The sequence below is a fragment of the Astatotilapia calliptera genome, chromosome 3, assembly GCF_964374335.1.
Source record: "Astatotilapia calliptera chromosome 3, fAstCal68.1, whole genome shotgun sequence".
Lineage (NCBI taxonomy): Eukaryota > Metazoa > Chordata > Actinopteri > Cichliformes > Cichlidae > Astatotilapia > Astatotilapia calliptera.
The window spans coordinates 51,904,056-52,128,818 of NC_137424.1; the positions used below are offsets into that span (position 1 = coordinate 51,904,056).

General features: G+C 40.6%; 6 protein-coding genes and 3 long non-coding RNA genes across 18 annotated transcripts; 4 read left to right on the forward strand and 5 right to left on the reverse strand.

The window, feature by feature from the left end:
- Nucleotides 1-686: 686 nt before the first annotated feature.
- Nucleotides 687-30,656, reverse strand: irs4b (insulin receptor substrate 4b). Its single transcript, XM_026162578.2, has 2 exons — nucleotides 26,060-30,656; nucleotides 687-6,309 (listed from the first exon to the last, which is right to left on the reverse strand). Exons 1-2 carry the CDS (start codon nucleotides 30,270-30,272, stop codon nucleotides 6,305-6,307), a joined length of 4,218 nt encoding a protein of 1,405 aa, XP_026018363.2. The 5' UTR covers nucleotides 30,273-30,656; the 3' UTR covers nucleotides 687-6,304.
- On the forward strand, nucleotides 30,352-34,833 carry LOC145421615 (uncharacterized). The gene is made up of 2 exons (XR_013902991.1): nucleotides 30,352-30,488; nucleotides 33,248-34,833. It is a non-coding gene; the product is annotated as an uncharacterized LOC145421615 (long non-coding RNA).
- Nucleotides 34,834-41,169: 6,336 nt separating this feature from the next.
- Nucleotides 41,170-61,310, reverse strand: gc2 (guanylyl cyclase 2). 4 transcript variants are annotated; one of them, XM_026162577.2, is made up of 25 exons: nucleotides 61,043-61,201; nucleotides 58,921-59,390; nucleotides 57,233-57,361; nucleotides 56,936-57,115; nucleotides 56,655-56,772; nucleotides 55,809-56,110; nucleotides 55,574-55,705; nucleotides 55,209-55,312; nucleotides 54,949-55,067; nucleotides 54,164-54,248; nucleotides 53,912-54,008; nucleotides 53,663-53,785; nucleotides 53,379-53,459; nucleotides 52,785-52,961; nucleotides 52,513-52,669; nucleotides 52,277-52,426; nucleotides 51,135-51,283; nucleotides 50,854-51,017; nucleotides 50,533-50,725; nucleotides 50,268-50,442; nucleotides 49,636-49,734; nucleotides 49,414-49,508; nucleotides 49,234-49,319; nucleotides 47,305-47,405; nucleotides 42,746-42,884 (listed from the first exon to the last, which is right to left on the reverse strand). In XM_026162577.2, exons 2-24 carry the CDS (start codon nucleotides 59,332-59,334, stop codon nucleotides 47,306-47,308), a joined length of 3,429 nt encoding a protein of 1,142 aa, XP_026018362.1. In that variant the 5' UTR covers nucleotides 59,335-59,390; nucleotides 61,043-61,201; the 3' UTR covers nucleotides 42,746-42,884; nucleotide 47,305. The 4 variants fall into 4 exon arrangements, with proteins under 4 accessions (XP_080148265.1, XP_026018361.1, XP_080148271.1 ...); XM_080292139.1 differs by lacking the exon at nucleotides 47,305-47,405 and having other exon boundaries at nucleotides 41,170-42,884; nucleotides 58,921-59,076; nucleotides 61,043-61,310; XM_026162576.2 differs by lacking the exon at nucleotides 47,305-47,405 and having other exon boundaries at nucleotides 41,170-42,884.
- Nucleotides 61,311-68,590: 7,280 nt separating this feature from the next.
- Nucleotides 68,591-80,966, forward strand: LOC113012809 (uncharacterized). The gene is made up of 4 exons (XR_003270752.2): nucleotides 68,591-68,911; nucleotides 70,946-71,065; nucleotides 73,667-73,878; nucleotides 74,180-80,966. It is a non-coding gene; the product is annotated as an uncharacterized LOC113012809 (long non-coding RNA).
- rasl11a (RAS-like, family 11, member A) lies at nucleotides 80,552-96,181 on the reverse strand. Its single transcript, XM_026162575.2, has 8 exons — nucleotides 95,522-96,181; nucleotides 92,311-92,367; nucleotides 92,112-92,194; nucleotides 84,485-84,525; nucleotides 84,272-84,401; nucleotides 84,005-84,080; nucleotides 82,588-82,664; nucleotides 80,552-81,295 (listed from the first exon to the last, which is right to left on the reverse strand). Exons 1-8 carry the CDS (start codon nucleotides 95,676-95,678, stop codon nucleotides 81,149-81,151), a joined length of 768 nt encoding a protein of 255 aa, XP_026018360.1. The 5' UTR covers nucleotides 95,679-96,181; the 3' UTR covers nucleotides 80,552-81,148.
- Nucleotides 96,182-98,822: 2,641 nt separating this feature from the next.
- usp12b (ubiquitin specific peptidase 12b) lies at nucleotides 98,823-124,603 on the forward strand. 2 transcript variants are annotated; one of them, XM_026162574.2, is made up of 10 exons: nucleotides 98,825-99,064; nucleotides 103,744-103,824; nucleotides 104,044-104,127; nucleotides 105,142-105,271; nucleotides 105,816-106,105; nucleotides 107,200-107,276; nucleotides 107,371-107,454; nucleotides 109,934-110,131; nucleotides 112,715-112,793; nucleotides 117,484-124,603. In XM_026162574.2, exons 1-10 carry the CDS (start codon nucleotides 99,017-99,019, stop codon nucleotides 117,583-117,585), a joined length of 1,173 nt encoding a protein of 390 aa, XP_026018359.1. In that variant the 5' UTR covers nucleotides 98,825-99,016; the 3' UTR covers nucleotides 117,586-124,603. The 2 variants fall into 2 exon arrangements, with proteins under 2 accessions (XP_080154637.1, XP_026018359.1); XM_080298511.1 differs by lacking the exons at nucleotides 112,715-112,793; nucleotides 117,484-124,603 and adding an exon at nucleotides 110,798-111,570 and having other exon boundaries at nucleotides 98,823-99,064.
- Nucleotides 124,604-126,252: 1,649 nt separating this feature from the next.
- Nucleotides 126,253-206,169, reverse strand: arhgap36 (Rho GTPase activating protein 36). 4 transcript variants are annotated; one of them, XM_026162571.2, is made up of 12 exons: nucleotides 206,030-206,169; nucleotides 164,529-164,685; nucleotides 150,360-150,428; nucleotides 137,891-138,204; nucleotides 134,480-134,696; nucleotides 134,317-134,372; nucleotides 133,694-133,844; nucleotides 133,393-133,541; nucleotides 131,712-131,882; nucleotides 131,154-131,242; nucleotides 130,820-131,046; nucleotides 126,253-130,216 (listed from the first exon to the last, which is right to left on the reverse strand). In XM_026162571.2, the coding sequence occupies exons 1-12, from the start codon at nucleotides 206,045-206,047 to the stop codon at nucleotides 129,891-129,893; spliced, it is 1,944 nt and encodes a 647-aa protein (XP_026018356.2). In that variant the 5' UTR covers nucleotides 206,048-206,169; the 3' UTR covers nucleotides 126,253-129,890. The 4 variants fall into 4 exon arrangements, with proteins under 4 accessions (XP_026018356.2, XP_080154636.1, XP_026018358.2 ...); XM_080298510.1 differs by lacking the exon at nucleotides 206,030-206,169 and adding an exon at nucleotides 202,414-202,560; XM_026162573.2 differs by lacking the exon at nucleotides 206,030-206,169 and adding an exon at nucleotides 174,975-176,369.
- On the forward strand, nucleotides 202,045-210,077 carry LOC145425468 (uncharacterized). Of its 3 annotated transcripts, XR_013906159.1 has the most exons (7): nucleotides 202,045-202,059; nucleotides 205,946-205,973; nucleotides 206,062-207,491; nucleotides 208,186-208,251; nucleotides 208,602-208,757; nucleotides 209,210-209,302; nucleotides 209,592-210,077. It is a non-coding gene; the product is annotated as an uncharacterized LOC145425468 (long non-coding RNA). The 3 variants fall into 3 exon arrangements; XR_013906158.1 differs by lacking the exon at nucleotides 202,045-202,059 and having other exon boundaries at nucleotides 205,619-205,973; XR_013906160.1 differs by lacking the exons at nucleotides 202,045-202,059; nucleotides 205,946-205,973; nucleotides 206,062-207,491 and adding an exon at nucleotides 207,504-207,647.
- A 3,935-nt stretch (nucleotides 210,078-214,012) lies between these two features.
- On the reverse strand, nucleotides 214,013-217,922 carry LOC113019071 (nuclear factor 7, ovary-like). The gene has a single exon (XM_026162570.2). The coding sequence runs from the start codon at nucleotides 215,798-215,800 to the stop codon at nucleotides 214,418-214,420; it is 1,383 nt and encodes a 460-aa protein (XP_026018355.2). The 5' UTR covers nucleotides 215,801-217,922; the 3' UTR covers nucleotides 214,013-214,417.
- Between the last annotated feature and the right edge of the window lie 6,841 nt (nucleotides 217,923-224,763).

The following is a 224,763-nucleotide window of genomic DNA, read 5'->3' on the forward strand; positions in this document are numbered from 1 at the left end:
TTGAACTGAATGATGCGACTTATCCCGGAATCTCCCAGTAATAAAAGAAGCCTAACCCTGACACACAAAGGATTAAATACTTTTTAAAATATGACAGTTGAATCAATTTCTTGTTTGAAAACAATGATTTAAAAAGTCAGCGTGAGCATAGGTGGTCCCAGTGTGTGCTGCTTACATTTCCTCTAAATGAGTTTGGAAATTTGGCCTCCCTTTGGGGGTCAGGAGGTTATTAAAGACAAGAGGACTTATCGTAATCCCGCTTGCTGACGTCACCGGTGCATTCTTTTAGACATAATCACAGAGGTTCTCAAAGAGGTTTTTATCAGACTCCAGAGTTATCAGGGAATTTCTCAACCTCGTGGCCTTTCAGAGTGCCCAGAGGAAGAAAGAAAAAATATTTCCTTCATCAGATGGTTGAAATGATTTAGCTCACACTTCATTGGCTCCTCCGGGTGGGTGTGTCGCAGCATATTTGAGAATCACGTGCATCAGTGTGCTGAGCAAACCCAGACAAAAACAGATACATTTATTTGGGTCTTTAGTGACGTCAAAGTCCTGTTTGTGTTTAGAAACTGAACTGTTGTGTAACGTAAGACAAACACAGATCTGCAAAGAAACACTCAACCGACGAAAAAAAATTTAAACAAAATAAAGAGAGGAAGGAAGACGGCCGAGACCAGGGCAGCTACATGAACACATTTTTATTGCAATAGCTCTATCGAAAGCAAAAAAGTTTTGATAAATATAAACACTATGCCGATGCTCAAATCGCCTCCGCGTACCCCCTCCGACCCCCCTTTTCTCTCCACAAGGAAACAAAAGAGACAAGGAGAAAAGGAAGTTAAAAAAAAATAATGGGCGAGGGGGCGGGGCACCTGCCAGGCGCCAATCATAACATGAAAAAAAAGCAACAACTCAAGTTTTCCTTATTTACACAAGGAGGATTCCCACCAGTTCTCTCTTTCTCTCTAAATTTTAAGCTCTCTTCACACACACACACACACACACGACGCTGAAAAATAATGCACGTACGAAGGATACACACCTCCACAGTATTGTTTTTGAACTCTTTCCTGTAAAGCTAATGAACAACAGCATTCAACTTGGAAAAAATAAAATAAGAACACAGGTAGCGGGGGTGAGAGTGGGATTTTTCCTGACCCACGCCTTTGTCTTCTTAGTTCGCCACTGACAGCATTTTCAGTTGTTATAACTGTACTACACAGCAGCAAAAAAACCCCAAAAGAACTGTGATATAGTTACAAAAAAATAAACATTAGGCAGGTTGTAACCAATTTCTTTATACAAATAACTGCAAAAAATGCCTATGTACTCTTAACAAAAAACAAAAAACCCCTATCCTTGTGTCGCTTTGTATTCAGAGAAGCCTCTTCGATGAGACAAAACAACCAGGAATAAGATGAATTCTTCCCTCTGTAAACTAGAATATAAAATAAATCAAAGGATTAGAGGAAAAACAGAAGTTTGCATAATGATGCCGTACCCTAAGTCTTCTCTGTCAGGATTATATATATAGATATATATGTATAATGTAGGCCTTATTTCTTTCTTAATTCTCCACCCTAAACATGAAAACAGGACAGTTTTGAGGTTGAATTGTTGCCAAAATAAACAGATTCTGTGTGAATGAATTCAGTTATAACAAAGAAATAAACAGAGGATCAAATCTGACGTGTACAATTTTCAAATAAATTATGTGGGGGAAAGAAAAAAACTAGCTCTACCATTTAGCATGAAAACCCCAAAAGCAACACATTGCTGTAGCAAAGTACACAAAAAAGAAAAATAAACAACCAAAAAAGGAGAAAAAAAAAATTCTCATTTGTCTCAACGGGCCACTGATTTAACTCTTTGTTCACTCAAAAAGAGAAGATGGGGTGGGGAGGTCGGGGGTGCGAAAAAAAAAATCGCTTAAATTCACATAAGACACGTCACGTTTAAAAAAGAAAAACCGACCGTGCTCATTTTCAGGGGTCTGTCATCATCATTGCACGAGTCTGAAAACAGAGCCGGGGTGGTGGGAAAGCGTGGCCACGGTTTTTTAAATGTTTGTGCTAATCGAGACACGTTTGCTAATTGCAGGATGTTAGGAAGTTGAATCCTCCTGATTCTATGCTATGAAGGATCCTTGCAGACTGTGGAAGACTCGCTTCATCTTTGGCCACTTCTATCTGCGTGTAAATGGAAACGTAGCATAGCAGAAAGAGCGTGTTAAAGTGGCCCTCTGTCTCGTTTGTACTGAACACTGACAAACTTCCAAATATTGAGATCAGTGCCAGCTTCACACGGCTCGGAACGCTCCGTTGCAAACCAGCGTCTCTAGTCTTGGGTCTGTGTGATGTCACTGAGTAGAGAAACCCAATACAGCCATCTCAGACCAGGAGCCCTATCCAGTTGCTCACGATGGGCAGCCAATCACACAAAAGCTAGTTGTGTCAGACAGTGGATAAAATTAGGGGCTCCACCAAGGCTTGTTATTTTGATCTGTGAATCATGCTAAGCTACTCTAATAGACTAAAAGATATGCAGCTAGAAACTAGCAGAAACAGGCTTGAAGTAGGAGAGATGTAATGCTGCTTTACACCAGCTGTACCGACTGATCCAGGCCTATCGCCTAATAAGTTTACATTTAATGAAACACGTTTTTCTGTGTTTATCCCTGTTTGCAAAGAAATCATTTAAAATTCGTTGATATTTTCGCACACCCCTATTACCTTAAATTATTTTAAACACTGATCCATTCAGAATTTCACTGCATTTAAATAGATGAGAGGAAAAGTAAGTTTAACCACAACTCCTTCAGTGAAACAAGATCAACTAGAATGCATTAAAAAAATGATATTAGTGACGACTACAACAAGGCTTAAGAAACAAAACCCTTCAGAACTTCAGTGAACAAAGCAAGCAGCTTTTTTATGGGACCTGCACCTGAGAAGAAGCTTCCACAGTCTGCATGGTCAAACGGCTACAAGTCAGCATCAGGTATCAGGACAATGAGAGCAAATTGGAGCAAAGATTATTCAGTTAAACTTGTCGAGGCTGCTTTCAAAACCAAAGTCAAACACGCCTTCCCTCGCTCCTGGCTCTGCTTGGATAACAGTGATGATGCATCGTTAAACAAGCAAATTCCAAAACATCAGGAAAGGTGGGATAACAAAAAAAAAAAAAAAAAAATCATAAGAAAAAAACAAAATCAGGATGATTGCATTAAATACTGAAAGAAATCACTGAAATTCTGTGGACCAGTCTAGCTGTCAGTCTTTGAGTTTAAGCACATCGTGGGAGAGCAGCGCGACTATAAATGCTAAATACGCGCGTATTAGTGTGTGAAGGTGCCAAAACAAAAAGAGGAGGCAATTTGTGCGCCACTATAAGTGTGTGTGGGTTGGGGTGTCACAGGGCAAGTATGTCCAGTGCGCTGCACCTGGGGCTGGAGCTCCGGTTACTGGAAACCTCTTTACGTCACGCGGAGCCGCTGACGAACACCCCGGCATTCATATGTGCGAGAAAAATCCCGCACGTCATCAAGAGCCGCTCACAAAGGGCCGAAACGGAGACGCGCAGGAGGTACCCTCGACTAAAAAGGGCTGCATGACTCCTCTGTGCCTGTATGCAATATGAGGGAATGTGTGTGGAGGGGGGCACATGACCGAGATATGCGTCTTATTGACGTACGGGTTTGCGTGTGTATGTACATGCCACTGCTCACAAAGTACAGTAAATGGTTCACTTGCATTTCGTGTGTGTGTGTGTGTGCATTATTCCTGTGTTTGCATCTCAGTGTGTCAATACTGTACTTTGTGCTTTTTACCTTTCACAGCGTTTGTCTGCGTTTGCTTTGGCGCCACTCTCCCTCGCTAATCTGAACTGTGCTACGGACCGCATGAGGTAAAACTGAATGAAACAAACAAACACGAACTACTTGGATCTACTCAACAGTTATTTGTGCAGAAAACTGAGGAAGATGAACCAAGTGAAACAGCAGGGCGGGGAAGAAAAAAAACAAACAAAAACAACAAATCCGTTTTTTTGTTGTTGCTTTGTTTTTTTTCAGCCGAGTTTTTGAACCACATAATCAGATTTTCTTGCTGAGAGTTCATTAACAACACCCAGATATCTGTGAAGGCAGCTGGTTAGCTTAGCTTAGCATGAAGACCCAAAAAGAGTAGCAGACCTATCCACATAGATAAAGCCTGTGTTTAAACCGATTATATATTCTTTAAGGAACAGTCATGACATAATGGCCTAAAGCTGCTTTTACAATTTGGTTTAATGTGTCAAAGTTGATCTGTTATGCTTTTTCTTATTTTCTGTCACATATGCACACAGTTATGAGGATGAATGCTTATTTTAAATGGAACAAGGTTTCTATCCTGTGTGTATGCAGCTCTTTGAAAGTCAAAAGCTCAGGCTTCAGACTGCTCCAAATGCCTGGTTTCAGACACTTTTTTCCTACTTTTGGCTCTCCATGATGCCATGGAAACCAGACAAAAGCCCCACTTAATTGCTTCTTAAATCTATTAGAGGGGCATCCAATCAGAAGTTACTTAAATCAAACTAAAATGGCTTTTTTCTACTTTTAGCTCTCTTTGATGTCACAGAGAGAAGACATCTCTTATACAGTCATTTCAGGCACAGGAGTCCCGTCTATCTGCTGAAGGGCATCCATCAGGAGAAAGTTGGTTTAAAGGGAGCTAAAATGGGTTGTTTCAAACAGGTGACTGTAATAAGGATTATTGCTAAGTGGCTCTAGTAGAATCCAATTAACCAAAACACTGAAACAGAAATTAGCATAACAGGCCCACTTTAACAAGATGGCATGTACTGTTGTATCTCTGTATCTTTATTTATGGCCTTGCTCATATTAACAATACTTTTATATTTTTAGGTGTATTTTTTTGCCTTTTAGTGATATACATTTTCATTTTTGTGCAAGTAAAACAAAAGAACTGCTATTTTAGTGACTTTCTGTGCTCTGTAGTGCAATATTTAAACACCTAGCCAGCATTAAATGGATATAAATTGGGTTTAAAATTTAAAGTTTGAGCAGAACACAATTTCTTTTAACTGGACTTTGTGTAAAATTACTTTTGAACACCTTTTGGCTCCTGTTCTGACTTTCTATGCTACTCCTTGCTAACCGACTGCTAGCTGTAGCTTCACTTTTAAGATTATCAGACTTCTAATGAGTGGATTGTAAATGACACCGAAAACATTGCAGTGTTCCACCAGTGGCCATAACAATTCCCCGCCCTGCTGAGTACCATCAGTCAGAAGAACAAACAAAGTGAAATGTACCGAAACATTTGTACCTGCATTAACATATAAATAATCAGCACTATATAACATGAGGAGTAATGCTTTAAGGTTGCATTGGTACTCTGACAAACCCACACTGGCGCAGTACTGCAGCTGATTTTAGCCCTTTAGAGCAGGCCCGCTCAGGCAATGGGTGCTAACGTGTCGCTGAGGCGCAAGCGCCCTGCTACATGATGATCCAAAGGGTGCCGGTACTGCGTCGTACCTGGGATCAAACGCGATACTCGTACAATGCCACTCTGAAACTGAAACGGGCCCAGCCGCGAGCTTGTACCATTAAAGGGGGTTAAGGAATTAAAAAAATAAACACTTTATCCAATATGTAATAACTATACGGCATTCAGGATGGATTACACAAGGGGTTAAAGAAATTAGAATAATAATAGTAATAGTAATAATAATAAATGATGACTATTTAAATTCAAATCAACATAAAAAAAAATCCAAGTCTGTGCCGTAATGCCTTTGAATTTCATTTTCCCTTTTTTAATACTATATGGAGAAGCAGAACCATCTGATAAAAAGGCTCTGTGCAGATGCAAGGACGCCCCTCAGCCAAAGTTCACCCTCTGTTTGTTGAATAAGTACGAGCCCAACTGTCTCTGAGAGGGGGCGGGGAAGCAGCGCACGCTGGCAGCGTCGGTCAAGAGAGGGAGGATTATTTGTTAATTTAAAAAAATAAAAAAAGAAGAAGAAGAAGAAAGAAAAAAAAAGGGACGATATGCATATAAAACAGAGGAAAAACAAAAAATGAAAAACACTTTTTTTAAAAACTGCAAGCGGTTTTTTGTGTTTGTTTTTGACATTTTGTCTGCGATCAGAAGGGAGCAGCTTCTCAGTCTCAGTGAAGGTCAGAGGGCAACGGCGTTGGAGGCCAAAGGTCACAGGCTGAGTCAAGTGCCGCGAGCAGAGAGATGAGGATGAAGAGGAGGGGGGGCTGCGGCGCGCGATGAACCTCCGTCGCTCAGTCTGAGACACAGAGAGAGGGGGGGGGAAAAAGCATGTTAGTGAAAACATGAAGACAAACACAAAAACAACAAACTAGCGACAACATGACACTGACCACAGGCAGCCAAATACAAAAAAGAACAATCTGTTTGGGAGTTTGGGAAGAATGTATATTTTTTTTCTTTTCAAAAAATCAAGACAAAAACCAACAACTTCAAGAATTTACATGAAGCTATCATCAGCCTCCAAATGAACAAACAGGTTGAGATTACGCGTCGTTAAAGGCATAAACCTGTGAGGTGTGGAGTGTCAGTAAGACACAACAGCACAGGTTTACCAAGCATGGGCACCGGGGTAGCTAGTTAGGTCAGGAAAACATGACAGTATCAGTGCCAGATACTTGTAATTGGTATTAATTCATATATTTTTTACTTATTATTTGACTGACTTGTTCCTTCTTCTTATAGTAAAGGTTTTCTTGTGTGCGGGAGCAGCTGAACAACAAGAGGAACGACTTTCCTTTCTGTCTCTACACAACTGAAAGTAAGCTCCACCTAGAAGAGGCAAAAGGACGTTTGCTGTAATTATTAATTGTAACTTTCTCCTCTCCAAGTATCTAACATGCAAAATACTTTGTGACTTTTCAGCTGCCTCTCCATGGAGGACTGGATTGCAGGTTGGAGCCCTCAGCGAGTATGGGATAGCTCCACATAAACAAGTTCTAGACCTGCAGCTCACAGAGGATCCAGAGCAGAATGAGAAGCTGCTGTGCAGAAGAGGTACGTCCCGTGGACCGCCACAACAGCAGCCTGCCCGGCAAATCAGCCCATAAGAAAACACTAGACTTTCAAAACAAGAGCCAGGGTGGTTTTCCCTGCCATACTTTGGCAACTGTTAAATTCCCTGGCTATACTTCCTGAGTAAAAGTTTATTGTGTGAGGAAATGCTGTCATATATTGAAGTGAGTATCTCTGGATGTGGAACTTTTGTTTAACCTTGTAGTGTTGACACACGTGCTGCCGCGACCAAATCACATGACCGATTTAAGACGATGTAACCCGCAGAACGCTGGCTCGCGAATAAATTCCGTTTTTTAAATTGTGTTGACAGGCTGAGTAAAGACAAGTAAAACCAGAGTTATGATAAACAATTTTAAAATGCCAGCTGTAAGCCCTGTGATGTGTCCTGTGTGTACACTAGGTTTAGAAATTTGCATCTTGTATTTGCATTTTAAATGATAAAAGTAATTCGTTAAAAATGTTTGTGGTAAAATCAGCCAGTTGCACACTTGACTCCAGACGGTTAAGCAAAAGACAGGAAGCTAGGGCTGCTCGATTATGGCAAAAATGATAATCACGATTATTTTCACTGAAATTGAGATCACGATTATTTGACGATATTTATTTAACCCTTTAAGACCTACTATAGAACCAAGTCCACCAGAGCTTATATTATTATTTTACATGTTGTAGTGCCATTTGTGGGAGCATTTCAAGTTGCTATACATCAATACAACTGTTATAGCCCATATTTTAATAATATGTATGCATTAAGTCCATAGTAATTACATAAATTGCAAAAAAGTGCAATAAACTACAAAAAAAATTGAAAATCGCTTTTGTTTTGTTTACATATATTTCTACTTGGAGAAGTTTAAGAGGCTTATCCCTCAAAACTTTAAATACAATAAAGTTGCAAAAAATAGTTTCCCACCACAGGAAATTTATTTTGAGTGTCTTCATAGTTTTATTTCGGAGATACAGCAATTTTTATATACTGCAGGAAAAACAAAAAACAATCCTATGATGCAAATTTGCAAAGAAAACAGCAGGTTCATCATTTCACTGTGGGAAGTGATAGGAACGGCAAAGCGTGTTTCTGGAATATTATGTTTTTGTTGCTGCAAGCGCTTTTTATGCAATTTTTGCAAAGCTATATGTGGAACGAAACCGTGACCGAGGACAAGCTGATGGCATAAGATGTAAGTTTCATATGCAAAACAAATTATTGCGCTAGCTTACATGGTTCCGGTTCTACAGGGATTTAAAAATAGTTATGCAAAACGGAGCGTGCTGCTTTGACCGGCTTTAAAGGGTTAACAATGACTTTAAAAAAATAATATAAAATAGTGTGCAACACCACTGAAGTTTTTTTTAACCTCTCTTTTCAACCAAATGGCAGTCACTCTCCTCTCCAAATAACTTCTGCTTAGCTTTCCGAGCTTCCCTCGGGTCCTCTTAATCAGCGGTCTCCAACCTTTTTTGCGCCACGGACCGGTTTATGCCCGACAATATTTTCACGGACCGGCCTTTAAGGTGTCGCGGATAAATGAGGGAGGGGCTAATAATCGGCTCAGTCATTTTTAATGATCGTTGAAAGCCCAGATCGTAATCGTGATTAAAATTCAATTAATTGAGCAGCCCTACAGGAAGCACTTAAAAAAACAAAAAAAAACAACTTTAAAGCGTCACAAGCATTTTCACTGCTGTTTGTACAAACAAAAAAAGCAAGCTGGAAAATGAGAACAATTATAATGAGACCACGGGCTAATAGAAAAACTATTACACATTATCACAGCACACACACAGAAACAGGAATGTTTGTGGTTCACTGATTGGAAGGGGGGGGGGCTGTCGATATGATCTTTTTGGACATTTTGAAGGCTAGCGGTGCCAATTTTGACTGGAACCAGACCCTGTCTGGCTTTGGGCTCAGCCCCCCAAACATTTCTCCAAATCCTGAAAAGGTGGGGGTTCTGGTGGCTTCTGAGGGGTCGTGCGTTGGAAGACACTGCAGGGGTTGCAAAAACACTCGACCCTCTTCTGCCAGCTCAGGAATGGTTATCACCACGCTTAGAGGTTGCCCAACAGTTTGGTAATCTTAAAAAGGGCACGATTAATGACACAAGCCGCAGGTTTACAATCACAGAAGAAGAAAGTAGAACTACAGCAGTTGCATGGTCACAGATCACCGCCTGAGAGAAGCAGCACAAATGTGAGACATCTCTGTCGGAGGAGGCTTGGCTTGAACTCCTCGTTGTATAATAAAATCTGTTTGTCTGGTAATAAGTGCGCGTGGCCGGTGAACTTTGGATTCTGCTCGCTGCCAGCAAGCAAGCAAGCACACACACACACACACACACACACACACACACACACACACAAAATGTTTGTTTCCTGCCCTGCTATCATTGCTGGGTCGGGCTGTCAGGTCGGTTGTTGTGGTGCGGCCCAGCAGCCCCGAATGACCCGTGGCGATGGCCGCCGTCCAGCTGGGTTATTCCGCTGAGAGCGAGCCTTTGTCTGACACAACAATGTGAGCAGCATGCCACAATACAGATGCTTTGACACTGCTGGAATGCTGCCCCTCTGTTTGCTAGCCATGGGGAGGGAGGGAGGGATGGACTGACGGAAAGGCAGGGATACACGGATAAGAGAAGAAACAACAACCTGATGCAACCAAATTACAACCAAAAAAACCCAAAAGGTGTAGCACACCCTGGAATTCTGCTATGAACAAGGCCGTCTTTAAGCTCCCTGAAAAGCCTTCGGCTGATCTAAAACACTGCAGTGAGAGAACTGACAGGACTTTCTCTTAACTGGCGCCTGTTAGATCCAGAATCAAATTTAAAATCCTCCTCCTTACACACCAAGTCCTAAATGATCAGGCCCCTTCATATCTGATATATATTTTAGTATCAAATTACCCTAACAGAGCACTTTGCTCTCAGACTGCAGGCTTACTTACTCTCACGTTTCTAAACATACAATGTCAGGCAGAGTCAGCTTTCAACAGGAGTGGGTTGGGTTAAGAGGTAGGCAGGTTTGATACAGCATAGTATTGTGATATTTTGCTCTATCGTAGCAATACAGGGGCACTAAATTTTCATATTCTATTAAAAAAAAGTGAATATTCTGGGAATACTACGAACAAGAGGGCTTATCTCATGCACAAGTCGAGAGGACTCCACTTAACTGGCTGTATTCCTGGAGAACAGGAAGGTTTGCTGAGAACACATGTAATAGTCAAATGTGAATTTACTGCAACAACTGTGACAAATCATCAAAAATCACACTAATTCAAACAGATGGTGGTATTTATGGCAGGTTTTAGTGATGGTGTAGGTATCCTCCACAATCTCACTCTGCGACTCTAACTTTGAAAAAAGGTGATAAATCAAAATATACAATATGTTATTACAATACTCAACATGTTGCAAAACATTCAAGGTCGCAAAAAATGGTATCGTGAGTTAAGCATTGTAATAACATCGTATGGTGAGGTGTCTGGTGATTCCTGCCTCTCTCCTATGGAACCAGCTCCTACATTAGACTGGGAGACCGTCTATTTTTAAGACTAAATTAAAAACTTGCCTTTTGATTAAGCGTAAAGCTGTTCCTGTCTGAGCCTGGTTGTGCATGGGGTTGTCGTGTATTTGCTCATAAGGGTGTCACCTGATTGTTGGGGTTATCGCTCTAATATCGGAGGGTTTTAAACATCTTTGCCAAATAACACCTTAGTCACAAAAGCCTAAAGAACAGCTGACAGCTGCCCGGCAGCCACTGGTTGTGTGTATATTATGCAACCAGTTGGTGTGTGGTTGCTGGAGGTTGCCAACATTAAACTCGTCACAAAGAGGTGCTGCCTGAAAACCTAGTTTATATGAAAGACTTTTGTGCAACATTTGCAAACTACTCTCCAAGCAGTGATAAACTACAGCTCAGAGTGTTAATATTTTTGCAGACAAGCTAGTGTCTGTAGTGTAAACCACAGGCGACTGTGGCAATCTGCTAGCGATCAAAGCAGTCAGAAAGAGTTTTTTTGTATAGCACCCGTCTGTGTGACTGATTTCGCCTAGTGACAGCAGCCTCCAAAAATATGTGTCACATTTTTAGTAATCATATAAGCACTGTGGGTCTGTCAAAATCCTTTGTCCGAATGAATAACACCAAGGCAACGAACAACACGTAGTGGATAGTTTAAAATAAAGATAAAACTGAATATTTAAACTAAGTTTGGTTATTTGGTGTTAGAAGTTGTACAGGTGAGATGCCGTTTCCAGTGTTTGCATAGGTACAAACCGTGTTCAAGAGTCCTACGGTAATTGATAGTATCCTGCCAGCACTCACGCTCACTTTGTTAAAGTGTTAAAAACAGCCTCACTACTCCTCCCGTGTACAGCAGAGGCAGGGCTGTTTATAGAGATCAGAGTGAGTACACTGACATAACCGCACTATTTTGTACATTTACAGAAAGAAACTGTTGCTGTAATCTATGACACCATGCTGTAAAAACAACAGCTTACTGCTGCCGAGGCCCGTTACTGGCACTTTACTGTCATTTAACAGTAAAAGCTTTCAGACTGTAGTTTTATAACTTATACACAGTAAAGTACAGAGTACACGCAGTATTATTTTCTCCATTGAATGACTAATACTCACAAATATTTCCTTTATTGAACTGCTGATTGTTTCATTCCTTCCTGAAATTCTTAACATTTTGAAACCTGTGAGTTCTGACTGCTTCTCATTTGTGTTTGTAGCAAATGTGCGTTCAAATTGTCCAGGAATTAGAGGAGTGTAATCAGACTAATATCTAAAGGGAGAAGATTTTATTTTTTTATTTTTTTTAAACAAAGAAAAAAAAAATAGCATGCATGGAGAGATGAGGAAAACAAGCTTCAGCCACCATTGGTGAACAGCACAGTTATGTGGATTTGTATCTTTTCTTTTAACTTTCTGAATCATTATACTTAACACTACATACAACAAGCTTTGGCAATACTGTATTTAATTATGGTCAACGCAAGGCTGAATCTGAATGTGGGTGTGTGTGAGAGCAAGAGACAGACAGAGAGAGAAAGTCTGAGGTCTCTGGGTTTCTCTGCAGTCCAGGCGTGGACTTTGATCAAAACAACACTCTTAGGACACGAGCCCAACTGACCCAAGCTGACCTTGCTTAAACACACACATACACACACTTTCAGGGCAAAATCAGGTCATAAAAACACCTGCATTAGCTAACAGATTGTTGTGTTGTTGCAACACGCGCAGGTGCTCAGATCCGCCGCCCTCTGTCTCGTTCCCTCTGCCCTCGCTGACCCTCAGCTCGTGCCTCTCTCTGTCCCCAAACCCCATTCACCCAGCTGGGACAAGAGATGAAAGGCATCATGGGAGTGAACAGCCAGCGTAACGGGTTGACCTGACATGGGCTTGCGCGACAGCTGGACTGGCGGCCTTTCAAGTGCAGATCGAGGAACGAAAAGACGCACTTCACTTCACTTTTGTGTGTCCAGTTTGGTTCTTGTTCTGTTTTTTTCCCCCGTCTCTACCCCCACCCTTACCACAGCAGCTGCACGGAAGACAAAGAAGAGCTGTACTTGAGGCAAATATCAGCATCAACAATGCAAACGGTCAAACTGTAAGGGGTCATCCTGTTCTACAGTGTGCCCATCGATCAGACTTTACTAACCCTCGATGTCCGCAATTTGGTCCAAATGCGATAAAGGACATTTTCACATAAAAGTGCAACTGTGACACAGGGCCAACAATAGGAAGTACAAAAGGATATATCTTCTTAGTTTGAAAAGTCAAGCCAACGCAAAAGCGACTTAAAACTGTATTTTATTTTGGCCACTAGACTAAAAAGACTATAGAGGTCAACAGCTAGATTCCAGGTAGGGCTGGGCCATATTATACCGTTCACGGTAATACCGGTATAATGTTAGGCAACTATAGGAAAATGAAATATCGCGATAGAATATGAGTAAAACGCGCATGTGCAGTGCCTTTGTTTTCATACGCACATGGCCGATTGTTGAGTGAAACAGATGAACCAGAATTGGTTTGTAAAAATGGTGCAACTTCAGTGATGTGGAACTGGTTTGGTGTTTGTCCGTCAGATACACGACAAAGCACATTTTTTTGCAGAACATGCAAGCGGCCGTCGTTATTGTCGTATTTGTCGGACTAAGATGCTCTTAAATCTGGGAGTAATCTGGGTCCTAAACTCCGTATGCTTCAGGTCAAACAACACTGCAGCATCACTGAGAGTTAAAAACTGTCTAAATTCTTTCATCTTTAATAAAACGATCAGCATTGCTGCTTTACCAGGTGTAACTATAAAGTTTAACTTCCAGGCATCCATGAAAACAAAAGTTATTACATTTAACGGAGTTAGAAGTTAGCAGGAAGCTAGCGGAAGTTAGCTCGCTAGTTTCACTAGTTACCTAAGCATGATATAGCATGTTCTGACTGAGAGATTTCTGAAAAAAATCAAACGTACAGCTCTGCTATCACTTCCAACATAAATGAAGACAGGAAACTAAACAGCAGCGACGTTTGTAGGGTTACTGAAGTTGGGCTAGCTGGTATATAATGATGTGCTACGTGATCGCTAGCGACACAGCTATGTTAGTATAACATAAACAGTGAAGCTGGAGGACGAACACTAACACTTTTCCACTTATAAAAGTTAACGTGAATGTTCTTAATGGTTAGAGACAAATGCAATCGCATGGCAGGATGCTGTAAACGGACCAAACTTCAGTCAGGAGAACAACTGAGATAATCCATCCACAATACAAGGCTAGTCATTAATATACTGCAACAACATGGGAATAGAGCAGAATTCATTCATTAATGAATCAATGGTACAGAAGTGGAGGAAGCAAGAAGAATGAGTTTAATAAAGTTTGATTTATCTGACTGCTTTGTTTCGCTTAATGTGCCTTATAATCTTATGGTCTGAAAAATACGTACTGCACACTGCAGTTTAATGTTGCAAAGCACCTCTTTTTAACTTCAGTGGATATTATACATGGTTATGCTCAGGATATGTCAGCCCATTTCTACTGGAAATGCCTTTTGGTTAAACTTTCAGCAAGGAATTTGCATTTGCACTGTTACATTTTTATAAAGCTTTTAATGTACATAAAAACCAGCTTCTTGTTTAAGTGAAAATAAATGGAAGGTTGTCTTTTTGCGCTAGTAATGTTGTGGAGTTGTATTTTGTCTCGCATCAATTATATCGTCAGTTATACCGTTATCGCAAATTTTCAAATATATATCGTGATAAATATTTTTGGCCATATCGCCCTGCTCTAATTCCAGGAGTGGAAACCACCTTCATATTTTCCATAGAGATGTGGATTATAAGCCATAATGCTGAAACCATCTAAAGCAGACTGGCTGTGAGCTACGACAGACTTTATGAACTTAACTTGTTCCTACTAGAACTACTAGTGAGACCTGCTCCGATGTTTTAGTTTGGAGAAAGGATGCAGAGCTGAAGGTGCTGAGATTTTCCTTGGGAGTCACCAGGATGGACGGGATTAGAAATGAGTACATCAGTGGGACAGCTGGAGAGGTGAGGTTGAGACAGTTTGGGCTTGTACAGAGGACGGATGGTAGACATATTGGCCAAAGGATGTTGAAGAAAGAGGAAGAGCTCAGATGAGGTAGTGAAGGAGGACGTGACACTGTGATGACCCCTAAAGGGAGCATCTGAAAGAAGAAAGACTCTACCCACAATCCCAACTTGAGAGTGTAACGCCTCTGGTTAAGGTCGCCGTTTCTGTGGAAATGTTTAAACCTGTGCTTATCAGGTCATTTCGTGAATGCAAAACTTCAGAAACCACAAGAGTGGCATCTGCAGTCAGAAAAAAAAAAAAGCACTGTAGCATTTCTACACTACAAAATGTATACAAATTTATTATTATACAGCGCTATCATTAACCATATAAACGCGAAGATGGCTGGAAGTTGTTAGCTGTGGTATTTGGGGTTTGCAGTACTTTGCCTGCCTGCCTCAGTGGTTCACCTCTCACTATTGAGATCTGTAAGCCTATGGGATAATAGCTCTCAATGGCCCTCACTCTGCGACCTCAGTAAATACTTCAGTGATGAGTTTATGGACTTATTTGCTAGTTTAAGGTCATATTTAACAAAAATTGAAGCTCATTTTTTAAATTACCGTCAAAATTCAAAAAGAATCAGAAAGAAGAACAAACCGGGACATGCTCATCAGCACATGCCAATCACAAGTCATTACCGAATGAGTGTGTGGTTTTGCAGTCAGACCCGCCCCTCATTCAACACATCCAGTTTCCAAACACCAAGATGGCAATGTTGAAAACTAGAGGCTTCATAACAGGACATTACTAAACAGATGGATGATGTCACATCAGACAGACAAACCCATTCAAAGACAAACTAGAATGAAAATTGTTGTCCGTCTCACTCAATAATAAAACTTCACTAAAATTTCCTTCGCATTATCTAAAACTCTTAAAGTCGCTTTTAAGCTTTCAGTAAACTTTGAACTAAACAGAATGAATGTAAAACAAACTTTGACGCACTCGGGGTTCCTCTTAAATGCACGTTTGCGCACACATTCAGACTTTGACTAATAAAGCTATCTAACCTCACATTCCAGCCAGTCCAAGGGTATTCCAGTAAAATCATGCTTTATCACTACCGTGTGTCTGCAGGAGGCGGTGAAGTAGACGAAAACACTGCAAAGACAGAAGAGAAAACTGCAGCTTTTCTCTAAGTGCGAGAGCCTCAGGAACCCCGATGATTAAAGTCCGAGACCACCTACGAAATCTACGTGCAGGCCCAGTTAAAGACTCACGATGTTTAGGTCCATTTATTACTGACGAGACACAACATTTCCACTTGAGTAAGCACTGCAGCTCGTTGGTCTTGTGAAGCTTAATCACTGCCTGCGACTTTATTTATACTGCATGATTCACAACTTCATTAATAATCGCCACTTTATAAATAATTTTAACCCCCCCCCCCCCCCAAAAAAAACCCCCCCAAAAAACAAAACTGTTTCCAGCTTTGACGAGTTGCAACAGCTGCTTGCAGCATGCAAAACATAGGAACAAAACCGAAGTAGACAAGATGGAAATGACATTTGATTAGGCTTCTGTCAAGCTGTGCTGCAGCTTTCATTAAAAACCGATTTGAAAATGTTCTCAATTAACTGTTTCTCAGATGTGCAAAAATATTTTCTTGAAGCCAAATGTCGAAAAGATATTCTCCTTCATGTCACATAAGATAGAAGCATATTTCAGATGCTAATTCAAGAGCACATTTGGATTGTGTTTTGCTTAGAAAATGGCTAATAACCATTTTTCTCTGTAGGGACCAAACAAAGAGCTGCTCTAAACTGATATTTAAAGCTCCGAGAACCACATCTTTCAAATCTTCAATGTTGCGAAGTTAATTTATTAATTTCCACTCCCTATATTTATTCCTGGACTCTACTGGAGTAGCTTTTTGTGTTTACAAGTTCAAAATAATCCTTTTTTCTCTTTTATTGCAGGCTTTGGGTTTATCCACTGTTTGAAATGAGTAATTTTAGCTCGCTTTCCCCTGATTGGTGTTCAGAGGTCTGACCAGCAGACAGGTGCTCTCATAATGTGTCTTTGTCTCTAGATGCCACAGTCACCTGTAGTTGCATGGAAAAAGCCAACTTATCTGCAAACACTCTGCAACTACTTGCTAAGTGGTAGGTAATCTGAGGAATGTGACACAAACCAGAAACTGAGGCCTTTTGCCTTCAAAGTAAAAGCTGCGGCTTTTGAAAGTTGTTGGCTTCAGCAGTAGCGCACAACTTTTACTGTGGAGATGAACGTCGTTCCCCGTTCTGCATGACACGTTGTCATGCTTCACTGCCGCTCGACAAGCTCGAGCTGGTAAGTGTTTGCAGACAAGTTAGCATCTTCCACAGTAACCTGCTAGTGACCAAAGTGTTCACAAGAAAATCTCAAAGTCTTTTCTTTGGGGGAAAAACCGTTCCGTCAATACTTGGAACAGAACAAACTTTCTGGGATTTTCTGACCTGGATGATTGAGGATGCATCCAGACATCTGCAGGGAGCTTTCTGGTGCAGGTCAGTTTCACCCAGCAACCAGTCTCTTCACCTGTATTGCTCAGTCCTGAGATGACATCCTTGCTCTCACTGACATCATAAAGAGCCAAGATTTTGACTCATAGGGCTAACCTGAACTTGTACTGATAGAAAATTATAAGTAGGGCTGTGTGATTACTTGAAATTTTATTTAAATTACAACTTGGCTTTCAACAACTATTAAAACAGGCCAGCTGAGATAAGATAGTTCATAGTTTGCAAAAAATGATGACCTTGTTTTGTCTTTCATCCCCACCTCCATTAAAAGCCTAAATTCATCACACACCAGGTTCTCTAGCTCAGTTCACATATCTCTTTCTTTCTTGTTAACTTTCAGGTGATTTACTATTGAATTTCATTTTTACCTTCAGCAAATGCACTATTTTTTACCTAAACTCTCATAACATTTGCTAAAACCCCATATTTAAAGACTTTATTGATCAATGGGAGCTCTCCAAGCAGTCATTTGCCCAAAGTTTGAGGTCCACTTCCCTGTTTCTCAACAACACTGCCAGCTTTATGTTCCCAAGCCTCTTAATGCAGGCCACCCATGCTCAAAGCACATCTATCATTTCAGTCCTGTGAATTACAGTGCTCATCAAACGGCACACGTTATTTTAAGGTTATTTATTTGCCGAATGTATACTAAAACAGGCATAAAGAGCAAAGAGTCCAGCCTCAGGGGGCTCTCAAAGAGCCACAAATACTTTCCTATGACAGTCACAATGGCAGCTTAAAATCAAAATTGCCTTGTGTGCACGCCTGATGCCTAATAATTCTAACATCTGTGGGAATACATGTCTGGCCATTTAGGATGCAGAGAGACCTCTGCCTGCAACACACAGTAAAAGAGAAGTTGGGGGGGTCCTGTTACGAGCAGAGCCTCATACCAGCCCATAAATTCATGTCAGTCTGGAAATAGACCTGTAAATATAGAAGGGCACAGACGTGGAGGTGGGAACGAGAGAGGAAAAGGGCATCTTACTCTCCCTTTCCGTCCGATAACTCTGCCTCGCACTCTGTCCAGCCCTTTACCACCTCATCGGCACTTGGCTGGGAGGCGAGAACAAGGAGAAGGAGAAAAGGGCAGCTTCCCACTGCTGTCACAGACATCTAAAAGTCACTTCTGACAGGTTTAAGGGCACATCTCTCTCTCGTGACCCAACTTTCACAGCATTTAAAGATTTGAATATGATGCATATCAGAAAAAAAAAAAAAAAGATATATATAAAAATTTAAAGAAATTTAAGACCGACTTAAACCCAATTTCCCTCGGGATGAATAAAGTATTATCAATCAATCAACTAAAACTTCCTCAGGGTTAGAGACAGCTTGGTTTAGTTTCTATCGTCTGTCTGAGGCTCTCGTTGCACAATAATAAATCAATGTTGGCTTTTAATGTAGGCTGGCATGTCTAAACTGCCCGAGGTGGAACTAAAGTGCAGGCAGGTGTACGTGAGTTTACACGTAAGGTTTTAGAGGGGTCGGTGGTTATGACATACCTACAGCTTAGAGTTAACACAGACGCATAAATCCCCAGTAATACTGCTGCTCAGTTTTGGCGGAAAAATCATAACCACAAAATCTTGATTATTTAACCCTCTTTTCAGTAACAAAAGCCTTGCTGTTACTGAACGCAGGTGCCTGTTTTTTTTTTTTACCTTTTCCCTTTGAAAACAGAGCAATGAAGCCACCAACCAGCTCATGTTTCCCACCAGAGGGAGGACCTGGGGCTGTACTACGAAGAAAACTGAACATATCCTTTTTTATACCCATACCATCTTTTTCCTGATCGGGCTAAAATAAAGCTGCATTCAAATTCAGAAAAGTGAATGCGACTTCGAGCAAGTACAGGAGAAACAACTGCTGGTGACAGGAAGTAGACAGGCGAGCCCAGGTGAGCAACTGAAGAATGAGAGTGCTGATGAGGGTGAAGAACACTGTTGACAGACATACGACTTCATAGTAAATACATTAGAGGGTTGCCAAAGCAACTGGAGCCTGGAAGAAAGCGAAACGCAGCTTTACCCCAACATCAGCAGTCAGCGTCAATAAATCAATCGAGGCTTCAATCTAGGCTAGCAGTTCGTTTACATGAAGCGGGGAGGTGCTGGTGATATATGACCGATCGGAAGCATTGAGGCAGGGCAGCTGATTTTACAAAGCAAGAAAAAAAAACTATTATGTTAGAAAAATGTGAATAGTGGCTAAAGTAAGAGGACTCTTATAGTGTATGCACTCCAATAGCTTTGGTCAGTAAAGCCCCAATCACCAAGGCCTAGAACCAGTCAGCAATCCCCAGGCAACCACCAGTTGCTAGGTACAGACTCCCTAACACCAACACCAAGTAAATGAACATTTGAGTTTTAGATGTTCAGCAGTTGTTTGAGGGTGCAAGGGTTTGGGGCTTGAATTGATGAGGTCGTTGACCAATTAGTTGGCCTATGTGAGTGGGCTTTAGGCTGGAAGTTATAATAAAGTTTTGCCAATTTGAAGGAAGGAAGGAAAGCCAGTCAAAATGCACCTCTATCAATAAGACATAGGATGGATTACAGCTGTTATTTGATTACATTAACCTCTTAAGCCCCAACGGGGTTTCTGAGCTTCCTGCTCGAAAATGTAATGCCCTAATTTAATTGATTATTTCTCTGCAATTACAAACTCTGTCCTTACAATCTTGGTATCAAAATAAAGCTAACACTTGTGAGATTTCATCAGAGGTGTAAATATTGAAGCAGATATTACTGTGTCAAAGTTACTGAGACTGGAACACAGAAAAAGTAAGTCGATTTTATCCTTGCCTAATCTTTTTGTAATTTTTAGCATATAACCCTTTTAAAAATATGCCTTAGTTCACATTTGATTCCAGAAATTCAGTAACCAACATATAAACATCATCTGTGCAAAGATTTATGTTTCTAAAGTGAAACAGTGAAAAATTACAGCCCTGTCAATACATGAATATCCAGACGTTGTACAAAAATGTCAAATTTTGGCACACAGTTCTTCTGTGCATTTACATAACTGCTCGTTTAGTCATGGCTTGTTTTCGATGCGTTTGGTGGTTGTAGAAATGGTTTATATGACATTTTAGCCGAGATTCAGAGGTTTCTGTGGATACTACACATGTCTGGACTTATATTTCTCACCCCGTGTTATAACCGATTAAACGTGATCTCCTTTTTGCCCCCGGTACCGGGGGCGTGGGGCTTAAGTGGTTAACATTTAGATGTGCATTAGACGGTTTTAGTGAGAGCAACTAAAGATTAAATCACTACTTTTCTTTATTGATGTTCACAAAGGAAAGAGATAAACTTCCTACTGGTCTCTAAAGACCATCCCACTACCTTTTCCTATCAATGGAATAATTTTTTTTCAAAGATCTGATTGATTGGTGACTGTAGGTGATGAGCAGATTAGGTGTGCATCATTTGTTGCTATGGTGACGTGAGTATAAGGTTAACTACCTTCATTACCGAGAAGGCTCTGAGCTTCAGATCTTGCCTCACACCACAGGATTGTGACAGACAATGAAACCTATATGAAGTTGAGATGCTGCAGAGCCTCTGGTGAACCACTTTTGATTAAAAAAAAAAAAAAAAAAAAGCATATTTGAGTTCCAGCATCGAAAATGCGATGACTTTGGTGCTGCTAAATGTGAATTTGTGGACAAAACAATTAGAGGAAATTATCAACAGATTTCCCAACTTAAGCATTATTTCCTGCAGATTTCCCTTTACCCCAGCTGATCTAAACACGCCTAATTTGAAATATTTATAGCAACATTTCACAGACGCATGCAAGACTTCCTCACCAGCTGGATGAGAACCCAGCCTGATTCTCCACCTCCTGCTCCTCCTCTGGGTCAAGGATCCAGGTGTGCCTCTATCCGCGCAACACCACAACTGAGGGGAAGCGCATTCCTGAGTGATGATGATGCGCTTCCTCTCAGCCCTGCTGTGTGTCTTGACATGCCGCTGCTGCAATTACACCACCACATCAAAAGCTGCCTGCAATGACTCAGCGCTTACAAGCACACACGCACCTACCTAGATGCCCGGCACAGACTGTAAACAAGCCAATACACAAGACTGTGTGTCAGGGATTAACATTTCCGATTGTTACCTTGAACTGCATGAACTAACACACACACACACACACACACACTATTGATTAATGAACCTGCTGGCAGCAGCTGAAAACACAGCACACACAGACAGACGGACAAACTCAAATAGGACGGGTTTGAGTGTCAGTTGATCTCCCGTGTCGGCGAACACAGATTCAGCAGTGAATAACCACACACAACGACGATAAACAAATTAATCAGGCGGCGCTCTCATAGAGTCCTGACTCACGCTATTAGGGAAAAAAAAAAAAAAAAGAACGAAAAAAAAGGAGGTGATTGTGGGAGGAAGTGGGTGCAAAAAACTGAATTAAAAGAGAAGAGGAAAGAAAAAGGGAGAAAAGGGAGATCCTCATTTACAGACATAGCCTAACTTTGTGCTCTAAGTGTCAAATGTTTTCTCACAAACTCAACCCATCATCCTGAAATCCCCTGCTAAGCATTCTCATCTAAAACCTTTCTTCTGCGGATGTTCACCTACACCTACTGGAGCTGCTTCACAAAGAGCTGTAAATATGGAAAACATAAGGACTTAACGAATATGAGCTGAATCATTACTTAATATTACTGCCAATCAACTTTTAAACAGGATGTCTGAGGACTTCCTTGGTCTATGATGACCTGGATAACTGAGAACCTTCACAGACTTTTAACAGGAACCACAGCAGGAAACAAAGACATTCACAACTGATCTGATCTTGGCTGAAAAGCTGGATCAGGTATCAATGATAATGCAGTTTGATGTTCCACGTCTACTTCACCACACAGCACACCAGTCAACAGCAGCAGAGCTAAAGTAGGTAACAGCAGAGGGTCAGCAGTAATATACCCCAAGCAGCTTTTTAAAACTGTAAATCAGTGACCAAGCTTTGGCTTCTCCCTTTTCTGTTTACTACACCCTAACCCTTATTACTATTTATTATTAATATTTACAGGAGGTAATTTTTTTAAATTGACAAGAATAAAACTGTCAAATTTATGTTAAAAAATGAAATTTTATGTAATGAAACTTGCACAATTTCCAGAATGTACATAATAAGACGCAAACTGATTACAAACAGAGGCAAATATATTTACAAAAAGAATGGGAAATTAAAGACAAAAAAAACTATAAGGAAAAAGAAGCCAAATTTACTAAAAAATAAAATAAATAAATAAAATTAGAAAATACATAAAAAAAATATCTGAATATCTGGAAAAAAAAACTTGCAAAAGGTAAGAAAAAAAATTGAGGAAACAACTGATTGATTTGATGAGGAAAAAAACAGAACTTGAAAATGAACAAGAAAAAGACATTTCTAAAAAGAAATATGAGGAAAAAAAAGAAGATAAACTTACAGTTAAACTGACAAGAATAAAACCTTGACATTTATTACCAAAAATAGGCAAATTTTAGAGGATAACACTGGAAACCTTATACCAAAAAAGGGCAATTTTATGAGACAAAACTTTATCCAACGTTAATAAAATAATAACTAAATCAAAGCTACTACCAAAAAAAAACACAAAAAAACCCCAAAAAAAACCATTGTGTGATTTTGCAGACACTTTAAGTTACTTTGGAAAGAAAGTCAGTTACTCCCAGGGTCAATCACTTAAATTAGGGCTGCTCGATTATGGCAAAAATGATAATCACGATTATTTTCACTGAAATTGAGATCACGATTATTTGACGATATTTATTTAACCCTTTAAGACCTACTATAGAACCAAGTCCACCAGAGCTTATATTATTATTATTTTTTTTTTTTTTTTTACATGCTGTAGTGCCATTTGTGGGAGCATTTCAAGTTGCTATACATCAATACAACTGTTATAGCCCATATTTTAATAATATGTATGCATTAAGTCCATAGTAATTACATAAATTGCAAAAAAGTGCAATAAACTACAAAAAAAATTGAAAATCGCTTTTGTTTTGTTTACATATATTTCTACTTGGAGAAATTTAAGAGGTTTATCCCTCAAAACTTTAAATACAATAAAGTTGCAAAAAATAGTTTCCCACCACAGGAAATTTATTTTGAGTGTCTTCATAGTTTTATTTTGGAGATACAGCAATTTTTATATACTGCAGGAAAAACAAAAAACAATCCTATGATGCAAATTTGCAAAGAAAACAGCATGTGCCTCATTTCACTGTGGGAAGTGTTACGAACAGCTGATAGGAACGGCAAAGCGTGTTTCTGGAATATTATGTTTTTGTTCCTGCAAGCGCTTTTTATGCAATTTTTGCAAAGCTATATGTGGAAGGAAACCGTGACGAGGACAAGCTGATGGCATCAGATGTAAGTACAACTCCTCCGGTTTCATATGCAAAACAAATTATTGCGCTAGCTTACACGGTTCAGGTTCTACAGGGATTTAAAAATAGTTACGCAAAACGGAGCGTGCTGCTCTGACCGGCTTTAAAGGGTTAACAATGACTTTTAAAAAATAATATAAAATAGTGTGCAACACCACTGAAGTTTTTTTTTTTTTTTTTTTAAACTCTCTTTTCAACCAACGGCAGTCACTCTCCAAATAACTTCTGCTTAGCTTTCCGAGCTTCCCTCGGGTCCTCTTAATCAGCGGTCTCCAACCTTTTTTGCGCCACGGACCGGTTTATGCCCGACAATCCGGTTGTTCAGTCTGACGTCACTAGCAGTGTCTGGGTCTAAACTCCGCTGCAGGTCCATATATCAAACGATCACTATGGCATTACTGAGAGTTGAAAAACTGTCTAAAGTATTTCATCTTTAATAAAATGATCAGCCTTCTCCTCTACCAGGTGTAACAATTGAGTTTAACATCCAGGCATCCATGAAAACGGAATTTATGACATTTAACGGAGTTAGAAGTTAGCAGGGAGTTAGCTCGCTAGCTTCTATCTAAATACAATATAGCATGTCCTGACTGCGGGGTTTTGGAAACAAATTAAAACGTACAGCTCTGCTATCACTTCCAGCATAAATGAAGACAGAAAACTAAACAGCAGTGACGTTTGTAGGGTTACTTTAGTTTGGCTAGCTGGTATATAATGATGTGCTACGTGACCGCTAGTGACACAGCTATGTTAGCATAATATAAACAAGCTAACCTTTTTTCCACTCGATAAAAGTTAACGTGAGTGTTCTCGGTGGTCAGGAACAAATGTAATCGCATGGCAGGATGCTGTAAAAGGACCAAACTTCAGCCAGGAGAACAACTGAGATAATCCATCCACAATACGAGGTTAGTCATTCATATACTGCTGCATGGGCTGGGCTGTAGTTACATCGTAAGGTTTTAAAAACTGAGCTTAAATAAATGATTAGCGGTAATAAAAGCCGAGGGAGGTCAACAGTGATCACTGACTGTTTTAGGAGCTTTTTGAGATCAAATAGAAGAAAATACAAAACATTAAACATGTTAACAACACAAAAGCCATATTAAACGCAGACTACTTTAGACCCGGAAGTAGGATTCGTCGCGTCATCACTGAACAACCGGATATTTTCACGGACCGGCCTTTAAGGTGTCGCGGATAAATGAGGGAGGGGCTAATAATCGGCTCAGTCATTTTTAATGATCGTTGAAAGCCCAGATCGTAATCGTGATTAAAATTCGATTAATTGAGCAGCCCTAACTTAAATGAAATGCTAAAAGGTTCTTATAACAAACCCATCACTGAGGCAGACAAACTGCAAGCTGATTTTCATTTAAACAAGCTCTGACCTGAGCCAACACCACAGGTCTCTGTGCAGCTGGCTTTAAGACGACCGTGCAGGAACAGCCTATTTAAATAGAATATAAACAGAATGTTTTTACAATGTTTAACCTCAGCTATTAAATTCTACTCAATTTTTAGTGCTTTCTCACATCAAGTAATCTAGTGATTATTTTTCCTGTAATTTTAAACAATCATTTGCCAGGAACATCCCTAGTAAAAACATGTTTCACCGAGTGACTGCCAGCTTACTAGACTATAAAAAAGGTATTAAGTGCATTGTGCTGCCACATTGAGTGTTCCTGTTGGCACTGGATTCCTTCGTGTTTAGTATAAATAAAAATCATTTTTCATAGATGTTGAAAAGCTTCTCATGTGACAGCCTTCCAGCAGACAAAAGAGTTTATACACCCACACATTAGTACACTCTGCATACATGCTGACACAAAGAAAACAGCGGCACGTGCACAGACAGGCAGAGAGAGACACACACACACACCACCACCACCAAGCTACAAAGACAGGAAGTCTGAGGCATTTTTGGGTGATTCAACCCACACTTGACCTCAGATAAACCCTCCCGTTCATTCAGCGAGCTAATCGTCTACCAGTGTGTTTGCACACAGCGTGCGCAGACCTCAAGATGAACTGCATATTGGTGCCACTTCCTGTACGAGCACTGTTATAGCCAAGGCTTCAGCTCCCTGGGCAGATGCCTTCAAAAGACGCGCGTGAACGCTGCCTTGTCAAGATCACAGAGACTTGATTCAAAATAGATTCACTGGAGGAGCTGCAAATTGAGACAATGCAGCTAATAATAGCATCCAGCACTCAACGGTTATTTTGGATTTCAGTGAGAGGGGGGAAAAAAGAAGAGAAAAAAAATACACTTTTACTCACACATGAAAGATCTCACACACACACACACACACACAGTGTTTTTCCACACATAAACTTCAGGAAAGAAAGTGAGCATGTGCAGAACAGAAAGTAGTATCTATAACACTAACACAAAATCATCACTTATGCTGACTCACCCTTGGTTGTTGCAGTGACGCCGTCTGATTTGGTGAAGTCTATACTGGCGTAGGCTCTGTTCTCTGGCAGAGGCACCATCCCCCCTGCAGCCGCCACCACCGATGCCGTGCTCCCACTGCTGCTACCTGCTCCCGACGTCACAGCTCCCGTATTACTCCCATCCTCCCTCAGCTCCAAGGCGATGTAGTTGAGGCCGTTTTGATAGCCAACTGACATGTTCCTGCACATTCTGCCGGCTCCGGGCTCTGTGGAAGAGGATGCTGCTGAAGTCCTGGAGGCCGTGCCTGTTTCTGTGGTTCTTGCCGGGGCGTGGTGAGCTGGAGAGTCACCCAGACCCTCCACAGACATCCACACACTGTCAAAAGACGCCGAGCTGGCCCATCTAGACGCCTGTCCCTCCGTTACATAAGATCCGTTGGGGGCCAAGGGGTTAGCAAGGGTGGGGTGTGTGGCCGAGGAGCCAAGACCTCCACTAGGAGGCGTTGAATTAGAGGAAGAGGTGGAGGAGAATGTCTCTGAGCTGTGTCTTCTTCTGCCCTGGGGATCAGCTCGAACCACCTTGGGCTCCATCGGCTGCGTTGGCGCCCTATCTGGGCTCGTCGGGGGCAGGGGGGGAGAAATGGATGAGGAGGTGGTGTGGGGAGGGTGGCCATAACGCCCCTCTATCACACAGAGATGCTGCAGCATGGCTGTAGGGCTCGTTTGTGTCCCGTCACCTCTGCTGAGGTTAAACGTCATGTCTGTGTAGTCGTCCCCAACTGGCCTCCAGTGACCTCCGACCTGCACTCCAGGGGAGGCCACCGCCCCGGGATTGCTAGCCAGTGGTCGGATATAGCTGGGTGGGTTCCATGGGGCAACTAGGCTCGGTCTGGGTGACTGGTTTTTGCCCAGGCAACCAGAACTATCCTGCTGGTCCGCTCCTACCTCCACACTCATGTAATCCTGAGGAGGGGAGCGACAGTGGTCACCGGATCCCAGGGAAGGCGCTTCGTCTTGGGCAGAGTGAGGGTAGGCGGGTGGCTCTTGCTGGAGAGGGTAGTGATCACCGAACTCTATATTAATATACTCTCCAGGACTGGAAGGCCCTTCAGAGGAGCTGCCAGTGGCAGGGACTGAAGTCAAGGTGCCTGCAGATGCTGTTGAAGGCTCACTAATTCGCAGCGGTCCGTGGAAACTTCTTCGGCCTAAAGGGAGGCGGTTGGGCCTCACAATACGGCTGTCAGCCATTGCTGCAGTCGTATGGTGAGCGCCATAAGGCGGAGGTGGGTGAGAGGGAGTGGAGGTGCTACTACCTCCCCCACCCCTCTTTTCTGGTGTTGACACTGAAGATGTGGCGACTGATGAGTAGACTGGTTTAGCAGGAGAGCTCATAGGAACATACTCCCCATACTCTTTATCTTTCTCTTCCCTTTCTCTGCTGGGGGCCTTATAGGAGCGAGGGAGAGAGAAATAAGGGCTGTAAGGCTTTGGGGTGTTCTCAGGTGTGCCAGTTGTATAATATCTGCTGCTCCCTTCATTTGTGACCTTGCGCCCCCCAGCACTACTGTACGACATGTCCATATATTCCCCATTCTCGGGTCTTTCTGCAATGCTGTCGCTTGCACACGCCCCAATGAGGCTGGAGCTGCTGTGAGGGCTGGGAGAGGCCTGCACTGGGGAAGGGGAGCTGCAACTCCCCCCCGGGAGCATCATCATGTAGCCGTGGGAATCGGTGGAGGATTGGGATTGGAGCTGGGGGTGATGATGGTGGGCTGAGCGTGTAGCTAAAGCTGGACTGTGAAACTGAGGAGAATGGGAGATGTGGTGGGAGTAAGAGCTGGGTTGCATAGGCATGTAGTCAGGGGGAGTGTCCCTCGGCGACACCGCCACGCCACACATCATAGGCATATAGCCGCTGTCTTCCTTGGCGGAGGAGGAGAGGGGAGGGCGCTCGGAACCGGCCTCCGTTCGGGAGAGTGTGGAGGGACGGCTCTGCTGGCTGTGTTCGGAGCAGGAGCTGTAGTCAGAGCGCAGTGAGGAAGAGGAGGACGACGGCCCCCCACGGAGCAGGCCGCTGCCAAATGGCAACACCACATCCGATCCCTCATCCAGTGAGAAGTTAGTCTGTGTCATTTTCTGATAGACTGCCACTCCGGTCGCGCCACCAGTCGGTCTGGTAAAAGAGTGCGTCCTCCTCCTCAGTGATGATGAAGAAAAGCGCTCATCCTCTGTTGTTGACGTGCTCTCATCCCGCGGCGTGTCAGCTCCACTGTTGTTTCCGGAGCCCGCATTGGTGCCAAAGACCTCCCGGTTCCAGCCCATGGCCATGTAATCATTTAAACAGTTCTCTTCTCTGATTGGTGGGGTGTTGCCAAGAGAGTCTGGTGTGTTGCTCCGCACCCGGAAGTAACGGAAGTCACCTGGGCTGGAGCCGTACTCATCTGACGAGTTGAAGCCACCGTCTGACGGGGAGCCGCATATTGAGGCGCTCGATGGGCGGGTGAGCGTGTCGGAGACGGAGCCGTGGCCGCTGCTGGAGGAGACGCTCACGGGGCTAGTGGTGGAGGGAAAATGGGAGACTGGCAACGAGGCAGAGCGGGCATGATAGGTGGATGTTGCCCCTGGGATAGCTCTGACATAGCGTCCGCTGCCGGTGCTTGTACCAGCGTTTCCTGTGGCGACGCCGCTCCCACTGCTGCCGCCACCACCGCTGCCCATATCCTGACGACCGTGATGGGCCCTCGCAGTGTTTAGGTGAACCAAACTTCCAGTGGCAGAGCGGAACGGCCGGTTCATTGTGCCCTCGCCCTCACTGGATGTCCGAAAGCGATAGCCACTAGCCATGTTGCTTTTAGTCGACGGCGGCGTGCCAACCACGGACTCTGTCCTCGACCGTCGCTGCAGCCCAGTCTGACTCGGCGGAAGGTTGCCCAGGTGGCGCCGCGTCGTGATAAAAGGCATGTGATTGGAGCCCGACGACTGACTCTTACTCCTCGGCCGAAACTCCGCAAACGCTTTCAGCGCTTTCATCGTTTCCAGGATGGTCTCATGCATGTTCTGGGCCACAACAGAGTCGTCCACCTGCATCCATATCTCCCCAGGCCCGATGGAGGAGGAGCGGCCCACCTCGATGAAAAAGAAGCTTTCTGAATGTCCGCAGCGCCTGATGTTCATCAGCTGCAAGTTGACACAGGGCGTCTCAGAGTTCAACTTAACGAGGTGAATGGTTTTGGTAGAGAGGCATAGCCGGTAAACACCTGTGAGGTTTTTGGTTTGACCCAGTCCTTTGGGTTTTACATTCACCTGCCACACCTCTTTAAACACAGTACCAGGGGTGACCGTACCATATCCATCATCTAAATCATCAGAGTCTAAGTGTCCTTTTTTGCCCTCGCTCATCAGCTCACTGATAGCCACATACCAGTCCTCCTGCTCCTGCTCATTCTCAGCCACAATGGCAAAGTACTCATCCTTGGTGTAAAGGGCAATGAGGTGTTTGTTTTTGGAATCCGCCCTTTTGTTCACGGTGAAGCACTGGTAGAGGTAAATCACTCTTTTGGGAGGAGAAGGGAGGACGGCTCCACCACTGCTGGAGGCGGAGGCGGAGGAGGCTGCCGCGGCGGCAGCAGCAGAGCGCAGGCTGTTCCTGAATTTCTTCTCGCTGTCGTAGTACTCCAGGCGGCTGGGGCCGAGGTGGCTGGCAGCCCTCAGCACGAAAAACCTCTTGTGTCCATGCTTTTGCTTTCTTAAATAGCCACACTTTCGTATATCATCCACCACGTCTGGGGTGTTTACGACGTTCACAGCTGCGTATACATGGCTGTTGCCAGCGGCGGGGTCCTCGGCGGTGTGTACCTGGCTGAAAGGCGAGGAGGAGGAGGCGGCGGTGGCTTTCCTGCCCGGAGACTCTGCGATGTTTTCCCCAGAAAGATGCTGCTGCTGCTGACAGTGATGGTGCTGCTGTTGATCCTTTGGCGGCTGGTGGTGGCTAAGGTTGAAGTGGTTTGACGGAGGTAAATGGTGGAAACGAGAGCCTCCTCCTCCTCCACCACCACCACCACCTCCGGCTCCTCCGCCGACATTAATTAACGGGGAAGGGGGTTCCCCGACCGAGCCGTCTCCGTTTGCGGCTGCAGCGGTGGCGGCCGCAGGTTTCGTCCCCACGTCCCTCTGCTGTGTCTCCACCATCAACATCGCTGCCTTGCCTTCCTGATAGTTCGTGAAATTTGCCATCAGAGAACACAATCAAAGGTCACTTTACTAGCAAGCTAATCCGAGCGGACCTAGACCCCATTCTTGTTTTGGGAGACGAGCTCCTGAGTCCGGCTAGGCCAGCTAACTGACTCACAAACACACACACACACGGCTCAGATTTGCAGCACTCACAAACCGGCTTTGCTGTTCCGTCTGAAGAAAATAGTCCCTTTTGCCCTCTCAGCGGCGAGGCAGGTACTCCAGCGTGAGCTTTGCTTTTTATTTTTTTTCACGAAATAAAGCCCACCGCGTGCAACATGACCACGTTCAGCCGTGTTTCTATAATCGGGAGGATCCAGCTAGCTCGGTTAGCACTGCTTTCCCTTCTCCTCTTGTACACATCTCTACGGGCCACAGCACAAACAACACATGACCCCCTGCGTCACCGAGCGAACGGGAGGAACAAAGGGGCAGAGACGGGCTCTGATTGGTCCGTCACTTTGACTGTCAGCCGTTGACAGAAGTCGAAACCAATCGGTGCGAGATATTGGAGCTTTGCGTCAATAACTTTGGCAAATCGCGTAGCGTGGAGTTTACTGAAGTTTTCAAAATAGGCGGTGACTTTCTCGGGCTTATCTAGAACCTGCTGTTGAGCTTTCCAGCAACTGTTTAGGTGTAGGAAACTGTTCCCAGACCAGCAGACTCGGAGTCCCCCCCACCCGCGCGCTGTGATCAGACGAAATCTTGGGTCAAGTTCCATTTTTTTGGCTATTTATGTTAGATCTTATTATCAAATATTATACAAACTCAAAAAACAAGCGTAAATGAGCCATTACTGAGTAATCCTTGTAATAATCTTAAATAAAGTAATCTTGAAATAAAATAAAATAAGAAACCGAGGTTTTTATCAGTGGTATTAAAGTATAATTCAAAAACACTTGTGCAAATCTGTGGTTGTGATTCACTGTATTGTAACTGGAAATACTATATTTTGCACACCACTGTATTTATTTATAGTGAATAGCATATCTGGTTCATATGTATTTGACAGAAAAAACGTATGTTTTTAAAGAGAATACAGCATGTGGAATGATCTCCACCTTAATTGGTGGCAACACTGGCCAGCTACTTTTACAATAATGAATTCTTAATAGTGAAAATGCATTTCTAATGTCACTGTGTTCGCCTGTTTATAATCTTAGGAAATGTTATCATATAGCAAATTTCACGCAGACGTGCAAATTATTTTTGCTTTAGAGTTGTTTTAAAAAGACAGATGTTCAGAAAAGTGGAGGAGACATTTCAAAGCAATGTGAGAAACAAGAAATTAGGCATTTAGTGTGAGTAACGTGAATGCAAAGAACAAAATTCGCTGAACATACTACACCTGCTGGCACCACACTTGCATTCCCTCTGACCCGAGATTGATCCTAAGATTTTTGCCTAAAGGCAGCAACTTGTCACTAAACGCTTATTAAGAGAGCATGCATGTGTGACAGCAGAACTTTAAGCTCCTGCAACAAACTTAGATAGAGTAATCAAGGAGGACTTTCCCCCTACGTCCCAGGGGCGGTATCTGTGTTCTTACACACTGCGGAGAATGCCACGCTCGGCTTTCTTAGCCTCTACTACACTTTGCATGTGACAATTTGCTGGAACCTTTTATCCCAAACACCTTTCAGTGTCATGAGCGGGATCATGTTTAGTGCAGCTGGCCCTGGTGGGAATCATACCCTTAACTCTATGCGGGGACCACCTGTCGGCCTCTGAATGCATCCCTTTAAATGGCAAAGACCTAAAGAAAACTCATGCTGCAACTCTGCTTTTGATTTTACAATAAAAAAAAAAACAGAAAATATTGGACCTGTGTATATCTACAACATGTTTACTGTCACACATATCTCTTTAAACATCTCAAAACGATGCAAACACATTTTGAATATTCACCTGTTGCATTTGGTCAAATCAAACCCTTACAAACGCACTGGTGTAATCTATCCCCACTGTATGCCAGGTGCCATAATATTAATTAAGTAAAGTCTGTTTTTATAGCACTTTTCGGGGCTAAGAAAAGTCTTCATAGCAGTCACAAGAAGCTCTAAAGAGCCGGCTTGAAGAGAAGATGACATGCTCTAAACCTGACAGGGAGACAGTGCAAAAGCTTTAAAAGTTGGGTTATAAGTGAAAACTTGTGAGAGTTCCTTGAAAGCCTTAAAGCAGCATGTTGGATAGATTGGAGGTGATTAATCCAAGCGAGAGGAGACGAAGGCATCGACACGCATTCCCAGTTTACTTTTCAAGACAAAGGCATACAATTTAGTAACACGGCTGAACGTGTTCATTTAATAAATGGAAAAACAGCAAGAGCTGATCAGAGTTTATGGGAGAACACACAATGAAAGTTGTATATTCTCCCATTGATGTATATAAATTGTAAATAAATTGAACATGCAGATCCATCTGCTGTAGACCTTGAGACACAAGGGAACAACTGGAAGTACCTTCTGTCATTAAAAAAGTTTGATGTAATGAAGTAATCCTTGACAATGTAACTATTAAGCTTCTTTTTAAAAGTATTCTAAATTTTAAAATGATCACAATTACTCATAAGTTGTAATTTAAAGCTTGCAATCCTGATGAAATGCTATCAATTACTGCTCAGCTGGAGCATGTAAACAAAGAGAACTCTTCTTCTTGTTTAATGTAATTTTTATGTTTCATTTTTAATCAGGATCATCAAATTAAAATGTTTTTCTGCTATCCGGTGTGATTCCTGCATGTCTGCAATTTCATGCAAGGTAACATTACATGGTTAGCGGTCACCGAGCTGGAATTAAACCTGCCAAATCTTAATTCTCCCAAATGAAAGAAAACTTGAGTACAGCTTGGGTACCTGAGCAATAAATTATTCTTTAAGCTGTGTTGCTAAAGCACTGTGCTTTCACCCTCTTATACAATCTATATGTGGAGGCTTTGGTCTTTCATTCTTTCACCTCTTTAACCTTTTGTTACAGGAAAGAAGCTGGACGGCATTATGACAGCCAAAATATCAACCTGCAGTCTCTCGCACAATGGGGGCTAGCTACCACTCGAGCCTACAGGCAACCTAACTCTTCCCTGGGGAAATATCAGCTGCTTTTCAAAGGAAGGCCGGTTCTGCTAACCTCTGTCTGGCATGAGACCAGTCAAACCTGTGAAAGCCTCTGAACCCTGTCAACCTGTTAACTCTGCAGCTGTGAGAACACATGAACTTATGTAGCTTTACACTTTTTGCCCTTTTTCTGACTCATATACAACACAGAGGGAGGAAAAATTTAGATCCTGCTACCTCTGAAATTCTCCAGAATCTCAAACGTTGTTTATTTGCCTCTCAAACACACAAAGTTCTCTTTCAGTTAAGGGTAAGAACATGAACATTCATGCACTGTGGCTGAGTAATGTTCCAGATAAAAGGTGTGGCCCATGAGTTTTAAGTAAAACAAGCTGTTTTGCAATTTTTTTAAAAGTCAATTTGCATGCATCTATCTGCAGAAGGCAGATGTTGTGTGGGACAACAAAGAGACTTTTACAGGTATGCTTTTGCATGCGCACAAGTGTCAGTCAAACCAGAAGCCATTGTGTCACGTTAAAGATGCAAATATTGCCCATGTGCTTGCATCAGGGAGTTTATTTAGTTCCTGCGCTGACGTCAGTTGTCTGGGTTTGCAAATACACGCAAAAAGGAGATTAGAAACTACGGCAGGAGTTGATTATTTCACACACAAGCAACCTTCCCCTGAATAAGTTTAATAGGGATAAGAGGCACCAATCTAAGTGTTTTAATAGAAATAAATAATAGTAATAGTAATAAATATTTGGCTCAAATGTGGCTATCATCTGTTGTTTTTTATGGGCTACATAAAAATATGCGAGGTGAGTCTGGCTGTGTAGACTCAGCCACAGGTCCACCTTATGTGGACCAGATGTCAGATGTGCTGTGACTAAAGCTTTATTTATACTCCTTTGAATCGTTGCACAGCTTGTGTTTCAGATCATGACATACGTTTTAGCATTACACAGAGATAACCCAAGTATATACAAAATAGTTTTTAGATGTGGATTTCATTCATTAGTGGAAAAATGCTATTAAAACCTACCTGGCCCTGCATGGAAAAAATAGTTATCAGTCTCTGACAAAGTGAATTAGGCTAAAAGATCTTAAAAAGCATGCCGAAACTGGGGCACGAGGGCCAAAATTAGCCACGATTTGTGGGTTTTGTTTTGTTTTTTAAAATTTAATCTCTATCTATACTAAATAGTTATACTCGAAACCGAAAGGTTATTTGCACTCAATTTTTACATGAAGAGACACAAAACCCATAGAGGGCATCAAGCATAAAAAATCTGCCAAATCTGCTGTGGTGACTCCTTGTGATTAAAGGAGGAGCAGAAAGTAGCTTTCTTTTTGTATTTAAGGGTATTTTTTTTGTTTTTGATTGTTTTTTAAATGATTGATTAGGTTTATTAAGTGTAATAACAAACGCGACAGTTGCTTCCTGTTCAAACTATCCTTTCTTGGGTCTTTTTGGGGCTGAAATGATCAATAAATGTGTCATGCACATCTGGTAGAGCAGTTTATTCATCCCTGCCAAGTACAAAGTGCTGTGTGGCAAGACGCTGAACTCCATGTGTTCCCGCTGACAGGTGAACAAACAAAGGAAAGAATAGGACGAGCACAAACAACTATTTGGCTTGTTATTAAATGTAGAAAACATCGAAGCATTCAGAATAACAGAACTGTGTTGAAAATGTCCTTCATCATAAATCTGTAGCTTAAATATCGGTGCCTACTTTGTTTCTCCTGTTTCTACCCTCTTGATGACAGGCTGAAGTGCTTTGTCTTGATTGACAGTTACCGTGACGGAGCTCCCTCTGCTGGACAGGACTGCACCCTGCAGTAAATCCTCTGCCGCTATTGTGGTTGTAACAAAGGAGCAGAGCCAACAAAGCTGAAACACACACAGAGGAAACACAAAGGAAAGCATGCTTCCCTTTGTTATCATCTCAGCCTGTTATTTCAGAACAAGCACAGTTGCGACATTGCTGCTGCTGCTGCAATTTAAACAGACACAGAGTCGGTGTATTAACTGAACTGGGAGCAAATTGCTGATATTCAGTTCTGCTTGCTTTAATGCTGTTTTGTGATATAAACAGTTGTGTCAAAGTGGTGGCAACTTAGTGTGAAGATAATGCTGAAAGTATAACACATTGGACCTTTCATCTCTGTGGGGTCCTGTTCAATGGAGACATAAACGTTCTTGCTCTGGTGCCTTTTAAACAATCGAATAAGAAAAAAAAAGCAGCCAAGTTTGCTGATTAAATGTGCTTTTATTTTTATTGTACTGGCATTTCAACACTTTTCCTTCTTTCTTCTTTATCACTCCAACTTCCTGCACGTCGTCCTTCACCACATCCACAACCCTCCTTTGTTCCTCTTTTCCTCCTGTTTGACAGCTACACTTTCAACATCCTTTGTCCACAACCCCTCCTCTGCACATGTGCAAAACATCTCAGCCTTGTCTCCTTAATTTGGTCTCCAAACCGTACATCACAGCAAATTGTCAGTAAAGTGTCGGAAAATAAAGACAATGCGTAACAAAACTGCGGTTCCTCTACTGTCCACTAGAGGCTGGTTCCAGAAGTGCATCATGTCCACCGACTCTCATTCTAAAATGCCCAACTTTACAGCGGAAAGGAACATTACATTTACAGCCTGGTTTGTGCTCTACACTAAGTGTTTTTTTTATATTATTTGTCCATTTGAATGCTGGAATAAGAAAAGATTCAATATCTGATTTTAAAAAAAGGACCTGGGCTAAACTAGCACGCCATTTATTTGGAGTTCGTACATCAAAAACTGCTCAAAAAACAAAAACAAAACATTTTTCAGACATTCTAAGAGATTTTTGCAGATGGGGAACTTCAGATAACAGACACTGGAAATATTACTGAGTCTGGTTGCACTTGATCTTCAGCAGCCTTTCCTGTGCTACATCACATATTATTCACAAAAGGCTCCTGCTAGTGCTAACAGACACTTTACAAACCAGTGTGTGTCTATGACTTTGACCATTCTCAACAGACAAATTGTTGCTTCTTTGGAATCACACTGTTGTCCAAACTGTTGTCTTTTTCCCCAAACATCCCTCTGTTCCACATTTCCATGCTTTTGCTCAATGTTTTGCAGGATTTTCACTGACCTGATGTCAGTTACCCTGTGAGATAAATTTCCCTGGGGGAAGTGAAGCTTCTTGGTGTTAATCAGAATCAGAATACTTTATCGATCCCTGGGGGAAATTATTTTTTGTTACAGTGCTCCATTATAAACCAACATTAAGACAAGACAGACAATACATTAACTAAGAATAGTACAATATATACATATATATATACATACATAAGTCACTCATAAATAAATAGCTGGAAAAGAAACATGTGTAGCTGTAGCAGTAACCAGTGTGTTAAGTGGATGCGTTGTACAGGGAGATGGCCACAGGCAGGAATGATTTCCTGTGTCGTTCAGTGGTGCTTTTCGGTAATCTCAGTCTCTCACTGAACGAGCTCCTGTGACTGACCAGCATGTCATGGAGTGGGTGGGAGGTGTTATCCAACATTGTCTTTATCTTGGACAGCATCCGCCTCTCCGACACCACCTTGAGGGAGTCCAGCTCCATCCCCACAACATTGCTGCCCTTACAGATTAGTTTATTGAGTCTGTTGGCATCTGCGACCCTCAGCCTGCTCCCCCAGCATGCAACAGCATAGAGGATCGCACTGGCCACAACAGACTCATAGAAAATCCTCAGCATTTTCTGGCAGATGTTGAAGGACCTCAGTCGCCTCAAAAAATAGAGACGACTCTGGCCCTTCCTGTAAAGTGCTGTGGTGTTTTTAGCCCAGTCCAGTTTGTCAGTGTATACTTTGAGGTATTTATAGTCCTCCACAATGTCAACACTGACCCCCTGGATTGAAACAGGGGTCAAGTGTTTCCTGGTCTTCCTGAAGTCCACGATCAGTTCCTTGGTCTTTGCCACGTTGAGCTGCAGATGATTAATGCGTGTTACTATCAAAGTGAGATCACACCGTTTCCGCAAAAGAGTTGTGGCACCTTTGAGCGCAGATAACGGATTAAGTTCAATCCTCAGTACTGTGAACACAAACAGGAGATTATGTGGATCCCTGAATTATTATTACACTAATTATTTTCTGACATATTATTTGAACTCTAGTTTTTATTTATATTTAAGGTTTCTGGGCGACTGTGGCTCAGGGGGTTGGGAATCGCATCTGTAACCGGAAGGTCGCCGGTTCGATCCCTGGGCTCTCTGTCCTGGTCGTTGTGTCCCTGGGCAAGACACTTTACCCTACTTGCCTACTGGTGTTGGCCAGAGGGGCCGATGGCGCTATATGGCAGCCTCGCCTCTGTCAGTCTGCCCCAGGGCAGCTGTGGCTACAACTGTAGCTGCCTCCACCAGTGTATGAATGTGAGAGTGAATCAATAGTGGTATTGTAAAGCACTTTGGGTGCCTTGAAAAGCGCTATATAAATCCAATCCATTATTATTCTGAAAATATCCCTCTGGATTCAAGCATTTCATTGTATTCTATATATATATTTAAACTTAACATGACGTGGCTTCTACCAAATCATAGTTCTCAACAATCATAGCTTTCAGCAACCATCTACTGCATGATAGATGCAGTAGATGGGCCCATTACATGACTAATCCTGGTCTGGTCCTGGTAATCTGACCATCTCCCATTCCTCAGTGTCCTCTAATCTTTCCAATCCACATCTCTCCTCATTCTATATTACTATACCATAATCTATAAAAACGCCTCCGTCCCCCACAAACAAACTGATACGGCTGTAATCAGCAGCTCTATAGCCTGGTATATAACAGCAGCATGCCGGGTAGTCTTCGCTGTCTGATGGAGGAATCGAAAACACACATGCATACATGAACAATACAACATCAGACACCAAGAAAAACTTACATTAAACCGACTCAAACAAAAAAACTGCACTGGACACACTTAGGTTGACGAAGCTACTTTCGAATTCAGGTTACCCAGAGCTTGAGGGTGTTGCGCACTCACAACCACTTTTGACTGCAAGGTGATTGCAAAGGTCGCTTGACAGGAGGCAAGCTTTCTGCAAACAGTTGCAGTCTGACTCAGGCTGACTGCAGTCACAGATTCCAACATGATTTCATCAGCCTGAAAGAGCCTTATATTGATGAGAACAACTTGAAGCGACTCGACTCAACTGGCTGCCAGCTGGTTTTATTCCTACAGAATGTATGAGCTATGAAGACCGCTACAGATTGGGATTTTTCAAGATTTGTCACCGTTACTGAAGTGAAATGAAGTCAGATAACGTAATCTTATTGGATAAAACAGACAAAGTTTACAGTTTAAAAAACAATGTGATAAATCACAATACATGTTATTTCAATGCTCAGCATGTTGCAAAATGTTAAGAATCACTATCTAATCACAGTGAAGTATTGTGATAATATACTGTGGGGTGTCTGGTGGTTCCCTCCTCTAATCTAAATCAATAAAATGAAGGGGTGACAGCAGCTCAGTCCAAAGGTTTTGAGCCACTGATACTCAAAAAGCCTGATGAGTACAAGAAACCAGCTGGAAGTGTAGGTCGGTAAAGGTACTCGAGATAAATTGAGATAAAATTATTACATTTTGTGCATTTGTTTTCTCATTTTGGATCCGTTGTAAGAACTGTGGTGATACACCGACTTTTCATTTACTGAAAAAATCATATTAGTACTTTTTGTGATTTTTTGTGATGTATTAGCAAAGCTAACCACTGCCTATGAAGTTTCAAAGAACTGCAGAGATTGGCTCACCAGATATCAAAAAAGTAAATGTAGGTGGAAGGGTGTGCTTGTGTGGGACAATCTGGGGCATGTTACCAACGCTGTGAAGTAATTCTGATACTGGTACTGCGCAAAAGTCTTCTGCCACACCTTATTTCTTTATATTTTTCTATCAAAATGTAAAATACATGCAGGAATATACGGAAAAATCACATGGAAAGTGTAGTATATAGGGTAAAAGCAGAGTTTACAATTGTAACCAGATTGAAAGTCAGTATTTGGTATGACCACCTTTATTTTTCAACACAGCCTGAACTCTCTTGGTGAAGATTTCTTCTATTTTTTTTAAGCAGCCTTGAGGAATAGTTCTCCAGGTTTCTTAAAGGACATTCAAAGCTCTTCTCTGGATGTTGGATGCCTTAGATCCCACACTGCTTCAATAATATTGAGGTCTGGGCTTCAATCCATGACTGATGCTGTTTCACTGTGTGTTTTTCTATCCAGGTATGCTGTCACTGCTCTGCCAGTGTATTTGGGATCATTGTCATGTCGAAAAATGAAGCCACAGCCAACTAGGCACTTTCCAGATCCATTTATAATTGAATCAAATTCAACAAGATCCTCAACACCACTGGCTGAGATGCAGCCCCAAACCATAACATACAGTCATACATCATATGACTGTATTCAAACCATGAATGTCAGGAACTCCTGCTGTAGAGTGATTATAGTGACGTGTGTGTGTGTGTGTGTGTGTGTGTGTGTGTGTGTGTGTGTGTGTGTGTGTGTGTGTGTGTGTGTGTGTGTGTGTGTGTGTGTGTGTGTGTGTAAAGAAGTGGGAGTGGCAAGCTGTCTAACAATTTATGGATTTTAGACCACACATGCACAGTGAGGATGAGCAAGGATAATCCTCCAAAGCCTCCAGGACACCATCTGTACTATCGCTTAAAAACCCTTTGAGTTTATGCTACAGTGGGCCACTAGAGGGCACTGTAGGCTTGTTTAAAAACACATATGTCACTGATTGACAGAGCGATTTCCTGTGTGGGCAGGATATACCAAAACTCACAGAGCAGTGTGAGTAGATGCTGAGGTGCATAGTGTGTAGAGGTTGGCAACTCACTATAGAGTTAAATGCTACAGACCTCCAAACTTCATGTGGCCTTTGGATTAGCTCAAGAACAGTGTGTAGAGAGCTTCATAGAATAGGTTTCCATGGCCAAGGAGCTTCATACAAGGCTTAGCATTACTGGAGGCCAAGGTAATGCCATCCAGAGTAAGAGTCTGGTTAGATACCATATTTCTAAGATTTTCAGGGCCGAGTACAATAACCTCAGTTTTATCTGAATTAAGAAGCAGAAAGTTAGCGGCCATCCAGGTCTTTATGGTTTCCAGGCCATTGTGCATTCAGGATAGTGACAGTTCTCCTCACAGACTTTACAGCTGACAGCTCCTGCATACCCAGCCAACAAGCACCACCACCCAACCTCGATATCGTCTCTAACTTTGTAGACCTCATCAATAAGTTGGATGCAGGGGTGTATGGCATGCATACACTGGACTCTAGAGCAGTGGAGATGTACTCATCTGACTGCATTGTGTCAAGTGCAAAGTTTGGCCGAAGGGGTATTATGGTGTGGGGTTGTTTTTCGGGAGTAGTTCCAGTAAAAGAAACTCTTAACACATAAGCACACTGAGACATTTTTCGTACTCCCAACTTTGTGGGAATAGTTTGGGGTGGGCCCTTTCTGTTCCACTGTGTTCCAGTGCTCAAAGCAAGGTCCATAAAGACATAGATGAGCGAGTTTGTGTGGAAGAACTTGACTGGCCTGCACAGAGTCCTGACCTCAACACCTTTAGGATGAATTAAAGTGGAGACTGTGAGCCAGGAAAACTTCCCATAAACACTCCAAAACCTTGTTTAAAGTCTTCCTAGAAGAGCTGAAGCTGTTACAGGTACAAAGGCTATGATCATAGTAAACCCTGTATTCAGGATGAGGTGTCCCTCGAATTCATATTCCTGTGAAGGCAGACAAATGAATACTTTTGGAAATATAGTGTATGTACCTATTTAGAAGCCATAAAAACTTTATTGGAGTCACTGGGTTATACAAATGTGATAGATAAAAGTCCAGTTAACACTGGTTTTAGATATGACCACAAATTAAACTGTAAACTGAACTTGAACAAACATATGTAACATTTATTTCAGGAAAACTCTGGTAAACAAAGGGAAACAGCTTCAAGATGGAAAATCTCAGAAGAAGAAGTAGTGCATGCCAACATAGTGAACCCTGCATAGATTAAAACTGATCGTAACAACTAAGGCAGTGCTCGACTTAACTAACGTAGACATTTACCTTTAAAAACTACATGCAGCATCATTGCAATCACCACACTCAAAACAATATTTATGCCCAAAATGTTGACTTTAAGCAATTTGAGTATATGTAATTTTTTATTAGAAATGTATAATGTAAAACATTCAATTTAAAATAATCTGGTCAAATGATGTTGGTTCAGTGGTTTACATTCAGTTTCTACCAAGCATATTGTCCATATTAGAAATTACTGTTTATGAGGGCCAATAATCTTTTCTGTGTGTGCTCTAGTAACCGAAGGTAAACCAGATGTTGGAGGTGGGCATTGGTACTGCAATAAGCATTAGTAAAGTTTTACCTCACATTATTTAAGACACCAGTAATTGGTGATTTGAAGGGTAAAATCAGCTAACATGGGCAATATCTTTTTGTAGTTAAGTAATAAAAGCTGCCTCTGAACTCTTTTGTAGGTTATTCTTTTTATAAGCTAATGGTGATAAACATTGGTTGGAGGGGCACCAACACACTACAGAATAACCATTGCTCCTTATCCAGACTTTTAATTTTAGGAGTGTTTCCTTTGTAACATAAGATTAAATTAATAATTTAAAATAATCCAAATCCAAGTGTTTCCTAGGTTTTTTTATTGTAACTTTAATATCTTTGGGTTTTATATTAGCAGTAAAACAAAAAAAGTGTTTTTAAGATTTAACCTTTAACTACCTTTATATGATTTTGGTGGAAAAATTTTTTGGAAAAAAATTGAAAAAAATCAAATAATCTGCCATTGCTGACAATGACTCACTTCCTTTCACTTTTCTAATTACAAGTAGGGACTGCAAGTACCTAAACATAAGTATTTATTCAAATACAAATGCAGGGTTCTCCTCATCTCTTCCTCCTTCAGACAGAAACCAAGGAATGGGATGTTTGGATTAGCTCTGCCCCTCAGCTGCTGACAGACAGCTTCTGCAGATCCCTGCTTTGCTGAGTCTAGACTTGCTGGCCTCTATTCATAGCTCCATATTGGACTACATCTCCTGGCTCAAGCCGCTAATGCACACAGACTTAAACACAATCTGAAATGATACTTTCACTAGCCACATCCTCCTCCTGTCAACTGCCCTCTGTGGAAAATCACCATCAAATTTTAGTGAGGATATAAAGAGTTTCATGTTTTATGTCCCTGGAGGTTCAAGATGGTAATCGTATCCATTTTCTCTATTGCTCTTCCCCACTGGAATAGCGCGGAGGCTGGAGATACTGTCCGGTGTCCAGTTGAGGCAAAGTCATGAGTTACAGGTCATTCAGTGATGCGTCATCATGACGTTGTCGTCGTCTTCTTGCATGTAGAGCTGCGTCACGACACGGACGTGCGAGATTTTTTTCACTGCCTTGTGAAACATTAGCTTCATGTCCTTCGACTGCTTCCTCGGAATGCAAATGCTGGTGCTGAGAGGAAGAGGAGAAGCAATCAAAGGGGGAAGAAAAAGGAAAGATGAACAGAACATTAACGCAAGATGGGAAAAGATTACTTCTTTTAATGTTGGAATTAGCTTCAGCTATGAGTAAATTATTACAAAAAAGATATAAAAGAAAAAATGAAACATTTTGGGGAATACGCTTCTTTAGTTTCTCGCTATGACGACGAAATCACTAACACTCGTATCCATATAAGACCTATAGTCAGGTAGTGATTAGCATAGCTTAGCTTTAGGTCTGGAACCAGAACAAAAACTGTTTTATTAATTAAAACAGCCAAATAGATGACTTTTCGAAAGTTAGGCAAAATTTTCATATCTTTTAATATCTGCATAGCCTAGCAAGTTGTTTAGCTCACTTTAGCTAACCAGATATTAGTTAGCTAAATTGCTAAAGTAGCATTAATCTGACTTTTTAACAGGATGTTGAACAATACCTTTAAAGGTACTTTATGCAATTACCATCTGCAAAATCTAATTACTGTTATGTGTTTAGATGTTTTTGGGTGTGTACTGCTGCTTTTTTTTTAACTTTAACTAGCTACACCTATTTCCTTATTGAGGCTTTGTTATGCTGCCATTTTAAAAAGCAATGTGCTCCTAATGGCTTAGTTTGAATTCTAGAATTACAAACTGGTAATACGTGAAAGCATAGGCCAACCCCAGTTCAACCTGTATCTATATATCTTCAACACAGTAGAAACTTTGAGCATGAAGTTATAGTAACTGTTTCTTCACAGTCTCTTGATGGCTTTAGTTCATTTTGGAAGGTTTGAAACACAGGAATTAACAACAAGTACAATCATGCGAAACAGAAAGTTTTTACAGGACTCTCTGAAATCCTGCGACAAACTAAGTACACTGCTTCCAATGGGAAGTATCAGAGAGCGGAAGTTTCAGTAGTTTGGTGGTCTGGAGTATTCAGGTGCTTGTTAACACAATGTCATAGTCTTCCCAGGAGTCGACACCCCAGCTAATTCACCTCAAGGTCAGATCATGTTCAATGTTCAAAGAAACTGCAAAAAATCCAAGAGCTACATCTCAGACTCTACAGGGCTCGGTTAGTTCAAACTTAAAATTCACGACAGCACAATTAGCAAAAGACTCAACATGTATGGCTTGTTTGGAAGGGTTGCCAGAAGATACCTTTTCTCTAAAAAGAATAGCTTAAGTTTCCAAGTCGAGTAAACCACAAGACTTCTGGAACAATGTCCTTTGAACAGATGAGACCAAATGAGGAAATATTTGGCCATAATGTACAGTGCCATGTCTGGAGAAAACCAAACTCAGCACATCAGCATAAACAAGCTTATACCAACTGTCAAGCACGGTGGTGGAGGGGTGATGATTTGGGCTTGTTTTGCAGCCACAGGACCTGGACAGCTTGCAGTCATTGAGTTGACCATGAACTCCTCTGTATACCAAGGTATTTCAGAGGTGTCAGGAAATCTGTCTGACAAATAAAGTTTGGCCCTATATGGATAATGTAACAGGACAGTGACCACAAGCAAAACATAGATTTCACACAACTGCATAGACTCCTGTGAAAGCTTTCTTTTTCACATGACTGTACATTTAAGAAAAGAAAAAAAGGAAGTAAACATTGGAAATAACATCTATACAGACAAGGTCATAAATACAAACAATTATATAGACATTCGTGGTGTTTCCTCAGTACATAGTCAATTTAGAGGTGCACTAATGAAAATAAAACATCTGTACTGTAGACATGTATGAAGAAGCACCATGACATATCAGATTTCACATTTCAGCCCAGGTCAGTTGGTGTCGGTACATCACCACATTAAACGAAAAGCTTGCTTTGGGAATATTTCCCTCTGATGGGGTAAGAACCTTAAACAGATGAAATTTTAAAAAATTAAGTTTATGATTAGCTCAAACATTTCGAGTGACAACAGTGATGTGGTGAATGGTCCACATGTGACATTTTCATTTTAAAAACTTGTAAAGTAGAAGAACTGAGTTTTGTCAGTGATAAAAAAAGAGGACTTTCTACAGGGAGTGCAGAATTATTAGGCAAGTTGTATTTTTGAGGAATAATTTTATTATTGAACAACAACCATGTTCTCAATGAACCCAAAAAACTCATTAATATCAAAGCTGAATGTTTCTGGAAGTAGTTTTTAGTTTGTTTTTAGTTTTAGCTATTTTAGGGGGATATCTGTGTGTGCAGGTGACTATTACTGTGCATAATTATTAGGCAACTTAACAAAAAACAAATATATACCCATTTCAATTATTTATTTTTACCAGTGACACCAATATAACATCTCCACATTCACAAATATACATTTCTGACATTCAAAAACAAAACAAAAACAAATCAGCGACCAATATAGCCACCTTTCTTTGCAAGGACACTCAAAAGCCTGCCATCCATGGATTCTGTCAGTGTTTTGATCTGTTCACCATCAACATTGCGTGCAGCAGCAACCACAGCCTCCCAGACACTGTTCAGAGAGGTGTACTGTTTTCCCTCCTTGTAAATCTCACATTTGATGATGGACCACAGGTTCTCAATGGGGTTCAGATCAGGTGAACAAGGAGGCCATGTCATTAGTTTTTCTTCTTTTATACCCTTTCTTGCCAGCCACGCTGTGGAGTACTTGGACGCGTGTGATGGAGCATTGTCCTGCATGAAAATCATGTTTTTCTTGAAGGATGCAGACTTCTTCCTGTACCACTGCTTGAAGAAGGTGTCTTCCAGAAACTGGCAGTAGGACTGGGAGTTGAGCTTGACTCCATCCTCAACCCGATGGAGTTTGATGATACCAGCCCAAACCAGTACTCCACCTCCACCTTGCTGGCGTCTGAGTCGGACTGGAGCTCTCTGCCCTTTACCAATCCAGCCACGCGCCCATCCATCTGGCCCATCAAGACTCCCTCTCATTTCATCAGTCCATAAAACCTTAGAAAAATCAGTCTTGAGATATTTCTTGGCCCAGTCTTGACGTTTCAGCTTGTGTGTCTTGTTCAGTGGTGGTCGTCTTTCAGCCTTTCTTACCTTGGCCATGTCTCTGAGTATTGCACACCTTGTGCTTTTGGGCACTCCAGTGATGTTGCAGCTCTGAAATATGGCCAAACTGGTGGCAAGTGGCATCTTGGCAGCTGCACGCTTGACTTTTCTCAGTTCATGGGCAGTTATTTTGCGCCTTGGTTTTTCCACACGCTTCTTGCGACCCTGTTGACTATTTTGAATGAAACGCTTGATTGTTCGATGATCACGCTTGAGAAGCTTTGCAATTTTGAGACTGCTGCATCCCTCTGCAAGATATCTCACTATTTTTGACTTTTCTGAGCCTGTCAAGTCAAAGGAAAGGAAGTTGCCTAATAAATATGCACACCTGATATAGGGTGTTGATGTCATTAGACCACACCCCTTCTCATTACAGAGTTGCACATCACCTAATATGCTTAATTGGTAGTAGGCTTTCGAGCCTATACAGCTTGGAGTAGGACAACATGCATGAAGAGGATGATGTGGACAAAATACTCATTTGCCTAATAATTCTGCACTCCCTGTATTTAATGGACAAAATCCCCACATCTCTCCCTTGAACTGTCTTTAGATATTGCCGTTTTTGTTTGCATTTATTTGTCTCTTGACCGACTTCAAAATCCCACAGGAAATCTTTTGTTTAGTTTAAGCTGCAAGAAACTTCACATCAGATATGAGTAACAGTGTAACGGTAAAATGAATGAACAGAAGAAATTTATTCAAACATTAGATTTCCTAACCACTTTTTCATGTCTGCAGGCTTTTTGTATGATCAATAATTCTCAAGTAATAATGATTGGCATAATAAATAGGCCCCAGTCAGGACTTGACAAATTAGAAATTGGGACCATAAGTTTCTCCTTTTGAAATATGCTGGTTTCAGTGCTAAGGCACAACTTATTTTTGAAAGTTTCATTACTGTTTGGTGGTTTGTTAAAAAGTGTTTGCAGTTACAAGTTGATGAGTTCCATGTAACTATGGGTTGCCAACCCAACTATGGGTAACCAAGGCAATCTGGTAGTGACCAAAGCAATTGCAAGGAGGTTATTGGCAGAACATCATCTTTAGGACCAGCAAGCAAGCTCCAGCAACCGCTCAACAGCTGGTTGGGAAACATATATGTTGGCTCAGGCCTTTTTTTGAAAAAGCTCAAAGAGCTATTGTACCAGATTCCCATTTATATGACAAGCTGCTTCATGCTGTGGCTAAGATTTCTTGTGTAACTTTGAAGGTGTCACATTTAAGACCCAATCAAATGCAAACAAACTGCACTGAGACAGTTCATTCCCCAACATATGTTTGCCCAATGATGAGTAACGTTGCCAACCAAGCCAGTAATGTTATACATTTTTTTTACAATGCATAACATTACCTCAGTTTTTCTTCTTTGCAAGTTGTTCTTGTTGTTGTTTCTCGGCTTTCTGTTTCTTGTACTGGGCTATCTCGGCCATCTGCAGCCCATGGGCCATTTGCCTGTTGAGATGAAGTGAACAGCGTGATGACAGCACACACATACGCACACAGTGTAGTCCTGCAATGGCTTGGCTTTCTCTCCAAAGAACAGATTAGCTGACAGGTGGATTTATAGTAATAGCCACTGCTTAGGTCCACAGCTTTATCCTGTAATGCTGTAAGGCTGAAATCTTGTGCTCAGTGTACAGTTTAAGTGAACAAGGCACACCAAGCCATTACCAACAAACTCACAGCTGTAAATGGGAATAAATGTGAATGTGTAAAAACTTCTATAAAACTACGTACTCCAAAAAGTAAGCGGTTTTTTTTTTCCAAATGTCTGAAATGACCTAAATGTGTTGTAAGTTATAAGTTGTGGTTTTGTTAGTAGCAGTGACACAGTTGCAATATTAATTCTGATGGATACCTGCAGTCAGTGTTTTCTCCTTTTAACTCAACCTTTCATCCAGTTTTTGCATCTAAACTTAACCACCATGGACAGAAAACATTAGTAATTATGTTTGACTTTTCAGATTTGATGAAATGACATTTAAGAGTATGTTTGGAGCAACTCAGTTCCCCTACCTGCTTTTCCAGCCAGAATCTAAACACTGTTCTCAGTTTTTCCTTTTTAAAGAGCTTATTTTGCTTTGTTCGGATGGTTCGGGTTCTCACATTCAAACTTTTAAGAAAGTTGAGGAAGGAATCACAAATAGAAGATGGGCCTGGAATCAAACTAGGAGCTGCTAACAATGAGCCTAAACACATTTTGACTGATCTCACATGATGATAGGACCCTTTAAAATATACGTTTTGAAGTTTTCTCCAGTGAATTATCAGAAATCCGATAAATCATCCCAGGGTACCAGAAGTAATTTCTGTTCTTCCGCATCAGAGACATTAAATTGGTGCCGTTTTGCTGTCGAAATTATGAATTATCCCATGATGATACTCGGAAATGGTTAGAGAAAACAATCTTGGTGGAGTGGGTGCAACCTTTGTCATAATTTGTGTAAGGTTGAAGACATCTGCAAACACATGTAGGATAGGGAAGCCAACACATTTTATTCTTTGCTGTCCATTTTTAAAGAAAGCAGCTTTAAAAATAAATTTCAGCTTCATACTTTTGATAAGTCTGTGGAATTATTTATAATGTAGATGGGCAAGGTTTTTTTTGTTTGTTTGTTTTGGGTATTTTTTGTTTTTGTTTTGCTTTAGCTGTCATTAATAACTACTTGATGTCATTTATTTTGAAAATCTGATATATTTCTGTAAACTTTTCAGAACAAACTAGGAGCTGTTATTTTGAAAAATTCCCTCCAAATTAACTGGTTCCTGTTGTAGTCTTTAAATTAAAATAACAGTAGCTCAAAAGGTCAGGTAGGGTTTGACCTGCACTTCTTACTATTATGGTCATGGCGCATGTCTGTATATGTCTTTATGTAAACTATTTGCTCCCCAACAATTGGACCAATCTTAAAAAAGCTTTACACAAACGTCATCACACACACAGCAATTAATAACTGAAAGGGTTTTTTTTAAGTTTTATTATAAACCTGAATTATTTGGATTTTTCTATATGTTGTGTTTATTTCATCATCCCAAATGCAATGTTACATTCCCTATTTGTGTTTGTTTAATTTTTCACATTCAACAATAACCATCTGTACATAATTTAATGGTCACTAAAATTTCTATCTGTGAGAGAATTTGGCATGATGTGTTGCTGTTTTTACACTAAAACAAGCATGGGAATTGTTTTTAGTGGATGGACCAGTGCAGTACTCTTGAGGGTAAAAAGGAAGAGGCAGAGTAACACAGGAGAAGGAGAAAAGTCACTTATCCCTACCCAGACTTGAGGTCTGGAGGAACAGGCAGGGGTTTGGTAAACCCATCTCTCCCTACGAGCCAGTAGGTCTCCTCTATTCCTTTCCCCTGAGAAAGATATAGAAAGAAACTATAAGAGGCTGTATTTTCACTTCATCTGATCATAATGGTGAAACCCATATTTTGTGTTTAAGGGCTGTACCCGGACTTCTGTCCTTCCTCTCAACTCCAACTTGTAGCCAAGATTTAGTTCATGGAGGACCTTCACTGTACTCTGATGAACATGGATCCTGTAAGCTGTAACAGATAAATGTTTAAAAGATACATTTCCAGGTGAAGAAAGGTGACTTCACAACAAGTCCACGTTCATGTCTGGTTATTTCATCCATCTACTGATTTTTTCGTTTATAGATTAGCAACTTACGCATCCCGCTGGACTCCATACGAGAGGCAGTGGTCACTGTGTCTCCAAACAGACAGTAGCGAGGCATGGTGAGACCCACAACACCTGCTACGCACGAACCTACAACACATACGTACACAGCAGGTCAACTTGACAATTTCTCCTTGTCTAAATGTGTTGAGTTGCTGCCACATGATTGGCTGATTAGATATTTAACCTAATAAACTTGCCAGTGAGTCAGTTAGTACATTTTTTTGTGATGAGTTTATGACTTCAATTTGAAGTCTCACTGAAAATCATATAATTTATGGCTCAGTTTGGACTAAAATAATAATAAAGGAGGGTCCTCTTTTACATATGTCTACCTTGATGACAAGTTGGCAACAGCCAAGAGGTTCAAATTGAGGCTTCAGAGGGAAACTTGTGTGACAGCAAAGTAGCTGTATCCATATTCTAAATGGTTAAAAGTCAATGGCTTTGGGTTTCGGGTAGTTTATCGAATTTTGTGCCAATAAAAATGCTAAAAATCATTGACACATCATATATGCTTACATTTTAAATAACCATGAAGTGTACATTACTTCAAATTACTCTATACTGACAACTGTACAACTAAAAACCCTCCTTCACATATTGCACTAATGCTTTAATACCTGTGTGAAGTCCTATTCGTATCCTCACTGGAACATCAGGCATGTGTCTCATTTTAAAGGTCCCCACAGCACTCAGAATGTCAAGAGCCATGTTGGCTATTTCTGTGGCATGTCGGATGCCGTTAGGAACTGGAACACCTGACGCTACCATGTAAGCATCGCCTATTGTCTCCACCTGGAGGAGATCAGAAATGAATAAGCATCAGTGTCATGTGATGAGATTTAATACCAGAAGCCACAGTACGACTACATAAAAGATTATCACCTTGTAGACATCATGGTTTCCTATGATGGCGTCAAAGAGGGTGTAGAGGTCGTTGAGGAGATCGACCACTTCAATGGGTTCGCTGTTAGCTGAGATGGTGGTGAAGCCAACAATGTCACTGAAATACAGTGACACCTGGTCAAAATATTCTGGTTCAACTGTCCCGCCCACCTTCAAAGCCTCTGCCACAGACCTGGAAAAAAAAAGTGAAAATAAGTGTGATTGTGGCCAGGTAAACAGGAGGAAAGAGCCAGGTATCAAATAACGTGTAAAGGTAACAGCATTATCCTCATCTTTATACCATTGAAAATAATTACTTACGGAGGCAGCATCTGAGTCAAAAGCTTCTCTGTCTTCTGTTTTTCTATCTCCAGCTCCTCTGTCCGCTCTCTGATTAGCTCCTCCAGGTTAGACGAGTACTGCTCCAGCATCCTCAGCATAGAGTCAATGATGTTGGTTTTCTTCCCCTTGTTGATGTTTTTGAACTGGAATGAGAACATCGACATCCTCAAAACCCACCAGAGTTCTCCAAGAAATTATTTCTAATATTATTTCAAACATATTTTCTCAAAATAAAAATGTATATTTTGTAATAGCCCTACCTGGTCAAAGATTTCATCAAAGACCGGCCGCTTGTCTGGCTGTTCATTCCAGCACTGTTTCATCAGCTGGATACATTCCATTGGAGCATAGTCCGGACTGACCACTGGACGGCACAGAGGAGGAGGCTTACACAGCTTCTCTATTATTTCTAAAACACAGAAACACCAGTTAAATGAGGATGCCAGTACTGGTAAGTAAACTGATCCAGAAGGAAACAACTTTGATCAACTTTACACCTCCCCCATTTGGCTAAGAACATATGTGCAGTGATGTATTGAAACATCTGCAAACATACATAGAAATACAGTATATAAGAAAGAAACAGAGCTTGTACAGTTCTAACCAGCCTAAAGGTCAGTATTTGGTATGAACACCTTTATTCTTCAACATAGCCTCAACTTTCTCAGGCAGCCTTCTTGTCATTTCTTTAAGTAGTTTTCAGGAATAGTTTTCCAGATCTCTTGAAGGACATATTAAGCTCTTCTTTTGGATGTTGGCTGCCTTTAGATGATCCCAAAATGCTTCAACAATGTTAAGGTCCAGGCCCTAATGACTAATGACTAAATCCATGACTAAGGGTGCTCCACTGTGCGTTTTTCTATCCAGGTATCATTTTTACTGCACTGACAGTGTGTTTGGGATCATTATCATGCCGGAAAATGAAAATGTTGCCATTTTAATGTTTTCCAGATAGTATTGCATTGTGGTCAAAATCTGAATGTACTTTTCTGCATTCATAATTCCATCAATTTTGACAAGATCTCCAAATCCACTGGCTGAAGTGCAGCAACAAAGAGCCCCTACTGTGTCTTATAGATGACTGTAAACACAATGTGCTCCTCTCTCCTGACCTCATGTCTTTTGAATTTTTTGTACATTCAACCAAAGAAATGGGAACAAACTAAGCTGCTAGTACCCAAGTACCCAAAGATACAATTTAAAACTGGTTCTTTGCTAAGTTGCATGTTATGTTCACAGGTTCACTCTAGATTTCTGCCTGCTGGAACCTTTAAATTGGAGGAATCTTTTCATAGAAGAATCTAATCTTGTCAAGAATTGAAGCTGTCTAATCTCTCTGAGTCTGGACTTGTGCGTTTCTACTAGCTTTGGGAGGTTTATTATTGTGAAGCTATTCTCTTGCCTTTATCAGACAGGTCCAGCATGCAGAATGGAGGCCCTCTCACCACCACCTCCTGCATGATGATGGCGAAGCTGTACACATCACCGGGTAGAGTCCCGTGTAGTCCTGCCTGGCCACTCCTCAGGATCTCTGGAGCAGTCCAAAGTAACTCTTGCACAAAGATGAGGGCATTATTTTAAAAACAGGTTGGTAGTGCTTTTTTCAAGTAACTGTTCCTGTTGCATAGTTTGTCTCACCATCTGCATGTGGCTCAATATAAGGGAACCTCTGAGCCTCTAGGACCTCATTGTAGCCATAATCTGTAACCTTCAGGACAAACCGTCCATCCACCACACAGTTGCGAGACTTTAGACGAGTGTGAGACACTCCACGGTGATGGAGATACTTCATACCCTTAAAAGTATAACATTTTAAAAATCTTTGATTAATCCTGACTGCAGACAAGGATATGTTCCTTGTCTAAAAAAAATACCAAAAAATACTCGTGTTCCTGCTATCTGCCTTTCACCTTAATTAGATCCAGCAACAGAGATGACTTGAACATCCAGTCGAGCTTGACGTCTTCGTTTAGGAGCAGGTCCTCGAGGCTGCCTCTGGAGCAGAACTCAGTCACAATGGCGAATACGCCACAGTCATGAAAAAAGCCAAGGAAAGGGTTGACGTTCTCATGACGCATGTCCTTCATCTGCAGACAGAAACATCTTAATTTTCACGTTTTTGGGCTTATAAGACCAAGGATTACAACAAGAAGAAGGTATAACTGAATCTGTCTCTGCAACAAAACACCATGTCATCAGCTGAGAACCTCATACTCATGTTCATGGTGGCAGTGAGTGCACTGACATTTTTTTCTGGTTCTCGGTAAAAATGTATGACATTATTTAAGTCTTTACTCCATGAAAGCCTACTAAGAGAAATCCCTGAAGCTGGAAACCCAGAAACTACTCTAATGGACGCCAAACCACGACTTTAATCATGTAAACTAAGGTTTTTTCAAAACATGTAATTAAGGATACATGGGAGGTTGTCAGATGTTGTCTTTATGAAAAAAGTAGTTAAACTAAAAAAAATATCTACTTTGTCATGTAACAATATCACGTACCAGTTCAAACACATCACTTGTTTTGGGATTGATGCTGCTAAATGTCCCATAAGGAAGTCTCTTCAGCCACGCCCAGTCCCCCTAGTGGAGAAAAACACCAAACAGCGCAAATACTTAGACATCTTTTTAGGCTTTTAAGCCATGTAAATCAATTTAATTTTAGTATTTTTTGCACATCCATGCTGGACCAATGCTGCATGAGTTACATGGAGCAATCTGTAACTGTTTTATTTCTGTACAGTTTTGAAACTGTTGCACTGCAGCTCATAAATGGATGGCCTTGCCTCAAAAATTACAACGTTGGAGTTTTCGTAGGTGGCTGGCGATTGGGTGGAAATCGTTGAGGCAAGACTGCGTTCAGACGTGCTCTTCATGCCGCTAGTCCTACTGTCATCCAGACTCAGCTTCTACAGAGAGGAAGAAAATTATTTGTCAGTCGGTTTCAACTTTACATCACGCAATATTATCAGTTTGGATAAATACAGGAAAATGTTAAATTAAGAATTCAGAATTCTAAGTAGACGGAGGCTGACCTTGTTGCTAAGCGATGGGTTTATGAATGTGACATCAGCCAGTGTAAGTAAAATCTTGTTGGGACCTCTGACCAGCCGGATCTGATTTATCCGTCGCCTGATGGAAATAAGGGAGGTTGATGAAAGTTAACGCTTGAGGCATGGAGATATCAGAAAAACAGCTACATGATGATAAGTTCTAAAGTTTTTACCTGGAAAGATTTTAATTTATACTAATATTCAATAACATCATGTTTTAAGACATCTTTGTACCTGATGCAGTAAATTAGTGGCACAGCAACAATAAAGGCAGCAATCACCCCAAGGAGCACACTTATGGTTGAGAACAAATCCACTCCTGGAACAGAGAAGAAGAAGTCGAAAAACAAATTTTATCTTAAAAAAATCTGTAATTAGATGCAAACATTTACTAGCTTATATTGTCAAAGCTTTAATTTTAATTGTTAGTTTAAATTCAATTTTGAAGTAGGTATGACACTTCCAACGGTACAAATACTTGTAATGAAATTTTTGAAACAAAACACAAACACTTTCTTGGAACTGCACATATATTTATATATTTGTTTGAAGTGTCATGTATCATTCTTAAATATATCAAATGTACACTGAAACATCCAGAGCACAGAGATCAACGTGACATACTGTGTATAGATGTGTGCTTGGTCCTTGCCAAGCAGCAACTTACAGTTCCTTAAATGGCCACAAAGGGCTGCCTTCATGAGTCAAGCCCCATAGACTCCTCTGTTAAAATGTCCAACCTTACCGCAGAAAAATACAGGTTTTTGCTTCTTTTAGCTAATTTCCTCAACAACTATTTTAAGGGTTAGGATTTTTTTGTGTAACTCAACCGTTTTATTGTTATTTCATTATTTTATAATGGCTTAAAATTATGCCTTTTTAGGAAAGTGTTGAGTTTTAATAGGCTAGTCATTTAAGTCATTGAAACACAGTCTTGAATGTATTGTATTTGTGGTGTTGGTGCCTATAGCTTCACAGCAGTAACCCAATGGACGAAGTCAAAGTTGCTACATCCTCACCTCCTGAGCAGATGACTCCTGGAGTAAACCAGCATGAGGCGTCTTTCTTGGGTCCATAACCTCGAGGGAAATGGATGTCTTTACCCAGGAAGCGGACCATACCAATCTCCATGTCGACCCTGTCATTAGTCAGTTAGATCAGTTGTTAATTTTGAATGGTATCTGCACTAGTACAGCATTTCTCTTGACTTGCCTTCATTCCTTCATTTCCTAGTCAGACACAATAAAACACTAAACATGTAATCTCAGCTCTTAAATACCTGTGTGTTGGCTTCAGCTCCCAAGATATTCCATCTGTGTCCAGTATGAGGTATTCCAGCAGAGCTGCTCCAGACCCATTAGTTGTAATTGGGTGACTGAAGCCCTGCAAAAAAAAAAAGAAAAAAAAAAAAGGGGTACGTCCGTTTATCCTTTGTATAGATCTTTCTCATCTTATCATATAGGCTATTCTATTTTATTAAATAATTTAATACAGAAATGCACTATATTACCTATTGAGAAAAGTAACTTTTTAGAGTTATATTGTACAGTAAACCAGGTTCAGAAACTGAAATAGATGGAAAGCCTACAACAGCAGCAAGGAATTAGGCATAAAAAAAGTAGACCCAGTGCTGTGTCTCATTACCTGGAAGGCCAAGTTTTGGCTCTGTCGTGCCAAATTTCCTCCAGACATCCACTCCCTGGACTCCCGAACCCGATGCACTGCATGAGCCATGAAGATGACAGAGTTGTAGATGGTACCAAACAGAGGCGATACCTACAGCACACACAGAGATGTCAACTTCAGCTGCTTTGCTTATGGCAATGTCTTCAATAGAAAGACAATGCTTAATGTATTAAAATCTCTTTCCGTGCATCACCTGCTGGGGTTTCAACGTACTCGCCACCTCTCCTCTTTCCATGGCCTCTCTATAAGCCTCGTAGAACGACACCCGGGGTGAGTCGATGGTGACGGTCAGCACGGCATCATAGGCCCGCAGCAGTTTGTTGTTTCTCTTCAGAGCTGGGTAGGTCACATTATGGTAGGGCAGACTGTAGAGCAGTGTGTCATAAGGAAGAAACACTAGAGAGCCATCAATCATCTGCATATCGTAGGCCGTCTCCAGTAGAAGCCTCTGGGCTGTGCCACCAATCAGAACCGAGTGCATGCAGAGGATCACAACTGGGACGAGAAATGAGACTGAACATCAAGATCTGACATGTTTCATCATTGACTGACATTGTCTTTATGTGAAAAAAAGTAAATGTTTTTCTACTGATTGACAAATTGTTAGCCAATATGCATTTCCTTCCTTTATAATCAAAATGAGCTCAATTATCAAAATTTCATATTGTACTCAGTCTGATATGACACTAGCAACTGAGTCCTTAAATAATCAGGAAAATGTTTACTAAGGTTGTAGCACAAGCAAGTTGAAAACTGTTTTCCTGCAGACCATAAAAAACTGGAAGTTTTTATGCAACCACAAGGGTTGCATAAGAAATTTAGGTTTAAGGTACTTCCTACTAACTCGATTGCGTAAACCCTCATTTAGATTTCGCTAATCCACTAGTTTGCAAATGTCTACTCAGGTGCAAGTGACATAAATTTCATCATCAGATGGTCAGGGTCAATGAAGATGATAACAGAAATGACTACTTGACCATCGAATATCCAGTTGAGCGCAAGTGAGTTGAGACTTAAATGAATATAAATGAATACTGACCTCGTATTTCACTCATCTTGCGGACCTTGGTGAGAGCTCGTCTGATGCCGTGAGGTGTGTTCTCCATAAAAGTGACCAGTCTGACCGGCATGCCGTGGCTCCTCAAGGCGTCAGCCACCTGGACATGATAGAGAAACATGGCCTAGACAAAACTTCAAAGACTGATAGTCTTGGCTTTATGATCAGGTATTTGATGTTGTAACTCTTCTAGGTATCTAGGCAGCATTCAGAAACCTGTGGCTGTTTTTGGAGTCCAAATGTGAAAACAAAGGTTTTCAAACCTTGGTTGCTGTTTCCATCCAGATGTCCTCAGAGGAAGAGATGATGCCAATGTGAGCCCACCTGAAGTAGCTCATGACACTAAGTAGGACCCAGGTAGGTCTTGCCATCGAGCGAGCAAAAGTCGGATGGCTGCGAACATCATCCAACTCATAGCCAACACATCCCCAAGGAAACAGTGCCTGGAAGATTACAGTAGACAAGAAAAAGGGTTTGTAACGAGACCAAATCACAGCAAAATATGATTAGTTTTTCTTCCTGATGTGTTAAAGATGCGTAGTAGACACATTCCAGCTTACTTTATTCCAGCCTTTGCTCAGCATTGAAGCAGCATCACAGTAGCCTGGGTTGGCTGGGCCAATGTAGCCTGAAGCTTTGGTGTGGAAACCCACAAATGCCTCCAGTGCCCTGGATGTCTCACATGGCTCCTGAAAAAAATGTCCAATAATCCAAAAATTAATACTGAAACAAACCAGCCAGAAAAAAAACAAGGTAAATTAACTTGAAACAGCCATGCATCAATTTTCTTTCATGCAGTGTAGAGCAGCTAAATTATATTTGCAAGGATATAGGTTTGTTCAAGATTTCCAGTGTTAAAGCTACTCAACAGCATAGCACATGCAAAGTTAAATTATAGTGGCATACTGTTTAAATGATGAGCAATTTCTTTAATATAAGGTGTTCTTTGCCTCTGCATACTTTCTGAATGCTTGTTCCTGTTTTGGTTTTTTTTGTTTATTTGGCTTAATTTATAGATTAATGTTGCTAGCTAAATAAGCTAACTTTGGTTGTCTAACAAACAGTGTTGGGAAGGTTACTTTTAAAATATATTCCACCACAGATTACAGAGTAAATGCCCCAAAATGTATTTTGTAACATATTCCGTTACGTTACTCAATGACAGTAATGTATTCTGAATACTTTGGATTACTTAATATATTGTCATGCTTTTTTACAACTACATGAATGTACTATTGCTGTGTGATTTATTACGATTACTGAAGGTTACTCGCCATACTACATTTTTAAATATTAATATAAAATGAGCAACAGTTGGGTGGACATTAGGCTGCACTTTTTGCAGCGATCTTGTATAGAAAACTGTTCTGCGCGTATATAAAACAGGTCCGCGGCTCTGAACCGTAGTAAAGGGACCTCTGGCTAATACGTTGGTTCTGTGTCGGGCTTGTAGCCAAAACTAGCTTTACTTTGTTGTCTGGGTCAACTTTGCTAGCGAGAGACAGAGAGAGGCTTTGAAAGGCTGCTCCAACGAAAAGTATTGTTTCGGAGGAAAACACGAACACGGTGTACAGTCGAGTCTTAATAGCTTACTTACAACTGAGCTCGTCAGGCTCTCTTTTTGGCTGCAGTGGTTATTATTATATTTACATGCTTCCAGCTCCTGTTTCTTCTCAGTGACAGCTCGTACTTTTCCAATCTCCTTTTTCTCCCTCCTCGCGCTCACAGACACATAACAGGTATGGCAGTCCACTCTCCCTGCAGCACGGACTACACTGCCCATGAGGCTACATTCTTTACAGCGATACCTGTAACACTCTGCCTACTGCCTTCATATTAAACACTTCATATTCTTCACATCATTATGAGACGCAAGATTGAGACACAGGCATTAGAGCCTCTTAATGTGCGTTTTGTTTGGGTTTCCATCGGCGTGGAATTACCAAAAATAGAGAGACCATAGCCTAACATATGAAACAGGAAAAGACCGCCGTGTAATCCCTTTATTTCAAAAAAGTAACTGTATTCTGAATACCACCTTTTTAAACAGTAACTGTAACGGAATACAGTTACTCATATTTTGTATTTTAAATATGTAACAGCGGTACATGTATTCCGTTACTCCCCAACACTGCTAACAAAGCTTTCCTTGCTGAGTAGCCCATAATCTTAATGTACTTGGTTCATGTATATCAGCAAATATAATGCTAGTAGTGAATCATGTGTGGAGCTTCGGTCAGTTGTGTACCTGCAGCACTGCATACTCAAATGTTACAGCATAGGACAGTGAGGCATCCTTGTTGATGCGATTGACAGCGAGCTGTGCTGCCACACTGGGAAGGGCCTTGGCAAAGAGAGGGTCACATCCCCAGGGCCCCACCACTCCAACCCGAAACCAAGCTGCCTGGGTTGGACAGGGCAGTAAGCACAAGGAGGCCAGGAGGATGAAGAGGAACCTCAACAAGCCACAAAAGGAAAGGGGTGTGAGGGAAGGAGGAAGATTTGGAGCGCAGCAACATGGATTTAAGGAGGAAGGAGGATGAGCTGAGGGAGATGACTTAATTATAAAAGCAGAGTAGGAAAGGCAGAAATCAGGAGATGATTCTGGTGTCTTCTTCCATGTCTGAGGTAAGGAGGTGAAGGCACGGCGTTGCTGTCGCATCTCAAGGCTCACAGGAAGGTTGGTGAGGAAAGTCTGAAAGTGAAAGTGTTGCTTCCCTAAAATTTAGATGAGTGAAAGAAAGAAAAGCCTGTCATTTGAGCTCCTTTCCTCAAAAACATTCAGCAAGCACCAGGGAAATGTTATACAGTGTTTCCATCTAGATTGTCTTTTGTAGAGGTTTGAGGATATTTGACTCCAAGTCTCATCAAGTTTAGTTCTGACTTAGAGGAAATTGATGCTTTTGTGGGACAATAATGAGACTTTTTTTTTTTACTCTTCTCCACTCAGCTGTAACCTAAATAATTTTGTCTTGCTTGAGAAATGGTGACATAACTTATAAATCTTTTAAATGTAAGTTAATTTAATAAATTTGAGAAAACATTAAAAATAAAGAAAAGTATTAGATTGAATTACCAAGAAAGCAACGGTTCAGTCACAAAGACAACGGTCTTTTTCTGAATATCACTTGAACCTAATGAGCTGAGGAAGTCTGAGCTTGTAGTTTTGTGTATAGTTTCACTTTAAATGATCCCATCCTCAGTGTTTTAAACTTGCGTGCCTGTTTTCCTCCCTGCAGACCACTAATTAGTTTCAATTGTTTATTGTTTCTGAGCTAGTTCTCTTCGTATTCCTGTTCAGTCCTTCTGGTTTCTTTGTGAAGCCCGTGTCCTTCTCTCTGCGCTTTGGTTTGTTTTTTCTTCTTGGATTATTCATTTCATCCATCCATCAAACCTTACATCTGCAGGTGTTTAATTCAGAACATTATATTAATTGTTTTCTTTTTCTTTCTTTTAAAGACGAATTAAATAGGGTAAGAAAACTCTTTGCATTATATCCTCAAATACTTGAGGGAAAAAAAGATGTCTAAAAACTGCTTAAAGCTAAGTTTAATTAATTTGTAATTAACAAGCCTTTGTAAAAAAAAATTGCCAGAGGGATTCCAGAGTCCGTGTTTTACAGTGTAACTACAAAAACTGAACATGCAATCAAGGATGTCCAGATGTTCACACATGTGGACATGGTTTGCAGGCGGTGGTAATGATCGTTTTGGGTACTTACAGCTACTGCATTTGTAAATTTACTGGATGCTACTTTATCCTTACAGATTTCTTCGGGGAGTTTATTCTGTACTATTTGTCCATGATATGCGATTTTATTGACTTTGTTTTCTACACACCAGTGACATCTTAAAATATAATGCATTCTTACTGATTTTAAAGAAGAAGATACCTGCCAGCAAATTTCTCTTCAACCAGGTTAGTTAGTAAAAACTCCAGTAACAGATATTTGAGTTTTAATGTAACTATACCTGAAAGCATGTCAACAGTTTATCAGCTGGGTACAACAGGATTATCTGGTGTGACCTTGTACTGTTTCATAATCCTCGTGTAAAATTATTATCAGTGCTATGAACACAAAAAGATAAATCCAAGTGGCCTGGCTCTCAAATATCTCATATTTCATAGCGTTATAACAGGATTTTAGTACTCAGATTTTGCAGATTCTCGGTGTGTGAATTTTACACGTTTATACTTGTGCTTGAGACGTTTTAAAGAAGCAGTGGATTTCATCCGATTTTTGCAACTTTACTCTTACTCAGCTGCGGCTAATTCATTTTTCATGTCTATCTAATTTTATTTGCAGTATTTAACTATGACAAGGTGTTCCTTGTTATGCCTGTCATTGTTTTTATTTTCAGGTTACTTACCATGCTTTGGTGAGAGGGACGAGAGGCAAATCTTCTGCACCAAACTGCCACATTTACGACTTGTTCCATCTTCTCGTTTTGTTTACATCCTGGAATTTAGTCCGTAAAGTTGTCTAGTATTGCTGCATTATGAAGAGTCATACATTTAAGTCAGCTAGTGAGTCTGCAGAAGCTTGTGCATTTGTGTGTATCAGATGACCTGGAATAAGTGTGTGTGTGTGTGTGTGTGTGTGTGTGTGTGTGTGTGTGTGTGTGTGTGTGTGTGTGTGTGTGTGTGTGTGTGTGTGAGACCTGGCCGGCTTGTCAGATTATATCAAATCCAATCAGGACCTTTTGGAGCGGTAAGCAGCACTGACTGAGAAGGGGAAGTGAAAACCATGTCCATTATCATCGCTGGGCTTTAATCATATTTTCATATGTGTTAGTTGTAGAACAAGAACAAATTAAGCTCGTTGTATTGACAACATAATTTAATTTATCTCAGTGTAGTTTTTGTATCTTCACACACATGTGAGTTTTACTGACATCCTATACTCGATGCTGGCCCACCATTTGCAGTTTACACATTGATGTTTGAACGAGAGGGCCTCATCCGTATCTTTACAGACCCTGCTTTGCACTGGTGTGCAGCCATGTTGGAGTGTTGGAACAAGGGGTCTTCCCCGAACTGCATGAAATTGTCCAAATGTCTTGGTATGCTGAAGCGTTAAGAATTTCTTTCTCTGGAACTAAGGGGGCCGAGTCCAACTCCTGAACACAGCCCCACATCATAATCCGCCTTCCCTAAAACTTTACACTTGGCATAATAAATCAGAGAAGTACCGTCTCCTGGCAACCACCAAACTCAGTCTCATCAATCAGATTGCCAGATAGAGAAGCATGATTCGCCAGTCCAGAGAACATGTTTCCACTGCTCTAGTGGCTGGTGGAGGTGTGCTTTACTCCACTGCATCCAACATTTTGCATTGTTGCTGATGTAAGCCTGGTATACATGGAAACTAATTCCATGAAGGTTTCTACACACTGTTCTTGAGCTAATGTGAAGGCCACATGAAGTTTAGAGGTCTGTAGCAACTGACTCTGTAGAAATTTGGCGACCTCTGTGCACTATGCGCCTCAGTATCTGCTAACCCAGCTCTGTTCTATTACCACTAACAGCTGTCTGTGAAATGTTTAGTCTTATTGCACAGGAATTCACTGGAACAGGAAGTCACTGAGCTCCTGAGAGCGACCCATTCTTCTTGTAGAAGCAGTCTGCATGCCTAGGTGATGGATTTTATAGACATGTGAACATGGAAGTGATTGGAACACCTGAATTCAATGATTTGAATGAGTGAGTGAATACTTTTGGCAGTATAGTGTATATATACACTCTCACTGATTAACTATGGTTAACTATTCCTTAGAAAGATACACCACAACTAGATGTTTTTAGTTTGTGGCATATTTCTGGCTAGATGTTTGACCGGTCATCTTGACAGAATTGGTAGAGGGCTGTAGAAACCACAATTTTGTAAGTAGGGGAACTCACATTTATTTGCACCCTTTCGCATACAAAACACATAATATTCTTTGAAACTGTCCCACTAACTGAGGTGAGTGTTTCCACAGATATTAAAGCCTGAATAAGTCCCTGGAATCTTTTCAGGCATCTACACCTCTTGCTGCCACTTAAAGCTCTAAACGGAAGCAACAACAGGTAGGTAGCCTTGTTCTTTAAAACATGAGAACGTGATGTAGTAAAAATTCATAAACCCTGGTTGGACATGAGGGGAGGTCTGACACTTTTCTGCCATCATTAGAGGAGATAGCTGTGAGGAATGCAGCAGCATACAGTCAGTCATAAACTCCGAGGAATCCTTTAGTTTATACAATGTATGCACACATGATATTCAGCAGTGAGGCACTTTTACTGCTGACTACAGATGTGATACATTTAGCTCCTCTACTAATGCTTTTTGAACACCCACACTCTAAACTCTAAGCCTTCCCAATTATTTCTGAACCATAAACAACATGTTGTTAAACTTATTTTGAGTTTTTAGCTTTATATCCACAGCTTCTCTTGGAAGAAACCACAAAAAACTCTGTTTTTATTCCTTTTACTCCAGACTTTATATGCTGTACTTAGCTCCAGGGTAAGTTGCTCATATGGAAGCTAGGGGGCAGCACAGCACAGAAGCAACTGCAACATGCACTTCAATAAGTTCTGTGGTGGAGCCTTCAAGGGAACAGTGGTGCTAAGATGAAGCAGATTTTTAGCTTTCACTGAGTCCCCCTGCTTCAGGGGAAGTGACAAAATTTATTATCCAACATGGCTGCACATCTCTGCAGAGTAAATGTCATTGTTCAGAGGTTTTAATCTGATAATGAGTTGATTATCCCTGTTTTTCCATGATCACTCTTTCTTTGGAGCTTGCCAGATTTATATAAAATATTTTGAAAAGTTTCTCCTCAAAAGGTCCAAAGCAAATTAAATCAACACAAAAAAAGACAAAGTAAAAATATGGTTGTGTTTTGTTCCTGATTTGAGGCTTAAAAACACATATGTGTGCTTTAGGGTTCTGAACATTCAGCCAAAGACTATTGTAACAACTGTTTGCATAATAAAGTTACAGCACTCTGTCATAATCACTCGCTCTCTGAACCTGGAGACCAAGACAAGTCAGTCCAGATGTGAAGTTCCCATCAGCCAGATGAACCCTCTGACCCCAGCTCTCGTTTAAACAAGTGCTGCTGTAATGCCCCATAAAAACTTTTGTTATTTTTTTAAAATGCTGACAGAACAAAAACAATATCTGAGAAAACTCTTTCTGCTACTTGGCTCAGTCATCTTGGACATGGTTTAGTTGTCATTGCAAAACCCAAATATGGAAGGAATTGCTGCTGGATACGAAATGTTTCAGAGCTCCAGGGGAAATCTAGTGAAAAGGACATTGGGAGTTTTCATTTTTCTGCCATAGAGTTCTCATTTTCACGTTTAGTAACATTTAAAAACGAGAACACTACATAGGCCTGCCTACTGAGCACTAGCTCATGATAGCTCAGAATCCATCCATCCATCCATTCGCTTCCGTTTATCCTTTTCAGGGTCGCGGGGGGTGCTGGAGCCTATCCCAGCTGTCATAGGGCGAAAGGCAGGGTACACCCTGGACAGGTCGCCAGTCTGTCGCAGGGCCAACACATAGGGACAGACAACCATTCACACTCACATTCACTCGCACATTCACTCAGCTCAGAATATAAACCACAAACATGTTCAGCTTATAAGTTCCTTTTGATTTCGTGTGTTTTACCCCAAAGCAAAAATATTTACTTTCATATAATTTAACACTGAAATGTAAGTAATTCAACCTTACCTACACTCACTGGTCACTTTGTTAGGTACACCTGTTAGCACAAACGTCTATTCAATCACATGGCAAAAACTCAGTAGACATTCTGAAGATGACCTGTTGAAGTTCAAGCTGAACATCAGAATGAAGAATAAATTTGACAACTATACCATTTTGAAAGTGGCGTGGTAGTATGCGACAGATGGGCTGATCTCCTGTGAGTTTCCAATGCAACATCTCAAAAAGAGAAAATATCCAGTGAGTGTCAGTTCTCTGAGGAATATCCCTTGTTGATGCCGGAGGTCAGAGGAGAGCGCAGACTGCGCAGACATTAACACAAATAACCACTCATTACAACAAAGGTATGCAGAAGAGCATCTCTGACGAGAAGCAAATAGGCTACAGCAGCAGAAGACCACACAGGACCCCTCCTGTTAGCTAAGAACAGGAAACTGAGGCTACAATTCACATGGGCTCACTAAAATTGAACAATACTAGATATTGCCTGGCCTAATGAGTCTCGGTTTTTCTGCTGTGATGTTCAGATAGCAGAGTCAGCATGGCTCCATCCTGCCTTATATAAACCATTCTAATAAAGTGTCCTGAGTGTAAATGTTTAGAATAATAAAAGTGCCTCATTTTAAGCCATTAACCATCTGTGATGCTCAGATGACAAGCTGTTAGTTAACAATTGTGCCAATAAACTAAATCAAAATGTGACTATTACACTTATGTAAAGAACTTGCAAAATAGCAAAAGTTTGTTTTTTCACTTTTTTTTTTTCAATTTTAATTTCAAAATATCAGATCACAACCTCACTTTTGATTAACTTCCTTACAGAGCAACAATAAGTTATTTCCTTTCAAGAAGTCATTAGGTCATTGACCTAAAAATATAGAACTAGAATCTCTGTGAGATGTAATACAGGCTTTCCAACTAGCTTAACTGTTTTCACTATAGGGGGCTGTGTCTCCCATAGAGTTCATTTTGCGTTTACTGATGCAAGTCTACAGCAGAGTTCAGCCACAGGTGACTCTACCTTCCAAGTAATCACCTTATGTGCAGGTGTTGACAGTCTCTCCCATAAGCAACTCTTTGAATTGATCATGAGCTCCTTTTGTGAATGGCACTTATCTTTATGAAATGACCACTTAGCATCCACTGATGGAGGGCCCCTTCATTCTCAAGACTGACCGGCACCACTGCGTGTAGGAGGCGGAGGGATTTGGTGGACAGGAGGGGGTTCAACGAGGCCTCAAGCGGGACAAAACAAGTCTTCACATTCCATCAGTGGTGACAGCAGCTGTATACAGGCCTCTCAGGTGACATAACTCTGCGTCTCAAGGCCATGTTGCACATAAGTGGCCATGATTAGACAGCTGAAGTAGATGGGATTTTAAAACAACTATTGTGGACTCATTGTCACAGTTGGGGACTAATTGGTTAGTTTGAGGTATAAAGTCTTCCTAGCTAAGCTTAAACAAAACACACACAAAAATGTGGCATTGGCCCATTGACCCACACCAACACCCACCATATGAGTTTCTGTAATTAAACAAATGAGCAGATACTTCTTGGACACCTTGTTAGTACAATTAACTCCATCCATCTACCCACGAATCTGTCCATCCATCCTCTTAAACACTTATCATATCCCAACTATCATAAACCAAAAGGCAGGGTGACCACATAGTAAGGCCCTAGTCACATAGGCCCAGAGATTGGTCAGTTTTTAAATCACATATTATCTGTGATTAACCACATTTTTAAAAAGCCAAGTTTAGTTTCACTAATCACACCTGATTACTGCCACACCTGTTGAATCAAGAAATCACCAAGGCAGAACCGGTCTGATAAAAATGAGGCGACCTAAAAGATCTCAATCACTCATTCAGGAGTGAAAAAAGAACCCAAAACACCTTCTAAAGAACCGAAGTCCTCGCTTGCCTCAGTCAAGGTCAGAGTTTGTGATTTAGCAATAAGAAAGAGACTGGACAAAAATGGCATGGAGTAGGATAGATTCACAGTTTAAGTTGTCATAGAAAAGTATACAGGTAAGAAATAAACCACCTTGGGGTGGGGGTAACACCCAGGGTTATCCTCGATGTCCAACCTCAATAAGACAAAATCCACCTTCTTAGTTCAGGCCCACTGGACTCTTCCAACGCTGATGCCTAAAACATTGTGTTTCAACATCTCTGTTAACATCTAGCCAAATACAGTTGGATGTGTGTTAAATACAGTAGATATATCTTTCCAAGCAAACAGTTTTAAAGGATATTTACCCCAGGATAATAGGTCTATATTCCTTGGCAATATCACACCCTGTTAATGTTGCTGCAAGCTAGCATACTTTGTGAATACCTCCACACTGTTACTCAACATTTCCTGCACTTGCAGGGCATAGCCTAACATGAAAAGTACTATCTGATGGCTTGAGTTAAAAACAATATCTTTTCCACCAGGCATTATTGGTATTCACCAACCAGTTGAAGAGTTGTTGCTAGAGGTTTCTGGAGGTTGCTGGCTGTTGCTAGGTTGCAAAAAAGATATACAAGGCTGCACCAAAAGCCACCTTTAGGCGTTAGCAGATTGGCACAATCACCCAAGTTTGCATGATGATTTGTCTACAAAGAGGGAGACCCTTCACCTTCAAAGTCAAAATCACACATTTGTGAAATATGTTGATTGCAGAGGGAAGTCACAGCTTTTACTCTGAAGGCAAATGGACGTTTGTCATGGATCGTCAATGACCACCCTGGAGTGCTGTACTCTCCACAATCACCAGGGCGGCGTCTGTGTTCCTGTGGTTCACCAGACCTCCACCCACACCACACCTGCGGCTCATCAGCAGCTGATGAAGCTAAACAGGATTTAAGGTCTTGTTGGAGTGCTGTTCCTCGCTGGAGTGTTATACTTACCTGTGTTAGTTACCCCTGCGCTTTCACTTGTGTATTTTCCCATGGTCCTTTGTGCTCTATTAACGCCTTTCTCCATCTCCTTGTTTACACCTCCCTGGACCTGACCTGAAAGAGTGTGAGTGAGTGTGGTCATGGTGTTGGATTGGACTGCCCCGGACCTTCCCCTGGACCCCCTTTTCCCTATCACTGTATATATGTACATAATATCACTGGTGTGTAAATAAACCTCTGTCTGAGTGCACAGTTGGAGTCCTGCTTTTGAGTCTAGCCTCAGCATCCTTGACAATGTTGTTGCTGGTTCCTGGCTCCTGAGGTGTAAGCAGAAGCTCCATGATCCTCCTGAGCAAGAAGTTTGAGAATCCAGGGCAGCAGTTCTTATGCATTCGAATAAATGTGGTTTGAATGGCTGGTACCTGCAGCAACTGGTTAAATAAGTGAACTTCAATGTGAAGCTTGAAATGTGCATACAGTCGACCACCGCCTATTCACAGCTTCACCTATTCACAGATTTTTTCAGAGCATATCTAACATTATTCACAAATTATTTGCATTTCATTTTCTCTACTAAATACACTGTTTATGATAAAAACTGATTTACTCATTTTGAAATATTAATTTAAATATAACAAAATATAAATACAATTTTTTTTCCTTGAAAATGTAAATCATCTGAAAGTCATATTTGTTTCATCTGTATTACAGGCAGTGAGTAAAACAGTCATTTCTAGCCACAGATGGACATTTGTACTGTGATTAAACTAAAAAGCAGATGTTCAAGAACAAGATTCATTACTGTTTCATTACTTTGGTTTAAAGGCACTCAGTCTTACATTAGCTTGTGTTGAAATGCCATTCAGTGCTTTTCTTTTCTGCTTCTTCCTTTTTTTTTGCTTGTCTGCCTTCAGTCAGTTGAAAAATGTGACTTATCTGATGCAGGCTGCAATTTGAACACACATCAAGGGAGGAATGATGACAGCAGGTCAGAAAAATCAGAGGGACTAAAGGAGGACTCTGCCACCCAGTAAAAAACGCACATCACAGCGTCACGCTCTGCGACACAGAACTTCAGAGACTCCCCTCTTTCTTGAAGGATGTGTTTGATAAGCCCATAAGCGGCATGATTCACCCTCCCACTCCTCTCTGTCTTCCACCTCAGCCTGTTTATCCTGAAGAGACAGCCAGAGGCCTAACAACTTAATTACCTCGCTGGAAGAGGTCACGTTTATTAGTGGTAAACTCCCCAAACTAGCAACCAACCACATCCTTAGGGATTAACCCAAATTTGAGTTGTTTTCCATAAAACAGGATCACTGCTTCTGTTGCAACACTCGACTTTCTCTGGCTTTTGAAGCCATATCACACCATCAGATAGTGTCCAGGAGGAGGTTAGCCCAAGTGGTCCTCGAGCTAAGACACACACAAAGTTGGAGTGGTTGCTGTTTATTTGTCATGGCAACGAGGGGATGTCCAAAAACTCTTTGTAATCTCACTCTTAGCTTGAAAACACAGACAGCGCACCAACATGAATCACCAGCTGATAGACCTTTGGGATAAGACATGTTGGAGCTTAGACTGTTCAGGCCAATATTTTACTCAATTACGTCAGGCCACATGTAAGTATTTGTTATGATCTTTGAGTTTCTAGTTATAATCTTGATCATTTTATGTTATAATGTAATATGCTGTGCTCCATAAGTTAATCCTGCGTTGTTAGCCTTTTGTGTTGTTGTAAAGTGTTGATAGATGTCGTAAAAGGGGTGTGTATTTTGCCCACATGTGGGGGAGAGGAAAGGTTAGGCAAGTAAGCAGGATGTGGAGCAACAGTTTTTCTGACCGTGGCTGTTTAATGTTGTTTTCGTTGTAACATAAAGGGAATGTAAGTGGAGCTCCCACCAGAAGCATTTGTTTGTATTTTTCGGTTTGAATAGAGAATAAATGTTTTGCCCTTTTTATCTTCACCTCGTTTTTGCTACCGAAAGGCAGACAAGCAATTCAACAAGAGCACGAGTCAGAAATTTTACGTCCTGCACAAGCGGCAAAGAAGTACCGAAGGTTGCCGCTACAAGACTGAACCGACTTTAGCTAGAGAACTAAAGCTTTAACTGTCCCCTGCATGGTTTTGTTTTTTTATATAATAAAATTAAAGAAAAATCCAGACCAGGATAACGTAGAAGCAATATTGCATGGTCTTTGCAAATTTGATCCTAAATGAGCTCTCTCTGCATTATCGATATTTTACCATGTTTATCAAACATGTGCAACTAGGAGAAAGTAGACAACATATACTATAAAAGTGAGAAGCATTCACTTTAGCTGGACTGGAGTTCCAGAAGTGCTTTCACTATTTCTTTGTATTTACTCAGATTGTGTAAGGTAACTTTTCCTCCCAGTGTTTCATGCAGAAAACTGGTTAATACCAATTTAACAAGACTCTATAGTTTTGGGAGTTTTTATATCCAATTTTATCATATATATGTACAGTTGTTGTCAGAAATTTACATTCACTCATCCCCACTAATATTTGTTTAAATGTCCTTTAGCAAGTTGCTCCTCAACCAGTTGGTTTTTGGTAGCCATCACCAGGTGTACCAAACGCAGCTTTTTTTTTGGCCCATCATCCGTGTAATAGGTGTTATGGATCAATGAAGTTTTGAAGAACTCCATCCAGGGTGAAGATTTTGAAAGCTCAGTTTCTGCATTTACATGCGGACTAGAAAAACAGACTAGAACCCTTTTTCATCAGAGTATAGCCAGTTAGTCAGTTAAAGTTCTGGGATATTGATCTGGTAGCAGAGGGGGTTGTTAATTGGTTTCAGCTGCTTTGGTGGTTTTACAGGTGGAGGCCACTGACATATTTCTCTCTTCTCTCTCCTCTTGTTTTTTAACTACTTTTGCATTCGGCTAGTGTCAGTGTCTCTACTGGTAGCATGAGGCGGGTGATACCTGGACCTTACAAAAGATCTTTCAAATCAGTAAGTGCAATTACCACAACGGTTGCTATATCTTTCAGCACCGTCTCAGGAGCATTGAGAAGACTCCAGAAGACAGGCAGGTACTCTAGCAGAGCTGGACAGGACCGTAAGAGGTCTTTAACCAATCAGAAGGACTGGCACCTGATTCTTTGTGCAAGGACGAACAAGAAAATAACATCGAGCAGGCCACTGGTGTGAATGTTTCTGAACACAATAATCAGAAACAACTTTATGAGGGTGACCTTAGGGCCTCTAGTGGGCCCTATGCTCAATGCCTGGTACTTGAAGACTGGTTGGTATTTACCACAGAACACCAGAATTGGCAGGTCCACTACTGGTGCCTTATGCTTTTCACAGATAAGAGCAGGTTCACCATGTGACAGATTTGAAAGGGTCTGGAGAAGCCGTGAAGAACTTTGTGCTGTCTGTAACATCATTCAACATGACTGGTTTGGCTTTGGGTCAGTGACGATCTGGGAGGCGTATCCATGGAGGGCCACACAGACCTGCATTTTATTAATTTCCTCTTACGTTGTATTTATTGTTTTATTGTTTTACATTGCTATTAAATGTTATATTGTTTTATATTTCCATTTCTTGTTTTGTAAAGCACTTTGTGATTTTTTTTATCTGTGAAATGCGCTATAATGTACTTTACTTTACTTTACTCTACAGGCTTGGCAACGGCACCCTGACTGCTATTAGATATCAAGATGAAATCCTTGGACCCATTGTCAGGACCCTACACTGTTGCAGTGGATCCTGGCTTCCTTGTGGTGCACAACAGTGCATGAGGTGAGAGTATGCAGGATAAAAGAATTCATACCATTTCTGATCTTGACTGCAAGCTCGCCTAAACTGAATTCAACAGAACACCTCTGGATGGTCCTGGGTGATGGTCACCTAGATCTGGACCAGGTTAATCCTCAGTAATGCCCTGGTCCAGATATAGGTGATCACCCCCCAGGACCGTCCAACATTTCATTAGGAGCCTGCCCTGACATTGCCAAGCATGCATACAAACACATGGGCGCTAACCACTGAATGTCATTTTGAGTTGCCTCAGTGAAATTTCTACAAAATGGACCAATCTGCCGCATCACTTTATTCACTATGATTTTCAGGGTGTCTTTGAATTCGAGCCCCGGCTTGGACAGTCTCGGTCGTTGTGTCCTTGGGCAAGACACTTCACCCGTTGCCTACTGGTGGTGGTCAGAGGGCCCGGTGGCGCCAGTGTCCGGCAGCCTTGCCTCTGTCAATGCGCCCCAGGATGGCTGTGGCTACAATGTAGCTTGCCATCACCAGTGTGTGAATGTGTGGATGACTGAATGTGTAAAGCGCTTTGGGGTCCTTAGGGACTAGTAAAGCGCTATATAAATACAGGCCATTTACCATTTTACACTGTTAAGATCTGACGTGCTTTCAAAGTGTTCCTTGAATTTTTTTGACCAGTGTATTTCTTCCTGTTTCAGTTTTCCATGTATGGACCATCTCTCTGCTCCTTGTCTGCCTTGTGTATGATCTCTATCTGGATTAAATTCTAGGTTTTAGATTGCACTTTGCCTCAGTGTGCTGTGTTTGGATCCTCTTCCACTATAACTGTTACACGGGCAGCCTAGCAGGAAACAGGGAAACAGAGATAAGAAAATCTCCCTACCACCGAGCCTGGTCTCATGCTAAAATGTGAGTCTGGAAATACATCCTTCAGAGCCCACGTTCTGAGCACATTCTAATTCTTAAACTTAACTCATCGTTTTCAGACATGAACATTAGAAAAACTAAAAAAAAGAGCTAAAAATCTGAAGATTATACAGATACAGATATAATAATATTGTCAAGGTACCCTAATTTCCCCATTTAAATACATAGTTACCAACGTCTATTTTATGTGATTTAATTAACCAGCTTCCAACCTACACTGGATCGCTCTTGAGAGATTTTTTCTGATAAATTAGCCCTCTTAGCTTATCTTGAAAAATATGAAGGAGAGAGCTTTGGAAAACAAACTACTGATAAAGACACCATGTCACAGCTGGAATCCTTTTAAAAAGTTCAAAGGAAAGATGTGTATAGCCTCAACAAGCAGCGTTCTTCTGTTTACTAGCCTCTGTTGCTGCTGTTGGCCTTTAAATGTTCTGCTCAGTCTCCAGAAATGCTGCAGGAAGGGGGGACACGAGTGAGAAAAGTGGCAGGCTGGAAGAAGGGAAATGGGAGGCTAAATGGGTCACCCACTGGGAGCTCTGGCTAAAAATAGAGAACAGAGCTCAGATCCTGTTCGTGCATTAACTCTCTTTATTTTCCTTTAGCCAGAGAAGGAGGGAAGATGCCAAAACATTAGGGCTGGTGTGTAACACAAAAAGAGGCAGTGTATGACCTGTTTGTATATGAGTGTTCACATTTTAGTGTTGCAGAATCCAGTAGTTGCAGGATTCAATTATTTTTATGTTTCTATGATGTTAAAGTGGGTTTTCCTGCAGCCTAGTCCAGCAGGTGGTTATCAAGCATGCTGACTTCATCAGAAAAAGGATCATCGTTCTCAGGTTTCAGAGTATTATAGTTTAAACGCACTTCTTAACATTGGACTGAAAAGATTAACTATTCTCCTATCTCCTGTCTATGACTGATCCATATGTCGCAGTTTTCAAAAATCAGATTACATTTTGCTGATTTTGTTTGATATTCTCCACGTTCAGTTCGGCCTAATAGGGAGAGGCGGGAGAGGACGTGACTATGATACAATTTCATGGACTCAAGTCACAAATTATCAATAATATTTTTTTTTTAAAAACTGAAAAAAACCGAGATTTTAAGACTGGAAAAACAAGAGGTCGTACTGAGGATGGAGGCTATGTGACGACTCTGACAGAACCCTCTGAGTAAAACCCACTCGTAGATGGATCTGAGGTAGAGGTCTTCAGTCCTCATCATCACCTTCATGGTAGACTGAAGGCAAAGAGTTTGCCTCCTGAATACTATTCACTAATACGATTGACCATATACAATGAATCAATGAACATTTTTATGGAGGATTTTTATCCTTTTTTATCCTCTAAAAGCATTGTAACCTTTTACAGTTAAATGACCTCAAAGGTCACTCATTCCTTCCTGTGATGTTGCTGTGCTGAATGTTTCCTATCTTGTCTTGTGATAAAAGCTGATTTATTTCATGTCTGGACAAACAAGCTGATTTTTGTGCTCTCGTCTCTTCTTTTATCTCTTGGACTTTGTCTTCTTTCAACAGCTGACGTGTTCCTCCCTGTTTTCCCGTCAGCCATTGCTGATATTTTTTTCTCTCTTCTCTAGTGCTCATTTTTATTGTGTTCCTCGTGTTTAGTTTTACTATCTACGCGCTGCTACTCTCTTTATAAATTGTCTACATTTTCTTTCTGGTTTCAGGATCTTGACTGTATCCCAGACATGACCTCAACCTCCTGCCGCCTCCTAAAGTTAACAGAAGGATGCAACATACACACACACTGATTAATGCATGGACAGCTGGTTTATGTCTTCGTAGCTCCTGTGGCTGATGGAGTGCTTTCCCACGGTGGTCAGCAGAACAAGAACCCCCAAATACATTTGGTTCTGTCGGGTGGGCGGATTAGATGTTGGTAAGCTGAGACTTTTTATCGTGGTCTGGTTGGTCTCTACATATTTGGGAAACAGTCACATTTGTGCAATTAGTCTGGATCCATTATTGTTTTTGATCATCTTATACTGAATGATTAAGGGGAGGAGGAAATATTTTAATGTGATGTAGGTAAATACACATGTGGTTGGTCTTTCACAGCTCTATGGAAAGCTGGGCAATTTTGAGTCAGCTCAGAATTTGAGTCTAATAACTTTGTCAGAAATTTCAGATATTAACCCCAAATTCAGACTTCTCAATAGCAGAACATGTTTTGTTTTCAGTGGCAGAAACAAGCTTCCATAGCCATTGGATCCTCTCAAGAGGAAGTGGAAAGTGGAGGAAGTGGAGCCTGCTTTCACCACAACCTAACTGGGAGATTATGTATGGATGGAATGCATACATTATCCATCTATACATGCAACATGTGTATGTTGCATCCATCAGCTCAAAAGTTTAACTATTAGTCAAAATCGACAAATGCAGGACATGTGGAGAAGGGGGAGGACTTTATCATATACATTGACAACAGAATCACACAAGATAAGACTGGGTTCATTGACTGCAATGATTAGCATGGCTGGGATGACTCACCTTTGCCAAACTGAAATGTAGAAGCTGACATAAAGTAGTGTTCTCCCATAAACTGCATGTGCACATAGCCAGTGGCTGTTGACATCACTCATTAGCTTGTGGATGAAAGACTCAAGCGGATTGCTTTTACTCCTGCAATCTTATTTTTTGAAAACAGACATTATGAGCCAATGACAACATTCTCTCTTTCATTTTCTTGTCTCTAAATGGGACCATGAGGTGAAAAATTAACTTTATAGTGTATTTAATGAGAACTGACATTTGCGTTATCGTTCTCACGAAAGTGTTTACTGAGGTCATAGATCAAAAGAGCCAAGGGTTCAAAAACATGTGCCAGAGAAAAACAAACAAAAACGTTTAGTGGTCCACAAGTCAAAGTTTTTGGTTAAATTTGGATTTCCTAACTTGAACTCCTGAGAAAGTAACTTAAAATAAAGAACTTAAAATTTCAAGTTATTAAGTATTTTTGGATAATCTAAAATTTCTACTTAGGTCTGGCCAATCAGGAAATGCTTTTCCCTTTGGACTTCTACACAACCGGACTTCTGTTTGTAAGATCAGAAGTCAAACGATATTGGCCATTATGTAGTCTTCAGTTTACCTTTGTGGTTATTGCTATCTTGATTTTCTAACGGCAGGAGTGAGGATATGTAAACAAAAATGGCAGAAATAAACTGCAATAAACTAAAAATTCACACTCCTCAGAGTTGTTATGCGTTGTTAGCCTATAACCATGTTTTTCAGTGCTGTGAAGTCGGCCATTGTAGCATGGAAGACTGTTGATGTTGACTCACTTTCTGAGTCAGCCTCTAGTGGGCAGAAGAGGAACTGCAGTTCTTTAAGGTGGCTTTATTTGAGCAACTCCAGAAGCTTTGGAGAGTCATATTACATGTGTATCATATTGCCCCTTTATGCACAAAATATCACGAGCATTCAGCTACTTCCAAATATGCAGAGGAAATTATATATTTTATCAAAAAGCAAATATGGAATTTAAGCTCCAAGCAGCTTTTACTTGGTTCTAACCAGAGTGTTTGGTTTGCCATTGAGGTCAAATACAGAAGAATCTGTCAAGTTTGTCATCCTGAGTCACCAGACTAAACAGAGAGGTTGATGGGACATTTTGAACAAATCTTGCTTGTTTGTGTTCTTCAGGACATTTTCCTATTTAGGCCATAAAGGCTTATGCTGAACAGGCTCGAGGAGGATACTGAACATACAGTAACGGTTTTGGTTCTCATTTTTCAGCACATGCCCAGACTGATTCTACAACGTGTTCATGTGCCAGCAGCTGACAGTAAAGTGAAGGCCCTTTGAAAGAGCAATGTGGGAAACAGAAGGGGTAAAAGCAATGGGTACATATTGGAGAGGGGCAAAAAAAAAACATATGTGTGGTGCTCTTTTTTTGCACAAACACATGAGAACTGTAGGAGGTTCCAGGGTGCTCTATCTTACTTGGAAAGATGGATGAGTTCCATATGCTACTGTTTCACTGACTCTTTGCTTTCTATGGACTCCAGCAAAGAAGAAATATTTGTAACTTTGCCCTAAATTTCTCTTCTGGGTTTCCGTCTCGTGTTTCTTTGCCAGCAGCTCAGGCTGCCAACTCTAACCAATGCTGAACAAGACTGCACATCCACACACTTATGGTCAAACCCTGGAAATTGTGCAGTTATGGTTGCTGATGGATGGTTTGTTTTTTTTCCTTCACCCCAAGCAAAACCCAAATAACTGCTGCGATGAACATGTTTAGGCATTTTCTTGTTTGGTTAATTTGTCTGAATGTTTCTTTCCGCACGTTTTCTTGCTGCAATGAAACCAGTCAGAGGTTTATATGCGTTTATACATCGCTCAACAAAATCAGAGTAAGAAACTTCTGGTCAGTTAAGTAACAGAGGGAGTTGTTAATCATTTTCAGCTGCTTTGTTGTTAATGAAATTAACAACACTTCCACTTTTGCATTTGGTTGGGGTCATTGTCACCACTGGTAGCATGAGGTGATAGATAATGCACTCTGGTACAAAACTAGGCACACTTAAATTAATTTCTTTTTTTTAAACTCTGCTAACTATTACGAATTATGAGGTCAAATGAGCTAAATGCAGGACCAGGACAAATAAAAGGTGAGCTTGAGGTCAAAGCTCATAGTTCCAGTTAGAGTGACAAAACAAAGGAAACTCAAATCTATCAGAAATTAAAGTGCACAAAACTCATATAACATTAGCAGCAAATTTTAAGAAGTTTTATAATGTTATAGAAGAGCTCAAAAACCTTTGTGGTTTTAGTTTACATTGTTCTCACTTTTTCATTTTTTTCCAGGTTTTCCACAAACACATCTGGGTACTTAGAGATTCTAAATAGTCCATCACATAAATGGTTGTCTGCCTCCCTGAAACAGCAACCTTGAACACACCTAAACAAAAATGCTTTTTAGCAGCCACTTCAGGCTCACTCCTTACAAAATATGAAACCTTACAGAATCACAGAAATCTTTATTTTGTATTTGTTTTTTAAATAGAGTTATCAGGCCTGACCTAAGCTATTTAAACTCACTGCTTCAGGTTTGGTGAGTGAAATTCCCATATTTCATTCTTCCAGTACTTAACACAATTATTAGAAGCTATGTTGTGAGTATGTCAAGGCTTCACAATGAAGAATTCAGAAGCAGCTGGATAAATTATTATGAAAATAGGAGGATCTAACAAATTTCCCACGTGTGGGACTAATAAAGGTTATCTTATTATGTTGGGACATTATTCTTTTTCATTTTACGTAATCCTTTTTCGCCGTTTTAAAGTTTTAGGTCAGAAATAAAAGTGCACCAGTGTTTTATTGGATTCTAAAGTTGAATTCAATTGTGCAATTCAGTTTCACTGATGTAGCACGAAATCAGCCGCTTTAGGGCACTTAAAGTAGTATGCAGTTTAGACTAGAAAATATGAGTTTTACTTTTTAGATCTCTGTCATGCATCAATATGAATCTCTTTTTTTATAAAAGAAAGGAAAGCAGCTTGGTCATTTCAGTGTTGTTTGGAGTAATAATGAAACTGTCTTGGAGGTTACAATGGGGGTCAACAGAGGCTAAAAAGCACATTTTTGTCCTGGGGGACTCCTCAGGAGGTTAATCCTGTTATGTCTTTGGCATCATCCTGTATGGCTGGTTGTATACTACATTTCCCACCCTCCATGATTCACTTTACCTTTTTTTTTTATCAGTGGGGATTGACTCACATGGCATGCTGTTAATATAGATTCATCTGCAGAACTCAACATTTAGTAACTGTGTGGATGTTATTAAGACTTTTTCAAAAGTCTACTTAATCTCTCTCTGTGTCCTTACCCTAAAAGGAAACGGTTAGTGTAGGTTTGTTTTCTAAATCTAGCCTCATAAATGTCACATTAACTCTCCATCAATCAAATAAACTTACAGTTAAAGGCCATGTTAGAGCAGAATACTGGCTTTGAGAGGAAAAAGGGAGGAAAACATAGAAATAGTCCATCCAGTGTCTTTAAGACAGACAAGGTGTGTGCACATCTGTCTTTGTGAGGGCCTAGAAAGTGAGAACAGACCTGGTTTTTAGGTGGTTTTAGGGTCTAAGATAGAGTAGAGCCAGGTTTTGGTGGTTACTTATCATAATAAAGGGAAAAGGAGTCCATGGGTGTCCTCATAAAGACAGAATATATGTGTGTGTGTGTGTGTGTTCCTGTATATCTATCTTTGTGAGGACCGACATCTTCATTCTACTACACTTGTGAGAACCAGCAGTAACTTGTGAGGACACACAACCCGGTCCTCACATTTTTGAAGGCATTTAAAGGCATTTTTGAGGCTCAAAATGTGGTTTTAGTGTCAGGGTTACAATTAGGTTATGGTTAGGTTTAGGGTAAGGGGTTAGGCATTCATTTTTAATGGTTAGGGTTAGGGTAAGGGGCCAGGGAAAGCATTATGTCAATGAGGGTCCTCACTAAGATAGCTGAACGGGGTTGTGTGTGTGTGTGTGTGTGTGTGTGTGTGTGTGTGTGTGTGTGTGTGTGTGTGTGTGTGTGTGTGTGTGTGTGTGTGAGAGAGAGAGAGAGAGAGAGAGGTATGAAAGCTGACAATTCAAATGAAAACATGAGGAAATTAAACTTAAAGTATGAAATATGAGAAAGTCCCTTTGTTTTGTAAATGTTCCCATCACTTCAGAGGATGTTAATTTCCTGGATCATCCCAAACCTGAAACCTTAAAGTCTTCAAACTAAGGTTCACTGATTTATGTTATGGGAATTCTGTTTTGACCTCATAAAGGTCCTTGCAGTGTTACTGTGTAAACATGAGTCCCCACAGCATAAGGCATACAAACACACGCGAGCACACACACACATGCTTTTTGTCCCATCCATGGCTTCTCTGTAGCTTTCATAATCCATGAGCAACTCGGATTGATTCCGCTACTTTTAAAAAGGTCAAAGGGCAAAAAGTCACAAGTTGGGGTCAACAGACAATTTTTAAGCACATGAATGTGTGTGTGTAGTGCCGAAGGGCTGGGGTGGTGGTTCAGTGACCAACAAAGAAATTCCAGATGCTGAGGAATTTATCTTTACTGGGAATATGTTGTGTTTCAGCAAGGAGAGGTCATGAGAACAGCAGAAAGCACACACACACTCAAACACACACCACAAACAGCATCCCCACTTCCTTTTGGACCAATCCCTGAAAGCACAGACACTTTAAATCCATCAGTTCATTAACACTGTTGGGTTTTTAACCACAAACAGGATAATAAGATCAGGACTTGTGTTTCCCGCTGACTGTTATGCTCGGCGCAGTGTCTCTTGTTACCAAATAGCTGGGACTTGCCCAGAAATGCCTTCTCGTTGGGAAGGAAAAATCCTCTGGAGCAACATAAAACCCAAATAACACCTTAACCTTGTTGTTTAAAAGCAGCAGAGATGAAAAACTTTTCACACTTAGAGCCACTTAAGCATGAAGTCACACCTAGAGTTTGGATTGTGTGGACTGAGCTATAGTGGAAATGTTTACTCTGTCAAAATCACAGGCAAAGTACAGAGTCAATGAGGTAGACTGAGTCATATTTCTTGTATTTTATATGGATATAAGTCATATGATATTTATGGCTTCACATATCTATATTAAATATCCATATAGATGATAATAAAGACAACCGTGATGACGATAATGGTGTTGGGAGTGATGGTGGTGCTGATAGTAATGCTTTAATTTATGAAAACGTTGAACTATAGAGACGTTTACAGTTGCAGATATTAAAAAGTATCAAATTAAGTTTAATACATGTGATTTTAAGACAAATCTGAACTGGCAATTCATAAGGAACCCATCTCTAATTTCATTTTTTTGTGTTGTTCAAACTCTGGACGGGACGTTAAAATTCATACTTTTCAAAAGTACATAAACTTACATATGATGCAGAATTCTTTAGTCTCTCGGGTTTTATTTTTGGTATCCATATGTATTGTTGGGCCCTTTATAAATTTACCCCCTCGTGGAAAAGAGATTTATAAATCTTTATTTACTGATGATGGACAACCTCTGCTGTGCACCTGTCCTATGAAATAAGTGTATGTTTTCTGAAATATCATGTTTTAAGATCATTTTCAGTTAATGCTAAAATGAAAATGAACTAATTTACGCCATTTTTTTAAGTTAATAAAATGGAAAATACCCAGATTTCTTGTATATTTTAAATTTAAAAGGACAATTACAGTTTCAAGTTCAAGTAAATTAACTAAATAACAGATATTGCTTGAATACAAAACATGCTTGTGTGTTTTATTATTGACAGCATTGATCTTCCATAAATATCAGGAGTTTATTTTGTTACAAAAGGACTTCCTTCCTGTCATCAAATGCCAGCATTTGTCTCAGCTTATAGCCTTGAACGCCTGCCTCGTTGGGTCATTTCCTGTTTTAGTTCAGAACACCATGTCTCAGAGAGAAAGGAGACTCATATTTCATATATTTGGTTTCAGGAAACACTGAACTATGTCGTCATTCTCAACTGGATTGACCCCAGGATAGGAAAAAGAAACAAAACGATGTCTTTTGAGTAACATTTTATTCCCCAGTAAGTAAAAAACAAAACAAAACAATGAATATGTAACACAGTTGAGAGATGAAATAAGAGATGTTGAGTCATGTAAAACAAACCGGATAAATCTGATACGTCTTCGCTGTTTTTGGTATATTTAATTCACTTTGTTCACGATGTATTCATTGGCTTTTAACCGGAAAGAAATAAGACATAAACGTGTCAGAAAGTTCTGCTGCCTTTCATGACAAACATGCAAAGTTTCTGATACAACACAAGCTGTTTGTTTGGCCGTATCTGTCATTTCAGCTTTGGGCAGCGTCTTTGCTGTACTCGAGTCTGGAAAGAGGTCGTGTTGACCACAAGTTCCTTCCAGAAGAGCTCGCCTGCCAGAAAGGCTTTGTTTCATCCATCTGATCAGGACTCCTTGTGCTCTCGAGAAGCTTTGATCACCACACACACACCACACATGTCTTTTCATGCCAGTAATGGCTCCATATCTCCAAACATAAAACTCTTCTTGTGATTTTTTTTTTCCCTTTGGCGTTTTAGCTTTTATTTCCGCCACGTGCCCGGCTGCAGGTTGTCATTTTTCAGCCCGTACTGCACTCAGATGGTCGTGGCTGATTTGACTTTGGAGGAGAGGACCTGCCTGAACCTCCTCTTCAGCTCCTGCATGTTGGGAGATTTGGGTCTGGCCAGGTGGAGTCCTCCTCTTCTCTTCTCCCCATTCCCTCCTCCCAGTGCCCGGATCACCTGCGGGACAGAAGACAGACAGACTTGTCAAAATGTAATCACATATGAGAACAAGTCAGTTTTGCTGCAATTTAAAACTGATGCCTGCTAAACTAATTCAAGTCAGTACTGGAAGAAAATTAAGTTTGAATGAATGTTTGAAATCAAATCTGGTTTATATTCCACTGGATTCAAACAAAGGCGTAGACTATGTTCAAATATGACAGAAGTTCAAACAGGTGTCCTGTTTTAAGATGACATTTAAGGGCTTATAATAATAAAATTGTTGTAAATATGTTTGCAGTTAACAGGAAACAAAAAAAAGGAATAAAGTTAAGTCTAAAAGTCTTTATTACTAAAGCTTATCAGGGAAACACAAAGATATTAGGCACTACAGAGAAGGTTTAGACTCTGTCGGCACACTTTCAGGAAAAGTGACACTTTTGTGGAGAACTGATTGGTCAGAAGGTTATATTTGCAGTTACCACGACGATATATTCCAGCAACAGGTGGGGTAAGCCTGAAGTTACCTGGCTGAATTAATGACGTTCCTCCACAGTAAGTGTAGAGGAACAGCACGTTGGCCATATAAGCTTGATACAATGTTAGTATTGTGTTTACTGCTTATTTTCACTCCCTTCAAAGGACTATTGCTGCTCAAAACACTGAAATATTTTCATGCATTCCTCATGTGACAATTAGCAGCACCCATACAGATCTCATATCCTGCAATCTGACAACCACTCTCCCAGACTCCATCAAAATTAAGTGAGTGTGACTTATATCACCACTACCACTTCCTCCCTTGTCATGTGAAATCTCTCAAGCGTTGTCTGTATTAGGAAAAAAAAACCTCATCCAAAAAATACACCATTAAAACCAAACTTTAAACTTAATGAAAGCTGGAACTGAAAACCAAAACAATGACCTGAAAGACTCAAAAAGCTACAGAGAACCGCAGATTTACACAATGATTCAACAAGCCAGCGTTTGGGAACCTACTCTCTGCAGCGCCACAAAAGGAAGCAGAAAGTCTAAACATACCCAAAATGAAACAAACCACTTGGGCAAAAATTACTCCACTAGAAAAAACAAATATACAAACCAGTCTATTACGGGCTTTTTGTGATCCTTTCTGGACCAACACATGGTTTTTCTGTGTTTTCTGTATTTATGGGCATCAAGGGGAAATGAAATCCATTTTCACAGAAAGCAGAAAGTCCCACATAGGTGGTTGGACTCAGAATACACCGATAGCTAAGTCAAATTCTAATATTTTGGACTAACAAATATCAGCAAAAACAAAGTCCCACCTCTTGACAGAGATGTAGGAAGGCAGCATGGACTCCTTCATGGTTTTCTCTGGCTGAGACCTCAAAGTAAACTCCTCCTGTGAGCAGAAGTAACATTCAGATTAGGGCCACTCTTATCTTTAGCACAGAAATGTAATTCATTAGATATCATGCAGTATATAGTTAAGATATATCACATACTGCATATACAGGATGGGCAACACTTACAGGTCTGAGAAGTTAAATCAATAAAGGGGTCAAGATTGTTATTCATGGTCATATTTTTATGACCATGAAATTATTTACATAAAACAAAACCTGTACTTAACAAGGTAAAGAACAGATTGGCTAAAAATAACTATAAAAAACTCTGAACTTAAACACTGAGTTTGTTTCTTAGTTTGTTAGCTTTTATTTACATTTATTCGACAGCATTTTGAGCCATTAGTTGTTATATTTCAGCTGTAGCTGCTACTTGTTTTTATAGTTTAATTAGTCCACTTTCTGTTGCCTCGTCCTGTAACCGGGTCATTGCAGCAGATTAGCAAGCAGTTTGCTAACTGTAGCATGGGAGATGGGTGGTCTCGTAGGGTGTCTTGCATTGAAATCTGCTGCAATGACCCGGTTACTGCGTTCACCAGATATCAACACAATTTCGATCCGCTCCTCACGTGTTAACCTCTTCGACATGTCAATGGCTGTGAACAAAGAGAAACTTGTAAATAACTCATGAAAGAATAAAGTTACGTTGAAACCAAGCACATCATTGTTTTTCTTGTGACATTACCAATAAGTTTGATGTGTCACATGGCCCTCTTCCTATTGAAAAAACAAAAGTTGTATCCAAGATGGCCGACTTCTAAATGGCCACCATGGTCACCACCCATCTTGAGGAGTTTGCCCCCTCACATATACTAATGTGCCACAAACAGGACTTTAATATCACCAACCATTCCCATGTTATTACGGTGTATCCATATAAATGGCCCACCCTGTAGATAGTGGAATGCAATGTTCTCGCAAAGTGATGGTGGCTGTAGCTCCAGAGGTAGAGCCGGACATTTACTAATCAGAAGGTTGGTGGTTTGATTCCGGCTGCTCCAGTCTGCATGCCAAAATATCATTGGGCAAGATATTAAACCCAGGCTGCTCTCTGATGCACTTGCGCATAGAAAAAGCATTTGTATGGATGGGTGAATAAAGCATGTTGTATGAAGTGTTCTGGTAGAGTAAAAGGAACCAGTCCATTTACTATTTAGTGGTAGGACATATTATGTGTTAAACATTTAGCCTTGTGATATATTTTATTGCTAGTAGAGGACATTTTTAAACACATTAATGCCCACAAACTGGAGTAGTCAGGCTTCTTTTTTGAAGAAATATCTCTTTTGATTAGTGGGCAAAGGTTTGGTGGTACAGAAGTAGAAGAAACTCCCACCTAATGAAGCTGCTAACGTCTCGCCTTCATCTGCAGGCACTTGTCGGGCTCGGAGCAGGTCACTTTTGTTGCCAACCTGCAGCAGATTACAGATTACACAACAGATTAGATTATAGGATTGGGGTTAGTAGGTGTCTGGTATTGTCTGGTCTGTCTTGCACTAAAGATTGAATGAACAGAAACAGAGACATTTTAAATAAAATAACTGAAGGAATATCACTAGGTTGTTGTTTTTTCCAGGTTGTTTCTAATGATCGCATAACTAACCAGTATAACCGGTATGTTTCCAGAGGGGTGTATACGTCTGACATGCTGGTACAGTGGCTGGATGGTTCTGTAGCTGTTGTGGTCTGTGATGGAGAAAACCAGCACATATCCATCTGCCCAGTAGATTGACCTGCAGGCCCAGTTATCATAGTGGAGGTTAGCATAGTGCACTGTGTTTAATTCAAATTCATATTCGTGTGTTTCCAGTCTTACCTGTTGATCTGCTCCTGACAGTACAGACCCTCGGCATCGTCCTGTAAAACACACAGTAACATTCTGTAGTTCTGCTAACGGGTACTAGAAAGGGGATCATATTCAAATCTAGAACTTAATTTGAAATTCTCCTTCACACGAAGTTCTGAATAATCAGGAACCATCGTATCTTGAAGAACTTGCAGTCCCACAACTTAGACATTCACATTACTCACTCTCTCATTACACATACATATAGGATCTTGGAGGTGGGCACGATACACGGAATCCAAGTTACCATCAGGGTGTACACCTCACCCCTGGCGTCGTTGCCCACCTCTCAATTTTAAATACACGTAGACATTGAGGGCCAGCAGGAGGGACCATGCGCTTACCTGCTGCTCTCTGGCAGGTAGCTCCATGCCCTCCTGGGTTTTAAATGCACCTTACAACACACATGCATCAACACTACAATGAGCGGGTGGAGGGAGGTTTGGAGTCTTCTCTCACCCCCATTCTCTCCGACCTGCTGGAGCGGGGGGGCTAAGAGGAGGAGTTGGCCGTCCGACTGCGGTCTGGAGTGTGGGGCCTCCCTGCTGCTGCGGAGTCGGGGCGGTCTGCCTCTCCCCACCGCAGGGAAAAGGGTAACACCACCTGGGTCTGGGTGCAGTTCCCCCCTCCAGGGGCAAGGGTACCTAGACCCGGTTTGTAGAGTACGCTTGGGGAGTGTGATCGTGTGTACAGCGTCTCTTTATGTCTGTCTCCACGTTGGTTGAGTGTGGAGTGAGTGCATATGAGAGCATGAGGGTGGGAATGGATGTTTGTATATGTGTGTGCCTGTATTTCTGTGTCTATATGTCAGGTTGGGTGTCAGGCGCCACCTCTCTGGGGACATCTCAGGCCCTCCAAGGTTTGGAGGCCTATCTCCCCCCACCACCACTTCCCCTGCCAGTGGCGGACTCCCTCAGACATCGGTGCGTTGGTGGTTCTTTGTGTCTGGGGATGGGCGTCCAGGTACACACCGGCTCACTCCTTGGCGGCCGCTTATCGGGGCCTGGAGCCTGGGGCTCGCTCGGGCCACTTCGGAGGTGGGGTGCCCCCGGCCTCTCGGCCTGGGGCTCGGTCACTCAGGCACAGCTGGCTGCCGGCGGAGCTCACGGGCGCGTCACTGCAACTCCCCCTGGTTCTGTTGATCTTATGTGCTGCACAATAATGTTTAACATTTAGTATTTACTGTCATATTCCCATATATCATTGTGATGTTGTTTATTCTATTACTCTTGTTCTCTTCTGCTTGTTTTCTTTTTTCTTTCTCAGCAGGTGATCCAGGTGATTGATATATGCATTTTTTTTTCTGCCCGTTCTGTTGGTTTTTGTTTTTTGCCCTTCTCCCCCGTCCCTCTTCTCAGCTGTTTCTCTTTCCCTCTTTCTTTCTCCCCTTCTTTCCCCCAGTCAAGTCTATCCCGTATTCAGTAAGTGAAAATAAAATAAACAATAAAAGGTGAATTAAATGGACCATTATGGCAAGGCTGGGATGGTCAATTTGGTAAAGTAAATCCGTTGGGCATCTTTCTTTGCCTTTAGACAATAATTCTGATGGCAAAAGAGCCAAACGGGACAGGCAAAAAAATAAATAAATAAAGTAATGTGTTGTAACCCATGTGTATTTTTGATAGCTGAAAATGGTTGGAGTATTCCCCCATCACTAAATAAATAATTGGATAAATAAAATTGAAAAACCTAAAATCTCACAGTAAATTAAGTAGGAAAATCTCAGTTTTTTTAATTTAGATTTTTCTTTATTACATAATGGAACTACTATGAAGATGTTATAGAGCTAGTGAACAGTGACGTACGTGTGTGTGTGTGTGTGTGTGTGTGTGTGTGTGTGTGTGTGTGTGTGTGTGTGTGTGTGTGTGTGTGTGTGTGTGTGTGTGTAAATTAGACTAAAGTAGACTACATCAGATACAGACAGATGCATGTGACAAAAATTCCCTTATATTTTCCTTTTATGCTGGTCTGTTAAAAGAATAGAAATCTATTGACAGTACCAGTCTACCACATCTCCATCTCCTGAGAAATCCCAGGATGAGCTGAAGTAATCCCTTTCTCTGTTGGGGCTGTCCTTGGGTTGACTCCCAGTAGGATGGTCCCACAGTTCCTCTAAGGGGAGATATCTTAAAATCATCTTAATCAAAGGCTTTAATCATCCCAGCAGTTCCTTGAACACCCTTGAGTACCTCCACGTGACAACATTGGCCAGTCAGTGTCAGTAGTCAGATGTGCATGGTCACTTTGAAAAGCCTAGGCCAAAGGTTGGCAACTTTTGCTATCAAGAGACATATTTTTGAGGAATTGCTAGAAAGAAAGAAATCTGTATGGAGCCACAAAACATATTTGATCCCTACAATGAAGGTGACATAGCCTATTAAGACAAAATTAGCCTATTAACATTAGTATTAGGTGTAAATTTAATTACATGTAATTTTAATATTTTACCACATGTGATTACTCTGCAAAACAGAACTACAATAATGAAAATGATGGCACAATTGCGAGTTGCAGGAAAAAGTACCTGCTTTAGCATGTTTAAGCCTGCTTTGAAATAGAGTGGCTGTAAAGCTAGGCAGGCCACTTTGAGTCATGGCTGTGATTGCGCAAGTTAATTAGATTAAAATTACCCTGCTTTGATTAAAGCAAATAAACATATAAACAGACAAAACATTTAGCTGCATAACAGCTTGAAAATGCAACAACAACAATAAAGGCTACTTTCAATGTTGTGCAGCTAAGAAAAGAAAAGAAAGAGAAGAAAGAGAAGAAAAAAAAAGAAAAAAAAGAAGAACTTGCAGTATCACGCAATCCTAGAGTAATAGAGAACTTCGCGCTCTAAGACTGCAGGCTTACTTCTCGTTGCTAGAGTTTCTATAAGTAGAATGGGAGGCAGTGGCTTTGTCTTTCAGTCTCCCCTACTGTGCATTTAGTTTTGCTGCTATAGATCCAGATTTCCCATCATAGACTGCTCCTTCAAGCCCCTTTTTTCCATTTGTCATTATTGCATGGCCTAAGTTTTGTATGTTTATGTTATCTCTCTTTTCTAATTTTATTCTTCAAATTCAAATTCAAATTCTATTTGTCACATACACAGTCATACACAGTACGATATGCAGTGAAATGCTTACACAACTGCTCGTGACCTTAAAAAAAAAACCAAAATTTAAAAAAAAGAAAAAGGAAAAGGCTATGAATAAGATAGGAAATAAATATGAAAAATTAAAAAGGGTAAATTTTACTAGGAAGGAATAAAATATAAATTAAGGTTAAAAATGAAATAACTGTACAACACAAATTAGAATGAAGGGTAAATTTAACTGGGAAAGAATAAGATAAAATATATAAATTAAAGTTGAAAATAAAATAACTGTACAACAAAATACACAATATAGAACTATATAAGAATATATGAAGAAATATAAATAAATATATACACAATAACAGCAGCTGTACAAGTATTAACTGGAAATGAAGAATGTAGTGACCAGTGTTGTGCAATCCACATTATGTCTTGTGCAGTGCAAATATGCTTAAAGTGATTTAAGTGATGAAGTGAAACAATGTCCAGAATGTCCAGTGTGTGTGTAAGAACTGTATGTGTGGGTCAGTACTGTGTGGTGGTGTGATTGAGAGACCGTATCGCCTGCGGGAAGAAGCTCCTCCTCAGTCTCTCTGTGTTGGTCTTCAGGGAGCGGAATCGCTTTCCTGACCTCAGCAGAGAGAACAGTCTGTTGTTGGGATGGCTGAGGTCCTTCACGATCTTCCTGGCCTTGGTCCAGCACCGCCTGCTGTAGATTGAGTGCAGGTCAGGGAGCTCGGAGCGGATGGTGCGCTCAGCTGATCGCACAACCCTCTGTAGAGCTTGTCTGTCCTGCATGGTGCTGTTCCCGAACCAGGTTAAGATGTTTCCCGCCAGGATGCTCTCTATGGTGCACGAGTAAAAGTTCCTGAGCACCTTGGAGGGCAGTTGGAAGTCTCTCAAGCGTCTGAGGTGGTAGAGACGCTGTCGGGCCTTTTTCACCACGGTGTTGATGTGACAGGACCATGACAGGTCCTGCGTCATGTGAACTCCGAGGTATTTGAAGCTGTCCACTCTCTCCACTGGGCACTCGTTGATGACGGGGGTCTGGTAGTTCCTCTCCTGCTTAGTGCTGAAGTCCACTATCAGCTCCTTTGTCTTACTGACGTTTAGAAGGAGGTTGTTCCTCTGGCACCAGTTCTCCAGATTCCTAATCTCCTTCAGGTAGGCCGTCTCGTTGTTATCAGAGATCAGGCCCACCACGACGGTGTCGTCAGCAAACTTGATGATGGTGGTGGAGCTGGTAGTGGCCACACAGTCATATGTGTACAAAGAGTACAGCAGGGGGCTCAGAACACACCCCTGGGGGGCTCCAGTGCTGAGAGTGGTGGAGGCTGAGACATGTCCGCCCATCCTTACTGCCTGTGGTCTGCCAGTTAGGAAGTTGGAGATCCACTGACACATAGATGAGCTGAGTCCCAGATGCTCCAGCTTGGTGGTGAGTGTGGAGGGAATTATGGTGTTAAATGCAGAGCTGTAGTCTATGAAGAGCATTTTAACATAATTCCCCCTTCTAGTGTCCAAGTGAGTGAGTGATGTGTGGAGGAGATGAGAGATGGCATCGTCTGTGGAACGATTTGGATGGTAAGCGAACTGTAGTGGGTCCAGTGTGTCTGGTAGTGAAGAAATGATGAAGTCTCTGACCAGGCGTTCAAAACACTTCATCACTACTGAGGTGAGGGCTACAGGGTGATAGTCATTGAGAGAAGCAGGGTGGGGTTTCTTCGGGACAGGAACAATGATGGACTCTTTGAAGCATGTGGGGATCACCGACTGAGAGAAAGAGATGTTGAATATCTCAGTGAACACAGGAGCTAGCTGGTATGCGCAGTCTCTTAGGATACGACCTGGGATGCCGTCTGGTCCTGCTGCTTCTATACAGATACAGCCTCAAAAATATGCACTCACCCCCATTAATACTTGGTTAAAGGTCTCTAGCAAGTTGTATGTCAACCAGACACTTTTTGTCATCATCAACAAATTTGTGGCATAACTCTCTGGATTTCTGACCAATCTTCTTGGTAGAATTCGTAGAGTTCAGTTAAATTGGTTGGTTTGATGGCACAGACGCGGCTTTTAAGCATAATCCACAAAAATTGGTTTAGGTTGAGCTGTTGCAAGGCTGTTCCAGAAGTTTAATGCTAGCCTGCTTCATCCATCAAAACAAATTTTGATGTCTGTTTGGAATCATTGTTCTGCTCAGAGAATGAATTATATCCAAGTTTCAACCATCCAGTTGTTGATTTGTAATGAAGTTGAAGAACTTGGCGGTAGTCCTCCTCCGTTGTTATTTAATTTACTTTGTACAATGTCTCAGTACCATTGGTATTTGGGCAGCTGCAAATTTGTCCATGGCGATGTAAAACTCACTTGACTAAGGAGAGTGATGTTTGTGTTCCAGCAGTTCATGCCAGCCTTCATGGTCCCTCGTTTTTTTTCTGAACATCTGAACTAGTTTCCTGTCATTTGAGGATGATTGTTTGGATCTTTTTCCAGACCCTGGCAAAGTGTTGACACATCCAAATAACTTGTACTTATGTACAGTTGTTTGAATTGATGATCCTGGAATCTACAGTTGTTTAGAAATGGCTCCAAGAGACCTTCCCAACCTGTGAAAATCTATAATTCTTCTTAGATCTTGCTTGAACTCTCTCGTTGTTCTGACTGTTGCTCAGTCCAATGAGTGCTGTCAAACAAATCCTTTTTATGCTGACAAAGGGAAACAACTAGTTGTAGTCAATCATCACTAACAACAAGTTAAAAGGCCTTTGTCTTGTGAAGTTAGTCACATGAATGTTTGTATATATTTGAGAATGTGTGGTTCAGAGAAAGTCTACAATAAATTCAGATTTGTACACCTAGTTCTTGTTGTTTAAAGTCATTAAAAGACCAAAGTTACAGTGACATTCTTGCGTATGCTCATGATGACTGGATTTCTGAACACAACTGTAGGTGCTGCAGAATTGCATGCAACACGTCAGACCAAAAACAAAAAAATCATGCCCAACACAAACGAATATAACTATTTCACACCTGTGATGTTATGATTGTTTAAAACCCATCCATGATGATTTTCCTGTTCAAAGTGGCCAAGCACATAGTAATTGTACTAGAACGTTCATTTCCATGACTAATGCCTCATTGTGGACATGTGCCAGCTGTTTCTGACTTTGAACTCAATACATCAGACCACCCAATTTATTTTCTTATCTGAACTCTACCTACAAATTTACCAAGCAAAGTGTGTTTCCATTATTTGCTTTTTAAACACCACATTTTAAAAAACACCCAATTAAAGGTTACGAAAAAGCCCTTAACTGCTTGACCTCGACACACACATTCAACACTCATGCTTCTCTCACACGTCAGTTATTTCTGTCTAATCTCTGAGAGGTGGTCCGACCTGCCAGGAGAGACCTCCTTGCCCTGTTATCTCCCCCCGTGTAGGAAATGAGCAGCTCTGAAGGTTGGTTTTGTAAACAGGCCGTTGAGCAGGATAAGCTGTGTGGCACGTTGCACTCATTAAACTCATCATGTGTGAGGAGATTGTATTTGAAGTACTTCCTCATACTTCAATACTTTCCTAAAATGGCTTTGAGATAGCTTTTTTTTTAAAAATGGGAATATTTGGGGACTTTGGGGAGTACGAATTTTACTAAATTAGGCAATGATGCAAGAAAGAGATATCCCTTTGGAACTTTTTAACCCCACAAATTAAAGCTAGCACAGTATCAGATTTTCACATCCAAATTATCACAGTCAAGGAAGTTCACAACAGCATATTATTGTTATATCTACAGGATATTTAAAAAAAAAAAACAAAGGAAAAGAACAAATGTCAGTCGTGTTATTGGCAAATGAATCTAGAACTATGTGCACAGAGGCGGGTAACTCTAATCGTAATGGTACAAAAGCTTAGAAATAAAACAACACACTTTTAGGATATAATTGTATGTGCATCATCATCATCAGCTTTTTTCTGATTTGTTCCCCTTTATAAAACATTTGAAGAGAAGGTAGGCGAGGCTTTTGTACCTGAGATAGCCAAACAGTGGCCTCGGTAGCACGTGGAAGAACGATACACAGCCACAGCAGCCTCCCACCTCATAATCATGATAAGTGACAATAATTACGAACTAATCAATAACAGGTCTCAGTTAAAGCCAGTGCCCTAATTTCCTGATGGTGGCTTACTTATCTCCTATATTTCTGACCCCATCAAGCTAACTCTAACTGATCTATGATCATTTATATTCTCAGTGCTTCCTTGTGGTGTGGTTAAAGGACATTTTGACACAAGATCTGAACAAAGATGTTTGCAGCAGTTTCCCAAAATATTCTTTTTTTTTTTTCAATTTTAACATCTAGAAATAGTTTGAATAACTTTCTAAATCAAGTCTGAAACCTGTCATATCAGCCGTCTGTATGTTTCAGTTATATTTTGGTACTTTCATGCAGTTAGCATAATGCAAGCTAATCTCCAGGATGACGACATGGCTACAGCCCCCTGTTTACCTGGAGAGCGACACAGGGTGTATCCTGGATCTGAAGCGACACTTCCTCACCCTCCAGCGTGACCTTTCGGGAGTAGAGTGCCCCTGCAGACACAGAGATTGAGGCGGATTGATGAATGGATCAACTTTTTTTTCTATAACAGTGGACTTTTACAGAGAGAACTCAGTCAGTGAGTACAGTCAGATGTGCAGAAACTCACCTGTGTTTGCTTCATAATCACCAATGAACCTCTTGGTCAGAAACCTAACAATCAAAGCTAAAAAGAAACAAAAAGAAAAATTAGAGATGCAAAAGAAGAATAAAAAGTAACAAGAAGAATGAGCACAGAGTTTGTAGGGCAGAATCCAAACCTCTGTTACAGAAAAATCAAATGCCCCGCAGTAACCTTCTGATCTATTTAACACTTTCCCCGAGCACTGCTACATAAGTTTGATTTTCAAGACTTTAGTATCTAAACAAAAGAGTCCAAAAGTCTCAAGGGAGAAATGATTCACCAATACTCAGAATTTGAATCATCTTCTATTGGTAAATGATTGCCTCATCCACCTCTGGGTGTTTGGATTCTGAACACTGTTTTTCTAACTTTCAGTCTTTTGGGAGTGGGAGTTTGGCTTAATATATCTATTTGGATACCACCCCATTCACTCCATCAAAGGAGAGGTTTATCTTTCTGTAGGCTACCAACAGATGATACCATGAATAATACATATAAAAAGGTCACTGGAGTGATTCAGTGACTGGATTTAAAACAATAAAGGACTCACAACAGATATAAGCAACATAATAATGGTCCACATGCCTCAAGAGATAACTTGTAGCTTCATATTAACAACTATTGTTCTTATTTCAGATAAAGGCATGAAATTAAAGGACCAATACTAATCAAAAGGTTCAAACTGAAAGCTTTATTAGTTTGTGTGTGCATTGATGCTTTGCTCAGAGAAACTGAAAAAAGAAAAAAAAAAGTGCAGAGGTCCATCTCAGAGTCCAACATTTATGCCAACTGAGGCATGTAAAGTATTGACAGTACAATTAGAAAAAGACTGAACGAGTACGGACGGTTTGGAAGGGTTAAAGGAAGAAAGTGTCTTCTCTCTAAAAAGAACGTGGCAGCACGACTTTGGCTTGCAAAGTTTCTTCAGAAAACCAAAAACAAAGTCCTTTGGACAGGCGAGATCAAAGTTTAGGTGTTTGACCATAATGCACAGAACCACGTCTGGAGAAAGCCAAACACAGCATATCAGCACAAACATCCCATTACAGCTGTCAAGTGCGATGATTTGCGCTTGTTTTGCAGCCACAAGACCACTGAGTAAATCATGACTCCTCTGTATACCAAAGGGTCAAATGTGAGGACATCTGGTCCACAGCTAAAGCTTGGGCAAAATTAGGTCACGCAACAGCAAATCTACAACAGAATGGCTGAAAAAGAAAATAAAGCAAAGTCCAGACCTCAACCTGGCAGAAATGCTGTGATGAGACCTTAAGAGAGCTGTGCATGAACGAATCCTTGCAGAGAAGAGTCAGTCACAATTCTTCCAGTTGGAGAAATAAAGTCAACAAACAATAACTTTGTGTTATTGCTGCTAAATGCTACAAGCTATTAAATCATGCAGTCTACTTTTTTTTCCACAGGCATGCAGAAACTCCTATGAAACTGTTTTTCACACGACTGCATTTGTATTAATGCATGTGTGAGTTTGTTCTTCTACACCCAGTGCTGCCATAACCATGTAAAAACTTCTTCGACTTCTAGAGCATCCATGTGCTGTCTGATAAAAGGTTAAATGAATAGGCTGCAGTATAAACTTTAACTACATTTTGATATTTTAAAAAACATTGAAAGTATTGAGCCATGAGCCATTGGAGCACCCACAAATCCTGGTTCCTATATTTCCCATAATGCAACCATTGCATCTTACATTACGCCTTTTGTGTCAGGTAAAATGTTTTTGTCTTTTAACACCACAACTGTGGTTCATGACACCGATGCATCATAAAAGTGCAAGTCATAAACTCAAGTTAAGGCTCCCTTGGTGATATCACAGCGGCATCATTAGGGTGCATCATGTGGGCCACAACTACTTTGAATGTTTACTACTAACTGATGAACTGATCATTTCTGTGGGAATCTTTTTAGCTCTTCCTTTGCTTTCTGCAGCCTTCTCGCTCTCATGTTCCAATCTGAGCTTTATTATAACTGTAGCTCAGTCTCTTACCTCCAGTGAGATAAATGAGCCTCTTGTACTAAAGCTTACTCTCTGCTGCTCCCCTGGCTGATCTGTTTAGTCTGTTACTGAGAGCCAGTGCGGCACTTTCTGACTGCAGGGCATCAAATGTATTTTGAGAAGCCGCCGTATGCTTAAAGATTCCTGAAATCTAAAATAAAACAATCGAACAGAAGCTGCCATTTATAGTCTTTCCTTTCCTCTTGTTGGATACTTTTATTCTGAAGGGTCCCACTCAGGTAGTTACATTATAGCAATAAGTAGCTACATTTACTTATAAGACTATACTCAATGCCAATATTAAGCTGTTTTGATAGGTTACTTGGAGTGGATAAGATATCCAAATTACTCCCCATTTTTGACTTTTCAAAATAAGAGTTTGAACGCAGAACCAAGCACTACTTCCTAAAATATATTTTACATTTTTTTAAACTAATCTTAAAATAAATAGATAAACATGGCTTCATTAACTGATGCAAATGAATAAATACATCGATAGTGGTATATATATTTTCTATGTTTATTTTGATTACGCCCTCTGTTAATGCCATTAACATGCCAGGCAATGCAAATGAATATTAGAGTGTGTGCCTAAATCTGGCACACACATATTTCTCCATATAATGGGTTCTTATGTTAATTAGTACCTCATGCACTTTTAACATAAAAATAAAAGTACATTTGCCTAGCATGCACTAAAATCTTTGCTGCTCATCAGTTGTTTTTGTCCAAAATGCTTGAGTAAAGTTATCAGTGCATGGCTTTTAATTGTCAATAAATACTTTTTGATTCGTATAGTTTCTGTGAAATTATTTAGATACTTCAACTACAACTTGATATACTCATTAAGAGCCGTTAAAGTGGACGGAAACGAGTTAAATTGATCATGTAAACAATGGGATTTGTCGCCCCCTGGCAATCATTACCGGTATGCATTTTCGGCAGGCATTTGCAAATATTTCTACCTTAATTAATCAGGATATTTTAATTAGAACGGACCATGCAGGATTGTTCATAGTCGTCATGTTAAAATCCAAGCCACAGTTTTCCCAGAGTAGTTCCCCACAACGCGTCAAATCAGCTTTAGTTCCCGTGCAAAACTTCCCGCATTCATTTGAATCCTAATTTCACAATTCAACCTGTATAACCCCCCCCCCCCCCCCCCTCCATTCCTCCCCGTACCGGTTTTCCCGACGTTGCTCGCTCCCAGCACCACAATCTTCACCGTCTTGTTGGGCACGCAGTCCAGCAGGGGGTACTCCGGTATGGGGACCAGCAGAAAGTTGCCAGACCCGCTGCTGTTCATGGTTCCCGGTGCAGGGTCGCCAGTCAGCCGCATTTAGCTCCCCTCTGCCCTCTGCTCAGCCCTGCTCTCACTAGAAAAATAAAAAACAAATCCCTGGACCCAGAGAGGGGAAAAATTACTCCAGCGCGCACATAATATATCTGTAGAGAGGACACCGGACCTCCTGAGGTAGCCTGTGGATTATTCACGCTTCTAGCAGCTTTAAACGTGTTGTGAAATTATCATAGAAAAACTATTTTATCCGGGGAAAAAAATCCAAATTATCTTCCAAGTATCCCAGTTCAAAGTTTTCCTCCACTGAGTGAAAAGCTTCGTGGATCCTTTTCACTCACTTCACAAACAGGCATCCCTGCCCTCTTTTGACGCCTGAAACAAATAAAAAAGAGAAAAGGATTCCGATCCGCAGCGATTCCAGATGCCTCTGACTGAGAGCAGAAAGAGGCAGAGAGGGAGGGATGTAGACTTTGAACCGTCCCCTATAATATTCCCGTGAGACCGGTCTAAATCGAGCTCCACTTCCCGGTCTGGAATCAGACATCCTGAAGCTTCTGGGAGCTGATAAAACACGTGATTAGTAAGTAACGAAGCTGCAAAACAAACACGCAGAGCAAGACGAGGCCCTGTGAGCCAAATACTAATATTAATAATAAAAATGTCTCCTTAGCTCATTCACACGTTCTGTGCTTTCATTGTGTTGGAAGACCATTTCTGTATTAATCACGTGACCTTTCCAAGGAGATTTTATTTTTTAACATTTTTGATTTGCACAGATAGACAGATTCAGTTGTAGAACAAAGTTTTGATCGGCATTTTCTCCATTTTAAAAATGTTATGTATTCATTTATTCATGAGAATTTTTAAGCCCTTTACTGTTCACCTGTTTGTTCTTCCATCTTCCCAGAGACTTTATTTTTGCCATTGTTTGCCATATATTTTATCTTCATAGTTGAGTCCAAAATCAAAACCCACTTGCCACCAAGGTGTTACTAATAAACAAATAACCGAGTGAAATGTTTTCTAGGAACCCAAACAAAAAATGTAAAATGTAAAAGTTTTGTAAAAGACATTTTATCAGGTTTAAAACTCATGTAAATACAGCAAAAAGTCAAGAGTTTATCTTAAAATTATTGTAATTTCGGTTCACACCCCTGTCGTAGATTAAAAAAAAACATTTTAATACATTTTTGATTGTTAAAGATAGTCGCCATCACATTGAACACTCATTCAGTTTCACACAAGACTTTCAGAAGCTTTTAAAAATGTAAAAATGTACTTTGCCCAACTTTACAATGGTTACACGTGTTTATTTTGTTTGTAATTTCAATATTTCTTTTTAAATCTTTGCGTAAATATACAATTGACGTGATAATTTAAGCTATTAAAAATGCAATAGCTAAGAAAAAGGCTTTTACGATTGTCTGTTTAAAATAGATGTAATACTTTTATTTATAGATTAAGACATAACTGTGACAAATAACTACTCAGAACCACAGAAATGTTTTAATAATATTTTTGATTTTGAAAAGGGTTGAAAATAAGTGCTCGTATTAGATGCTAGCAGTGGAATGTAATGAAAGGCATTTTATTTCATTTTAAACAAAAAACAACCCACACGCTTTTTATTCCTCCAGCGGTTCTGACACAGGAAGCACCGCCCGCCAAATACAGCCTCATGCACAGAATCCAACTAACTTCAGTCCGTCTGAGTTGTGAGTAGGCGACCCTCCGTCTCAGCTTCCCCGAGTGGACGGCAACGAAGTCAGACGGCGACACTAGAACCGGAAAACCACGGGTGTTTAACCTTCAAAATAAAATAAGAGTGTCAGTAGATTAACTCCTGACAGGATTTTAGTTTTCTTGAGTTGTGAGAAATAATTAGTGTAACTACAATATAAGTTAGTTAACTTGTCTAATTATGTGATTGCATCAAGTTTTGCAAATTTGTTATTCACACATCACTGTTTCAACAGTCGGGACCAAAATTTTAACAAAGAAACACAAACTAACTGGAAACCATAAAACAGCTCCACAACATGATTTTGTCTGCAAGCCTCTCCTTCGTCACTCTCCAAGCCCTCATCCAGATCACTCATTATAGTTCAGTATAGATTTTACAAGTCCACCCTTAAATCACTCTTTATCAAGCTCTTGGTGTAACTATAGTCTGTTTTACGACTTTCATTTTTGGTCTCATTTAAGTCTTCTCTTTCATATTCTAGTTTTTTTTTAAAATTATTATTCATTTAATAATCAGGATACCTGTGTGAGACAATGTGGGTCAGATGTTATATATTACCAAAACAAACACAAAGTATCCAGAAAATATGAAAAAGTCAAATGTGGCGTATTAGATTTTAGTGGAATTTTTTTCAACTTCTATAAAAAATATCTACTGATGTTGATGCCAGCGGTAAGAGGAGAACAGCCAGACTGCTTCAAGCTGATAATAATGCATAGTAACTCAAGTACCTGTTCATTACAGCCAAAGTATGCAGAAGAGCATCTCTGAACAGCAGCAGAAGACCACACCAGGTGTTACCTTGTCTGATAAATCTCGATGACTGTTGCCATATTTGGATGGTAGCGTCAGAATTTGGTGTAAAGAACATGAAAGCATGGATCCATCCTGCCTTGTGTTAACAGTTCAACCTGGTGATGTGGGTTTAATAGTGTAGCAGGATATTTTCTTGTCACACTTTAGCACCAACTAACAACCATTTAAACACCACAGCCTATCTGAGTGAATCCAACATAAATTTACATTTGTGCATGCAACTCTTGTTTTTAGAAGTCAGGGAAGCTGGAGTGCCCTGATATTATTATGAATGCAATTTGCACTAGTATCTAGCACAATCTCAGTCTTACTATTCTATTTGTTTTTATTATAAATAACAATTTTCGCTCCCTCTCACAGCATAAAGCCCCTGCTATGTACCTGTGGCACTCTTACTTTTACTAACTATGGTGGTTATTTCTAGTAGACTGTACCATTTTTTTTATCCTACTACTGTCCTCATTTTCCCTCAATAGAGTCTAGCAGCTAGCTAACTTGATAGCTAGCTAGTACTGTACAATGATAGGAAAAAGAACAGCTCTAAAATACATTATTTAAAGCTTTCAAATGGCCAGTGAAATTCATGCCCAAGAAAAAAAAACAACTTTTGACCACACCTGTAAACCTGCTTAACAGTAAAGGATACGTTAAGCCATTTTATTTTGAAAATCAACCCCCTCCCCGGAAGCTCCCTCTGTCGGTCCGTGTGCTCTGACAGGTTTATCAAACAGGGGCAGAAAGCTCTTTCGGAACTCTGCAGCCGCAGCGGCTCTGATTATTTCACCATCGGGGTTCGGTCCAACATGGCGGCTTACGGATGGAAATACTGATGACAGTCCGAAAGATCGCCTCGATTTGTACGATGGTAAGAAGCCGAATCCGGTGCCTTTATCCGCGGGGCGTGAATACGCTGCGCCTCTGTCCGGTCCCCCCTCCCAGGGACGCTAGGCTAGTAGCTGCTCCGCTAGCCTGTTCGCTAACCTCACAGACAGGACAACATAATTAAAAGAAGAAAAAAACATCAGTCAGTCAGGGTTTCTCGGGAAAGTTGTAGAGCCTGCGAGGAGCATCAGTTTACCAGTACTTATCCTGCACCTCTGTGTGGAAAGAGGGAGAGGAGCTTCACGGGGAAACAAAGCGTGTTTTAACAGCCAGCCTCGGTTTGTTTACGCGGAGAAGGGCGAAAACTAGCTAGCCTAGCATGCTAGCTCTCACGGCAGCAGTCTCTGGACTCGGCTGGATAAAATTTACGGGCCTTCAAAATGACAAAGTTGTTGTTGTACCATTGCGTATGTAAGTCAAAGGTGTGATAGGCAGACAATGGGCGGATGTAAACAGCTCAGCCAGCTGACTGCTGCCTGTTCATGTGTAACTGGTGGAAAATTTCCAGCAGTTCCTGTCATGGGATACACCCTGGATGCCCCCCAACCCCCACCGTGAACCTGCTAATAGTTTGGCTTTACTTCTATAAAAAAAATAAAGAAGCCTTCAACAAGGCAGAAGAGTCCGGACAGTTTAAAGGAAACCAAAGTTGTTGGGAGTGACTGTGCATTTTCTTTTTGCTTTTTTTATACCGCCCTCTTTATCAGATCTGGAGCCATGTTTACGTTTGCACATGTAATGCTTTGTAAGGAGTTAAATAAGATTTCCCCAGACACACTCCACTCGTTAAAGAGAAGCTGTAGGTGAAAACGTGAGACATTAACACTGCCTGGTTTCCTGTTAATGTGACCAGCTCTGCGTTTGCTTCAAGCTTAACCTCTGACTGTAACTTGTCCTGTTTGCATGTGCTGCACCTTTCAGAGGAGGACAGATGGTGATACAGATGCTTTGGAGAAGCCTGCTGCAGTCTTTGTCAGTCATTTGTTGTTCCCGTGTGTAAGCTCTTATCCAGTGTTTTGTAACAGCCCAGCATCTACGAGACAGGAAAAAAAAAAAGTTTGATTCGTCTCTGCTACCTTTGCGGGCTACGAGGTGCTGGCCGGATGGTGCTTGTTTCCACAGAAAGTTGATTTGGTCGTATGGAAAGTGCGAAAGCCACAAACAAAAGCTGCACAAGCCACAGCGGGGCACGGCCGAATTCAAGCGTTCGTCTGCCTTTGACGTGTGAGGCGGAGGACCTTTGCAGGGTTCAGAGCGTTGGTGTTTCCACAACAGAGCAGTGAAGTGCATCTTTGAAACAAACTGCCTTTGCTCCCATCGAAGGTGGATTTGTATTTTTAAAAGTAGAAGCTTAAATTACTTATTATTTACACATTCACCTGACAAGCAAAAGATCCTCTGGTTTGATCCAAAGAGGGACCATAAATCCCCCTCTGTGGCTGTGCGTCCATTGGGGGGGGGGGAAAAATCAGCCAAATTAACATGCAAGGCTACAGAGGCCTAATTGTGAATAAGGGAGCAGCTGAGAGTAGCACTATGTGGCCAGAGTATTGGGAAATTTCAAAAGAAAAATAATTATTTAATCTAACCTTAACTGAACCAGGATAATATGGTGTGAGATTAAAAAAAAAAAAAATCCTGTCCAATCCATGGCAGTTGCGTAGACTAGTAACACGCACGAACATGCACACAGCTAAGCTCCACGCGATGAAGCCTAAAACCTCAACAAACAGGGTTAGTAATAACTGAACCAAACTGTAAAGTTTCAGTTTAGTTTACTGAGATTTCAATTAAAAAAAAAAAAGTACCAGGGTTAACCCTGGGTTAGCCTACATCACTATGGTAACAGATAGTTCGAGATTAGAGATTAACAGATATGCCATGACCGCCTGCTGACTTGTCAATAGTAAGTAAATAACGTTACTCGGATTGTTGCACTGTTTGGTAGTACAGGACCCTGGTCCAACTTAAACCACCTTAAAAGTGTATTCAGGGAGAGCAGCTGCTTGAGGTCTAGTAAGTAGATATCGATATATTTGTAGTTCAGTGTGAACTTTGAGGAGAGACAGAAGAAATGAGTCTCGTTGTCACGCTTTATAAGAAAAGATGGGAGCAGATAAAACCCGTTATTACACACTCATTCCCAAAGTTACATTCCGATCAGTCATGCTTACATGCCTGGTCACCACTCAAACACTAATTTTGAGCTGGGAAGATTACAAAAAAAATCCGCAGAAATAAAGGAAAGAAGCTTCATTTTCTTTTAAAACGCAGCAGACGCGGCTCGTCTCGTGGACTCGAGTTATTTCGGAGCACGGGGGCAGGAAAGGGCAGACAGACTAATGCTTTCCTAGCATCCTCCCGACCGATCGTCATGATTAACAAACCCGATCGGTGTCTGACAAAACAGCCACTTAAGAGTTTCCACTCGCGCTGTTTTCTAACAGCCTTTCGTGCTGCCCCGACTTCACTTCAACTTTCATTTCCACCAGTGCAGGAAGTGCAGCTCGTTTCAGAATCGGCATAACCCAAAAAAAGAAAGCACGAGTTAATTAAAATGTGTGATTTCAGAGCACGCTTAGACCGTCTCACTCTGCACGCAGATGTTTGCTGTCGTCTTTGTTTGCCTTTCTGAGATCAGTGAGCTTGTTTTTGTTTACAGCCCCGTGCTGCTCGGGGGTCGTGTTTGTCTGTGACTTTAGAAAGCGTTAGCAGCATCAGCATCATCATCATGCCCCTCGCCTCACACTGTTTCTCCCCGCTGGTGTAATTTAATCCTTGGTTTCTAGCAGGACTGCAGGGTTATATGTCAGTGTTATTCAGAAGTGTTTTTATTGCACTGTCACGTAAACACAGCCCTGCTTTCACATCCACGCTGTGCTACGAATCTGTCAAAATGCACTTCACATAAATGCAGTGCTTCTTTTAAAAAACATTTATTCTACTGCAGCTCAAACACAAAACAAAATCAACAGGGCAGTGCTTTCACTTTATGTTATGTTACTTTAAGCTTCTTTGCAGGCTTGCCCTGAGTGGAAGTATAGAAGCAAAATGCACTGCAAAGAAAACAGCTCAGCTCTCAACGGGGGGGGGAAAAAGTCATGTTGAATATCTATAATATGATATGGACTGGGTAATGTGTGAGGAATGGAAGGATGCCACATCAGGATCGACCTACAGAAAACTGTGGGGTGGTAGAGTTGTGTAAGGACGTCAGGCTCTCAGGCCACCCTCATGAAGTCTGTTTCTGATTGTTTGGTGAGAGACATTCACATTCTGCTGGAGGTCATTTTGTAGCTCTGGAAGTGCTCATTCTCGCAATGGCCGACCTGGAGGAATAAGACTACCTGTGTGACCTCTGTAGGGTCCAGTTATGGCCTGATGACGATGGGGGTTCAAATTTGATTAATTGTGGGATTAATCAATGTGGGACTAATGTTTCAGTCACGTTAAAGCTATAAAAACAGGGCTACAGCCTCGTTGCAACAATAGAAATCGGTGGTTGCTCAGCAATTGAAAACAGTTCTAGCGACCAGAGGTGTGGAACACCCTCAGCTTGCGGGTCACCACAGTCACAGAGCAGTTGCACAGCAGGTCTCCTGGTTTTAGGCAACTTGTCTCCAAACAGTCAGATTCAGGCAGTCACTCTTGCTGTCTAATTGACAAACACAGCAGTCGGCCTGATTCAGCTGTGCCAGTGCAGTAGTGGGTTTGACTCGACCAGTTTGCAGCTGGTTTTGTTCTGGTTATGCTGCCATGAGCTTGTGTCATTTTTGTGGTTAAGTTGTCGTTGCAGAAGCTACGTCACAATTCGTGGAGGGATTTTTAAAAATGTTTTAAATTTCTGCCTTAAATCTGTGACGTTCCGATCAGACTCGTTTGCACTAGTTTGTTAACTGACGTTAAGTTTTGAGCAGCTGTGACACAATCAGTCCAAGGGTCAACTCGCCCCCGTTCAGTCACAAACTGATGGCAATAAAATAAGACTGCTATCTTGATGAATAAAAGTTGCTTTGACGACCTGGGCGGCCCAGTCTGTGTAACAAATACTTCAGAGGAAACGAGACTGCTAACTTTTTGCACACATTGGGAATAATTGTGGTCATGTGTCTGTGTCTTTGAGCCTAAAGTCCCGAGTTCTCGGTGTCAAGAAGGCATCTTCTCTTTTTACCTGGCTAGATCGCCATGGTAACTAATGCTGAACACAAACTGGACCGCAGCAGGTTATGTTCAAGTCATGCAACACTATCCCTCTAGATTGACGGAATGTGTTGCCCTCACTTTAGTCAGCTTTCACATTTTGGGTATCAATAAAATTGCTTTTCAGCATGTTTTTAAACGGTTACATATATGTAGATGTGATTAATGGGGCTCGTCAGTGTGCAGAGGAAAATAAAATGCAGAAACCGAGGATGTGAAGTGAAAAACAAAGCTGCAGCAAGCAGATGGCTGAAAGTCCAACAGAGCAGAGAGAAAACAGAGCAGGAAAAACTGGAAACTTTGAGGAGGAAATTAGGACAAAGGAAGTTTTTAATGGATCATTTTTCATTAAAACAAAAACACTGACTGCAAGTTGTTACACATCCAAAATAATATGAAAATGTTCAGGAAAAAATAAATAAAACAGTCATTCTTTTCCTTGTTTTAATTCTTTGCTTGCAGGGCGCCAATGCCTCTGCCTTGGAAAAGGAGATTGGACCGGAACAGTTTCCCGTAAATGAACACTACTTTGGCTTGGTTAATGTAAGTATCTGGTGGTGGCCGTGCACCTGTTTACCTGCTGCAGACTGCAGAGCACAGCCAGCAGCTACTAATCATGTTCGTCTGTTTGAAGATTCACACCGGATGTTTAGTTGTCAGGCCACTTCTTTAGCACTGCTGTGGCTTATTTGGTGTAAACGAGCAGAAAATGTGCCTTCCTCTAAATCCCCTGGCCTTCTCTCTGTTCCTTTTTCTTTCTAGTTTGGAAACACCTGCTACTGTAACTCGGTGCTGCAGGCTCTGTACTTCTGTCGACCGTTCAGGGAGAAGGTGCTGGCGTACAAGGTAAGTAATGAGAGACGAACTGTTGAGATGAAACCTGGTGCCCTGACAGAATGCACACACAGCTAAATGCCATATTGATATGATAGAGAGTTACACGTTTAAGTTTTCATAAAAAGCAGATGTTTCAATTGAGCCAAATCTGGTGCTTGGTTTGTGGTGCAATGGTTCTCATAGGTTTTCATCTTGTATACCATTATAGCCATTTGATAGCCTCAACTTCCTCTTTGAATGTGTTAATTTGAGCTTATTTGAACTCATTTGTATTTGGATCTGGATTTCTTAGAAGCCTTCCTTTACAAATATTGACTTAGTTGCTGCAGGACGGCTATCAAACTGCAAAATTACACCGGGGCTCCACAGCCTTGATTTTATGTAGGACCATAACCAGAATTCAAACAGCTGAGTGAAGTCCTCTATTGCAAAAAGATGTGACGCAAGCAGTGAGTGCCCTCATGAGTGCAGACTGACTAAATTGCACGTTGGCAGTTAATCCCATGAGAGTCTCATGGGCCTGTCCAGAGGTTGCAAGTGTTGTGTACTCCACATCTGGGCAACCAACTACTAAAATTCAGTGAAATCACGGAGCAAACTAGTTGCAAGGAAGTTGTCATCCTCTTTTGACTCTGTTGTGATGGAGCCATAAGATTGCTTAGTTTGTCAACATTTAGAGAGAGTTGGGGATTGGCTGCAATCACAGTAATGTAAGATAGTGAAGGATGTACCCTCCTCGATTCAGAGATGGTCTATCTTGTAAATGGCCTCCTTGCCCCCCCCCCCCCCGCTCAAACCAGCGTTCCTCTCTGTCCAGAATGTGCACATCCTCATCATTGAAAGATTTAGGTTAACTGACGATTCATTCATTCTTTGCTATAGTTCACATAACCTGACTTCCATAGAGTAGATCAAGTATCAAGGTTCAGGCTAGTGTAGTACCATAAGATAATGTTAAACTATCTCTGAGTTGCTGAGGCTTTTACAGCGTAACGTTGACTATCTCCGTCTTCTTCTCTTCAGGTGCAGCCTCGCCGTAAAGAGTCCCTGCTCACCTGCTTGGCTGACCTGTTCAACAGCATCGCCACACAGAAGAAGAAAGTCGGCGTTATCCCGCCCAAGAAATTCATCTCACGGCTGAGAAAGGAAAATGGTGAGTGACTCTGCATGATGCTGAACTTTGTTTTTTCTTTTTTCAGAAAGAATATTCATTGAGGTCGAACGCTTCGACTCTGCAGCTCTGCCAGATTGTGCAGCTGCTGTTTGTGTACGAAATAAGAAAAAAAAGTCTAAGTAAAATCCGAGACTTTCCTCCGTCAGTCGCTTGTTTTAACCCCACTTCCTCTCACTATTGACGAGCACAGCTGAGGCTGGCGGGGGAGAAAGGGGATGAGGCAGATGGAGTGGGGAAAGGAAAAGAATGAGAGGAAGGGGAGGGTTATCGCAGCTGAAGAAATATAATTGTCAGCCAGATCCTGAAGGGGAAAGCAGATGTAGGAGAAGACGACAGGCTCCTGATTTGCTATATTTCTCATTGCCAGCATTCTGATTGCTCTTTATTCTTTGTTCTCTTTTCTTCTCACGTCTGTTATTTCCTATATTCCTCTTTCCACTTCTCTATTCTCACGCCTCTATATATCTTTATGTTTTCTGTTTATGTTTCGTTCTGCTTGCTATTTTTATTTTGTTCCTCTCAGAGCTGTTTGACAACTACATGCAGCAGGACGCCCACGAATTCCTCAACTACCTTCTCAACACCATCGCTGACCTTCTCCAGGAGGAGAAGAGCCAGGAGCGGCAGCAGAACGGAAAACTGGTTCAGAATGGAGGTGGAGGAGTGGGAGGAGGGGGAGTAGGAGGAGGCAGTAGCGAATCAGGAGGAGGAGGTGGAGAAGTGGAAGGAGGGAAGGAGACGCAGCAGACCTGGGTGCACGAGATCTTCCAAGGAACGCTGACCAACGAGACGCGCTGCCTCAACTGTGAAGCTGTGAGTGGCTCGAGTACTCGGAGTTTGAACTGCAGATCAGTATAAGAAGATGGGCGTGACTTTAAACCTGAATTCTTTTTAATGGTCAATGAAAGTAAAGTCTATGGAGGAACGGCCCTCTCATCCAAATCCTATAGTAGTTACGTTTTCCAGGAAGTCCAGACTGTTCCCTGATTGTTCCCTTGTCAAACACAGAGTGTGTATTCTGGAGTGTTTGTGAAGGCCCATGTCTTGTGTATCTGTGACTGCCTCCAGCTGGCTGTAGCACCAAAATCAGTCTCAGCAAATCATATTCTTAATTGTCCAAGTTCAAAGTCAGGCTTTCTTTGTGTTATCTGGTTCTCTAAAACCTGAAACCCCAGTCAGAGATGATGATGGTGTGAAGAAGTATGACGATGGGGGTTATCAAATTTCTGTGTTAAAGCAGGGCTTCCTGTGGGCTCATGTGAAAACCCTTCCCAGGTTATATGACTCTTCTTCTGCACAAAACAATCCCTCCGACTGTCACGTCCTCCAGTCAGAGACATGATCAGATGACTATAAAATAGTGTCAAATCTCCAAAGAACACGAAACAGAAGAATGCAACAGCATTGCAAATGAGATTAGCACACAGAGGGGCAAAATAAACTTTTGAAGTTAAATATTTTATCACCAAGCTCAGTGCTGCTGTTTATTTGTGATGACTGCAAACTGTTGTGGTTCAATCAGTGGTTTCAGTAAGGTGCAGATTGACAGCTTGCCCATATTAAATAGAATCAATATGACACTTAGAATAAGCTGTAAATAAACAAATCGGTGAAAGCGTCACACTTCCAGATGATTTTAACCCAAAAGTCTGGACCTGCGTTCAGTCTATGTTAGCGCGGTGTTTTAAAAGAAGAGCCTGTTGTAACACAGGAAACTCGACCCAGCTCTCAGCAAGCCATTAATCTGGCTTCTAGACTTGACTACAGGTAAAATCTGTGTGAGACACTGAGTATTAATTTTTATCTTAATTTTCCACTTTGCTCGTTTAACCGATCAGGTCATTAATGCCGTTGTCATAACGACACACCATGTGACCTTGGGCGTTCGCCCTTTGCTTTTGTTTCAGGTGAGCAGCAAAGACGAGGACTTCCTGGATCTGTCTGTGGATGTGGAGCAGAACACGTCGATCACGCACTGTCTCAGGTACGCCGAATTTATTAGCGATCAATAAATAAATAAAAGAACGATTAAAGGATGCTGGCTGATCTCAGTGACGGCGTTTGTTTCTGCTCATCAGGGGCTTCAGTAACACAGAGACATTATGCAGTGAATACAAGTATTATTGCGAGCAGTGTCGCAGCAAACAGGAAGCCCAGAAAAGGTGAGTGACATCATCATCACGTGACTTTTCTGATTTTCTTTCATCACCTTTTGTTTTTGCTGCCTTTAAACCAGCTCTGTTACTTGACCTTCAGATAGCACACAGAGCTCTTACCAGGGAACTCTTTCACAAAGGCTTTTCCCCCTGATTGTTAAGTGCATACATTTCATGCTGTAGGATCTGCTGGTCTCAGCAGGTTTTCAGATGGTGCAGAGAAGCTAATGTAAACAATGAAATCCAGTATGAAAAGGTCTCTGACGGGCCCTAAATTAAAAACAAGTGCCAAAAATGTGTTTCTTTACTTTATTGTGAAGTAAATGAACATTGATGGCATTTCTGATGATGCAGGATGAAAATACTGAACGTTTCGTCAGCTATTGCTGCTCACAGGCAGCAGCATTTCCGAATGTAAGTAACTGCAGGGCCTTTTACATCCTTTATCAATGAGCCGCTGCCATAGACGACATGCTGCCGACGTCGAAGTCTGAACTGTTACCATCAGGTGCCAGCAGCAGCATTACAGTAAAATATTAGTGGCACAGCATTATTTCCAGTGACAAAAGCATAACTTTTAACCACCTGCTTTTCCACCGTATAACCGCATCAGCTATTTCCAGCCACCGTTTGCGCTTCATGTCATGTGGAGCACGGCTAGCGAGCGTGTCAGCGATGCACTCAAGAGAGTGTGTGTGTGTGGGCTTGTGTCGTTGTCGTGCAAAAAATCCTACTTGCTTTTTTGCTTTTTTTTTTTTTTTTGCAGATTATGAGTGTGACAGGCACTCTGGTCACTGCGAGCAGTCATTATGCAGTTCAGTGTGTCCTGAGTGTGTGTGCGTGTGTGTGTTAAGCATATCCAAGATTTCGCTGTAATTTTTTTTCCTTCTGTTTTTGTACACAACCTGTGGCGACTCAAGTACATAAAGCATTTTGTTGACATGGAAAACTCTCGCTGAGGTGGTCGAGTCGGACAGAAAATCATAATTGCAGCTTTTGAAACGCCACGCATTTGTTGAACTTTTAAGAAAAGCTACGTTTGTCACTCATTACTAGACTTTCCATCTTGGCTAAGCTCTGAAATAAACCCAGCACTGATGATAAAGCGGCCTCACAAGCTCACGTATCAAACATGGTGCAGTTATAGGGTTAAAGAAGAGATAAAAGCACATCTCTAGAAACCACAAAACCAACTTGTTCAAAAGTAATTGATGTTGGGAGCCATAACTGCAGTTAAATTTACATTTTAATTAGTTATATTCTTAGTGGTGGTAGAAGCACCTTCAGGCATAATCGGAAGCTCTTGGGGGCATGCTTGAGGTTTTGTTACACGTAAAATTGAAACGTATCAGACAGTCTTTAACCCTCTCGAGGCAGGCGTTGCCAATTTGCAACAGTTAAAAACTAACAACCTGATTACCCCACATACATATTTTATGATTTTTTTTTTTTTAAAACTCAGAAGTACCACTGCAGGACTTGGTTGTGCATTAGCAACAAAAAGTTTAATTTGAGCCTGAGAGGGTTAAATAAACTGTAATTTGTTCAGTAAAAATCTAAGACAAGTCACTTTCTTGTTTTTATTCCATCAGAGTTACATCAGTCTATCATCGCTGAAGCATGAGCTCGTGCATGTTATCAGCTGACTCTCTTCACTGCATGATGACCAAACACTGGTTTTCCATGAATACTGATGTTTGAGTTTTGATAAACCCGGCGCTGACGGTGCAGGGCTGTAGTGCTTTGCAGACTGTAGGAGCGGTTATCACAGCCTGTAACTGTCACACAGCTGTAAGTGCAGTACAACCACTTGAAAGTTTCTCTGAGTGGACAAATTTGTTCCATTAGACGGTACCCTACAAACCACATCTGATGTTGCTATAGCAACCATTGCCTTCCTGTTACATTCTGAGAAGTTCGTCATGGGCGTCAGTCTAATGCGAAGTCTATTATTAACTACTGAACAGCAGCTGGACGTCCCTCTGTCAGTGTTGCCCTTTGATATGAGTTTCTTTTTGTCTTCTTCTCTGCTCGCGATGGCGTCCGTCATACGGCGCCACATTTTGTTTGTTTGTTTTGTTTTGTTTTTTTTAAATACGTACCATCAAATGTTTTTGAGAGCCCGCTAAGTGCACCAAGCACCATCCATTAGCTTGAAAGGCCCATGCTGACACCAGCGTCTGCAGCGTGCAGAGCAGCACAAACGAAAAAGGTTCTCCCAAATTAGGGGGAGGAACACAAAACGTGCTCCTCGTTCCTGACAGGAGGTCTGTGGACTGGCGTGGAAAGCTTTCAGCCTCTCGGTTTTTGTTGGGGAAAGATCGATCGTACTTTTTTGTGTTTCTGCTTTTTGTAATTTCGAAATGAAAAGGTTCTTTTTTCTTTTCTTTTTTTCATCCAACAATTCAGTCTTCAAAGATAAAGATTTTTCTGCTCTGAAATATATATATTTTAAATCAATATTTCTCTCATCTCTCTCACTCAGGATGAGGGTAAAGAAGCTACCCATGATCCTCGCCCTCCACCTAAAGCGCTTTAAATACATGGACCAGCTGCACCGCTACACCAAACTGTCCTATCGCGTTGTCTTCCCCCTGGAGCTCCGCCTCTTCAACACGTCCGGGGACGCAACCAACCCGGATCGTTTGTACGACCTGGTGGCTGTCGTCGTGCACTGTGGCAGGTAGAGTTTATTGTTTTATTTCACTTTAAATTTTTTGTCTTGAACTTGATGTGAATGTTTGCAGCTGCATGAGTGGAAGACGTGCAGTAGAGCACAAACTAGTCTAGTTTGTGTTGTATGGTTAAAAATGAGCAGATCAAGCTTGTAAACAGTCTTGTTGAAATGAGTCATTTAGTCTTCATAACAGTCCGAGGAGCAGACATTGTTCACATTATATGTGAGTAATTTGCTGAATGATTATAAAACCATTTAATACTTATCAGAGTTTTAAGTGTTTCTATATTGCATATAAATAGCACCCCTCCCCCAACCTTTTTTTTATTTTTATTTTTTTTTTAAATTTTGCTCCAACAAACTGCCGACATTTCAGTTTCCAGATCTTTCTTCTGATGTGAACTCTACTTATGAACCAGATGGAAATAAGGCTTCATTTCAGTTTTGTAACCTTTCGTAAGCCGACCTTTATCATCATCCCACTGTGTTTTTTGTGAGGGTGTGTCCAGTGAATAATGCGATTGGGCTTTTCCATGTAAAATAACAGAAAGGTTTTTTGTTTTTTTCCCCTTGTCACTCATTAAATCCTCGCTGTTTTCTCAGTCTTTCAATGACCCAGACGTTATACTGATGGTATAAAAGAGAATGTTTAAACATTATTTTCAATTGCAGTTGAAGAAACTGCTCTCAGCCCTGACCTCGCAAACATGGGGAGAACATGCAAAATCCACACAGAAAGACCTCAGCCTGAACTCAGGACCTTCCTGCTGTGCGGCAACGGTGTTAACCACCGTGCTGTTCATTACGCCAAATTTTAAAAGACCGAGATGTCGACCATGGAAACGGTCACCTCAAGGCTTCAAAACACGACTTCAAACACTGATGGATGTCATTATGGTAGCTGTGGTGTGGTCAATCACGTTAAATGCACTTGGTAGTATTACGGTAGTGTCAGATGTTACAATGTAAAACATTTATAATTTGTACTACCCACATCAGCTTTATCGACTGTATGTACCTGATCTAATGTGTTGAGGTTTGGGTTTTCTGTTAACAGCAAAATTTAATTAACACTTCACCTCCAGGGGGCAGCATATCAGTAGATGTTTTCACATAACGCACTGCTATTTAATTTGAGATATTCTTTCTCTCAAGAAGCTGTACTTTATGCTTTAAGCTGCCACTGTGCATAAAAATCAGCAAGTAACTCATTGCGCCATCTTGTGGTTGAAATTGGCGTTGCCCCAAAGTCCAGCCTAGTTGATCTTCAGTCGATATCTTTGCAACACAGTACACAGATATTTTTGTGTTGAGTCACAGCTGCTGTTTACTCACATTTTTATGATGGTTTTAATTGACTTTGGAGTTTTTTAACAGTTTTAAATTTTACAGAAAGTTCTTTTAAACCTTCAATTATGCACTAAATAAAAGGATATGGAAATATGTTTGGAAACATCTGGTTTTAAGTAATTTGTCTCTTGATTCTGTTTCAGAGGACAGAGGGAATATTCCTAAAGTTATTCGGGTTTTTTTAATTAGAAAATACTTTGCTCATTAACTCATTCATCAGATATTTATTGGATAAAGATATAAAGAGGAAATAAGTCCATGTGTCCCTGTAAACACTGCATTGCTGCGGTTCTCCTCGGGCCACTCGTTGTTTGAATCGGTGTCCATTGGCTCGCTAAGTCCGGTCGGCCGATGAGTTGACGTCAGCTGATGTGTAAGCGAGCATGTGCGAGTCATTAGTCACTTGACTATGTTCCTCCTGCTGATGAGATGTAATCTAACACTGGAGCTTTCCTCAGGAGGACAGACGTCCTGGATAAACACAAAGACTGTCTCGTGCTGTGCTGCGTGTGGATGTGAACATCTTTCTAACAGCAGCGTCGGTTCATCACCAATGTTTTGGTCTCTTTTGACAACGTGAAACAACAAAAAACAGCAAAACATTTTCACAATAAATGATTTTTTTTTCCAGTTTTTAAAAAATAATCCATCTCTGACTTTGCGAAGAAGAAGAAGAATTTCTTTAAAATTTATAGTATTTATAGGATGAGGAGTTTATGTAGGAGTAGGTAATAATGTTCTTAGACTACACATTTTTCAAATCAGAGAGCTCATTCTCTTGACAATACTTAGTCAACAGGTAATACTATAGTTTTAAATAGATCTAATTTTCTGTTATTTCTTTATTATCAGTTTGATCTGAAGGTCAATCTATTGACCTTGAAGGAGAGGTCAGAGGTCAAATGTTGCATTTTGTTTTTTTTAAATGTTGACAAAAAAAACAGCACACTTACAAGTTATCAGGCTTTTTGTCAGTTTGCCACCAATAAATCATTAAGAAGACCTTGAAGACTTTACTGGATGTAAGCCGAATTGTAATGGATTGTTAACATAACCCTGCTCGACACCCCCACAAAGTTTTATCAGAATTCATTCAAAACTTTTCCAGCTGTCGTGTTTAACACAGAATGACCCACAAACACTACCAAAAACAAAACCACGCTGGCAGTAAGGATGATGAGAATCATCACGACTCTGCTGTCTTATTTCTTAATGCGTCTCTGTGTCTGTGCCCTGCAGCGGTCCAAACCGCGGACACTACATCACCATCGTCAAGAGCCACGGCTTCTGGCTGCTGTTTGACGACGACATCGTAGAGGTGAGAAGCGATCTTCTGCATTTTACAGGAAATCAGACGTCTAAGTAGTTTTCTCTTTTTTTGTGCTGTTACAGTGGCAGATGCTCACATTAATCGTAGCCAATAAAACTGCAGAGCTGGAAATGATCATAATGAGTCTAACAGACCCCCTTAAAAAGACCAGATCGGTTTAAAGGTGGTAAAACAAGTGTGAACTGTTTAAATTGAGCATCAGCGTTTCAGCTCACATCAGACTGAGCACCCACTGAAAGATTAAAATTCCCATCTCCACATAAGCTTCCCATCTAATCCAATACCAGACAGGAATTCCAGGCTCACAGTCTATCCTGGCTCTCCCGAATGTTTTGTCTGGACTTCCTGCAGCGGGCCGACCTGCATACCTGAGCCTGATGAGGAGCTGAAATTGGGTTTAGCGATGGGGATAAATGATGACGGGTGGATAAAAGTGTCCATTAAGGAAAAAAGATGAGAGATGAGAACATACCTGCTTTTATTGGACATTTATCTTTCTCCTTTCTCGCTCATGGTCACCGTGTACCTTCTCTTAATTGAATCATTACTCATCTCAGTCGTAGTCTTATAAACTGAGATGACCTGCACTTTTTTTACATTACAAATATGAGAGACTGCTTCTCTGTGTGCTCCAGCCCTCATTCCTCCTTTAATTTTCACCGTCTCTGAGCAGGTGGTGCAGACATAGAGGCTGAACATGTTTTTTTTGTTATTTTGAACTTTTACACAGCAGCTAATGATTTCACTCCTCCCCCCCCCCCCCCTCCGATGAGTGTGGTTGTCATGAAATTGCCGTTCTGCTGATTACCCGTGTGCTTCTGCTGCAAAACCATCTGCTTTCCTCTCTGATGTGGCGACAGCGGAGGGAAAACATGGCTGTCTACATAGTAACAACAGTCTGACATCCTTGGAGCGTGATAGTGCTCAGCCCCCGTTAAACGGTTTCCCAGCTCCACTCAGCACGCTGTCATCTCAGTAGCTGACATGTCAGCAAGGAAAAGACGCAGCACTTTAAAAACATTAAATAACATGGTGACACTTTGATGAACCATCAATCCAAACAGGGAGATCTGCCAGCATCTATATCCCTGCCATACAGGGAGTGCAGCTCTGCTAAGTTTGCAGTGTGAGCCGATGGCCTGCTGTAGCTCTTTAGCCACTGGCGGCCCGCCACATCACGCGGCCTAAGCTTCGGCGTGCTGCTGTGTTTCAGCGAAGTAACCTTTCAGTCTGATGTTTTTCTTTCTTGATGCCAGAGGGAAAGGTATGGCACAGCAATCAAACTATCAGCAGCTCGCTGGCTGTGCAGTCGTCACGATGAGGCGTTCCAGAGCTTGCTGACGTTTAGTCTGTAGTTAGTGGTAAACGAGACACTGATCTGCAGATGTACAGTCTCAGCCAGTGTTAGCGTCCTTCATTAATTCTCAAATAACCTACGTCAGGAGTAGTTATTTTTATTAACAGTGTTATTTACAAGGAAAAGGCTTATTTTGCTGCGTCCCTAGATGGGATAGGCTTTCTGTCGTGTTCGGAGCCTGCTTATGGGGGGGAGAAAAAGAACTGTGTTTGCAGTAGAAGTTGGTGAGAATGGTCTCTGCATATGTACTGTATTTTGTTTTTGTATGTAACTGTATTCTGTTACAGTTAGCGTTTAAAGAGGTGGTATTTAGAATACAGTTACTTTGAAATAAAGGGATTACACAGCAGTCTTTTCCTGTTTCATATATTAGGCTATGCCCTTTCAGCAGAAATATTTCTGCTGAGAAATATTTTTAAAAATTATTGTTCAGAAAATGATTTAATATGAAGGCAGTAGGCAGAGTGTTATAGGCATCGCCCTAAAGAATGTAGCCTCATGGGCAGTGTAGTCCGGTTGTAAGTAAGCTATTAAGACTCGACTACACTATATTTGTGTTTTCCTCCGAATCAATAAGCTCCGTTGGAGCAGCCTTTCAACGCCTCTCTCTGTCTCTCGCTAGCAAAGTTGACCCAGACAACAAAGTAAAGCTAGTTTTTGGCTACGAGCCGACACGAACCCGACGTATTAGCCAGAGGCCCCTTTGCTACGGTTCAGAGCTGCGGACCTGTTTTATATACGCGCAATAGTTTTCTATACGAGGTCGCTGCAAAAAGTGCAGCCTTACCTAATGTTAACCTACTGTTACTCATTAATATCTATTATCTATTAGTATTTAAAACTCTAGTTGGTATTGGTATGGCGATTAACCTTCAATCCAAAGTAATCCAAAGTATTCAGAATACGTTACTCTCATTGAGTAGCGTAACAGAATACGTTACAAAAAAGATTTTGGGGCATGTAATCTGTAGTGGAATAAGTTTTAAAAGTAACCTTCCCAACACTGTACATCAGTTCCAACTGGATGCTGAATGAATTGGTTCGCGTTAGCCGTTGCAAGACTTTTCTATACAGTTGGATAAGAATAACTGACACTATTGTACGGTGGCTCTGAGAGTTCACATGCACTGCAGCTTAACAAAACACCTACAAATGGAAAAATGCTGCAAAATTACACAAAACACAAGGAAAGTTGGATAAAACACAACAGCATATATAAAAATATATATTTTATATAATATTTTTTTTAAACTGTTATGTTTGTTGGGTTGACCTACAGCGATGACTTAAAGCCACAAAACTAACTGCAGTTTGTCCTTATTTTTTTTTAATTGTGTGTGTGTGTGTGTGTGTGTTTGTTTTTAACTTTACCATTTTACAGATTTGTGTAGTTTTCTGTAGCTTCAAGCAGCTTTTTGTGGATATACACACATCCATGTTGTATCACAGTTAATTAGCATAATCGGAGGGAAAAAGTATAAAGTTCTAGTTGTATATAATCATCTGTTTTAAGCTGCTCAGCCTTACTGCCTTATACTAAAGGGGTGGTAGAAAAAGACAGAAAACGAGGCATGTAAAACACATCTACAGTCGGGGTGCACTTTATGAGGTGAAACAGTATACTTTAATGCAGTTCAGGACACCTGTGCCCCCAAAATATTCATTTTTATGATGCTTGTAATGTTTGGTTTTTCCTTATATAGTCACACAGGCGTTGATTTGGTTATATTATAGCACGAGAGGTCACAGCTAGTGTTTTAGAAAATACTTTCAAGCATTTGGAGGTCATTTTAAACACACGTGCTCCTCTCTGTGCATTCGCAGTAGCAGTTCAGCCAAATCAAATATCTAACGTACACGTTATTTTCCCAGTTAGAATGGTTTATTTTGCTTTAAATCTCCTCGGCAGTAGGAGACATCACCCTGCTGTTTGCAGGAAAGAGCTCAGTCAGTCATCAGGGACTGATGGTTAAAACTGATATAAACTCCACAGTATTTTTCCACTACAGCGGGACTTCGGCCCGCTCAGACATCTGGTCTGGAAGATTCTGCTGAGTCTGCAGAGAAGAAAGATTAACTTATTTTTTATGGTTTGTGGAGATTTAATCTGCATGCCTCTCTCTGTTTTATATTTTAGCTTGAAGTCTTTTTCTGATAAGTTATTTTGATCCCTTTTTGGCTGCTTGTTTCTGCCATTTGCCTGTTTCCTCGTGGAACTCAAACTTATTTAGTTTTCTACAATTATGACGCCGATATCTTTCACTCCAAAAGTGCAGCTTTTGTTTTCTAGCTCCCATAACTTTACTTAACCCAGAAAACTGCTGGATTGAATAGGAGCCAGACAATATTCATCAATTATCAATATAAGCAAGACTAGATGTGCTTATAATAGGGTATGTTTCAACCACGGTGGAAAATGTAAAACGAATTTTCAGAGACGACATCCAATAACAAAAGATGTAAAAACCCCTAGAAAAGCTTAAGTGACATTCAGAAAACAAGATAAAATGAAGATAAAACAGTACAATAAAATAAATAAATGGTAATTTATTTATTCATTTTGAGAATTGTGCACACAAAACCTTCCATATAAACATATTGTTTCTTCGTTCCTTATTTATGCACACATTTACTAAAATGGCGCAAGTAAATGGATCATTTTAAACTGCACTTTATTAATTCTCACATTTTATGACTGGATCCTCGTAGAAACTCTTCTTCCCACTTGTGCATCTTTGCAGATATTTGGATAGTTATTTTGAAGCCTCTGTCCAAATGAATGAGGAGAGGTGCCCTAAAAATCATGGTCAGAAAATGCAAGAAACTATCATTCAAATTATTATTATTATTATTTTTTTTTTTTTAAATGCCTAAAATTAGGTAACTTTGCAGAATAAGTTTCGTAAATATTTTTTTTCCTTTCTTTTTTGTAAGATATATATATTTTTAAAACTGTTATATGACATTGCATTTTCATTTTACGGGGCCGTCGGAATCATTGACGAAGACAAATTCTTGTGCTAAGTTTAATAGACTACAGCTGAGTTTGATTCAGTTTAATAAAATATAAAGTATCAAAGTTTTAACCGGTGAGAGTTACAGCGTCTCATTTGTCCATGTGTATACTCTTGTTTCATCATGGTTTCGGTCCTCTTGTATTAGTTTTTATTTAGTTATTGTCTTTTGTTTATTGGGGGTGTTGGAAACCTATTGGCCAGTGAAGTTAACACTGCTTTGAAAGCAAAAACAAGGAGAACCAGATCCAGGTTATTACTGTATCCTGATACGGGTTCTAACCTCTGTTGTCGTCTTCTCTCGTAGAAAATTGACGCGCAGGCGATCGAGGAGTTCTACGGTCTGACCTCGGACATTTCCAAGAACTCTGAGTCAGGATACATCCTGTTCTACCAGTCGAGAGACTGAACCAAGGCGGTCGTAAGTCCCCAACAGACTGTCACTCAACAGAGGGGGGAGGGGCTTATGGCAGCCACCTGCTCCGCCCTCACTTAAGTATCCAGGCTTATTTCCTGTAGGCGGAGCTGCACTGGAGTGCCACTCGGGACGGGTTGAGACGTGTGCGGCAGGTCTTGTGACAGCCTTCTGGATTACCGTTCAAATCCTCTGTGTCCACACTGCTGCAGCAGAGCACCTTAAAAATATATTTAAAAAAAAACATCCACTAGAACCCCCCCACTCCCCCACGCCCTGGCAGATTCCACAACACTCGCTTTGCACTGTGGGCAGACTGACCAATCCAAGAGGCTGACATGTGGAGGACGAGCAGGAGAAGATGATGCGGCATAACCAGCTGTTTTGGGTGCAACTGGTGTCGGGGGGTTAAGGTCCGAGTCGGCCTTTTTTGTGGCTTGTTGCACTGACACGCAACTCCCCCAAAGATTCCTTTAACGTCCCACCTGTCACAGCAAAACCACTGACACTACCTGTAGTGAGTGAACGGCTTGAATGTGAGCGCGGCGCTTGGATGATAGTTTGCGGTGTTTTGTATAGTGAAGTTTTGCCAATCGCGTCCTGCGCAGTGTTACAGGCGATGGTTGAAATGGAAACCAGCCACCAGGGAGGTGCTGATGGAACTGAAATGTTCCCCACACTCATGAGTAAGGCTCTTTGTTTCAGGTTTAAAATTCTTAACTAAAAAAATAAAGAGAAAAAAGTGAAACCCGTTGACCAAAAGTACAATTTGCAGCTTATATAATTTTTTTAAACAACCCTGTTTAAAGAAAAGAATACTTTGCCACATGTTATATTTTTTAATCCAATCCTTTGGATCACCAACAGTCCTGTTCTAGATTCCAGAGCGTCTAGAGTGTCTAAAGCCACTCGTGGTGCCACAGTGGGGGAGGGAAAAGAGCTCAAAGGAAGTATTTCAACAGCATAAGCTAATTTTTAAAATGCCAGCTTCTCATGGTTTTGACAGCAAGCACACGCTCCTTTGCTCTCGAGGATGTGTTGTTGTAACATGTCTGACTTTTTTAAAGATGCCACAATATGCACATTTGTACTTTTTCTTTTTCTTTTTAAAGGGACGCACTATGAGACTAGTGCTTTTTTTTCCTTTAAGTCAGCTCTGATATCCACTTTACACACTACACGACACGCAGTGTCGAAGTTTGTCGAGTTTGTCTCATGTGCTTATGGATGCCTCTCTGCGCACACACGCCTTTACCCTTCTACAGCTGGTTCATCTCGCAGTTTCAGCCACGCCAATTTTGACTCTGGCTTAAGTGTTTTTCGTGCAGCTGCAGCTCTGGCAGGCAGTCAGGTTTTTACATAACACGTTTTCCACTCCAGAATCGTAAATTGCAGCCTTTGGTAACGCTGAGTGATGCTAAAGGTCTGCGGATGTGATCCGCTGATGCTCGGCTACACGGTTTATTTTATTGCAGTAAGACCGTCTCTTTCGCATGTTTGTCTCGGCCGCTTTTAAATGGCTTCCCCTCCTCAGCATCAACAGCAGCTTCAGCTTTAGGGGCGAAGCATCCTGTGAGATGAGCTGCATCGTGGTTATCTTACTGTTTCTGAAATGCTCATTAAATTGCAGCCTGGGCTAAATTGAGTTACTTGAATGTTAGCGCTACTCTGGGCAGCTGATTGAAGCTAATTAATCAGCTGAGCGTTTAGTGATTCCAGTAAGTAGTGCTTCAAGTGATCACATAACTGGATAATTTTGGGCAGGATTTCTTCTTCCTTAGTTAAAAAAAAGAAAAAAGTAAAACTTGCATATGTAGGTAGGTTAGACAAAAAATGATTAACTGCAGTCTTCCTTTAGAGGGGTAAAAGTGGGTTACATAGTAAAATTCATAAATATAACCACGATTTATGTTTACTTTCTCTCTTCTAATTTCAGATGATATTACAGATGAATGTGTTTGTGTAGATTCTCGGTGATGTTGGTCTTCTCAGCTTTAAGGAAGAAACTGCACTTATTCATGTCTAAAAACAACAACTACTTCCAAAGGGTCGACCCCCCATTAGGGGTTAGAAACCTGAGAGACACCTTTTGCATTTAGAACTTTTTCAAGCTTTCTTTACTACAGATTCATCTTAAAACTGCTGACAGGCTCTGCTGCCGTCTTAGTGGTGCTGAATTCTGATTGGCAAGGCTTCAGTCACACAGGCCTACAGACAGGTCGGTGATTATCTGGTGACCAAAAGTTTATCCTCCAACCAGTTGGCAAGTGGTTGCTTGCTTTTGCCAGGGTACTGCATCCAAAACCTCCAACTTGTGGTCGCTTTATCGATATTTGACTTTAAAGGTCTCGGTTTTCCAGTTTGCGTCACACATTTTGCAGTTGCTGTCGAGTATTTTGAGTCCTTTAATGCAAACTACCGGTCACCATGGCAACCTGCTAGCAACCAAAGAAATCGCAAGGGGGCATTCGGTTCAGCGCCGTATACCTCTTTGGGACCAGTTCCATGCTAGCTACTGAGAGCAAACAACTTGCCAACCCATCTAGGAACATACAATTTTCCCTAGCAACCAGTGGTTGCCAAATGCCGCCAGCTGGTCTCTAGGGCTGTGTGTCCAGTACAGTCACAGAACACAGAAGTGGGGTTTTTTTCTTCTTCTTTTTTTTTTTTTCTTTCTTGTCCTTAAAATGTCTGAAAGTCCAGCGTCACATCTTCCAGTTGCTTCCAAATAAAACTTTCGGAATATAAGATTTTAAGGGTCACAACATGTTTGACACATTTTCTTGCATACCTGACTGCGTGTTTGAACTCAGGTCTTCAAATTACTGCGTTTCTCTAGTATGATGAAGACCAAATATTTAAAGATCTTAAACTTGCCAACTTTGAGAAACAGAATTAAAACTTACAAACAGGGTTTGATTGAGTTGATCTGAGGAGAAGCAGAAGCCTTTTTAAAGCCTCGGTCTCGCTTTCCAGCTGTGGGTTAACCCTTTCCGCCTCCATTATTTTCTTAATAATTGCACAAACCAAATATAGTTACACTTTTTTTTTTTTTTTTTTTAACCCGAGTTTAGTTATTTTGTTGTATATTTTACACTCCTAAGCTGATAAGCCTCCATGCTATCACTCCTTCGTAACAGAGCTACAGCAGATGCAAAGCGGATTTGGAAAAAAAGCTCTATGCAGCCTTTAAGGTGTTTATATTATATAGCTGTTGAGTTTTGAATGTTAACATGTACAGTCAAATTAAAAAAAAAAAAAAAAAAATAGGGCTGCTGCTTGACCTGTGACATGTGGATTTTGGGTGCATCGCAATACGGTGAAGTCGCTGTCTCCGCTTTTAAAACTGAAAAGCACTTTTAAATATTTGTCAGAAAACTTGTCATTTTGTCCTTCAATCGTGCAATTTAGTGAAAGTAACAGCATTCATGCTTGTGGCTGTACAGTGTTTTCACTTTACCACAACCTGGCACAAAGCCCTGACTCCCAGAGGTAAAAAGTAAACAAATGTAAGGGAATTCAGGTTGAGTCTTGAAGGCGTATCACATCCCCCAAAATACTGCAAAGTAATTTTCATTTCTTCAGAGAGTGATTTAAGTGCTCTGAAAAGTGACACTTTTTATCATCATTCAGGTTTTATGTCCGTAACACAGAGCAGCCAAAATATGTTACAAAATAATGTGAGCTTGTGGATTTCGCTCTCTTTGTTGCATAAGCCTTTCTCTTAGTTCTGCCAGCATGAGAAAGTTTAAAGTTGGACGTCGTGCAGCCAGAGCCCTGGCCTTAACCTGCTTTTTCCAACGCATTCTCATCCAGATGCATCCTTTACACACCAGGTGTCCTCTAGCTTTGGTGCTCTAATGCTATAATGGCCATGTTGAACACAAATACAGTGCGAAGGAGGAGACCCTGTTTTTCACCCAATATGGACCTTTGTTGCACACTGGTTAGGTTTAGGTGAGATTTAGCCTGTCTAGTTTGCATAAAGTTGCTTTCAGCAGCGCCTATATTATATTTCCTCAGTATAAAGCTGACGTGTGTCTGTTAGCTCCGGATGTTGCAGAATCCTGCAAAATATGGGTTATCCAACCGATCAAGTTATCTTGGTTTCAAGGTAATAGCAATATGACCAATCTAGATCGGGTGGGTAAAGTTAAATCACTGTCAGCCTCTTCCAAAGTCATTCTGTCCATTTATGTTACATAAAACTACAACTACAAACAGTTTAACTCAACAAATACCTCATTTGGCTCAAAGTTCTCAAATCTGTGTAAACGACTGGGAGGAGATCGAGCGACTTCCTTGACGATGCATCCGAAGCACTTCACTCAATGAGTCGAAGGTTCAAAGTCAACACTATATCTCTTTCACGTCTGTGCTGCTCTTTAACTAATCAACTTAAAGGAAGTAATCTACATTAAAGGAAAGTGTTGCGCAATTTTTATGTTTCGTTTTTTCTTGGGGGCTTAGTAGTTTTATAACTTTCGGACATCTGAAGAAAGTCGTTTTTGGCTGCAAATGACTTGAAACACCAACAGAATCTGTGGACTCTTTAAGTTGCGTTCATACATACCAAATGATGTTTATATTGTTTTTATTCCTTTTCTTTTTTTTTTTAAATAAACAAAGTGTAGGTGTACTCAAGATGTAAATAAACACAGACAAGCACAAAAGCACATTATTAGGGAGATGGAAGTCCACAGATTCAGCTGGAAGCCTTTCTTTTTATTTTAAATATGAGAACCAGAATTCATTGAAACAATGTGTTGGATGCTTATGTTGAAGCAAGGCTCTTTTTATTTAAATATTATTATTATTATTATGAATGTCCATGTTAACGTTTTTTCCTTTGATGTTCTGCATTGTTTTTATTTTTATGTATTTTACTAATTTTGATTGTCTGCTGAGGCAGCTCTGGAAATCTGAGGATTTATTTTGATCTAATTTGGGGAGTGTGAAGTGAGAGATGTGTACATAAATACAGATGTTATTATTGGAATATAAATAATTGCTTGCTTGGAATAATCAACAAATCTAGATCGAGAATATTAGTGTACGTTATCTCTCAAAGATACCTTTCTTATGGTTGATATCTTCAATCTGCCTGGTGCTTTAAAAATTGCAAACCCCACCCATCTGGCACACCGGGCAGACCAAAACAAACCCAAATATATGGAATGGTCACAATGGAGCTGTGAGTTTATTAACATACTCACTTTATAGACATTCTCTTATTAGATGTTGGTGTGCAAAAAAATACATGACTGTCCAAAACCTGATATGCGATCACAGTGTTAAAGGAAAAATCCACTTTAGGTTACATAAAGGATTAAAATAAATCAGCAGCTGGTGTTGGTGTTTGTTTCATTTTGTGTTGTCCTGATTGTGTTTGAGTTCTAATGATGATCAATGTTTATAAGAAGACAGAAAAACGACTATACTGGATTGAGAGAAACTGAGGGAGATGGTATATATTAGTATTGAGCTTCAAGTAGTTCCACTGCAAAGGTTTCACTATATTTAACTTTCACATTTATATGCTTGACAGCAGAAATTTATAGATATTGCAGATGCCGTTATTATGTCTAATGCAAAAGTTCTCCACATCTTAGGTAATGTGGAGCTTTTTAGCTAAGATGTGGGAGTGGTTGCTGGAGTTTGCCGGCTGTCGATGGGTGAAATCGGTCACAAAGAGATTATTACACCAAAAACCACTTTGTTATTGCGTTGGGTTTGGCAGATTGCCGTGGTTGCACAAAATATGGCCGTCTATTTGCAATCACTAACTGGAAAAAGTGTGCAACCATTGTTCACCTTGAAAGTTAAAGCTGTGCCTTATGTCCTGAAACTGACATGTTTCCATAAGCAAATCCAGTCAACTTTGAAGATGACCATTCTCCGTTTCACTATCATTCTGCAAATAGTTGGCAAATGTTTGCAAACAAGTTGGCTTCTTCCATGCAAACCAAAACCAACCAAAGCATTTGCAAGAAGTAAAACACCTGTCAAAGTTTTGAAGAAATATCTTAAAAACTTGTATATTTATATTTAATAGGCAGAAAACAAACTGAATTCTTGTTTTTATACTCAAATTTACAGACACGTAAAAATACAGCAGCTGTGGCTTAACCCTTACATTCGGTGGTAGTCTAATAAATTTGTTAAGCACTGTAAAATAAAATGTCATCAGCAAAGAGTGGAAACCTTGGAGCTACACCTTCAATTCCAAGAGTATTAAAATATTGTCAGAAGAAAAGAAGTGGAGAGACAGAGGCCAGTTTTTGCACCCTAAAATATAAAAAGTTCCTTTTAGAGAAATATTTTCATCTGGTCATTTTTATTATTGCTTTTATTGTTTTATAGATTTTATTAATCTAAAATTAAGCATATACGTCAGCGAGTAACAGAAGGCAGCAGTCAAGCATCCCCTGTGTGCTTTTTGAACAGCATTATGGGAAATTGATGAAATGCAACAGCTTTTGTTGGTGTGGGGGAGGAGTCAAAGCACCGACGGACAGCTACAGGTGGATTTTTCCTTTAACAGTTGTCTCTTCAGAGCGTTTGGTCGTCCACATCACTCCCCTTTTCAGTCTCGCCAAATAAATGTGTTTAACCCAGTATGTGACGGACATACAGTGACTGAATGCATCATTAACACTCCTCTAATGTATGTTTTTAGTGTGCAAAGTAGCAGCAGCCTCACCGAGACCAACACTGTTAAAATGAAGGTCAGGTAAACACAAGTAAGGGAATCTGCTTTTTAAATGGTTGCATATTTTTGTACCAGCTGAACACAGGAGGGTTTTTTGTTCATGCAGAGTCTGCGACTACAGACTGATCTGAAGGACCAGTAACCAGGTTGTCCTCTCGGTGTTTGTATTTGTGGGGCTGCTGCTGTCTGACGTTCATTCTGAATCCGTGGAGATGCAGTGAAGTTTGGGAATGACGGCTGGTTCTGATGGTGTCTAAACTGTTCGAAATAAAACACAAACTGGTTTTGATGATAACTCAACTCTGCTCTCAGTCTCTTTCATTGAGAATGTTTGACTATAGCGTCTCGTTTTTTTAAACATACATGCAGAAAATAGGAGGTAATGCAGCTGTGTGAAAAACATAATCGCATCTTTGCTGGTTGAACAGAAATTAAGAGGGTAAGTAGCAGCTAGATGCTCGTAATCTAATGAGTTGGATCTTTTCAGGATGAGTAACTAAAATTGGTTAAGATGGCTCTTTGCTAAGTTGACTGTAATGAGTAGACACAGCAGTGGTCCATTAGGAGACCTTTCATGCTTCGTAGATCAGTGTTTAAGAGATAAATAAATGTATTACTCTGAAAATGGTCAGGTACAAGGACTGGACTGGAAATGGGTAACAAAGCAGGTCCAAAGAGAACTCTTAACAGACCTTCAGAAAGCCTGCGAACTGATGCCCAAGACCACTTTAAAAAAATTACAAGACAGTCTGGCTCCTTGGAAGCAAAAAATGCAGAAATGAGAGGTTGCTCGAGTGCTCTACAAGCGCTGTCCATATTTAAAGTCGATATAAATGGAGGATTCTGATGATGTGGTTTTAAAAAAACTAAAAACGGATGCACAGTGAAAAACTTGAAAAATTAAAAAATAAATAAATTCCACTGAAGTATTTAAGAAAAAGATGCTTGAAAGGTTAAAGGGACTATTTATTTTAAAAAAAAAGCTTTTGCTGTAGAAGCTCAGAAAACAACTATTTACCTGCAATCAGCTGTTTGTGCCAGTCTACCGTGACTGTCATCATTCCTGCCAAAATATTAGGCGCATTTTGATTGAACTGCAGTTTGTTTAATATTTGTACTTGTTGCTGTACAAAATTAACCTCCTGAGACTTGAGGTTGTTTGTTGCCTGCTTGAGAGGCATATTTGTCCTCTCTCTCTATTTGGACAGTTGGACCTGGTACATGTAAAGAAAAAAAGTGTCCTAATATGAGGGGATTGGGTTTATTTTGCAGCGTAGCACAATAAAGTCAGTATTGTATAACACTGTTTTAGAAAAAGGTGCAGAAACCCTAAAACATCTGAAAACGGTGTGAATATAAATTATTTCACATTTTAAACCCTTCCCCCCCTTTTATAACTTAAAAAAACCCACAAAAACTTAAGCTTCCCTCTCTGGGTTAAAGCCCATAGCTCATCTTCACTCAGCTGCCACAACCAGCAATTTCTGCAACCTCAGTTTTCCTGAAAGTTTGCTTCAAGTTAAGGAGCCGTGAGCCAGAAAAGCAGAGAACCGCTACTTCAAGTTAACACAGCATCGGCAGACAGCTGGATGGTCCAGGATCCACAGTGACGCAGTTTACAAACCTGATATTTTGTGCTGAAAGTCAAGTTATGCAAACATATAAAACTGAGGATACTGGTTGACTGCAGGCATTTCGTAAAAAAAAAGAAGAGAGCTCTCCAGTTTTTAAATGGAAGCTGAAAAGCTTTCTGCCTGCCTATTCTGTGTGAGATCATCAACCCCTGGAGGCTTTTTTGTCTCCTGACATTATTGCACTTAAGATGCTTGTCCCGATGCCAAAAGCATGACCGCACTCCAGCTCCGAGAAGCCGCTGAAGCGGCGCACTGACTCAGTGCGTTTATCCCACTCCTCTAGCTGCACCGTGAGCAGTAAACAATGACACAGGAGGCAGTTTGACATTTAATTCTCTGCAGGTAGGTGGTACATTCTCAAACAGCAGGTTCACACAAACACTGATGGATTTTACAACAATACAGAAAAAGAAATGCCTCGTTTCTTTTACAGGGACAGAAAAAAAAATGATACATTCACCTGCTGAGGGTGAAGGACGGAGTGCACAAGTCCAGAAATCAGAACCGGATACAAAAACGACAACAAAAATATATATCTTTGTACAACAAGTTGCTAGTTGTTTGGCACTATTCCCAAACCTATTTTGTTTGTCTGTACACTGAGTGTGCGCACAGACTGTAGGAAAAACCATGTATGTTGGCGATGTTAACGTTTGCAATGAATTGGCAAATATCGCCCTCTTGTGGTAAAAAGGGCAACAACACCTGTGAAATCTTGCTGAAGACGGATCTTTGTACTTTCCTGTTGGTTTAATGAATTTTGACACATCATAATAACCTTTAAAGCAGGCATGGATGCATTTATACACGGGTTTGATGCAAGTCAGAATGTTTGTGTCCGAAAGATGTAGCATATATGGAAGCTTGTTTGTGACAGAAAAAAAAACCCCAACAAAAACATTTTTGTTAACCATATATCAACATTTTTAAACTTGATATCGAGTAAATGACTTGAAACACTGAAAACACTATTGTTTTAGATGATAGAGTTAGTAGGTAGGGTTTGTGATGATAACCCAAAATTGTGAGATGGACACCTGGTGCCTTAAAGGAAGAAGTTCCACAAATGAATAAAATGTAACAATTAGCAATATAGCAATTATTGGTAAGCGAGGGTTATACTTTATTGACATATGGATGGCATTTTCTTTTATAGTGGCACAAACAAGCTTCCACAGACAAGTTTGAAGGGCTGCTTCTCCTCTCTGATCGAAGAAATAAGAAAAGCAGCTTTTACTGGGCCGCTCAGTGCATCACATTATGTTGGTATTAAGAGGAGATGTTAGGACTTGGTTGGGAACACATCTCTGTACTGATATGATGTGACATATGGAGGTACAGTAATGTTAAATCTGGTTTACAAAAAATACAGTATACCAAAAGTTGGTGAATTCTGGATAGACTTCATTGCTATTTACAAGTGGGGAACTTAAAGTGACTTAATCTGTGAAAAGAACTGCTTACAACTCAAAGGCAACACAACTTGTAGTGATTACAAGTAAACTTTCATTATATAAAAGAAACTTCTGATCAGTCCACCAGCGTTGGCTCCATTTTCAATCTTTTGACTTCCATATTACCAAACTGGTGTGAGTGTGATGTGCTGCTGATAATAGCAGGAGTCCCTCTGAGCTGCTTTAAAATACAAAAAAGAAAACCTTCTTAGATTTTAGATGTCATACTGTTAAAGTAGCCAACGTTTCAGACACCAAGGCCAACGAATCAAATGTATAATTAGTATGTAAAAATAATCCCTGAAAAAACCCCAGCTAATCAGCCTTGGATCAGTATGACATCAGTGAGGGTTGATACTCACCTCAGGCACACCTGCCTTATGGTTCAGTCATACTAACAGGAATGGAAACCTCTCACTGGCTGCCAGACGATTGCATCTTTTTTTTTGCTGTCAATTGCAGGAAGTTGCAGCAACCAAATGGTCACCCAGAGGTTGGGCAATGAACATCCTCAACTTCAAATCAAACCCATTTGATTTCAAGGTCTGCACAAAAAATTGGAGGCAACCTTCCTGACTGACTGGAAGAGGTTTGCAAATAAGTGCAGTTTTATTTATAAATGCAGATGGATTACCATCTGGTTTCCAGCTGTATGTATTCTGGTTATATTCCTTTATAAAAGCCTGGTTGCTGAGCAACTATGTGATGTTGCAGTTAAATTGCCGTCCTGCAACAACTACGTCATTATTTGTGGAGGAATTTCTGCTTTAAATCTAAATCTTTGAGGTTCCGGCTGGACACTGAATGTAAGTAGTTAATGTCAATTAGAATTTCTGCTTATATAGACAGCAACAGGTTTGCAATGTTCATAGATTTATTATAATTAGTTGCCATCTTATCACAAATCTCAACCCTAAACTGACAGCAGGCTGACTCCGCCTTATTGCTGCCTAGATGAGCTAACATTGCTTTGAAGACGGCAACTGACTGTGAGTGGTTGCAGACCTGGTCTTCATCTTTAAAGCAACATTTCAAAGGAAACAGATCCCAAGTGCATTGGACACAGTCCGGATGACACAGTCATGCCACATTCTCAAGACGGGGACTGAAAATACTTGTTTCAGACAGAAGATGATCTGCACGATTTGTAAAGCTACTCAAGCAGAATCTAGAATTAAAATATGGATGTGAAGTCAGAGAATAATAGACAGAGTTTACTGTTTTAAACTAAAGAAGACAATCTTTGGCTGACTCCACTCACACTGACACATTTACCATTAAAGCTGAAGTAGGCAGAAATAAAGAACAGTCCTCTCAAAATCAGGGGCTCTTTGTTTTAAGTCCAACCCTACAGAGTTCTTCTTAGAGCATAAAACATAAACCTGTGCTGAGCTTTGGCTTCATATTGGGTTTGAACCCCACTATCCCAGGTTAAAGTCTTCGGCATAGATCTTAATTTGTAGTCTTAAGAGCTTGAACAGAAGGTGACTGGACCATCGTGAACTGGACGACTGGGAACCTACACAGGCTTCTTAATTTATACTTAGCCTTACATACCGTAAGTGAGCGACACCAATGCCACTATTTCTATTTATTTGTGCTTAGCTTGCCTGTGCTGCTTAAAACACCACTCCTAGCACGATTTGATGGCAATGATCAGGGTTTTTTTGTTGTTGTTTGGTTTTGCAAACACTCATGTTTGGCCAAAGTCCCGCACTTTACTTTCTAAAACCTGAAAACCCAGAGGGGGAACAGGCGTATGTAAGGGTTTTTTTGTCTCCATTGATGGGAGAAACAAAAGCCGCCTGCTGCAGCTTTAAGGGCTGATTTATAGGTGAAAACCTTCTCGAAATGCCTTTTTTATGTACATTTTTTAGCTATTTAACCATTTTCAGGGGCACAGATTCAATGTGAAACATCCTAATTACATATTCAGGTATAATAATCGACATTTTAACCAAATTTACTGCAGATGCAATCACACTGAGCTTTTTGCCCTGCAGTGCTCATTGGGGAAACACACTTTGCGGGTGTTTGAGATCATTACTGAATGTTAAGCAGCTACACCACATTTGCAAAAGCAGCTTAGTGCAGGTTGCAGGAAAAAACAAACAAACGGAGTATGCCTGGTATGGTTTCTGTACACTGAGTGTCAGAAGATGCAGTTGTAGAAACAGGGTTTAAAATATGAATCCATCCTGTACATGTTTTTATTAGTGGATCCACCTTCAGGTAATCTCACTGATTTATTCTTCCTTCGTTTTTTTGTGTCTGAGAAGTTTGTGTCCTTCATTTCTTCTAGTTTTCATTCATACCCATGCTGAGTTCAAGAGGGGCCAAAAAATGTGGGAAATTCCAACTTCCAGCTTGGAAAACCCACAGCAGGACGGTTATGAGGTCAAGTGGGAATGTCAGGGAGAGACCTGTATTATTTACACCAGTAAGCGTCTCTTTAAGTGAATCTGGAACTTGACCGGTTGTTTCTCTCCTCTCCCTTCATCATACCATCGTCTCTGAGCCCGAACCTTTCCCGGTGAAGAAGTCCCAGAAATTAGTGATCGGCGACGGCTTGCTCTCCTCCTGCGGCGTCTGCCTCACCCAGATGCTGTTCTCGGTCGAGCCGCTCAGACTCGAGCTCAGAGAGAAGCTCAGCGCGGAGCTCAGACCCGGGCCTCGACGGTCCTGGGCATCCGAGTCCTGAGCGTTGAGCCTGGGGGTGGAGGACAAGGACGAGGAAGAGAAGGAGGACTGGGATAGGCTGAGCAGGTTGTGGTGGGAGTGGAACTGACGCATGTGGCGGATGGATTTACCAGGAGGGACCTCACCTGCAGAGAACAGGACACGGTTTCAGAACTTGAAAGACAAAAACTATTTATTATCTTAAAGTTGTGTAACATGAGTCATAGAGTGCTGTGAAAAGTATTTGCCCCCTTCCTTCCGGATTTCTTACATGTTTCAGATTGCCAAGCAAATTTAAGATAGAACAGGTTAAAAACAACTTCTGTGTCAGCATCGCCCGCCGCCACTAGGGGGTGCTGTTGGCCCACTTATCGTTCCCACAAACGTCCACAACCTCCAGCAGCCAGAGTGTGGTCTGTGTTACATTACACTGCCTTCAGAGATGTTTTAACACATGGTGGTGAAACTGCAGAGCACTGTTTCAGGGTTTTCTAAAGACTCCTGTCTCAGGCAGGAAATTTACCTAAAAATCAACAACTGCTTGAAAAGACAAGTAAGCAGATGCTAAACTAACCAAGGATCACAGATGAAAACCTCAAAACCTTGCGTTGTGTATCGTTCCTGCTCCTGTCATTAATCGAAATGTTTTAAATGTTGATTTTTTTTTTTGAAAGAAACAACTTTAAATGAGAAATTCCTTCAGGTCTTCAGAGCCTCACATTCACAAAAACTCAAGCAGACCATAGTACCGTATCTGGTGTCCTGCCGCTTCCTGTTCTGGTTCAGTTTGAGGACGTTCAGGAAGACCTCGCTGGTCAGGCTGCCATCACCGCCGCTCCCATCCGGGGGGAAAAGCGGTGACGGGGGCTCCAGTGGGGACAGGCTGCCGCTGGAGGCTCCCACTGAGTCCAGAGACGCCCCCGTGTCCCTGCGACCCGTGGACTCGCTGCCGCTCTCCACCGTCAGGTGACTGCCGCTGTGACAGAGCAGAAACACGCACGTTAAACTGAAGCTTTCTTAGTGCAGACGAACATAACCGACACCAGATCTGATGATGGCTGATCCACTGACTGTCACGGTTACCTGAGTTTCCTACGCAGCAGGTAGTCGATGATGTCCGGGTCGGTCTGGATCAGACTCATCAGGACCTCCTGCTGCAGCTCTGCAGAGACCTGCAGGAACACACATCAGATTCAAGCATCGCTGAAAATAATTAGCATCTCCAGGACCGATGGAACATCACAGCTGTCTGGTGAGGGGGAGTCACACTGGGGGAAACGGACAGAGTCAGTCGATCCTGGACAAACTTGGACGATAATAAGGGTGGCCAGGGTCGCCAGGGCATGAATATTTAGTCTGACACTTTGAAACCACGAGCACTAAGTATAAGCTCTCATTTCAGATTAACATAGTGTTAATGAGAGAGCCTCCTCTGCCCTGAGGGGCAGCCAATCAGAAGAAAGTGAACTTAGAGAAAGGGGAGGTCAGGTATAAGATAAATAAGGATTATTGTGAACTTTGCAAAGCTGCTCTAGTAGAGTCCAAGAATAAACACCCCAAGTTGGAAATGAGCGTAACATAATAAAAGATTTCTGAATCACTTCCACAAATGACTGAAAGAGCGCTGTGAGTTTCTAGTACCATGAAGAGTCTCCTGTGGTTCTGTATGAGCATCAGTGTGACGCTGATGATCGCCGTGCTGTCCTCGATGCCCATCACCTGCGGGCTCACGTCTCCCCCACGCTCCTTCTGAAGCAGGTTCGGCCCGAAGATCACGGCCAGGTTAGCGGCCGTCATCTTGTTTCCGGGGATCTGGAGAGCAAAGGAAGAGGAGGCGGTGATGGAGGTCAAAGTGCAGATGGAATATGCTGTGGTAAATTAAGTTTGCGAAACGGGATCCTGTTGGATTTCTTTTTACATTACTGAGAACCAACAAGCAGCTGCAGCATAAATGTCAGGACAGCAATGAAGCAACACCAGAACATTCATGCAATGTATTTTTCTCCAGTATTTCACAAGAGCAAAACGGACAAAATGGACAGTTTTCCTGACTAAACATGCTTTTTCTGCATTTCATTTTGCTTGTCGACAGCTCCCAAAAGCATCTGGTAGAGGTGCAACTTACTGAGGGACTTACCTTAAAAACGCTGTGTTCACAAAGGCCAGTTAGTCAGAAATGTTTGCATTTGTAATGTGCTATCAGCCAAGACCCTAACCCTCAGGACGACCACTAAGACAACATTAATAACATCTGCCAACCAAAAAAGAAGCTGAGGAATTATTCTGGCAGAGTTCTGACTCTCTCTCCACTAATTTTATGTCCTGGACAGCCAACAAAATCATTAACATGATTTTTCTTTAATAATATTATGGAGAAAATGTGGTTCTGTGACAGCCAGAAACAACACAGCTAGCCTTCAAATTTAGCAATTGTTTGTGAGGAACCGTGCAACTGTGGAAGATTAGACTCTGAGACCCCGCCCACATCTAAACGATACCTTTAGGCAGTGGAAAATACTACGACTACTACTACTCATAATATTAAGGTAATACTTTATAATAATGCCACACTGGTAAGCATTAGTAAAGTATTAGCAAGTGCTTAATTCACTGTACATGATTAGACTTTAAGATGTCATTTATAAATACAGATATGTGTATCAATCTGTTACTGTTACACCATGTACAGCTATGACTGTTACTTCATCACTGCCAGTAATACACATAATCATAATCACGATAAAATATCTTAATTTATAAATAGCATATGTGGGAGGAGTAATGCTATGTAAATGATGAAGTAAGCACTTGCTAATACCTTAATAATGTTTAATAGTGTGGCAATATCATAAAGTGCTACCAATAATAATAACAACATTTATGTGCATAATATTTATGAAACACACAAGAAATTTCAGTAGTTTAAAAATTAAAATCAGCTTTCCTCCAAAGAATAAATCACAAGCATAAAATCTGAATGTTAACATGGCGGTAAAATAAGAAGGTTAATGACACGGTCTAATATACAATGAGTTCCTCCACAACCAAGAACCCCCAACGACCACCTTCTGTCTTTGAACGTGGGAACAGTTACTGCACTGTGGTGCCAACTTTCTTTGTTTCTTTGCTCTGTTACGAGTGTTTTTTACTGGAAATGGATGGAATTCGATTAGGAAATGATATTATATTTATGTGCTTGAAGGACTGACACTGCCCTTCAGGGCGAATGCTTTCATTTTGTGTTTGTGTGGCTTCGACCTCGATGCCACTACTACGAGAGCTTCCAAAGGCTGAGGAAGACTTTATCAGTCATTGGTCCCACCTCCTCGTCGTTGGTTCCTATGCTGTCCTGTGCGAAGCTCTGCACGGTGTGTAACAAGGTGAGGAGGCGCAGCAGTGTGTCGCAGTTACAGGGAGGCAGCAGGTAGAGGAGGTGCTGGAGGTACTGCAGCTGGTCTGCTCCTCTCAGAACTGCAGGAGGCCCAGAGAGGAGGAAGAGGAGCAGGAAGTTAGTTACCCATCACATCACTAATTATACTGAGAAAAAAACTGAACTCAATCATTAAAGCCGGTGTGTGTTTTTGTGTGTGTCTGTATGTGTGTATTGGGGGGTGCATGCATACAATTGGCATGCAGGAAGGCGGGGTAGAGCTCTCTGGGCAGCAGAGGATCCGGCATGTCCCTCAGAAACTCTTTGAGCAGTGCTGCCACATCGTGGACGCTGTGCTCCTCATCCAGCTGGACGTCAACGCCCACGTCAAAGTCCTCCCGTAGCTGAGGAGCGCGCACGCAAACACATATTAGTGTTTAAAAACAACAACGACAGTGCCTTCAAACTCATGTTCGGGTCACGACGGGGCCACGGTTCCCCGATGGACACATTTCTCAAAAACAGGATCTCACACATCATCAGCTTTTCGCTCAAAGATTATTTTTATATTCGTGCATCCAGCTTAGACCGACAGGAAACACACGATGGTGAATCAGGGGACATGCAGACCTACACCACTCCTCTACTGCTGGCAATAATCCACGTTTTTTTTTTTTCAGGGAAAATGTGAATGAACGAGTTTCTGTATATTTTTTCCAGCTTTTTTCCTCAGTTATCAGCACATCAGGAGGTGTTGGACCCCAAATAAACAACAACAAAAACTCAGAATATTAATGGTATATTATTAGTGGAAAATAAAAATTATTTAAATTAATTTATTATTTTAATTAAATTAATTGGAATAATTATCCTAACCTGTCTCACTCTCTTCTTGGAGCTGCCGACTCGGAAGATACCCACAGTCTGAAGACCTGGAATACAAAATGTTACCACACACCATCTTTTAAAAATTTACATATGGATGGACTCAAATAAACAACACTGAAAGGCTGAAAATTTGGGGGACTTAAAGCCTCACCATAGGTCTCGATGTGACTGCAGCACCTCTCCAGCACCCGAGGCACCTGTCTGTAGATGGGGTTGAGGCTGAGCTTGGTTTGGGTCCTCCCCTCCGACGAGCTGCCACCCGGAGACTTGATCAATTCCAGTTCAGCCGGGTGGGAAAGCTGCAGCGCTTCAAGCAGGCGAGACTGACTCTCTACAAGGTCAGAGATCGAGTCCACTGATAGACCACCCTGTGGAGCAAAAAATGTTTATATATGCCTATAATATGTTCATAATTTTAAAAAAAAGTACAATATTTATTCTCTTTTTAGCTCAGTTTTTGGTCTCCACCGGTCCCTAAAGATGATAACTTCCTTTATAGCGCTTAAATATCTCATCATGTTCTCTAGCTGGTTGTGAAGTTTGACTTAGTGCTGTTTGGTGATAAGCTATGTAGCTCTTTGTGGGTTAGCTAGGGCTTTTTCCATTAAAACGACCGTGTGCTGCAATTGAAAGTGGTGTGAGTGAGTGTTGTTAGGTCACTAAAAATGAGCGAAAATGTTACGATCGGTGGTATTTCTTTGTCGATTTGTCACTATTAGCTATGACTTTCATCTCACATAGTCATTTGTACCACTGTTAACAGAACAAGGTCCAGATATGTAGGAAAATCCATAATTAATTACTAAACTCCAGTTTTACAAAGTAGCGTGTGAGGTCAAGTGCTCCAGCACAGAAAACAACGAGGAAAGGCAGTGAAAAAAAGCAAGAGATGCTGAAAGCTGAGGCAAATATGTATGAGGTGATAATGGGATGGAAAAAAGCTCACAACAGATGACAACGCAGGCTCGAGAGAGGAAAATGAGATGTGAGAAAGACAAAGGGACGCTGACGACAGAAAATGGAAAGTACATTCGAAGATGGATGGCAGGAGAAGAGGCCAGCAGAGGAGAAGAGTCAGCTCCTATCGCTTGTCTTGATGTTACCATGCAGTAAATGTCAGAGGAGCCGAATACCACAGAAATATAAATCACATGTCTATGGCCTGCAAATAGTTTCTGGAGGAACATCAAGAAATTCCTCACAGCTCAGTCCAGCAACATACTGCAGAAATGAGAAGATGTTTCCTCCATCTGAACATGACTCATTTGTGTTTTCTACAATAAATGTGCAGTTTGGCCTTATTTATGCAAAAATCAGTGAAAAGCCACCGTTATTTGCAAACTTACACTAGTTTATGCCATCATTTCCATGCTTTTTATTCATTATTTATGTAATCAACTGTGCAATACAATCTGATATGCACTGTTTCAACTTCCACTCCTAATTTTCTTCATTTCGGGGGTCTCAGCCAGTGTTTCCCAAATGGTGCGCTCTGGGGCAAATCCAGGTGTTCTATGGGATTTTGGGTGACCAACACATTAGCATCATAACTTCATAAAAAAGTAATGTGTTACCTTTATATTCACTATGTTCATACACATCGAATACTCTGACTGACAATTTGTGACAGGTGGAAACTGACAAGCCACAGCTGATAATGAGGGCAGACAACCACATATCCTGAGCAGGTGGGCAGGAGCCACCTGAGAAATTGGATCTGTTGTGGAGGGCCTTTATAAGTTAATTGGTGTGGCTCTCCACAACAGTCCCCCTGTCCTCCTAACTATCAGTCCTTGGAAATATTAATTGCCCAGCCCTGCTTATTGCTCCAGCCCTCAACAACAATCCCCATTATTCATGTGGCCCCTTAGAAATATTAAGTGCCCACCTTTTCACATTGATGTAGCCCTTCACAACAGTCCCAGCTTCTCATCCTTTGATAAAACAAATTATCCAGTCCTACTTATTGGTGCGGCCCTCCACAACAGGCCCACTTTTTCCTACTTTCTGCAAATCAGGATCATCCAGAAGACTTCATGCATTTAGAAACTCTTAAATATTACTTAAGCTGACCTTTGTTGATCTAATGATTTGCTTCTTTCTAATCTTAACCTTCATCAGAAACACATTTTGAATATTAGCGAAAGTCTGCAAATGACCTGCTATGCCATGTCATTCTGTTTGAAATCCAGGATAGTTATCCACTTCATGTGCAGCTCGGTGTTTTGCACAGCTGTAATACTTATGTGAGAGAGACCATCCCCGTCTATCATCCATCATAACACTGTCTAATGCTGTCATCGTTGCTCCGGTACAAAATCAAATAATATTTCAAGGTGTCCTTACAGCAGGTTCTCTTGCACTGGTGACAACACCAGTGAGCTCCCGCTGCTTTATTATTCATGATAATATATTCATGATTCAAGATCTCCACATGTTTATTTCCTTAAACAAAGACCTGCAATGCTATAGACATTTCCATTCCACCAGTAATCTTATTGGAAAATCAATATCCTTAACAAAAAAAGCATTCTTAGTATTTATGGTATGGCATAAAGTGGCACATTTATGCAAGATTACAAGGCTCAGAGTTGCCTGTTACTTGTTCTTTGCCTGTAAAATGCACTTGTATGTAGGGATGTATGTAGCTGTTCTATATGCCCACAGTTGCTCCAAAAGCTGTATCAAAAGCCACTCAAAAACAGGCAATAAGAAGGAAATCAGCAGCTTGCTTCGCTGCAGAGAGATTTCCATACCAAGGCCTTTCCTGGTGACAAACACTGTGTTAGTAGATTTAGTGCCTGCTCCCACTGATCACTAATATATCTGACCTGAAGATGCAGCCTGTGATGACTGGAGGCAGATTTTCACAGAAATTATTCAAAACGTTTTATACAGAAATTGTTTTTTTTATGTTACAATACAATCCATTCCCAGATTAGCAATAAATAACCATTTATCATCATCATCATCATTGTTTATTTATATAGCACCTTAAAAAAAACACCTGGTAGACCAAGAATATAACTATAAAGAGTAATATTAAAAGAACAATTTAACACAAAAAAATGCATGTTTCATAACGAGTAATGAAGATAATCATCAGAATCACATTAAAGTCTCATTTCTATCAAATGTTACCACTGAGGCAGCGCTGTGCCTGCTGTTTACCTCAATGACCGACTCTTATCGCCTGCACTCGATAGCTGGTTCAGGTTCGATTACAGTTATATGGCTGTAATCATACTCATTACAAGCTTTACATAACCACTGGTTCCAGATCAGCATGAAAAGAAATTACAGAGTGTAATGGCCTCTAGCAGAGACGGGTTCACACACACACACACAAACACACAGAAATGTAGGTGCACACACCACTTTTACTACAAACGTACTGCTGTGGAAATATTTAAAAAAAGCTAGAAATGCACTCAGAGATTAGTGTGGAGGCCTTGAGTACAGCACATACATGTAATCCTCACGGTGAATGAGACTAAATCTGGCAGAAAGAAACACATGTCCACTGTTTTTGTGCGTGTGTTGTCACTCAAAGAAATCTTACCCTTCTCTGTCCTCGTCCGGTGTTATCCAGAAACGTGGGTGACAGCGGTTTGTTCTGAGGGTCAGAAATTGGCGCCGGTGCCACAGAGTTAGCAGACGGCGAGCCCGGACCTCCTCCTGTGATGGACGAGGAGCTGACCAGAGGTCTGCTCCCATTGAAGAACTGACGCTTCTCCGCCCTGAATCGCAGGACGCTCGCCTCCAGGTCGAGGCAGTCGCGCCTGCTCTCCTTCAGAGCATCCTGCTGCCGCTTGTAGGCCCGGTCGTTGGCGATGACCTGGGAGAGCGGGATACCAAAGGCCTTGGGAGCCGATTCTGAGGAAAGAGGAGAAAATTTTATTTTCTTGCCAGCAATGATGAACACATAAAAACAACAGAGAAAACAAGGATGAAGTAGAAAGAAGAAAACAAACATATTGCCCAGAATATCCAAATAGACGATATGGATGAAAAATAGGGAAATAATATTAGTGCTATTTATTTTATGCCTTATTTAAGTGTTAAATATTATTATATCACTCTTCCTCACTTGAACACATTCTTTTTGTACTAAATAAAGCTAAAACAAATTCTAAACTGTCTTGAAACGTGATTAAAATGTATAAGAACAGCATCTGTCTGATTTACTGTTTGTTCCCCTGTACAAACAGAACTGCAGAGAAATACATCTGAATGCGCTAACATTGTAACTCATATTTGGAGCAGAACTGGAGCCTCCAGCGAGTTAATTTATTTATAGTACACATTCTTGTCTGCTGATAGTATCTGAGATCCAAACAGGAAGATGATGTGACTTTCATCATTAGGGCGAACAACAGAAGCCTGGTTTCTGCAACATTTGCACCAGTGTTGTGCGATGCTGTGAAACAACAAATGAACACGAAAATGGATCTAAAATATGGGATGTTTTCAGATATTGAAACAAAAGCAAAATTCCTTGGTTAGGGGATAATAAATATCCCTAACCAATTGGCTGTTTTGGAAAGCTGAGCTGCATCTGAGGTTCTAGATTGCAAAGATAGGGTCGATATACACATTCAGGTATCTTAAAGTTTTCACAGAACTCTGTGCGCTTCTGTGAAAACCAAATATACCCTTGGTGTTACAGTGCCCCTATAAAAGCATTTACTTTGGTTAACACAACCTTCCCAGGAGTGTACGTTCCAGCAAACTCGCCCTGGGGTCGGAAGGTGCTCAAACAAACCCTCCAAAAATCCAAAAGCTACATCTCAAACTCTACAGGCCTCTGTTAGCATGTTAAATATGTAGGTTTATGGCAGTACACTTAGAAAAAGACTGAACAAGTGCAACTTGTTTGGTTTCCAGGAGAAAACTTCTCTCTAAAAATGTCTTTAAAGATTAGGTTTAAAACTTTCCTTTAGATAAAGTACATAGTTGGGACTGGATCAGGTGATCAGGCTCAGGGTGTTGGGGGCTTCCCATGATGCACTGAGTATTAGGGCTAGGGATGGGTACCGGTGTTCTGACATAAACGGTAGTAACCAGACCGAAAAGCAGCGCACATTTCGGTGCTTTATTTCGGTGCTTTTTTTCGGTGCTTTTTTTCCCTGAGCTGTGATACACTTCTAGCCAATCATTTTACGTTTCCCAGGATAGTAGGCGGGGCCAGGTACGTACGTTCAGTTAGAGCAGAGCTACAGATTAAAAATGCCCAAGGCGAAGCGGTCAAAAGTCTGGCTGTACTTCACAGCAAAATATGCAAACTCAGCAGCCTGCAACAAGTGCTTTAAGCTGATACTGTGATACTGTCAAAGGAGGTAACACCTCGAATCCGATGAAACACCTGGCGACGCATAGCGTTTTTTTTTTAAACCCAGAAATGCGCCGTATTTGATAGCTTGCTGCGAGACCTCACACTGTGCACGCTGGGTGCCAGTTATCGGACCCGGAGCAACATCCCCCAAAAACCCGAAGAATAGAGTCCTGGCCCCTAGCCCTGCCAGTGTAGCAGAAATGATGAGGATATTGATGCAGCAGCAGCCGTTCTTCTCTGCGTGAGTAGCTTAATGTTGTTCGAGTGTAATTTATGTTGAGTAGGCTAACCATGTTATTACATTAATGCATGTAAGGTGAACTAGCAAACATCATCATAGCTACATGCGGCTGTCCTCTTGTTTGATGGCAGATACTCCCTTCACCCTGGCCAAAAAGGCTAAAATGACCAAAGAAAAAGTGGGAAACAGCTGAACATGAGAGGTTTTTGGACAAAGTTTGTGTTTTTTTTCCATTGTTTAAGCACTGCTTCCAGCCAAGAGTGATACCATATATGCCCCATAGCTGCAGAAAAGGCTAACATTGTTATCTTTTTACAAAAAAAACAAACAAACAGCTGAACATGAGAGGTTTTTGGACAAAGTTTGTGTTCTCCATTCTTTAAGCACCGGTTCGAGCACCGTTTAAGCACCGGCACCGTTTCAAAAGTACCGATTTGGCACCGGTATCGGATAAAACCTAAACCATACCCATCCCTAATTAGGGCTGTTCGATATAACGATATATATCGGCTGACGATATAAAAACATCTATCGTTTCATTTTACGCTATCGTTTGTTTCGTGGTGTCGCAAAATAAACTGTTTACTGCAACATTTTTTCCATCGTTTTGATGGTCACTGCAGTGGCTATATTAATTTCTTAAAGTTCTCTCTTTCTCTTATATTTAATATAACCACACTATGAACGGACAAGCGTCTGTGTTTATGCGTTGTTGTTAGCAACAACAACGGTAAAACCACCGCGTATCTGCTTCTTTATTTTTCACACAAACCTTTCACAATAAAGTTCAAGATCCTGTTGAGACTTTTCAAAATAAACTGAATCACGTGAAAGATGCAGAGTATTTACGGATGAGAAGCAAAAAAGAGCCGTCAGGTGCTAAAAAATAAACCTTAGACTGAAACTTTAGAACAGGCAAACTGCAGCACGCCGTGTAATAAATACTCACAAAGAAAACGGCGGCTGTTACAACTTATGTCTAAAAATGTATAGTTTCATGCATCTGTTAAAACGCTCAACTCCAGCTACATGATGCGCAGCTGGAAACACTTCACGCAAGTTGAGCTGCCCGAGATTCACAGAATTTACAGAAAATGTTACATTTTTGTGATTTATATCGATATCGGACGATAGATGATTTAATATCGGGATATGAGATTTTGGTCATATTGCACAGCCCTACTAAGTATTTCTTCTTCACTCACTATGTGTTTACACAGCAGTCTGCCACAGGCCGCGGGCACCTTGTAATTGTTTATTCAGCCATGAACTTCTCAGCATACCAAAGTATTCTAGAGCCAAATATGAGCCCATCTGTCTGGCAGCTAAAAGTTGGCTGAAACTGAATCATACAACAGTACAATGATCCCAGGCACAACAGCCAATCTACAACAGAATGGCTGAAAAAGTAAAGAAAGACCTTAAATGCATGCATGTAAACTTCAATGAACCGAAGCAACGCTGTAAAGAAGAAAAAAAAATCCTCCACAACGACGTGAGAGACTCACAAACTGAAACGGAAATGATTCCTTCAAGTTATTGCTGTTAAAGGCGCCTCTACAAGCTGCTGAATCGCTGGGGTGTACTTTTCACAGGAGTGTATGTGTTACTTTAAAAGTTTGAGATGGGCCTGTCTAATGTATGGGAGAGCAAATATGTTTGCCGGTGCTGCAGTCATAGTAGCCAACGAATCACAAGGCAAGCTGATAATATACAGCAGAGAGATGGACGTACATCCCAGGTCTGAAAAGTAAAGCCAGTTTACTTGCAGAAACACTTCTGGTTATCTAGAAGTCAGCGGGAAAATAAAAATACTGAAAGGAGGATGATCCAGCTCATTGGCTGATGAGTTGAACTAACTCACTAACTGATAAAGTGGTCAGCCAAAAACATCATCTCAGGGATATAATGGGATTTCGCAAACCTCGGTGATGTCATTGTGGCAATGTCCATCTATTATACTGTTAATGACGCTGACAAAGCTCTGATTAGCAAATAGCATGAACCAAGTTCCATGTTAGTGACTGATATTCATTCACACACAACAGGGTAAACAATCACTGTCATGATCAACTTCACTTTGATGTAAAAAATGAAACAACCTCACTCTCTCAGTATATTCCCATAACATGATGTGATGGGCTATCGGCACAAACAACACACGTAAATTGAAGCAACACTCATTACAATGGTCTGTGAATACACAACCAATGCAGATATTCTTGTGTGCAGTCCTCCAAAAGACAAGACTTGTAGCCTCAGATCTAGTACTGCATTTGTGTAGGTACAATACTAGTTGATTGAAAAGTTAGACAAAAGTTGCTGCAGAAACATGAAAGAGAAGGACAGCATAGATGGCCTGAACTGAAATAATCAAACATTTTCTGTCTTCTCCAGTGCACAGGATAGGCTAAAGCCCCAACATCAGCACAAACACCAAGAAGGCCTGTTTCCCTCTTATTACACTACATAGGAGTGACATGTAGAGCAGGGGTGGGCAACTCCAGGCCTCAAGGACCGGTTTTAGTTGTGTCCTTGATCCAACACAGCTGATTTAAATGGCTAAATTAACTCACCAACATGTCTTGAAGTTCTCCAGAGGCCTGGTAATGAACTAGTCATTTGATTCAGGTGTGCTGACCCAGGGTGAGATCTAAAACCTGCAGGACACCGGCCCTCGAGGGCTGGAGTTCCCCACCCCTGATGCAGGTATTGTGTGTGCCATGCCTTTAGTGCTCGATGCAGATCTTTATTAAAATGCACAGTTGTTATTAACAAAACACTGAGGGAACTCAGGAGTGTGAGAACCTGGAGGAGCAGAGATTACAGGGATGCTTACAGCAGTGCAGAGATAATGACTGATAAATCGAATCAAGGCAACTAAAGGGTCTGTTTATAGGCGATGATGAAATGAACTTGTTAGCCTGTGAACGCCGTAATCGCACAGCTCCTCGCACAACGGATAAGAGGTTTAAGTAGACAAGCGGTGTAAGAATAGACAGAATGTTGGGAGCAGGATAATCCTGTTAGAGCAGCTACACAGCAGACATCAAACTCAGACTGATACGGGCTTACAGCAGACACACTCACGCAGGTAAACACGGTACGAGTGAGGTCACTGTCGTCAGTTTCCTCCTCGACATATCAGCTCCAAATGTAAATGTCTCACTATGCTACATCAGTCCACTCCCGAGGTTAAGCATAGACTGTTTATCTGGCACCCACCTTAGTGAAGGCCCAGTTAGACATTCAGTCTGGTGACTCTTTGATCAGGATCAAAAAGTGATAAAGCCAAAATGTAGTTGTTATTTCATGATAAAAAGATGCATTGCCTAAAAAGAATCTGGATATTTTGTGCATGAGAAGAAAAAAACACCAAACGGTACAAAAAGTGCTTGTTGGCTCTCTGCCAGTAGTGCCCAGGAGTATACCAGATGTAGCCACACAAAAATGTGTAACTGCTCCAGGGTGTCCTGGATCTACCCTAGGACCTCCTCGTGATAGAACATGCAGGGAACACCTCGGCATTCTGGAGGCCTCCTAATCAGATGCCTGAACCACCTCAGCCGACTCCTTTCAGTGTGGAGGAGCAGCGGTCCACTGAGCTGACATGTCTTTCACACACATGAAACAGGAAGCAGATTATTTAGGTTCTATCTACTTAACACACTCACATTCAAGAATCGTGAACATGCACACGATTGTTTGAATGGAAACACATGGATGCACACGTGCACAGTCTCACCCGGAGAGTCCCGAGCAGGTCAGAGAGGCAAATCAGACTGGCAGGATGCCCTGTGAGGGCTTAAGGATGCAGGATGGACACAGCCTGAAATAACTCAGGTTCTGTGGGGAGTTTATTCTGCAGAGCTGCATTGCTCAGATCAAAGGAGGAATTACTATTTACATTACTTTAATGAAACCAAAAGACAAAATTGGGAGTGAGCAAAACTTCTCCATTTAATTTATACTCACATTTTACTCAGCTCCAATGTTCCCTCTAAGCTGCGCGCATGTGCAATTGCGCACTGCTGGCACGGTCTCTGCGCACAGAAAATCTGTGCTGCGCACAAAAAAAAAAATCTAACCTGAATTGAAATTAAAATTAAAACGTTAACAATTCTGTTTTGCAGTGTTAGTCAGTAAGTGACTGGCTGCTCCTGTATGTGTTTAGAACGATGCCGCCTTATCCCATAGTCCAGCCAATGATGCGATTCACATTCGTATATACGCAGCTAATCAACGTTGTTGACAGGCTATGACAGCGTCCTTATGTGGCTGATGTGGAGTGAAGCCACGTTAATGACAACATGTACAACCATTGGAGATGTGAGCAGGACAGACGGAACAATTGACGGAAAAAATGTGGATTTTACACCAGTTTTTAAATTGTGTTGATAGGCCACGTAAAACCAGAGTTATGATAAAATATATATATATATATATGCAATGGGGTTTTTTTTCCAACGTTTATATTTACTGCGGGAAGAAACAGTAAAAACTGTGTTTTATAAGGAAAACGCTCAAAAGCACTCCCCGCCTGTGAACAAAAACAAAAACCCCACCTTTTCCTATTGGTGTAAAAATATACCATGTCGACCAATCAAAACATGGCATTTAGTTGTTTAGAAAGCGGGACATTTTAGGAGTGACGGCGGTGTTTTGAGATGTGAGACATTTGCGACGTTTAGCGCAAATCTTGTGTCGTTAGTGTGTAGTGTAGTCAATAGTTTTGTTGTGTGTGTCAGAACAATGAGGCGACTGCTGAATGTTACAGGTGTTACAGCAGTGATACATCTCCTGTTGTCAGGCCTGCATCAGGCTGTTGTTCTCCTTTATCTCATAGTGGACAGAAATTGTTTTTTGGAGTGGCACAAATAATTTGTGTGGCATCAGATTTGATGCAGAACAGCTGATTGTTCTGTAAATGTTGTGTAAATTTTTCTGTTTGAAATGTTTTTTAAAAAACCGCTTTGGCTGCATTTTTAGGTAAACAGCTGCAGTCACTATACAGGGTGGGCCATTTATATGGATACACCGGAATAAAATGGGAATGGTTGGTGATATTAAGAGGATTGTCAATGCAACCCTCTTCTCCCACTCTTCACACACTGATAGCAACGCCGCAGGAGAAATGCCAGGGTAATCAATTGGGCAACATTGGTCATTATATACTGTATTTTGCAGACAGAGTTACAGGACTCTCTCCGAGACCACAGACTCATACTCATAATACGAGTCAGAGCTTTATAAAAAAAAAAGAAAAAAAAGAAAGAAAGAAAGTTGTGTTTTCAAAATTGTAGTTCAAGTGACTTTTACTTCCAATAGTGTTAACATACTACACAGATCATGAAGATTTGTTTAAATTTGTTTAGAGGGCTCTAAATAAAAGCTCTAAATAAAATAAAAAAAATAAATAAAACACCTGTTTTTAAGGTTTTGTAGTGAGCAGCCCTTTGATAAGTGCCTTGCTGACTAGCTGCCAGCTATTATTAGCTTGTGGCCACATGTGCAAGCTAGAGCAGAGCTACAAGGTAATTAGCGCAACAGATTGTGAAGTATTACACAGCTGTTTACACAGCAGGTCACCATTCACTTAAACTCTAACTTGTTTTTAGTTGCTAAACAGATATCAACCCATTCCAGCTAATAAACATGATAAAATTAGGCTGAAAAATCTTATCGGCTGTTTCTTGGCAACACTAGATGCTAGCTGTTTACTACGTGAAGGATTCACTCTGCAGTTTGTACAGCCTCTTCTCCTCCAGGCACTAAATAAAAAGGAGATCTTTACTCTTTAAAACTGGGTAAGTACGGTATAATTTAAAATAGTTTATTGTTGGTAAAGAACATGAAAAATCCAAATCATTCACTCATTCAAAGACTTTTCCTGGATCAGTCATACAAATATTTTTATAGTCAAACTAGTTAAGAGTCTAAAATCTCAATTAAGATTACGCCAAAGTACTTATTTTTAAAGTGCTGATGGTAAACAGTTGCCCCCAAAAGAAGTAAAACATAAACCCCAACATATGGCAAGGTCTGACAGACAGTTCGACTCGGGAACTTTTTAAAATCTTCAGCGCTTTGTAAGCATGTATAATTTGATGATACAGCATGCAATGGTAACAGTAATGATCATATTTACCTCTAATTTTATGACACACTGAGTTGAAACTGATTTTCTCTGAAAACACACTACACAAAGAAACACAACATTGCGTGTCAACAGGAACGGGCTTTATCCACTGAAAAGATGTCACCTTTTGATGATGTGCCTTACGCTGTATTTGATCTGTAAGCCGGGGCTTACTCTTCGGTCCTGAGTCCTGACGTCTGCTTGGAGGTACAGTCACTCCTGACATTTGGCCATGTTTGCTGGCATCACAAGCCAACCGTGATGGGGTTAGCAGCTTGCACTGGAAGCGTTTGCTTGTTTAAAGTAAACACTTGATGATTTAATAGCTATCTGTGGCAGCAGGGAAGTGTTGCTTCTCACAGAAGGGCAGCCAGATTAGCAAGACATTTAGAAGAGGTTCGAGCGTTTAGAAGAGGGTTGTGAAGTAGTGGGAAAAGTATCTACATGTTTTCTTTCATAAAGGCTCAAGGCTCATTAACTAGTAATGTTATATATTTGAAGTCACACAGATGTAAATAATATGAAATAAGAAATTTGAGTTTTCAAGTCTATAGTTCTCTAGCTATTTGCATTATAGTAATTCTGCTATGGTTTTCCAGACTGTTAACACTAGTGAGTAAAGATGAGTCCGATGCTGAGAGAAAGCAAGAAAAGAAGGGAGTAGACAGAAGCTCAGCAGATGTTCACTGAGTCCTTGATTTTACTGAGGAGGCAAATAAGAAACATATCAGTGATAAACCTACAAGATAGAGACTGAACTGTTGCTGAACTGGGCTGATCTTGTGCAAGAATCTTGGACTGACTACTGGCTCCACTCCATCCCTCCACAAATTTAAAAATATTAAATCTCAAGAGTCCCATCTCCTGGTCAAATAAACGTTAAGAGCTGAAAAACAAAATATGAATACAGAGGAATCTTCACCAAAAACAGAACTGTTAGAACAACTTAATTATAATTGTATTATGTCAACTAGAACACATGATTTAATTACGTTTTTTTTTTTTAATTAACTCTGTCAGATCAGCCCAGCAGATTTCAGTTACACACAATGCACAAGTGTGCTTTCACTTAAATAAAAACAGCAACAAAATTAGAGTAATTTCAAGTTATAGATAGAAACCCAGCAAATACACCACCATCACCAAAGCAGAAGACTGAATTAGAATCATTTAAAACACTGCACTAACTACAACCAAAATATCTCTTTTTATAATGTGTCTTAATATGTGCTGAATTGTTGATAAAAAAAAAATCTGCCAGGAAGGGAGATGCTTGTGTCAAAGTGTTACAGTTCAGGAATTTCTTTTCTTTTCTCCCTAAATACGTCTGGTACTCGGGTCAACATCTGTTACTTAAAAAAACAGAGTGGATATATTTAGCAGAGGAACAGCTGGGTGATAATATCCAACCTCCTGGAGCATTAGACTTTAAAAACACAGGCTGTCCTCTGTAAAGTATTTTCCTAGGAATCAACAGTTTAAACTATTGCTTGGGAAAATTACATAGAAACTACTGGTTCACTGCATTATGATCAACCATACACGAATGCCAAGCAGACCACAATTGTCACTCTGTAATCCGTTACTTGACGCAGTCCTGCCTTTAGTAGTAGAGGAGCAGAGCCAACAGGAAAGCTGCCAGGTCCCAATGTTCTGTGTTTTCATTAGCAGGGTTAACTAGAGCTAAGTCACTGTGTGTACAAGGCTGGAGGCAGGCTTTAAAGAGCTGCGTAGACAGCCAGTCAATGCATGTGCTGTGTAGTGTTGGGCATTTTGGCTCGTATCTCGCCCTGCTGCGATAATCACCTGAGAAAAGAGAACATCTTTTTCTGAGAGGTCACGCTAACATCTGATTTGTCACATGGGTTAGAGCAGGAAGATGAAAGAAGAAGTGGAGAAGGAAAAAAAACACAAGAAGAAGGGAAAAAAGGTCAGGAGCAAATCAAAGAAAGCCAAAGAGAAGATGAAATGAAAAAATCAATACAGAGAAGTACAAAAAGCCTCAAATTTGTTTTGTTCAACAAGCAAACTATCTGCTTCTCTAGTCTGATGTTATTGGTAATTTCAGGGTCTAAAAAGTTGCTTCAGTTTCCATAAACACAAACAGTGAAACACCATTAAGAGTTAAAAACAGTCCAAATTCTTTCAGCTCCAATAAAAAGATTAATGTGGCTCCCAGGTGTGACAATAAACTTTAACATCTAGTCATCCTTAAAAAAAAGGATCTATGATGTTTAGAGGGGCTAGAAGTTTGGTCCCAGTAACACGGTCCAGGTCTAAGGACCAGTTGGTGAACATCTGGCAACCACTGGTCGTTAAGCAAAAAGTGTGTATTCCTCTGGGATTATGTATTCCCTGAGTGCTATTAACACAGGCCTTAATGCCAGTCACCATCCCCCCCAGCAACTGCTGGTTACCAGAGGAAATTATGTAGTGGTTGCTGGCAGTTGCTAGTGTGAAATTGATCGCAAACAGCAAAAAGCCGGCAATCACTTGCTAACTAGTTGGGGAATGCACACCTATTTATGCCACCTATTTGAGGTTATAAGATGATCGCTGATTGGTTTCTGGGTTTGTGTGACTGAGGCCTTGACAGGAAGCCAGCTAGCTAGCTAGAACTTTGCTATAAATTGCTATAAATCTGGAAGTAAATGAAGATGGAAAACCAAATATCAGTGATGTTTGGAGGGTTAGTGAAGTTGGGTTATAGTTGGTTAGTAGGAGAGCTTTGGTTAGACTAATATAAACTATTGCTAATATAAACTAACGCGGCAAACCGCCGTTAGCGAGTTATGGTGGATTGCCAAGTTAATGCAGTTATGGCGTTAACGTCATTTTAACGAGATTAACACTGACAACACTAATATAAAAACATGAGCACTGGGTAGGATGAAGGTTAAATTGTCTTCAATAAACGTAAACGCTGAGGGTCCTTGATTGGCACATTCAAACGCCATCATATAACAGGGAGGAGACACCAAAAATGGACTTTTTCGTACATCTGAGATGAGCCCATCTGCAACATAAGGTTAGTCATTACCATGTTGATTGGTTTGGATTACTGGCTATGAAAAAGTCCTTAATGGTCTAAACCTTAGTAGGCCTCTGTGTGATTATTCCATAAGCTCTTCAATGTTTTGTTTCCAAGGCTGTAGTGTGCACTGTAATTTTTAAAATCTCAGTCGAATGATGTGCTACGCATGAATAGCGCCAATAAAAAGTAGAGGCAGAGAATGATGACCAAATACGGGGCTTGAGTCTACAAGAAAAACAACAGAGCAGCATGTTAAAAATACAAGCGTCTCATCCAACACAGCAAACGCTTTGACTTGGAGAAAGTGTTGTTATCGCATTGCTTAACAAAAAGATTGCCAGCACCATAGCCCCAGGAAATTAAAAGTATTATTTGATCTGCAGAGATGAGACTCTGTATATCTTTTACTCTTTTTAACCACAATGGCAAGGTGGCAGTTCAAAAGAAATGTGGAGGAAATCAAAGCAGAAAGTCACGGGTCCCCTCAGAAAATTCAAAGGCTTGAAGAAATATGAAACCTTCCTCCATTTCTGCTGAGAATGGAAATCACGTTTAGAACTGGATAATATCTGATCCGGCAAAAATAATCAGATTTCATACTACTTCACACCGAAGGCCAAGTGGACTCAGACTCAAAAGAGCAGGCTTTCATGGACTTAACTAAATACTCCAAAAGAGGGGTGTGAGGAAGCACACATGCCACAAATGTAGATCAAAGATCCAAAAACCAATCCATAATATCCAAAAGTTCCAGATTCAAATCCCTTTTCTACTTTGTTTGTACCCAGAAAAACACAATTATAAAAAATAATGTGTGCAAATGGGGTTCTTCATTTTGTTAGTCTAACTTTGTTAGTTTCTTTGTGTTTTTGGTTTAAATGTAATCATTTGTTGCAAAAAAAATCCCAAACATATTGTAGATGATACTTATAACTCTACTAAAGAAGTTAAACTTGCAGTTTGTTCATTCATTATTCACTTGCGGTTATAAAAACAATGAAGCACCAGCTAAGTGAAACTTCCAGGATTTAGAGTTCATTCCTGATCCACTTGTTCTTTTTAAACAGTGTTTCAAGTATGTGTGGCCATTAGTGGTTAGTGGTGGTAAAAGCCACTGGACTCCAGTGGTGTATGTGGTTATGTAGCTTCAGCGGACAGAAGGGACATTGTGTTTGATGATAATATTTAGCGTAACAGCCTGTGGGGAAACACATTCACAGTTTATAGCCGCAGACGGGATCGTGTTTACCCACTTCTATGGTTTGGGGTTTCATGAACTCACCTCGCTCTTTTTTTTCCTTTGAAAAGGAGTCAAACTTCCTGCGCAGAGATTTTCTTCGCTTGTGAGTTTCTGTGGGAAGAAAGAAAAGGTCACAGTCAATACAGTTTGTGGTGCTCAAGTATGTGTTTGCTTTAGTTTGAACAATGAAGTCTGTGTCACAGTCGGTCTGGGATGTCTGTCTTTTGTTACTGTTGTACATCAATGAGATGTGCCCATCACCAGCTTTTATCTGTACATGAACCCAAATACTACCATCCATCCATCCATTGTGTACTCCTTACTATAGAGTGAATTAGTTTAGTTTTACTTCATTTCCACTGTAGATTTGCTTTTTGTTTCAGCAGTCTGTATTAAATAGAAAAAAGTCTTTATTTCTGAAAATTATTTAGTTTTTGTAATTTTTCTATTAGTTTTAGATTTTTTTCTCTTTTTATAATATGATGTGTGTTGATCAGGGAAAGAGTTACAAAGTTCAGAACAAGTTTCATGACCCACGGAGAGAACACTAAACCCCCAAAAAAACTGTGTATCTAAAACCCAGCATTTAAAATTTTTAACTAAATAAATTTCTAACAGTGTTACAGCATTATGTAAAATTGTCACAATTTTTAATGTACTAATTTCTGATTATGAATAATTATGAATTTTCCTTTTCTGGTGGGTTTTTTAAAACCTGATTGGTGTATTGACTGTCCTCGTCTGCTTCCCTGTATATAAAAGAAGTATTTCATTGGGACATTAAATTAGATTTAGGCTTTAAACAGCACTCGTTTGGATTTGTGTACATGAACACGAACTAATTAATTATATTTTAATGAGTCAAAGGAGCTTGCAAAGAAAAGCGTCTGGACTTCTTTAAGTTGCTTGAAGACGTTTCACCTCTCATCCGAGAAGCTTCTTCAGTTCTAAGGTCAAATGGTGGAGAGTCCCAGATATAAACCTAGTGGGAGTAACCCCCCACAGAGGGACAAAAGGACCCCCTGATGATCCTCTAATCGCCTGAGCCAAGGTGTGAAACTGGGTGTGGGTCCCAATCAGCCAGAGTTTCGGGTGTGTTCATTGTGAAACCTGGCCCCACCTTATCATGCGAATTCCTGAGGTCAGATGGCCCAGGATGTGAGTGGGCGTTAAGGCGTCTGGGAAGGGATCTCAAAACTGGATTATAGATGGCAGAGAGTTGGTGTCGTAAACCCCCGCCTCTGTTCAAAGATGGTCGCTCACAGTGGACATAGATGGCTTCTTTCACTCCTCTTTCAAACCATCTGTCCTCTCTGTCCAAAATGTGAACATTGGCATCCTCAAAAGAGTGTCCTTTATCCTTAAGATGCAGATGGACTGCTAAGTCTGTGTTTTGGAGTTTTGTCTTTCGGGTGAACCAGTTTTTGTCTGAGCGTGTTGCTGGGTCTGAAATGCACTGGGATGTCATGCTTGGAGAAAACTCTCCTGAGTTTCTCTGATACACCGGCTACATAGGGGATGACAATGTTGTTGCGTCTGTCCTTCTTATCCTCCCTCGCTGGTGTCTGGTCTTCTTTTCTGTGCCTCTTTGCTGACTTTAAGAACGCCCATTTAGGATAGCCGCACGTTTTGAGTGCTTCCTTTACATGTGTGTGTTCCTTCTTTTTTCCTTCAGGCTTAGAGGGAACATGTTCTGCCCGGTGGTGTTGGGTCCTAATTACTCCAAGTTTGTGTTCCAAAGGGTGATGGGAGTCAAAGAGGAGGTACTGGTCCGTGTGTGTGGGCTTCCGGTAAACTTAGATGTTGAGTTTGCCATTCTCTTCAATGTGCACAGCGCAGTCCAGGAAAGGCAGGCAGTTGTCCTTTGTGTCTTCCCTGGTGAACTTGATATTCTTATCCACAGCGTTAATGTGCGCAGTGAAGGATTCCACTTCTTGTGTCTTGATTTTGACCCAGGTGTCGTCCACATATCTGTACCAGTGGCTGGGTACTCTTCCTTTGAAAGAGCCAAGAGCCTTCCTTTCCACTTCCTCCATGTAAAGGTTGGCTACAATAGGTGACACGGGGGAGCCCATGGCACAGCCATGTTTTTGTCTGTAAAAGCCTTCGTTGTACTTGAAATATGTAGTGGTGAGGCAGAGGTCTAACGGTGTGCAGATCTGATCGGGTGTGAAGTTGGTCCTGTCCTCCAAGAAGCTGTCTTCTTGTAGTCGTTTTCTGACAGTCTCCACGGCCTCTGTGGTGGGTATGCAAGTGAAAAGAGAGACTTCACCGACAAGGTCCAGAAACTTACCCTGGATCCAGATGAAACCATGGTGTCCTTTGATGTAGTCTCTCTTTTCACTTGCATACCCACCACGGAGGCCGTGGAGACTGTCAAAAAACGACTACAAGAAGACAGCTCCTTGGAGGACAGGACCAACTTCACACCCGATCAGATTTGCACACTGTTAGGCCTCTGCCTCACCACTACATATTTCAAATACAACGAAGGCTTCTACAGACAAAAACATGGCTGTGCCATGGGCTCCCCCGTGTCACCTATTGTAGCCAACCTTTACATGGAGGAAGTGGAAAGGAAGGCTCTTGGCTCTTTCAAAGGAAGAGTACCCAGCCACTGGTACAGATATGTGGACGACACCTGGGTCAAAATCAAGACACAAGAAGTGGAATCCTTCACTGCGCACATTAACGCTGTGGATAAAAACATCAAGTTCACCAGTGAAGACACAAAGGATAACTGTTTGCCTTTCCTGGACTGCGCTGTGCACTTTGAAGAGAACGGCAAACTCAACATCTAAGTTTACCGGAAGCCCACACACACGGACCAGTACCTCCTCTTTGACTAACATCACCCTTTGGAACACAAACTTGGAGTAATTAGGACCCAACACCACCGGGCAGAACATGTTCCCTCTAAGCCTGAAGGAAAAAGAAGGAACACACACATGTAAAGGAAGCACTCAAAACGTGCAGCTATCCTAAATGGGCGTTCTTAAAGTCAGCAAAGAGGTACAAAAAAGAAGATCAGACACCAGCGAGGGAGGATAAGAAGGACAGATGCAACAACATTGTCATCCCCTATGTAGCCGGTGTATCAGAGAAACTCAGGAGAGTTTTCTCCAAGCATGACATCCCGGTGTATTTCAGACCCAGCAACACGCTCAGACAGAAACTGGTTCACCCGAAAGACAAAACGCCAAAACACAAACTTAACAATGTGGCGTATGCTGTACAGTGCAGCCAGGAATGCTCAGACCTCTACATTGGAGAGACCAAACAGCCACTTCACAAGCGCATGGCACAGCACAGAAGAGCCACCTCCACAGGACAAGACTCAGCTGTCCATATGCATCTTAAGGATAAAGGACACTCTTTCGAGGATGCCAATGTTCACATTTTGGACAGAGAGGACAGATGGTTTGAAAGAGGAGTGAAAGAAGCCATCTATGTCCACTGTGAGCGACCATCTTTGAACAGAGGCGGGGGTTTACGACACCAACTCTCTGCCATCTATAATCCAGTTTTGAGATCCCTTCCCAGACGCCTTAACGCCCACTCACATCCTGGGCCATCTGACCTCAGGAATTCGCATGATAAGGTGGGGCCAGGTTTCACAATGAACACACCCGAAACTCTGGCTGATTGGGACCCACGCCCAGTTTCACACCTTGGCTCAGGCGATTAAAGGATCATCAGGGGGTCCTTTTGTCCCTCTGTGGGGGGAAACTCCCACTAGGTTTATATCTGGGACTCTCCACCATTTGACCTTAGAACTGAAGAAGCTTCTCGGATGAGAGGTGAAACGTCTTCAAGCAACTTAAAGAAGTCCAGACGCTTTTCTTTGCAAGCTCCTTTGACTACGATGACCTGGATGACTGAGAACCTTCACAGATATATTTTAATGAATATTTTATGAGACCAGGCTGGTATATCAAAGGTATGTGGTGGAGTAAGTATAAATGTATTAAATCCATACGTATAACCTTGATCATGGAAGTAATATGTCCTTTTAAACAGACACCACCAATCAGGCTCACCCTCAATACGACATTTACTTTTTCTTTTCCTCTTCATCTCACTTGTTATCTTCTGCTTTCACCTCTTCCTCAGTTCCAAGACAAGAGCAGAACCTTTTCAATAGACTGAGTCTGTTTAGTGTTTTGGAATAGCCCACTCTGTCTAATGGCCCTTGACATGCTGGATGAAGGGAGATTTGTTGTTGCATGTGTGTATCTATAAGTAAGATACAAAGAGAGGTAAATAAATCGAGGAAAAGTGTTTTGAAGATAATAAGTGATTGTAAAAAAATGCCAAAACACAAAATGAGCTCTGCCAAAAAAGATTTTAAGACTGAAATCTACTTTAGTATGAGAAAAAAGGATGGAGAAAAGATTTATGATGTTCCTTGAAAATTCAATTTAAGGCGACACAGTACGACTACGCGCCTGTTTTTTCATGCAATTTAAATTTTGACATTTTAAATATATTTTACATAAATGTATTTGTGACCAAAATACAGATATTGTTTAGTAAAGCTTCACGATCGTACCCCCCACCATGCCTCGTAATTTCATAAAAGAAATGAAATCATCGTATTATAGTCAAGATTACTGATTGTTTACCGATTTAAATTTTTACACCTAATACTTACACTGGCAAGCTAGCTTAATACATGATAGCTGATTGCTATACAGCTTTCTTTTTGGCTCCTGACAGTATTTCTTCAAAAAAAAAACTAAAAGACAAAAACAACCATTTCAGTTACCTTAAGGTGCTTTATATTGTAATGCAAAGACTGTATAGACTCCTACACTTTCTATAAAGGTCTTGGCTCATATTTGGATAGATGTAAAACCTCATTTTCATAAATTTCATAAAACTGACAATGCAAACATTTGAGTGTACCTAATAATTTGGGGAAGATCTCTGATTAAATGTTTACCCTGCCTGGGTTTTTCCCCTTAACTTCAGTCAGAGCTGAAAAACAACCACTGCTGACATTTCTACTTCCTCTTCGCACTTTTTAAATAAAATACTGTGAACTACATCCCCAAAACAGAAAATCTGACGGTGTGTATGTTTTGTTACAAGTGGGATATTTTTTATTTTTAGGAACTCTACAGCCTCACACTCTGGCTTGTGTGGACGAAGCCTTTGTTTGCTTTAGCAAAGCTGCTGTTTAGAAATCACTAATTCAAAGTCAGACCTTTTCCCTATTAAGGAATCACTGCTGTTACCTTCATGGCAAGTAATGCTGCCCGGCCTGTTTGCGGCACTTTAAAGTACGGACATTCTTTTCCCTCTTTTTTCCTGCTTTAATCAAAAAAAAATAAGAAAAAAAATGAAAGTAGCAGGGAGCAAATGAAGACTGCTGTGTGCTGCTGGGATAAAGAGGTCAAATTCTCATGACTGCAGGAAATTAAAGTTTATTTCCAAAGCACACAGCCCCTCCCATTGAACGCATGCCTCATCCAGCTGAGGCTGATCTGCTACTGATGAGTGTGTGCATGTACATGTGTATGATTACATAATGCACATTCACAGGGAGATAAGGTGACAGACAAGACAAAAACAAAGAGGGGATAAACAGCCCAGGCTTTGATGTTTAAAAGACTCTGCTACCTTCCTGCGCTCCGACTGAAGATGTTTGACGGAGGAAATCAAGGAAAATGATGCATTCAATGTCAATCACAGGTATCTAAAATCTCCTGCAGGCCTAATGAACAACCAGAAACATTTCATGCATGTTGCTACCTCTGCCAGATCTATTTTACAATCTATGACTGGCTGATTAAGAAGTTCAGAACCTCAACGTCACACTGTTTGTCTGAGCTGATTGTTAAACAGGCCACCTTTATTTATTACTGATGAACAGATGCATGGCTACTGTTTTGGATTTTATCTCCTAACCCCAGTTTACTATCCCATTTTGGTTGTTGTTTGTTTGTCTCTTCACCATTTTTGGCTGTGACTGATATTTGCAGCCCCTGAGATCAAGTGCACCGGATGCAGGGGGCCAAGGGACCACTGAATCCTTCCCATCTACTCCGAGACTTCTGGTAAAATAATTCTTTTAACTTCTTATTTGTGAGTAATACCACTGTGACTTTGAACTGAAACAATACTGGCAGGAGAGATGCTGTTGCGTTAGCCGATTGTTAGGTTTGCTTAATTATGTTCTTAGAGCCTTAAAAATCATCAGATCATACATGCACAATGAACATGGCTGCAATAATATGCAATAATATGAGTCAATTGCCTCGAACAGCCCATACTTTAAGCAATGTTTTACTCTGTGGTATTCTTTTTTTCATGTGTTGCAGGCATAGGAACCAAATACAAAACTAACGTAAACATAAGCAGGAAACACAGAGGCAAGTAACTGACACTGGGGATGGGTTGATAGATGTTTCAAACAATGCTCCAAAGTGTGGTTAAAAACACCCATGTCACATGACCATGGCTACATGTCACCGTGGTCACCATGGTGACAGGTCTCTCTAATTACACTGACTGCCTGTATGCTCATTATATACTGCCACTTCATTAGGTATACCTATTCAACTGCTCCTTTACACAAATATCAGCTAATCAGCTCTGTGCATTTAGACATGGGTGGTGGCTGATGAGGCCAAAGGAGAATGGTCAGACTGCTTCAAGGTGATAAGAAGGTAGGCAACAGTAACTCAAATAACTACTTGTGCATACAAAGGTATGCAGAAGAGCATCTCTGAAAATGAAACAAGGTAAACTTTGAAAGGGATGTGCTGCAGCAGCAGAGACCACAAAGTGTGTAACTCCTGTCAACTAAGAAAAGAGAACTGAGGCTAGTGAGGCGATGTTTTATCAGGGAACAGAGCATCATTTAAACTCCAGCCTAAGTATTATTGCTGACCACATCCATCCCTTTATGACCACAGTGTCCCATCTTCTGATGGCTGCTTCCAGCAGGATAACAAACCATGTCACAAAACTCAAATCATCTCAGACTGCTTTCTTGAACACAACAATGAGTTCACTGTACTCAAATGGCCTCCACGGTCACTTGATCTCAAGCGAACAGAGCACTTTTGGGATGTGGTGGAACAGGAGATTCGCATCATGGATGTGCAGCCCATAAATCTGCAGCAACTGTGGGATTCTGTCATGTCAATGTTTCCATGTTTCCAGCATTTTGTTGAATTAAGACAGTTCTGAAGTCCAATGCGGACCAACCCAGTACTAACAATGAGTAACCAGTGAAGCAGCCCGTGCTCATATATTTCAGATTATCAAAGCATTGAAAGTTTTTACTCTTTTTAATGCATAACTTTTTATATCTTGCTGCTATACCTGACTAGAAAATCATCATCTCAAAGACGCTCACCTGGTTTAATAAATATTTAAGGATCGTAAGCACAAATCCAACTACAGGTAAAAAGCCAAGAGTTTTAAGACTGAAATGATCCAGGGAAGTAATAAAAGGACAAAAAAGAAAAAGAAGGAAAACGAGAGGAAGTGGAGAGAGAGTTAGTTTGCAGTCCCTGCAGAGCAGCGACTCATAAAACAGGGCATGAGAATGAACTCCAGACCACACCAAATAAGAGAAAAATCTGTCACTCAAGTACCAACACACTTCACAAAGAATTCCTTGGACCCTGCCAGCAAAACTAAAAACCACACTTGTGATGCATACAACATTCAAATACCTGCATACGGGGGCCACACACGAAAATAAATGGAGAGTGGAATATATACAAACTGTACAAGCACACTGGAGAAGGTTTATGGGAGCGATTTGTCCTTCAGTTCCAGCAGGATGAAGCACCCAGAGAATAAAGGGAGCGGGCACATAGAGAGAAAAGTGAGATGAAACGCGAGGAATGAAAACACGTACGGAGATGGGGAGGGAAAAAAAGCAACAAAAGACGGACTGGAGGGAGGGAGCGCAACGGGAGGTGATGCTGAGACTGTAATAGACTGGGTGGCCTGGAGAGATTACAGCCCAGGGGAGAAACCGAGGAGGAATATTCCCACACTTACTCAGAGAGCACTTTGTCTGTGAGACGGGCCGAGGAAACTTTTAGGCATATATACACTGTGAGCTTTTAGTTCATTTACACATGCACTTATATGGTCATTTACTACAAATAAAACAGTCTGTTAGGTTAAATAATCGATTTACGTTCTGCTTTTCTTACACAAACCTCTCCGGTTAATTAAGTTCTTCACATCTGCTGCTGCTCATTAACCAAAAAGTTGACTTCATAAAGAAACAAGGAAAGTATGAATGTGAGCTGTTTTACAAGCTGCACGCCGTCTCGCTCTCACTGGGTTTACGTATCTTGGAAGAAACTGTTTGGGTCAGTGAGTCTGCTGTTTACAACATCACTAAATCAAAGCCGGCTCTTTTTCAGGAACACAAGGCATTTAAAGCAGCCAAGTTTATTTCGTCCACGTGGGATATTTGTGAAGTTTATGTTGGAGCATTAAAATCACATATGCTAAGGACATCTACCATGATAGTAGTGATCACCACGGGGGGGTGGGGGGGACAAAAACAAGTAAGAAAACAGATGGTATAAAGTGAATTAGTCATCTTTCCCATTAACGTTACTGTTTAATTGAACCCTGACCTGATGGGACAAACACACATATGAACAAGAGAGAAGAACAAGATTTCCCAAAAGCACGGAGCACGGGGAGTCTCACAGGATGTGTGACACATTAGAAACATTGTCTGCTAAAAGTAGATTTTCTTGGAGCATTAATATCAAAACAAGTGTTCACTCTAAAGTGTATTTACATTGTAAGGGCATAAAACGTGACTCACAACATGGGTAACATATGCGTTACGAAGGTTCCTCTCTTGTGAGACTTTAAGTAATGCGAGAAGCCAATAAATTTGTAACAGAGCATTGGACAGACTAAACAAGATCCCACAGAGCAACAATGATACCATTAGATGAGCAAAAGTAGCGTTTTATGTCACAACATCATTAAAAGATTACTGGACAAATTTCCATTATATTAGTGCAAAACATTGACATAGAAGTTCACTTACAGATGCTTAATCTTGTGCTAAACATAGCTAAAAATGTCCTCTTTTTACAAGGGTAATCACAATATGTGTTGCCTGAAGCCAGAAGTTTCCAGGGCGTCTTCGCACTAAATTCCACCACACATACTTATTTTGGACATGTGTGAAAATCCGAAAGAGCTGCTGAAAGAAATAGACTTTGAGTTTGTTTTGGATGCCTCAGATGTTTGTCAGACATCCAGAGAGTGGACATCTAGCGAGCGACTAGACCTTCAAACAAAGCCTTGTATGTACAGATACCCAGATACTTCGGTGAACAACCAAAACACTCACACGTTCGAAACTTTTAAAGCTGATTTAAACATCTAAAGACCTCCAACAAAAGGTCCTGAACTTTGTAGATCAGTCAAATGCAGAAAGTTTAAACATCCACAGACGTCTTGAACGTTTCTGTCCAGTGCTGGGTTCCTCTCTCCTTATGTTGTCACCGCTACAAACAATGAGTGAGGAAAACAAAAAAAAAATACAACTTAGAAGGCACACTTTGAATCTGTTGAGCTGCAGCACGGACCGGCAAATTTAATGAGAAAAGAGAACTGACACACATCATATATTTGAGCATATTTATTTGTTAAGTGAATATTAAAAGATAGTGCAGCTGGTGTTACCAGTTCTCCAATGCAGTCAATAGACTTTAAAAGATTGCCACTTGATGTCTCCTGATGAATAAAGAGATCCTGACAGAAAATCTCATGCTGGGCATTTTTGAATCTGACCAACCAAGAGTTAGCCATTTGGTTATCGTTAGATGCACCTGTTTGCGTATCCTGTTTTTCCTCTATTTCATTCTAATAGTGACCACAATTTACTAAATGAACAAATATTTTATTAAATAAGACTAAATAACAACTGAGACAGTAAACTCATTGAGAAAGTTTACTGAGATGAAGGGCGAGGAGGCAGAGAGATGATTTTGTCTATATTTCTGTGCAGCTGGGTTTGTTTTGGCAACCACAGAATTTACGTTTATGGCGATTTTCAGGCAGCCACATCCATCGTTTATGTGAAGATTGAATCACAGCTAGAACATGAGGCCAGTGTAAAACCTGCAGGTAAAAAGGGCAATGCAGGTGTTTTATTTAAATATGCTCAAGTTAAAGCAGCTAATTCAGAAGGTCTCATGTAGTGGAACCTATAAAAACCTCATGGGACTTTAAACGACGCAGAAAATGGGAGAATTTTTTTCCCCATGTATTCATGTGTGGATTGTAAATAGTTAAATAGTCCTATTATGTTGTAAGAAACTGGGACTGTTGTGGAGGGCCGCTCAGATAAGTGCGGCTCTCTACAACAGTCCAAGCTTCTTATGTGGGCCATTGGAAAAATGAATTCCCCACTCGTGCTTTGGATAATTTTAGGCATGAAATTAAGGTGAATTAAATTACACTTCTTTTTTTTTCATTAACACAGGAATTTTGTTTACAAAAAATCTCCACAAGGGCCTGTAGGCCCATTTTGGTGCATGCATGCATTGTGAAAAGTTGCAGAAGTAAAGTGGTCGTATCCCAATTGTAAATTTTATACTCAAGGGGAATTGTAAAGCCCTTGATATAATTGAGCTCCACTGTTTATTTGAAAACTTAAGTATACCCAGCCTCAATCAGTGACGTAGTCAAAGTTGAGGAGGTTGAAGGGTTAATAACCCTGCAAGAGAACAGTAGTATGGAAGAGAGCTTCTGAGTCTGAGAAAAGAGGCTTACATACCAGCTGGTCTCACAGGCGAAAAGCCACCAACAGATCCTGATCATACAAAGACACCAGTTGAATATTTCCATATTTCCTCAGCATCAGCCCCAGTGATCCTCCTGACCTCACTGACCCTAGGCCTCAATAAACACAAGAGGAAACCTCCTGGTCTGCAATCTGTGAGGTGTGTGAGGAATTTGCAGTTTATTAGTGAATCTAGCCCACTTTATTAGATGGCTTGAGTCCTTCAGAGTTCAAAAGGGTACACAAGATTTGCATGTAGGTCTGATGTAAGACTAAGAAAACCAAGCACCACCAAAGCCTGAATTTGGGCAACTCAGTGTGGCAAGAATTAATTTAAACTACATGAAACACTGCTATATCACTTTGTCTCCTTCACCACCACCTTTACAATTCAGTTCAGATACAGTTTGTAAAATATCAACAGTATATGTCAGTGTACAGCAGATTGCACTGTAATTTGGTTTTCTTACTCCTCCCAATTCAAGTCCATAACCCTTGACACAGTGGGTACCTTCCTCTGTAAGTAAGTATAGCCTGTCAGTCTAATGTTTCCATTAGTCAACAATTTGTGTCCATGTCTTTTTTGTTCTGTCTGATGACAGCGATACTGACGTGAGTCGCTAACTTTTCTCTTGCTAAGAGCTGCTGTTAGCTGTTGTTTTTGTTACTGTTAGCTGCTTTTAGCCAGCACTGGTGAAACTTTCTTTGAAATAGATCAAACCTTATTGTATCCGGATACTCACTCAATAAACTGATGCAATGTGAGAATGTAACTTTTTATAAGAGGTAAAGTGTGATTTTTAAGCTACTCGAGCCTAACGTTAGCTGGCATAATTTTAGGTAATGTTAGCTAGCATTAGCTAATGTTAGCTTATAACCAGCTTTTATTGTTGGTTAGCTGGCTTCTTTTCAGCCGTCACATCTACTGAAAAGAAGTAACTGCCACAATATTAGGAACAAATAAAAATATTTATGCGTGTTTATGTGTCAGTTCAGGAGAGGAAGTTTGAGTCAAGGAAGAGGATGAGGTATAAATGAGGGCGGGGAACGAAATCGTGAGAAAGTGAAAATGGAAATATATATGCACAAATATCAAATAGTCATGTATAGTTTGGAAGAACTAATTCATTAAATTACAAGTAACCCATAAGGTGTACTACATGTGTGCCAAGTCTCTAGCCACATAGCCTACTTGGTGGAACGACAATGACCATCTCAACAACGCACAGGTTACAACCCCTGTTAATGTGCTGACATTTGAACCTATGCTTCATCAGTCACCATTTTTACATTGTTACACGAAAACTAAATAGCCATATCTGGAAAACCCACACCCCTGTAAAAGCAGTGTTTATGCAACACTACTGCATAAATCAATTGTATTAACATTCAACAATTCGTCCACAATTGTGGGAGTTCCTGCTGCAACAGGTGTCTCCCATAGCACATTTTGCCATAATGACTCACACCAGGACAGCCGCACAAGTTTAAAATCAGAAACAAAACAATACCAGCTAGACTATGACTTGGAAACAGCAGTACTGGTCGGTGGTTTAAGAAGTGAATATTACCCAGCTATCTCATATCATCACCCCTAGGGTGGGAAAAAAGACAAATCATGACCCTATCCAATGCTATTTGAGATAAAGAGTCAATTAACAGAAATCACGTTGCCTCCCTTTCCCCTTCCTTATCAATCTGACACCCTGGATTCTGCTCCAGATGATCCTTAATGTCTTCCTGCTTTATGCTCATTCCTCAGATTCACAGACAAGCTGTTATGGCTCCCCTGGCAGACTGAGTTGTTGTTTTTGCTTTAGGGCAGTTCAGTCTAAGTTTGGCTGAGTGTGGCTAACCAAACTGGCGCCATACTCACCAGGTCATCGTGAACTTTTATTCTCAAACCTCATGACGACCAATCCGCCTCACCACTAAGACTGACTAATGAAATTTAACTGCATTAAATTGGCAGCAATGGTGACAAAAACAAAGTTGTCCTTCATCAGTTTCACTATTCTGGGAAGCTATTGTAATGGAGTAACTATCATGCCCTGTCCCTATGAATTTAATGGTCGGACATAGCATTTTTTCATGTTTTTAAACCTTTGGTAAATGGCCTGTATTTATATAGCGCTTTACTAGTCCCTAAGGACCCCAAAGCGCTTTACATATCCAGTCATCCACCCATTCACACACACATTCACACACTGGTGATGGCAAGCTACATTGTAGCCACAGCCACCCTGGGGCGCACTGACAGAGGCGAGGCTGCCGGACACTGGCGCCACCAGGCCCTCTGACCACCACCAGTAGGCAACGGGTGAAGTGTCTTTACCTCCTTGCCTTCCCTACAGGGGATTGTGCCAAATTTAAAAACTGATTTGCAACTTAAATGCTATTTCAGAAATCAACAGAAACACAAAACATACTCTGGCAACACTTGAACTCTGGCTATCACATGTCTATGCAAGTTACACAAAGTTTAGGCCCATTTCCAAACAATTACTTTCGCATGTGACTTAACAGCATTCTCAATTATGTGTCAGAGGAAACTGATTTTCTCTCAGATTGGGGTTATTTGTTATGTTTCACAATTACTTAAGTAACTTATTTACTATTTATAGTTTAGCTTTTCTAAAGTTGCCCATTTTCAGTAAACCAATAAAACGTAAGCCGATGTAGGACTTGGCAGCCTGGAAACCCAGAAATTACAGGTTATCCTTCCATGATGGTCAATGTAACGAAGGGTGTCTTTTAACTCAAATAATGCTGCTTTTTTTTATTAAAAAAATCAAACCAAATCCTTTGATGCCTCAAAACCAGTAAAACCTAATACTATGAAACCAAGGTAATAAGGAGGTAGATGTGACTAAGAAGGATAATCCTCAAGACTTTTATATCCTCCTGAGAACCAAGGACAAAAGAATATTCCTATTTAACTTTATTTATGATTTCCTGCCTCTTTGGAGCTAAAAGAAGCCACCCAAACACATGACATATTAATATAAAGCCCAGGATGTCCTCTGTTTAGTGCCTCAGGAGTTAGTAGGGTAGTTCAAACAAGTCAGAAGATACAGACTAAAAACAAATTCCCATTACAGAGGGCATAAATGAATAGGCCAGTACTCAGGATGATATGGCAGACAAAGGTTCAACTCCCATGACGCCCATTTTTGTTTAGTCCCAGATTCCATCAGTCCAAATTCTTTCGGGTAAAGATCAAATATGTATGCCTTAAACTAACATTTTTTTTTTAAAATCTTGAATATTCGAGCCTCCAAATCAATAAAGGTAGTATATGAGTGCTAATAAAAAATGGAAGTACTTTGGAAAATATTGAGGAATCGAGTTAAGAAATCAGTTTACACTCAACCACCATCAGATCCTTTAGAAACACCATCTCTGTCCTTCCCCCTTACCTTTAGGGATGCTGATCTTGAAGTCCAGGTCCCTCTCCTCCAGGTGGTACAAAGCGACTTCCTGTAACCTGGCTCGCTCCAGCTCCGATAGGCTCTGGATGGGAACTGGCTGTAACCGCACGCTCTGTCCCAACATGGTGGCCCACGTGTGATCCCCCTGCAGAGAAAAGAGATGGTTAAAGGATACAGAGGACACAAAAATACCTATAGAAACACAAGCCATTAATCAACAGGTACCAGATGGTCTTCAAACTAAAAAAACAAAACAAAAATCTCCACTGACATGCAATCTCTGACCATTGCCAACCAACCATCAACTACTTAAAGGCAAAAAAAATCTTCAAAAGCAAAAACAGAGAATTCAGCTGTGAGCTTTGCTTTTATCACTGTGTAACAAGATAAAGAAAGAGACCATGTTTCTTGTCAAAAAAGTCAGCGCGTTCATTTGTTTTCACTAGTCTTAAGCCTGTATTTATTTTTATTCTTAGCCTTTTATTACAAAAACCTATTGTGATGCCCTTTTTGTCTGTTGACCTTGAGATCTTTGCACAGTGAAAGCTCATTAAATCTCTGCAGACACAACCTGACCTTTTAAAAAAGGGGGAAATCCACAAGTTTAACACAGGAAGCCTGCATTTGTCATAACAACAAACCTAAATTACATTGCATATTTTATACTAAGTCTTCTGTGGCTCTAGATGAGCCTGTTTATAAGGTTTATTGGGGCCAATCTTGGTATAAAACTGCTTGATTAAAAAAAATAACTCAACTTTAGTAATTTCGAAGAATAACCCTTTCTAACTCATACAAAAAAGAAAAAACAAAACAGGAAATTAAAAACACTGTATCAAGGATTTCTACTGTTTTACTTAGTGAGGTTTAATCTACAAACATTTTCAGCTTTTTTCTGCTTGAAGGCAACATGATAATAATATTGGTGCATCAATAAATGGAAGTACTATAAGAAGTAACCATTACCAACTGCAACTCCAGATTAGCCTGCTTTACTGTATCTCATATTGATAAAATGTTATTAATCAAAAGGTATCCCGATTTCTTTAAATCTATCTTTGCTTAGAGCCTAGATACCCCCTTAATTCTCTAGCAGGCTGCCAAACATCTTCATAGCGAGCACTGGCTAAAGCTGGAAAATATTAAGATTATACAACAGTGTACAAACAGGACCTGATCTTGAATGGACAACAGGGAAATTAAATCTGCTTTTAAAAATGAGTTTTCACCATTCCTCATTTAAATATTTATCTTCTGAAACAATATTCAAAAACTCACCACACTATCAATGCCCTAGCAATTTCGAACTATTTCAAGGTGGGAATTTTACATTTTCAAGTAACTTGGAGGGAAACTTCTAAATCCATCCCAAAGCAAGTTTCGCAGTTTTCACATTTTTGTGATTTTTTTCCCTAAACTTAAGGGTTAGGGTTATTATTGTATTATTTAATGTAAGTAAGGCTTTTTTGTCCATTGTGGCAACAGTTTGAAGCCCAAAATATTAAAATGCTACTATCTCTGTAAGGTGGTAAGATTGAACTGCACAGTTTAAACACAAAGTCATAGATGGTATACATTGTAACGTATCACTGTACACACACTATATATTCTCATGCTCCTTAGTTTACTTGAAGGCCCAAAGTGTTAAGAAGTACTTCTTTGCTGTGGTAAACATTTCAGTGGTTGAGACACAGTCACAGATCGAATAAGCTAAGAATTAGCTTAAAGTCTTTTGAAGGCATTGTAAGTGTTAGGGCTGATCCCAGTTTCTCTTTGGAAATGTGGAGAACATTCAATTTTAACCTCAACACGGTTTACCTTCTACTAGATTCTCACCGAGCAGCAAGTAGGAGGGCAAGGAGCTAAATCACAGAGCTAATAAATAAGGATGGAGATGAAGAGTAGAAGAAGAATGGTAGAATCAAGAGATTTTAAGAGATGCTAAGAAAACAGGAAAAACAATATCAGGTGAATATTGAGAGGAAGCGCGGAGGGGTAATGGGGGGAGTGTTTAATGGAGGGATGAAGCGGCCGCAGGTTAATAAGAAGCATACAATCTCATTCCAGATTTTAAGTCTGTGCTCCACAACCCGTTCACCCTGTCAGACAAGCATGTGTTTCTAATATATGCATGCTGTGCGACTTTTCAGAGAGCCCAAGCGTATAGGAACTGTGCAAATCAAGTAACCAATACGTCCAAACTGTCTTTAGCAACTCGTTGATTTACTTCTATGATCTGAGGTGACTTCAAACCACCTCTGTTTGCCACGATGCCAATGGTTGTTCTGGTTCACCACATTGGGGTTAGGTTCCCCACTCTTGTTGGAGGATTGTGCCAACTTCTGTAATCTTTTAGTTTGTAAAAATTACGTCCAGATGGGATAACTTTACATCTTTGTGCCTCAAATTCTTGTGGCGTGTGGTTAAATGAAACCGCATGGGAAGTTTGTAGGGAAACGTCTCTTTGTTAAAAACTAAAGGAGATCCGAAACATGAGAAGAAGGTCCTAAGCCAAAAAGATCTAAAGACCCCACTTTAGACTTTGACTATGCATTGTATTGAATAAACATTTAAAGTACTTTGGATGAAATAATATTCTCCACAGGTGTCAGATACAATTAGCAAGGAAAAAGTAAAATATGACAAAAAATGTAGAAGAGAAGAACTTTATACTGAAAAACTATTAACTAATAGGATCATATTTAGTGACAATATGTTTCTCTGCTGATTATTCTAAAAAAAAATTGACAAACTGTCGGTCAACTCCCAAACTAAAGCTGAACTTCATGAAACTTCGTGAAAAGCCGGAACATAGCATCAAAGTTGAGATGACCTAGTCGTCATCCACACCCTCCTCCTCCCTGACCTCCAAATTTGGATTGTTTTGTAGATAAGAATAGTTTTGTTCAGCAACACAAATCAAAAGATTAAAGGTTGTGATTACATCACCAACTGCTGTGAAATTTGTTTTGTACTAATAACTCCACAGCAGTCTAAAGAAACTGGCTGCAGTTCAGGGTGTAGCATATGGTGCTCATGAGCTAGCCCCAAATGAAATGGCTAGTAGACCCAACCCACTTTTTATTTTCCAGTTAATTGTTCCCATAAAACACTAGCATGCTGCTGATGCATGCCAGTTGGTCTAGTAAGGTTTTACAAACAGTTATAAACAACAGCTAACATGAGAATTGTGGTTAAATCACAACAGACATTTGTACATGTGTCCAAAAAACAGCTGCTTGTGGTGGTCAAATGTTAACCGCTATCAGATATAGATAGCAGATTACAATTAAAGTGCCATAAAGTGGTTCTTTGTACCCGGAGGTCAAGTTCAAGGCTCGTATGATAGGTTGATATAAACATTTATGACAACCTTTTATACATAAAAATATTTAGTAAGTATGACTTCACACTTCTCACAGTTGTGTTATTTCTTGTGTCTTCTCGCTTTGTTCAGTCATGCTATCTTTTCATTTTTATTCTCTGAAGGTCTCGCTGTGCACTACGGGAGTGTGGAAACAGATCCACGTGTGCATGATTTTCTCATGACTAAATGCAGACTGCACAGCGTGATTGGACAAAATTACTTTGCTCTTAATGCTAAACACAACCAGACAAATAGGCTGTGGTGAAAGTGAAATGATGAATGATGAAAGTTTCCCACAAAAGAGCGCTGAGGCCTCATCCACATTTTCTAAAACTGGTAACATGGACTCACTCAAAGCAGCAGGGTTCAGTGGAAAACAATACCACAGGGAATATGGTCTGCTGTATGAAATGCCAAACTTTAGACATGACATTTAAGTTAAATGTCATATCTCATGAGCAGTTTTTAAACCTATACCTTATGTGTATTTTGTCTCTTGGTGGATGTTTGAACGGTCTCACCACACATTCAGGATGGGTCAGCATATCTCAATCTCTGCTTTCATGAACAATTTCAGTTGTGCTCAGAAGTTTAAACACAAGCTGTTCTTTTCTCAGGGTGGAATGACTGTGCAGCATACATCTTTGATGATTTAAATCAATCAATCAATAAAATAAACAAGAATTGGTGAACAAGTTTGAATTTATTTTGGATTTTCTCTACACAGGTTCAAATGTATGCATGCAGGCCCAAATACATTCACATCCCGACTAATAATTGATTAAATGTCTCTTAGCAAGTTGCACCTCAGTATTGCACCTTTGGCCAAATCTTTGGTATTTTGGGCATTTTGGTGGCCTTGGACCTTTCCATCGTCCCGAGTATTGGTCAATCCTATGAGTGTCAAACAAATTCTTTTTATGGTAGTAAAGAGAAGTTACCTGTTGTAGCAATCATGATCACTAATGAGAAGGTTATAGGCCTTGGCCTTGACAAGTTAAAAGACATTGTAGGTCCTTCAGCACCACTTATTAAAAGATTTAAGTGAGTGTGTGTATTTATTTGAGCCGGTATGTATTTTAAATCAATCTCCTATGACCTATTGTCCATAGAAAGAAAACAAATCTCATAAGAAGATGATAAAAAAGATAAAATACACCCAAATACTTTTGCACACCAATTCTTGTTTTTCTAAAGTCAGAAAGATGTATACTCTTTCCACCCTGGAAAAAGAACAGTTCAAAGAAGTCATTAAAAACCCCAAATTACCATGACATTCATGCCCGTGATGTAAACTGTAAGTACTGAGATTCGTTCACTGGGAAGAAACTCTAATGGTTGCAGAAGCAACCATTAGAGTTTCTCCTTTTTGTTTTTTTGGTTTGTTTGTTTGTTTGTTTTTACTACGGTAGCACTTCCCATAGCTGTTAAGGTCAGTGGTTTGGAATACCATGCCAGTCTTTTTCTTCTCGACTGGACACTACTACCAAAAACTCTAGAAGTTCATGCAGAGTGCCTGATATTAACCCCTATTGGCAATCTCGCCTTGGAAACGTCTGACCCACTCTGTCATCCTGTGAGTCATTAAGAGTCACAGGGGAAAGCTATGAATCATTTGTGAGACATCAGAGACATCATGTGAGTTATTCAGCTCACGTGGGTCCAGGTGAAAGTTGAAAACCAAGACGAGCTGCCTTAAATTCAAGCCCTTAATGCTGCCAATATCTGGGTGATCATTGTGGCTAACATTACCAAAATATGCAAACTTTTGCAAGTTAATGTTTTGTAATCTTCGGAGGCTACATTTTGGCATCTACCCTGTTATTACCAGCTGTGATCCCAGTGTCTGCTTCCCCAGTGTTAAACAATCTCACTCTGCTTCAACCAAGTTTAAAACAATTATGTTCACCAACCACAATCCAGCGTTTCTACAATCAGTAAGTGAGCGCTGCTATTCACGATGTTCTGATTACATCAAATCGGCAATGAATGTTTCAAAAGTCCATCATTTATGGTAAAGATTGTCAGGAATGGTTTGGTAAATGTTGAGTCACTCGGCTACAGATACAATTTTATTTTCATTAATAATGTGTGGGAAATGTGTCATGTCTGGCTCTGTGCTCTTTTTCCTCTTGTGATACAAAAATTTCGCTGATGTAAAACTAACTAGAAATCACTGTATTCTAAACTCAAGACTATTTTACACAAAGTATTTGATCGTAGTAACTACTTTCCAATCTTTCCAATCCATTTCACCATGAAAACAAGGAGAAAAAAGATTTAAAAAGAGTATTGTTGACTTAGTTGACTATTAAAATAAGACCCTCCTTCACTCTGTAGGTTTTCTCTTTTTGTACAATCATGAGTTTTCAATACCAGGAACTAGGAAATGAGGCAGTGCACCCACATGAAAGACAAACCACACAGGAAGGTAGCAGAAAGTGGAATACAATGACCTAAACCTCTCATTACTGATTTTAGACAGTAAAAGAAAAGCTTTTTCATTTTTTCCCCAGATGTTTACCAAAATAAACTCTGACTTCTCACAGAACTTGGAAACGTGATGACAGATAAACACATAAGAGATGAGACCTTGCGGAGCTTGAAAGAAGCAAATCAGCAGATCAAACAGGACACTGATCACTGCAATGAAGGACGTGTTGTTCAAAGCAGCACCTGCTAAAACTGGGCCCGTTTTTGAGTTTGCATTTAAAAGCAGGTCATATAACCTTGTTCTGATGCTGTGCCCCCGTCTGAAGACACAACACAGTAAGAAACATGGTGTGAGAGCTCTCGGATGCTTTTCACTCCCCCCCCCACGCTGCTGTTTTGTGTATAGTCATCTCTCCCTTGGGTGCTTCTCGCCGTGCACATCATTAACCTCAGCATTTTGTTCTGCCCCCCACCCACCTCCTACCTTCTTGGCCAAACTGTGCAAATGAGGCAAAGATAAATACTGCCTCTCGTTCTCATTCATTACCAGGAGGTGAGGAGGTGGTTCATTTTTCCTGAATTACAAGAACATTTTAATTGTTTCCATTAACATAATAACATTGCTTATTTATTTGCTGAGACAACTATTGATTTCCTGTTCAACCAAACATCTGGGAATACTTGAAAACTAGAGTGTATGTAACTGTAATGCAATGTGTATTAATAAAGCCACGAATAATATACTGCAATTGCCCACGATTTTAAACCCCTGCAGGGTCGAATTATCAGCCGGAAAAAGCAAGATTTATCCCTGAATCCCAAAAAACTTTTTGGCTGACATACAGCAGGGTTTTTGAAACTGTTCAGGTCCAAGGAAAAGTTACAAAGGAGAAAATGTTCAGGGTGGTCAATGATTCCTTAAAGACCCCCTTGTGGAGCAACATTAATATTTTTCCTTACAGAGTACATAAAAGGAAATAATTGACACAAGATCCTATTCTATTCATGTAAAGTGCCCCAGTCTTTATGTATATGCTCTCTTTAATGATGACCCTGTGTAACACAGTTTTTCTTTTTGTGTATTTTGCATAATATCCTGATGCTTATACTGCCAAGGTTGAGAAAATATGTATTTTATCATACAATTCATAATTTTGATTAAGCGACACAAAAGCAAAGACGCATGAGCAATCAGGTAAAAACATTTGGTACATATGAAAAAAAGATTTTTCTCGTTCTTCTTCAACTATAGATTCTAAACAAGGGTGTACTTAAACCAGATGATCCATACTGTGCATGAGTGCTCTCACCCCAACCGGTCGCAGCAGATGGCCGCCCCTCCCTGAGCCTGGTTCTGTCGGAGGTTTCTTCCTGTTAAAAGGGAGTTTTTCCTTCCCACTGTCGCCAAAGTGCTTGCTCATAGGGGGTCATACGATTGTTGGGTTTTTCTCTGTATGTACTATTGTAGGGTCTACCTTACAATATAAAGCGCCTTGAGGCGACTGCTCTTGTGATTTGGCATTATATAAGTAAAAATTTAATTTAATTGAGTGTGCTTGACCTCCCCCTGTTGTCCTGTGTGATTGATCTATGGTATTACTGGGTACATTTCTCAGACCTGGTTCAGTTGTATTATTGTGGGGTCTTCATCTTACAAATTAAACCTGTCTGAGAAAACCTAAAGGTGTAGCTGATACCACATACTTAAGCTCAGTATGAAAAAAGGTGAACTGTAGAGGGGCTACAGGTATTCTCAGGCACAGTACAAGGCAACCAAGCTTGGTGTAAGTGCACCCTGGGAACCTCTTAGTATAATGCTATTACAGTATTTTTCTCTAAATCAGGGATATATCTTGTGGAGGGGCCCTGAGCAAGCCTGACACCATTTAGTTCATACTGTGCCTTTATGGATATACAAGTTTTAAATGACCATGGAAACTGACGAACCTCCCGGACAGGTCTAGGAGGGAGTAGAAAGGAAACTGAGCTGGACCCAGTTTTGAGAAGGTGTATTAGCACCGGAGAGATTTATGTAGGAGACATCTGGTGGTCATGCAAAGACATGCACGTAAGATCTCTGTTGTTAAATGTCCTGGCAAATGTAATCTTGCAACATTATAAAAACTATGAAGTTCCTTACATTTCGAAAGGGTAAATTTAAACCCAAGGGTGCGTTTTGCAATCCCCCAACCGAGTACATTTGATAAACCACAGCATCAAAAAGCAAAACTTTAGAGCATATCATAAAGAAAATGTTAAGTCAAAAAGATGAGGATGAAACTCATTGGTCACAGTTGAGTTTGACTGTATTTAACTGGGAAACAACACATGCTATACATCCATTCAGCGTCCTGTGGAGATATGTATGGCACTAACAACTAATAACAGCCATTCAATCCACTGCATATACATATCAAATACCATTACAAACTGACAGGTATGGATGTATGCGAATTGCGTGTGGCTGGTTGAACACACAAAGTTCTCTATAATAGCAAAAGCTATATTACTAATTTCACTCTCCTTCACGGCTGTTTGAAAATGTAGAATCTAATACAGCTTCCTTCTTCAAATTTAAAACATCCACAAGAAAAGAGTGTACAGAACATGTTCTTTGGATGCCCAGTTCTGTACTAAACACAGCATTTTATCTGTTCGTGCTGCAATAATGGCTTTGCCGCTTCACTGGTGAGGGACAATAAGAATCCCGTAGGCTCTCTGTAAAGCTTAAGTTATAAATAGGTCTAATATATAAACTGACCCTTTCCGTCCTAATACTGTTATATGGAGGTTTATGAAGTAAGTGCCACAAGGGACAAGTGGATAAAGCTGGTCCACAAAATAATGTACTGTATTTATTAATTAAAATACCAAAATCCTAGACAAAGTGACATGGTAAAGCAGATTTCCAGCTTGTTCAAAAACACTATCTCGTTTGAAAGAATGAAACAGTTCGTGATAACACAAATGACTTTTTTATTTCCTCCCTTCCTTTCAATATGTTAAACACACACACATGCAACTAATACGTGCAGTACCTTCTGTGGTTCCTTGATCCTTTCTAATGAAGGAACATTATGTTCACATTATGCAGCTCCACGTCTTGTTTTTCTTAGAATAAATAAGGAACGGTGGCTGGTCTAATTAGGATGTTGTCAAAAACTACCTCACAGAGTGAGCTTAACATACATTAGTATGCAAAGATACTTGCTTGCTCACTGACAGGAAGAGACACACACACACACACACATGTGCAAACATACACAGACACACGCATAAACAGACAGGCAGAGCTAATAGGCCCCTTGGCAGTGCTAAAGACTGACGGCTGAGCCACAAAGACGGATCCTGCGTCGTCACAGCAGTGGTATTGTGTCAGTCCTGACTGAACTGGCATGTTGCCACACACACACACACAGACACACAAAAGACTAAACTACACTCTAGTCTTCATCCTGAAATGTCTAATTTTTTACATCATAAATGTGCTTTTCATCTGCAAAGGTAAGTCAAGTCCCCAGTAAGCAGCTGTGTAAATACATTTGTCCCCACAATATGAGAAAAACAAGTACACACACACACACACAATTTAGAAGCGATTACACTCTAGTCTTCATCCTGTCACGTAATGTGAAATGTTGTAGATTATAAGGATGCGCTTTTCATCACCAAAAGTAGTCGAGTCCTCACTAAGTGGTCACATAAATCTGTATGTCCCCACTGTATGAGTAATGCAAGTATACAACCACGGATAATATGTTTTTATCCCTACAGAAGACATTACACTCTGTTCTTCACTCTAAAATGTTACATTTTGCATGCTTTATGTCCCCAACAATAAAGACAGGTCCCCACAGACTGAGCTTGTTATCACTTTTATGTCCCCACAACTCGAGTTATAAAAGCACAGAAAAACTCAGGGATTTTAAGGGGCTCACACAGACTCCTTGCTGTCTGAAACTCAAAGCTTAGCCAGCAGATGAATACAAATAGAAGTGGATTCATAGGATGATGCTGAAACTTTGCTTATGCATTATGCATGGACATATATGGTGTTATTTGCAGTATGAATATTTTTTTTAAAGTCACATTTTAACTGACTACATTTGAAGAAAAAAAAAAAGGTTGTATTTTTCCTTGTGTTTCTCAGGAGTGCCAGGTTATTTCACGGTTTTCCTTTCCCCCAAAGCGTGACCTAATTTGAGGTGATTAATTAAATAAGCTTATTTACAATTTTCAAATGACTGAATTAATGGTGTTTACAAAATAATGTTCCCACCTAATTATAGCTAATGGAGCTCCCACCACATTTGCTGTTTCTACGAACTGTTTAGGAAACATGAGAGTTTTATTTTAGGCATAATATCAGACTTTTCCGGGGAAGCACAGGAGACGTTTTAGGTGTAACGAAACATCCTAATACTTGAGATTTTGTCTTTACATAAGCACACTGCCATGGTCTCAAAATGATGCGAATAAAATGATAAATTTAGAGAAAGTCATTAAGAAAAGACGTGCATCATCACTCAGGTCTCTGACAGGTAACAGAAGCACTGAAAATCACAACAGACAGGTAAAGCAGCAGATGGCAAAGTATACTTGCTTCAACCCTCAAACAAACACAAAGTCTGTACCTGTATTGGGGCGTCTTTCAATCAAAATGCAACAGGTGGTCCTCCAGATTTCTGAGCCTCCTTGTATACAGACTTTGATCAGAGAAACAGCCGCATATCAGCTCTGAGCTGAATGAAACTGACGACTAGGAGTTAATGCGGAAAGTGGCCGAATGGGATATACACAGAGTGTGAGAGAGAGGAGGGCACTGGGGAATGGGGAGGGCTGAGAATGAGTGTGATTACGAGAGCAGCAGGAGGAGTGGCGCATGCTGACTTGACTTTCAGGAACTGAAAACATAAACACAAGACAGAGGAGGAAACAAAAAAGGAGCAATATGGGTGAGGAAGAGGTGATGGAAAGAGGTAGGGAAGATGAAGAAGTGTCACGGAATAAGTAAGGAGAGGAAATGGAAAGAAAGATGGGGCATAATAGGAAACAAGTAGTTAGAAAATGAGCAAAGATAAGGGCGGGAGGAAGGTGCGGGAGGGGTAAATGGGGAAGAGGCTAAGGAGACCACAGGAGAGAATAAGTAGAAAAGCAGTATAAGGTTAGAAGAAGAATGAAGGAAACAAAATGCAGAGGACAAAAGGGAAAGTGTGAAGGGTCTAAAAAGGAGATGAAAATGAGATAGGGACACAGGAAAGAGGACAAGATATATGCGGGAAATTAGAAGTCAGACAAGTTAAACTGAGATATAAGAAAGAAAAACAGAAGTGATGAAAAACGGCGTATGAGATACAAGTGACCGGTCGTAGAAAAAGGCGAGAGAGTGTTAATTCAGGAGACAGGAAAGGAGGCAGATAAGAAGAAATAGTTACATAAAGAGAAGAAGGGAAAAAAATAAGGAGGTGGTAAGCTGATGGAAGTGGGTAAAAAGAGGCGAGGTTTTAGAGGATGACTTGAGGAAAGGAGGTAGAAAGGAGGGCCGAGGTAGAAAGAGAAGAAGCGCCTGAAGGAGGGAAGTAAGTAAATGGAGGGAGGGAGGGACTGAGTAGGAGGAGGATTAAAACGACAGGATAAAAGCTCTATAAAAAGGACAGACAGGACAGTGGAGCTCAGAAGAAAAATAGAAAAGGAGTAGTCGACCAGAGGAAGGATACTACAGCATAGTATATCTACTCAAGTGTGAGCGGATATTAAAAGCTGCCCGAGAACCAGTTCTGACCCAGTAAAGCCAAATCCAGGGAATAATAGTTACCATGTTTCAAGGATAGTGGTCTTCCTTTTTCCCTCTTGTCTGGCAGCTCCATCTTCTCTCCATTATTATTGCACCCGCTCTGTCCCTCTACCAGCCATAGTCCCTGCATCTAAAGACCTCTCTGTCACCTCCACCCTCCTGCCATTCCTTCTCTCTCACTGTACCCAGCAGTAGCTCAGTTTCTACCAGCAGCCTGTTGGCCAACAGCACAGGAGGCACCAAACATTTTGATGTTGAATAACCAGTGGCTGGCACTAATTTCTCAACTTCTAGTCATGGTTGAAAAATAGCAACAAAGCTGAACCAATGTTGCAGGCGTTACCATGACGTTGGTTAGAGGGAGTTCTTACAGAGATTTCACTGTGTTTCCAAACACAACAAACCATGTGTTCAAGAAGAGTGTTCTACTAATAAAATAAAGTTTCTTAGTCGAAAGACTGAAAAGAGAGAATTCCTGACAGGCTCCGGTAATATTAGTCTGTGTACAAGTTGTAGACATTCAGTGGATATCTTTTCACAGCCACGTACTAACCATATTAATTGTCTACAAAAAAACTCCAGATGCCACTCACAACCATTCAGGGAATAGTCAAACTTCCTCTTGTTACTTGTGGCTGCCATGTGGTCGCTAACTGGTCCCTAAGGTGCTAGCTGTCTGTTAGGGTTCACGACAGCTAATATTAACTCACTGAGCTTGACTTCTTAACCGGGTTTGTACTTTCTAGAGCATTTTAATACAGTTCCAGCTACGGTATATTCAATTTATGAATACAGCTCGTGAACCACAATTACTAGCTTTAACCCTGTGTGCTGTGCTGTACCAATGTACCTGCACATGTGATGTGACAATAAAAGTGATTTGATTTGACCCTTTAAGACCTACCATAGAACCAAGTCCGCCAGAGCTTATAATAATAATAATAATGGATTGCATTTATAAAGCGCTTTTTGAAACCCTCAAAGCACTTTACAATGCCACTATTCCTTCACTCTCACATTCACACACTGGTGGAGGCAAGCTACAGTTGCAGCCACAGCTGCCCTGGGGCAGACTGACAGAAGCGAGGCTGCCATATCGCGCCATCGGCCCCTCTGGCCAGCACCAGTAGGTGAAGTGTCTTGCCCAAGGACACAACGACCGAGACTGTCCGAGCCGGGGCTCGAACCGGCAACCTTCCGATCACAAGACGAACTGCCAACTCTTGAGCCACAATCTTTATACTTTTACATGCTGTAGTGCCATTTTTGGGAGCATTTCAAGTTGCTATACATTAATACAACCGTTATAGCCCAAATTTTAATTCCATAGTAACTACATAAATTGCAAAAAAGTGCAATTAAGTACAAAAAAATTGAAAATCGTTTTTGATTTTTTTCCATATATTTCTAGTTAGAGAAATTTAAGAGGCTTATCCCTCAAAACTGTAAATACATAAAAGTTGCACAAAATAGTTTCCAACAACAGGAAATTTATTTTGAGTGTCTTCATAGTTTTATTTTTGAGATACACCAATTTTTATATACTGCAGGAAAAACGAAAATAAATATCCATCCATCCATTCGCTTATCCTTTTCAGGGTCGCAGGGGGCGCTGGAGCCTATCCCAGCTGTCATAGGGCGAGAGGCGGGGTACACCCTGGACAGGTCGCCAGTCTGTCGCAGGGCTAACACACAGGGACAGACAACCATTCGCACTCACATTCACACCTAGTGGCAATTTGGATTATCCAGTTAACCTATCCCCACAAGCTGCATGTGTTTGGACGGTGGGAGGAAGCCGGAGTACCCGGAGGGAACCCACGCAAACACGGGGAGACCATGCAAACTCCACACAGAAAGACCCCGGCCTGATGGTGGAATTGAACTCAGGACCTTCTTGCTATGTGGCAACAGTGCTAACCACCGTGCCACCGTGCACCGTTCAACAAAATAAATATTATAATGCAAATTTGCAAAAAAACAGCATATGCATCAAAATAAACCATTTCCAGCAGTGCAATATGAGTTCTAAGCATCCCAGAAACGATACAGAAAAGCATACAGTTAAACATGACTTTTAAAAATACCACTACAGGCTTTTAAGGCCCCGAAGGTAAAAATCTACATTTTCAGGGGAAATGACGTCACTTCTGGTTTCGGGCAGGTAATGGCGGACATGCGATAGTTCGCGCTGACGTCTATTCCAATGTAGGAAGTGTTTTGAACAGCTGATTGGATCGGCAAAGCGTGTTTCTGGAATATTATGTTTTTGTTGCTGCAAGTGCTTTTTATGCAATTTTTGCAAAGCTATATGTGGAAGGAAACCATGACCTAGGGCAAACTGATGGCATAAGATGTAAGTACAACTCCTCCGGTTTCATATGCAAAAAAAATCATTGCGCTAGCTTACGTGGTTCCAGTTCTACAGGGATTTAAAAATAGTTATGCAAAACGGAGCGTGCCAACTCCGACCGGTTTCAAAGGATTTACTGATATCTTACCACTTACCACTCCCAGCCAACTATGCTAATTTCTGCCTCAAAATAGCTAACATAGCAGTGTCAAAAAAAAGCTAATGTCACCCTGTGAAGTTAAATAAGTAACAAACAAGAAATTCCCAGCATTTAATTTAAAATAAGAAAAACAAACAAAAAACTTGCCCTCCAGTGTCATACTAATTTGGCCAACAACACTAAACTCAAGGTTTCAAAATCCAAGTTCATAAACGGAGGACTTACTAGCCATGTGCTAGTTACATAGAACCTAGCTCACCAACAGCTGGAGGGACATGCTGTTCAACACGGATCTAGACCGATTAGATTTTAATGGAATTTTTTTCACTCTGCACAGGTTTTTTTCTATTATTTACAGTTATTTTAATGTGCACAGCTTTCTTCTTTGTCTTTTGCAGTAGTCACTGGAGGTACATAGATCAAAATGCATTGTAACCTATCATCCCTGATGCCACTCAGCCAATCAAGTGTCCAAAGACGTAGGTCAAAGAACAGAGGGGTTAAACCTGTTGTTATTTTTGTTGAGACTGTTTACTTGTGAAGTGTATTTTATGGACAAAAACCCCTCAAACTAGACTTCTATTTTTAATGAAGCACTTAGCATTTACTTTATAATCATTTTATTACTGAAGAGCTCTCTGGTTCATATTGAAAGTAAATAAACGCTGCTGAAATGCTACTGAATTATACTTTCTTCCATTTACTTGACTAAAGGTTACTTCTCTAACCGTACTTCCTTAACCTGATGTAGAAGCTTCTCCCTTATTTCCAGGTATAAGGCATGACTCATCCACCTGGAAATTTATACTCACCAGAAACATATTTGACGTTTAAACATTCCTAAGAATACAGTTTTGCTGTCTGGGAACACAACTTTTATATGACATGGATGATGTACCAGGCAGTGCTGGGCAAGTAGCAACTGAACCACAACATTCGAGTTGGGGCTTGTAATAAGGAGTCGACAACAAAATGCTTGGATACTTCTCAGAGATGCAGAACTTGTAGGCATTATCAGTTACCATCACTACTCCTTTAACCAAATATTTTTACTGACCTTCCACTAAACATAAGTCTTGTTTTAAGAGCAAGAGCAAAAAAGGAAGCATCTGGCTACATTATTCGCTCTATTATAGGTTAATCTGTACTCAAATTATCAGCAACTAAAGTTCAAAAGGTAGGTATTAAATGCTATGATAACCAATAAATTGACTTAATCCTGCAAGAAGATTCCATCACGCTGTCCAGATGCCTCCTAATAGCTGTGAAGAGGCCAGTGTGCGAACAGCCGTGTGAAAACACGTGTGGAAAATGACCACCGGGACTCCCATTTGTGAGGCCCAAGTAACAGCAGCTAAACCACTTGACACTTCTGACCCCTAAAGGTCAACAGTGGCAAGAGGTCAGATTTAATGAGCCTTATTACTTTGTGAGGGCGGACAAAAACATGAGATAAGGATGTCAAAGTATTACAAGCAAACTGCAGAGTCATAGCACAAGGGTGAAGACTAAACAAAAGCAAAGGAACATAGAACCGCACAAACAGTAATAAAATTAAAACATTGTGAAGTTTAACCTGATAAACCGTTCTTGAATGTTCTTGTGGCCAGTGTGTTTTGCTTTGAAGCTGCCAAAAAAACTTCAAACCTCCCTACCAAGACGCGTAGGAGTGCCCCTGGAGTCTGTTAAGGTTGATGTAAGAAAAAAATGATCCAGACTTAGCCCTTTATCATTTTCATGGAGTGTTTTTTCATGCTGTACTTAATATTATTTTTTTCTTGAAATGTAACAACTGAATCCAGTTATTTAGAGATTGAGCATGCACCGCTCTCAACCTCCAGTCGACCAAAGTCACTTTGAAGACAACAGCTGACTGCAGACTTGGTCCTGGTCTTTGAAGCAACTATTTCAAACGCAACAAGATTGCGGTGAATGAAAATTACTTATATGGTTACATTAAAACGCTCAATCCAATATACAACACATAATTTATAACATATAATACCTAAAACATATACGACACACAAAGGATAAATTACCTTAGTCACTGTTAAAATAAAGTGTGAAGTAGTGATGTTATACTTTTTACTGGTTTTGCTTTTGTGCTTACATTTGTCGTATGCTATCACTGTAAATAGTGCTGTCTCACTGCTATTGCACTGTTATGCTGCTGGTAGCTTATTTTAGTTGAGTCACACTTCAAATGAGTAAGTGTGTCATCAGCTGCACGTCAGTGGTCCCACATGATCAAAGCTTAACTTTTTATGGTTTAATGGTAGGGCAGCTATCATGGAAAAAAAATCAAACTATAATAAATGTTGCCAAGATCCAAACTACGCCTTTTTCTCCAGGTAACACAAAGTAGAGTCTGAATGCAGCTAAATGTTTGTTGCTGCTGAGAGGAGAAATGGCACATGGATATCATTTTTTTTCAGAGAAATTCTCTTGTTCAATTTGTATAGATTTACTGAAGGATCCGGTAGCTATTCCCTGTGGACACAGCTACTGCAGGAAAACCTTCACACCCAGACCTCTCCTGGAGAAAAACATCATGTTAACAGATCTAGTGGAGGAGCTGAAGCAGACTGGACTCCAAGAACTACCAAAAGCAGAAGCAAAAGGACATTGAGCTTAGGCGACTAAAAATCCAGGAGACAATCCAAGATCGAGAGAAAGATGTGAAGCTACTTCAACAAGAGGTGGAGGTCATCAATGGCTCTGCTGACAAAACAGTGGAGTACAGTCAAAAGATTTTGACAGAGTTCATCAAGAAAAGACGCAATGATGTGAAGCAGCAAATCAGATGCCAGCAGGAATCTGAACTGGGTCTAGTCAGAGAGACTCAGGAGAAGCTGGAGCAGGAGATCACTGAGCTGAAGAGGATGGATGAGGAGCTGGAGCAGCTCTCACACACAGAGGACCACGAGCAGTTTCTGCACAACTACCCCTCACTGTCAGCACTCAGTGAGTCTACACACTCATCCAGCATCAATATTTATCCTCAGATGTACTTTGAGGAGCTGAAAGCAGCTGTGTCAGAGACCAGAGATAAACTGCAGGACATCCTGTGCGAGACATGGACAGTGGGTGCTTTTATACCAAAGACATGAGCAGATTTCTTAAAATATTCACGTGAAATCACACTGGATCCAAGCACGGCAAACACACGGCTGTTATTATCTGCAGGGAACAGAATGGCAACTCTAATGCTGCAACATCAGTCTTACGCTAACAACCCAGGCAGATTTACTGAATATAAACAGGTGCTGAGCAAACAGAGTCTGACTGGACGTTGTTACTGGGAGGTGGAGTGGAGAGGGAGAGGAGTCGGGGTAGCAGTTGCATACAAGAGTATCAGCAGAGCAGGTGACTCAGAGCAACGTATATTTGGATTCAATGACAAATCTTGGTCACTGCGTTGTTACACAAACAGTTACATATTCTGGTACAACAAAGTCCGCACTGACGTCCTCCAGGATAGGAGTGTACATGAATCACAGAGCAGGTGTTCTGTCCTTCTACAGCGTCTCTGACACCATGACCCTCCTCCACACAGTCCAGACCACATTCACTGAGCCGCTCTATGCTGGGCTTTTGCTTTTTTACTCTAATGAAGATAGTGCTGAGTTCTGTAAACTGAATTAGAGAGGTGTCATTAAGGGGAAGTTGGTTAATAATATATGTTTTGTGCAGAGACTGGCCAACAATCCCACTTTATGGGTAGCAAACTCACTTATCAGTTGTTGCAGAGGGTATGATTGACTACTATAGCGGGTTTTACACTATCAGCAATCTTAAAATCAAAAGGAACACTCTTTTATTGTGTTTGGGAGAAGAATTAAAACATTTTGAGAAAATGGGTTCTAAAAAATAATCACAAAAGAAATTCCAATAAGCCAAATTGTTTGTTTGTATCCAGGAGGACACCTGAGAATAAAACATGCACAAACATTAATGATTTTAAATGCCAAAAATATAGCAAATCATCTGAACTTAGACAGGACTTTCTTTTTTCTATGCATGAAACCTTGTTTTTGAATGTGGTGGATTGGAGCACAGAGTGGTATTTGATTGATTGATTGATTGATTGGTTGGTTGGTTGATTGGTTGATTGATGGATGGATAATATTTTATTCATCCCGAGGGAAATTGGAAATTTAGGGCTGTGTGTAAATAAAATGTACTAATGACTGCTCACCGGTTCATGTCTTTTGATTTATGATTAATATTCTTTTCAGAATAAAATGATCCTACACAACATATTAAGAAGTCAACACAATGTTTCATATTTTACGTCTATTCCACCAACTCCGCGCTGGTGACCAATCTAGATTCCATTTGTTCCACACAAAACTTCTACTTCAGAGACAAGAGAAAAACTAAACGACACTGTGCGTGTGAGAGACAAGTGGAGAAACATCTCACTGAAAGTCAGTGAAGTGGATATTTTGCTACTTCTGGAGCACCAAGTGGAAAATGTCTCAAAGGAAAGCTTCTAAAAACACTGGGAATCGTCACCTTTCTGTTGCGTAATGCATAAATATGCTTATTGCTGTAGGAATCATCTCGACCTTTACAGCTGACCCATCCTTTGTTCCAGTGAGCTCATGGATATCTTACACTGGTCAGCTTGTTTTCTGTCTCTTCTTCCGGTTTCTCCACATCATCTTTAATCCCTCTAACTTCCTGTAGCGCTGCCATACATTTCCAGGTCAAACATCATGAGTGGGATTGCATGTTTGCACATCTCACAGCCTCAAGCTTGTGTGCTGACTCCAACTGTCTGCTTCAAAACAGGATGGATGGTCAACGGTCAACTGGCAACGCACACACACACAAACACACATGCACACGACTGAAGCCAGATAGATGGTGAACTTTGTTGACAACACTGCCCCCTACGGACTATACTATGTACAACAAAATAAGAGTCTGTGCTTTGAAACAGCACATAGATGCACAGAAGGACCACAAACCCACATCGTAAATGCTTCAGTAATCATTCTTTGTTTTCCAGTCATCCTAAAATAGTTTCAGGAATGAAAAGTTCTTCTGAGCCTTTTCTCACGTATTCCTGAGCCAGAAAATAAACACTGATATGCATGTTTAACTGCCCTGAATATCAAAATACCAAATCTGAAAATAGTTTTAATCTACCTAAATCTGTATTACTCAGCGCAGCTGGTTTAAAACTCTGAGCACCGATTCTAGTCCAGACGTGTTAAAATAAAGATCAACAGATAAGAAACAGAGGAAGGTTGGCATTCACTGCTGATATGATGAGAGCTTCGCTCTTTTTACAATGAAAGAACTGGCTTTAAAATCTGCAGACATTTTTTTAATGGGCATTTATTTATTCTTCAAAAATATAATTTTTGTTTCATTGCAGTGAAAGTATAAAAAACGTAGCAGGCAGCAGTTGTGACCGACTCTCCTATGACATGATGGCTCCAGGGAACTTTATTACAGTTAGGTCCACGATTTCTTGGACAATGACACAGCTTTTGTAGTTTTGCCTCTGTACACCAACACCACAGTCGATTTCAAAGCAAAGAACTGAAATGTCAAGTGCTGAATTTGTATTTTATAGCTTTTCACTATAACTTTAAACATGAAGACCAAAGAGAAGTCAGTACAAATTCAGGAGGTCATCATCAGAGAGAGCAAAAACTTCAGGAGTGGCCAGATCAGTAATCCAGGATCTAACCAAGTCAAGAACACCCAGGAGGCATATCGTGGTCAAGGTCTAAAATGAAGAGAAGCCTTCATAAATGGATATAAAGAAGCTTTACAACAAGATGTAAACCACTAGTTACACTCAGAAACAAGAAGGTCAGATTAAACTTTCTAGAAAAAGTAAATAACAAAAGAGTCACTGGACAAATGAACCCAAAATGAACTCGTACCAGAATGATGGGAAGGAGAGGCAGAGAAATCATGACCTGAAGCATATCACATCATCTGTCAAACATGGTAGAGGCATTGTTATGGCATTGACTTTATCGTTACAGTTGCTGTATCTTATACACGGCTGCAACTTTGCAGCTTGCAGCCGAACACATCAGCAACAACAACAGACACTCAGGACCTAGTACAGACTTTAAGCCGGCATGGCATGATTGCAGATGCTACTCAGGTGCACCCAATTCCCCTGCAGCGGCACTGCAGACCACGCCCCGAGCCATCCGTCCGGACTCTGCCGCCCGCTGTCCACGGGCTGTGCAGCAGGTCCCTCTGGCGCCTCGACCTCTGTATCCAGCTGGGCAGGTGCGTGAGCTGGTGGTGGACACGGAGGTTGCTCTGCAGCCCTCCTCCGGGGAGCCAGGATGGGTGCAGGGACCTGCCAGGCATACTGCAAAAAATCCATGGCAGACCGCACCACGTTTTCATGCTTTTCAGCATAAACTTCATCATTACAGTTTCTGTATCTCACACAGCAGCAGCTCGCAGCCGAACACATCATCAACAACAACAGAAACTCAGGACCCAGTACAGACTTTAAGCTGGCTAGGGGTGATTGTGGATGCCGCTCAGGTGCATCCACCTCCCCTGCAGCAGCACCGCAGACCACGCCCCACCACAAGAAAAATAAATGTAACTCCTAATGACTTTCCTACAAGATAAAGCTCAAATTAAGCTATAATTCAGCACTTGATTTAATTTTACTTTTTCCAACAAATTATAGACCCAACTGTTTGTTTTGGCTTATGATAAACACGGCACATCTTCGTTGCCTGATAGATGACAGATCCAGCAGTGACTCTCTCTCATGTTTCCTTTTGTTTTGTTACAAACTGCCTGCAGAATTGTTGAAGATACACAGATATAACTGGTGAGAGAGTGACTCAACAAAAACAATGACACGAAAGCTGTTTAAGTGCTTCATCAGTAAGGACTCAGACATTTCATCTGGCACGCCAACAAAAATATTCATCACAGCTGCATTACGTAGGAAAGACAATAAAATTTAGACTTGAGGAACTGAAGTTCAAGGTAAGGTAGCATCATTAAATGTGATGTAACTATAATAGTTACAAAGAACACAAAGGACAAAACTTCTAAAACTACCGACTTACAACCTACTGGACACAGTAATTACTTTCTCCTTTTCCACACACTCTTATATCTCATGTGCACAAGTATAAAAAAGTCATTGCGGTCACACACTTACGGACTTATAGTACAGCTGTGCATAGATGGAAACACACCTGGGGCACTAGTTAATGTTGCACTCTTCATTATAAAGTTAAGTGCATTAGTGGCTGCTACAGATCCCTTTATTCATGCTTCTACGTGACTGGACATCTGGCCAAGTCATGTAATGCATGAACAAGCAAAAAATAACACAGACTTAATGAGAACCGAAGAGCCAGTTGCAGCTCTCCGTTTACCTGCTTGTTCCATTAAAAAGTGCTGATTTTCATTACGCTGTAACGAGTAAATGCTTATTTGTCTAATAAACACATCCTGGGATATCAGACCGGCATTAAGTTTCTAATTCTGATCACTGTTTTCCTGTAATTTATCCCGCATTTTTTTCTTTTGCATACATGCATGGATACGTCACAGAGCACTTCATCATCAGTAGATCCACAGTTACTAAGACTGTGAATGCATGCTTATAGAGTCAGAGGGTTTGTACAGATTTAAAAATAGTATAACTCACATATTTCTCAATTATTAAATTCTGTTTTTAATTGTTCTGATTTCATATTTATTTTCTGATATACTGACTTCATTCTTGGAAATGCCTGTTTCCTTATTTTTTGCTGGATTAAGATGCTCAGCCAACATGAGCAGGAAATGCCAACATCAACAGAAAAAAACTCAAGTGAGGTACGATAGCAACCTCTTTCTTCTCCAAACAGGACATTTGGGTCCGCACCCATCATCACAATCAACACTATCATCGCTGTCCGACAGGCCCCCGCCTCCCTCCCATATGTTCTGCTCCATTTGCTGCTCATGTTGGCGAGTATGCGGCGGGAAATCAATAACTTCCTGCTGAAGGAGGAAATTGTACTAAATTTAAGTCTGCCATGACGTAAGCTTCTGTGGTTAGACAATCCTATTTGTGTAAGGGTTTAAATCAAATAAAAATAAATAAATAAAGCTAGACTGAAAGGCATCTAATGAGCATCACACCAGTGTTTTTCAGGTATAGCAGTGTTTCATGCTAATTGCTAACCTCAAAATCTCATGCTAACGTACACGATGGTGATGTTAACATCGTCAGTGTGCTAAAGTAAACCATGGTTAATACACACTACCAGTCAAAAGCTTGGACACACCTTCTCATTTAATGTTTTTTCTTTATTTTTATGACTATTTATATTGTACATTCTCACTAAAAGCATCAAAACTATGAATGAACACATGTGGAATTTTGTAATAAACAAAAAAGTGTGAAATAAGTCAAAACATGTTTTATATTTTAGATTCTTCAATAACTGATAAGTGATAATAGTTAAAATCAAATTCAAAATCCTGCTCCTCACATACAAGGTCTTAAATAATCAGGCCCCATCTTATCTTAATGACCTTGTAGTACCATATCACCCTATTAGAGCACTTCGCTCTCGCTCTGCAGGCCTACTTGTTGTTCCTAGAGTATTTAAAAGTAGAATGGGAGGCAGAGCCTTCAGTTTTCAGGCCCCTCTTCTGTGGAACCAGCTTCCAGTTTGGATTCGGGAGACAGACACTATCTCTACTTTTAAGATTAGGCTAAAACTTTCCTCTTTTGCTAAAGCATATAGTTAGGGCTGGACCAGGTGACCCTGAATCCTCCCTTAGTTATGCTGCAATAGACGTAGGCTGCCGGGGGATTCCCATGATGCATTGAGTTTTTCCTCTTCAGTCACTTTTCTCACTCACTATGTGTTAATAGACCTCTCTGCATTTATTATTAATCTCTGGCTCTTTTCCATGACTTGGCTTTTGTCCCCTCACCCCAACCAATCGTGGCAGATGGCCCTGCCCCTCCCTGAGCCTGGTTCTGCCAGAGGTTTCTTCCTGTTAAAAGGGAGTTTTTCCTTCCCACTGTTGCCAAAGTGCTTGCTCATATGATTATTATTGGATTTTTTCTCTGTATGTATTATTGCAGGGTCTACCTTACAATATAAAGTGCCTTGAGGCGGCTGTTGTTGTGATTTGGCGCTGTATAAATAAATGAAATTGAACTGAACTGAATTAAATATGTTTTAGATTATAACCCAAAGGCAACTGATTCGCCATTCTGTGGTTAAATGTCATTTATTATTAGATAATGTTCAGAAGTCTCCATGCTAATTTAAATGTCTGCGATTCCTCATTATGTATCCACTGTTTTTTATTTTTTTTATTTGAATCCATCTCTTCAAATCTGATTATTGGAAGCATGTTTGTCCAACAATTATAAGAAGATGCTGAAGAAGACTGAAAAAACAAGGACACACATCCTCTACTGTGCTTTGCATAATGTAACAGACCCTGACTGTTTTACATGTTAAGTTAGAAAAAATGGAAACAGCGATATACAGCACCCAGGCTGAGCCATTAATCAGCAGCAGTCTTGTTTGTTCTCATCTCGTTAAACATGGTTTCACATCTTCTTTCACTCACAGCAGTGAGGCCTCCCCAGAGGGCAGAGGAAACAGGAATCTTTTTCTTTTTTTCCCCAGGAAATATGATGTAACTGCCATCTGTTTTTGGAGGCTGTATGACATACGTTTGCCGTTGTTGAAATGCACTGTAGCATGACAGCGTACAGCGAAACGTTTCATTTCTGTTCTTCATACGAGGCATTCAGTTGTAGCACCTTGATCCACTAATTTATTTACTGTGGCAGTGATACAGGAAGGAAAAGGAAGGCGAAATAAGAAGAGAACACGACAAAAAGCAATATTTTTGGACTTTTACACACTTTCGCATGTAAAGGATTCACTATATACAACCCAAAGTTACTAAAAATAGAGCAAATGATATATAGAACACAGACTTCCTGAAGGGGTTTAACACAGAGATTTGGTGTTTGTGACCACAGACTGTATATAAAGGATGGACATATCCTCTCCAAAGTTGTCCATTGGTTAGTGAAGTCCTGTTGTAGAGCTTCAGGCCGCTGAATAAACCATCATGCTTTATTCAGTAACACATGTAATTAGCATACACCCATCAGGAAAGTGTTTACTGTAGTCACAGAACAAAAGAGATAAAAGGCTTTGTTTCCACTATAGACTTCTGTACAATCACACTTAAGTCCCGCCCACACAGGAAGTGATTCAGCTGTCCAGGATCACTTTTAGTCACCGGTACACATTTCAGGCTCCTGGCAAACTAGGTAACCCTCTAAATGTATTTACCCTCTTATATGTCAGTCAACTGTATCCTGTGGTCTCAGTGATGAACGACCTGCTTTTAAAGTTGGCAAAATGTTTCCCAGCACTGATTGTCATTTAAATTTGCTGAATGTCTCTGAGTTTCTGTGGTCAGTGACTGCCACATTGCTGCAAACTGCTTCCTGTGCGAATAGTGCTTTATAGTTTTTGTCCATATTAAGGAATCATCCCGTGCTCAGTATTTGAAACTGTGTTTTTTTTATTGCTTTTAGTCTGATACAGCAACAAAGTCTACATTAGGAAGCAGGAGATAGGTGCGGTGGAATAATTTGTCCTTCATCCATACAAAACAGTTGATCAGTAGATGTTTTATTATACCTTTTTTTATGCATAGGTTGCATTTTCATAAAAATTTACTTTCATTTTTACCTGCTGTTTGTTTAAGTTAGGGCCCCAAAACAGCTTTCCTGGAGTACTTGTAAAGTACTGCTTTTGAATTTGCTCTTATAACTAAAGAGGAAAAAAAATAAAAGTTTTCCATGTACACCAATAAATATCCAATAAAAATCTTATTTTTCAAACTCGTTTTTTTGTTTAAAAAAAATCAGATTTTTTACTTTTAGCTGAATTAATAAACTCACAACGCACCCAGACGTTTATAAGAGCAGATATTGAAAAAAGAAATCTATGAAGGAAACATTAATCTGCAGATATGTCCTTGTAAAGCTCTCAGTTTAAAGTAGCACACAGCATAAGAAACACATACTGGCCTCTAGACTTGAAGCAAACCACAACATTTCAGACGTAATGAAATAATTGCAGATTGGACGATGAACACGAGATAAAATTAATTTTATTAAACCCAAGTGTGAAATCGTAGTTTGGTCCATTAATTCTCAATCTTAGTGGTGAATATAAAAAGACCTGCCAGCAGTTTTATATACTGTAATGCTACAAAACTGTAATATATTCAGAAGAAAAATGAAGGAAATCCTCCCAACCTGCTTTAAATTAAGAGCTAAGTTAAAATCATACTTGAGAAACGTGGCTGTAACATTTCTACATCTGATGGGTGGTTTAGACACTCATTACTATTCCCCTGTTGAGACACTTTATATAACAATGAGCCTATTATATAAAGCTCAGAGTTGCTTTTTCTGTATTTTTAGCCCACTGCAGATTTTTGCGGGACTGCAATCACTGCTGCTCTTGTAAGACTCAAAGGAAAGCTGACATGAGTCAGCCAGACTAAGAAAAATAATGGTAGCTGTGCTGAGTTTGGATTTAATGGGAACATTGAAAGGAAGATGAGAGTGTGCGATCTGTCTGAATTCACTGAGAGAAAAAGCCAAAAACCACCATCTGACAACCGAAACCCACAACATGAAAATAAATCTAACTAACCGTAGAGAAAGTGTGTCAGGTTATACCTGGAGCAGAGGCCACAGTTAAAACACAATTTCACGACAGTTTGCTCTTTTGCATGCAGATGAACAAAGGCTGCAACACACTCTGAGACAGTTTGTGAAACACTGACAACAGACACATTCACAGTATTTCTTCTGAGGAAGCTCAGCTTTGAAATATGGAGCAATGCTAACTAGCTTAAAGCTACAAACGCCATGGTGTGCTGTGTGGTTCACGTGACATACTTGTCCTTATGTGAAAATAAACTAAACTGCTCTGTATAGTGTAAAAAGAGGAAAATCATTCTATGAATCCAACTTAAACTTTTGTAAGAATATCAAAATTTGCCGTGAAATTATTACATCCAACATGGGAGGCTCTTTTTTGTTTAATATACTTGTGTTTTAAATTGATAAAGTGATTGGATTCACTGTTTGGAGATTTAGACACCAAAATTAGTTAGTGAAGACTCCCAGAATAACTTAATTTTAAAGTCATGGTGACTGATTAGAGAACTGAATTCCTTTATTGTCACTTTACCCAGTAAAATGAGATTCAATTCCAACTTTTCCATAAATGCAAGCACAGTACACTAAAAACCCATGCTGACAGGGGCCAGTGATAGGGCCTAGGCCTCCTACTAGGTGATCCTATGGTATCAATTTCAAAATCCTACATCGCTTTGTTCTCAAGTTATCACATTCAGATTTTAGGGAAACTAACCTTGACGTCGAAGTCACCGAGATTTGAACTCATTTGGGATTTTTAGCAGATGCACCGATGGTATCAGTTTGAAACTCCGGTGTCACTTTGCTCTTGAGTTATCAAGTGTCCACACTGCCCAGCCAGCAGTTTGACAGAAATCACCCGCATCAGCCTTTTACATGTGAGAGGTAAAAGGTGAAAAAGTAAATTAATAAAATCTCTCTGTAAGCAATGAAGAGATGCTAATATCCTAAAAGACAATACAAATATACAACATAGAAGAAAACAGGACGCAATATGCAAATGCACACGGTGAAAGTTGCTCGAGATTTGTCTCTGATTGTGTGGTATGTCAGCAATTTGTGGGTCCAAACATTTCTACTAGGATGACTTGATGGAATAAAACTGTCTGCACCCTGAGGTTCGAGTATCAGAGACTCTTTAACATTTGCTGGATGAGAGAATTTTAAATAGAAAAGAGCACATGAAGAAAAACTAAATACAACAAAAAGTCAAATTTTATTGCTGTTTAACTTTTTTCCACAATGATCAATCTTTAGCAATGATCCCTTTCTCAGTTTTTTAGCATTATTTAGTTTCAGCTCATACAGCCGTCTACTGTTCAGCTAGAAAAATCATTATGTAGAAAAACTATTAGACACTATACTAGAACATCAAATCAACGATGGGGTAATGTATATAAAGTACCTGCAGTCAGAGCCTGGTCTTTTGTATTTACCTTCATATTAAGTAAATTAACACAGAGCATATGTAAGATCCCAACCGAGGGCATTACTACACTGCCTGAACCAAACTGCGTTGGTAAGTTTGTGATTTTAAAAAGTGATTAAGGAGCATTAAAGACTACAAATTACGTGCTTTTCACATAATTTCAATTTTTTAAATTTTTCTTAAAGAAACCAAAATATATACAAGGATGTTTAGGGTTAAAACAGTGATACTGTATTGATCTCAAGAAATTATGTATCAAGTATGATACATTTTCCATTACAGGGTTAGTCTTTGTTGAAAAATGGTTCCAAAAGAAAGTTGTGCAGATGTTGTAGACTTCAGCACAACTGTCCATCTGCTTAAACATCACCTGGACATCTTTGTTGGATTTTCTAGTGACAGAGTTCAGGAATTTGTTTATAATAACCTTTCTCTGTTTCAAAGAAAATTTAATTAAAAAAGAAATCTTGTTTGAGAGGAATGTAAGAACACCAAGAATAAAATGCACTCTGCAATGGTGACTTGAACTTCTGACCTTCCAGTCTGTCTAATTCTTATCGTCTTGAGCTAGATGATCCTTAATGCTTTCTTTATTGCAATAATCTGATCTTCAATGCTTCGTAAGACACTGCTGTTGTACATGGAAACAGCTTTAACATCTGTTGGTCTACAGTTCAGTTTTTTGCCATCATTCTTCAACCAGCTTTGATGGGTGAGTAACATCATCGGAGGGACAGGTTGTCGTCACTGACAAAAGTTAAAGGATGTGTCAAACTCTCTGACCCCACCAGCTCTGGACCCAGACATCTATCTTGGGATAAAAGCCATGTTGGGATGTGGGCACCATCTGGGGACGGGTGGGGAACGTCTGCAGGGAATAGACAGGAAAATGTGGAAAATACCAACTGGGGCTCTTTCATGATTTGAGCCTTGCTGTCTCTGACGTGAAACATCCTGCATCCTCTGACCTGATACTGCAGTGCCCCAACAGTCATGTGATATCAGCAGTTCTTTTCTGAACCTGGTTCACCTCCTATTAGCCCAGCACATAAAAGCAAATCCGGCACAGATTTTATCTGAATTCAATACTTCTTTATCCCCCTTCTCAGAATAAATTCCTGAAGAGTTTGACTCTCATCCCCTCCTCGTCTTTGACAAGTTGCCCGTTGCTTGTGTAACAACACTAAGTCACATTAAGAAGTGGATTTTTGAACAGATAATGCTCACTTGAAATGACTGGGGCCTGAGCAAAGCTCCTTAAAACCAAGAAAAGTGCTTGCAGCAGATTTCAATAAGCAAAGATTTAAATGCACTGGGTTATGCATTGGCTTCCAGTATTATCTATTTCAAAGGTTACCACATCCATATAAGAAATTTTAAAAAGGTGCTTTGCAAAGACTTGGTAGGGACTGAAATATTTTTCAGTGATTACAGGAACAAATGTAATGATAGTGATGACATAATGGGGATCTGGAGGCAAAAGCTCCTTGTTAGGATATTTATTGGTTTTAGCCTCATCAGGGTAACTGTTGAGACCACCAGTGTCCATTCAAGGAATCAAGGAACCCACTCAAGGATATCTAACTAATGTCTTATATGTTATAGTGCAAAAAAATATACTGACAGCAAACATTACCAATACATTTATAACTTCTGAGAGAAATCTGGCAGGCAAGAGGAAATAATACATCTATGATTTAAATAATAACATAAGAGTTGTCCCAAGACCAAAGGATGAAACACTGCCCACAAACGGTCTAGCTGAGCAGTGCCCAACCTTTTTTTGTGCCATGGACGTGTTTAATGTCAGACAATATTGTCACGGACGGCCTTTAAGGTGTCGCGGATGAATACAACAAAATAAAATGACACGACCAAGACAAAAACTGTATCATTTTGCAAATATAATAATAAACGCGAAATCACGGTGTAATTGTGAAACTTTATTAGCAGCGTCCTCCTGAAATGCGCCAAGAACATTGAGAGTAACATCCTCCTCTCTGCCCCTTAATGCTCTCTGGTTGCTATGGTAACGCGTACATATTTCTTTCAAAATAACAACTACAACACGGGAAAAGACCCAGGGAAACCTAGTTAACGGTAAAAACCCTGAAAAAGATCAATTTCACACCCGAGCCTCAACTCTCGCAGACCGGTCTGTGGCCCGGGGGTTGGGGACCACTGTTCTTGATGTCAAAGACATTTAATGTCGTGGGCCACACACAGCCCACTTTGATCTTAAGTGGGGCGGACATTGAAACTATAAAATAAATAAGTTAAACTACAGAAGAAGTTCCGATAGTTCGTTGCTCAGACTGTCCGCTAAAATAAAGAAATATTGGATACAAACATTGGATCTATATTAAAGAAACACTGAAACATTAATTCACTGAAAACGCTTTTTAAATAGTAGTGGAAAAACTTGCTTTTTAAATGGTTTATCTGTTACTTAGTAGTAATATTGGGTTGTTTTTATCAGTATGAAGAGCTGTAAAACATATGAAAACATAGTTTAGATCACACTTTGCCCCATGAGGTTGAATTGAGGAAGTATTTAGGGATAAATTGGATTTTTTTTTTTAAAAATCTTTCTGGATGAGTGAATAAGGATCCATGAGAGCAAAACTATTTTTTTTTCAAATTTTCTTGATGTTCAGCTGACAACTTTCAAAAAAGTGACAAAAGGGGAACTTTCAAATCTTTCACGTCCACTTTAAAACCTTCTCATATTGAGATTACCATTATCTTTCCAGTTTTAGGTCTCTCTTCAAACTCAAACAAATAAATATTATCTAAATTTAATAAATTTAATACCATTTAAAATCCCACGCAGCAGCTCTGCTTATTCAGCGGTGTCTCTGAGTCACCGCTTCTCCTGGTTTACGAACCGAACAACCATCGAGCCTCCAGGCAGCACTTGAGCCCGCCCACTGTGTGAGCTGAGGTGCAAAGCGATCCTCCAGCCTCAGAAGTCAGTAAATCAGTGCAATGCTGGCATTCGTGGTCCACCAACAGAAAATCCATCATAAAGTTTAAACATCCAGAGAGAGCTGCCAGGGCCGACAGATGCACACGGGCGTATACGCGATGATGGATACACGTGGACAGTGCAAGGAGACTGAGGAGCCACTGAGAGATGCCAAGAGTGAAGTCATAGCTACAACTTGAAGGTGAATTCAAAACAAAGTGGACTTCTTTTTACAGACTGTATAAACAAAAAAAAGAGAGGGAGAGAAGGAGGAAAAAATATGGCGAGAGGTGTTTCCACTGATTTCTCTGCAGCTCCTCGCCTCAGATTTACACAAAGACAAAACCCTCGGAGGCTTAAGAAGTTGGGAATCCTACGGTTTTCCTGTCATAACTCAACCAAAGTCTTCCAAGGACAAGAGTAAGCTGTGGGCTTACTGAGTGCACAGGTTAAGTAACATGCACACGCAACACTGATGTTATCCATTGTTTCTTGGGAAGATGATGGCAACCTTTCTGTATGTGATTAAAAAGCCTCTGAACCAGTTCCATAGCTCTGCGCTCTGGAAACACTTCTTATCACTCAACTCGAGTCGAGAAGAGTCACCCCCGAGGATCTGACGATACAGGCTGTGAATCCACTTGAATCAAACAGACTGAGCTGACACAAGATGACACTGATGCAGAAACTTCACAGGGTCATTTATCAGTCAGCGCATTATAAATGCTGCATTCGTGACTTTCAAAAATATATTCTTAGTATTTACAGATAAGAGTATGTTTGGAACGCCGTAAATGCAACATGCAGCTGATCCGAGCAGAGTCGCCCAGAGCGTAAATGATTAAATAATAATTACACAAAAGAAAGGTTAGGAAAATCTGGTTATGTTTCGTGTCTCTGAAAGAAAAAAATATCAGAATATCTGATTTTTAAATCACGGCCTTAAATGACCTATAATATTGGTTGGACTTTAATAGTTAATAGTTTACTTTTTAAGAGTTCTATACCCAAATCACTCTCTTTGCTCCATGTGACTGTAACATGGCAAGAAAACATCACTACTGTGAATCCTGAGGAAAACTAAATCATCTTACAACTCAATGTGGTGAGAGGCTGTGTTTGATAAACAAGCTGAAGAAGCAATACAAAAAAGGGAACAGAATGTCCTTCATATGATGTAGGATTAACTTGTGAAATGCTAAAGGAAACCAGATTTTCACTATGGAGACACATCAACACATTCAATGCCTCAAATGTTTTGCAGGAAAAACAGGAATAGCTGCACACAAACACTGAATATTGGTGCCACGTTCAAAGTCATTTAAAACACATTTTCATCCCCGTTGTGATGCTCGGTGTGAACTTCAGCAGGTCATCCTGACCTAAACGCGCTGAGTTGGTATCATGTGATTAATCTGATACTTCAACTGCTTGCGCTATCAAGCAGTTGAACGGGAGTACCCAATAAAGTGACCAGTGAGTGCATGTTGACCACAAAAACAGTGTTGCAAAGAAATGCCAAATGCTGTTGATGTCATTTAGAAAACAGTCTTTTCATGACAGTTTGTCCATCAGAGAGTGCATCCATATGTTGCTTTGTTTAACCATAACGTCTCCCACAAAGCCTGCACACAACAGATACCCATTACCTCAAAATTATAGACACCATTTAAAACATTTCCTTTTGTCTCTGAAGTATCTAAGTGTTTAAACAGCACTAGAAGAATAACTATCGCAACAGCACCAAAATTATGAACAGACAGATTAATGACAACTGAACCTGCAGCTGGAAGTGGTCAGCGTCACTCCGGTTATATAACACCGACCACGGCTGATGAGAGATTGCAGACTGTTTATGAGGACAGCCTGTAGGCGCTGGCACTCACTCGTGCATCACTGCTGCAGCCATGCACATGCACACAGACGCTGGAAGCCATGCACGTGCAGGAAAACGCTGAAGGCATCACCAGAGTTGATTATGATATAAAGTTTAAAGAATACAGGCTATTTTTGTTTTCGCTCATCTGTACTGAATCATGGCAAAGTGGGTGATTGACCACGATGTTAAACATTTGAGCTCGAACTAAACTCTGTGGTCACTGTAAACTGTACGGGTGCAACACATACAAACACACGTATACCCACTAAGTAACAATTTCAAGAAAACTAAAGCACGCTCAGTGACCAGCTTCCTCCAAAACCTCTTTTTGCACAAGACTGAAAGGATGTTTTTTAATGACGCTTATATGAACTATATGAACTGACTTCCTGTTGAAGCCAGGTCCAATAGGCACCAAGAGAAATAGAGCTTTTGTTAGTTTTGCATTTTTCAGCTCCTGATGTTTCCCTATTGATTTTACCCTGAAACACAATCTTTTCCTGAACCTCACTTAGTAGTTTTCTGTGTCTAAGCCCAACTATAGAGACAGTGACAAAACAAAAGTTAAAAACAACTAAAGGAAATCTCTTTAACGTCTCCTACCTCCTGATTCAGACTTCGTCTCTAATGCTGGAGTCACATTATGAAAAACATCCTGTTGTTGTCCTCAAGTCAACTTTTGTGTATCAAGATGGTGATAAAACAACAATAAGACCGAGTGAGCCCGATATCAGTTTCTAATTGATTAAGGTCAAGCTGTCAATTACAGCTGGACAGCGTGATTAACTGTGAAAAACAGGTAAAAATTGCAAATCCACAAACACAGAAATCCCCATTCCTCATAGCAGTTGCTGCAAGCAAGTGATTTAACTGACAAATGACATAAGTACTCAACATTTACCAATTACACAGCAATTATTTGCAAAGCTTAGCCAGTCTGTCTGATTGTAGTTAGTCCCAGTTAAACCACGATTGCTTGGAGACAGGTTGCCTCCCATCAGCTGACTATGTAATTGGGTTGTGATTACAAGTGGTTGCCAAAGGGTGACAGCAAAAAAAAAAAAAAAAAAATACAGTCTCTTTTCTAGTCTGACTTTTTCTAGTTGCAAGGAAGTTCAATTCAATTTTATTTTATTTGTATAGCATCAAATCACAACAACAGTCACCCTCAAGATGCTTTATACCAGATGACCCCCTATGAGCAAGTACTTGGTGACAGTGGGAAGGAAAAACTCCCCTTTAATAGGAAGAAACCTCCAGCAGAACCAGGCTCAGGGAGCCTGCCGCGAGGACAAAAGATAAACACTTCCAGTCATTTTTTACTGTAATGTGACTGAGCTGAAAAATGGGATTCTTGGCACAGTCATCGCTGACGACGTCTGCCAAAGAACAACTTGTGAATACAGGAGACATGCAAGTAGCTTCTGACAAAATGGCATTGTTACAGCGACCCTTTGTAGTGATCAAAGACATATTTATGACCTACTTTTTGAGTGTTAATAAGCAGAAAGAGCCTTGCATCTGATAGGAAGTTAGCATTATTTATCATTAATGTGAAAAATTTAGAGGAGACTTCTCCTTTAATGTCATGGGTCCTGTTGGGAAGTCAGACAAGTGCAGACGAGACAACATTTTGCAAAATGTTTTCCCTCCTCCAAAATTCATTTGGCAGTCTATTATAATTGTCTGGAGTATAACTTATGAGAACTTTCCAAAATTTTGTCTGAGTCTAAAGGAACAACAGAGAAACTGCTGAACTAATAAAGCAAGACCAAAAGACAGCTCTGAAATACAGCGATGAAGATGATTTAAAACTTTAGCCAAGACTTTCCAAAGCCTCTGGAGAAAATCAAAACTCCTGCTGTCATGCAGTGATTAAATTTATTGAAGTTATTTGAGGTTATTTAATAGTACTTCAGCTATTACACAAATTTTATCAGCCTTTTGCAGCTCAACAGCCAGACTGTATTTCATTATATTACAGCTTAAGGTGGTCAAATTTGTGAGTTGGCAGGTTGACTTTGGCTTTTAGATGTTGTCATACATTTTTCTGTCTGAGATAAACTCAGAAGGCCAGATAGGATAGACATGGAGATCACGGTGAAACTAATACAGCAAAGAAACTGGTGGTTGGTGTTGAAAAGCCATACACATCACACCCTCACATTTCTCCACAGTTATCAGAAATCACTTGCCCTCCAGTTATACTCATGCCCAGTTAAATCATTAGTGGTATCACAGTAGCATGGGGCAAGCAGAACTCACTACCCCAAGTTGGAGGAGGAGCCCTGACAAGTCTGGAATGAAAAGTTTGTTTTAGTTTGCATTTTTTTTTCAAAGTAATTAGTCAGAATTAAATTGCCTGAATAAATTGGTTGGGGACTGAACTTTGATTGGAAAACACAGTAGAGACTCTCATTTATCCCTTAAAGATGAAGCAAAATTCACCCGGCATTCAGACTTGCCTATATGGTTGTTGCCAGTTTATGTTATCCAGGTGACAGCTAATGTGCACCTTATCAAAAGAGAAAAGAAACTAAGGAGATGAGGAGAGGCCAAACTGTTGGAAGCCAGATGTTAACATCTTTCTTTAAAGGTGATCAAAGGATGACCGATAGCTAAACCATTCGTAACCTCTCAGCAGTCGATAAAGACAGTGGGAAAATGTCAGATATGAGACTATATCTTACAATAATCTTCAATAATTCACAAAAATCTGTTTCTCTGCTAGTTTGTTTCTTTGTCCCCCAACTGCTCCACCACAATCAGGAACTGAACATACAAACTTGGTACGCAGGTACATCTTAGGCTCCTGAAAGTTTTTAACTACATCACATATTATTACATCATCAGGTTTCCTAGAAATCCTGTGACAACCGGCTGAAATATCCTGTTTTTAACACCTATTGAAAGTATTGTAACATCCAGTTTATATCCACAAAATTTTGTTATACAAGACACCATGTTTCCTAGCAACTATCTAAAAATGACCCATTTTTCCATTTATGCGTCTACAACACTTTATAAAAGTATTATATCATTTTTATTTTAGAACAACATTTATATCCACGAAACATCAATTATATGTGATAATTTCAGATGTCATCATGTTTTCTGACATCTACCTACAGTGGGGCAAAAAAGTATTTAGTCAGCCACCGATTGTGCAAGTTCCCCCACTTAAAATGATGACAGAGGTCAGTAATTTGCACCAGAGGTACACTTCAACTGTGAGAGACAGAATGTGAAAAAAAAATCCATGAATTCACATGGTAGGATTTGTAAAGAATTTATTCGTAAAGTAGGGTGGAAAATAAGTATTTGGTCACCTCAAACAAGGAAAATCTCTGGCTCTCACAGACCTGTAACGTCTTCTGTAAGAAGCTTTTCTGTCCCCCACTCGTTACCTGTATGAATGGCACCTGTTTGAACTCATCATCTGTATAAAAGACACCTGTCCACAGCCTCAAACAGTCACACTCCAAACGCCGCCATGGCCAAGACCAAAGAGCTTTCGAAGGACACCAGGAAAAGTATTGTAGACCTGCACCAGACTGGGAAGAGTGAATCTACAATAGGCAAGCAGCTTGGTGTGAAAAAATCAACTGTGGGAGCAATCATCAGAAAATGGAAGACATACAAGACCACTGATAATCTCCCTCGATCTGGGGCTCCACGCAAGATCTCATCCCGTGGGGTCAAAATGATCATGAGAACGGTGAGCAAAGATCCCAGAACCACACGGGGGGACCTGGTGAATGACCTGCAGAGAGCTGGGACCAAAGTAACAAAGGTCACCATCAGTAACACACTACAACGGCAGGGAATCAAATCCCGCAGTGCCAGACGTGTTCCGCTGCTGAAGCCAGTGCATGTCCAGGCCCGTCTGAAGTTTGCCAGAGAGCACATGGATGATACAGCAGAGGATTGGGAGAATGTCATGTGGTCAGATGAAACCAAAGTAGAACTTTTTGGTATAAAGTCAACTCGTCGTGTTTGGAGGAAGAAGAATACTGAGTTGCATCCCAAGAACACCATACCTACTGTGAAGCATGGGGGTGGAAACATCATGCTATGGGGCTGTTTTTCTGCCAAGGGGACAGGACGACTGATCCGTGTTAAGGACAGAATGAATGGGGCCATGTATCGTGAGATTTTGAGCCAAAACCTCCTTCCATCAGTCAGAACTTTGAAGATGAAATGAGGCTGGGTCTTCCAACATGACAATGATCCAAAACACACCGCCCGGGCAACAAAGGAGTGGCTCCGTAAGAAGCATTTGAAAGTCCTGGAGTGGCCTAGCCAGTCTCCAGACCTCAACCCCATAGAAAATCTGTGGCGGGAGTTGAAAGTCCGTGTTGCTCGGCGACAGCCCCAAAACATCACTGCTCTCGAGAAGATCTGCATGGAGGAATGGGCCAAAATACCAGCTACTGTGTGTGCAAACCTGGTAAAGACCTATAGTAAACGTTTGACCTCTGTTATTGCCAACAAAGGTTATGTTACAAAGTATTGAGTTGTATTTTTGTTATTGACCAAATACTTATTTTCCACCCTGATTTACGAATAAATTCTTTACAAATCCTACCATGTGGATTCATGGATTTTTTTTCACATTCTGTCTCTCACAGTTGAAGTGTACCTCTGGTGCAAATTACTGACCTCTGTCATCATTTTAGGTGGGGGAACTTGCACAATCGGTGGCTGACTAAATACTTTTTTGCCCCACTGTATAGCAACAGGCTAAAATCGCTTGTACTTTTAAATTTATATAAGCACCTTACAAACCCATCAAATTATTTTCATTTCACAACCAACAGCACTAACAGACCAAACAACACTCGCGCTTGTGTATTTAAATTTACTCTTGGCTGTAAATGTCAAAAACAGCCAAAAACACACCTGGTATGCGTTGGTTAAAATGACATTTGGTAGGTGGGGGAACAGTAGGGGCAAGTTTAATGGTGCAGCATGAAAAAGTTGTCTCAACTTGTGAGTTCTAGTAGATTTGTTTTCAGTAGATTTGTGCAAAAAAGGCTTTGATCAGCTCACCTGCGCTGATGTTGGTGCTCTGAAGGTTCACTGATCTTTATGGATTTAGCCAGCTGCAGTATATAAGCAGATGTTACATGAGCTGTTATGGTTGCTTTCCATAATGTCTACCTTCAAAACACCAGCATTGCAGCTGCCAAGAGGCTAATGACCTCTGCATTACTGGGTTGCTACATCCATCTTTTCTATTGTTTGTCACTATTTGTCACTGCCCCCTTTATGCTTTCAATTTCATTTTCACGAGTTTACACTTATATCAAGTGGTGTCCATTAGTCAGCAGGAAGCGCAATGCAGTGCACACATAGGTCTGAGCAAATACAAACAACACATAAAAACTACAGCAGGATAGGAGGTAAGTTTTGGTGATATAGTGAGGATAGTGAAGACAGAGGAAAAGAGAGAGAGAAAGAAACAACAAAAAGGCCTAAAAGAGCCCAAACTGTTAAAATACTCCAGAAATCCTTAAATTCTTACTCTGTCTTTGAATCTGAATGTTTTGTTTATGTATAGATAAGATTTTTTTCCTTATTAATTCTTGTGTTCTCTTCTCTAACACTTTTTCTTATCAACTCTGTTTTTCTTTAAATCTCCGTGGGTGATGTGACTAAGGCTATTATCGTAATCGAAAAAACTAAAAGCCTTAATGTCAACAGAGTAAGTCTGACTGAAGCACACGCGCTTAATATTTAAAATTTAAAAAGCTTACTGGAGTCGTTCAGCTTGCAGGCCAAAAGTCAGACCGAGAATTGTCTTGTCAATTTTGCTTGATAAAGTCAGACAGGAAGCACGGCGAGATAGCCATCGTTTCTGAACAAGTAGGAACTAAGAAGCGATGATGGTTGCGTGTGGTTGTGGTTGAATGCTGGTGTCAGCAAGAAAAGCTAGAAACAGCCATCTGCAGCCTGAGGTTCTTGTGCAACTTGATTATGAAGGCGTGGCTGCGCGTGCACTTGATTGATTGCGGTAAATGAGGGAGGTGTTTCCTCTTGAAATTCAAAAATCATTAAACAAAAATGGGGGAGGCAGGAAAACATATGGAGGCACATCTGGGGCACATTCGCAACTGAAATAGGTGTTTGCTGTGTTTTTAATACCTATAAACTTCAACCAAGGCTCCAAGGGTCAACTTTCCAATCCATGAATGACTGAAAATTTCAACCCAATTTCAGTTTAACAAGTATTTCTCCTCTATAACTGAAAGAAGGGCCGCAAGCTTCATTTTTCCACGTTATATTTCGATAAAATGCTTCTCGGACTGAGACTGCTTCCTAAACTGGTGAGCCAAATCCCCCCTAAACTCAGATTTAAGGTGAGCTCTGAGCAGCTATCAACTCCCTGCAGATAAGCTTCAACCTCTGAATGCGTGTCACTCGCCACAGCAACGCTCAGGCGTTCAAGAGAAATATCTCAGGCCACAGACTCATGAGAGGTGTTCACATTTTCATCTTATTGCAAAAACAAACACAAAAGACCCGATTTATCATTCAAGTATGAAGACATTAAGAGCAAAAATAAGAATCTTTCATACTCCAGACCATTTTTTTCTTTTTTTGTCCAAGATAATCAATCAAAACGTGTTAAACACAAATAGTTTAGAACCTCAAAGGAAAACTCCAAATAGAATAAATGAAAGTTTTTTCTTTGCTTTTTAACCAAGTTAGCAACAGTTGCAAACCTTCACCAGCCTGATAACGAGCTTCTGCTTCTGATGAAGAAGTCAAAGCTCCAGTTGACACGTGGGGCCAAATCCCCAACGCTTTAAAGGGATTTGGCCACTTTGTGGAGCTAATAACACGCCAGAGTGGGATTCACAAATCAAGAAGACAAGCACAAAATATGATTGAGCCGTGCACGTATCCGTGACTGGTGCGGCGGTGAAGCAAGTCAGAGGCAGATGGGGTAACGACAGGCAGACAGGCTATGCTAGTAGGGAAACGAGAGATGGCAGATGGACAGATGCAGATATGCTAGTGTGAGAGGGAAGTGATGCAGCTGTCTGGTAATGTCTGAGAGGCAGGAAAAGCAGGCATGGAGAAATATATTTGGACTATTAACTTTTAAGATTTAGCTGGACCTGGTTTTTGCCTGCTGAAGCCAAGTGATGCTCCAAAGCAGATGGCAGAGGCCCTCGGTTTTCAAGTCGTAAAGAAATGATCAACGATCATTTCGCCCACGCTCTCGCAATTCACACATCTGCAGTTTCGTAATTGCCACTGAAATCAGTGCAGCTCAAACTCTCTTTTGCAGTCAGAGGCACTTTGGCAGGTTTGCGCTTCTGGTTTGCCAGTTTTTAATCTTTCTCCTTGTTGCTCCAGTTAAATTTAAGGCAAGTCAAAACTCTGTGTAATCTGGAGTATTTCGCCAAACGCTGAAACCATCAACATTTTTTCTTGTGGGAGAAAAACAAGATATGAGTGTTTTTCCAGTCTTCGAGCTAAGAGGCATTGATGTGAAGCAACACTGATAAAAAAACAAACAAACCCAAACATCTTAAACTACTGATTGTGAACCAGTGATCCAACCAGTGATCCCAATCTGAATATGATGCCAACTCCTCGGTTTGGTGTTAAAATACGTTATGGTAAATGGAGCAGGATAACAGAAATGAAAAGAGTCACCTGCACCATGTCTTCTTTCAGCTCAGCATGAGTCTGTACTGCAAAGCACTGCTACTTAACTACGTATGTTTCTCCCCCACCTGCTCCAGGTTCAGAGCCTGGGTCAATACCCTGTGCTCTTTTGGATGACCTTGAGTTATTCCCTGGCAGTTTTTGAGGGGTAAAAGTGTATGCCGCCTTGCTGGGGGAGGCTGCAAACACTGTGGAGTGACAATGCCATTCAGGATGGCTGAGCACGGTCTGCGCAATGGTTAAGGGATTGGTGCATGTTACAGTAACATCCGCATGACTGCAAAGACCTGAGGGTAACCCCAGCAAGTCGTCACATATTAATGAAATGATAAAAATACAAGCTGTGAGTCGGAGTCTCCATGGTGATGTTTGCAGATTACATTATGGTCTATAGTGAGAGAAGGTGGATGAGTTTAAATAGCTGGGGTCAACCACCCAAAGCAACAGACAGTGCACAAGAGAGAGGAAGGAGAGAGCAGGCAGGGTGGAGTGGGTGAAGACGAGTGTCGGGAGTGACTTGTAAGATAGTGGACATATTGGACAAAGGATGCAAAGTATCCAAAATAAGAAGAAGAAGAAGAAGAAGAAAAATGACCTTCTGGGGAATATATGTAGCTCTTTATGTACTAAATACTTCACTTTGTAAAGCTGTTTGCGTACTTTTTCAAGTATCTATTTACTTCTGGTCAGGGAGCATACACATACACAGACTATTACATCATCATTATATTAAAGTTATGAGTCACAAAGACATATTAATGACCTGAAAGATACTAAAAAGTCCATAGTGCTGACCAACGGAGGATATTGATGCTGATTGTGCTTTGCTGCTATTAAGTTTCCTTAAACTAAAACACGCTGCTGTGCCATTAATTATCCTAATCTGAACCAAGTTGCACTGCATTACACAGAGTTGTAGCAGGCTGCAGGATGCCTGCAGTGACTAAAATGTTTGTGTTGCACTGTGTGAAAGAAAAATGTAACGACCGGGATGAATGAAATAAAGCACTTTGTACTTAAGCATGCGGGATTGCATAACTAATAGTAAATAATTAGGTGGACTATCAGGAAAAAGATAATCAACCACTTGATACATGCATGGAGGTCAAAGTAGACATTTAAACATTAAAGTAACGTCATAAAAATATTTTGCCTTTATTGTCTGCAGTGACATAACATGACATATTTTCCTTGTCATGCCACTGAGACTGTTTTTCTCTGCTTGTAGAACAGATAATGAAGGCTTATTTTAGTCGAAGAGCCAAGGAACAACTGATATAATTATTAATTTTTTGAAACCACAGCTATGAAACTGACAGAGGTGGAGACTTCATGCATTTCCAAAATTTTCAGGCCAAGAAAGAAACATTTCACAAATGAATAATTTTACAGGAATGATGGATTTGGGCGTTACTGCAAGGGAGAAATATTTGGGAATGCTGGAAGAACAAGTTCAGCCGAGTTTAATGATAGCGCAATAACAACACAGATGATAAAGAAGGAGCAGCAGCAGCGGGGGGGGCATGTGATCGATTAAAAAAAAAAAACAACTAAAAGGCCTTCAACAATGCTCTCTAATCTCTGACTGCACATCTTGCTCCTTTACAGCTGCACCATGCAAAGAGGAGTTTAAAAGGTGAGTGCCTGCAGCAAACACACACACAGTTAGAGAGGTCCATGTGCGTTACCTACCACATAGTAGAAATGCATGTCTGCGCGCACAGGTCGGTCTCATAAGTGCTGGAAGCGTGCAGGTGAGCGGCGTCCATCCAGCAGCGGCATTAGCCAGCAGTGCGCGTCTGTCCCAGGTACAGATACTCCAAACTGGATGCTTCTGCTCCCCTTCCTCTTTCCCAATGTTGCTCCTGACCCCTCTCTCTTTCTCTCTTCCCTCCTGCACTTGACGTTTACTCCTCCCCCTCCTTGTTTTTCTCCTCCCCACATGACTTCAGTGCCTCCCCCTCTCTCTTTCTCTCTCTTTTTTTTTGGTTCCACTTCCTCTCTTTTCTTTTTTTCTTTCATCGCTTTTCCAGTGTAATTACTTCCCCGCCCCCAATCCACCACCTTTATTTTCTATCTTTCTTTTTTCCAGCATCATTATTTAATTTTATTTTTCAGATCATGTGTCATTTTTTTTAACAGTTTTGTAAATGTTTTAGTCAGTAAAGCAGGGGGAGAAGTCGCTCTGTCTCTCTGGGCGTCTCTGTGCTGATTGCAGATTGGTGTCAGTTCTTCCTGTGTGTGTGTGTGTGTGTGTGTGTGTGTGTGTGTGTGTGTGTGTGTGTGTGTGTGTGTGTGTGTGTGTGTGTCATAGATAACACGGCGTGCTCTCCGCTGTCAGAAACAGGAAGAATGGAGCTCTGTAGTTTGGCCCTGATGAGAGAGCCTTCCCCTCCGTGTGTGTGCGCACTGGCGAGCCTATCCTTGTGAGGACCGCACTGAGTGTTTTTGACCATGGAGGTGAGGACAGTTTGTGGGACATATTCAAAGGCCCACCTCCTACATCATTCCCTCTCTCACCTGAAGAACGCTGGGAGCACTGTGAGAAAGGATACTCCATGGATCTACCTCAACGACCGACCACAGTATGTGATAACTCAGGGCTGTGTGTCGGACAGGGTCGTCTGCAGTACGGTCATTCCTGTTGGAAAACAGAGAGTCCGCAGGTCTTTTCTTCCTACTGCTGTCAGACTCCACAAGAAAACGTTTGCAGCTGAGCAAACACACACATCTACACATGTGCAATAAAACTAAGTGTATTTTTTTCTGACAGTGTAGTATTTTATTATATTGTATATACACTCAAAAAAATGAATGAGGTGGATTGTTCAGTGTATATTAATTATTTATTTTCATTTTACTTAAAATATATGTTTTTGTTAAGTTAACATATGTTTTTCTAATCAAGTCTACGTAATTGTGTCTATTATTCAACGTACATAATACTAATGTGTTACTTGATCGCATAACATTTAAGTTAAGTCAATTAGGATCGATATACCTTGTATATCCACAAGGTGGCAGTAATGCAAAAACAGTTGTAATGAAACCGCGCAGAACAAGAAGGTTTCACGGCTTGTGCCTGCTCATGCGCAAGACTTCAAATTTAACTGAAAAAGGCTGTTTTGGCGCCAAGCTGCTGTTTCTTTGAGAGGTAAGACCACTTTTTTCTTTGACTATGTTGTGTAGTATCTATATGTCCAGCATGGTTATATTTTGCGTTTGTCTTACAAGACATGTTATATCGTTTGCGTGTGCTTGTTTTACATTAGTTTTACTGGGTCCTGGACATGCTTATTTTGTGGACTGTGTAAGAAACATTTTTATTGTTTTTTGTTTTATTAAGGGATTAGCTACAGGGGTTCATGGGGTTATTCTTTCAAGGGGTTATTTTTCCATTTGCTTTCTTGGGATTCCTTTTCTGTAATCCGAGAGTCGGAAATATCGAATAGGATAGCAAGGATAGCATAAAGTGACATTTAAAATCCAAAAAGTCAAGGGCGAAAGCCACTGTGACACCATTGTTCTGCTCTATCAGTAATCTGTATTATGTAAAAATGGTCTGTAAATACAGCATGTTTCCTAGCGGAGTTATACATATCAATGTAGTTATAAATTACAGTTTGTGAAAGTACACACTTAATTTTTTAAATAAAATTATTCAAGACATATGAGTGGACAGACAATGGAGGTCGACAGACCTGGTGATAATTGCTTCTATAGAAAGTTAGCACATGGCAGTGTCAATCTCTTGCTTTTCTTCTGAGTAGTATTTTATTTAGTTGTAATTCAAACAATAATTTGCTTCTTGAAATTAAGGAATTATTTTTTTTCTTTATAAATCTCAGATCCTGCCTTTACCTGCTCCCTCCTATACTGATGTGGTGTATGTGGTATTGCTGAGCTTGTATGTGGTATGTGAACTGTTATACTTTTAAAAACAAAACTGTTTTATAAGTTAAGTTTTCTTTTGTGACCCATCCCATGCCCCTGTTATTTCTTCTCCACATCTGAACCATGGTAAAGGTTGCAGTTCAAGGGCCTGAGGCATGAAATTCTTTTCAGATCAGCTGTGATCAATATTTTTTGGAACTTGATAAATAACAATAAAAGCTGTAATGGCTCCATTAGCATTTTGTGTAAATGTTTGTGTTAAAATTATAGCTTTAATGAGGTCTTACTACATTAGTTTTAGTTTGTATATGTGTACATATAGTATGTATATTTACAGTACAGTATGTTGTGTTTGTTGACATATTTTCAGGTGGAAGCAGAATATGTGAGGATTACTACTGCTGCACATGTTCCAAGGCTTTTTACACAACTTGACCAATACACTGACCAGCTCATAAAAGTCTTCAAGAAAAAAGGAGGCGTTGCAGGGAAGAAAATTAGACAAACTTTGGCCCCAGCCACACAGGTGCGTTATTCTGTTGGTAGCAAAATATTATGGCTAATAAGATCATTTTCAAATTTAAACAGCTAGTGTATGGTAGCTGCACAGTGCACTTACATTTATATTAAGCAAGACAAAGTTTGGTACTCAAAACGTTGGAAAATTTAAATTACCTAAACATATGTAAAATCTGATCCCTTGATTTAGGTTAAACCAGAAGTGAATGTTTTTATGTTATGTTTTGAATGCAAAAAAGATGATGTATTAGTTTGTCTTTACCTCCATTATGGACATATATAATGTGGTGGAAACCCTGCCCAACAGGTTAACTATTCATGTCCATGTGATGATTAGTTGGTCTTGTGTACATGTCTATCTGTGCAGTGGATATGTCATTCATTTTGCGTATAATGTGAGTTTCTGTCATCCTAAAGTATATCTGTTTTCTCTTCCTGTATCTCTGCCACTCTCTACAGAAGGAAACCATTGAAAAGGGGAGGGAGTGTGTCCTCAGGGCACTACCTTTTTACCTGAATGAAGACCCAAGCATCCTCTTCAAAGAATAATTGGTTGGTAATTTTAGTTTAGTTTTTTATCTGTATTAAACCAAATTTTGAATAACTAATGTTGTTGCATGTTGTTGTTGTTGTAATTTGTATGGAACCTGTTTAAATGTTTTGGGAAATCTTCTTGTATACCCAAACTATTTATATTTATCGTTGAATCTGTAGTCTAAAATAGTGGCGCACTGGGGTGCATGTTCCTAATATTGTGTTTACGTCATTAAAGGGTAGCTTTGGCCCTTTTTCTTTCTTTTTTTAAAACTGGATGCCATTTTTCTATGTTTTTGTGTCTAAGCTACAGCTGTTCAGAGGGAGCTGGAACAAATTACCCTTGCTATCTTTACCATCGAAAGAGCTGATGCCAGCACTCCTCCAGCCGATGTGGGTGTAAGCGCCAGACGTCTGCTTTATATTTTTATTTACAATTGAGTTCATGTTTGTTTTATAATTCATAGATTCATTACATAAGTCATCTTTTCAGGATTAATAAATGTGAAAATATATGTGTTTACATAAAGTAATTTTAAGTCACTGTTTTGGGATTGGAACCTAAAAGGGGGTACCTCTCACTTTAATTATGTAAGTGCAATAGTAGCATGAAACCCTGTGTGAGAGGGAAGGGGAGGAGCATGGACAGAGAGGTTAGGAGTCTCACGGTTTTCTGACCGTGTGCACAGCTAGTTCTGGATAACTGCTATTTTTTGGAACTTTCATGCTTTTTAGGAAGGAGTTCATTGTTACATCTTCCGTTTGTAATAAATAAACAGTCTTCAAATCATAATGCAACTGGAAGCATTTCTTTTGGAAACCAGGAACACGCGTCAGCCATAGACTCTTCTTTTTTGAACTTGGTTTATTGGAAATTACCCTACAGTGGGTATAACCATCTAGTGTGTCCTGCATGACCTGGAAGACCTGGCCTCTGCATGTGCACTCTTAATGGGTGGGATATATGCACTGAATCTCAGTTAACCTCAAGACTGAAAGCTAAGAGACAATCAAAAGTATTGAGATTTAAAGGATTTAATTGAGAGATGATACTGCACCAGAAATGTTTTAGGGTGGTGTGTATATTAGCATTCAAGGCATATTGTTATGAGGTGGAAATATGTTCATATTCAGTTTGTGTTACATTGTGTGCATTGTAAAGGTAATTGCAATACATACTAAAATTAAGGGTAAGTTAGGAGGTTGATCTGATATCCTCGTGTTGGTGTTGTTCCCAGATCATCATACTAAATGTTGTTCCAGGATCAACATTGCAAGTGACCAATCAGAATGTTGTGACGTCATACTTTTGCGACTTCAGGAAAAACCGGCGTAAAACAAAAAACTGTACTTAAGCTGCGTGAAACCGCCTCTGTCCGCCGATCAACTGACCCTAACCCTAACCGTAACCCTTTAATAAACAGTAAGCAGAATTGATATTGTCCTTGCAACATTGGAATTTCATAAATGCACGAATGGCTTGGAATAGAATAACGTCACAACAATGTGATTGGTCACTTGCAATGTTGAACCTGGAACAACATTTTCATGATGGTCTGGGAACAACACCAACACGAGGATATCAGATCATCCAAGTTGGGAATGCAGGATGAATGTATATTTTGTGGACTTTTAAAGACGAACAATTGTTTCCATGTTAAAATGTTTACATCTGAAGTTTTTTGCCCAAACACTGGTAAAATAAATGTTGACAGTGGCGAGTGTTAAATGGTTACTGCTGTGCTGTTGCAAAAAAACTGAACGCTGACAAGCTGTTTTATTGTTAGACCATAATGTTGGCATGTTTTGTTAAAGTTTTATTTGGGATGGTGATGTAATTTTCTTTGATTGCTAATATTAGTGGACTATTTATTATTATTATTATTATTATTATTATTATTGTTGTTGTTGTTACTTTTTTTTTTTTTTTAATTGTGGCTGTTGAGGTGGACACTTCACTTTGCATTGTTAAAGGCAAGCACTTCATTGGCATTGTGTTACTGGACTGACCCTAAGCAATCATTGCAAATAGCAACTTTGCTATCCATTTTAGACACTAAAAGAAAAAAACACTCACAGACCTTACTAGCATCACATGTGCATAACTCAAGTGTCATCTTATCAATGTGTTATGTGATCTTCAATGCGTTTTTTTTTTTTTTTTTTTTTTCTTCTTTCTTCTATTTCTGGTAGATACAGACATTTAATTTAAAGTCTTGATGTTGCATCTGTCTACATACTGTTAATTACTAACCCTAATGAGCTGTTGTTTTATTTTGGACTGGGTTTACACAAATGCTCACTGAATGTGTTGGCAATAAAATAAATTTTAAAAAATAAGTTGGATGTACTTAATTCATTTGTGTGGAACCTGTTGACAAAATAGATTTATGTAAAACTAATTAATAAAGCACAAGGTGGCTGAAAATATAATATTTGAATTAATCTAACTTAAATTTAACATTTTACTGCCACAAATAAGAAATGTGTTGAAGTAACTAATCTAACCTGAAAATATATCATCTATGTTCATACAACATAACTTGATTTAGTTAGTCTTAAATATGTCTTGTTAATCTTAAGTAGTTTTTTTTAAATTAGATGAACTAAAGATTTTTGCTTTAAACTAACATAATTCAATTTCGTGGAACCTGTTGACAAAATAATTTTAATTAAAGTCAACGTTTCATTTTTTTGAGTGTAGTATGTTATTCTTTTTCCTATTCCACTGTTTTTCTTTAATTTTGCTGCTATAACTTTGCACTGTCTACTTTCTGCTGTGACAACAATTTTCCCACGTGTTTGACTAATAAAGGTTTATCTATGTATCTATTTAAAAAAACACATCTTTAGAAAGTAAAGAGAGTATTTCTCTGTATTTGAATTAAAAAGGGAAAATGTGCTAAAATCAAATCTAATTGAAGTAAAATTACATAAAGATTCTAGATTCTTTATGTCACCTGCATAGTCATACGAGTACAACACAAAGTAAAATGTGTCCTGAACTGCTCCTTTGACTGTGGAAAAAAAGACTAATACAATAAGTAAATTAAATTTTAAAAAATTGAAATTTTAAATTAAAAATCTGAAAATGTACATTGTGCGAGTGGAATGTTAAAGTGTCTTGTGCCATGTTAGCACAGCAATGTGTTGACAGCACCCTCTCCACTGGAGCTCTATTGATGATAAGAAGCTTGTACACTTGGTGCTTACTCCTTCTGAAGTCCACCACCAGCTCCTTGGTCTTGCAGACATTCAGCTGTTGTCCTGACACCACGATGCCAGGTTCTTCACCTCGTCCATGTAGGCCGCCTCACAACAATATGGCTCCCCTCGTGGCAGACATGTTTGCGACATGCTCCCGACACCAACTTTATTAATTTTTTATTCTAGTGTTAATGAGTGTGGCACGCAAGACCAAAGCACTGCACGAGAGGCAGGCTACATGCTTAAGTAAAGACTAGAGCCACATGACCACACCACACCACACCCTGGATCCACACCTGGAGCCAATGAAGCTGGCTGCATATAAGACCAGCACACACAGCTAACCTTCCCCAGACTGTTTGCTAACCAGTTGATTCCACAGATACTTTACTCCTCTGCTATTTAAAATATTTTGCACATAAGGATGCTGGCACCGTTTTTACTCACACCTGCCTGCCTACCCTACCTCCTCTGGATCTCTGGACCATTCTCACCTTCAAACTCACCTGGACCTCCACAGTCTTGCTTCCCCCCCTCCCGTGTGCCTCTGTCTGCAACCAATTCCACTGCCCACCAGCTTGCAAACTCCTATTTCCCCCGGTCCTCCATGCTCCTAGCTTCCAGACTCCAGAAGACCGAAGCCAGGATGTAGGACCCAAATGCAGGTCTAGGAGACGGAATGACAAACTAAAGGCAGCAGCTTTATTGCTGGAGAAAAACTTTAACATGAAATACAGGAAAGCTAAACTAGACACACAAACACCAAACTCAAACTAGAAAACTGGGAAACTAGAAACACGGAGGGAAAACGCAGCACGGTGAGGGTACAATGCGACAACAGTGATGAACCATGATGAACTCAAAGATGAATAATAATACAAAACACTGGGTGTTAGGATGCCTGGGTCGTTGACCCAGGGTATTTGAGTTTATTATATTATTTATACTTTTTAGTCTTTGGTTTCTTTGAGTTCTGTCTTATAGTTTATGTCTCTGTCTTCTTTAGTTGCTCTGTCTCCCCTATCACCTGTATCCCCTTGTCTAGTTCGCGTCTCTGTGTATCCTTAGTTCCTATATCCCCGTGTTCAGTCAGTGTTTGTGTCTGCCCTGGTCCCACGTCTCTGTTCCCTCTGTAGTGCCTGCATGTGAGTCTGTGTTATGTGTTTTACTTTGAAGGTCTCTGTCTTATCTCAGTGTGTTCAGTTTACGCTTCCTTTTGTCTCGTCAGTTCTGATTTGCCCCAGCTGTGTTTCCCTCCTGTTACTCATTCCCTGATTGCTCCCTCTGTGTATTTAAGCCCTGTGTTTCTCTGTGTCCGTGTCGTGATCTACCGTTTTCTTAGCTGTGTGTTCTGTCATTTCTCTAGTTTAAGTTTGTTTTGAGTTTTTTCAGTTTTGTTATATTTTGAGTATTAAATTAAAGCCTTTTTTGAGTTCACGTCTGTCTCCGGAGTCTGCACCTTGGGTCCTATTCCTGCCTGCACACAGCCACACCTAACACTGGGTCACCGAAACAGGACCGTTACACAACTAGTTTGTTTTATTACAGCAGTTTGATTTTTAAACATGATTCATTATTTCAACAATATATTTATTGTTGTCATAAACAGACAAGAAGACAACAACAAACTGCTCCACCCAATCAACACATGTCAGTCCAAACTAAATCATCTCCATTTATTTACACACATCAAATAGAAACTTGAATCACTTGTAATGATTAGAGATCTGATAGAATTTCAAATCGAGTTTGGGGAGTCATTCAGTGAGAAGCAGTGAAATGATTTCCCATGTGAAAAGGTGGACAGCAGAAACAGAAAGAAACAGTGAAACAAAGAGCTTTGGAACAACGAGGCAGCAGGAGGACAGCTGCAGTTTAACAGCTTCGAATCACTGACAGGAAACAACATTAGAAATCTCATCATCCTCAACTCATCTGCTCCACTGACACCTTCATCGGACCCACCTTCACTTTACCAGCCACAGTTTCAAAATATGGAAAAATCCTTTGACTGAAAGTGTGTGTGAAGGTGTGTATGTGTGTGCTAGTATCAGGATCAGAGAACGACAGCTTTCCTCTGCTCCAGTCCAGATTCACTCTGATCCTCTGGGGCTTCTTTTCTACTGAGAGAACCGTCTCTGCTGATGGAGACGATGCTGAGTATTCACCTCGATAGAACCAAATTATCCATAATCCAGAGTCTATGTCTCCCTTCCTCTCCACAGACTCTTCTGACACACCCAGTATCCACCCTGTACTCTCTCCAACCTCAACATCCCAGCTGTGAGTCCCTGAGTTAAAGCCCTCCGAGCCAAGGACAGAGCAGGAGTAATCAAACCTCTCTGGATTATCGGGAAGCTGCTGCCTCTCTCCTTCTCGTCTCACACTGGTCACATCTTCACACAGGATGAGTTCTGGATGAGCAGTGTTTGGGTCCAGAATGATAGGAGTGTAGGAGACCACGTCCTTCATGTTGATCCAGATGCTGAAGGTCAGGTTGCCCAGGTGTTTGGCCTGGTCTATCAGAGCTCCTGAGGGTAGCTGTGGATCATCCAGCAGGGGGCAGCGCTGGACTCTTTCCACTGCAGTCTTGTAGCTGCACAGGAATGAGATGTCTTCAGCTCTCAGCTCCTCCTCTGTGGCTCTGATTGTGTCTGAAAGAGCTGCTATGTCTCTGCTCAGAGCCTCCATCTTCTCCTTCATCATCCCACTCTTCTGCTCCTCTTCCTCCCTCAGTGCATCCAGCCTGGCCTCCTCTTCCTCTGCTAGAAACAGGTGAAGCTTCTTAAACTTCTCCTTAATCTGCCTCTCTGTGTGTCGGGCCTGGACCTTAATGTGTTCTGCTGTTTGATCAAACTTCACTTGAACTTCTTCACAAACCTTTAATTTCTTCTTTAAGGGCTCCAAAGTTTCCTGAAGTTCTTTCTTGTGTTGTCGTGCAGCTTCATCAATGGGTCTGAATCTGTGGTTGGTGTGTTTTTCCGAGTCTCTGCAGACGACACACACTGGCTGCTGATGGTCCAGACAGAAGAGTTTGAGTTTCTCAGAGTGCAGACTGCAGAGAGCCTCTGAAGCTCTCCGAACTCTCTCCTGTAAGAATGACTCACACAGGTTCTTTAAAGCTCGGTTTAAAGGAGGATCATACACTGATATTTTCTTACAAAATGGACACTCATGTATTGGTCTCTCTCTCCACCATCTCTTCAGACAGTCTTTACAGAAGCTGTGGCTGCATGACAGAAGAACAGGATCTCTGAAGACCTCCTGACAGACTGAACAGCAGAGATCCTCCTCTGATCTGGAAGCCATGAAGTCTGTGAGTGAAGCTGAAAACAGCAGACAGGAAGTACAGTCAGTCCCGGCTCCCTCCCTCCTCTGCGAACTTCACTGAAACTTCCTTTGAGTCGTGTTTTTGGTCAAACTCAAATTCAGTGTGTGGAGCGTCAGCAGTTCGAGGCAGCAGTGTTGGAGTTTTCCACTTTCCTCTCCTGTAGCTGGACTCACTCAGATCAGAGGAAGCTGCTAGTTCGGTCCATACTTAGTCCTCTGTGCGTCTCTTTTTGCTGAGGAAGAAGAACAATCGGTTTCCTAGTTTGCTTCACGCAAGTTAGATAAGGAGAAAAATGTTGCTTCACTTGTAATGCTTCATTCCAGATGTCAAATGTCATCCTGCCATTTGCTAAAAAGCTGTAAAACAGGTTTTCCTCCATTTCAGTTGGACAGGTCACAAAATGAAAACTTTTCTAAAACTTATAGCCGCTACATCACACATAAACGAGAACGTGTTTCATTCCAGAGATCAGTTGTTTACCTGCCAGCAACTGTAAAACAGGTCACAGTAGTCGCACAGGTCCCTCAGCGGTGCAGCTGTTTGACATGCTCTATTTTAGTCTTTGTTCTGGTTATTTGTTAGGTTCCCCAGCAGCGAGAGCGTAATGCATTCACACTGTCATGGGCCTGGGTCCCCAGACCAAGGGCTCATGTGTTTTTGTGGACTTGTTTATTTTTTTGAGCTGTCATGTTGATGTCCCTCTTTTCCCCTTTTACTGGTGTGTGTGTATGTGTGTGCAGAAAGTGGCCACACAAGGCAGAGCAGAGGGGGGATGCAATCAGGTTCGAGTACACTGTTATGAGTAATCACTTTACCATGCCAGCTTAACACACAGGACTTCCATTCATTTATTAGCCCAACCTTAAACCCAGTCTTCATCCTAAAAGAGATTTATGTTCTTGGTTGTTGCTGCTTGTCTCCAGATGTGATCACTTTCATGCAAAAGTTTTCATGCAAAGAACGTGAACCTAAAACGTATCATTAATGATTTCATTTAAAGAAAACAATAAATCAGTTACATAAAATGAATCTCAGTAACATTTCAACACAAAAAATGTACAAATGTATGTTTGTAAATTGTATGTTTATGTATATACGATGTATATTTTTATGTATAAATGTACTGATATACAACTCCATTGATTTATTTTAAATACAATTAATAATAAATTTAATAATAAAATTTAATTACATTTACAAAGAAAGAATTACATTTTTGCTACTTTATTCTTTAAATCTGAGCTCGAAACACTGGGGCAGCTCAGAACTGTAGACTGCACTTATCTGGTTTAACCACTAGATGGCTCTAGACTACAACAAGTAAACAGCAGTGCTACGATGGGGAGTGTGTGCCTAAATTGGAAGGTTGCTGTGAAGTTTTCATCGGTATGAACTAGCCGTGACGGCCCATTTGAATCTGCACAGAAACTTGTACTTTTCTTAAGACAACTAATGTCAGCTACTGGTCTTAGTTTTAATCCTTTAAACGAGTCATAAAGCTCCTGGACCATAAAGGAAATGCCCATGCAATGTTTAGACTCTAATTGGTTCTTACAAAGATAGCAATATCAGCGGCAGAGGAAAGTAATTAGGCAAGATTGCCTTTGGAGTGAACACTGCCTCTCGTAGTGGAGCTAATTATGAAAACAACCTGCAGCTACAACTGCTTTCACATCCTCGATGGAAACTCAAGTTAAGACTCACCCCAGGCTACAAACCTTCGTGCTGAACCAAAAAGCATCCGAGGCGCTGATCGGGATTTACATGTCAAAGGAAGGAGTCAGTCAAAAATCCTCCAAATCAACTTCAAAGATTACAAATCTTTGATCAACATATTAAAGAGTGTTAAGGGTTTTTTCCTTTTCATCAACAGACAATTAATCACAATTAATTTGCTGTTGCTCTTTTTTCTCTAGGATCCAACAGGATTTATCAGTTTGATTTTAATCAGTTGTTATGAAACCAAAAGGCGGAAAGCTCTGTCTGATGTTAACATGTAGACTTTTGTTATTGTCACTACTTTCTTACACGTGTTTTGTAAAGACTAATTAAATTCTGGCCTTCTTTTCTGGTCAGATCTACCCAAAGAGGCTGAAAATCAAAATGGCTTTACTAGATGATGAAAACTTTCATTTAATGCTTTCCTACACTTCAGTGGATTCGGTGTCTGTAACCTAAGCTAACCTAAATGTTAAAGGAAGACTTAGGCAGCAACAAGATGGCAGTTTTTTTTATTTATTGAATACTTTAAATAGTTAGATACTTTTTCTCTATAAAATCATGATGCACTGTTAGCTGCATTCCTCCTGACAATAATCAATGTAGAAGTAACAAATCTATTGATTTCTTTTTTAGTATCACTCCAGGACAGGATGTTTTTAATTTTGTCAATATAAAAATTTAATAGAAGGCAAGCCTAGAGATGTAGTTGAGCATGACTATGAGGTTTTTCCTATTAGCACAGAGGACAAGGAAATGTCATCTGGGATAAGAAGTTGGAGTTTAGGTTTATTTTCCTTTGGTTTTATGACAACCGGAGAGCAATTCTTTTTGGTGTCACATCAGGATGCGCAATCTGACAAACATGTGGAGCTACATGCTAGGTTGACAAAGGAGCAGTCAAATGTAGCTTTTAAAAAAGTAGCATTAATTAATTAGTATTTTGAGGCCTTTCACAGTATCATAAACCAACTGATTTTTGTCATCAGACTATGAAGTTGGAAATCATTTGCAAAGCCATAAATGTAGTATTTTTAGAATCCTGCCTCGTAACGTTTCGGCCTTAGCAAAGAACCCCGAGGAACTCCATACTTTTTTACCAGTTTACCATTTAATACTGTATTTTCATGATGTGCAGGTATATAGAGGTACTTCATGCCTTCCTTTTCCTTGGCCATCCATATTGTATTTGCCAATATATACACAATGAGCAGAATATGGGGAAAATAAAGGCACAACCAAGGCCTTAATGATAATGATTACCTATTAACATTTAGATATTTTTAAAGGTATAGAAGTCAAATCAAGTTTATGGGTTTCTAAATCAGTAAGAAGCAAAATCCAGTCTGTTTTAATATAATTAAAAGTGTCCTGTTATGTAAGAACGTTATTTTCTCCCTAAAACAGCTTCTGCTTCATAAACACACATAGTAATTAAATACCCTATATAAGTAGCTAATGATTAAACTTTGGATCAGAAGGCTCTATTTCCCGTGCGGTGCTTCTCTGTGTAGACAGAAACAACCAATTAACAGAAGAGCTGGTGCTCCAGCAGACACAGCTCAGAGATATGAGAGTGTAACCTTGAAAGCTACTACAGCAGGAGGGAAAGCATACAAACAACACAGTTTTTTTTTAAGCAAGAAAAATAATTTATTTATAATGATATAATAATAATTTCATCACATTGGCATTGCAGAGCTGCAGAAGGAAGCGTTTGTGTGAGACGCCACCTCGCAGCAACAGATTACACCATTGGATGGGGCAAGAAAACAGGGGTTATTCAATACATACATGGAATATTCCTTTAAATATGTATTTTTCAACGAGGAATAACAAAAATAGAATAATTCCAATATCTCTGTCTGTCTCTCTTTCTCTAGGTCTCTCTAATTATCATCTCTGTGTCTTTATAAGCTGCCTGTACAGCCCCCAGTACTGGGGTTTAAATTGGGTTTGAGGGGGTTGTTTATCTCACTTTGCTTGGGGAGTAAAGCGGATGGAGTTTATCAGTGATGGACTTTATGGGCTGTTTGTCCACTCCAAGTACTAAAACACAGTAAACTTCACCCATCTGTCACTCCTGAAGCAAACACAACAAAGTCTTTTGGCCCAAATCTGCAGCCACAGCATCTCTCTATTTCTTATTGTTACTCTCAATCGCTTGCTCATAAAGCCGAGACTGTTCAAAAATAGAACAAAGTCCTGATATTTTTATGTGATAATGTGATTTACTGAAGTAGCTTAATATATATCTCAAAGAGGTAGCAGCAAAGTGTTTTTATTTCTACCCACTGTAAACTATAAAGCATTTATTTATTAATTTGTTGACAATATTGGGATTGTAAACTCACACTGCTGTTGATTTTTTCTTAAAAAGATGTCTCTGTGTGTACAGCTGAGCTCTGATTGTATCTTTAAGACCTTGACCTCTCTGCTAAGCAATACTTTTGATCCATTTCCAGATGTTTACTTTGAAGGCTAGCAACCACACTGACTATTGACTAGGTATCTAAATGATGTGACACAAACTCTTTACAAAACATGGACATTAATGTCAGAAAAATGAAGGTGATGCAGAAGTGCCTTAATCCTGCATTATATCTGAAGGCCACCAGAGGGCGATAGCTGCGATTGTTACAAAAAAAACTATTGGTCCTATAGAAATCTATGGGGAAACGGCTCAGTCTTCAGCTCTGTAAACACACTGAGTTTATGAGCTCAGTCACTCATTTTCAGTCAAGAGGTCTCACAATGACTATCCACATATTATCGGCAGTCATCTCAGTACGCCAGAGAGTTTATTAGGATATATTTTAAAATTTTTAATTGTCTGGTTTATGTGGCAGATATCCGATGGTTTCCCATACAACGAATAAAAAATGGATGTAGCTGATGTAACATCACCCGTTGGATTTTGAAGGCTTTAAGCTAGCATTTGATCATTATCAGCTAAGATATCAGCTAGCTAGCCTGGTTAAGCTGTAATTGTTAACTAGAGGGCAATTTATATATTTGATAAATAGTGCAAATATAATAATATAATAATAGACAAATAAAATACTATCATTGCAGTTACGAAACGTGTTGAACTAACATCAAGCCTCAAGTGGCCGTTAGAGGAACTGCAGTTTTTATCACTTCTGCTTGGCTTCATTTTTCAGTGCTGGATTTTACTTGATAGGAGATGGGATTAAAGCATTAAACGGAGGAGGGGGAGAAACAGCAATGACAGAAATGGGTTTGGGTTTTCTTATAAATATTATACAAATTACATTTCTTAGTCCTGCAGATGAGCTGCGGTCAACTTTGTGCTGGTGGGGATTGTGTTATTTGTTTATTCTGGTCTTGCACTGGCTCTCACTGGTAGCAGCTGTACTCATAAAGTACTTAACAAATGAATGTCATCAAATTTTATTTTGTAGCTTATTTGGATAAAGTGTGATCTTTCCTTTTGCCTATGAGGAAATTATCCTTGCCTGAACTCCCGCTCTCTCAACTTAACTTCCAAATTTTCGGCGCTGCTTTTTATTTACGTTTCCTAGCAACTGGTTCCTGTTTGGCTGCTCGATATCTGCAGAGGCATGAAATGTAAAAATTACACCAAATTAATTAGCGAGCTATTGCAGCGCCTTCCTCCTTCCTTTGTTGCTTTCTCGTACCTTTTATCAACACGCAGGGAGGCAAAAAAAAAAAAACAGAGGTCGAGAGAAGAAAAAGCTTTTAGTGTGATTGCTTCTCTGAGTCACGGGACAGCTAAGAAGGAAGAGAGAGAGAGAGGAGGTGAAAGGAAAGATGATGGACTGCATTATGAATTTCAGCGTGGTAATCCCCACATTCAGCAGAGTCTAACCTCAGCTCTGCACAATCATTTTTCCTCCTTCCTATCTTCCTTATTCTCCTCCTGAAGGAGGGATAATGCTTTAGATATTCCATATATTCCTCCTGTCATCTGTCTTTCACACTTCATAAAAAATGTCATTTTCAAAACAGTATGTTGCCAATATATTTTAGAGAATGAAGCTTGTAGCGGTTTCTTCGAGGCGTAGCTGCTGTGTAGGCAGAATCACCACCATCATCTTGAACAGACAACTAATATATTGCACCCTTAGTAGCTTTTCAGAATCAATGAAAAGTTGGCTGTTCTGTCCCAGCAGGACCTTTTAGTCCCACACTTTGAAGATTAACTGAATTAACGAGATTATTTCAGCTTCTAAAGGAACTCCTGTTTCCAAGAAACATTTACAAAACCTGCAAAAAATCAGGTTCTTCTATTAAATGGCTAGATCCTCACATAAGGGATAACACTTTTTTTTAACCAGTGTGCCCATGTGTTCCTGCTTGTTTTTATCTCTCTTTCCTCCCCGATTAAAGAGAATCTGCTGTCTGCCTACATAAAAAGTCAAAAACACACTTTTTTTGATCCTCAACACACACCGTAAGTGAACACCCTGTTCGACAGCCTGGCGCTTTTTTAGATGAAAGTACGTCTCTCTTCACACCACATGTTACAGTGCTGGAACAACACATCCTTTTGCTCCTAACTCTGTACTTGTATCTTCGGTTCCCGTCCCGCTGGGTTTAGCACAGAAACAATCTTCGCAGGGTTTTTTTTGTTCGTTTTTATCCATCTATTGGCCCTCGCTTCTTCTTAACAACCCACTTCACTTATCCTATGTCTGCGACTTATCTGCTCTGAGGCAAATGAGTCTTCATGACCACACTCTGCCTGTATGTGAATGCAGATTTGGGCAATTGTTTGCCAGATTACATGGAAATGCTCCCTTTTACACATGCACTATAGTGCAATTTTGGCAAGATTTACCAAAAAAAGTTACATTGGGGTGTGTATGTACTACCAAGGCAGCTGAAATAAGAAATAAAATCAAAAGAAAATGTAAAAAAAAAAGAAGAAAAAACACAGTAGGCGCTGCAGCAACACGCCTATAATTCAGTATACAAGGCAAACAAACACAGAGTTTTATAGGTTTATCTTTTTTCATTCACTAAATATTTAAAACAAGCGTCACTTGACTAGTCATCATAAATGGTGATAATTTATGCTTTTTTTCTCAGGATGATGGAATACCTGAAGGACTGCTGTAGGGAAGAGAGATGTAGCTGAAGTTTTTTTCTCTGTGGTTCCTCTTTTTCCATCCACCAGGGGGAGCTCTGACTCAATAGCACCGAGAAATAAGTTTGCCAACTGGGAGTCAGGAGATGAAAGGTTCCCCTCCTCCATTTTTCGCAGTCCATCCATGCAGCAGGTTAGTCAAGTGTCAGAGCTGAACCACCGCTGATCAGAGTCATCTAGGCTGTCCACATAGGCATGGACAGACTGATCGGCGGGTCCATGGATCAAAGACCGCAGGGCATTTTGTCCGGTCCCAAAAGTCAAGGTCCTTAATGAAAAAAAAAACCCCAGAAAAAAAAACCACACTCAAACTTTTCCTGTTTCCGTGTCAGTACACAGATCCCAACCATTCATTCATTTGTTCATTCATCCATGGCAATTCCATATTTCATGGATACTAAAGGGAGCGAAAACAAATGATAAAAACTCGAGAGAAAGAAGGCAGAAGATAAGCGCTGATAGAAAATGCTTTTTGCACGCTCAAACTAAGAACAGCATCTATTTTCTTTAACAGTCATTCATTGACATTCATCCGGTGTCGCGTCTTCTGCTGAGCTCAGATGCATAGACTGAATGCAGAGAGAGGTGGAGAGGCGGAGGAGGGAGAGAGAGAAAAGAGATGGGAGAGGCAGAGAGGCGGGAAGGCGGCGACGGGAGAGGATGGAGAGAAGGGAAGGGAAGAAGGGCAGTGAAAGATGGAGGGAGGGCGAGAGAAAGGTGAAAGAGAGGCGCTGCTACTGCGAGTGAGAGAGGATGAACATGTAGGGGAAGAAAAAGAGAGAGTGTGTGCTATGTGCCAGAAAAAAGGTTAGAGCAGAGAAAAAGAGAGACAGATGGAGTGTGTGCTCCAGCAGTGATGAAAAAAGGAGGAGAACAGTGAGCGGTGAGGAGGAAGAGGAGGAGGAAGGTGGCGCAGACGTCACCTCCTCTCTGTGACCAAAGAGACGGCGGAGGAGGAGGTGGAGGAGGGTGAAAAAAAAAAAAGGAAAGTCTTTCACGCCACGTCACTCCACATCACCACGGACGGACACACAGAGGGGAATTTGATTCTCATCCATCCTCCCGGTTCTCAGGCTAAAACCTGGGCATCCAAGAATTCCAAACTTGTACAGACGTTCTGGAATGTTTACGTTCTTATATCCATCCACTGATTTCTGAAACCCTCTTTGTTCTGGAATCTTAATGTAACAATGTTGAGGTCACTTCAATCATAATCCTTAATAAAAAGGGAAGGAGGGGGACGGACGTGATAATTTGCACACACACACACACACACACACACACACACACACACACACACACACACACACACACACACACACACACAAATGTGTGACATGTATTCAGAACAGACACGAAAATTGCAAATGCACACATACATGCACTCGCCCCGTCTGTCTTTTCCTTCCCCTTGCTTTGTTCTTGGCACTTTCCTCTTTCGCACACATACACAAACACACACACACGCACCTTTAGGTCCCCTCTGGTCTGTTTGTAGTGTTTAACAGTCCTTTGGTCCCAACACCAGAGACCAAAATGAATAAAAACCCTGTTTAATAAGCAGGCCTGCTTCATGCTCTCCGTACAGAAACTCCACAGGCATGATATCCTCCGCACACTCTTTGTATGAACACACACACACTTGTGTGTAGATTGGTCTTCTTTTTTTTCTCCATGTTTTGTTTGTTTGTCTTCAGTAACATTTTGCTTGGCAGTCTTTGCGTGTGTGTGTGTTTGAGTGTGTGTATTCCCCTCACTGCGTGGGCAGTTTGTAGTCCAATCTTCTTGCTGCTTTGTACACTATTTATAGTCTTTGTTTCTGCAGATGATAGTTGTTGATAGATGCGTTACATTTATCTTTGTACATGATACATTACAGTATGATCCAGTTTAACATGTACAGTATATGGCCACTGGGTATGTTTAAGAAAAAAATATATGCAAAAAAAAAAAAAAAAAAAAAAAAAGAAACCAAAGAAAGAGTGAAAAGATAGTAACAGATGAGGAAAAAGGTAGCGGCGCAGTGTTTGCGCCGTGTAAACGACCTGCGACACCAGTAAGGGGGAAAAAAGTGCTTATGTTCCAAAA

What these genes read in the sequence shown, in the direction of transcription:
- irs4b (XM_026162578.2), bottom strand. Translation starts at nt 30,272, where the DNA reads ATGGCAAATTTCACGAACTATCAGGAAGGCAAGGCAGCGATGTTGATG.
- gc2 (XM_026162576.2), bottom strand. Translation starts at nt 59,334, where the DNA reads ATGCGACAGCAACGCCGTGCCTTCACCTCCTTACCTCAGACATGGAAG. An exon ending in TGTTGCTGGATCTAATTAAG is followed by an intron (nt 52,670 to 52,784) that starts GTGAAAGGCAGA and finishes TATACTTTTAAG; the next exon opens with GGTATGAAGTATCTCCATCA. An exon ending in CCTCCAGACCTCAAGTCTGG is followed by an intron (nt 42,885 to 49,233) that starts GTAGGGATAAGT and finishes TCTTCCTCTCAG; the next exon opens with CACCAGCATTTGCATTCCGA.
- arhgap36 (XM_080298509.1), bottom strand. Translation starts at nt 164,751, where the DNA reads ATGGCTTGTGTTTCTATAGGTATTTTTGTGTCCTCTGTATCCTTTAAC. An exon ending in AAAGGAAAAAAAAGAGCGAG is followed by an intron (nt 138,205 to 150,359) that starts GTGAGTTCATGA and finishes CTCTTTCCTCAG; the next exon opens with AATCGGCTCCCAAGGCCTTT. An exon ending in CCGGACGAGGACAGAGAAGG is followed by an intron (nt 134,697 to 137,890) that starts GTAAGATTTCTT and finishes TTTGCTCCACAG; the next exon opens with GGTGGTCTATCAGTGGACTC.
- usp12b (XM_026162574.2), top strand. Translation starts at nt 99,017, where the DNA reads ATGGAAATACTGATGACAGTCCGAAAGATCGCCTCGATTTGTACGATG. An exon ending in TCGCCTCGATTTGTACGATG is followed by an intron (nt 99,065 to 103,743) that starts GTAAGAAGCCGA and finishes CTTTGCTTGCAG; the next exon opens with GGCGCCAATGCCTCTGCCTT. An exon ending in AAACAGGAAGCCCAGAAAAG is followed by an intron (nt 107,455 to 109,933) that starts GTGAGTGACATC and finishes TCTCTCACTCAG; the next exon opens with GATGAGGGTAAAGAAGCTAC.
- LOC113019071 (XM_026162570.2), bottom strand. Translation starts at nt 215,800, where the DNA reads ATGGCTTCCAGATCAGAGGAGGATCTCTGCTGTTCAGTCTGTCAGGAG.
- rasl11a (XM_026162575.2), bottom strand. Translation starts at nt 95,678, where the DNA reads ATGCGGCTGACTGGCGACCCTGCACCGGGAACCATGAACAGCAGCGGG. An exon ending in CACCCTGTGTCGCTCTCCAG is followed by an intron (nt 84,526 to 92,111) that starts GTAAACAGGGGG and finishes TGTGTTTTACAG; the next exon opens with GACGATGCCGAGGGTCTGTA. An exon ending in TCCTACATCTCTGTCAAGAG is followed by an intron (nt 81,296 to 82,587) that starts GTGGGACTTTGT and finishes TCTGTCCCGCAG; the next exon opens with GTGATCCGGGCACTGGGAGG.